Below are 288,358 nucleotides of genomic sequence, written 5' to 3' on the forward strand. Positions count from 1 at the left end.
TTAGTTAGAAGGAGGTGGCAAAAGAAAGGAAAATCAAAACTAAATGTCAGCTTTAGCAACTGTGACATCAGTCCCTGCTTCACCTAGCAATAGAGTCCTGGTTTCCATGGGCTCCAGACACCCCTTCAGCCCAATTTGTTTAAATGAAATGTTAATCCACCTTGTTCCCAAGCCTGCCTGCCAATTTGAAATTATCACCATACTTCTTTGCCCAAAGTCTTTGGGAGTTTGACTTATAACCCAATCAGGGACAAACCTAATTCTAAACTTTTGCCCAAGTATTTGGATAACTTTCAAAATGTAATTGGAAGTTTGTAAGAATTACATGATGAAGGTGTGAAAGAGGGTACATCCCATTGGATAGAAGAATCACAGAGAGTAAAGATGGTGAGAAAACTCTGAGAACAATAGGACTTTTCACCCTCTGAGCACAAACCATACACCAAGCTACAGTCCTTTAAGGTACATTAGTCAATGAAATTCCCTGTTGCATAAAGTTAGCTTGGATCAAGTGTCTATTGTTTGCTTCAATTACAATAATCCAAACAATATGATATGAAATTTAGCATATAAAACTAAGTAGGGGAAACTTGATTAGCGTGAATCTAAAGTACAGACGTCTTGGAGGCTTCTATGATCACTTTCAGTCAGTATGTTACAGACAGCTTCCAGCTTAATCATGAGATGTGAGAGTTTGTCACTAAATTAGACTTAAATTGTTTTAAATGTTATAGTAATAAAATGTTATTAATTCTAGTTTTTTTCTTCTAAAGCTAGTATTGTCTCCAGAGAAAAGAATGCATATCATTTTCTATATGAATGATGATTTCTGTCTCCAAATCATAACTAGTAAGTAGTTTTAAAAATGTATTTAGAGGGAAAAACATTTATCTTAAGCTCTTTGCCCTTCAATATTAGATATTTTACCTTTAGCTTTATCACTTTTGGTTATACTTTTAAAATTGCTATGTCCTTCAAGAAATATTCTAGGATGTTCAGCAAATTTTCCATATAAAGCCCACAGAGACTTGACTTCTTGAAAAGATTGCTCTGAGCCTACATAATCCTCCCTAAGTATTCTAGTCAGCTGATGGCCATTTCAAAGAGAGCTTTCAGTATTTTTTTTTTTACTTTATTGATTTGATAAACTAACTGGAACAGAAGCTAAGGTACTCATATAACATAACTAAGGAAATTTAGTGAAGCAGCTTATACAGAAACTCAATAGATGCCTAGAAGGATGGAAAGAGCTGGTATAGTATTTCAGATCTAAATTAAACAAACTAATGCTTGTGTCTGTTTATAATATTTAATTCAGATCAAAGATTTACAGTAGAGTTGGAAAGTTTGAAGTCTTATGACTTCATTTAGGGATAAATGATAAAGAAATGAGGTTGGAAAAGGAACACTAGTCTACAACTACTCAATCAAGAAAGTCCAAATTCTTCATTGAAAAGAAAACAAGGTCAAGCAATGGTTGTTGAAAATGATAAAATTTTTCTGTAGCTAGATTAAAGGGAGGGTGGTGAACTGAAGAAAAGGGGAAGGGCATTTATTAAGAAACCGAGTTTAGTTTATAATCAAAAGGAGGTTCTTAGATGCACTCCTTATTGAGTGTTCTTGTTCGAGCATCTTTGCTTTGAGTCGGAAGAAGTAATTGCTTCTTGGTTTGTAAACTTGAACAAGCAATTTAAGGGAACTTTACTTCTCTTATCTTGACAAGCACCTTAACAATGGGGTTCAGTTTCTTTAAGTGTAGGAGAAGTATATGGGAATACACATATACATGTATATATTGAAGAGTTAGGAAAACAATTAGATAAAACTCATTTTAGTATTCCTGGTTTATGATAAGAATTCAACTAAAATAAAAAAATATAATTATAACTAATAGAGTGGCAACAAGGAACAGAGGAGATGGTTCAGCCAGTAAAATACATGTAGCTGAAACATGAGGATCTGAGTTCAATTCTCAGCACCCATGCAACAGAGCTGAACTTGTCAAAGTAATCCTGTAATTTCAGCTCTCAGGATGAGGTAGTGAGGAGAGAGGAGGATTTCTGGGGCTTGCTCTCCCTGGCTAAACATCGAACTCCAGATTCACTGAGAGACCACATCTGAAAACATGTGGTAGAGCTTTATTAAGGAAGACACTTTACATTGCCTGTGGCTTCCACATATATGCCTACATATATGTACACACACATCTGCATACACACACACACACACACACACACACACACACACACACACACACCACAATGGAGACAGCAAATTTTGTCTCATGATTTTTTGAATTAAGAAATCTGAGGAATAAAATATATTATCACACAAAAAAACAAGAACTTGTTTTGAGCCAGAAGCTTAGTCTTAGATTCCAAGACCTAGAAAGACATCATTTGTCTTATAGAATAATTTAACTGTTCCCAGTGTAAGGACCACACAAAGACACAAGGCCATTACATGAGAGTTGAAATAGGAATGGAAATAGGAATCTTCCTTGTGTGTCCTGAAGCCTAACTTATGCCCTCCTCATTTTAACTCTCAAGACTGGTTAAAAGAAGGGGGGAGGCAATGCCATTGTAATACCCCCAAAACTAATGGATTTGAAAGTGCTTTAGTAGTTTAATGTGAACAAATATTTTTAAGTGAAGATTGTTCAGGAACATCATATCAGGAAACAAGCAGATACAGTTTCAAGAATCAGAAAATCAATCCACTCAATGTTCTTGGTACAATGGTCCACAAATGCTATCTAAAATTGTAATTTCCTTCTTAGAACTCTCCACTTTTGGCTTACCTGATAACTAGGGGCTGCCAGGCTTAACATATTATTACAAGATGCTCAATTCCATATGGATTTAAAAAAAACAGCATAACATTTTAGTTTCTCAAATATTGTGTATAGTTAACAAACTTTGTGATAATCTATTTTTCTAAATTTCCCTGCATTTTTACCCATGTTTTTCTGTTAAACCTGTTTTCTCTGATGGCTCTTTCCCACAAGCTACATGTACTTCCCCAGCTTTCATCTTGAACTGTAAACACTACATGCAAGATGTATCAACTATAATTAACTGGACCACCATACTCCTCCTTGAAGGGCTGATATCTTCAGTTTTAACTCAGGTCAAGTTATATATTTTGTTGTTCAGTCTCACTACACACATCGTGGAACACCTCAAACCTGTGTTTGCTAACTATCTGCTTCTCCTTCCAGATAACACTCTATAGCTCAAGAATTATTTTCAACTTGGTCTCTACTGAGTCTCCTGAACTCAGAATACGAAAAACAAGCCTCTGAGTAAACAGTTGTAGAATAGGCAGGAAGAATAATCTCAGCATGATTAACATAGCAACAGCTTTTTTTACTTGATGGAATAGGTTTTTTTATAACACATTTCTCAGATACTAAGAAGTGCCGTCTTATTCACGTACTAAGGAAAATTGTTAGCAATTTTCTGTTGTGTATTGGTCATCTATGGTTTCTAATAGAAAAAAATAACTATTTATTGAAAACCCTGTGATGTCCTAGATGCTTCTAGACCTAACAAAAATGTGCAATGTGTTCCATAGCACCATAATAAGATAAATATGAACTTTCGGAACAATAGTTAATAATCTAGAATGTCAGCCATTTGATATTTGGCAGGGTATTGAAATTTGGGCCAAATTAATTACTAACATTGTATTAATTGCTACTAAAATTCAAGTATAAAGCTAAACGTCATTAACTGGGTAAAGCAAGTTAGTGACAGTGTAAACCAAACCAGTGTGACAACCTGAAAGATCAAGTACTCTTTTTTCCAATATACAGGGTTCACTTCTGTCTAGATGATGAATGTTATAATTATTAGAATCAAATAACTCACTTCCTTATTAACAAAAAATTCTATTGTGGTGGTAATCTAATTGTACTGAAATATTATTTTGATTGTATGTTAATAAATAAAGTTGTCTGGGGGTCAGAGCTATTAGAGCCATAGCAAGAGTGTGGCGGTGGTGGCACACGCCTTTAATCCCATAGATATCTGTGTGTTCAGGGTCAGAGCTATTAGAGCCATAGCAAGAGTGTGGCGGTGGTGGCACACGCCTTTAATCCCATAAGATCTCTGTGTGTTCAGGGATACAGTCAGCATTGGAGACATATGCCTTTAAGACCTAGGGGGCTGTACATTCAGACAGTGACGAGGCAGTCATGTGTTTGGGTTTACAACCAATGAGAAGGCAGAACGACATACTATAAAAAAACGAACCGACAGGAAGTAGGTCTCTTTTCGCGAAGCTGGGACAGCAGGAGGAAGGGTGAGATTTTAGCTCTGAGCTCTGACCTCTCGGCTTTCTCTTTTACATTGTTTCTGTGTTTCTTATTTAATAAGACGGTTGGTTACATCAATATCTGGCGCCCAACGTGACAAGAATCCATTAAAAACTGCTTGGCTTGGCGGCAGGTCCGCTTTCCCGCAAGGGCGGCAGGCGGCCCGCGGCGGCGGCGGTGGCGGCACGCGGCGGCCGGCGGTGATCGGCTTCTTAGTCCGAGCAGCGGCTTTAGTTCTGCTTGACCTCAGGCTGGACTATCGGTGAGCTGCTTGCTTAAATCCTGCTTGCTTAAAGCCGGTGCTACAAACAACTCAGAGTTGCCCTGCCGAACAGGGCCCTGTCTGTAAAGCCAACGCACGTGGTCGGAGCTTAAGGAAGTCAGACCCAAGCCTTGACTCGGCACAAAAGGGAACACGTGGCTGCATTTAAACTTTAGCCAGCTACGTTTTCTTGCTCTCTCTCTCTCTCTCTCTCTCTCTCTCTCTCTCTCTCTCTCTTTGGATTTACACCTGGGACACTAGGTGGCTGCTTTGAAAATCCCTCGGATTTCTACTGTTCTACGCAGATTTGGTAAGTCATAACATATCAGATATTTTAAAGGAAACTATCTAAAAGGGAATTTTTCCACATTAAAAAACAAATGGGTTTTATGTGTACATTGGAAGAAAATTGGTTTTTGTTCGAAATTTTAGGCAGTCTGGCAATGGAACAACTATATAATATTAGTATTGGTGGAATTATGCACCTTATCACTATAATAATCCACATTTTAATATTTAAAAAGATAGTCAATTTAAGTGCCAGGATAACAGCTTTAGAAGAACTTGTTAAACCTGTAAAAATTCAGACAGAAGAAATTAACAGTGAAGTTGTTTCAAGTCGGGATCATAAGGTTGCAGAAAGAAAGCCTGTTTTCACACAGTCACCCTTAATTTATCCTGTAACCGTACAGCAGATGCCTGATCAAATGGCTACACAAAATACTTGGGCTCCAATTGAAATGTTGGATTTAAAAAGGTTTAAGGAGGCAATAGTATCTTATGGCATGCATTCCCCATATGTAAAGCAAATGTTAAACTCTTGGTCAACATATAATAGGATAGTACCACAGGACTGGCGGGACCTCACACAAGGTGTTCTGGAACCCAGCCAGAGACTTCAATTTCTGACTTGGTTTAAGGAGGAGGCTAAAAACATAGAAAAACAATGGAGGGATAAAGGAATACAAGTTTGCCAGGATCAGCTTATGGGCGAAGGCCAATATGCTTCAGCACAAACACAATGTTTATATGATATCCAAACCCTAATTTTATGTCGAACGGCAGCCTTGAATGCATGGGACAAAGTTGAGGAACCAGGAAAAAAATCTGAGTCATTTACAAAGGTGAAGCAAGGCCCAAAAGAGTCTTTTACAGATTTTTTACAAAGACTGGCTTCAGCAGTAAAGAGAATGGTCTCAGATTCAGAAGCTGGTAAGGCAATAATTGAATCTTTGGCCTTTGAGAATGCGAATGCAGCATGCAAAAGAATAATCAGGCCATTAAGGGCAAGATCTGCACCTATGGAAGATTGGATTAGAGAAACAATTAATGTTGAAGCTGATGAGCATGATGATACATGGGTAGGAGAAGTAATTTCAAAAGGTTTGAGGAGTGTTAGATGTTTTGGATGTGGAAAGCAAGGACATTTGAAAAGGGACTGTAGACAGGTCATTCCCAGAAACAATGTTTCTTCAAGGAACAATGGCAACAGAATGCCCCTTCCTTCTGGAGTATGCAGAAGGTGTGGTAAGGGAAAACACTGGACCAACGAATGTAGATCAACAAAGGACAGACAGGGTAATCCTTTGCCTCAGTCTTCGGGAAACTCCCAGAGGGGCCTCGCGCAGGCCCCCAGTGCAAATCCAGTTCAAACCTTTCCTGCAGCCATAGAGGAAATGCCTGCTCTGGAGAGCGATTAAATAACCAAATGCCTATTGGAATAAATCATGCTGGTCAGGTTGATGAAACAGAGAGAATAGAAAATTCAGGAGAAAACATAAAGAAAATTTTTTGGCAAACTTCTATTAATGAACAAAGACCAAAATTAACAATAAAAATAAATGGTGTTTTGTTGTCTGGTCTGGTAGACACAGGTGCGGACGTTACCATAATTGCACCAGAATTTTGGCATCCAACTTGGCCTCTTCAGGAGGTAAACGTTCAACTGTTAGGAATTGGGACATTATCTCAGGTGAAACAGAGTGCAAGATGGCTCGAATGTATAGGTCCAGAAGGACAGAGAGGAAAATTAAAACCATATGTGGCTAACATAACTATGAACCTGTGGGGTCGAGACTTGTTGCAACAATGGAATACTCAGATTAACATCCCTCCAATCTCAGAAACAAATCATAAACTAGCACATGTTACTGAGAGAAATATTAGAAGATATTGTTCTAATGAGTGGTCACCAGCCATCCATATTATACAAGAACAGGGCACAATAACTGATGATCTTCCAAAGACACCAACAGCTCTACCTTTAAAATGGTTAACAGACAAGCCTGTATGGGTCCAACAATGGCCTTTAACAACAGAGAAACTCCAGGCTTTAGAAGAGCTGGTAGAAGAACAGTTAAATGCTCAGCATATTGAAGAATCAACCAGCCCTTGGAATTCTCCTGTATTTGTTATTAAAAAGAAATCTGGTAAATGGAGAATGGTAACAGACCTTAGAGCAATTAACAAAGTAATTCAGCCAATGGGCTCTCTACAATCTGGGATGCCTTTGCCTACTCTGTTACCAAAAGGATGGCCTCTCATAGTTATTGATTTAAAAGACTGTTTCTTTTCAATACCCTTACAAGAAAAAGACAAAGAAAGATTTGCTTTTACAGTGCCTACTTATAATAATTCTCAACCGGTTAAAAGATTTCAATGGAGGGTCCTCCCTCAGGGAATGTTGAATAGCCCAACTCTGTGCCAATATTTTGTACAACAGCCATTGGAAGTGATACGTAAAAAATTTCCTAAATCTATAATTTATCATTATATGGACGATATTTTACTAGCTGACTCAAATGCAGATACTTTAGAAATAATATTTGAAGAAGTAAAGAAAATTTTGCCTTGCTGGGGATTACAAATTGCTCCTGAAAAGATACAAAGAGGAGATTCTATTAATTATTTAGGATATAAAATAGAGCTACAAAAAATTAGACCCCAAAAGGTGCAAATTCGGAGAGATAGACTACAGACTCTTAATGACTTTCAAAGATTATTTGGAGATATTTCTCATCTACGAACTATTGTTGGGGTAAAAAATGATGAACTGACTAATTTGTTCAGAACCTTAGAAGGTGACAAGGACTTAAATAGTCCAAGAGAATTATCACCTGAAGCTGAGAAAGAATTGGCCTTGGTAGAAAAGAAAGTGCATGAAGGACACGTGGATCATATTGATCCAAAGCTGGATTGCATTTTGGTTATTTTACCTTCTAGGCGTTCTCCTACTGGAATATTAATGCAGAGGGAAGATATTATATTGGAATGGATATTTTTACCAAATAAACCAAATAAAAAATTAAAAACTTATGTGGAAAAAATCTCTGACTTGATTTACAAAGGAAAATTGAGACTTCGTCAATTAGCAGGCATAGACCCAGCAGAAATTGTCGTACCATTAACTAAGGAGGACATTGAAAAATTATGGACAGAAAGTGAACCTTGGCAAAGAGCTTGCAGTAATTTTTTGGGAGAAATTAACAGCAAATATCCCAAAAGCAATAGAATTGATCTTATAAAGAGAGCTGAATGGATCTTGCCTCAAATTGTACGGCAAAAACCCATATCTGGAGTTCGTACATTTTATACAGATGCCAACAAAGAAGGAAAAGCAGGTTACAAATCAGAAAATTTAAGTAAAGTGTTCAAAGTCCGTATAATTCAGTTCAAAAATCAGAATTGTATGCTATTCTGTTGGTATTAATGGATTTTTCAGAACCTCTCAACATAGTAACTGACTCTCAGTATGCTGAAAGAGTGGTGTTACATATTGAGACTGCAGAATTTATCCCTGATGCTTCAGAATTAACTTCACTATTTATTCAATTACAAGATACAATCAGGAAAAGGAATGATCCTTTATATATAACTCACATTCGATCCCATACTGGTCTGCCAGGCCCTCTAGCACAAGGCAATGATGAGATTGATAAATTATTGATAGGAAATGTGCTGGAGGCCTCAGAATTTCATAAAAAACATCACGTTAATAGTAAAGGTTTAAAAAAGGATTTTTCCATAACCTGGCAACAAGCCAAAGAAATAGTAAAGAAATGTCCTACTTGTTCCTTCTACAATCAGACGCCATTACCAGCAGGATGTAACCCAAAGGGTACTCAGAGAAATGAAATCTGGCAGATGGACGTGTTTCACTTTGCAGAATTTGGAAAATTGAAATATGTACACCACACTATCGATACTTATTCAGGATTTCAATGGGCAACTGCTTTGAGTTCTGAAAAAGCTGATTCTGTAATCACTCATTTGCTAGAAGTTATGGCCATCATGGGTATACCTGCACAAATCAAAACTGACAATGCTCCATCATATGTCTCTGTTAAAATGAAACAGTTTTTTGCTTATTACAATATAAAGCATATTACAGGCATACCACATAATCCTACAGGTCAAGCAGTTATAGAAAGATCAAACAGAACTCTAAAGGATATGCTAAATAAACAGAAATGGGTAACAAAACCCCCAGAAATAGACTGCATAATGCTCTTCTAACTTTGAATTTTCTGAATGCCAATGAGAAAGGAACAACAGCTGCAGAGAGACATTGGATAATAGAAAAAACTACAGAATTAAATCAGCCTATATACTTTAAGGATGTGCTGACCTCAGAATGGAAACCAGGGTATGTATTACATTGGGGACGAGGTTTTGCTTTTGTTTCTACAGGAGAAGATAAGTTGTGGGTACCATCAAAATTGATAAAGGTTCGATTTGAACAAGAGAGACCTCTTAATTAGAAGAGGTGATAATTCATCAACCAGCTTGAACATCCAATTTAAACTAACTTGTATCAATAACACATGCCTTTTCATTTAATCAGATAATAACTTGTCAAAAGGAAACATCCCCAAAATTAGTCTTGGGGAAAGGTTTTTGTTTTTGTCTTGTAGGAGAATGAAGGTTAAGGAATCTGAAGAACACTGGACAAATGAGACAACTGAAGAAAAGGGACAAATCATCTATCACAAGAAACAGAGTGAAACGGTGTATGGGTATATATTATCTAAAAAATTTTATGTCTTCCTAAATGTTTGTTTCTGCTTTTCTCTAAAGATTTAACACCATTGGTTTTCTAATAGTCCCAGTTCAATTAAAATTTAAAGCTGACTTTGGAGTTGGAGAATGGCTCTCTCCTTCTTTAAACTCAAGCATGTTGTTAAAAGGAAAATGCAAACTCCCTGTATCATGCCAGAATAAGAGCCATCTTCTGCTATGGACAGGACAAAAGCAAATTAATTAAGGGACTATTCTATTACTAATCTCAACTCTATTGATTCTATTCTGATTCTTTAAACTTTTCTCAAAGTATAAATTTTATATCAAAATTTACAAGATTAATATATATATACATTTTAAACTTTGTTAAGATATGAATGGTCACATAGAGTACTAACTAATTCTAGAAAAAAGGCTAGCTGCATATATATGTTTTTGTGTTCGAGTCTCTTATCAGTTTTCTGCAGGAAATCATGGCCAGGCCTAACATCAACTGAAGTCTCCAGAAAGAAGATGGGGCCCCACAACAACAACAATTCCACGTGGACAATAATAATATCATTAAGCTGACAAACATCATCCATAGATCAGCTTTGAACTACAAGGTGCTCAGAGCAAATTTGAGATGACTAGCTGAGATGATCCAGTCTCAAAGACTACTTGAATAAGGACTTGAGATAAACCCTGAACTTTGGCATTATACACAGACTGGATAATGAAGGATATAGTTACCTCTCCTAGAATTTGACAATTAACCTAAAATTTTTCTTTCAGGATAAAGAAAACTTCGCCCATACCCAGCAGGAAGCAATTTTAAGAATACGACGCCCACATTCCCAAAGAGGTGGTGTGGGGCGGGTGGTTTTTTGGTCTTTTTAATGGGTTTTGGGTCTGGGATAATTTTCAGTATTTAGGGGGTTGGTTACAAGTTATTGTCAAGGGTTAGGAAAAAGGCTAAGCAAAGGAGATTAGATTTAAGGTTCTTGTTTAAAAAAAAAGAGAAAAAAAGAAAAGAAAAAGACAATTACTAGTTTTAAATACTTTACATTGGATTGAATTGTTTTATATTGTATACAAATTTGAAATTGATATTGTTAGAAAATGCTATATGTATATTTCTAATTGTATTTATTCCATCCATTTAACAATGTAATGCAAATTTCTGATCCTTGAATGTTATTATTATCAACTATTAGGATATAAAGAAATGAAAGCTAGTAGTTAGACATTATCATAGAACTTGTAGTCATATTAGATATGTTTTAAAATTGAGCAGAGATGTTTTAGACAGGTCATCTTCAAACCCTTCAGAGATCTATAGAATATGGCATTTAAAATGTTTTAATAACTTAGAAAATTTTTCTTTTTTGAGACATGTCGGCTCCTGGCAGTACTAATCTACTTCAGAGAAAATATGGGCATTGAAGAAACTGCATATGGAGTCAACTTTCATTCTGGCAAAAGTTAGCCACTGGACAACAAAGTATCCTTGAATCAACAGGACAAAATGGACAGACAGATCACGAAACAAGGGACTACTGATTCTTGCCAAAACAAGTGTGGTTATGGCTTTATCAAAAGGCATCTTCTGAGTCCAGGACAATATGGCCCCATCCCTGAAGTGGCCTTCGCATCCGGAAAAGGTACGGTGCCCTTTTCTTTGAAGGCAGCTTAACAGGCAGAGGGCCGATGGATTCTGTTGTACAATGGAACAGCAGCTGAAAGCTCATGCCTCTCAAAAGTAGACTGGCATTCGATAGAGGGATGTGGAGAAGAAGGGGATGCTGAGATGAAGCCATATATACACAGCCAAGAAGAATGGACAGCTGAATTAAAAAACTGTCAACAATTTCCAGAATTTAAAATCCTGAATCATGACAGGACACTAGTGGAACTCAGGTGTTTCTGGTACGTGGACTGCTCTCACCCAATGTGAGGTTGAACTGTTGACCTTGTGTACATCCTACTTCACAAATGAGTCTGTCAGATACACTAAGCCTATAGGCTGAAGATGATGCCCCAACACTGCGGAGAAACCTCAGGTGACTGCTCAGGTAGCTGGCTGTTTCTGTCAACTCACAAAATTTTTTGGAAGTTGCTTGCATGCACTTCCTGTTTTTATTTTTGTTAGCTAATATTAGTCCCTTCTTGGGTCTCTGAGGGAGTTGAAGATTAGTTAGTTATGGTTGAAGATTAGTTAGTTATAGTTGAAAATTAATTAGGATAGAAAGTACATTAGATACATCTTGGATTTACCAAAATAGGATAGATAATGGAATTATTTTCTCTGATTTGTCAAATACCTGTTTAGGTATTTATCTTGTATATATTGTATATAGTTATTGTACTTTTGTATATAGTTTTTCTTTTGTTAGTTATAACCTTTTGCTTTTTTTCTTTTTATTAAAATAGAAAAGGGGAAATGTGGTGGTAATCTAATTGTACTGAAATATTATTTTGATTGTATGTTAATAAATAAAGTTGTCTGGGGGTCAGAGCTATTAGAGCCATAGCAAGAGTGTGGCGGTGGTGGCACACGCCTTTAATCCCATAGATATCTGTGTGTTCAGGGTCAGAGCTATTAGAGCCATAGCAAGAGTGTGGCGGTGGTGGCACACGCCTTTAATCCCATAAGATCTCTGTGTGTTCAGGGATACAGTCAGCATTGGAGACATATGCCTTTAAGACCTAGGGGGCTGTACATTCAGACAGTGACGAGGCAGTCATGTGTTTGGGTTTACAACCAATGAGAAGGCAGAACGACATACTATAAAAAAAACGAACCGACAGGAAGTAGGTCTCTTTTCGCGAAGCTGGGACAGCAGGAGGAAGGGTGAGATTTTAGCTCTGAGCTCTGACCTCTCGGCTTTCTCTTTTACATTGTTTCTGTGTTTCTTATTTAATAAGACGGTTGGTTACATCAATATTCTATTTAGTGTCTCATTGTCTTTTATATGCCCATAAAATGAAAACAGATCAACTCACCAGAAGTATTGAAGTTTTCTAAATATTAGTATATCTATAATTGGAAATATTTTTAAGTGATAATCCATTTTTAAGAAGCATCAAGGTCTTAGGCAGATCTTAGATATAGACTTTTTCTTTTCTGTGGATAGCTCCCATAAACAGCGGGCTAAATCATGGGTCTGTATTCTGCTTCAGTGATGGTACTTTCTATATTTGTTTCAAATGCTTGGGATATAACCCTTTTAAGATTAATGACTCTACACATGAATTAAAAAGTGTTTTTTTTTATTATTTTGAGATGAAAGAGAATATTAAAAATATAACAATATTACTATTTTTCTCAGAATAAATCAGGTGTAGTTTTATGGTTGGAATGTCTCTTCATGTTCTGCTCATAACCCCTGATAAAAGGATGAGTGTCATGGAGTCTCTTCTCTCTTTCTGTCTCTCTCTTTCCCTCTCTCACTCACTCACTGACTTATTCATTTTTCTCTCCCTGCCTCCATCCCTATACCTCTCTTTCCTCTTTTCTCTCCCTCTCTCAATAATTTATTGTTGTCTTTTCTTGTTTTTCTGTCATTTTCATCACAGATAAAAAACATTTCCCAAGATGCAGCTTCTCAATACTAGACATTGTAGTTTGCAGAACTGTGGAGTAATTTACATATTTATTGTTGATTTTAATTCACCCACTCTGTGATACTTGGTTACAACAATCTGAAACAGAATAAGACAGGAAACTGGCATGGGGCAGGTAAGGCTCTTGCTACAAGTGCCTGAGAATGTGGAAACAGCCTTGGAACTGGGCAGAGATGGGCGTAGTTTACTGAAGGCCAGAGAAAGCATGCATTGCTAAGAATAGCACGTAGGGCCACTGTAAGGGGTAGGGGAATAGGGACTGGAGACCACATCCCTGCCTTCCTAGACTCTAGAACCTAGAGCAATGACAGGGATGGGATCAGAATGTTGGTTGGAATTTGGACAGTAGTTATCATTGTGATGGGGGTCTCAGTTGGAAACAAGGAAAAGAAAATTAGAACTAGATGACATCCTCAATATACAGTTGCAGAAATCGTGGCTTCACTATGCCTTTCTGCCCAACTTTATGAAGAAAGAACTCATACAGAGTGTATTAGCATAATTGACCAAAGAAATGTCTAAATAACAAAGTATTTAGGGTGCTGTTCATCTACTTTCAAGTGTATAGTGTGAGATGAAAGACAAAAGAAATAATCTTGGAACAGAATTTATAATTAAAACAGAACCAAAGAAGAAAGACTTGGAAAATACATTTGGGCCATATAAAATAGAAAATGTGTTTGGGAGAGAATCTTAAGTGTGTGACCTAGAAACCTTTGTTACTTGGCTTAAGCAGGTGAAAGGGCAACCTGGGTCCCCACAGTATTGGCTGGCTGCTGGCAATCATAGGCCTTCCTGGGACCTTGTGGTGCTGGGCAGATAGGTGACATTATGATGAGAAAATATATAGTGGAGAAATGAGAAAGAAAGAGAAGCAGAACGGCTCACGTGCTGTGGAAACAGGGGTCTGGGCTATCACCTGTGGCCATGTTGGTGTCTGAGGGCCTTGGTGCAGGTGCCATGGTGACATTGGGGCCCAGGTTGCAGCCTATGGCCATGTCTGCGTCCGTGGCCCTATAGTATCCAGGGTATGAGTTGATATCCATGGCTCCTGTTACCAGTAAGGGCATTGCATTTGCCCGGGGGTCTGTCAGCCACCTGAGACCATAAGGGTTTCCAAGGGTCATGCTGCCACCAGGGTTATACTGATCTGGGTGGCCTGTCCTACCATGGTGATGTCTGAGCCTGAGCTGCTGCCAAGGGCCACATCCTGCTGCATGGGTCCATGTTCCTGCTGCAGGTAGGGTCCGTGTTGATGTCCATGGCCCATGTTACCACAGGGGGTCATAGGAACCATGCATGTTGAAATCCAAGGGCTATGCTGAGCTGGCCCTGCCCTTCACTGGTCCTGGGATAGCTGACTCTGCCTCTCACAATGGTCCTGCCCCTCATGGGAGAACTGTCCCCTACCCCCTGCACCCATGCACTCAGGAGTGATGGCCCACTTCTCACCATGGATGTGGGAGAGTTGGCTCTGATGACATAGGCCTGGAAGAGCTTGCTCCACTCCTCTTCTGAGGAGAGGTATCCCAGTAGCCTGCACTAATCAGCTCAGCTGTCACCCAGACCCACATCTTGGGCCTTGTGTTGACCCACTCTAACAACTACGACATCTGTGGCCTGCTGTGGCCTATGGAATGAGAGCTACTGGATCTTCATGACTTGGGGCAATGGCAGGATATATAAAAAGGAGTTTTGGTGAGGGACTAATGATGATGATGTGTCAGAGACCAGAGTCCTTGAACGAGTCCAATGACTCACTACAGTGAACGTTTGTGGGTGTGGCTGATTGGACCAAAGGATATCCTGAATGACACACTGCAGCTCCCAGTGTTACTAGGAGGAATGAAGAAGTGTTGGAGAGATGGGAAGGATGGAGGATAGGGTTGGTTTTTGTTTGTTTTGTTTTGTTAATTAATTTGGAAGGTTTCTTTTCAGGGGATGCTATATAGTTGAAGGATGGATATGGAGGGACTGGGAAGTAAGCAGGATTGGGGTTCATGATGTGAAATTCCCAAAGAATCAATAAGGAATTGTGTTTATATATATATATATATATATACATATATATATATATATAATGTATACATATAATGTATATACGTAAAAGAAAAAAAATCAAAAAATCAAAGAAACCTTTCTTAAAGAGATTAATGTAGACAGACAGAAGCCAGGTGCTATTCACAAAGACAGTGGAAGACAGAAGTCATGACAATTCCACTGTGCCTGCCTCATCAAGGAACTAGCACTCTAGGAGGACATAATGGTTTCTGGGATGTCTTGCAGTTGCCTCTTTAGGTTTGCTGCTGGTGCAACCTGGGATCTTTGCTCCCCAGATTCTGTCACAGCAATCCTTTTCTGCCTCAAATATGCTTCAAGAAGGCATGTTAGATCGGGTTTCTATTGTCTCACAGACTAAGCCATATTCCTCTCACCATCTTTATCCTCCAACTTGTTATGAGAAGCTAACAGGGAATGCCTGCTTTGAGTCTGAAATTACAAATAACTTAGCCTATTCCATTCCCCTTTGCCAGATAGGAACTCAAGGAACCTCTCATAGGTCATTGAGAGCATGAGCACAAGATGAAGGATGCTTACTGAGCAACCCTACTGTTGTATTCATTGTGTAGCATCTTTGTCTTCCCTTAAAAAATTCTTAATATTAGGAACTCCTATTTGTCTGGGGAACTGAAGTCCTTTTGTTCAGACCCATGTCTTGTTGTCTATAGCATCAATAACTCTCCAAATAAATCTTTTACTATGTAGGACAGTTTGGCTTGAACCTCTACATTCTCTCCAAATTTGAACCTGCAGAAGGACTGCAGAGATAGTGAATGGGTAAAGCAAGATCTTGATTTGAGTGAGAGACCCTGCTTCAGTGAGGTAGAGAACAGTAGAAGAAGACACCTGATACCAAACTCTGGCCTCCACACCAGCATGCAAATGTGTACATCTAACCTTTCCAACCCACACATGATGATTCATGCATACACTCAGATCAATCCAACGGAAACTCGGGTGACCTGGCCTACCACTTCCAAGGGCACAAACAGTAAGCTTATTGTATTTATATGGTGCTGACATAGTAGGTGGGCAGAATGTAAGAGCTGTGAGAACTAGGGCCCCCTTTACCTGAATTTCAGAGGTCTCATGAGTTACTTAGCACAGACTTGTCATGAAAAAAAATCCTGCAGGAACCTCCTTAACTCATCATTAATGAGAAGCTTCATTTGAGCAATTTCCAGCACAGTCATAAGAATGAGACCCCTGCAGGGTTCCCTTTACAGCAATACCTAGAGGAGCTGTGGGGATGGGGCTGCCTCAGAGATACCAGAGCAGCAGAGCCACCAGCTTATGGCTAGGAGAACTGTCCAGTGGTCTCCAAACAGTGAGAACCATGACACTAGGGCTTTCAAAGTACTCAAATCCCCCAGTGTCCCCAAGAAATTGGAGGCTGAGGACAGTATTTTCTTTGTTGGGTTTTGGACTTACTTGGGGCTTCTTTTCCTGTTGCTTATATCTTCCCTTTAAAATAGGAATGTCTACCTAATGCCCATTGAACCTCTGTATTTCAGCAGCTTGTTTTTTTTTTTTTTTTTTTATTTCATAGGCTCACCTCTGGAGGGAATTTGCTTCAGGATGAATCATGATGGGAGTCTTGCTCATGTCTAATTTAGAGGAGAATTTGGATTTGCACTTTTCAGTTGCTGCTGGAGTATCTAAGGCACTTGGGTGCTTTTGAGGTAGAATGAATGGATTTTATATGTGAGAAAGATGTATTTTGAAGGGGAAAGGGCAGAATATTATGGTTTGAATGAGTCCTCCAAGGCTCATTGGGATGGTCTGAATCTGAAATGTGTCGCACAGACTCATGCTTGCAACACTTGTTTCTCAGCAGTTGGAGATATTTTGGAGGTCTTTGGAGTCTTTGGGAGTGGGGCAGAGGATCTAATTAGTGGAAAGAGATCACTGCAAGAGATAATTTGAACATTAAGCATAGCCTTCATTTCTACTAAATCTTTGCTACTTGCTCAGCTGATTTGTGTAGTGTCTGCCAGATGGGCTGACTATAACAAACTCTGGAATATGTTACCTGCCATGAGGGACTAAAATCCCTCAGAAACCATGAGCCAAAGCAAATGTTTTCAACTTATAATATCTTTCAGATACTTGGATCAGAAAAGAAAATAAAAAGATCATTATATTCATACTGAAACTTAACTGTTATTGAAATGAGCTAAGACTCAGACCTTTAGGAGGTCATTGGGTGGTGAGGAGGACTTTGGCCTTTTATTCTTGTGACTGGATTGATGTCATTATCATTAAAGTGATTTGGATGTTATGGAATTTGATTTTCTCTCACAGTGAATTGACCTGATTTCCATGTGTTGTGCATATGCCAGCTTTAGTGTTCACCATGATCTGATGCATCATGGAAATGCTCCCACTTACCTGAGGACTTTCCACCTCTAGAACTCTGATCTATTTATTTTCTGTCAACATTACCCAATCATATGGAATCAGTTGAAGAGCAGCATGAGGTGGACTGAGTCAATCATTCAGAGTTCCAAAATCAAGGCTGTATTTCTAGTCTTATTTTTTAACAAAAGTGTAATATATTCACATAAAAATATACACATTATAAGTACACAACATAGGGGAGTTATTGCAGTTGACCACACTGATAACATTTTTGAAAAAAAAAAAAAAAAAAAAACAGGAACGAGAAAGGAAAAGAGTATTTCCAGTCTCACAAAAGCTTTACTTAGCTTCTAAATCACTGCCTCCATCATACTCACTAAAATGTGCTCCCTTCTTCCAACAGTGAAGTAAATAGTCATATAAAGTAGTTAGCTTTATGTGGATAAAAATGTGCAGATGAGAACTTTGTGTTTTGATTTATAAATGCCCGTAGTCTTCCTTAAACTCTGTGAGTAAGGCTAAGTGTGTATTTACCTTTCCAATCTCTCTGCTGTCACTTTTGGTTCCATTTTGGCTGATGTTTAGGATCAAGTTCCATCCTTTTTATTTTGTTTTCCTTTCCATGATCTTGGTGTACACATATTCATTGTCTTGGAATCTGGATAGTTCTTTTCAAACTAGTATCATATTTTGATCACATTCCCTAGGTGTCTTCAATGGCAACACTGACCTTCAACCAGCAAATTGACCCAAGCAAAAGTCAATTCTAATCAGTTTTATTGGATCGTCTTCCAATTTATTAGCCAGCTTTATGGTGTGGAAGTTTAGTTGTCTTGCATTGACATTGATTCATCATCCAGCGGAAGCTGTGACTACTGCTCAGACAACCACCTACATAGAGTCTTTTCTCCTCCCACCTGACAAAAACTACTCCTTACTACAAAAAGATTTCTCCCTAGTATCAGTCTTGAATCCAAATATAGTCTGTATTCTTAAATAACACGTTGTACTTTATTCAGATACTCAACACCATCATAACCCAGTTTGAAACAAAGAAGGGAGAAAACGACTAGTCTTATCTGCAAGAATAAGAAAGAAGAAAGTCATTCTGTTGGTTTTCACACCCCAAACAAGTAAAATTTGTAAGTTTGCTGGGTCTTTTAGTACTTCAAGTATTAAGTAGCATGTATCTCCAAAACATTTTCTCTGAATCAAAATGATATATCCTATGTTAAGTAAACACTATTTGCCATTACTTGGGCACTGGTTCTGACTTTCAAGCCTTGTTCGTGATTTCCTTCTCTGCCTAGGACTTGATAGTGACCCAAGGAAGCCATCTATTCTTTCATTCTTCATTTTGTTTTCTTGATTTAGGAGTACAGCTCCATTGCTCTGTTCTGGTTTAGTTTCTCTATAGTGCAAACAGTTTGTGTACTTGTGTATATTCCAGTCCCACCATTTTAGTACAAACTTTGGCTTTACTTCTTACATTGTTGTTTTAGTCTTTATCAGTCAAATATAAATCTTTTCCATTTCAGAGTTGATTTGGTAATGACCATCTCTCTACTCTACATTGCTCAACAGCCCATCACCTCTCACTTCCAGATCTTGTGGATTATCTCTTGTTACTTTCTTCACCCCTCCACCCGTAGGATTATTCAAATCTGACTGAAGCCACCATTTGTCTCACCTAAAGCAATTTCTTTCATTTTTTTCTATCTTTAAAATTTTTTTTTATTCATTTTGGGTACCAACCACAGTTCCCCCTCCCATCCCTCCTCCAGCTTTCACCTTGCTCCCCTCCCAAATAAACCCCCATCCACTTCCCCAAAAGGGTATAAGGCCTCCCATGGGGAGTCAACAAATCCTGGTATATTCAGTTGAGCCAGTACCAAGCCCCTCCCCCTGCATCAAGGCTGATCAAAGCATACTAATCTAGGGAATAGGCTCCAAAGAGCCAGTTTATGCACCAGGGATAGATCCTGGTCCACTGCCAGGGGTCCCTCAAACAAAGCAAGCTACACAATTATCTCCCATATGAAGAGGGCCTAGTTCAGTCCCATGCAGGCTCCACAGCTGTTGGTATAGAGTTTGTGAGTTCCCACAAACTTGGTTCAGTTATCTCTGTAGATTTCCCCATTATGATCCTGACCCCTCCTTGCTCATATAATTTGTCCCCCCTCTTAGACTGGACTCCTGGAGCTCAGCCTGCTGCTTGGCTGTGGATCTCTGCATCTGCTTCCATCAGTTACTGGATGAAGGCTGTATGATGGCAGTTAGGTTATTCACCACTCTGACTGCAGGGGTAAGCCAATTCAGGCACCCTCTTCACTATTGCTAGTAGTCTTAGCTGGGGTCATCCCAAAGGATGCTCAATCAAACCACAAGAATACTTGCTCGGCTATGTTCATAACAGCATTATTTGTAATAGCCAGAATGTGAAAATAACCTAGATGCCCCTACAGAAGAATGGGTAAAGAAAATGTGGTACATTTACACAACAGAGTATTACTTAGTCATTAAAAAACCATGACATCATGAAATTTGCAGGCAAATGAATGGAACTAGAAAATATCATCCTGAGTGAGGTAACCCAGACTCAGAAGGACAAACATGGTATATACTCACTCATAAGTAGATACTAGATGTAAAGCAAAAGATAACCAGACTACAACCCACAGCTCCAGAGCAGTTGTATAACAAGGAGGATCCTTAGAGGGACACATGGGTAGTCCTAGGAAGGGGAAATAGTTGAGATCTCCTGGGTAAACTAGGGGTGGGGAGAAAGTAGAAGGGAGGGAATGGAGGACAAGAACATGAGGGAACAGGATGGTTGAGCAGGGAGAGGGACAAAGTGGGAGAGCAATGAAAGCAATATCTTGATAGAGGGAGCCATTATGGGCTTAGGGAGAAACCTGATGCTAGGGAATTTCCCAGGAATCCACAATTTCTTAGTACATAGTTCAGATAGCAATCACCTACAGGATTTTGTCAATGTTTCACAATTGGTAAATAAGGAAATAGGAAATTATTAATGTTGAGCTGTTATTGAAACATAATTCTACTATCCAATCAAATCCCATTTACCTTAGCTTAAATTCTTTTTTAATCTTTCTTTAAATTTATTTATTTTATATTCTTTCTTTTATTTTACACTATTCAGTTCTACATAATAGCCACAGATTCCCTTGTTCTCTCCCTTCCTGCCCCCCTTCCCTTCCCCCCAGCACAGCCCCATTCCCACCTACTCCAGATCAAGGTCCCCCCGCCCCCAGGACTGGGATCGACCTGATAGACTCAGTCCAGGCAGGTCCAGTCCCCTCCTCCCAGATTGAGCCAAGCGTCCCTGCATAAGCCCCAGGTTTCAAACAGTTAACTCATGCAACAAGCCAGGACCTGGTACCACTGCCTAGATGCTCCCAAACAGATCAAGCCAATCGACTGTCTCACCTATTCAGGGGCCTGATCCAGTTGGGGGCCCCTCAGCCTTTGGTTCATAGTTCATGTGTTTCCATTCATTTGGTTATTTGTCCCTGTGCTTTATCCAACCTTGGTTTCAACAATTCTCACTCATATAAACCCTCCTCTTTCTCACAAATTAGACTCCCAGCACTCCACCAGGGGCCTAGCCATGGATGTCTGCATCCAGATTCCTCAGTCCTTGGATGGGGTTTATGGCACAACTATTAGGGTGTTTGGCCATCCCGTCACCAGAGTAGGTCAGTCCTGGCTGTCTCTCGACCATTGCCAGCAGTCTTTTGTGGGGGTATCTTTGTGGATTTCTGTGGGCCTCTTTATACCTTAGCTTAAATTGTTAAAATACATTTATAGGAAATTGTGGTAAATGCTTATTGCTCCTTGGGCAATGACACCCAACTCTCATACTCAACTGTATTTCCAATTCATTTCTCCTATCTGGCAACCTTTCCATAGACTGAAAATCAAATACTCTCCTTTCAGCAGGTAAGTCCAAACACTCTGAATTTACAATCAGTGTAGTCAAATTGGGTTCTGTCTACAGACTTCATATGTTGTTCAGAGAGACTGAAGAGAAAATAAAAGAACTTAGGAGCTCCAGTTACAGAACCTACTTAAGATGATCAACATCTTCAGTAGCTCAGAGGCTGCAGACAATCCCAGCTACCTGATTTGAAGAATTTACAAAAATCATCTTGAATTTCTGTCAGAAACAAATGTAAAGTTCCAGAATGGAATAGATGATTGATTTGAATTTGATTTTGTATCCAACCTGCTCCAAGCAACCTTAGCAATGTCTAGTATAAATGACATTCTCCTGGAATCCTAGATTAAGTAGGTTCTTCTAGAAGAAAATGAGTATACACAGAAAAATGAAGCTGGAAATAATCAAAACAACACTGTGTCTTATGTATTCAAAATCTAAGGTCTTCTATTCTAGCCTTTATTCCTTAGTTCAGTCTGTAGACATTATACATGCTTTCCCACTTCTGCTAGTTTTATTATTTCAATCACCTGCATTAAAAATGTTAACCATTTCCAAAGTACCCCTTCACATGTTATCCATACTTGCTATACAACCTAGTTGGAAAATGATCACTTTTTATTCTAAAGTCCATAGAAAATGGGATACATTTTACAGTGGAAATTTCTTTCTCATGGCATTTAAAAATTACTTCTGAAAGCTACATGCAGTTGGGACAATTTTCCAATTTTGCTTGTGAATACAACATTCCTTCTCTTTCATATTTGGGCATACATGTTGCTTAATTTGATAGTTGTAATTACTACCACATATTATTTGTAGGAAAATAATAGGAACCATTGTTATATTTCCATACATTGTGCACTGGTCATGTTCTTTTTCCCACGCCCTAACCCTCTTCATATTTCCTAACATCCATCTAATTTGACATTTTGTGAGTACAGTCATCTTAGGTAAGGTCTTTTTTATGATCTATGAAGAAATGTGTTTGATCTTATTGTCAATAAATATCATTCTTCTGAGAATTGAGCTTTATGTTAGATAATAAGAAAATTTGTACTAGACCTTTAGCATTTTTTTAATGTTATAATATATGAGAAAGTAAACAGTGAGAATTTATTATTGTTGACTTTAAGAAAAGAAAAAATAGTTGTGATTATATAGTGCCCAGGAGTGGGAATCTATATAAAGAACTGTTATTTGGGCCTAAACTTAATAATGATTCACTTTCATCATCAAGAGCACTCTCCTCATTAACCTATGCAGTGATTCACACAGCAGATCCTGTTCTTGACACTTTTCACACTCACAAGGAAGATCAGGAGAGATATACAACTTCTGAGTAAGAAGAATTTATCTGAATCAGCTAGATATTTGTATATTTTCTGATACAATGATTCACTGAAACCTTGGACATATAGAATATCCTTTATGTGATATAACAAAGTAACAACGTCTGAGACTTAGCAGGGCATATTTAAATAAAATGACAGACTAGTATGTAAAGCTAACAAAGCGAACAAAAAAAAATCTGATGACTTAAGCATCAGTGTGATGATTAATTAATTCCTCACACAAGAGCCAAACAACGACACATAATATATGAGTATAGCCACAATTTTAATAGCATTCCACAGACCAAGGGTGCATTGCCTGACCAACTTTGACTGCATAGCTAATGCTGATTCAAATTCTTTAATCTTCCAAACAAAACTGTCACTTGCCTTCAGACTGAGGACACTTGTGACCTACCACGGTCATTTAACCCCTCTCTGTTTTCCTCATCTTGAAAGTGATAATGCCATAATCAACACGACTCTCTTGGGAAACCATGGATGTTTTCTTCACTGCTTTTAAAGATATTTTATGTAAAGCAGTGTGAGTGCTTCCAAGCATGCTGTGGTGTAATGAGAATTTTTTATTAGAAGTCATGGTGAGAGGCTAGTTAGCTGACTCCAAGCATAGTGTATAAAGGAGTCAAATTATGTGCTGTGGCCCCATTTAAGTTGACACATAAAATTTCTATATCTAGACCTGATATGCGGACTTAGAAAGTTTCATAAAGGTGATTGCAAAATGGTCTAAAGGAGTGAGAATTGGCATGTATTTTTGATGACTACAATAAAACTATCTTTGAATCACTTTCCTTCCTGTCTTTCATAGCTTTTCTTTATTGTATTTCAGAGATATGATTCAAAACATCCAGATTTTACATGTCAAATAATAAAAATATTTTTAAAGGATGACAAGAATACATGAAGGTGTGAGAGATATGAAGAGAGGTGTAGGGTAAATTTTGTGGTTTTTATAGAGGAGTTGGTGAGAGTAAGAGGGAATAGATATCTTCTTAATATATAATATACTCATACAAAAGTTATAAAATTATATATGAAAATACATTTGTCTAAGAGTTCTTCTCCTCTAAAAGGTTTCAAGTTCTTTAATACGACCTCAAAACAAGTGGGTTCCTGGTAGGACACCCATCAAAAGTACATGATATGCATACTTAAACATAAATACTCAGTAACAAAAATAATGATAACATTAACAGATAACATCTATGAAGGAAAAAATTGAACTACTTTCACCTGCAGAACTCTTGTGTTCTCAATTCTGGGGAATATACCAGAATCAATAAATCTGACACCAGAACTGGTTCAGTTTGTAATGGGAGCAGTGCAGGACAATTGTCAATAGTCACTTTGTGGTCTGTAGGCCTCAGCTGAACTTTGAGTTTTATGTATTTGGCATGTTACCAAAGCTTCAACATAGTAATTATTTATTTAGCAATGGCACTGGGGACACATATTGTTTTAGATAATTGAGCATTTTTCCAGTTTTCTTCAAATAGTGACCTCTTAAGTTACTTTTAAGAGCTATTTGATGCATTTTGTTCAGATAGTACCAAACCCACTCTAGGAATTTGGAATTAGACTCATGGCTTAGGCACAGTCAATAGCAACATGAATGAGCATTTAGGCTTCACTGGAATTACTGAAAAATTTTCTAGGATGGCAACCTGAAGTGGTGGCTGAATGTATTTTAGATAATTTGCCTCTAAATTAAAGCACAATGAAAATAATTAAAATAAATTCCTTGGTAAACAGAAGATCTACCTGTTTTAAGAAAACAAAATCTGTCCAGAAATATCAATGAGTGAATGGCAGGGTTCTTAAACATGTGTGGACTCCCTGAAAAAGTTCATTTATTTTCTTAACTGCCTGTTTTATAAATAAATAAAAACAAATATAATATAAATGGCAACTCATCTCAATATCCTGACCCTGAACACATTCAGGGATTTCCTGGGAACCCACAGGCCAATCTGGCCAGAGAAATAGGTAGGATAACTGGGGATCTTCACTTCTCTCTCCTCTCTTCTAAATCCAATTCCCCAGTCCCATTCCCAGCTCTGTAGAACACCAGCTGCCAAGATAATTCGTCCCTACTAAAGATTAGCAACCCTAGCAAAGTAGGCACTAAGAATTGCAACATAGCTGAAACATAAGACAAAGACTTTAAAATGGACTTTATGATTAGATAGAAGCTCTTAAGTGAAAATTAATAAATCCCTTAATCTATGGAATCACAAACAAACAGTAGAAGGAAATGAACAAAATCACCAATACCTGAAAGTGGAAATTGAATCAATAAAAAGCCTAAGCTAAGAGAAATCTGGAAACAAAAGATTTAAGAATTCATGCATGAACCTCAGAAATAAGCCTCACAAATAGAATATAAGAGATGGAAGAGAGAATCTCAGGCATTGAAGGCATGGTAGAAGAAATGGATAGCTTGGGCAAATAAATTGTTAAATCTAAAATAATCCTCCTAACACAAAAGATCCAGGAAATCAAGGATACTATGAAAAAATCAAATCTAAGAATAAGAGGAACAGAGAAAGGAGAAGAATGCCACATCAAAAGTCATAAAAAAATACTTCCAACAAATCATAGAACAAAATTTCCTTAGCCTAAGATAGTGGTTTCCTATCAAACTACAATAAGCACACAGAACACCTAGTAGATTGCACCAGAAAAGAAGTCTTCTCCATATATAATCTTCAAAACACTATATATGCAAAAGAAAGGGAGAATATTAAAATCTACAAAGGAAAAGATCAAGTAACATATGAGGCAGACCTATCAGAATAACACGTGACTTTGGCCTGCACAGATTGCTCTACACATCTAAAAGACCATAGATGCCAGACCAAACTATTATACTCAGCAAAACTATCATTCATAATAGATGGGAAAATAAGGTATTCCTAGATAAAACCAAATTTAAACAATATCTGTCTACAGAAGGTGCTATCAGAATACATCCAACCTAAAGAATTTAATCACATCCAGGAAAACACTGGGGATAAATAATATCAGACCAGAAAATCAAAAAAGGCGAAACACACCCACACCCCTCCCACACACCACTACCACACAACAACAACAGCAACAAAATAACAAGAATCAATAAATATTGGTCATTGATATTTCTCAGTATCATTGGTCTCAATTTCCCAATAAAAAGACAAAGAGTAAGAGAATGGATGCAAAAATGAGATCTAGCCTTCTGTTACATCCAAGAAACATACCCCAAAATATCAAATGAACCTAACAAACATTTGCAGAACATTTCACCTACACACAAAAGAACATACCTTATTCTCAGCACCTTATAGAATATTCTGCAAAACTGACTGCATACGCAGACAAAGCAATGAAACAGATTCAAGAAAATTGAAATAAAATCCTATATTCTATCTGACCACCACATATTAAAACGGGATATCAACAGCAACAAAAACAACAAAAAGTGCAAACTAAATGAAACTGCCCAACTAACTACAGAATGAAAATGGATCAAGACAAAAATTAAGAAAGAAACAACTTTCTATAATTGATTGAAAATGAATACACAAAACTTTCAAACTTATGGAACACAATAAGGTGGTTCTCAGAGGCAAGTTCATTGCACTGAATTCCTATATAAAAAATGGTGATATCTCATACTATTATCTTATCACACACTTGAACGGTCCAAAAAACAAGAAGAAATCACACCCAAAAGGTGTAGACAGGAAGAAATAATCAACTCAGGGCTGAAATCAATAAAATGAAATCAAACAAACATAAAAAAAAACCCTAAATAATTAAAGAAATAGAGTTTCTTTGAGAAAATTAATAAGGTTGATAAACTCTTATCCGTATTAACTAAAAGACAGAGAAAGATATCTAAATTAACAAAATTATAGATTAAAAGAGGAAATACAGAGAATCATAAGAATATACTTTAAAATTCCATGCCAGAGATGCAGGGATAGTTCAACATACATAAATTGATAAATGTAATTCACCATATAAACAAATTAAAAGAAAAAAATCCACACGATCATCTTATTAGACACAATGTCCTTTGACACACTCCAAAATCCCTTCATGATAAAAGATATGGAGAGATAAGGGATACAGGAACATATGTCAACAAAATGAAGGCAGTTTTCAGCAAGCCCATATCCAATATCAACCTAAATGGAGAGAAACTCAAAGTAATTCCACTAAAATGAGGAATAAGTCAAGATTGCCCAGCATCTCAGTATATATTCAATATATTTCTTGTATTATCACCGTACAATTGAACATATTACAATATATTGCTAGAGTAATAAGTCAACTGAAGGAGACAAAGGGATACGATTTGGAAAGAAAGAAGTCAAAGTATCCATATTTGCAGATGGTATGACAATATACATACTCGACCCAAAAAATCCCACTGGGAAACTACTACAGTTGATAAAAACCTTTGAAAATGTAGTTGGATATAAAATTAACTCACAAAAATCAGGAGTTATACAAATAACAAATTGAAAAAAAAACTAGTGAAACAAGGGTTTTTACAATAGCATCAAATGATATACAAATGTTGAGGTATCTCTAACCAAGCAAGTGAAAAATCTCAAGTCATTAAAGAAATTGAAGAAGATATCAGATAATGGAAAGATCTCCCAGGCTCATGGATCAGTAGGATTAATGTACTAATCATGAGCATCCAACCAATAGCAAAGCACAAATACAATGAAATCCTCATTAAAATTTCAACACAATCCTTCACAGATCTTGACAAGGACAATTTTCAGGTTCATATGGAAACATAAAAGACACCAAGATAGCTTAAAACAATTCTGAACAGTGAAAGCATAGCTGGAAGCATTGCCATCCCCAATTTCAAGTTGTACTACAAAGTTGTGGTAATAAAAATGCATGTTATTGGCATTAAAAACAGGCATATTGATCAATGGACTCAAACGGAAGACCCAGATATAAATTTGTACAACTATAAACACCTAATTTTTTATGAAGAAGCCAGAAATACATACTGGAATGAACTGAGTTGTTATTCAAAGGGGTCTCATGAAAATCCTAAACATGAAGGTTGTTGACAAGAAAATAGGTAGCTCCACAACCTGATGGCAAAGCTTTATTGCTGAAAGCAACAGTTTCACAACTCATTAAAATTGAGAAGTCAAGCTGGTGCCTGCATAGAAACTTCACCTTTAGTGCTAGCTTCTTTGGTATAGGAAGATACTCTGCAAGCCCCCTATGGAGAAATGAAAACACCAACCCAACCACAAAACCCTGAATCTACAATGCTGTCCTGCCTACAATATATGCTAGTCAATGGTGGCACAAAGCTTGTGGGAATAACAAATAAATACCTTATTTTATGTAAGATCCACTCCATGAGAAGGAACCCATATCTGAGGCAGACTGGTTGACCAAGAACCTGATATTAGATAGCCCAGAGACTGAGGGTAAAACCAAATACTACTTTCTACTTAAAGACTGCAGCAGTAAAATGATTTCTAATGACATTTTGCTATGCTCATAAATCAGTTCCTTGTTCAGCCATCATCAGAGTAACTTCCTCCTGCATCATATGGGAACAAATACAGAGATCCACAGCTAGATAATGTCAGAGATTGAGAGACCCTTTGAACAGTCAGCCCTAAATGTGATGTATCCATCAAATCCCTCCACTCAGGACTCAGGGAACCCTGCTGAAGATGAGGCAGAAAGAGTGTAAGAGACAGAGAAGATGAAGGACACAAAGGAAACAAGGACATGATTGATGCACATATGAATTCACAGGAACTGAGCCATCATGCAGAGGGTCCCATAGGTCTGTATCCGATGGGATCCTAGAGCTTAAAAATTTGGACACCCCCATCACCTATCCAGAATCTATCTCCAATTTATAACTATTTGCAAAGGAAAATTTGGTTTTCTCTAAGGGAGTCTCACTGATGATATAAACTACTTTTAAGGGTAGATGGCCAACAGAAAGCAAACTCAATGACATCTTTGGAGGTTTATTGTCTCATAATGTCATATTGGAACTTTTAAATATATAGCTTTTATTTTTATTTTATTTTGAAATAGGTGTTATAGACTTGGAAGCACATGCCTCTAGCACTCATGAAGCAGAGGCAGGAATATCTCTGATTTCAAGGTCAGCCTGGTCTACATAGCAAGGTCCAAGCCAACCAGGGCTACATAGAGAGACCTTATCTCAAAAACAAACAAGAACAGCCCTCACAAATGGCATAAGAATCACTTACCGGGAATGTCAGGGATAAATCAAGGAATCCATGTTGGTCAAGGGTGCTTGTGAGTCTAATTTGGGTCATGATATACTCTTTACATAATAAGAATTGCCTAGCAAGCTAAATATATATAGTTAATAATAAATATGCATATATAAATGGAAGCTAGTGATACCTCAAAAGATACTAATTTTTTCCTTTGTGTTGTCGAGTGTACTCAATAATGCACAATAAAATTAAAATTCAATCTTGTTCCAAATTTGTGTATATAAAATATTTTTTACAGTGGCTGGCAAGTATGTACTCAGTAAGATTTGTTTGTGTGGAATCTATCTGGTTTCCCATAAAACGGTGTCTGAACCTCGCTGACACTACATCTGTAAAGATCGAGGGTGGCAACCATGACAACCTGCAATAGAATATTTTCCTTGCAATAACAAGTATCTTTGGGAAATAGAACAGATGATGTTCATTCTGATCTGCTGGCAGTTTCCTGAGCTGTATTTAGAGAACACAGCCTCTGAATATGGGATAGGTACTCTTGATAGGAAACACCCCTGTACCTAGATAAGACTAGAATCTCCTTAATAATGTCAATGGAGCAGCAGAATTCAGTTCATAAAGAAAGGAGTGTATTTATGCATCATTTAGCAGGTTTCCCATGAATAATGTATAGGAATTTTGAATAACACAACATCTTGAGGATTTGTGAGTCATGTCAGGTTAAAAGCTTTCATCAATATCTTTAGAAGGAGGAACCAATATATATATCATTTCCTTCAGTCCAGCCATTGTTCATTTTTCTTAAGATTCCTCATTTCCAGAAATGTCTTTATTTAAAGTACCTTCCATTTTAATATATGTAGACGTGAGTCAGAAGGGAGAGTCATTACTGTACCGTTTCAGCTAACATTTTGCTTCCCAGAGTGACCACACCTGGCTAAGTAGCCCACCTTGCAGAAGTGAGTGGAGCATGCCCAGACAGCTGCATCTCTTGCACCTGTGTAGACACCTGTACATAGAAACCATATGGGCTTCTCAGTACCTATCCATGCATTGCTCAACAGTGATTCTTAACATGGAGGATTCAGCTTCACAAATGGCATCTTTGAGGATCTTATAATAGAGCTGTTAACATATTAACAATCTGTTAGCAGTCTGGACTGTCATGAGCAAGAACCCACGCACAATATGAACCACCGTTTATTTTTGCTCACACCAAGAAAAGACAACATTTATTTTAATAAACTAAGACACATTGGGAAAAAAATAGGTCTAGATGCACAGAATGGGTCACTGAGAGACAGCAAAATGTTGCCTCTTAAAAAGGACACGGGGCAGTTTGTGAACTTTCAAATTGTGTTTAACTTTTACAATTATAGGCACACTGTTTTCTTGGTCACTCTGGGAGGAAATCTCAATTACTGAGCTAATTCGCTTTTTGTTTGTTTAAGCAGTGATTGGTTGATGCTATTATTTACAATCCACAGGGACAGTTTTCCAGAGAGATACTCAGTTGGAAGTATGCTGGTGCATTGCTCTTACTCACTGCTAAACACTGAATAATTTGTACTTCCTTGTGGGATGGAAAGCTTCAGCTCTGCATATCATGATTCTAGAAAGGCTTTTTAAATGGGAAATTGCTTAAAGTGAGTGTGGAAATATAAGACTAAAACTGCAGCAATTCTTACATCAAGTAAGTGTCATTTCTGGTCCACTGGCAGTTGGCATTGTAAAGGCATGACGTCCATAATCTTATTATGAACGCGGCATAGTCATCTAAGGAAGTGACTTTAGACTTAGTATTTAAAGATGTCTGTGTTTGTCTTTCAGTCAGATGAAGCAAATATAATCGTTTGAAAATGAGAGAAAGAAGCGCTTTAGCACCGTTTGTGTTTGGGTGAGGATTATTTTGTTTATTAGGAGTGGTTTTTCCAAACCATGATGATGTAATTTCTACAAAGGAAGAGTCATCAAAGGTGTGAAGAGATTTTATGCAAGATAGCTCTTTCAGGAGCAAGAGTTCATTTGTACATCAGTCTATTATGCAACACGAAGACCACAAAAGAAAGTTTACACATAATGCATCACTATTCTGATTTATTTTTATTTTGTCTCATAAATAATCAGCTCATTTATTTATGACTCTTTCTTCATTAAACATTTGTTTCCTCCTGAAAACCTCTTAGTCTTTTCTCATAACCATACTTGACTAGTCTTGGAATCAGCATTGTACAGAGCTGGTGTGAATCATGAAGGGATGGACAGATTGTGAGGAATTCCTAAGTTATAAGGATAAGTACAGACTTTCATAGATTATAAGAACTAGAGTTTAAAAGAGTGCTTGTGAGATTTTCAAAATGGTTTGCAGATTTCTGGACCTGATCACTGTGCTTTGCAATTACGAAGTTGAAAAGGCTAGGTGGGAACTTCTGGTATTCAGTGAGCTGTTGCATAGAAGATGCAAACTGACATAAGAGGCCTGAGAACACTTACCTCTTATAACAAAGTGAGGGATAAGTGACTGTGAATGTATCAGTATGCCTGCTTTCAGGGAGCTTACTCTCTCACACACTAGTTTTTACTGAAAGATATCTGCTTCTTTAAAAAAAAAAATAAAATGATATGGCTGTAAATCTGATTCCAGTGGCACACGCCAGATTAAGTGCTTGATTTTAAATAAACCAACATACAGAAATTTGTATTAAAGAACTTTATTTTGGCCTTCTACCAATTAATCATGAAAATAAATTGTGCTGATCAAGCATTCTAAGCAATGTGTAGATTTTTGGATTGTACAAAGTGATTAATTTTCTGGAACTGTAGTTAATCTTTTGGAGATAAACCAAAAAAGATAACCATTTCAGTTGGCAAGGAGAGATACGCATTCATCTTCGTTGTCAGCACCCAATAAAAAGAAAAGAAAAGGCTTTTAGAGGCTATAGAAACCTATCCTCTTGAGTAAATGTGGCCAGCAGTCACAAGATTTTTTTAAAAACCATGACAACTTGTACAAGTGAACCACATTATTATACTGCTCCCGCTCCCAACCAGCTTTCCCCAAGAAATCCTGCTCACTTAGAATTGTCATGCCTATAACACTTTTTCTACCTCGATTATATGGACAGCTTATTTGAATACTTGAACTTTTTGAAACCCCTGAGATAATTTTCTGAGCAATCATTTTACTAAAATGACAAAGTATGAAACTGCTTTCTAAATACATATCTCTCTACCTGTACATTAGACTAGCCCTCCAGCCCATGGAAGAAGCTTATTTTTGCCACAGAGTACAGTTAACATTAAGACTCATAATTTGCCAGTGACCAGAGAATTCAGTGTCTGTGGAATGTTCAGCTCTAACTGGTACATCTGTATCACACTCCTTCACACAAGGCTCAGGGACTGTCACAGAAGACAGCAGAAAGCTCGCAGAGTCAGAAGTCAGGGAGGACTGTGGCAAAATTGTTTTCCAAACATGACAGGGCTGTGGCACACATGAAATCACAGAAGCTGTGCTTGCTGACACAGATCAAACATAACATTCTAGAAGGATAGGTTAGAACACCACCCCTAGCTGAGGAACTATTGTCAGTTGACGGTGTCTCCGGGAGGGGGCTCATTTTCTCTATGATGTAGCCTCTGACGGGTTGAACCTGCACCACTGATTGACGTCATGTCCATGCACATTTGGATAGCACTAATTTTGAGCTCAGTTGGAAAAAAATGTGTATGTCTGTGTGGATATGTTTGTGTATGTTTATATGACATGAAATCGAGGTGGGAACATTGGTGATACAGAAGGAGCTGGAGTGTCAAAGTGGAGAAAAATGTGATCAAAATACAGTGTACACATGAGTGCTGTTTTAAGAAACAATGCCACGTGGAGTGTGTGTGTGTGTGTGTGTGTGTGTGTGTGTGTGTGTGTGTGTTATGTTACTCTCATTTTGTGGCTTTGAGGCTGACTCCAGATCCATGACAGGTGAGTACTCTAATATCGTAGCATGCCCCAGCCCTGTGTGTTTCATTATTGAGTTTCCTTTATTTAAAATAGATTTTCCCCCAATGCAGTGTATTTTGATTATGGTTTCCCCACCCCCAGCTTCTCCCAGTTCATTCCCACTTTCCCACCCACCAAAATCCATACTCTTACACTTTTATTAGAATGTAAATAGGCATTTAAAATAATGCTGCTGATAATAATAATAATAATGTAATAATAATATAAAATAAAAACAAACCAAAATGGACAAAACAAATAAACCCTCAAAAAGATACAAGTAAATAAATGCTTTATAAAATTTGTTTTGTTCCTTTTAATTTTTCTATTTTTTAAATTAAAACATTATTATATAATTTTCCTCTTACCCTTCCTTTCTGCAACCCCTTTCCTATACTCTCCTGTCTTTCTCTCTATACATATAGTCAGCTAGAAAACAAATTTCATTAGATGCTACAAAGTATTTAAAATTTGTAGTTTCAAATTCTCAAAAACAAGCTGGATGAGGTGGCTTATGCTTGTAGTCTCAGAATTTAGGAGGGTTAGAAAGAGTGTGCTTCGAGTGCTAGCTCAGCCTGGTTTATAAGTTATTTCTAAACTAAACCTGGGCTACAGTGTACACCACCAACTGGTTGCCCCTTGCCAAACAGTCAGTCCTGAAAAACACATACAAGTAACATTTCATGGATTAAATAGGCTATAATTTGAATATATATGTATACACATATATCATTTGTACATTCAATAACAATTGAGACAAAACGAGGTATTAAATTTGAAAGCAAGTGGGGTAGGGTACTGAAAGGTTTTAGAGGGTGGAGAGTGAATGGAGAAATGTAATTAAGATGCAATATCAGTTCTATTTCCCTTTTACAGTGAGATTCATGTGTCCTCCCTGGAATCTTTCTTGTTACTTAGCTTCAAAAAATAAAAAAGATAAAATCTCTAAAATAAACAGCAATAAAGAAAATATAATAATGAAACTTACTATTATGAATGATTACAAAATTAATAATAAAAAATCAAGGAATACCAGAATGGAAGGAAGGAAGGAAGCAGAGAAGGGAGAGAGGGAGGGAGGGAGGGACGGAGAAAGGAAGGAAGGAAGGAAGGAAGGAAGGAAGGAAGGAAGGAAGGAAGGAAGGAAGGAAGGAAGGAAGGAAGCATTTGATAACTCAGGAAAGACTTGAATAAGTCTCCCTCGCAGGTGAAGTCCATGTGGCCTCATAATCTGAGAACTGGGACAGCTTCATTTGAACTCAGCCCCTGAACTTCTCTGAGACAAGAACCATCATGCAACAGATTGATGGGGTTATTCATTCCTACTTTAAGGCTTTGAGAAGAAATACCTACTTCTACCCTGAGCAGGAAGGAGAAGGAGGTCTTATTTGAATAAGCTTGGTAGAAGGTCTTCATTTTTTTTTTTTTTTTTGCCTCTGAGAGACATTTTTAACTCTATAATCTGCATTTAAACTGAATCTTTATTAGCAGACACCTAGCTGCATTGGAGTATATTGGGTATGAGTCTTTTCCTATAGTTTCTGTCTATAATTTTTTTCATGAATCCTGGGGCAAATTTAGTCTGGATGTGTCTTTTGGATAACTGCACCCCAAACAGCTATGCTGTCTTCTTTGGGAGTGGAAGGATAAATCATGTGACTGTTTTACTTACCATTAAGAATTCTGCCCTTGCCAATCATGTCCTGCTATAATAGTAGTCTTTCCAAATCTTTCATAAATGACTGACTTATAAAAATAATCCCATTCTTTCTGGAGATTTCCAGCTATATTCATTTTGAATGCAGTAGAGTGAGACAGATCTTTTTCCTGACTTTTTTTTAGCTAAAAGATATCATAATTTTAAACTAGATAAGTATACAAAAATAAAAGAAAAATGACCCATACTGTTATTCTGAAACTCTTATTTGGGTGAAAATAAAATGATATTTCAAGTTGATTAAAAACCCAAATACTATGAAATGAGCATCTAGCTTTTCCAACTGCCCAAGTGTCCTGTCCCCTATTCCTAGATGATCATTCCTTAATGATAATTATTTCCATTGGTTTTATATTATTTCTGTTAGATAGTTGTATGTATATATACCTTTATTTGTATATATTCATTCTTTTAGTCTATCAGTCATAAATTTATTTATTTATTTACTTACCTGGAACTTCCATTGAGAACTGGAAGATACATTAGTGAACACACCATAAGGTCTCTCTTTTCATGACACTTGGAGGTTGGTTGGAAAAGAGAAAAAACTGTAAATGCTCCATTGATCACTCCTGAGACTAAAAGAGAACGCTTGTCTCTTCCAGCATACTTTTTTATAAAGAGAGGAAGGTAAGCAAGTCACACGGAGGATAGTTGTCTAACTCAGGACAAGAAGAATCAGCATCCCCAGCACTGCTCCATTATTTAGACCATCACTGAACTGTTGTCCAAACTTTGAAAGCCTTACAAAAGCTGACAAGCACAGTCTTTGATTCCTAAGAAATTTCCCCCCAATTACTGTAGCACAACCATAAATTTTGCCCTATTTGTTTTTGAGTGACATAAATGAGCTACATTTTCTTTCTATTTTTTATTTCTTATTCTTTCTTGAACAATTTAGAATTTTATGAACCAGATTTATGCACCAGTCTAAATTATTTACAACTGTCAGAGGCTCTCATACCTTGTAAATTTCATACACAGATTCCATGTGTCTCAACAAAGCCGTCAAAGTCCCACACCAGTCCTGAGGTCTCTGTGGAACTAATGGTTTTCTCAACTCTCCTGTAAACAGTTCTATACAACTAGAGTATCAAACACCACCTCTTATGTAGTGGATATCTGTTCTACCTGTGACCTTGAAGTACCAGCCCCTGGAGATGTAGTAGATAACTGTTCTACCTATGACCTTTAAGTGCCAGCCCCTGGGGCGTAGCCTCAGGGCTACCCTTAAGACTGGAGAAATGCATAGAATGCCCTTTCTTCTTTCCCTCACAGGCCTGGATGGTATGGACTGCCTCAGGCAGCAGAACAGTGTGGGACAGTACATCAACCTCCTAGGACCCTGCAGCAATTCTCTTATTCTGTTTAGTGAGTTTTCTTTACTAATAAATTCCTTTTACCCTTTAAGCAGACTCCCGTGGATTTCTTGCTATACTCTTATGTACTCCTTTCTCTCAACTGATGCCTATTCTAATCTTGTCATCGAGTCCCTTAATATTCATGGGGACCTTAACCAGAGATAGCTAAGCATCGTTAATGGCTCCCATGAGCCAGCCCATATGGAAATAATTTCTTTGATAAGCAGAATAATGACTTCTCAAAGGTGTTAGTGACTCAATCCCTGTAATTTATGTGTGTTATCTTACATGAGATAATGTAATTAAAGTTATGTCAGAAATTTAATTGGTGAATCATGAGTTACTATGGGTAATTCTTTTGCAGTATCTAGGTGATGCTAACATGATTAAACAGTCCTTTTTATGTGGAAAAGATATTATAAAGAAGGAGTTTATAGGAGTATGTAACCATGAAAGTAAAACACAGATGTAACGTAAATAATTTTGAAAAAAACAGGAAGGAGAAGGGGAATAATCACAAACCAAGGAGTATGAGTAACTTACTACTTCTGAAGAGAAATATAGCCCTGCTTACATCCTGAAAATAGGCCAATGACACCTGTGCGAAACTTTCATCTGCAGAACTGTGATATAATAAACTAATATTGTTTTATTGATTAAACATAGGATAATTTGTTAGAAGCAGAATTAAGAAACATTTGAAATTCAAAATGCATACTGTAGATTCTTTGATATCAGGGTTTTATCATAAAGCACTGTTGTTCTCACAAATTCTTGGACTAGCATTTATAGAAGGAGGTTAGTGCTATATGTTGGGTTTGTGAATGGGTGGATGCCTTGTTATGGGAAAGGACAAGGTAAGTTCCATGCTCACACAAACAGTTCTATGGAGTGAAAACGGTACACATTCAGGAGAGAAGTAAGGAATAGAGGTGACATGCATCTGAAATCCATCAAAGAGGGAAATGAGATCGCATACATGGATAGCAAAGCAGGCACATGTTTGACAACAGAACAGCAGAACAAATCTGCCAGGGAAGAAAGGTGATTCAGAATCAAAGCACAGGATTAAAAAAAAAAAAAGCATTCTTGAAATTGTAGTTCATTGCTAGAGGGGCTATTAATGTTGGGTATTCTTACTGAAGGGGAGTTCAAGATACTTGATTTTCACCTTAATATTATTAACTCTATAGTCTCTGTACTTTATGAGATTCTGTTGTTATATCTACCGTGTTAGTGGACAATTTTTTAAAGCATGGTTTTAGGGATAGGCCAGATTATTTATGAAGCATTTACATCTTATGTGGGTCTGATTTCCTCATTTATAAAATACTTATCTTATTGAGTTATCATGAAAATAAAAAAAAATCTGAAAAGTCTGACATCCAGTAAACATCCAAAGTGTTAACTCATAATTACAATAATAATTACATAATATTCACAAATTTAGAAAGAGAGGAGCTATGTTTTTTGGTCACACTCATATTCATTCATCAAATCAAAAAAATGCCCAATATTACTATAATTCTAAAATTTGCTGACACTGCTCTCCATCCAATTGCAGTCTTTTGGAGCAGACCATTTAATCCTATAGAAAGATGTGTTAATTTTAATAGCTACAGCTGGATATTTATTAAATGAAATCCTTTCACCAAAAGATCAAACATTTCAAATACATGCAGGTATTTTCTTAAATAATTAGAATAACTGTGTGCTTCAGGGCTTAAAAAGAAATACACAATATGACTGGCAAGGTAGCTCGGTGAGTAAAGGCGCCTGTTGCTGAACCTGACAAACTGAAATTTGATTCCTGGGACCCACAAGGTGGAGGTAGTGAACCAACTCTCAAATGTTGTCCTCTAACCTCCACAGGTACATGGTAATAATAAATGTGATAAAAATGTTTTTAAGAAACATAAAACATTAGCTGGGAGGCGGTGGTGATACTCACCTTTAATCCCAGCACTCAGGAGGCAGAGGCATGTGGATCTCTATGAGTTCAAGGCCAGATTGGTCCACAGAACTAGTTCTAGGACAGGCTTGAGAGCTACACAGAGAAACCATGTCTCAAAAAACAAAACAAAACCATAAAGCATGGTATTAGATATTCATATATATGAAATTCTGTGTTGATGAATCCACACCCACCACACACACACACACACACACACACAGTGCAACCAACAGTCATTTCAAATGAACACAGCACATGAGTCATTTTAGGTGTAGAAAAGTGATTGCTCAGGAATAAACTATGTGTAATAAGCTACAAATTTTGTGAAACAGAACAAAACAAAACCAGTTACTGTCTCACTGCCTACATGATCCTATGATGAGAAATCACTATTGATAGAAGCTTAATGTGAAGAAAGGTATTGATGAGAACAACTGAGGTAGCTTCGGGGATCTGGGTTTCATTTTGGCTTTGAAACACCAGTGGTTAGAGAACAAGGTGGAAACTATTTACAAAAGAAGAAATATATCAGGAAAAGTCCAGAGGAAGCATGACCAAAGTTTTGAAAAACTGACAAACCTTCATTTCCATCTACCTGTGAAGAGACATAAGGAAATGTTTTCATTCTTAGGAATTTTGTTAAAGCTCTATATCATCTCAGAAGAGGATAAAATGGATTTTTTAATCAGAAAAGCTTCTTTTTGCAATGGCCACTGGTAACTTCAGGGACTCATAGTTAGTAAAAGAAAAAAATTAGTGTTCAATGCCTAGCTATAAATGGGACATCTATAACATCCCTCCATGGCTCAGAGAACATTACTGAATTAATGGTGGAAAGATAAGAGCTTCAGGAAAAGGGTTACAAAGTGGTGTAGAACACTGACTTCTAAGAATGACATGATAACAGCTATTGCCCTCTTAAACTCACAGCATCTCTGGTTATCTGTGCAAGATCTCTATAACTCTGGACCTGTCGACACCTGCTCCTCCCAGAAGACTAATAAGTGGATCATAGTTAGTGAGTCAGGGAAATAAGCCACTGGTAATGTGCACCTGCTTGTATTAAAAAAAAAAATCCACGTACATTTTAGTAACAACCAATGAAACTCAGTGTTATCAAAACAGACAAAAATGAGGTATGAGAGTAGAAAAGAACTACTTATGAAAAGAAGGGAATGAATAGGATGAGGACCAAAGAGAATAATAAGGGTGGGTGAATATGATCAAAACAAATTATGTACATATATAAAATATCATATTGAAGCACATTATTTTATGCTTAATTAATTAACATACAGTTATAAGAACACTTATAAAAGAATTAGAATTCAGTAAGCAATGTAAAGACCTAGTAGCATTATTCATTTTATAAATATACACTGGCTCATTGTTTTGTTTTGATCTCTGTCTCAAAAGTACTGTATACCATTACTTGCAGTGGGAAACAAGGAATAGAAATGGATGAAGTAAGAGCTCCAGGTTAAGCCATAAGCCAACTATCCCCCTTTGTGACTATTCTGAAGCTTCCAGACCTCTGTATCAATTGGTCCTATTGTTATACCCAGATCACGACCCCAAAGAGAAAACTGAAGACTGTGGATGTCCAGAATGCAACAGCAAGGTTTATTCTATAGATACAAAGTCTAGACAGGGAACTCGTTCTTACACTCAATACAGTGAGGCAGAGAGGCGTTCTTCTTTCTTTGTGAGGCTAGCTATTTAAAGGCAAAACCCACAAGCCCTTCAGAGCAGTTGGGGGAGTTTGGCACCACTGTAACTCGGACTGGTTTATTTTTATTTTTGAAGGTCTTTGTTTTTTTTTTAATTGGGTGAGGGTATGTAATCTTTGAATTTACTGCTTGGGGGTTACAATTATCATTTTGGGGGCAGTCTGGCACAAGTCCCAGGCTTTGTCCTTGAGCTACCATGGCGCTGGCTCAGTGGTCTAGGCGTGCTCCTTGACTCATGCACATAACTCTAAGTTGGTAAGGGGTCCCAGACAGTAAACATCTGGCTGAACTTTGAGCAGTCAGAGTACGTGCAGAAAGGGAGCTACTGCAAGGACTATGTCTTTTGTTCACGGCCCTCCCAGAGACTGCTTGCTCAGTGTCAGGAAACTGAAATTGAGGCCTGATCTCTGAGAGAAGACTGAGTAGTCTGTTATGGCATCTGCTTGGTCCTTTCACTATTATACAAAATTTGACTCTTGAGACAGTTTTTGCTGGAAAAAAAAATGAAGAACAAAACATAGTTGCTCCAGTAGCAAATTTTACTAATTAGATATATGTGAATGAATTTTAAAATTGTACTTGCTGTGCCTCAAGGAACTGATGGAGAACTTAAATAGGTTTGATTATATGTTGTGTTGTTAAGCTATATGCTAAGGAAAAAAATAATAATACTCTGTTGCTGCTGTGGTCTATGATGAACAAAATATTTCCACTGTCAGTCATTTCCTTATCCAATTAAAATGCTACAACATATTTATGTGTGATCCACCTTCAGTATTTTTGCCATATCTGGATAACAAATAAACCAGTTAATTACTCAATATTTCTATTTAGATATATTTCTTAGTGTATTCAATAAAAGTATTTTAAAATAATTTTTTTCTCTAGATAGGAAATATATACCATATAAACCTACCCAAACAAAAATATCATCATTTTTTTCTGTCTAGAAAGACTACTAGCAAATCTGTTTCCTTCATGAAGATTCTATGCCACAAGCCCTCGTTCTCTTAGTTGAGATTGTAGATGGAGGTGATATGGGACAGAGAGATTAGACTTGACAGTATCAAATAATTTATTGAGATAATGATAATATTGATAATTTTACTAAAAACCCAACTGTTGGTGTCAATCGAAGAGGTGAGCTATTAAAAATTAGAATCACAGAGGAACCTGAATCAGAAAATTATTTTAGATAATTCCTTATAGATAAACTATGTAAAATAACAGATCAAAAATCACAGGAGACAGGGGTTAAGGTTAATTTTAATTTTTGCTTAATTTTGCTTAATTTTGCTTAATTTTTCCAAATAAAAATGTAAGGATCACAAATGATGTATGGGGGCAACTTGGAGTAGAGAGTGTCCAGGAAGCCAGGGAAAGATATTTTCCCCCAAGGTCGTATGAAATGTTAAATAATCATCTTGTATACCAGGGATGCTACATTCATGAATGGAAAAGGTAAGTCTTAATACATTGGTATATGCTCCTTGCATATACCAGAAAGAAGTGTGAGGTGAACTACAGTAGCTATTATCTGATGGGAATGACAAAAGTCTTAAAGCCTGCACAGCTGCCTGACAAAGATTCAGAAAAGCTGAGCCACATAGTGGACCTTGTGCCACTTTTGTCTTTGATCTCCACATGTTGAATGTTTTGGGAACTTTTAATACTTGTACAACTTTGAGATATTGGATTGATAGGAACTTTCTAATGAATTGTTTATGCCTTCTCCCAGGAGTACTGCTTCTAAGCTTCCTCAGGAAAGTCCTCAGCACACTACCCCTCCTGCTTTTAGGCAAATATCCTTATCTCCTTGAAGGTCTTCATTAATCTTTGGGGACTGTGCCATACACCAAGAAGCCAGAAATGTCTTTATGAGGCTCTGAGATACTCTTAAAACATTGCCCCTGTAGCTACTCAGGAACAAGATAATCAAAAGAAAGTAAACTTAAAAAGATCAACAAGATTCAGGGGGCTAGAGGAATAGGCCACAAATTAGATTACAAGCCCCTTTCTTTTATACACTCAGGAGATTACATGGCATATACAACAAAAAGTTAGATTAGCTGAAGTTATCTATGTTGCACACAGAGACTTATATTAATGAGCAAAGTATAGTGTGGAAAGATGATAAAATAACTTTTCTTAGAAAAGTTAGCTCATGTAGGACCACTGTGGTATCTTATAACTAAGGAACAAAAGAGTGCCAGGATTAGACATATAAACAAATTCTATTAAGATATAAAATGTAAGCATTGTATTATGCCAGAAATTGAATAATAACTGCAGCAGCTTTGGCCTGAGGATTTATCATGGACACTTGCTACAGGCCATAGGAATATGAAATAGAGATTCAGCTGTATATTATAAAGCTATGCATAGAAGGATCAAGGAATCCTCATGGAGGAGAAGCCAAATATCAAGGAATATTTGGTGTTGTTCAGCTTTTAATATATTAGCTGTTTCCTGTTATGAATTTCAAGTGCACTCATAACTTCCCCAAGAACTTTTAACAATGTATTTTACCTTAAATTCTTCTCAAGCATCCTAGGCCAAAATGGTAAACAGACCAACTGCTATCTCCTGAATTAAGGTAAACACCCTTAGGGAGACACCATCTGTTTCCTAGGCATAGCTTTGTTTCTTATGCAAATGAAGCTCAGACCCTCCTTTTTCTCACAGCCCAAATGGTATTCCAGAGTGATTAACTCAGAACAAAAGGGTTTTTTTTGCATACCAGATGCAATGTATCTTTGAAACAGGTTCCCTAGCTCTGAGCAAAGTTACTCCACCCTGCCAATATATGGTGGCATAGGAAAACAGAAGCAGTTTTATTTTAATGACTTATAGACTCTTTTACCTAACCACCCATAAGATTGTACTTTGAGCATATTTATGATAGACTAATAATATTTTACCTAACCACTTACAAAAATATATTTTGAGCACATAAATTCCTTTTCTGAGTTATTCCAGGGCTTATCTGACCCCAACTCCTCTATTCCCTCCCCATATGGATTGTAACTGAAGCTGGCTATCACACGGCTCTTATAGGGATTTTGGAAGCTTTGCTTTGTATTGGTAAGAGTCAGGCTGCTGGTAGGACTGAGACTAGTTCTGGAGGAGGAAGGGAAAGGAATCAGATGGAGAAAAATGAGAATGAAGATGAGGATAGGATGAAAAAAGAGAGTTATGAGAGGACAGAAGGAGAAGGAACAGAGAGGAGCCAAGTATAAGAACAGAATTGAAGCTGTATAGATAGAATTTAATCTTCAGAGGAATAAAGTAGATGAATGAAAGAGCATGGTTTACTTAGATTCTTTTCCCTCAGAATACCTCATTCCCTTCATAGCATCTTCCCCAGGACTCTGGGAGAAATCTTCTCAGGGCAGGCCTCTGAGGAAATTTCAATAGACACTCTGATCATTAAGAGTTAATAATACTCTAAAAATCTAGTTCATGTACCTGGGATAAGTCCTAGTTCCACTGCCAGGGTTTCCACAAACAGATCAAGCCATATAACTGACACCCACATTGAGAGGGCCTAGTTCAGTCCCATGCAGGCTCCCCAGCTGTCAGTATAAAGTCCATGAGCTCTGACTAACGAGGGTCAGCTGTCTCTGTGGTTTATCCCCATCGTGATCTTGCTCCCCACTCCTTGCTCCTATACCTCCCCTCCCTCTCTTCAACTGAAAGCTAGGAGCTCAGCCAAGTGCTTGGCTGTGGATCACTGTATATGCTTCCATCAGTTACTGGATGTAGATTCTATGGTGACAATTATGGTAGTCACCAATCTGATTACAGGAGAAGGTAAGTTCAGGAGCCCTCTCCACCATTTCTAGGAGTCTTAACGTGTCATCCTTTAGGGTTTCTGGGGATTTCCCTAACATTTGGTTTCTCCCTAAATCCATAATCACATTCCCCTTGGTGGGATGCCTTGCTCTGTCTTGATGCAGGGGGAAGGGGCTTGGTCCTGCCCCAACTTGGTATGCCAGCCTGTGTTGACTCTCCAAAGGAGGCCTTATCCACTATGAGGAGTGGATGGGGGTGGGGGTGGGGGGAGGTGGGGAGGAGAAGAAGAAGTGGAAGGAGAAGGAACTGTGGTTGGTATGCAAAATGAAAAAAAAATTAAATAAATAAAAAAAGTTAATAATATAATGCTACGGATATGGGGATCTGCCTGGGCTGGCTCAGAGATTTTCTTTCTTTCTAGTGTCCTTGAAGGCACAAGAGCTACCGGCCTGAGAACAGGCTGTCATATGCTTCTAGATTCTTAAAAAAAGAATTATGGGGTTGATGACTAAAAATGATTATAAAAGATTACTGCTTACTAATGGTGACTAAACTTGAGAAAAAATGAATATGAAAGATAACTGTTCACAGTTCATCAGTGATGACTAAATTTATGACACCAAATGTACAAGGAATAAAGTTAAACACATGTCCAAAGACAAAAAAAAAAAATATGATCCATGTTTTGAAATAACATGGGTCTATCCCTACTTAATGAATTCTGTATAAATAAAGAAGTATTCTGACTGCTAGTTAGTCAGGCTGGAAGATTCTCACCACCACCATGGCCTGTCTCATTACTTCCCTTGCTAATTCCTTACCTCCTTTCTGGGACCTGGCCACTGCCAGAGCTCAGCAGTGAACTGTTTAACTATGAAGTTCATCACTTACATTGACAATAGCACTTAAAAGAGATATTTGAAGGCAACATAGTGATTGTAAAAGATCAAAACCAGTAGATAAAGACACACTGGGAAATTATTTAAAACTTTTATAGAGATTTTTACCTGTATGAGAAAGGCATCAATTGGAGTGGGAAATGGAGTCAACAGAAAGTTTTCCTTTTATGATGATAGAAGTCACAATGTATGAATAAGCTGGGCAAACATATCTAAAAGAGAAATAATTTGGTGTAAGAATAGAATATATATGTTGCACCCAGGTTCTTAAAGCACAATGGAAAAAGTGTGTATAAATGGACTGCACATCTGGAGGAGGAGGAGGAGGAGGAGGAGGAGGAGGAGGAGGAGGAGGAGGAGGAGGAGGAGGAGACATGCTAGGCACAGTCTGCCTCTGTTCTATGACCCTGAGCCTTCTTTATTTTGCATAATTACATGGTCTCTCATCACTTTGTATTCTCCATAGCTTGGAATTCCTTCCAAGGAGCAGATCTTTGTCATTCTTGTGCTCATAGAAACTTATTCAGGAACAATAGATCACATGATTGACTTCATGACTTCTAGTAACAATGAGAAACACAATATATTTCAATACAATTCCTTTTATGTTCTATTTCTACATCAAAAGCTGGTGGTTTATTTATAGCATTCCCACACTATGAACTTATCCACATTTTAAAACTTAACTTGATTGTTTTGTCTTTGACAAGACCTCTGTGACTTTTTCCTTGCTTGATTAAATCCCTCCCTGCCTTTGCTTCTAGTATATTTACTAAACATTTTTATTATACCAAGCTTTAAACATGATCGTTAATAGTTTGGCTAATCTCCTTATTGAATTTGAGAATAGAAAATTCATTTAATCTTTGTATTATGGATTTTAAAAGATGGCATCATATATTACAGATGATGAATTCATGGGAAATGTAAGACTTATATATTAGTGTATATTTGCTGAACCACAATAAGCTATCATTCATTAAAACTAAAATCATTTCTATCCTATGAGTGGTAAAAACGGTGATTCCATTGGCTACTAAAATTAAATGGAATTGAGATATAAGAAGAAGTAGGGACTAAAATGGTCTCCTAGGAGTTCAGAGCATTTGCTGCTGCTCTTGAAGAACACCAGAGTTAAGATCCTAGCACGCACACTTGGCAGTTACAACTGTCTATAACTCTAACTTCAGGGGATCTTCTGGCTTCTACATGTACCTGTTACTCAAGTAAACAAATATAAACACACATGTGTACATACATACATGCATATATACATACACACATTATTAGACAATAAAATAAATCTTTAAAAAATTATGCTATTAATCCCAGACCTGAAGTGGAGCATATGCATATTTATTATCACAAATAAAATCCTTATTGGCAATGTCTCAGTCTTGAAATGCTTTCTACTTGGACATTTACAAAGAGTGGTCCGTTCACTGATGGTTAATGTGTTCCATCTTCAGTGTGGTGCATTATTTTATAAGAATTTCTGATTCCTCTCATTTCAACATTTCATACTCTGCCTCAATTTTATTTATTTTAATTTCACTGAAGCACACATTTGACAAATAATGTCTATCACTTTCTGCATTATAGTAGAATAATTATGTGAACCCTGGACTTGTCTATTACCTAATAATTAAAGTTCAGAAAATAATTTAGGAAACTGAAACAGAAATGTTAGGAAGGCAAATGGGTTCCATCTTGTCTGCCAGTTTAATTGTACTGATAGAGAAATGTTGGTTCAGATATGTGCGACAGCTTGGGGCTATATGGAAAAACTGAATGAGGTAAAACTGCCTACTATGTCATACAGTTCTACCTGTCTTCTTTCAATTCTCCAATGAACTAAATTCTGGAGCTTTCTTCTCCTCTGGAGATAGTATGTGCTACAGTATCAGTTTTGCTTGCAAATTATTTATTTTCATATTTTTGTTTAGATGTGATAACATAGTTATCACAATACCCTCATAAATTAGTTACCCGAACATATCCTCTTACCCTTACCTGCTTTCTTGCCTCACAATCACCATGTTTTTCAAATGTTCTAGAACAAATAAAGACTGACATTTATTACTTTGCTCAGGGGACCGTTACCTGACAGAGTGCAGGACATATACTGTGTAATTCAGGAAAAGGAAGCAGTAAGTACTGACAAATATTGTGGCAATATTTTGTGAAGTGGCAAGATTCACACACACACACACACACACACACACACACACACACACACACACACACACACCACTTGCATGTGGTAATCTGTATATATCCCTCCTGACAATCTGCAATTGTTTCAAAGCACACCTGCAGTCTCACTGATGACCTTAGACTGGACTCTGAATTGCAGTTGCTTTAGTTAGACAGAACCCACCAGTTCTCTGCTCCAAGAAACGTTTGTTTCATTAAACTGTTTGGGAACTTTTGACATTTGTGTTTGAAGCCAACTAAACTATATATCTGGGAACTTCTTTACAAAGGATCTCAAGGAAAGAGTCCATTTCTTATTACTGATTTCTCCATAAAACTGAGTATTGTGCAATGGCTATGAAATTTAAGGTGGGATTAGGGTTCCTGAAGATGGTAGCCTCCCTCTGCCCTGGAAGACGGTACTCACACAAGTGTTATTACCAGAATATGAAACACTTTCTACTGAAAAATTACAGTTACTGTGAAAATGAAGTAATAAATTACTTTTAATCAGAGGACACAAATTTACATTTAGTTCATGATACTGATAAATGCCTGATTAAACTATAATAACATGCAGTGAAAAAAGGAATAATCCAAGATTAATCACCATCCAAAGACCCAGATTGAGATTTATTTTATACTAATACTCACTTTTCAGATAATTTTAATGAATTGCTGGAAATCTTACCTGAGATAAGAGGGAAAATATGTGATTTAATTAAATCTCTGATCACCGTATGTATTGTTTCTCATTTCTAGTGAAAGGGGTTACTTTGATGAGAGAAGAAAAACATCTTATAATTTGAAAATTATATTTATTGCTTTGCCAATGACTAACTATGAACATTGAAATTCTGAGAGATTTTATATGTAAGTTCAAGTAACAAAATAGTGATCTGTTTATGAAAGTCACTAATGGTCAGAGAAATCTGTGAGTTTGTTTTCAATCTTTTAAAGAAAAGACTGAGGAAGACAGAATAAATAGCTTATCTCTGGAATTTTTCTACCAAGTAAAAGGAACAAAGGAAAAAAGAATTTTTGCAATTCCAAGCTCAAATATATGCCAAGGACAATTTAGCCAGAAAGACAAGGTTTATTTTGTAGAATGAAGAATACTTTAATCCCCAAATAAATTCAGCTTCTTTCCAAATTGTACTTTTCTAGGTTACCTGACAAAAGTCACTATGGCATGTGTATATAGGTATATTGAGTCTCCTGAAATAGACAGAACCCACTAACAATTTAATTAGAACTTTCAGCATAATATTGTTATTTGGTGAATTCATCACTAGGCAGGCATGGGCATGTCACGAAGACATTATATTTTGACATGACAGGATATCCTTTCTATAAATACTCACAAAACAAGTTTAACATGTCTGAAACGTACTTTTCTCCTAAATGATGTGATTATTTTAAAATTGATCTTTTGCATGAACTCCTTATTGGGAATATAGTCCTTGTCCTCTTGCTAGAAATACACCTAAGGAGTAGGGCCTCAGTCAGAAGAATGACATTTATATGTTTACACATTTATACTTATTTACATACTTAACTACACATTTATAATTAACTACACCCAAAACAGCTGTAAAAGTCATCAAGTTGAAACTTTATTTTATTTCTGTACATATTTTAATAAATGTTTCTCAAAGAAATATGCAAACAAATTCAATTAATACTTTATTTTATATGCATTTAAAGATGAGGAATAAATGATTTATATGTTCAATGATATTTCCAAAATAGTTTAGTAATTAAATATATTAATCATATTAATTTTATTCATATGCTGATATATTTATATATCATATAATTAAATAATTGACATATATTATGTTTGGATTAAGTACTAGGTATTTAATGCTTACTATTCACAATTAACTATTAACTTACTATTAACTAATTCACTTTTATGAGTAATATCTACATATAAATAAATTTACATAACTTAATTAAGTACAAGTTTTGTAAATGGATACTATGTTGTCCAGAAAAACATATGTTTATATATAAACATATGCACTACTTGTACAGATACACACATAAAGACATATGTAAATAGTTATAACCTCTGCTGTCATGTGTAATCATATTAACAAGAATTATGCAAATGTTATTGAGTATGTATGAGTACAATACACATATATATTTATTTTTTTCTTATTCAAACAGTATTTTAGCTCTATACTTACTCATTATCTTCCCTTCAACTTTTATTACCCCTTTATGAAAACTCAGTTTCTATTACTGTGATAACAATTTTACCAGTCATCAAATTGGGAATTTATACTTTGACTCAATATAATAATTTAATACATTTCCTGTATCCTTTCTGTCACCCTCTAATGTGTAGCAGGGTCCTTTGCTATTGTTCCCTTTGGGGGCAGGGCCCAAGTAGGCACAGAGTCAAACCACACAAACTCCAAGAGAATGTGGAAACAACTACCTCAATTTATTCAGCTGGAGGCAAGCCTTATATACCCTCCACCCCTCCCTGGGGAGAGGTCTGATGAATATGCATCTGCTGGTGTGACATGGCTGTCTCTCATTGGTCCAGGTCATCTCCAGATCATGTTTCAGCTGCTGTTGCTAAGGCCCTCAGGCAGACCCAGGCTGGCTCTCAGAAAGTATCTTTTTTACTTGTTTGGGCCTGCTGGCCCTCAAGCCTGTCAGGGATGAGCCATTCCACACTGATGTATGTTTTTATTGAGGCAAAGCCTTTTACTTATTTGATGGGAAGCTGCTCCTACTCACTTCGCTTAAATAATCCCAATTAATGTATCTGTTGATGGGCTTACAATACTGCTTCTTTGAGAGAAATTTGAATGTTATCCAACTAGAACAATTTGCAGAGCTAAATGCATATTTTTCTCACAGGAAAATATTTTCCTTAGATCTGTTTCAATTCCCTCTTCCACAGCTGCCACCATGAAGTTACAGCCCACCTCCATTGATGCTAATGTCTCTGTGACAAAGATCTTTGGGAGAATAATTTACTAAACTATGTAAGTCTTGGCTGTCTATATAGAATTTCTAGTATCTTCTGAGCCAGTAGTATTAGAAAATTACATCTTTCTGTTATACCCAATTCCAATTTCAGGTAATTTCATTAATGGCAATGAGATTTTGTTTTGGAAAATACAGCTCCAAATGATATATTTGACTATACTATTTAAAATGCCTAAAAGTGAATGTTATTATTATTATTATTATTATTATTATTATTATTATTATTATTATACTTAGTATGCTGAAGAGGAGTTTTTAAATAAGGCCATGAACTTTTCACAAGGTTTGGAATCTTAGATTGGAATGGTGACACAAGTCTTGATTGCTGTGAAGCGATGTTAGAAGGTAATCTTTTAGTAATGTAAAACAGCATCGCAAAGACTCAACTATGTCTAAGCATTGTCAGATGACCAGAATGATGTCTGTGAAAGTCAGTCTACACTTACTTGGAATGAGCATCTTATCAAGATCTCAGACTCTATGACTGGTGGTACCATGCTGTTCTACATTGGCTTCCTTCACAGATACCTCTGTTTCATAACAGTTATGGGTTACGGTAGTTGAAGTTCATTTTGGATGAGATTTCAGTTTTTGGAAGGATTATAGTTATGAAATCAGTAGCTATTACATTACTGCATTTCGTATGTCCTTCTGCTATGTTTTTTTTTTTTTGTGGGACTAAATGTTAAATCTGGCTTTAAATATTCTAACACCTCTTCTCCCAAAAAGTAGCATAGGCAGAGAGGTTACTACAGAGCCTGAGGAAGCAGAACAATGCTGTGACAGAGGAGTTTCTAAAGAAGGAAGGTTAGCCACCTGTGTCTTTGAATGGGGTTTGTGCTAGATGAGTATTTAACACGAAGTAGTCCTTCAAGCTATTCTTGATAGCTGTCTACAAACACTAGCTTCACCAGGAGTCATAGTCACTAGTCTCTTGGACTAATTTATGATCACTGAGCTCTGTTAACCTTTGGCAGTCAGCAAGTACTCCCCACTACAGTGTCACATCAAAAATTATTAACAAGTCCATACTCTAAGACAGAGTGTCTAAGATAATTAATTTTCAGGTAGAAAAACTTTAAACTTCTCATTTGATGTGTTACATGTCTATCCTCTATCTTCATAAACATGTGAATATTAAATTTCAGAAGAAAAAATAGTAACATGAAACAAAGGTAAGTTCAAGAGGAAAGAAGGATGTTTTGCCTCTGGAATGTCACTGTGAGAAACTTATCTACTCCCAAGCAAAACAAGAACAGCAGAAGAAAACAAACAAAACTGCAAACAACAACAACAATAAAATATTTACTGAACTGCAGAGACTGAAATCAACTGTACAGCAGTTTCTTTCCAATTAAAATCCCCCCTCCAGGAGGGAAAGAGAGGTATATAACAAAAGATCACAAATCTGGAAAACTGAGAACTTGAAAGATTCCCAAAGGCCCCTCCCCAGCTTTATAAAACTGCTAGGGATGGAAACTCTGACCAGTCAAGTTCAAGTTGCAGAGAGCAATTCTCAGATGGTAGAGCTGGCCCCAAGTTGTGTGCAGAGTACTCCATGATTTTAGCTTTGGTGAATGGTTACCCAGTTTGGGGCAGGCCCAGTACAAACTCATTAGTTCAGCACAATAGACTTTGGTAGGATCATTCCTTTGTTCTGCCACAGGTTTCTTTTGCTAGGATTCGTAGTTTCTGTTGCATCTCCCCAGGAAATATCTGTCACACAACAACTTCAAAACTATCTTAATGATATCTGAAAAGTACTGTCAGTCAATTAATTAATGTCTATGGATATTATCAAAACCAATAAAGTAATAACTGGTAACTAGGGATTAGTGGATGGATGCAAAATAGAATGAGCAGCCATGTTGAGAGATGGAGAGAAAATAGACATGCTACAATAGCCCTTCTATGGCCACTGTCACCCCAAGATGACTGTTCACATGTCTGGGTCTGCCAGTAAATAATGAAACCCTTATACTCAAAGGGAAAGTTTAGATACATACTTTATCAATTCCTAATAAATTTGTATTAATTTTGTTTGATCATATTTCACCTCTCATTCCAGAGAGACAAATGAAACCCCAACCATCAGTGTGAAAACCACTAAAAGTGCTCCAAAGAATATTCAAGAAATATTTAATATTTAACTAAATATTTAAGCTTACTACTAAGAGAGTAAGGAAGAAAAAATAAAATAGTTGAAAAAGCAGCAGCTGTCATCTTCTGACCTGCTGAAAGCAGTAACTGAAGTACTCGTGAAGCTTAGGGAAGAAGCAAAACAAACATAAGGCAGTCCACGCTCAGGTCTATTAACACCTTGAAACCCAGGGATGAAGAGAAACATCAAGATGAAGAGCTGACTTATCATCAAAACTAAAGATGGCAGAAAGCAATGTCGTAATGTATTCAAAGTGCTGAACGATGATGTCAATATTAACAAAAAACCCAACTTCCCAAACTGAAAGCCAAAGGAAAAGAATCATAGACAAACACCAACTGAGAGAATTTGTTACTAACAGGCCTATCATTCCAGAAATTCTAATGTTCCGCCAGCTGAAACAAATAAACTCAGAAAGTTTAAACTCTTATATAAAGTGAGGCACATTAGCAAAGAATATTATACAGTTATAAAAATATGGTATAAATACTAACTTAATCTTTTTCTTTCTCGCCTGATTTGATAGTGTAGAGAAGAATATAATTAGACCAAGGAAATGGCATTGCAATGTTTCACTATTAATTTTCAATTATTTATTTATATGCCCAATTCTGTTTACTTTCTTCATGTATTTTGAGACTCTTTTCTTGTAATACATTGTTTATGTATACATAAATATATGTGTTCAATGAATGATTAGAAGCAAAAGTAAAGCAAGCCAGAATTTTTAAAAATTAAATATTTGTTTATTCTCTCTTTTAGACTTGTAATAAGCAAAAGTAAATGAAATGATAATTATTACAATTCATGTTAGGCTAACAATATAATTAGATATATTATGTATAATAAATAATAATAATACAAATGAAGGTGGAATAAAGGAAAATATGATGGTTGTTTAAAATAAAATCTCATTTGAACTAAGTTAATGTGTGTCTAAAATAAATCTGATAAATTATGTATTATGAGCCCTTGAGTGACATGTCAAAAAAATTCAGAAATATAATAAAGAATGCAATCTTTTAATAGAATTAAAATGTTACACAAGAAAATATTCATTTATTGCCAAATACCCCTATAAAGAACAGAAAGGAACAAAAAGGCCACAAAACATGTAGGAAATGAAAGCAACTTGCTAAAGAAAAGAGACAAATAATACAATGTTATTAATAATAGCATGGAATGTGAGTGAATCAGTGAATTTATTACAAAATAGAGTTAATCAGACCAGGAAAATAAAGGAAACAGATCCAACTGTGTACTTTTTAAAGGAAATGAATGTCACATAAAATGTATACATAAGTTGAATATAAAGAGTAAAAACATAACTCATGCAAACAACTAAAAACATACCAATATTGCTATAATAATATAACAAAAATATTATTTTAATACTTAAGAAGGTTAAGATTAAAAGAAATGCTTAGAGCAATTATATGTCAATAAATATCTATCTTCTAACTAACCAAGAAACCCCACTTTTTTTTGTAACCACAGAAACACCATTGTTAAGAAACTAGAAAAAGGAACAGCTAAATACCAATAATAAAGTAGAAATGAAATCATAAATATGGAGAAATTTTAAAAAAATTATTGAGATGCAATATAGAAAAATCAAGAAACTGGGAGCTTCTGAAAAGATGAGAAACTAAAAAAAATCAATCAATTGACCAAAAAGAAAAGAAAACAACATAAACACACACACACACACACACACACACACACACACACACACACACACACACACGAAAGAGAGAGAGAGACAGAGACAGAGACAGAGAGACAGAGAGAGACAGAGAGACAGAGAATCACAGAGAGACAGAGACAGAGGAATACAGAAAATTTAAGCTTTCTCTGCCAGGAAATGAAAGTATACATTTTACTATTAATCTTAGAGAAGTAAAAGTGATTACAGCAGAGTGAGCAACAACCTTGAGGAAAAAAAGTCCTGGAGACCGAGTAAACACCAAAACCTATCATAAAGTGGTTGGGCCCTAGTTAATGTCTGTATGCCAGTGATTCAGAATCTTTACAAAAACTTAAAGATCATTGCAAGACATGGTGCATCTTCTGCTAAATGCTACACAGAGGCAATCTGAAATTTGTACTCTAGACCTTTGGTGGGCATGCAAAGACTGCAAAGGAATGGGGGGATGATGTGGTGAGAAATGAAAGTATGAGTTGAGTCATGTGACTGATATTCAAGGAATTTGCTTAAATTACAAGTGAGATAAGCATGCCTATGCTTAGCAGTTTCAGACTGAAGCCCATCTGAAGGCCCTGGTAGAGTCCAAATAACCACATATGGTCAGAATATATCAGAGCATGGGAACTGATCTTTATCATGCTTCTTCTATCCAATACTTTTGTGAATTTCTCAGTTTAAGAGAGAAATCTTATTGAAATCTCAACCATGAAGAAAACAGACTGTTTGGCCTTCTGGGAGCTTACAGAATGACAGAGAATGATGTTGTGGCCACATGCCATCTTTACTGCACACATTTTATAAATAGTGATAGAATATTAACATAGCTGAAAGTTTTCCTATGTCCTGCCCAGTCCTGTAGCTGCTCAGATCCAAATAAACACACAGAGGCTTATATTATTTTCAAACTATATGGCCTAATGGCTCAGGCTTCTCGCTAGCTAGCTCTTACATCTTAAATTAACCCATTTCTATAAACCTATACTTTGTCACATGACTTGTGGCTTACTGGTACTTTACATCTTGCTTCTTCTGGCAGCAGCTAGCAGCATCTCCTCAACTCTGTCTTTCTCCTTCCTCTCTCTCTAGTTGGAATGTCCCACCTAACTTTATTTGTCTCACCATTGGCCAAACAGCTTTATTTATCAACCAATCTGAGCAACAAATATTCACAGCATACAGAAGAACATCCCATATCATATCAATGCTGAAACTTTAATCTTAATTTAGCAGAACCTGTATACTTATACACTTCCATTTAATTATTTTGGTGTTTCATGTGTAATGTGCATGTGTGATGTGAGTGTAGTAGATGTGCATGAGTGTTTGTTCAGATGCCCATGTGATGTACACTTGTGTGGAGAGTAGAGGAGAATGTTAGGTAGTCTGCTCTATCACTCTTGTCTTCTTGCCTTGAGTCAGGGTCTCTCTAAGCTGGTAACCGGCAAGCCTCAGCAATCCTCTCAACCTCTCCCCATACAAACCTGGGGTTCCAGGCACACATGACAAAGCTAACTTTTATACACTGATGCTGGGGATTAAAACTCAGGTCCTATGCTTGCATAGTAAGCACTTTAACCCATTCATTCACGTTCAAGATCCAAACTCCTAGGTTTAAAGTTGGTATGTGAGTGTTACACTATTAAATGTTAATTTCTAAATAGATATTTTCCCTGGAAAAAAATATTCAAACAGCTAGTAAACAAATGAAAAATTTCTCTACATCATTAACTATTCAATAAATGGAAATAGGACTCACAATGAAATACCATAATATACTCACTAGGAGTTCCATAATGAAAAAGATAGACAGTAGCAAGCATTATAGAGGATGCAGAGACATTGGAGCAGTTAGACACTATTAGTAGGCTGTAAAATGGAATTACTGTAGAATAGTCTGGCATTGCTACAAACTTAGCTATGGAATTACCATTACCTAGCACCTCTGTATGTAAACCTAAAATAAGAAGTTCATACGCAGACTCTGAAAAATAAAAACTTATGTACAATCCAAAGCTTATATATGGATTGTCATATCAGAATTATTATTAATAGACAAAAATAAAATACAACCCACATATCTAGCAGCGAATCCATGGAAAATGAAGTATGATATGTCCATATAATGGGAATATTATTTAGCAAATAAAGTGAGTTTTGCATGATACTGCATAAATTGTTATTTCAAATGTTATTCTATCTGCTTAAATTAGTTAAAAGAGTTCATATCTTATATTTCTATTTTTTTTAATATGCAAAATAAGCAAACTTATAGATATCAAAATAAATTCATGGTTTTCCATACCTGGAGATGATAGAAGGAAGAAAAGTATAGATAAATGGTGTAGGGTTTCATTCTGTTTTAGTAAAAAAAAATTTTTAAATTGATCATGGTCATATATGCCTATACATGTGAATATACGAGAAGCCAATGCATTTAAAGTGGACAAATTGCATGAATGTACAAAATGTGTTCCAATAAAGCCACTGAAAAATAACTATGAGAATTTCAAAAATGAAAACTTCACATACCAAGAAAGATTTTTCAAGACATAAATATGAACCACTGTAGTAGTCCTAGAAGAGGTATAAACCTTAGGGACCATGAGAGGCAAATGAAAATCAACTCATGATGTAGTTTCTGAGATCCTGGGCTAAGCTTCAAACCCACGCACTGTGCACTCTATGACTTAGTATAGCAGGTCTTTGAAAGCTAGAGGTAAAAACTGGAATTCAAGTTCTTCCAACTACAAAGTGACGGGACATAACTGCGGACTACTGACATAGAAACATTGCACCTGGAGCATCAAAGCTCCAGGGATAAGTGCCCACATTCAAGGACAGCAGTAATTTTTAAGGGCAAAAGGTTTTATCATCTTCTAAGTCCCCCTCCTTCGTGTTAATTTATTGTAAAAATTATAAAACATAAAAAGTAATAGTTCAGCAAAAAGTTCTAAAGTACTAGTAATTGTCAACACCAAAAGACTAGGGGGAAACAGGACATGGATACAGCATAGGACCCAGCAGTTCTTTCCTGTGGTAATTTTTATGTCCTGTCTCTACCTCATCACCTCATCAATCATGGAGAATGGCCTCTTGGATTTGATCACCCTTCCGGACATGACTCAGTTCACCTCTGTTTACTTTCCTGTTGCAGTCCTTTTTTTTTTTTTTTTTTTTTTTTTTTTACAAACACCGTTGAGGGGTTTTGCATTTAATTGCTGCCTATTATCTTACATTCCTCCTGAACTAGATGGTTTTCTTCCATTTTTGTCTTCATGATGATTTCTGCCCTAGGCTTTCAAAACCCAACCCTTTCTGTGTTTGCAAGTCCCTCCAAGCAGGCTTACCTTCCTTATACATGTCCTAATTTTCTTGTTACTTGCCTACTAGAACTTACCATACGCATACACCTTTGGGGTTATAGTCTTGTGTGTCTCCTGCAGTTGACAAATTTTGGACAAAACAAGAGAGCTGCTAATCATTCCCTTTTGTTTCAACTCCCATCCTCCATGGGTATGATTAAGATCTACTCCATCAAATCAAAAAAGTAAGTATTTCATGACCAAATTTGAAAAAAAAGAAAACATTAAAAGACCAGGACTGAAAGTGGAATTTATTTTAACAAGCAGTTCTAAAAATAATTATAGCCATTTACTGAAGTTTTCCTCCAGTTACTAGGAGGATTTATCAACAATGACTATTTTATTACCTTTAGAGAGCTAAGGAAAATGAAGAGAGCCCCTGGCTGAGATAGTTCATGCAATAGAATATCTAACAGGTACTGCAAAGTGTCACAAGAATTGCCTCAGGGACTCTCACAGTAAGTGGATTTTTCATCTTATGCATGAAATTCAGAGAGGTTAAGTGGCTCACCTCTACCTTTTCAGCTACACAGGCCATGGGCTTCATCATTGAATTCTAGACTATATGATTTCTCAGCCACTGTAAGAGTCAACTTTTCATAACATATGCCGCATTGCAGGGGAGACCTGGGTGAGCTGCACTGAAATGCACAAAACTTAAATATCTGTTGTGACATAATGAGATGATCTATGTTGCATGGGCTCCCCTCTCTCCTGATTTGCTTGAATAACAGAGAATGAAATTTGCTTCAAAATGTTATAGACATAGCATAAGATAAAATAAGTGAAAAAGTCAGAGTTCAATATTTGAAACAAATTTTTGGTAATGTCTTTTTTTTTTCAAATCTTTGATGCCATCTACTCAGAAAAGAAGTTGGATAATAATATGATAATATCTATAAAATGTGCTAAGGTGATATATATATATACATATATATGTTAAATAACTACATATATCTACTGCTAACATTTTAGATACAAACACATATATGTATATAAAGTGGCTAAGGAGAAATTTGAATGTGGTCATTTAGAACAAGGTTTTGCACAGATATAATAGGGTGTCCTAGGTTGCTTTTTATTGAGATGATAATCTAACCAAAAGCAACTTGGGAAGGAAAATTTTTTTGTATTGTGTTTTGTTTTGTTTTGCTTGTTACAGGTGACAGTCCATTAAGGAGGCCAGTGTGAGAAGATGGGGGCAGGAACTAAACTAACATAGAGACCATGGAGAGATGCTGCTTCCTGAGTTACCTCCTCTGCCTTGCTCAGCTGCTACCTTTTTTATACAGTCCAGGTCCATCTCCAGAGAGACAGTACTGCTCACATTGGGCTGGGCCCTCCCCTACCAATTATCAATCAAGAAAATTTCCCCACAGGTATGCCCACAGGCAAATCTGATGGAGGCATTTCATTAACTGAAAGCAGCCATCACATAGGCATAAACATGACTTCTCTCATCTCTACATGTGTAAAGACAAGTGCTTTTCATCAGCCAATTTTGTGACCTCAGGTAAGTAAGTCATTCCAATCCTAATACCCATAATTCTCTATTCTACATAATACACATTAATAAAATTTGCTTCATTGCTGGCTAAAAAATAAGTCATGTATGTTTAACAGAGCTTTGCTTATGGTGAACACTCAGTAGACAGATGCCAGACATTTCTATTTACTCCACCTAACCAGAGGGGAAACAGATCTGATTCCATATCTTGCCTATGTTCTACCATGCCCAAATGACAATAATCAGAAATTAAGTTTCTGTCTAACTTGAAAATTTACATGCTTGTTATATGTATCATTCAGAGGATGGTGATTCATTTCCACTTATGGGATTTAGTCTGTGATCAGACACCCAGTGCCTACAATGATTGTCATCTAAACAGGGAGTTGAACTCTGATCTACCCCAGTAAAAAATGATAAATGCTTCTATTTGCTTCATTGTAACAGATAAGCTTGAGATTATTAAGAGAGTCTACTTCAAAAAAAATTCCAGAGGAATATCAGTGTAATCTAAAATGATAGTAAGTATAATTACTATTATTAATATATACACATTACTTGCATAGAACTTATTTTTATTAACAAAATAGCATTAATGATAAATATGCTGTGGTTTTGCATTTACTGTCACTAGAATTGTGTTAGAGTATTCTACCTTTACGAAACTTTTCAATATAAATTAGAGATGTGGTCTTTTTTATATCAAGGAAAACAAAGCTCTGGAATTTAGCAGGACTGGGCAAACACTACAAAGCTGGTGAGTGGTAGAGCAGAACATTTCAACTCAGGCTCTCTGACTCTGTGAGGCATCACTCTTATCAGCCCTGAGTGCTGTAAGCAGGAAATCAGAACATTTGCAATTCAGTCTCATTCAATTTCAAGATCAGTGCATTTTTCCACCAACTGACATTTACTTCAGAAACAGAGAGAACCAGTGGCATTTGAAATAAAGAGCAGTCAATGTTCTTTATGCTGGACATAATGCTTATTTAATGTTGACATAATGGAGACAGACTAGTGTAGGGTGAACAATTTTTATTGCAAGGGATCCAGACCATATTTGTGTGTATCAAATGAGGCTTCAAGTGCACAGGCTCCTTGTGGTCACCAGTGGGAATAAATCATGCCATAAAGTCATGAAGTGAGGACATGGTTTCCATTGTTCTGCCTACCTCTATGAAGTGTTTGCATTACCCAGACTTTGAACAACCACTGTTATCTCTATCCTTCCCACAGATAGCCTTTCTGTACTCCACTAAAATCTTTGGAAAACAGAAAACAAATAAGACAACAAATACCTAGTGTTTTGTTCTCAATTCTTGCAGTCCAAAAAGGAAAAGATGATTTGCTTCTCAGCATGCCAAGGATATCCTTATCTGAAGTAAACTTCTATAATACATGGAGGCTAACTCATAAATTCTGAGAAGATATACAAGAGAGAAAATCCTTTGTCAAAATTAAAAATGGACAGGCTGTATGCTCTTTGCTCTGTGGTTTCAGTGCTTAAGTCCCCCAGTTTTCTAATTAAAATCCTACTTGTGATGGTGCTGTTCTGCAAATTCTTGTTTTGATTCCATGTGTCTGTGATTGATAGCTCCTGTACCCATCTGCAGAAGGGATACTGATCAGAACGGTCACCCAAGCAGCATTTTGTTCTCATACTTTACAATGTAGGTAATGTAGTGTGTGCGGCGTGGTGGTGGTGGTTGTTGTTGCTGTGGTGGTGGTGTGTGTGTGTGTGTGTGTGTGTGTGTGTGTGTGTGTGTGTATGCATCTGTATGCATAACAGCACTCTAGGCTCTCTGGCTGAGTCCTTTTTGCTTATGTATTTGTGTATATCAAATCAAGCTTCAAGTGCATGGACTTCAAGTGGCCACTGGTGGTAATAAGCTGCGATAAACAGATGAAGCTAGTACACTGTTTCCCTGTGTTCTGCCCACGTCTGTGGAATGTTTTTATGATCAAAATTATGCACAGTGACTGTTATTTGTTTCCCTCCTACGGATAGCCTTTCTGTATTCTATTAAGATCTTGGTTAAAATAATAAATAAAACAATAGCACAAAATGTTAGCTGTGTGCCCTTGAATAGCTTAACTTCTGAAATCCTTCAGTTTTCTAACCCTCAAGATTCTATAATTAAGCTGAATCACCCTTTAAGCATTTGGGGGGATCAAATAGGGTGACATTTGTAATGTCTGGAACAGCTTTGTCATTTTAACTGTCTTCATTAAGTGCTAACTATAGTAAATACAAATATAACATCGATCCCCTTAAAATTCTATGAAATTGGTAAATTAAGCAGCATTGTGCTCAATTTACATGTGAAGAAAATGAGCTCTAAAAGTTTAGATGGAGTCAGGGTTCTCCTGACTCCCTTGGTTGGGGGTCTACTTCCTTTAAAGTAATGTCATAGTTTGAGGACTATCTCAAACTACCAACCATTATTGAGGGTTCTGAGATTCTGCAAAAGCATAAAATAAAATGACTGTAGTGGGTCTTATTGTTGTGTATGGTGAAGAAGATGATGGTGATTTGTAAAGCAGGATAGAGAAGCAATTCCAGCACAGGGGAAGCTGGGGCGGGGTGATTACAAGGTCATAGCCAGTCTGGTTTGGAAAATAAGAGCCTGTTTCCAACAAAACAACATAAGACACAAAACAGAGGGAGTGAGTTTGTACCATCTTTGGAACTGGCCTTATTTGGAGCCTTGTAGTATTTAGGAATTTATTTTTCCACCTTAATTTCTGAGCTATAAGATGGGGGTTTATAGAATTCTTGTCTAAATTATTTTCCTGTCTTTTGCTGTCTTGATTATAAACCATCAGAGAAAAATCTCCCATTGGTTTATAGTGCCATGCAAGCATGAAATCCCCCTCTTGAACAGGATTTAAGTCCTATTGGATAGCTGTTAGTTACCCCTAAGATAAAAATGCAGCTGGCCAGTGGTGGGGCAAGCTTTTAATCCCAGCATGAAGCAGAGGCAGGCAGATTTCTGTGAGTTGGATGCCAGCCTGGTCTATAGGACGAGGTCCAGGACAGCCAGGGTCACACAGAGAAACCTTGTCTCAAAAAGCCAAGAACAAAACAAAACAAAAAACTTGCTATTATTGCACCATTGTGACTAACTTGCCAGTCCAGTCATTGTTGTGGTCTGTAGGCTTTACAGCTGGGTACAGATTGACTTTCCTTGTCCTTTGGCAACTCCCACACTATGTTCAGATTCTGTGAGAGCTACTTCTCTGGGAGGAAGTATGCAGGTCAGTTCCAGCTTGATTACTCTGAAGCACTTGGTGTTTTCAGAAATGGGATCTTACATTCAAGTTCTGGGAGGCAACTGAGGTCAACAACAAGAGCCAACAAGACTGAAGGAGTTTCCTGGACTCCTCTCACCAACTACTTAAAGGGAAGTTTTTCATGGTTGCCATCAGGGATTTTGTTAGGTAGTCTATGGCTCTTAGGGCTTTGCTCTATTTTATTAATGGGTGTTGTGTCTTTTCTTTGTAATTAACTCAAGGTAATAAAAAATTTTCCCCCATTTTCTAAAAAAAAAGAATTTTTTTTATCATTTTCTAAATGTGTGTATTTAGTTATATATTTGCATATTCACATTTGAAGTTTATGCTTGTTTATTTTGTAAGTAAACATAATTTTCTATTTTTCTCCATAAGAATATTCAACTGCCTGACTGCTTGACTCCATTTACCCAGATGGCTGCACTTTCTTCAGTAAATTACCTCTTTACCTATGCCAAAAGTCAATTGTCCATACTGATGAGACTGATTCCTGGACTCTATAATGTGTGTGAAAAGATAGGTACTCAATCCTGGAGCATGATGATTTGTAAGAATATAAAAATACCAGTTCTAAAATGTGTTCAATAATGTTTTTTTCAGGTTTCCACATCTCCCCATTCATATCCTTAGAAAATATTATGGAGTCCTTTCTTGTTCTGTTAGTAGGAATAGTCAGTAGTGTTTTCAAACTTTGTAACTGGCTGCTTTTAATGTCTTGGTTACATGTTGCATTGTTTTTTTTGTTTTTGTTTTTTTTTTTAAGAGAGAAATAGTCAACTTAAAACACATTGATATAATACAGAAATTTGAAGCCATGATAATGAAGGTTAGAAATGTGCATGAGAAATGTGCATGATAATCAAGTTAGTGGTGAATTTCAGGGAGGCTTTTGACTTTTTGATGTGATGGTAGTCTGAAAAAAATAATTTTATATTTTTTTGTTTCTTCTTGCTAGCATTTTATTTTTCTAGCTTATTCTGTCACAGAAGACACAGTTATTGGAGGGTCATTTTATCCTGGATGAGTCCCTGTACTATGCAATGTCCAATTTTTTTTTTTTTTTTTACTTTTGAATTTTACGTAGCTACCAATATTGGAAGCCCTGTGTTTTCCAAACAGTAAATTCACTCAGAGCAGTGTAAACAATGATGTCGAATGTTTAGACCAAGATGTGAGTGAGTATAGACTTGGTATCCACAAGCACAGAAATGTAAGTAGGTACACTCACATGCAGTTATTACATTGGACAGAAGTGATTGTTCTATAAGATATTGTAGGTACCATGCCTTTAACACAGAGTGACCATGAGAAGAATTAATGGATAAAATACTCTAATCCTCTAGTCATCTATTTTTTTTAAGTTTGGTTAGTACATATAATGTCTCTATTTAGTTTTTAAATAGAAATATTCTGGATAATTAGATATGATAATTCCATATCTACCACAATAGTAAATTAAATCTATCAAATATTTTTCAGATGTCTCTGATGACTAAATACTCTCATTTTCTTTCCTCATAATTCCAGTTAATTTCTCCTCTAAAATCTGTAGCTGAACATTTAAAGATTTTTACAGATGTAAACTTCTCTCTAGAATATACATTTTTTGTATTGATATATAAAAGTCTTTTGTGGTTTAGCTTTAACAGCATTATTAATTTTTCCTTTATGATGGTCAACTTAAACGGCTTAAATAACTCATTAATTTGATAAATCATCACATCAAATGATTATTTTAAGGTGGATTATGAGCATTGACTGGTACAGTGATGTTAAAGAAACATATGTTACAAACAAGAAAAATTTCATATTATTAGATTCAATAAAACTGTATCAAATAGTTGATTTGGAGAATAATAAACATTAAAAAATATCCACAAAATAGATTGACAAAATAAATATCTCACATTAGAAGCCATACATTCACTCAGCTGTGGGTTTTAAATGTAGAAATGGAACATATTTTAATCATGTTATTTTGGGTTTAATTAAATATTTATACAGAATTTCAAAAATGTCTATCTGATTTTCATTCTGGTTCTAGCTTACCAACTCAGATTATCATAAAGATTAAGCAAATTGTATTTATTCTAAATAGATCCCCTCTGAAAAGAATCTGGTTGAAATGGGTTCTTATTGTGAACTATAATTTATTAGAAAGTAGCTAAATGCCAACAAGTAAGTTTTGAGCTAGAATTTCAGGCTTCCCACTTTATAACTTCTCAAAAACTAAACAAGCATAACATGTGTTGTGTGAAACTATTCCTAGGGTTCCATGAACAAATGTCTAATCGCCCTGAAAGGGGTCACCTGACAGACCAAACAAAGTATAGCCCCAAAGTCTAGCGTGGTGAACCAATGAGTTTTATTGGGGTTACTTGCAGAAGCAGAAATAATTTATAGACAGCCGGGAGTAGGGGGTTTAGGGGAATTGGGGTGTGTGGCACATGCCTTAAATCCAAGCACTGCGGAGGCAGAGGCAGGTGGATTGCAATGAGTTTGAAGCCAACCTGGTCTAGAGAGTGAGTTCCAGGACAATCAGGACTACACAGAGAAACCTTACCTTGAAAAATTAAAAAATAAAAGTAAAAGTAATAAATAAATAAATCTGTTATACAATATAGTACTTGAGGCTTTCAGAAATCTTTTGAGTTGAATTTTAACAGTGCTACAGATTTATCACTGCTAAACTGTTGAATATGTGAGACTATTATGAACACCACCTAATAGCCAAAGTTTAAACAAGTTACTTCATCCAGAAAGCCTTATAAATGCACATTGAAATTTTTAGACCTACTGATCTGCCTTGACATTGTTTACTAGAAACCACATAAGGCACATAAGCTTTAGATACATCTCATGGATCAAATAATAACCTGTTCTCACATTCTGATGATATGCAAAGATTGAAATTACATGTAGAAATAATGTTTTTAAGTGATCTTATAAATCTAAAACTTTTAAGTCTTAGTACCTTTAATTTTCAATATCTATAGTACATAAAAAGATAGAAATTCCTCAAATCAGTGAAGTTATATTAGTATAAAATGAAGCATGTGGTGTCCATGAAAATACTAATGACAGGGCATGATGTCAGCTAATATCCTCAGGTAATCATGTTCCCACAGACTCACCAAGTGGAAATCTTATTAACTACTTTTGCAAGCACCAATACTTTTTAGTGGGGTTATTCAATAATAACTGTAGTACCCTGGGTCTGGGGTCTATCATTCCTCCAACTGGCAGAGTGGAGCCCCGGGGGCATCCCAAAAATCTCAGTGGGACCTCCAATGTTGGACTCCAAAATCTAGGGTCTCAAGTGGGCGCCCCAAGAACCCAGACTCCGGTCCAGTTGATGCAACAGCAAGAGGTGTTTATTGAAGAAGCGACTGTACAGACGGGCAAACTCTTGTCCTGAGAGCAAGAGTCGCATCTTACTGCAGCCCCATGGGGGCTTTTAAAGGAAAAACCCACAAAAGCCATAAGATTACAATTCCCATACAATTTCGTTTCACAAGATCATGGTCTGATCAGAGTGGGTAAAGTCCACCTGTACATTCTTCCTGAAACCTCAAGGAGGGTATCAGGGCAGGAGTGGAGTTTACACAAAGGTCACAGTGGTCCTTCCTGGAACACTTGCAACTATCCCAGTCACAGTTGAGTACATCTCTTAACAGAAATCTTTTTTTTTTAATTAATTAATTAATTAATTTGTTTTATTTTTTATTTTACAACACCATTCAGTTCCACATAATAACCACAGATTATCCTGCTCCCCCCCCCGCCCCCTCCCCCTCCCCCAGCCCACCCCTCATTCCCACCTCCTCCAGATCAAGGTCTTCCCCGAGGACCTGGATCGACCTGATAGACTCAGTCCAGGCAGGTCCAGTCCCCTCCTCTCAGACCAAGCCAAGCATCCCCGCATAAGTCCCAGGATTCAAACAGCCAACTCATGCAACGAGCCCAGGACCCAGCACCACCACCCAGCTGCCTCCCAAACAGATCAAGCCAAATGACTGTCTCACCCATTCAGAGGGCCTGATCCAGTTGGGGGCCCCCCAGCCTTTGGTTCATAGTTAATGTGCTTCCATTCGTTTGGTTATTTGTCCCTGTGCTTTATCCAGCCTTGGCTTCAACAATTCTTGCTCATATAAACCCTCCTCTTTCTCACTAATTAGACTCCCAGCCCTCCACCAGGGGCCTAGCCGTGGATGTCTGCATCCAGATTCCTCAGTCCTTGGATGGGGTTTATGGCACAACTATCAGGGTGTTTGGCCATCCCATCACCAGAGTAGGTCAGTTCCTGCCGTCTCTCGACCATTGCCAGCAGTCTTTTGTGGGGGTATCTTTGTGGATCTCTGTGGGCCTTCCTAGCTCTCTGCTTCCTCCCCTTTTCATGTGGTCTTCATTTACCATGGTCTCCTATTCCTTGTTCTCCCTCTCTTTTCTTGATCCAGCTAGGATCTCCCGCTCTCTTTCCCTTGACCGTCGCCCTTCATTGCTCCCACTCATGTCCAGGCTGTTCATGTAGATCTCATCCATTTCTCCGTGTCTTTCTTGGGGTCTCGTTGTTACATTGTTGCAGGGGTGATTGAGTAGTGGCTGAGTCAGGTTGGCCTTGGAACTAGTTTTCTTTTTAGTTCCTTATTCTCCTGGGGCTTGGGGGTATAAGCCTGAAGGGTTAGGGTCTTTCACAATCTATTAGTTAAAATATATAATTCTATTACCCACATTTTAAATGCTGTTTAAAATTATTTTTCAACTATACCAAACAAGTTAATAATGCCAAAAAGCACAGCAAAAATAATCAACAGGAAGTGAGTGTGCATGCCAAGTACATTATCTCCAAGGCTGTGAGGTTAATGAGTTACAAAAAGCCAAATGGCTCTGCACAGAATTTTCAGTTCATTCCTCAAAGTAGACTTTTTGTTCATCATACTCACAGATATTCTTTCATCAGTATCTTTAGGATAGACTTCTTTTGCAAAGCAGTCTTATCGTATCTCAGAGCCGTATCTCATAAAGTGGTGGCCCCACAAACTGCTTTGGATATACTGTCTTACCTGAATTCATAAGCAAAGCTATTGCATGTCTTTAGCTCCATTACATGTACTTATCACTGGATTTACAATCAGTGTTATCCAGGTGAATTAGACTCTTAGTCATTTTTTTTCCTGAGGTGCTGTACTGTGCTCAACATTTGTTGCTTCATGATACAATTTTCTCTTCATCTTGCAAACATTGAGGATGGAGAACAGTCTCCTCTTCAAACGGTAGAATTGATGAACACATCTTTTTATTTAACCATAAAAATTATTTTTAGCTCTTATTGCATCCAGATTCAAACAAAGCAGTGTGACGAGATTCCTTCTTTAAACACAAGCATGCTAAATAGTGAATTTTTTTTTTTTTGGAAAACAATAGAAGATGCTTAAATGTCTTTGAAATAAACTTACCTCGAGATGAAATATTACATCATATTTTCTCATTAATTTCAATAATACCTAAATATAAGTAGCTTTCATGGAATAGATAAATAGCTCAGAGGAAATATTAAGCATTTGATGCATCAGTTTAACGTCTATTAATATACCACCATTACAGTATTGTTATTATTTACTGTTTTTAAATTGCTAGTGATTATTATCTCATGTTTTTAATTAAGAAAATGCATACTTACTTTTTAACTTGTTGCCCCTAAACACATAAATCAGGGGAAAAAATGACAAATAAATAAAGGGTTTCTTTTTTTTGTGTTATCCCCTTTCATAGGCTTGATTTTCCTTAATTTTCACTATATTTTTCTTCTCAAAGAAACATAATAAACCCTATATTAACAGCCTAATTACATGTATGGCATTTATTTACTTCATCTATCTTTAATATCAGATCAGAAATTGTGATTTTAGAACAATTAGCATAAATATTTTCATTTTTTCTTAGATTGCTTACTTCACTGTAGAATTAAATACAATACTGCCGGGCAGTGGTGGTGCATGCCTTTATTCCCAGCACTTGGGAGGCAGATCCAGGAGGATCTCCATGAGTTCGAGGCCAGCCTGGTCTACAGAGCAAGATCCAGGACAGGTACACAAAACTACACACAGAATCCCTGTCTCACAAAAAAAAAAGAAAGAAAGAAAAGAAAAAAGAAAGGAAGAAAAAAGAAAAAGCAACAATCATGAATTATGAGGAAATTAGCACAAAAACACAGTGGTTTGGGGACTATAATTAAAGTCTCAGTACAACAATATGGCTAGCTGTGTCCTCTCAAATATTTCATTTACTTTGTTTCTAGACTATGATCAAATGATTGACACACACACCCCAAGTCAAGTCCCTGGTACTGAGAACTAATGTTAAGAATAATGAGATGAGATGGACCAGGAGAAAAGTGTTTGCAGTGAAATCATTATTTATATTAAAGTAGTCTATAGAATTAAATCTTATGAATAGGTTTCTGAATAACTGGTCCCTACTAAATGATTCTGGCCAGTGAAAGTTGAGGGAATGGATGAACTCTTACTATGATTGAACATTCACATTCCATTAAAGGTAGCTATCTATTTACGTTTTCATTTGGCACTGTCCTGATGATCTGGCAGTCACTCAGTGTTGGGGTAACCCCTTAAGTAGACCTTGAAATGCTACTCCTTGGAAACTAGAAGCCCTGGATTCAAGGAGATATCCAGTCTTTCTCTGAACAACCTTTTCCTTCTCCAAGTCAAAGTCCAGTTTGAGTTTCTCCAATTTTGACACCTTGTTCTTGACGTGATCTTTTTGCCTGCTTCTTCATCTATAAGCTTCTCATGCTCCTAGTCATAGAAAATAAAATCAGTTATCTGAATATAGTGATGTGAACAAAATCAAAATATTACCCCACAGCAATAACACCCCCTTCCCTACCCATCCAAAGCTATGTACTCCTTTTTAAACCTATCAAGGTTTTACAATAAATGCTGCTCATTTTTTCTTGTTTTTTTTTTTTTTTTTGGTAACCAGATGTTGAGGTTCTGCACAACAACCAAAGAGACAGCTGTGCCAAAATGTCAATATTGAAAGGATTCCCTGCTGAACTGTCAATGATTTGTATAAGCTATATTATGGAAAAAATGAGGAAGCTATCTCAAATATCACAGGTCTGAACTGAAATCTTTCTTTTTTTTTATCATATATCCTAAATTCTTTCATTTTTTTTGAAAGTTAGTAGAATTGATTAAAACATTAAACATATGTGTGTGGATTTTAAAAAATAAAACTATTTGCCATTGCCTTTATTAAAGTTACTTGTAGATGGCATTTTAGATATCTTTTCCAATATTTTTAATTTGATGTTATATTTGCATATTTGAACAATGCAAAATTACTTAAAAGAGTAAATATGTACATGGGATAAGCGTGCATGTGGATGAACATGCATGGTGAGTCAACCACATGTTCAAAAAACAACCTCAAATGTCATTCCACATACTTTCTCCATCTTGTTTTTCAACTGGAGTCTCTCACTGGCTTCAAGCTTCCCAAGGAGGTAGGCTGGCTGACTTGAGAGCCCCACTATTACAGCTCTCCCTACCTTCCCAATACTGACTTCACACAATGCCTAGGTTTTTATGTGGTTTCTGGGGAACACATTACCTACTGAGCTATCTTCCCAGGCCTAAAAGTGCAAAATTTTAAAAATGGGAAATAGTGAAAAAATTTAAAAAATATTTACAAAATTTCAGTCATTATTTTACCTGTGTTCAATTGTGTGTAAACATAAAATTAACTTGTTCCAACAATGTAGTCTTGATAGTAAGACTAAATAAAGTGATATATAGATAGAAAGAGAGAGAGAGAGATACAGTATACCAGACACATACAATGTGCCATGCTCTGTTCCATTTGCATTATATACATGTTACAAATTTACTGCTAATGATATTTATATCTGACTTTAATTCGCCAATTTTTATATTTGAGAAAGAGCACAAGCTTTAACAATAATGCCAGATATCATATATCTGTGGAATTATTAAGTATTTTAAAATAAGGCTAGGTATTATATTGTGAACTAATAAAAGAAGTTAGCTCTTTGAGTTGTTCTTTATTTGATCATTTTATACTACCTTCCTTTTCTGTGATGCATGTTTATCTGTATTGGACTGTAGTTAAGATTGTAAGAACTAGAGGACCAGAATAGCTACTGTGAAATAATGTCCCTTAGATATGACAGGGAAGTTGCAACCATGACATCTAAAATTATAATCACCCAAGTATGACCTACATAATGACACTACTCGTCAACATGATGACATGGGTAGGAAAATTTGGTAAAGCTGCACACCTAGATGAATGGCTGCTGAGAGAGAGAATCAGATTTCTTTAGGGACAAGCCCCTGTTAAGTTATCTGACCCCAGTGGTCATTCTTAAACACATGTGCATATGGGTAATATGAAGCTGACTCAGTAGGATTCACACAAACATACACACACAGTAATATAAAATTAAAAGAAGCCATGAAATTGAGAAGAAGTGGATGTATGGGAAGAGTTGGAGGGGAAAGAGAGGAAATGAAGCAAACACAGTACTTATAATAAATTCTCAAAAAATAAATAAAGTTGTAATTAGGTTCTAAAAATAAGCTGAGATTGAAAAACATATGTTTAAAAATCTAGGAAGAAGTAAAACATGGTATTTAAGTCTCTGGTGCTAAATCCATGTGTTCCATCCATTGCACAGGTCTGCCCTTTTTAAACTATTATGCTTCTGGCTATGATCACATGTCATACTGACATCCTTCATCACTAGTGTTCTTATATGTCTTTAGGGACCTCACATAGAGCTAAATTCAGTAGCTGCGGAGGATAAATTGGTATATTTCTTACAGAGAAAGTATAAAGCAGGGGAAGGAGAGATCCCAAGAATGTAATGAGGGAGCTTTTGCAGACTCCACATGGTCCCTTGAAGGATCTGAACCATCATTACTGAAGTCAACCAATATACTCATGGGAAGAAGTTGTGTCCTTCAAGCTTACCAGCCTATGATCAAGGTTGAAAAAAATTGCTCTTGTTTAAAACATGAATTGGGGCTTTAGCTATGTCATTTTTCAAACCAGTTATGGTCATGTCATTTAAAGTTTCTCGTGGGAGCCACTGCCCATCCACAAACCATGCATTAAAAATTTGCTATATATACAAAATTTAAGAGAAATTGTCAGAAGCTTTAAGATAAATTTGACATCCAAATCACTGAAAGAGAAACTTATAAATTATAATTTTTCTATTTTAATTTTATCAAATGACTTTTAGATTGTGATCCATAATTTAATCACTCCTCAATGAATATCAGTACAGGAAAGTACAAAGAAAGCTTGATCTTTTGCCACAAGTGGTTTGCAATGTGAATAATAATGTATATGTTACTAAGATTTTTTTATTGTTTAAAATTTTCCTACTAATGTTACTATGATTTTTAACACATCAAACATTCTTAGAATGTTCTGAGATTGTATCTCTTCATCATTCTTCACAGTATGGTGTTGTATGAAGTATTTTCATCTATTAATGCATGTCTAGTCACGGTTACTTTTCTTTGGCTTGTGAAATATCTCATGCAGGATGGATGTGCCAATATTGCCTGGAATCTGTCCTGTCCATGTGTTCCTTCTCCCTGTGGTCCTGATTGTCATCTGGCAATGCTCCTTGGAAAGAAGGGATGAACCTGTGCCATATCAGAGTGCTTTGTGCTTTGTGACATGCATGGTCATACCGGCCAACTTTCTGTTTTGAATGTACATTCTTTGCCATAAGAATAAAAACAGATATATTTATTAAGAATGTTAGAATCAATAAGAAAGAGAAAAGCAGATTTATTATAGTGGTATAATGAAACTTTTAAATAACAAATCATACTAGTAATGTAATTACAAAGATACATTCAAAATTCATTTCACATTTCTATATTGCAGAAGAGTTGGCTGTTCAGCTTTTTAAAAGATAAATTTAAAAGTTCACTCCTGGCCTGTAATTAAAAAGCCTCTAGATACAGCATAAGCAGTAAATAATAACTAGGGTGGCATAGCAGAAGGAAGAGACTAAATAAAGTTATAAATTCATCTTCTATGTACTCTGAACAGAAATGGCCAAAAGCCAATGTGAAGAAAGACACAAAACAGAAGATAAAATGTTACTATTAAAGAAGCAGTTGTACACACAATGAAAGTTCAAACAAAAAAAAAAAACAAAAAATTTATAACTACATGACAATCAATTTTAGTTTTTCAATAGGTGGTAGAATGAATTAGAGAAGTACTTTCTAGGGTCAAATCCTTACAGAGGATGCTTCTATTTATCTATCCTCGAAGGTAAACAAAAACATCTTTACACAGGGTAGTGTATGGTCATAAAACAAATACTGCGCAGCTAAACTCTAAGGGAGTCTGTTGAAGTATCTGCCAGAAAGATAATTTACTCTAGGCTTTCTGTTTTAATACAGGTGTGTGAAGCATAATACCAACAATCTCATTTAACATAAAAGGAGAAAAAAATAAAGCTTCACTCTAAAAACCCTTCAAAGATATCAGAATTACTTATAAATTATGAAATATGCCCTAGTGTGTGTTATGATTATATACAAGGAAATGAGGAGCAAATAAAAAGGGGAGAAGTGCCATAAACCTAATCAAATTGCAGCAGCAAAGGTACCAACGATCAATTTCCAACCAACCCATTTAAATGATATTCGACAGGGGCTGCCTTAACTGCGTCACCTTGCATGAACCTCAAATTATTACTTGTCATGAACTGCAGACAAACGTCTGAGTATGAGAGTTTCTGACTTCTCTAGAGGAATTTATCCTGACAGTTGGGAGGTACTTGGCTAACAGAGAAGAAATAAAAGATACATCCCACACTATGTGTTGCATGGCAACTGTGAGTCGAGAAACTATCCCTTCACTCTGGTCAGCCATCAGCTTCTCCATAGGCAAAACAAAGCAAAGAACTCCTTGTGGGTGCATAGATTTCAATACCACAGAGACCTGCTAAAACTATCTTAACTGAAGACTCATGCCAGCAAATTAGCAGGAGCTCATCTTTATCAGGAGGCATTCATACATATAGAAGTAATAATTCATAAACCCTGTGTGAAGACAATGGGTACAATAACCTAGAAATAACGACATGGACACAAGTCATGCATCTTTGTAGATTATTTTGGTAGTAGTTACCATTAAGAATATTTTGAAATTTATTCATATGATTCTATGTAGTAAATCACTCAAAATTTAATAAACACAGAAAATAAAACTGTTGAGTTTTTTTACTTCTCTTTCAGGGACCAGCATCTAGGTCCCAGCAGCCACATATCAGTTCAGAATCATCCATATCTGTAGTTCTTGGGTATTTAACACTTTTTCTCATCTTTAAGGCTTCTATACATATACAGTACATATACATGCACTCAAGCACACACACACAGAAAATAAAACCTATCAGTATACTTATTATACTTTAAAAAATATTTTCTACGGTCTCTTAGACTACTTATTCAGGGAAAACCTTAGATAAGTACTTGCATTCTAGTTTCTCTCAAAAGAGTCTGAAGTAAAGATGTTGATGGAAGTTGTTGTCTTACTTAGAATAGCCTTTTCCTGCTCACTGACCTCGGTATATGAGAGATGCTTCATTTACTCATTACTTGAGGTCCTCTATGTAGTGGTTGCCCATGACAAATCTTCTGTGGAATACAGACCACAGTTAGAAGTCCTGTGAAAATCTGGATGAACAGTGGTTTCAAATAAACCACATTCTTGCCACAGGCATCTCATCCCATTAGTTATCACAGAAGTCCCTAGGACCATTTCAAGTGAATGAATTCCAGAGGTGGAAAAATCTTCTCAGAGGCAGTTCCGTGTTTATTGTACATTCAATAGAATAATCTTTAATCTTTAGTCTTCTAGGGCTGTGGAAGGAAAACATGAACAATAACTGAGCATGATGACCACTGTAGACTTTCTACTTCAAGAGGAAGAGAATGGGGTACAGATCTCCAACGACTTTGAAATTCACCCAGGCAAATGTGGGAAGAAGTTCCTTACTTAGGACATGGTTCTGCTGTGTTTTGAAAACAACTCTTCAAATTGCTCAAGTCCAGCCTCTGAGTTGGCTTTTTTTTTTTTTTCTTTTTTTTTTTTTTTTTTTTTTTTTGAGACAGGGTTTCTCTGTGTAGCTTTGGAGCCTTTTCTGGAACTCACTCTGTAGCCCAGGCTGGCCTTGAACTCACAGAGATCTGCCTGGCTCTGCCTCCCCAGTGTTGGAATTAAAGGTGTGTGCCACCACCGCCACCGCCCAGCTTGGCTTTTCTTAGGAGGCAACTACTTCTGATATCTGAGCTGCTAATTCTCTTTCATGAATTACATAGCACAGTTTTTTTTTTTTTTTTTTTTTTTTTTTTTAGTCAGTAAATTTCTCAGCCAGTTTTTGGGCATTTCGAAGTTAGGGGTTGAAAAGATTTTGTTGTTATTGTTATTATTGTACTATTTCTGTTCCTTTTGCTTCAAGCTTGCATTGTTTCCACATAGGTAACTGTGTTAAAGATTAAATGAACTGTCTATAGGTACTAATAGAGATAATGTCATTAGACAAAAGTCATGCTCATATGTCATCAACTTCAGATTTCTCACCTTTGTCCTTTTCTGTGAGACAGTACCTTAAGCTGGATTGAAAGGACTGACCATATTTTCATAGAATATTGTAAAGATAAAGCAATCAGAAGTAAAAAATAAACAACGTTGGTCTAGCTGACATGGGTTTAATTAGGCAGTGCTGAAGAGTTCTCATTCCACTAGGAATCACATGGAAAATAGTAAAACAGACCATTTCTGGGTAACTGGAAATCACAATATGTTTACAAAATGTAAATCCATGCAGCACAAAACTGTCTAGATCATGAGACCAGCACATTTTTGTCCTACTCTCATTGCTAACTACAGTTTAAAATGTTGAGCTGGTCATGGTACTCCACATCAGTAATGTCAGCATTTGGGAGGGTCAAGAAGGCCTGTGAGGAAAGGCAGCCTGAACCACAAAATGAAATGCTGTTTCAGAAAGCTCCTTCTCACAAAAACACTACACATAACATAGACAATTTTGTTAGGAGATTGCAAGGTAGGAAGAGGACAGATGGCAGACTTGTTCCTCGTCTGGGTGTAGCATGGTAATGTCTCTTTCTTTGTTTCTATGTATGGTATTTGGAAAATGTAGCAATCAAGAAATAGCAATAGATAAGGACAAAAGGCCTTGAGAAAACCTTTCTTCTAAACAAAGTGGAGAAAAGAGATGGCCTACAAGATCAGAAAATATCAGACAATTGTTTTTCAAAGTGTATTTCAGAGAAAAACCCATAGCCTTATTTACAAAACTCATTTAAGTTGGAATGAAGCTTGCCTCAGTCTTTCTGATAGCACTCCCCTTTTCCGTGCCTGAATGACTTCACAGAAAACCCAAATGTGGACCAACAGCTTTACCCTGCCCTGTCAAGGGCAACTCTGGAACAGCATTCTTGTCTATCAAAAAAGAGCTCCTTTCTCCCATATTTTAGTTGGGATATGAAATAATCCCCTAAAGCCCATGTGTTTAAGCAATAAGTACAAACCAAACTGTGGTGATATTTTATTTGTGCTTTAATAAATAAAGATTGCCTGGAGACCAGAGGAAAAAGGACAGCCATAATAAGTAAACAGAGAAATCAAGCAGTGGTAGCACATGCCCTTAATCCTATCACTTAGCAAGCAGGGTCTCTGTGTGTTCAAAGCCACACTGGAAACAGAGCCAGGTGTGGTGGCACATGCCTTAATTCCAACACTAGTTAACCATGGAAGTCTGGAGGTCTGTACAGACAGACAGGAAGTGGCAGAGCTGTGTAGGAAGAGGAAGTGATGTAGCTGGACAGAGAGCAAATCAGATGGCAGAACAGCAAGGCATATGTACATGGGTAAACAGGAAGTAACTCACATTTGGAAGCTGCAGAGTTGGTGAGGTGAGGTTGGCTGGTGGCTTTCCCTGTTTCCCTGATCTCTCTAAGGCTCTCACTCCTATATTTGGCTCCATGCTTTTTATTTAATAAGACCCTTTAGAAATTCATCTACACTAAACAACCAAACAAATAGAAATCTCCTTATCTTGGCACTCTGTGGGGTGATGGAACCTTCAAGAGGTTATTCCTTGTGAGATGCTTTAGGTCATGGAAGCAAGTGCTCACAAGGGATTATGGGTTCCTGGTCTCTACTTACTCCTCTCACTTCCCTTCAATGAGGTGATTTTGCTCTGCTATTGACTCTCTGACATGATATATGTGATATCCTATCTTTATGGTGGTATTTTATTTGTACTGAAATGTGATTTTAATTGTATGTTAATAAATAAAGTTGCCTGGGGGTCAGAGCTATTAGAGTCATAGCAAGAGTGTGGTGGTGGTGGTGGTGGTGGTGGTAGTGGTGGTGGTGGTGGTACACACCTTTAATCCCAGCACTTGGTAGGCAGAGCTAGATATATCTCTGTGTGTTCAAGGATACAGCCAGCATTGAAGACACACACCTTTAATCTCAATACCATAGAAGACCTGAAGGGCTGTACATACAGGCAGTGACGAGGCAGTCATGTGTTTGGGTTTACAACCAATGAGAAGGGAGAACAGAAAGTCTATATAAAGATAGACGAACAGACAGGAAGTAGCACTTTTTCGGAGAGGTCTCTTGGCTGAAGAGGCTAGCTGCAGGGTAAGGCTCTTAGCTCTGATCTCTTGGCTTTCTTCTTTGCATTGGTTCTGTGTTTCTTATTTAATAAGAAGGTTGGTCACATCTACATATCTTAGTTTTCAACTTGAAATACCTGTAAAAGGAAACCCCAGTTAATGACTTGCCTCCATCATATTGCCCCATGGACATGTGTGTGGTATATTTTCTTGTGGTATATTTTCTTGTTTTTAATTAAGTCCACTATGAATGGTACCATCCCTCAGCTGATGGTTGGGCCCTAAAGGATTATAGAGTGTGAGCCTAGGATTGAGACAGTAAGCAGTGTTCTGATTTTTGACAAAGAAGCTAAAATTACACAATGGAAAAAAGAAAGCATCTTTAGCAAATGGTGCTGGTATAACTGAGTGTCTGCATGAAGCAGAATGCAAATAAATCCATATTAATCATCCTGTACAAAACTCAAGTCCAAGTGGATCAAAGACCTCAACATGAATTCAGATACACTGAACTCTATAGAAAAAAAATAGGGAACAGCCTTGAATACATTGGAACAGGAGACCACTTCCTGAATAGAACACCAGTAAATAGCACAAACACTAAGATCAACAAGTAATAAATGGGACCTCATGAAACCAAAAAGCTTCTGTAAGGCAAAGGACACCATCAATAGGACAAAATGTTGATTTCTTCAAACTACTGCCACGAATTCTTGTCTTGGCTTCCTTTGATGATGGACTGTAACTTATAAGCTAAAAATAAACCCTTTCTTCTCCAAGTTGCTTTTGTCATGGTATTTATTACAACAGTCAAAAGCAAACTACTATAGGAGAGGACTAATGAGACTGAATTTCCATCTTTTCTATCTATAAGAACGTACCATTTTCTCCTGCCAGGGTGTCAATGAAAAGCAGTTAATTAGGGGTTCAAGTGGATTGGCAGGATTCCTCCTTCCCCTTTCTATTTCCAGACCTTGTTCTCCTTGCTGCTGTTGTTGGCAGGATTTCACATTGTGAGTAGACCTGGCTATGAGCAGCTCCTGGAGCTATTCACATACATGGTAGGACCTATATGTAGTTTTAAAAAAAAAGCCTCTTCTCTGATATTTCTAAGAAAAATTCCCAGTATTCTTGAGATACCTTGTCTGATTTGAACATATTCCAGTTTCTTAAGAAATGGCTATAGAAAAGGAATTAAAGTATTCATGACATTTATTCCTCTCCTTTTCTTTGGAGATAATTTAAAATACTTTCACAAAAATAAAGGCAAATAAACATAAAAGAGTAATTAATATAGCTATTATTAAATTATAAAATCAGTTGTGAAGTACACAATAATAATATAGCTATTGTCTTGAAGCAATTTGTAGTATGCTGTCTTATCAAACACAAATCTAGTTAAATGGGTTTATTTGACTCTTCCTAAAAAGTTCATAGTTCACTAGGATATAGATTAGATGTACAGTACTTGTCCAATGAGTATGAAGTCCTCATATCAGTCCCCAGAACCATGAATACAAAACAAACAAACAAACAAACAAACAAAAATTCCATCATCTTTCATAATATGGATGCGTTCATTCCAGTTTTTAAAAAATGTATTTAAGGCATTTTATATTTTCTTTTGTTTTTGTGAATTTTACAACTCCTGTTTTGCTTTTGCTATTACATGTGATGATTCAATTAATACCTTTATGTATAAAGTTATCTTAAAATAATTCACTTGGATAAATTTATTCACTAAAATAAAAATAAATGCTTTTCATTTGTTTGAAGAATTCACTGGGATTGAAACAAAATTTCAAATATGGAAAAAATAGATTGCTTGACATTATGTAAACTAGCAGATGGCAAGAGTATTGTGTAATTTTAATGCATCTCAGGGCTACATGGCATGGTTAGGTATTAAAACATCGTATCTGTCCAGCTTCCTCAAACACATTCACTTAAGCTTCTTAAATTCTCAAACACATAACATATGTTTTATGATGCAAAGTAAAAAAAAAATCCTCATCTCCAGTTTTAGTTAGATAAACACACTTCTCACTGTAAGTACTTCAGGCTGTGTGGCTCGAAGAGCATAACACTTAGAATGCTTCTGTTCAATGCTCCAGTTTTCACTTTTGAACTAGTCTTGCTAATTTATGAGCTTGCCATGGAGTGCAATGTGAGTAACAGCAGCAGATGCCTTGGTGTTTCCATTTGATCAAGAAAAACAGACTAGCTAAAAGGCTATTGATTAACTATGAACATTTTACTTCTTTCCCCCCCTCTCAGTTCTGCATCTGTGGGTTACATTATTTTCTAAAACCTTGCCCCAAGCCCAGAAGCTTCCATTTTTTTTTTATTCAAAAGTTTTCTTTTTCTATTTTACATATCAACCACAGTTCCCCTCCCTCCCCTCCTCTGGTCATCCTCCACCTTCCTCCCACCCAACCCCCATCCACTCCTCAGAGAGGGTAAGGCCTCCCATGGGAAGTCAAGAAAAGTCTGTCATATCAAGTAGACAGGACCAAGACCCCCCCCCCCCCCCCGAGGCTGAGCAAGGCATCCCTCCATAGGGAATGAGCTCCAAAAAGCCAGTTCATGCACTATGGCTAAATCTTGGTCCCACTGCTGAGGCTCCAAATCCTGCCCAAGCCACACAACTGACACCCACATTCAGAAGGCCTAGTTAGGTGCCATGCAGGCTCCCCAGCTGTCAGTTCAGAGTCAGTGAGTTCCAGCTAGCTTGGGTAAGCTGTCTTTGTGGGTTTCCCCATCATGATCTTGACCCTTTTGCTCATATAATCCCATCTTCCTCTCTTGCACTGGACTCCAGGAGCTGCATCCTGTGCAGCTGTGGATCAGATCATTGCATCTGCTTCCATCTGTTACTGGATGAAGGTTCTATGATGACAATTAGGATAGTCATCGATCTGATTACAGGGGAAAGCCAGTTCAGGGACCCTCTCCACTATTGTTGTTGGGTTCTTCCTTACAGGTTCCTAGGAATTTCTTCCTAACCCCATAATGGCTTCCTCTATCAAGATATCTCTTTCCTTGCTCTCCCTCTCTGTCCCTCCCCTAACTCGACCATCCCATTCCCTCATATTCTCTGGCCACCTCTCCTTACCTCCTCCCCCTGTACCCACCCCCATGCTCCCAATTACAAGATCTTATCTATTTCTCCTTTTACAATGTGAATGTGATTATGTCTTAATGCAAAATGTGTTTTAGAATCAGAAAAGGAAGAGACATGGATTTAATAGCTCTCACATCTGAATTTTTGGAGAAAGTTGAGAAGTTCTTTTGATCCTGATCAGTTTTAGAATTTTTAAGTATTTATTTGATCAAAGGACTTTTAGTTACAGAGAAAAATGGAAATGAAACTGCAAAGTTCTCCATATGTATCTTCTGGACATGCACAACCTTTTCTATAACTGGTAATGATGGAGGGTGAAACATTTATTTGAGTCAGTGGTTCTGCACATTGGCAAATCATCACAACACATCATTGGCAGATTACCTTAGTGCTTATCCTTGGTGTTGTGTAAACAGCAGATTTGGATATGTAAAATGATAGGTGTCCCTAGTGTTATATCAGGCATTTTTGAACTGCCCTTCAATACCTTCTGTTCTTCAATAATTACCTGCACCCTATAACCTAGAAGCCATTTTTTTCTTAATGCTTTTACAATTTCTAGAATGGAATATAGTTGGAATCATGGAATATGGAATCTTTTCATATTACCTCCTTTTACTTAGTCAAATAAAGTTAAATTTCCTTCCCAATGTCATGTCTTGATAGCTGAACACTACTCTATTGTCTCAAGCACCACTGTCTACCATTTAGCAGCTAAAGGACATCCTAATTGCTTCCAAGTTTAACTATAAATAACATGGAGACTAACATCTGCATGCAGGGCTTTTGTGCAGACACTTTCAAGTTCTTTGGAAAATTGCCAAAACATTCAACTACTTGATTCCACGAGAAGGTCAGCTACAAGAGCATATTTTTAGCTGTACAATATGCTGCCACTTTCTCTTCTAAAGAATTGTCCACAGCATGAATTTTCATCCACATCAGCAATGAATGAGGGTTTTTTTTCCCTGCTTCCCCATAAGCACTCATTACTGGCATTCAGAATTTGGCTATTCTAATAGGTTTTAGTTCACACTTCCTTAATGACATAAGAAAACAGTGTTTTTCATATGTTTCCTATCTTCTGTCTCTATATATTCCTTAGGGAGGTTCCTGTTAAGGTTTTTGGTTAATATTTAAAGCAGATTACTTTATTATTACTAATATTGAGGAGTAGGGTATTTGAATATTTTTGATAACCTGGTTTTATCAAATGCCTGTTTTACAAATACTTTCTCCTATACAGATTTGTCTTCTTAGTTACTTGATAGTGTCTTTTGTAAAGCATACATTTTTTATTCTTCTTTTATACTTTCAAAATTTTAATAAAATCCAGCCTTTCAATTATGTTTTTCAGAGGAAGAGAGAGAGGGAGAGGGAGAGGGAGAGGAGAGGGAGAGGGAGAGGGAGAGAGAGAGAGAGGGAGAGGGAGAGGGAGAGAGAGAGATTGATATATCATCTAAACAATTATCTCCACACCATGTTTATACAGGTATCTTCCATGTTGTCCTCTCCACACTCGTGTTTATCCAGGCTTTCACCATATTGTCTTTTACAAACATCAGAACATACATTGTTAGGTATAAATCTATGAAAGATTTTTATTTTGATTTGTAAAGGATGTAAGATCAGTGTCTAAAGTATTTATTTTGCTTATGAAAGCTAATATTTTCATTTATTACATAACTGTATGTTTTTTCCCCTCCAAGTGCATTCACCTGTGTTTACAAGTCTTTGTTGCTGTGCTTCTCACCACCGTCATCTATTGATTCATTTATCCTGTTAAGAATATTCTACTGCCATGATCCCTGAAGCTTTGTAGTAAAATTTAAAACTAAGTGATATTTATCTTAATTTTTTCTTCTCAGTCATTGTAAATATTTTTTTAGATCTTTTGCCTCTTTCTATAAAATTTACAGTAAGTTTTTCAATATTGATAAAAAGTAGATTGCTGGGATTTATTTTGAGTTTTGTTGAATCTGTAGCACACACTGGGAAGACATGACAATCCAGCATCTCCCTCTTTGTGAACTTGAACAGCCCCTTCATTTGCTTAGTTTTTCTTTAGTTCTTTCATTATAGTTTTCTTCATAAATATCTTATAAATTTCTTATATATTTCAGATTTCATTTGACATGCTCAGATAAGTGCTATTATGATTTTAATTTTAAATATCACTTGTTCATTACAGGCATATAAGAAAGTAATGAAAATTCACAGGCTTCCTGGGATGCACCTACACTACAAATAATTATTACCTCTGGAGGGTTTTATTTGTTTTTGTTTTTCTATTTCAAAATTTCTACATAATCATATCAATTTTAAGCAAATCAAATTTTCTCTCTTTCTTTGAAATATGCATCATAGTTTCCTCTTCTTGTCTTTTTGAATTATTGTCTCAATACCTGCCTTCTCCAGAATACAGAACTGTCCAAAATAGAGAGGCTAGGAGGTTGCAGATAATGAATGGAAGAGAAAGAAGAGAGAAATGTGCAGTAGAAAGACATATGTACAAAATCTAGTCAGTGTACTCATGAATTCAACACAACTGTGATTATTTGCACAACACTTGCAAAAGACCAAACATATCAATGTTTCCTTATGTGGAGGGAAGGGACCTTCCCTGAGGAACTAATGGCAGTTAAATGTTATTGGGGAAGACGTTGTCATTTTCTTCAGTGGTATAGACACTGAGAATTTTCACCTGCTCTAGTATTTGGCCTCTTACCCAGGCTTATACAATCACCTCTAATTAGACTCAGTGGGTCGAACACACACAGAAAAAGACACAAAAGTGTGCCTTTGGGGTGGGGCTTGTCAGAAAGAAGAAAGGTTTCAATAGGAGGAGGAGGGGAGATGAGAGAGGGAACAGAGCAAAGTGAAAGTGACAAAAAGTCATTATATCCTTGTAAGAATATATACACTCTCCTTTTTAAATTATAAAATTTCTTCAGATTTATCTTCTAAATTATTACTGTGACTGGTTACTGTAGATGTACCTCCTAAACTATTTGTTCCAGTAGTTTATACTAAAGAACAAACATTTTTATTTCCTTGATTGAGAATCTCTTTTAGCTATCAATTTAATAAAATTTTAAATATGTCAAAGTACTCTCCTTTATTGTTTATGTGGAATTCACTCTTTGAATGTCAGTGATTCTGATTTTGTTAATAGTTTTATCTTTTGACAATTAATCATTACACCTTACTTTAACTTTTTTAAAATTGAAAATAGATTCTTCTCTCATACAATACATCCCAACCACAGTTTCCCCCTCCTTCCATTTCTCATTTTCCCCCTCCCTCCATTTCCTCTTCAGAAAAAAAGCGTATCTCTGAGAGACAACAGCCAGACAGGACAAAACAGGCTACAATAAGACAAGGCAAACACCCTCATGTTGAGGATGGATACAGCAACACAACAGGAGAAAAAGAGTCTCAAGAGCAGGCCAAGGTGTCTGAGATATAGTCACTCCCACTGTTACTAGTTCCACAAAAACACTTAGCTAACAGCTACAACATATATGCAGAGGACCTGGTGCAGACCCATGCAGGCCAATGCTTGCTGTTTTCGTTCATGAGCCCATGTGACCCTGCTTAGTTGATTCAGTGGACCATGTTCTCCAGGTATCTTATATCCTTTCTCACTTCTAAAGTCTTTTCACACCCTCCTTCTGATCTCCTGGGGGAAGAACCCAATAGAGACCTCCAATTTAGACTCTCTCTCCATGTAATGTCTGGCCTTGAGCCTCTGTGCTCACTCCCATCTGCTGCCAGAAGAAGCCTCTCTGAAGATGACTGCACAAGGCATCCATCTATGAGTATAGCAGAATATCATTAGGAATCACTTCATTGATTTTATTCAGTTGTGTTTGGTTCTACTGTAGGTGTCTCTTGGCTATCCAGTTTCTGGTTCCTGGCCATCCAGGCAGTGTAAGGCATGGTCTCCCTCTTGTGGGGTGGGCCTCAAATTAAATTAAACATTGATTAGCCACCCCCATATGTTCTGTGCCACGAGTTCCCAGCACATCTTGCAGGTGGGATGGATTATAGATTGATAGCTTTGCTGCTGGTTTGATGTCCAGGTTTGCATTTCCATAGTCTTCAGAGTACATTCTTGTGCCAAAGAGACTAGAGTGTAGGGGTGAAAGCTTCATGCAGGCACCAGCTCAACCTCTCTATATCCAATGAGCTGAGTGAAAGTTGTCCTCAACAATGGGGCTCCACTGTCAGTTTTCAGAGGACAACCTTCTGTCCTAGCATCAGCCAAGGTTATTTAGAGATTTCTACAGGTCCTCCTTGCCTAACAACTCATCAGTATAACCTAGTCCCACCACTGGAAGCCTTGCCTTGCTACAAAATATGACAAATCAGATTTCATATCCTCCATTACTAGGCGTTCTTATTAGGGCTAACCTTACAGATTCCAGGAAGTTTTCACTGTACTAGGTTTCCACACCATCGCCAAATGCCCCCCCACTCCCTTCCCCTGACTCTGGCTATATCTCCCTGCACTGTCTCCCTCTATCCTTCATCTCCTACTGGATCCCTTCTGCTCCAGTCCCCTATCTGCCCTATAAACCCTCAGAATCTATTCTATTGTCTCATTACATGGAGAACCATGCTTCCCTACTAGGGCCTTCTGCTTCGCCTAATGTCTCTGGATCTGTGGATTGCAGCTTGATTATCATTGACTTAACAGCTAATATCCACTTTATAGTGAGTACATGCCATATCTGTCTTCCTGGGTCTGGGTTACCTCACTGAGGATTATTTTTTTTCTATTTTTTTTCCATTCATTTGCCTTCAGATTTCTTGATTTCATTTTTTAACAGCTGAGTAATCCTCCATTGTGTAAATATGCTATTAGTTTTTTATCCATTCTTCAGTTGAGTGACATTTAAGTTCTGTCCAGTTTCTAGCTATTATGAATAAAGCTACAATGAACATGGTTGAGCAACTGTCCTTATGGTAGAATGGAGTGTATTTGGGGTGTATGTCCAAGAGTGGTATAGCTGGGTCTTGAGGTAGATCAATTACCAATTTTCTCAAGAATCATCATATTGATTTCCATAGTACTGTATAAGTCAGAATATTCATACTGATTTCCATAGTGCCTGTATGTTTATTCTCCCACCAGCAATGAAGGAGTGTTCCCTTTGTACCATATCCTCACCAGCATGAGCTGTCATTTGTGTTCTTGATTTTAGCAACTCTGACAGATGTTATATCTTTCTTAAAAGTATATCTTGCATTTTTTTTTTTATCTTTTGGTTGTGAGTTTAGCCTTTAATTGTTGAACTGTCTCTCTTGTCCTGTGTCCTGAACTTTTAGAAAATTCAGTTCTTGTTCTGTATGGGCTTATCTGGGGACTTCTTAGAAGACTTGTTTAAAGGCATATTAATACAAAGAAAATGCATATTTGTAGGAAGTAGCTAATTATCAATTTGCTATCAACTTATACTATGTGCTTGTCATTAATACTGCTTCTTTTTTCTCAAAAACTGTTAATTTGTATATGGTACATGCTTTTCATTCAAAAATTTATAGTAATAGTACTTAGCTAACAAGCTATTGTATTTTTTATAGTATCATGCTGTACTTTCCTTGTATTATCCAACATATCTAAATAGCATTCTAAAAAAATTTCCAAATAATGTGTAATTTATAAATACAGAATTTTATTGCCAATATAAAATCCGAATGAAAATTCAATTCACATAAAAGAAGGAAACTGAGCTGCTGTGGGATGTTTTTCTGTATGCTGTGAATATGTGTTGCTCTGATTGGTTGATAAATAAAGCTGCATTGGCCTATGACAAGGCAGCTTAGAGGCAGGTGGGAAATCCAAGCAGATATATGGAGAGAAGAAAGGAAAGTAGAGAGAGACGCCAGCCACCACCGAAGGAGCAGCAAGATGCCAGCAGACCAGTAATGCCACAACTATGTGGCAACTTATAGATTAATAGAAATGGGTTAAGTTATAAGAGCTAGATAGCAAGAAGCCTGCCATAGGCCATACAGTTGGTAATTAATATTAAGCCTCTGAATGATTGTTTAATAAGTGGCTGAGAGACTGTGGGGCCAGCCGGGACCTGAGAAAACTTATGGCTACACCGAGCAGACAGTTTCAAGGATACCTAATCTATCTCTTCCCCTTTTCTCTACAGCTTGTAAAATGGGAGCAAACAAAAAAGTATCTTTCCATTTACTGGTTACCAAGTAAATACTATACATATCACTGGTTATGAGGTGTGTTAGAAAATTTGCTGTCTTCTAATTGAGTTTTCATGTGCCTTTACTAATCTTTTAGAAACTATTTGTCTCTACTTTGATAGTTCACCTTGTCTCTTCTTGTTTCTGTCCAGAAAATAGAAAAGCTGTACACAGCACTTTGCTCGATGGAATCAAAGACCTTTTTTTCTTTTTTTTTTTTTTAAAAAAATACTGTCTAGAGATTTGCTAGCCTCCCTAATAGAGAAATGGAAGAAGTTTCTTTTGCTGAGAAAAATCACAAGAGTCTTGAAGTTTTAAATGTTATTTTTTTTCAAAAATAAATAATACAAAGATAAATGATGCTGCCACAAAAGGTAGATGTGATACAAACCAGGAAAATGGCTTAGAAACATTTGATCTCAACATACCCTCTAGAGGCCCAAAGGAAACCTATTATATCACACTGTATATTCATATATGCATTCTCTTATAACTTAATAAAGTAAGTAAATGCAGGCTAGCATATTAATATCCTAATGATCTTTATTATATAAAAGATGATTCACATATAAAATTTAATTTTTGAATTATAACTACATATAATCATATGGCACTATGTTACTCTTGATTTTACAACAAATACTAAAAGTATTCACATACAGACATATATACATTAAACATGCTTATCTCTTGATCTTGGGTGATTTTTGCATCCCCACTTTATCCCTGTATTTCAAAAATGTCTATCATTATCCTATATTGAGTTAATAACGACTGATGACACTTATTTTCTACCTAAAGGGAAAGGCAGAAAAGGGAACAGATTGTTAATTAGAAAAAAATAATGAAAAAATAATAGAAAATAACATTTTATTTACTTTTTACTTCATTTCTGGAACTGATAAAAGCACAGTTAAATAACTGAATTTCCTATTCTGATGGGAAGCTGAAGGATGGTACACGCTCAGGCAGAATTATAAAGTGAGTGGGGGAATTCTGCATTGCTTTGGCTGAGCGCCATTGTTTTATGCCTCAAATACTTAGTCAGCCTGAATATTAAGATAAAAGGATTAGTGAAATGTCTAAAATGTATTACTCTCTCTAGATAAATTAAATCTGTTTACCAATGTAAGTCCTTGCATCTCTACAATCTGCAAGGGGGAATGAATGTATGATATGGTCTTTTTGTTAATTTAATTATCTACACATGGAAGATAAGGCTAAAATGCAGTTTCTTAGTATAAAACAAGACACAATCTTTAATTAACTGTATAACAGCTCACAATAGTCTGTTTGAATACCAGGGATTCATTTTTTTCCTCTTTAAACTACTATTTCCTGGGATAATTAGGAGAACATTCGTGGAAGTTCTTGAAATAAAATTCCTCTCTCTCTCTCTCTCTCTCTCTCTCTCTCTCTCTCTCTCTCTCTCTCTCTCCCTCTCACTCACTTGCTTTCACTCTCTCTGGCCTTGAACTTGTGAGTCTCCTGTCTTAGCCTCCCTAGTATTAGAATAACACACATGCTCCACACTACCTAGCTTGAACTTGTGAGCTTCCTGTCTTAGCCTCCCTAGTATTGGAATAACACACATGCTCCACACTACCTAGCTTAAAGTGAGATTTGAAGCAAATTAAGTTAATGTCAGGGAAGGAGACAGGAAACTAGAATTTTGGAAGATGTCAGAAACTGCCATAAGACTGTTGAGTTAATTTCAGCATTAAATAGTTATGTCTGGGACAATGATTAACACAGACACTTTTAGAAAAACACCAAAAACAAACAAACAAAAAACTTGCCTATACACAGATAGGTCACTGAAACTAGATCCTTATCTTTCATGCTATATAAAAGTAAACTCAAAACTAATTGGAAATGCTTATGTAAGATGTGTTTAAGAAACTACCAGAGGAGAAATAGAAAAATAACTTCAAGATACATATATAGCTAATAGCTTTCTAAAAAATAAAATAAAAACAGGTCAAGAAATAACAGCAAGAACTGATAAATGGAAATATATAAAAATTAAAAGTTTCTGGACATCAAAGGAAATAATCATTAAAGTCAAGAGACCACTCATAAAACTTCAGAAAATCTCTACCCTTTATTTAGTAGATATAAGATTAATATCTAGAAAACTGAAAGAATTAATAGAAAAGCACCAAAAGAACAAACCAACCAACCAATAAGTCAAATGAAATGAATATTTCTGAAAAAAGAGAAAATCAAATGAACAATAAATACATGAAAAAAAGTATTAAATAAAAACTATATGTAAAATCTATTTTCATTGGCCTAGAATGACTAAAATGAAAACAAACATCACATGGCAGTAAGAATCTGGAGAAAAAGAACCTTTAAGTACTGCTGATTCTTTGTAAAGTAGTATAGATACTAGAAAAATAAAGCCAATTAAATAGAAGCATAATACACTCCAGTTGTGCCACTACGGAGAGTATATGCAAAGGAATTTGTGTCATCATACAATAGGAATATTAGCACACTCATGTTCATTGTGACAGTAGTCAGAATGACTGCTACAGAATCATCTTATGTGCCTGTCAACAAATGGATAGACAAATAAAATGTGATATGTATGTAAAGCAAGTATTCCATTTGCAGAAAAGGGATGAAATGAGATCATCATGCTAAAAGAAATGAGCCACTTCATCTCATATGTGAAATCTGGATCCTAAAAGATAAATGAAAGTGGAAGTGAGACTATTTGGGAGGGAGACATGGTTCTGTGGGAGGGTGATAAAGAGACTAATATGGAAGATGAATGTGATCAGTGTGTGTTGTATGTGTTTACGAAAATGGCACAAAAACTCATAATTTTATACAACATGTGTACACTTAAAAGATTTATAAAACATGTTAATTAATCCAGGACTTAAATATTTTCCTAATAAAACATTGCTCATCTTCTAGCATGGAAGGGAATAATACTTAAGCAAAATTGTCACTCTGTCTCTGATTCCCATCTTATGGAAAAGGAAACATTTATACCAAGGAAACATTTATACCACTGTGATAGGACCATCATGAGGGATAAATGAGTTAATTAAGCATGTTGAGAATTCCCAACTCTGCCCTCTAGCTCATTTCTCTAACAGATGAATTTGCAAGTGGTAAGGGCTGCTACAGTGTTGTGACATTAACAGAAACAATGTGGAGACTAGAACTGGTTAAGAGAAAAGGCATGCAAGGTGAAGGCCAAGGGAAAGCAAGGAGAAGTCCTCTCCATGCATAGGAGTGCACTTTACTCCACCAGGAACCCCAGGTATCAGCACACGCCAAGTACTGTCACCCAAGGGATTTTGCTCTAGCTTCACTTACCAAGATTTTCATATTATTTTTTATGTATGGGTATATGTATATGCCATGTATATATGTGTCTTTATAGGTTTGTGTGCATGTTTATATAAGTTCATATGGAAGCCAGAGATCAAGGCTGGTGGTTACCTTTCATTCTTCAACTTGTTTTCAGAAATAGACTCTATCATTGAATCCCAGCTCACTAATTAGGTCTGCTCAGCAAACTCTGAATGGATGACGGAGGGTACAGATGCACACAGCAGCACTCAGGCTTCTCACAGGTTTGTGGACTTGAACCTAGGTCCTCAGGCTTGTGTTGCAGGGATTGTACTTTCTGAACACTCACAAAGTCCCAAAGTTTTCATCAGTAGTCAGTCTTGTGGACCTTCACTTGGTTGATGACCAAAGTTGGCTACTCAGACTCTGTTTCTGGAAGCAAAACCATTCAATATAAATCATATAGTTAAGGCAAATCCATCTTTTCAAATTGGTACAGAATAGACCATTGCTATAGATTCATTAAAGTATTTTTTAATTTAATTTTATTTTTCTTTATTAAGAAATTTTCTACTCACTCCTCATGCTATCCATAGACCCCCCTCTCCCTCGTCCCACCCCCAAGCCCTCTTTCCCAAGCCACTCTGCATCCCCACATCCCCCAAATCGAGGTCTCTCATGGGGAGTCAGCAGAGCCCAGCGCACTGAGCCTAGGCAGGTCCAAGCCCCTTCCCACTGCACCAAGGCTGTGCAAGGTGTCACACCAGAGGCATTGGATTCCCAGAAGCCTGTCCATGCACTAGGGACAGATCTCGATCCCCCTGCCTGGGCGCCCCCCCCCCAAACAGTTAGAGCCAAGCAGCCATCTTCCATGTCTAGAGGGCCTAGTCCAGTCCCATGGGGGCTCCACAACCACCAGTCCACAATTCATGGGTTTCCACTAGTGTGGTCCGTCATCTCTGCACATACTCCCATCATGATCTCAACGCCCCTTGCCTGCAGTATCTCTCCTCTTTCTCATCCACTGGATTCCTGGAAAATATTTTAATCAGGCACAATAATTTCAGAGTTCAGAAATCATTTCCTAGGAATTATCGATGGTCGAGAGGAGTTGCAAAGTTGCCAGAATTTCCTAAAATAGACTTTTGACAAGAGAAAAGAAAAGTTGTCAAAAGCTTCTCCCATACAAATCTTTATTATATGTATTTGTTGCTGTGTTGGTACTTAAAGTTAATTCCCTAAGTGACTTGAAAGTGACAAGAGAAACATGGTCACCCTGATCTACTGAGTGAGTCACTTCAGAGACATGGGTTACTAGCTGAGAATAATATGCAAATCATTGCGGAAAAAATCCATTCTTCAAGCAAAGAAAGCAAAATAATAGACACAGAGAAATGGATGAGATCTACATGAACAGCCTGGACATGAGTGGGAAAATCAAAATGAATCAAAGTGAGCACCATTAGAAAGCATGAACCAGAATTCCTGTTCTCACTCAACAACTCCTGTAGTCAAAAAAGATAGCTGCCATTTGTTTACTCTTAGCTTTATATGTATTGCTAAATCAACAGATTCTTTTTGTAGTGTTGCAATCCACATGATCATATGGATAATTCCATATACCCATTTTTTAAAAAGGTACCTGTATGAAGTAACATCCAAAGAAGTCATTGTTTACTACATGCAAAAAAATCCATGTGCAGCCTTACTGCATACAACTGAGACTGCAGGCAGACAGTTATAAATAAAACAGTGCTAACTCTAAAAATGAGATACAGTAAAATAACCAGCATGAACAGATAAGCAACAGGCATTGCTCCCAGTAGAAGTAGATAGTCTGGATAATACCACTCATGTCATGCTAGTGACTGTCAGCCAATTTGTGCTAATAATTCTCCTTTTAAATCTAGAATCAAACAGGACTAGATAGGGCATTCACCTATTCTCCATTTACTTATATATTAATTGTAGTAATAACTGTTTCACATTTTAGGGAATGGTTTACTTTCTGTTGCCTTTCATTTGAAATATGATTTATATATTATACTGTCTATCACAGATACTAATCAGAGAGGCCCAGATGTCACATTCATGCCAAGTATCACTCTCATTTGTCAAACTGACCTCCCTCAGGGAGCTCTCCATGCTTCTTAGCAAGTGAGGGCACTGGAAGGATTCATGAAAGCATGAAATTTGGGAAGATCAAGGATCACGCATGCTTAAATGGTAGCTCAGTCCTCACTGTTCTCACATTTACTTCATTATTTTAAAATTTCCATGATGGTTATTAGCAGATGTGGTTTCTAAATATTGATGGAACAGGCAGGGAAAGACAGCACCAATTCCAGATGCTGATGGGTTGTGGATTTTAATGCCTAAGTCTGGAGACATAGAAAATATTAGGCCAGTTTTATTTTCAATCTATCCATAAGAAAATTAACTTTATTGCAAATTGGGTCAATCCATGCCACGAATCTATTTCTTTTAGTAAAAGAAGTCAGAAATGTGTTGTAACGGGGGGCGGGGGGGCAGTGTAAATAGTGTAAGGATCAAAATAAAACTTTTTGAACTTTGGATGAGGATGTTTATAGCCTGGTCCTCTCACTGCGGAAGATTCATGTTAAAAGTCTGGTCTCAGAAAAACTCTGACCATCTTATGTTGCCAGAGGAATCCATATTTTACTGTTTGTCAATTATTATATATCATCTCTTCTTTGATTGAAAAACCAGCAGATCCAAAGGACTTGATTTAAGAAAATTGTTACCTGTTGAGAAAAATAATATGTGTATTTTGGGGCTTGAGTGATCTATCCAGTGGCATCTGGTTTTTGTTTAATGAAAAGTAAATGCATTTAAGGTACTTTCATGAAGTCTAAAATGACACTTGGTTTTTTAAATCCGCTCCACCGAGGCATCTATTGCATCTTTCTAAACAATGCGCCATGATAAATTACATCCTTGAGATGGAAATAGAAAATGATGCTTTAGTAGAAAAGAAATTATGTTGGGAAGTCAGTTTTGACTGGCATATATGTATTATTTTCTTGAAAAACACCCCCTTTCTTCAGTATTCCAAATAAACCAAGGCCAAACTGCTTAAACCTCCTCATCCAAATGGAAAGTCATTCTGACTCTAGAGTTTATACAGAGTACAGTTGGGAAGGCACTTTTCAGTCTTCATATTCTTGCTTATAATCAGCTTTAATGGGGTCCTAGATATGGAGATTTTCCTTAGGTATTATTCTAGCTCAGCTAGCTGAGAATTAAAAACAGAAAAAAATGTCCTTATTCCAGGGAGGCTTTAAAGTTTCCTAAATCATTTGCAATGTCATTTTAATAACACATATAAGCAGCCATTCAGACTAAAATGTGCTAGAGGGCTTTACTAAAATTGTCTTGGAGCACCAGTGTGAAAGAACACAGCTTTGGCTCAGGCTGAGAAAAGGATTCTAGCAAGGGACCTTGCTAGTCAAGGAGCTGACTTAGCTACAGGCAGGACTTTCTCTTTGGGTCTAAGACTCATTCTATCTAAAAGTTACAGAGTGAAGCTCCAAAGTGACCTAGGAGAAAGGACAGTCAGCTCTCCTTGAATGTTGTACTTAATCCAAAATGGAAAACTGCATTTTATCTCACATGTCTGGAAGTACTTGGGTCAATGAAATAGATTTTACCCATGAGCTTCGTTATCCATTAATCATGAAATATTTACTGAAAATAAACTCTGTGCCAATTTATGTTTGGCCAACAAAGAACAAATAGTGGTTTTCTTCTAACCAGTTGTTGCATTGGTATAACTAGGTTTATCATTCCTTCATGTCTTTGGCATTCTTGCAATTTAAATGTCAGAAATTAAAGAAGGCAGAGCAATTTTTGATACGAAAGGACAACAAGCCTGTACACATGCAGGATAAATGACAACCTAAGTTCAATAGTTGTAGTTTTCCTAAAATGTCCTGCTCACTGCCATTTTCCCAAGGACTAAAATGTCATTTTGAAGAGGCATCAGCAACTGATCACAGTGAAGTTCATGAAGTTCACCTGTGATTCCAGCACCAGGTACACTGAGGCAGGACTGAGTCTCAACTTAGCCTGCTCTGCATTCCAAGATCCTGTCCCAACCAAACAGATATAAATGAAGACTAAAACGATAAAAAACAAAAGTAAAAAATAAGACATGCACTTTCATTCTTACCACAAAAACAAAACAACAACAACCTACAACCAACTAAAACCAATTGAACTACAACAAAATGAAAGGGGCAATTCTAAAGGGAAGAATCGTGTATGAAATAATCTGTCACAAAAATTCATTGTTATAAATTTGTAGCAAATTTTGTATTAGACACAGTTTCTTATTTACAAAATACTTTATTAGTTTCTATAATGGAAATCCAGACAGATATAACTTACATATTTAATACAGTACATTAGGCATGGTCAAATATAGAAAAACAATAAAGTTTATAGACCAGTATGGTTCTTGATTTCTGTACAATGCCAACTCAACATGGTAAATTGTGACAGTTTTTTATGAAGTTCACAGCAGAACCAAAATTTCCCAAATTTAAATTATATATGTCTGTTTCTCTCTGTGTACTTATGTTTATATAAAAAGACCAACAATAGCTATGTGTTCTGCATTAATAGTACTAAAAGCTTTGTCAGGTTCTGCAATCATTTGAATAAAATTGTAGGCACATTCTTCATGTTCCACTAGGAAAAAAAAGAAAAATCCAATCTCTCTTCCTCAAAAAAGGTTGTGTCATTGATTGATGTTTGCCTCTCTCTCTCTCTCTCTCTCTCTCTCTCTCTCTCTCTCTCTCTCTCTCTCTCTCTCTCTCTCTCTCTCTCTCTGTGTGTGTGTGTGTGTGTGTGTGTGTGTGTGTATACCCTCTCCTGGGAAGGAAAAATTTAGAGTAACATCCAAATAGCTCTGATAAAGCATGATTACTACTATATATCACAAAGAATAGAGTAGGCTTTCTTTATTTTTGAACAACACAAAGATGTGATAGAAGGCATGGAGACAAGAACTCATAAGCTCAGTGGTCACCAGCTCATGTCCATATAAGAAAAAGAATTAGTTTAAGCATGGCTAGCTTATACTTTTCTTGTTTAGCAACCAGATGAGTCATTCTACTTTGTCTGGGGAAGGTAAAGAAAGAAGCAAAAAGAAGTCAGAAGTATACAACCAACTGAACTTTCTTGACCTTGACATGTTGGGCCCACACTAAATGCAGAAGGCTGAAAGGTGAATAAAAGAGTGCCCTTTTCTTCCAAGAGCTTTTAGGAGTCAAATGTATCTCTACTTTAGAACCCGTGGTCCTCACCGGTAGGACAAGAACAACAAAGGCAATCCAATCGTGTGTATTCACTGTCTGTAGCCAGTGAGTTTGTCCTGGTAAATGTGTAGTGTCATTTTTAACTCAAGGGCTAATTAATTCAGCGATCATTTGTTATCTCTTTTTCTTTTCCACAGTCGAGCTGCCTCTACTCTGCATAGATGGAAACACACCGTAAGCTTTTAAAATATTCAAACCATCTAAGAGTGCCTTAGGAAATTCAAAAATCAAATTATAAACACTTTATGGAGGTCCCAGGGGCCAGAAGATATCTACTTAATAAAATTAAACCATTGAACACAAAAGAATGAAACCCTGAAACAAAACAACGTGGCCATCATCTGTCCCTGACTCTGGAGCTCTCTGGAGAAAACACTGAACAAAAAAGTAAATTATAAAGTAAAATAATTTTGCTTCTGGCAGTGCAGCAGGCTTGACATCCAGCTAAGAAATAATGGGAAGAATCAAACTCCTATCAGAGTCTCCAAAGAAGATATCTACCCATTTAGAAATGTGCAACCATGGACTTACCTGTCCCAGGAGTAGGAAAGCTACAGACATGGTTACAAAAGTTGAGAATTTTTAACAACCTCATGTTCTTATTCAGGAAAATTTCACAGGCAAGAAAACAACATGTGAGTGAAAGTTCAAAATTCCAGGAGGATAGTGTTAAACATGAAGTAATCGGGAACAAATGTCCTTCTCTAAAGTGATGCTCAATGTACAGTATTACAACCTAACTTTTCTCTCTTTTCTCCTATCTCCTCTGATCACTTATTGACTTTAGAAACTGGGGAAAATATGTGTAAAATTTAAAATAAAATACTAAAAAATACTATATTTGTGCATTTCTAACTTGTATAAGCATACAGATTTGTAGATGTAACCGTCTTGTTAAATAAGAAATACAGAACCAATGCAGAGATGAAAGTCCAAGAGATCAGAGCTAAGAGCTAAAAACCTTAACCTTCGCTGCTGCTGCTGTTCTCTTCAGCCAAGAGAGCTACTTCTTGTTTGTTTGTCTTTTTTATAGACTTTCTATTCTGCCTTCTCATTGGTTGTAAACTCAACCACATGACCTCCTTGTCACTGCCTGTCTGCACAGACCTCCAGGTCTTCTATGGTTGGTATTGAGATTAAAGGCGTGTGTCTCCATGCTGGCTGTATCATTGAACACACAGAGATCCACCTAGCTCTGCTTCCCAAGAGCTGGGATTAAAGGCATGCACCACCACCTCCCAGCTTCTGCTAGTGGCTCTCTTGGCTGAAGAAGACAGCAGCAGCAGTGAAGGGTAAGGTTTTTAGCTCTTAGCTCTGACCTCTTGGGCTTTCATCTCTGCATTGGCTCTGTGTTTCTTATTTAACAAGATGGTTACATCTATACAGATTATGACAACAAATTAAATATTTGATCCATTTAATATCAAGAACAGAGAAGACATTTCAGGAAAGTAGAATAATAAATAATATATTTTTTCACACTTGATATTAGAAATGCAATCACTCATTCAGAACATATTCTTTGTTTTTCATTACTTTTTAAATTTTATGCATGTGTGCATATATGTTTATATATGTGAGTATGCACTTTTGAGGTCAAAGGACAACTTGCTAAAGTCAGTTCTCTACTTTTACCATATTATTCTTGAGTATTAAAATCAAGTTTCCAAGGCTGGAGAGATGGCTCAGAGGTTGAGAACACTGGCTGTTCTTCCAGAGGTCCTGAGTTCAATTCCCAGCACCCACATGGTGTCTGAAAACCATCTGTAATGAGATCTGGCTCCCTCTTCTGGCCTGCAGGGATACATGCTGTATATATGGTGAATAGATAAATCTTTAAAAAAAAATCAAGTTTCCAGGGGTGGTAATATGTGTGTCTTTACCTACTGAGGCATATGATAGTAGTTAAAAGAATACATTTTCTAGATGAAAGACAAGAGTCAAGGAACAGGAATACAAATCAAACTCCATGTTTCTTCTCAGAGATTCACTTCAAATGAAAAGTCAATACTGATGTTAAAATTTGAAAAAGGAGTGTAACAGAAAACTAATGCCCAAAATGATGTTTGAAAAATTACATTAAAATGGGTAAAGTTTACTAGGAACAAAAGGACCATTAGAAATAGAGGTAGTCATGAGAGAAAGGTTCAAATCCCTGTGGAATATCATGATATTATCTTGTTTGGGCCCAATGATAACTTCAGACACACACAGAACATCATCAGGCTACACAAAATGCTAAACAAGTAACAATAATACCTTATCACTGCTGATTATATTAATATTATATAATCAACATATATAATATATTGCATAAACATAAATAAAATATATGAATATACAGAGATATATAGATACTGAAAACTTTTGATTGCATGAGTATCTATAGAACTCAGTACACATAGTCTGCTCTTTGTCTTTTCTAAAAATGTTTTCTATATGGATCATATCTTACTAGTATGTGTTTTGCCTCTACTGTACCACCCTGAATGCACCAAATCTTGTCTATTAACATGCATTTATTATCTTGTAAATGATACATCTTTGATAACAGTTTCTTAGCTCATGACATTGACTGTTTGGTGCTCCCAATTTAAATGGTATGATAATAATAATAATAATAATAATAATAATAATAATAATAATAATAAAAACCCAGAGCCAGATATTGGGGTAAATGCTGAAAGTTCAGAAAGACAAAGGAATAAGCCACAGCTACTTCTCACCTTGCCAAGTCCACAAATCCTCTGACTGAATATCTCTGAGTCCTCAGCCAAAAAGGGCTTTACTGTCTCTCCACGCCTTATATACCTTTCTCCATTCAGCCATATCACTTCCTTCCTAGTGCTGGGATTAATGGTGTGTTTGCTTCCCAAAAACTGGTAGCAAAGGCATGAGATCTCAAGTGCTGGGATTAAAGGTGTGTGTCACCACTGCCTGGTTCTGTTTCTCTCCTAGACTGAATCAATCTCATATAGTCCAGGGTGGCTTTGAACTCAGAGATCCAGATGGATCTCTGCCTCATGAGTGCTAGAATTAAAGGTGTGTGCCACCACTGCCTATCATCTATGTTTAATTTAGTGCCTTGTTCTGTTCTCTGATCTTCAGGCAAATATTATTAGGGTACACAATATATCACCACAACTGTTCTTTTCATATTTATTTCTTCTGCAATGTAAAGAGATTCTGGAAGCTGCTTGTTACATGAAAGCATAATAGAACTCAGATTATACCATTTATTCACCAGAAATCCCATTGAATCTACCATATCTTCATGGTTCTCCAAATAATTATAGAAGGGCTGGCATTTGTTCCCCTTGTCCATTATAATTTTCCTCTTTAACATCCTCTAAAAAGGAATCTATAGCATTGATGATGGTCATGAGTTACACTTGGTCATGGGTTATTCTCTACAAAGTCTGTATTTTTCTGCTAATACTCATGCTATGCTGTGAGGGATATAAGAAGAAACTATATGTGGAAGGATTTGCTATTAGACTCATGGAACATTGCAGATTCTTCTTTAGAGACATATAACACCCTTAGTGTATTTATTATTTGCCACAGAAGCAGCAATTGAACACAACATTTGTTTTTCTTAGAGGCCATTTAGGTGCATGCTGAGTTGTTGGTAATGACCATCATAAAACACCATGGAGTTGCACTATTCCCTCCTTACAGAGCAGTGATATCACATGCTTAATCGTGAGAAGCATTTGCAAGATGATCTTCATAAAAACAAATGTCCAGCTCTGGCCTGAGGAAATGCATTATGTTCAGTTTCATTTAATTGTCTTGTTCACAACTCTGAGTGCTTGAATACTATTACACTGTCCATTTAGGTTTTGTTTGGTTTTCCTTTTTTCCTCCTATTCAAAGACTGTTTTTGTAAGAGCAGGGCATAGCAAAGGAGTGAATTTTAGAAGAGATTTGAATGTAGGTAAAAGTATTTTTTTAGGGCTGAGTCTGGCTAGACTCAATACAAGTTATTCATAAATAAATAGTGATGCCGGCTTTGGCTGATACAAATATATCTGTGGTATATACATCTTGTCTTATGAGTTATTAGAACAAACTCTTGCTTATGTTGGAATGAGAACTGTCAGAAAGATCTACAAAAGGTATTTTTTTAATTTTCAAATAATGTTCATTAGACAAATTACCATACACTCAATGTAGGATTAGAACCATAGTTTTCAACTGTTCTATTTCAAGGAAATTGGTCATTTTAATTATATAACTGAGAATTAAACTTGTGTGCCAAAATACATCACTATATAAATGTCTAAATAATGCAACTCAACTTCCTAGAGTGTAATCTTTATTAATAGTATGTATCTCATAATAAGAGATTTGCAAATGTCTTTTACCAATTCTTTATTTCAAGTGGCCTCAAATTCAGGTCAGAATAAAACGTTACAAAAGAAAATCATAAGACATTTATTTCATTGGTGTCACAGTACTGGCAGAACTCTCAGGCTCATGCTTCAGACTTGGTCTAACAATGCCTTAAAATTAAACTGCATACAATTTTATCTCTGGATTTGGGAAAAACTAATTGACCCTGGCAGTGATTGTCTCAGTGGAGGCAAAGAAAGTCAAAACTAAAACTTCAGTCATTTACCCACCCCTTTCAGCCAAATCCCTTGTTGATCAGTGTGGAAAAATAATGAGACCCGTTCGCTCTTTTCCAAAGGACCATCTTGCTATTGTCAATGCTCCAGTGTTTCTCATTTGAGACACAAATTTATTACTGTTCCTTACATGCCCTGTGCTATCTGCTTGCATTACCATAAATTATTTCCACTAGAAATGTTGGATTGAAAAACAAAATGCACCGGCAGTTTTCATGCAATACAAATGAATTTCACCCAAAGGAAATGATGGCCCCATTCCACTCTAATGCATAACCCTGTATGTGTGAAATCTTTGTCTACACCTCATGTGGGGGCCATTATATTATTGTAAGACAACCTCTGCAAGTGATTAAATACATTGCTAAGCCAAACTAAGGCTAAGATCTTCAGCCCCTACCATTGAAAAGCATCTAACCAACAACTTCACACGTTTGACGTTTCTCTCTCTTAATTCTGTTAGGTCTGGGCTTAATATTGCTAATTTGTTTTCATGAACACCTGTATCTACTCAATTACAAAAGTACAAGACAATACCCCTTAACTCTGTGTTCAAATGCACATGTAGGTATTTTGGATTGAAATTGATACAGCTGGTTTCTGTGTTGCATGCTTTCCTAAACAGTCTACTGAGTCCTAATTTAATAAGTAATGATGGTTTCAATAATATCAACAGAGCAACTCCATCTTTGTGAGAAGCTGTTGTATGATAGACTCCAGGGGAAGCATTTGATACATGACAGGCTTGAAAGACCGCACAGTAATCTCACTTTACAGATACTGGTACAATTCCAATATGCAATGAAGTATTATTTATGTTTACAATTTCCTAATATATATATCCCTTTGGGAAGGGCTAGTTATTGGTGCTTAGTGGAAGAGCACCCGGCATGTTCAAGGTCCTGGCTTTGATCTCCAATACCAACACATGCACAAATTCTTTCTGATGCAGGGCTAAGCTGATTTTTCCAAGTTGGAGCTATTGAAGGGGAATATATACAAATTCAGGACCAGGGTAGATTTACAGAGATGTCAGATTAAGTCTGCAACTGTCTCAAAGATGACAAAATAGGCCAACATAGAACTTTATTTTGAACTTTTTATGCTGCTCCCTTGAGGGAAAAAGACCAGAATTTAGAGAGTACCACAAGTTAACATTAGTGAAAACTAAATGAATATCTTAACTGGTACTTTATTAAAAGCAAGGGGAAGCAATGTTCACATTACTGTGATAAGCAGGTAGGTGACAACCTATTGGAACCTCTGGGCTATAGAGTGTAGTGGTAAATGGAAACTGTAAGTCACTAAAAATGGAGTTCAGTATTGAGTAGACAATATGTAAAGGATACTCTTAATCATGATGTGTGGCTGCCTTCTAAGTTACTCACTTACCTAACCAAAACTTTAGGAAACAGTGCAGAGACTCCAGGCTATAATGTTGCTTTTTATTTTTTGATTTTTTGAGAGTCTTGTTCTGTTGTCCAGTCTGACCTTAAACTTGATTTTCCCTGTGGAATGTGGAATTACAAATGTGTTCCATTACGCCAGGCTTTTGAGGTCTATGACCTTGACTCTCATATTTTCTTTCTTATACCATATGGCCAGAAAAAGTGTAATATGAACCTAAAACAAAACGCAGTTTCAAAAGTTAAAGGTGTTCATGCTAAGTCTAAAGACCTGAGTTTGATGCCAGGAACCCACATAAAGGTGGAAGAAAAGAACCAACATCATGCGCTAGAACACACACTCCTCCTGCCCCCACAGACACCCAAACATACACTAAAGATGTACTAGAACACACACTCCTCCTGCCCCCACAGACACTCAAACATACACTAAAGATGTACTAGAACACACATTCCTCCTGCCCCCACAGACACTCAAACATACACTAAAGATGTACTAGAACACACATTCCTCCTGCCCCCACAGACACTCAAACATACAATAAAGTTGAAAATATTTGCAATTTTGGTTAAAATTAATTTTATTGATCTTGTGCTGGAAAACCTTTGGAAAGAATCCCCAACTATATATACCTTATGCATACGCAAGTAGAGAGGTTAAAAGGACAATATTAATTATGAAAAGTTCTTTTTCTTTTTTCCTTTCCATTTATTTCTGTTCTTACATTTTTATTATTTAAAGCAATTTTCAAATTCAAATTTATTTTGATCATAGTCATCCCCTTCCTCAGGTCTCTTCAGATTTTCCTCCTCCCTCCCTACCTAACCTTAAGTTCCTTCTCAAACAAGAAACAAAACCCAGTGCAACAAGAAACCTCCCAACGTCAAGAAAACAAAATAAAACCAAACCCAAAGACAAAAAACAAACCAAAAATACCCCCACTAAACTGTAATCAAATAAAAGCACACACAAAAACACCATGGAGTATACTCCAATTATATGTTGGTCAAGTACTTCTGAACCTGAGACCTGCCCTAGAGTGGATGACATACCCTGTGCCACTCTGTTGGAGAAAACTGATTTTCCCTCTCCCAGCAGGTAGAAGTGACAGTTTTGTTATTAACCTTTATCCTAATGGCTAGGTTTTCATTTATTAATTCATTCATTTAAAAAATAACAAAATATATTATAATAAGGTGAAATAAAATCTATCACATTGAACTTAGGCAAGACAAACCAACAGATGAAAAAGAGCTTAAGAGAGGGCACATGAATCAGAGTCTCACTCATTTTTACACTCAGGAATCCTGTAAGACTACTAAAGTGGCAGTCGCAATATATGCGTGAGGTGGTATTATGTTCCCAAAATATTGTGTACCCTAATAAACTTATCTGGGGTCAGAGACAGAACAGCCACAACATTAAATATAGAGGATAGGCAGTGGTAGCACATGCCTTTAATCCTAGCATTCCAGAGGCAGAAATCCATGTGTTCAAGGATAAAGCCAAGCATGGTGACTCATGCCTTTAATCCCAGAAAGTGAGCCTTTAATCCCAGGGAGTGAGGCAGAAAGCAGAAAGGTTCATAAGTCATGAGGACCAGAAACCAGAAGCAGTTGGCCTGGTTGAGCTTTTAGCTGGTTAAGCTTCAGGCTTTCGAGCAGCAGTTCAGCTGAGAGCCATTGGGATGAGGACACAGAGCCTTTCAGTCTGAGAAACAAGACCAGCTGAGGAACTGGCAAGGTGAGGTAGCGGTGGCTTGTTCTGGTTCTCTGATCTTCCAGTTCACCCCAATACCTGGCTCAGGTTTGATTTTATTAATAAGAACTTTTAAGGTTCCTGCTACATATGTGCCGAGGGCCTCATGCAAATCTGTGCAGGCCCTGTACTTACTGTTTCTGTCTCTGAGTTCATATGATCTTGGATCATGTTGATTTAGAGGGACTTGTTCTCTTGGTGTCCTCTGTCCTCTCTGGTTTTTACACTCTTCCTGGTTCCTCTTATGTGTTCCCTGAGCTCTGAGAGGAGGGATTTGATGGTGACATCTCATTTAGGGCTGAGTATCCCAATGTCTCTCAATCTCTGTGTAATGTAGGGCTTGGTTCTTTGTATTTGTTCCCATCTGTGGCAGGGGGAAGCTTCTCTGAAGATGTGTTATCAGTTTTCTAAGAACCATGCTGCTGTAATTTCTTGAACAAAGCAAGCATTAAATACAAATTCTTGTGAATATAAGTCTAGGTTCCCTCTCTGTCCTACATATGGAGATGTCACCTCATGTTTCTTACCCAGCCATGAACTCTTTCCAAATAGAGTGATTTGTGTGAAACTCAGACCTTTACTAAGAACACCATCAAACCATTTATGTCTTTCAAGCTTGTTGCTATCATTCCCATGCATCATTCTCACAGTAAATAGTTAAATTTTTAAGTGAGTATAGATGACAGTGGGATCCAATTTCCTGAAATATCATTTTTGATCAATTTACAAAATTGTGACAATAGCTAGAGAAGAAAGGTGGAGTGGCGATTGTCATAGCAGGACTATTAGGTTGCTTCAACTGGTACTCGGAATGTATTTTAAAAATAAAGAACCTAAGGAAAAAAAGAAAATATCTAACTTTCTTAGAGTGGCCACATGTGGCTAAAGAAAGAAAGAATGAAGATTGCCTTTGGTTCATGGCTGTTGCACACCCAGCATCTGTCACAAATTTACAGCACACCAAGGAATAACTGAACTTACATTGTGCCAGATGGAATTTCGCTATTTGGTTCCAGTGAAGTCCTTTCCTCTGTCTTGTCTGCCATGGGGCTAATTCCACAAGAAGAGTAACGCATTGTGTAATCCTCTTTGTAGGTGTGAGAGAAGAAGAAAAGACCAAGGTTCCCTATTTTCTAAAATTTAAAATGTGGGGTTATGACTAAGAGAATCTTCTCTGTATTTCTTCTTCAAATTACTTTAAAGGGATATTATGTTTATAACTCCTTAACCCTATTTTGCTTTGTCTCTTCTTCCCATGGTGTTAGCCCTTAACCACCACCTCTACAGAGACCAACAAAAACATTGCTTCATTTTAGAATTTGCACCTGTGAGTACATTTAAAACTCTTTGGTTTATTTGTTCATTTGTTTGTTCTGTTATTGAAGTTAAAACAATTGATAATTTTATTCAATCAGAAGTATTTATTTTGGGGGAGCAAGCAACTAGGACCAAGAGCCTTCTTGATCATGACCTGATATGAAGGGCATGTTCTGTCAGCATCCCCAGTGTTCAGAATGGATCCTCCTATGTACAGAAGAGGCTTCAAGCTTCACTTGAGCTTTGCTCAATCCCTACAGTCTAAGACATACTCCAAGCATTTAGTGGCTATGGATTCAGCCTCTTTCAAGTCCATTTGTCTGTCAATGGGTCTGTTCTACACTGATGGATGCCAATATAATCTTTTGCCTGGATAAGAATAGCCAGCTTACTCTTCTCACTCATACACTTTTCTTACTTCTTTTTCTTGACTTCTACAGTTAGCAGCAATTGTTATTTTAATGTTTAAATCAATTCACTGTTCAACACAAAGTCACCCCTAAGCTTCTTCTCTCATTTATAGTAAAACTGTATCTACATAACAACTCATGAAGCCATGCTTCATATCTCCGCTAACCTCACACTCTCTTTAATTCCTTCTGCTTCTCCTTTCACTCTGGTCCACATCTTCACCATTCCTGAATCATAACAAACAAACTTCTGCTTCAATACTGTTGCCCGGTCTGTTTCCCTGTAGTGAGGGCTATAACCCTCAGATCACTACATGGCTAGGCACAAACTCCTTTAAATTGCTCCCAGATCATATTTTTTCTGAAGGCTCATCATCACAAATGTTCTGGTATACCACAACACCACAGCACAATATTCTTCCTCATCCCACTGTGTTTTCTGCCATACATTTGACATCTTTTTATATCATTTGTTTTAATCTGATCGTCACACTGCCTTTAAGAGACAAAAGAACAGTACTATTTATTTCCATTGACTTGCTCATTTTGAGTACTCAGTATTTCTGATAGAAAACATAAATCAATTAATATTAAAACATTTAGCATATCTTTACCAGTTTATTAAATGTGTCCTAATTCTCACCCTGGGTGATGAATTATTCAATGGATTTCAGGGTGATAAGGAGTTACGTTTGAGAAAAGCTTTATACTTTGGGATCAAAGTGAGTTACATTAAACATACACTAACTAGACTCCAGGCACATGACTTCAGCTATCAAATATGGCAGAGTTAAAACATTATTAGTAAAAAATTAGAGAAATATTTACACATACTTAGTTACAATCACATATTCTGTCTGAAAAGTCAAAAGTTACTTAGTAATTAGCATTTCTCATTTTGTGATTAAGAGATTTATAATAGTCTTATTTTACTAGCCCGTATATCTATCATTTGTTAGCAATGGAGCACAAGGTTTCATAATGTTAAGGCATGTAATGTCTTTAGGGTACTAGAATATTCACAGCATTATTCCATATCTGGACACAGTTATTACGGAAGCAGCTGCCACTGCCTTTGAGGTTCTTGAACATGTTTATAGTCTCATAGATCTGAAAAATCTTCCCTTTCTACAGGCATCTGCCTTTTCACACAACCTGAATACATCATTAAACATCTTCAGTTTTCTTTCCTGCTGCTAAAACATTGTCTTTCTTGGGCATTTAGTTTGGTAATGTTTAAAGAATATTCTCAGGTATTTATAATGCATAGACAACATTTCTGCTTTGCTTAAAAATTTAATCTAAAAGAAACAAAGTGCTAGAGAGGCCCACAGAAATCCACAAAGATACCCCCACAATAGACTGCTGACAATCGTTGAGAGACAGCCGGAACTGACCTACTCTGGTGATGGGATGGCCAAACACCCTAATAGTCATACTAGAAACCCCATCCAATGACTGAGGGATCTGGATGCAGAGATACACAGCTAGGCCCTGGTGGAGCTCCGGGAGTCTAATTAGTGAGAAACAGGAGGGTTTATATGAGTGAGAGTTGTTGAAACCAAGGTTGGATAAAGCACAGGGACAAATAGCCAAATGAATGGAAACACATGAACTATGAACCAAAGACTGAGGGGCCCTCAACTGGATCAGGCCCTCTGAATAGGTGAGACAGTTGATTGGCTTGGTCTGTTTGGGAGGCATCTAGGCAGTGGGACTGGGTCCTGTGCTCATTGCATGAGTTGGCTGTTTGAAACCTGGGGCTTATGCAGGGATGCTTGGCTCAGTCTGGGAGGAGGGGACTGGACCTGCCTGGATTGAGTCTACCAGGTTGATCTCAGTCCTCAGGGGAGGCTTTGCCCTGGAGGAGGTGGGAATGGGGTGTGGGCTGGGGGGAAGGGGAGGGAGTCAGGAGCTGGGAGAACAAGGGTATCCGTGGCTGATATGTAGAACTGAATGGTTTGTAAAATAAAATTAATAGGAAAAAAATTTTAATCTATTTTGCCAAACTCTTATGTTGCTTTAAAAGTTTCAGGGAAGTGAAAAGCAATGGGCTTGTATCAGCAAAAACTAAAAGCAGAAAAAATATTATCAATTATGATTGAGAAAGAAATCAGGAATCCTAACAAAAAACGAATATGTGAATACCCAAATAGTACCTTCTCCCATTTCACTCAAGAGCCTGCAAAGAAAGCCTTATGATTATGATTTCTTAGTATCTCCACTGTAGGAGGTGACCTGTGATTGGAGGGTGTTCACCAAGAGGCCAGTGAGTCTATCTACAGGGCTACACAGCTTTATCTTACAAGCAAGCACAGGATATTTTTATCCTGAAATATAAAAACCAGAAGATACAGTTGTATAAGCAGGATAATTTACTTGTAGCTAAAAAAGTACAGCAACATTCTGTACTTATGTATTTAGGAATATATATAACATATATAACCACGTATATATTCATACCTACACACACACACACACACACACACACACACACACACACACACACACATCATATACATGTAACAACAATGAATAAAAAAAGAGGTCCCATAAATTTGAAAAGAGCAAGGAGGAGTATATGGGAGCATATGGGGACAGAAATGAAAAAAAAGGAATGTTGTAATTATGTTATAGTCTCAAAATTAAAAAAAAATTAAAATGATTATTGTTAGGCCACTGCCCATAGGCCTTCGTAAGCAAAACTTTAGAGAACGTTATCATCAGAATCAGGACTAATGATGCAGACTTGTAATCGCAGCAACTCAGAAGTCTGAAGCAGGAGATTCACAGTTCAAGGCCATCCTAAGCTACAGAGTGAATTGAAGGCTATTGAGACCATTTAAATATAAATTAGTAAGAGTAAAGATGAACTTATTTTCATGTAAGACCTGAAACAAGTCTCACAAATAAATTGTGATGAAAACATATGCTTTACAATGAAAGTAGCAAGCCCTATATGGGTAACATGCTGTAAGCAAAACATTAAAAAATAATAAGCTGCGGTGTGGCACTTTAATACATCAAGCAAGCAGATTTGAGTTAGTCATGCAAATGATAAAGCAAAACAGAAAATTTGAAAACAAAAATAATATAATAATAATAATAATAATAATAAGCATGCTGTGGTTGTGGTAACAATAGCATTTATCATCCTATAATTGTTACGGTGCAAAAGCTTACAGACAGTGAGATCAATGTGGTTACTCTCATCCAGCAAGGTCTGGTGGAGCCTTTGCTTTTTCTAGATTTGGGAGGTTGCCTGAAACATTACATCACAATCTTACCTTGGCTCAGTCTCTGCTCCATCACTAGTTCCTGCTCTGATTGTGACATACTCCCCTCCAATAAAATTGGGTCCATCTGGACATTCTGCAATAACCCCCCCACTTCAAACCCTTACTTTAATTGCATCTGTGAAGCCCCTTTGATCGTGTAGGTGACAGAGTCACAGGCTTAGGAAGACATTGTATATTCTGGTGGGTGGGATACAGTAACTACAAAAATAGAGTTCTCAAAGTCTACTGGTCAGAATGGTTACCTTACCTCCATTTTTATTTTATTGTTTGTTTCTATCAATGCAGTGCATTTCTATCAGTCCACTGCTTTAATCCTTAATGACTTTCCAACAGTCAAAATGATAAACATCTAAAATATTGCCACTTTTTTCTTTCCAAGAGTTTCTGCATAGTGTGCACATTAATCTTTTATCTACTGTTTAAAAAATGTTCTGTTTATTATAGGCCCACTTAAATTACTAAGCAAGGGGCTGGAGAGATGTCTCAACGCTTAAGAACCCTTGCTGTTCATAAAGGACTGAAGTTCAGATCTTAATACCATATCTTGTGACTCATAACTATCTGTAACTTCACTTCCCTCTTTCTGCCTCCCCTGGCACTCACATTCACATAAATAACATAAAATAAAGTTTAAAAAACTCTGTCTGGAACAAGTGCACTGATAAGACCAAGAACGAACCACAAGGAGATGGGCAGATGTCAAGGCAGAAGTACATACAACAAAATGAAGAGCAATACAGCATCACCAGAACCTAGCCCTCCTCCAACATCTAGACCTAAACATCAAAAATTGGAAGAAACAGAATAAAACAGCCTTATGAATAACATCATTAAGAATGTAGAGGCTTATATAGTGGAAAAGACAAAAAAAAATGGGAAGAACACTATAAAAAACTAGACTAAAGGACAAATAAAGTGGAAGAAAACAATAAAGCACTGAAATAAAATCATGAAAAAGCAATGAAACAAATGAAGGAAACAGTCCAAGACCTGAAAAGGGAAATAGAAAAAATGAAGAAGACACAAACAGAGGAAATGCTGGAAATAGAAAATCTGAGTAAAAGATCGGGAACTTCAGATGCAAGTATAACCAACAGAAGGAAAGAGGTGGAAGAGAGGATTTCTGGCATTGAAGATATGGTAGAAGAAATAGAGTCTTCAGTCAAAGAAAACACTAAAGCTAACAAAGTCATGAACCAAAATGTCCAAGAAATTTGGGACACCATGAAAAAACCAAACCTATGAATAATAGGGATAGAAAAAGGAGAAGAATACCAACTCAAAGGCACAGAAAATATATTCAACAAAATTATAGAAGAAAACTTTCCCAACTTAAAGAAGGAAATGTCTATGAAGATACAAGAAGCCTATAGAACACCAAACACACTAGACCCTCCAAAAAAGTTCCCTGGCCACATAATAATTAAACAACTAAATGTACAGAATAAAGAAAGAATATTAAGGGCAGCTAAGGAAAAAGGCCAAGTGACTTATAAAGGCAAACCCATCAGAATAACACCTGATTTCTCAATGGAGACTTTGAAAGCCAGAAGGACCTGGAGAGATGTAAGGCAGACACTAAGAGACCATGGATGCCAGCCTAGACTAATATACCAAACAAAACTTTCAATCATCATAGACGGAGTGAACAAGACATTCGAAGACAAAGCCAGATTTAAATAATACCTATCCACAAATCCAGCTCTACAGAAAGCACTAGAAGGAAATTTCCAACCGAAGCAAGTCAGATACACACTCAAAAACACAGGCAATAGATAAAGCCACAACAGTAAACCCCAAAGAAGAGAAGTACACATACACTACCACCAAAAATAACAGGGATGAACAATCACTGGTCATTAATATTCCTTAATATCAACGGACTTAATTCACCTATAAAAAGACATAGGCTTACAAAATGGATACAAAAACAGGACCCATCTTTCTGCTGCATACAAGAAACACATCTCAAATTCAAAGACAGACACTACCTAAGAATAAAAGGCTGGGAAAAGACTTTCTAATCAAATGGTCTTAAGAAACAAGCGGGTGTAGCCATCCTGATATCCAACAAAATAGACTTCAAACTAAAATCAATCAAAAGAGATCAAGAAGGGCATTACATCCTCATCACAGGAAAGATCCACCAAGATGAAGTTTCAATTCTGGACATTTATGCCCCAAACACAAGGGCACCCTCATATGTAAAAGAAACATTACTAAAGCTTAAACCACATATAAAACCCCACACATTAATAGTGGGAGATCTTAACACCCCACTTTCACCACTGGACAGATCTCCCAAATCGAAACTTAACAGAGAAATAAAGGACTTAACTGATGTCATGACCCAATTGACCTAATAGATATCTACAGAACATTCCATCCTAACAAGAAAGAATATACCTTCTTCTCAGCACCCCATGGAACTTTCTAAAATGACCACATACTTGGCCACAAAGCAAATCTCAACAGATACAAAACAATTGGAATAACCTCCTGTGTTCTATAAGACCACCATGGTTTAAAGTTAGATTTCAACAAGAACAAAAACTACAGAAAACCTACAATCTCATGGAAACTGAATAATGCTCAACTGAATCACCAATGGGTTAAGGAAGAAATAAAGAAAGAAATTAAAGACACCACATACCCAAACTTAGGGGACACTATGAAAGCAGTGCTAAGAGGGAAATTCATAGCACTAAATGCCCACATAAAGAAGTTGGAGAAATCCCAAACTAGTGACTTAACAGCACACCTGAAAGCTCTAGAACAAGAAGAAGCAAAGTCTCCCAGGAAGAATAGACGCCAGGAAATTATCAAAGTGGGAGGTGAAATTAATAAATTAGAAACTAAGAGAATAATACAAAAAATTAATGAAACTAAGAGTTGGTTCTTTGAGAAAATCAACAAGATAGACAAGCCCTTATCCAAACTTACCAAAAGACAGAGAGAGAGAATCCAAATCAACAAAATCAGAAATGAAAAGGGGGACATAACAACAGACATTGAGGAAATCCAGAGAATTATAAGGTCATATTTCAAAAGCCTCTACTCTACAAAACTGAAAACCTAAAAGAAATGGACATTTTTCTGGATAGGTACCACATACCTAAGTTAAATCAAGACCAGATAAACTATTTAAATAGTCCAATAACCCCTAAGGAAATAGAAACAGTCATTAAAAGTCTCCCAACCAAAAAAAGCCCAGGACCAGATGGTTTCAGCGCAGAATTCTACCAGATCTTCAAAGAAGAGTTAATACCAATACTCTCTAAATTGTTCCACATAATAGAAACAGAAGGAACATTACCAAACTCCTTCTATGAGGCTACAATTACCCTGATTCCTAAACCAAACAAGGATGCAACAAAGAAAGAGAATTACAGACCGATCTCCCTCATGAACATTCATGCAAAAATACTCAATAAAATACTGGCAAACAGACTTCAAGAACACATCAGAACAATTATCCACCATGATCAAGTAGACTTCATCCCAGGGATGCAAGGGTGGTTCAACATACGAAAGTCCATCAATGTAATACACCATATAAACAAACTCAAAGAACAAAACCACATGATCATCTCACTAAATGCAGAAAAGGCATTTGACAAAATCCAACACGCCTTCATGATACAAGTCTTGGAGCAATCAGGAATACAGGGAACATACCTAAACATAATAAAGGCAATTTACAGCAAGCCAACAGCCAACATCAAATTAAATGGAGAGAAACTCAAAGCAATTCCACTAAAATCAGGAACGAGACAAGGCTGTCCACTCTCCCCATACTTATTCAATATAGTACTTGAAGTTCTAGCCAGAGCAATAAGACAACATAAGGAGATTAAGGGGATACAAATTGGAAAGGAAGAGGTCAAGCTTTCCCTATTTACAGATGACATGATAGTATACATGAGTGACCCCAAAGATCAACCAAGGAACTGATACAGCTTATAAACACCTTCAGCAACATAGCAGAATACAAGATCAACTCAAAAAAATCAGTAGCCCTCCTATATACAATGGACAAAGAAGCTGAGAAGGCAATTAGAGATACATCACCGTTTACAATAGCCACAAATGACATAAAATACCTTGGGGTAACACTAACCAAGCAAGTGAAGGACCTATATGACAAGAACTTTAAGTCCCTGAAAAAAGAAATTGAAGAAGATGTCAGAAAATGGAAAGATCTCCCATGCTCATGGATAGGCAGGGTTAACATAGTAAAAATGGCAATCTTACCAAAAGCAATCTACAGATTCAATGCGATCCCCATCAAAATACCAACACAATTCTTCACAGACCTGGAAAGAATAGTACTCAACTTCATATGGAAAAACAAAAAACCCAGAATAGCCAAAAGAATCCTGTACAATAAAATAACCTCTGGAGGCATCACAATCCCTGACTTCAAGCTCTACTATAGAGCTACAGTAATAAAAACAGCTTGGTATTGGCATAAAAACCGACATATGGATCAATGGAATCGAACTGAAGACCCTGACATTAATCCACACACCTATGAACATATAATTTTTGACAAAGAAGCCAAAAGTGTACAATGGAAAAAAGAAAGCATCTTCAACAAATGGTGCTGGCATAACTGGATATCAACGTGTAGAGGGCTGCAAATAGATCCATATCTGTCACCGTGCACAAAACTTAAGTCCAAGTCGATCAAGGACCTCAACATAAATCCAGCTACTCTGAACCTGCTAGAAGAGAAAGTAGGAAGGAGTCTTGAATACATTGACATAGGAGATCACTTCCTAAATATAACACCAGTAGCACAGACACTGAGAGAAACAATCAATCAATGGGACCTGTTGAAACTGAGAAGCTTTTGTAGAGCAAAGGATACGGTCAACAAGGCAAAGCGACAGCCTACAGAATGGGAAAAGATCTTCACCAACCCCACATGTGACAGAGGACTGATATCCAGAATATATAAGGAACTCAAGAAATTAGACATCAAAACGACCAACAGTCCAATTGAGAAATGGGCTTTAGAACTAAACAGAGAATTCTCAACAGAGGAAACTCAAATGGCTGAAAGACATTTAAGGAATTGCTCAACATCCCTAATCATCAGGGAAATGCAAATCAAAACAACTCTGAGATACCACCTTATGCCTGTCAGAATGGCTAAGATCAAAAACACTGAAGACACTTTATGCTGGAGAGGATGTGGAACTAGGGGGACTGTCCTCCACTGCTGGTGGGAATGCAAGCTTGTACAACCACTTTGGAAATCAATATGGCGCTTCCTTAGAAAATTGGGAATCAATCTCCCCCAAGATCCAGCTATACCACTCTTGGGCATATACCCAAGAAATGCTCAATCATACCACAAGAGCACTTGCTCAGCTATGTTCATATCAGCATTTTTTGTAATAGCCAAAACCTGGAAATAACCTAGATGCCCTTCAACTGAAGAATGGATAAATAAATTGTGGCACATATACACAATGGAATACTACTCAGCAGAGAAAAACAATGACATTATGAGGTTTGCAGACAAATGGATGGATCTAGAAAAAATCATCCTGAGTGAGGTAACCCAGACTCAGAAAGACAAATATGGTATGTACTTACTCATAGGAAGATGCTAGATGTGGAACAAGGATGACTGGACTGCTACTCACATCACCAGTGAGGCTATCTGGAAAATGGGACCCCAAGAAAGACACGGAGAAATGGATGAGATCTACATGAACAGCCTGGACATGAGTAGGAGCAATTAATGGCGAGGGTCAAGGGAAAGAGGGCGGGAGATCCTAGCTGGATCAAGAAAAGAGAGGGAGAACAAGGAATAGGAGACCATGGTAAATGAAGACCACATGAGAAAAGGAAGAAACAAAGAGCTAAAGAGGCCCACAGAAATCCACAAAGATACCCCCACAAAAGACTGCTGGCAATAGTCGAGAGACAGTCGGGACTGACCTACTCTGGTGATGGGATGGCCAAACACCCTAATAGTTGTGCCATAAACCCCATCCAAGGACTGAGGAATCTGGATGCAGACATTCATGGCTAGGTCCCTGGTGGAGCACTGGGAGTCTAATTAATGGGAAAGAGGAGGGTTTATGTGAGTGAGAATTGTTGAAACCAAGGTTGGATAAAGCACAGGGACAAATAACCAAATGAATGGAAACACATGAACTATGAACCAAAGGCTGAGGGGCCCTCAACTGGATCAGGCCCTCTGAATAGGTGAGACAGTCGATTGACTTGATCTGTTTGGGAGGCATCTAGGCAGTGGTACCAGGTCCTGGACTCATTGCATGAGTTAGCTGTTTGAAACCTGGGACTTATGCAGGGATGCTTGTCTCAGTCTGCGAGGAGGGGACTGGACCTGCCTGGACTGAGTCTGTCAGGTCGATCCCAGTCCTCGGGTGAGACCTAGATCTGGAGGAGGTAGGAATGGGGTGTGGGCTGGGGGGAAGGGGAGGGGGGCAGGAAGGGAGAGAACAGGGGAATCTGTGGCTATTATGTAGAACTGAATAGTATTGTAAAATAAATTAAAAAAATAAAATAAAAGTATCATCTGCAAGTGAAAAAAAAAACAGTTCCCCCCTCATAAAATTCCTTTTCTGGTTATAATTTTGTACTTTTTTTGCATGTAAATTCATGGGATTTATGGTTCCATTAATATAATGTCTTCTGATAGACTGTTTTTCAGGAGTAGAGTATATGTTATTATTAGGATTTACAAAATAATTGACATAAAGTAGAAAATTAAGGAATATCTTCAATTATAGTATTTAAGACAGTGACTGTGTCCATTCTGCATTAAAGGAAAACATAAATATGAGGAAGTCTTGTGGAGAGATGGTTCAGAGGCTAAAAGTTCTTATTGCCTTTACAGAGGACTTGATTTTGATTCTCAACACCCACATTCTGCATCTCACCACTCATTATATGTACTGGTATTGTGTTCTCCAAAATATTGTGTACCCTAATAAACTTATCTGGGGTCAGAGACAGAACAGCCACAGTATTAAATATGAGGATTGACTGTGGTAGCACAGACCTTTAATCCTAGCATTCCAGAGGCAGAAATCCATCTGTTCAAGGATATAGCCAAGCATGGTGACTCACGCCTTTAATCCCAGAAAATGAGCCTTTAATCCCAGGGAGTGATGGTAGAAGGCAGACAGGTATATAAAGCATGAGGACCAGAAACGAGAAGCATTTGGCTGGTTAAGCTTTTAGCTGGTTAAGCTTCAGGCTTTCGAGCAGCAGTTCAGCTGAGAGCCATTGGGATGAGGACACAGAAGCTTCCAGTCTGAGGAAACAAGAGCAGCTGAGAAGTTGGCCAGGTGAGGTTAGCTATGGCTTGTTCTGGTTCTCTGATCTTCCAGTTCACCCCAATTACTGGCCTCAGGTTTGATATTATTACTAAGAACTGTTAAGGTTCCTGCTACATTAGAACTCCTCCAATTCCAAAGAGCACACAACTCTGGCCTTGGCAAGGCACTGTGCTCATGTGCACATACCCACTCAGAGACAAATGATTAAAAATAAATGAATCTTGAACTCACAGAGATCTGCCTACCTCTGCCTCCTGAGTGCTGGGATATCTACAGAGAGAGTTCCAGGGCAGGCTCCAAAGTTTCACAGAAAAATCCTGTCTCAAAAAACCAGAAACAAAACAAAACAAAAATAAACAAATCTTTCCTGCATAAAGGGTGAACAAGGTGTCCGACCATAGGTAGTGGGCTCCAGAAAGCTAGCTCACACACTAGGGATACATCCTGATCCCACTGCCAGGGACTCCTTAAACAGACCAGGCTATACAACTGTTTACTGTATGCAGGGGATCTAGTCTGGTCCCATTCAGGTTCCACAGCTGTTGGTCTTTTAAGTTCATGAGTTCCTATGAGCTTGGTTCAGTTGTCTCTGGAGATCTCCCATCATGATCTTGACCCTCCTTGCTCATATAATCCTGCCTCAACAGAATGTACCAGGCTTTGCTGACTCCCAATGGGGTCCTTACCCTTTTGGAGGAAGGGTAGGAGGGGAAGGGGTTCAGGGCAGGGGAGGTTGGCAGGGGAGCAGGAGGAGGGGTAAGGAGGGATCTGTGGTTGTTATGTAATAATGAATAAAAATTTTAAATAAAAAAAAATGAACCCTTAAAAAAACTTATTGAATTTTCATTACAGTACTGTACACTTTACAATAAATAAGAATATGGTCTCTGTAAGGAACCAATGAAAGTACATTGCCCTGAACTGGAACTTAACTCACAAAATATGTCTAGTTAGAATTATTAAAAATACTAATCTGAAGTTTTACCTTCTAGAGAAAGTAGGGCTAAGGACACTAATGTTTTATGAGTGTCTATTCTTCTGCAAGAAGTATTCAAAGTGATTGGATTCCTTTGAATTATTTAACATAAAATATAATTTAAATAATATATATATATAAATAACATACATAATATATACATTAAATAATATATGTAATGACCCCACTAATTGCAAACCTCTCTAGTTCTAAAAGGAAGGGCCTGAGGTAGAAGCATGGTTAGTGACTTGCTCTGTTTCACAAACCAGTAGACCTTAGTCCTGATACAAGTGAATTTAATCTCTGTTCCTGGGACAAAACTGTTTTGAATTAATTATGGTTTAACTGGCAGCGATCTTTAGCTTCTGTTCTCTCTGTCTGTGGTCATCTTAAAAGTCAGCGGCATGTTGGACTGACTGAATCTTCCTGTCTTATCAGATAGTGTCACATATGTCTGGACACGGTCAGGGGTGTGACACCTACTGGCTGTAAGTAAGACCAGAAAGCTTGCCTGACACTTCCTGCAGGAAGGGCCTTTCAGATGTCTCCTTCATGGGGGACAGAGGGCCTTGCCAGTAAGCTAACAGGCAGAGTCTTTAAGAACCTGGGCTAGATAATGATCTCATGGGAGAAACTATCCATAGTTATATGGAACAATAACCCAGCAGTTACTTTCATAATATTTCATCTTACTGAAGCAGATACTCAAAAAAAAAAAAAAAAAAAAAAAGCCATGCTATTTAACTGGGTAAGTGCTGCATAAACAAAGATATCTTGTGTGACTGGAAATTCCTTATTTACTAATAGTGAACAACTAGAATTCAGTCTGAATTGAGTTATTGGTTTGTAGCCTACATGGTCTGTTTCTTATTGCAGATCCCATAAGCCCTTTCAATATGACCTAGAATGACAAATTTCTAGAGCAGCGGTATGTTCTATAAATGAATTTCATAGAGTTAGAATGAAATGATATTATGAACATTTGGCTCCTTGAGAAAAAGCCTTGAGAAAGAGCCAAGAGGTCCATCTGGTCCACTAGTGTTCTTTCTAAGACATCTCAAGGGAAAGTCCTTTAATGTGTGGTTTCCTGTCATTCCCATGGCCAAGAAATCAGGCCACCCCACTGCAGGCAGCAGAGTTTTCACAGCATGATTCTTGGAATCAGGAAAAACTACATTGGAGTCTCAAGAGAGAAAGAAACAACTATACCCATAGACAATAGTGTTCTCATCAGAGAAATGAGAATAATAACATCTAGTTCCCTACTTTGTTATCAAAATCAAGTAAAAGACCATGATGAAACAGATAAGAATAGGTAGTCATAAGTAAAGAAACCCTTCATTGAATTGTTAAGAATACTACAAGGAAGCATTCAAGAATGGCTGGGTTATTACAGGAAAATTATGATGCATGGAAGGTGCTTCTGAGGGCAGAGGAATGCAAATGAGATTTATAATCACATTTTTCACTTTCAGATTTCATTTTGTCATTCTCACTGATCTCTCCAAAGTCAGGCTTGAGGAAAAAAAATACATAAACTGAAGAACATAGTTCTGCCAATACAGTAGGCTTCTATTCATGAAGATTAGATTTTTATCAATACTGAGTTACATTAAGGAGATTTAAATTTGATGTAAGGAAGAATTTTCCGACAAAGATTAGGGTGCATTTCCCAAGAGAAATATAGAATAACTAAAAACCTTCAAAGTAAGGTATCATTGAGATTAAATAAAAATTTAGGACTTTTTATTATATTTCTATTTCATATTAGTATGATTTGGCTCACTTTTTATTTCAGTTATAGGTAACTTAAACTTGAAACATTATTCATATGTCAAAAATGGCCTAGAACACCTACCTTAGAGTATGCCACTGTGTTGCTGTGAACTTTCAGTTAGAGATGCTTGGAACTCCTCAGGAGCACAATGTAGGTAGACAATGTCTTCCTCTGGCTTTTGTCTGCACTCCAGTCTTCTGACCCTCCATATCCCACCAGGCAGTGATGGAAACCAGAATCCTTCCTCCTCAGTGCAAGCCTTTCAGGAAACAAGCCCTAGAATCCGAGAAAATTATTTCCTTTCTCATCTACCTGGTCCTTTGAAGGCCTGAATTCTAGTTGGGTGTTGGCTTATTACCAGGAAGAAGGGAGGAAGCCCAAAGAAACTGGAAAGAATACATATAGACATTTAGGATTTTCAACTTGTTCTGGTCCCATTCCATTCTGTTCCATTCCATTCCGTTCCGTTCTGTTCCACTCCATTCCTATGCCATCATATTTCTATATGATTTCCACTCTCTCTTGAACTGAAGCATAAAAATGAAGCTTACAACTGAACATATTTTGAGAACAGAAAACAAACATAGATAAAATATATTTGCATTATTTTTCTCTTGTTGAGCTACATTTTGTTATAAAAGTGTCAACAATGACCCCACTGGTGCACCAGGAATTCATATCCTTTCAGTCCCTGTGGTGAAAATTCCCTAGAGTTGGTGTGAATCCAGTTAGATGAGTGGGCTTTGGGTCCATTAAGAAAGAATTCATTCCGAACCAGTATTGTGCCTCATGAAGAATACAGAGTGGCAGATCCTTCATATGGATTCATTCTAGAACTTTCTAGGTTATTTATACCTTGAGCTTTCTCAACCTTTTTGGGTTTAATTCAGTTGATCAGGCCTGGGACCTGGTTATTTAAAATGTTCCTGAGTTTATTAAATTCTTATTAAATTATTGAAACCTTAGTGGCTTAAAAGAACATAAATGTATCTAGCACATAACAGTTCAGAGGGTAAGGAAGAAGAATCCAAAGCCTACAGCTCAGGTTCAATCTGAGCAATATGAATAAGTTAAAAGAAAAAGAAATGTACAAATTTATTGTATTATAGATCTGTAACGCAAAGTCTGCTCAAGATTTTCCTGCTATTTTCTCTTCCTATGGGCACCTGTTCACTTTGGTTTATGGTGACTTTTTCCTTATTCAAATCCAGAAATTAAGTTAGACCAAATATGATGATATTTTATTTTGTACTAAAATGTTATTTGAATGCTAATAAATAAAGTTGCCCGGTGATCAGAGATATTAGCAAGCCATAGGAAACCTGGGCATTGGTGGTGCATGGCTTTAATTCCAGCACTTGGTAGGCAGAGCTAGGTAGATCTCTATGTGTTCAGGGATACAGCCAGCATTGGAGACGCACGCCTTAATCTCAATACCAACCATAGAAGACCTGGAGGTCTGTACAGACAGGCAGTGACAAGGAGGTCATGTGGTTGGGTTTACAACCATTGAGAAGGCAGAACCAAAAGTCTTTATAAAGACTTTAACACAGAAAGTAGCTCTCTTTCGGAGAGGTAGGACCACTACAGGAAGAAGGGTAAGGTTTTAGCTCTCAGTTCTGATCTCTTGACTTTCTTCTTTGCATTGGTTCTGTTCTGTTTTTTTTTAAATTTTATTTATTTATTTTATTTTTTTATTTTATTTTACAGTACTATTCAGTTCTACATAACAGCCACAGATTCCCTTGTTCTCCCCTTTCCTGCCCCCCTCCCCTTCCCCCCAGCCCACCATTCATTCCCACCTCCTCCAGAGCAAAGCCTCCCCCGAGGACTGAGATTGACCTGATAGACTCAGTCTAGGCAGGTCCAGTCTCCTCCTCCCAGATAGAGCCAAGCGTCCCTGCTTAAGTCCCAGGTTTCAAACAGCTAACTCATGCAATGAGCCAGGACCTGGTACCACTGCCTACATGCCTCCCAAACAGATCAAGCCAATCAACTGTCTCACCTATTCAGAGGGCCTGATCCAGTTGGGGGCCCCTCAGCCTTTGGTTCATAGTTCATGTATTTCCATTCATTTGGCTATTTGTCCCTGTGCTTTATCCAACCTTGGTTTCAACAATTCTCGCTCATATAAACCCTCCTGTTTCTCGCTAATTAGACTCCCGGCACTCCACCCAGGGCCTAGCCGTGGATGTCTGCATCCAGATTCCTCAGTCCTTGCATGGGTTTCTGGCACAACTATTAGGGTGTTTGGCCATCCCATCACCAGAGTAGGTCAGTCCCGGCTGTCTCTTGACCATTGCCAGCACTCTTTTGTGGGGGTATCTTTGTGGATTTCTGTGGGTTCTGTGTTTTTTATTTAGTAAGACGGTTGGTTACATCTACAACCAAACATTCCTTAAGCTCTTGCCTTTTTAACTCTGTTTTCATAATTACTCTTCCATGCCCCCCTTCTCTCTCTCTCTCTCTCTTCTCTCTCTCTCTCTCTCTCTCTCTCTCTGTCTGTATGTGTATACAACATACTCTTCCACTTTTAAAGGCTTTAATTAATTCCTATAGTCAGATCACCTGGCTAGAATATGGGTATGGTGATAATTTGAAGATCCATGATGATGTTAAGCCCATCCATGTATTCCATTAATGTAACACGGATCTTAAAATGTCTTCTTAATAAAAACAAACCTGAAGCTAGGTATTGGAGTGAATGCTAGAAGGTCAGAGAAACAGAACAAGCTACAGCCACCTCACTTTGCCAATTCCTCAGCTGATCCTGTTTCCTCAAACTGGAAGCCTATGAGTCCTCATCTGGAACGAATCTCAGCTGAACTGCTGCTCAAAAGCTTAAAAGCTTATCTAGGCTCTAGTTCCTGGTTTTCATGCCTTATATACCTTTCTGCTTACTGCCATCACTTCCTGGGATTAAAGGTGTGAGTCACCATGCCTGACTGTTTCCAGTGTGGCTTTAAACTCACAGAGGTCCGAATGGATCTCTGCCTTCGGAATGCTAGGATTAAAGGTGTGTGTGTCACCACTTTCTGGCATTTGTATCTAGTGGCTGTTCTTTTTTCTGACCCCAGGTAAGTTTATTAGGGTGCACAATATTGTGGGGAACACAATATCACCACATTTCCCCTTTTTGTATAAAATTTTAAAAAAGCTTATAACTAATACAAGAAAAACTATATTCAATAAGTATTTACAATATATACAGTCAAGAATTATATTAACAATGTTTAGTCCATTAACATTTGATAGATTCAGACAAAAAATTTCATTACTTATCCTATTTAAAACAAGTAGTTCCTTTTTAAAAGTAGATTCAATAATCTCCTTTTTAATCTTATCATATCCATACATTAATCTCTCTATTTTATTTTGGCTGAATAGGATTCTTAATTCTATTTGATTTAACTTCTCTTTGAAAAGTAATCTACCATCTTCACAGTTCTGGAAAGGAGGACATAGACGTATCTGGGGATTGATCTTGTGCCTACTATACCATGTGGCTCTGTTGTGTGTCCCAGAATGAAAGACAACATAAAACATTGACTGTTGTCACTTAAAATTGGCTCAGAAGAGATGACACAAAATTAATCAGTGGTATTAAGAATGAGATTTTTTTTTCTCTTCCACCCTGACGTGTATTTCTCTCTTTTGTAATTTACATTTGCTTCTTTGCCCCAAGGTACTGAAATATCCTCTCTCAGTGTGTAGCATCTTTGTTATGGCCCTGTTAGAAAGATAGGGTGTAAAATGAACTCAGGGAACAAGCTTTTTCTTCTGTAGGGAAAATGTTATGAACTGGAGAAACTTCAAATGACCATTCAGTATTTGACTGTTATTCAAACACAGCTAATGGGACATTTCTGCTTCCTTCCAGTTTGTGATTCACTGTTTTCTATGCTTCTGGCCACTGCCTCTTTCCAGGCCACTGATAAATAGCTTAAATGCCAACAACCTGAGCACAGAAAAGTTCATTGTGAAATTTCAGTATCAAAGTGACAATTCAAGGACAAAGGTGATATAAAACAAGAGCCTCCTTTTTGTGAACACGGACTATTTATTGTAATTACATTATGATGAAAATGTAGTTGTTCTCAGTAATCTTATCATTCAGAATTCACAATATGAGAAGGGAATAAATATAGGTTAATGAAAGGAAACTACTGCTAAATCGATGTGTTTAAATGTAGAATATAAAATACGAAGTGGAATTGATCTGGGGAAAAATCTTTCCAAATTCCAAATATGGGGGGCAAAATTTATTTAGAGTCAAATATATGATATCTTATAATTAATTTATAAATTCTTTCAAATTCCCAGTTTATATGAAAATAGAATTGTCTAGAATAATAATATACCAACAAATGATTGAATTAGCCACTGTGAGTGCAGGGGTCTAAAGAAAAACATCTGTTATAATGTGGCTCTTGAATGTCCCACAAAAGCATATGTGTTGAAGGCCTGGTGCTTTGGAAAGAAGAGTGATCTTTAGGAGATTGGTCACCTGTGGCATGAGAACCTTGATGAGGACATTGGGATCAACCCCACATCCATCTAAAAGCTTCCTAACTACCAGGAGGAGATCAGGTCTACTGTACCACACAGTTCCAAGTGAGGTCCTTTGGAACACAGGCCCAAAGCAGAGAGACCATGCACCCATGAACTGAAGACCCTAATACTAAGTCAAAATACGTTTTCCTCCTTATAAGTTGATTGACTGGGTTAATTTGTTACCAGGGCAGAAAACTGACTAACACAAACCCAAGAAATGCAGGCTACTATAATAATCCTTAATTTATAAGTATTGAGAAGATTCTTTTCTAAATCTCAAGGACTGGCCTAATCCATCTTCGTGTGTAGGTCTCCCACAAGCTTTACTATGGTGATGAAAGACCTTATTTCACTAATCTCATTATCTTATATAAAAGGAATCAATTTATACTTTTATCAAATTCTGATACTGTGCAACATAGAAATCCTGGAGATTCTTTTTCAATATAATCATTGTGTTTGTCACAGAGATATGAGTCTAATGATGCAATTAGATTGTAATCTCAAAGCAAAAGAAAAAAATTAAAAGACAAAAACAAAATAAATTATTTTAAATTAGAAAAAGATACATGAAAGAATCAAAAATGTACCTATGCATGCATATTTCAATGCTATGAGATGGGAATCACCATGGGGCAGACACATATGCAGAAAAATGAATCAATCTTCCTTATACAAGTGAACACAGTGGATTTACATTAGAAGAACACAGGAGACACTCAACATATTTTAGAAGAGTGCAAACACAGTTTAAGGTAGACATCCACAGAGAGGTGTCTTGGAAGATAATCTCCAGGTACACTAGTAGCTTGCTTTGTGAAGGGTACAGCAAAGGCAGGGGAAACTATGAGGAGGACAACAAGAATGCATATGGTGAAGTGCTAGAAAACAAATGAAGGGTAAGTAGTGGCTGTCATGGACACTATTCACCTTAACTGGCCTGGCTTGGAAAACTGTCCCAGCAAGTGCAATGCAGAATACCAGGGATTAATTGTTCTGTACCCATGTGTGTCAGTATTACGTAGGAATCTCCTCTTTATCACATTTAACTGTGTTATTAAACTACTTTCAGTCTTGACAGATGATTTAGAGAAGCTATATCTGCCTTCAGATCACTGAGGTTGGAGTTGTATTGAGGGGTTTAAAAATATCCATCCATAGTGTGTGCATCTGAATAAATACAATAACATCACCTGTTGGATATGCAATTTCTTGTGATTCATCCAAGATCCTGAGTTTGGAGCCAGCAATTTTCCTTTTATTGAGTCCTTTGTGTGATTTTAGCATGTGCTTAAATTGGGAAATCACTGTATCAAGTGACTACAACAATAGCTTTTTTCTCTATGTGTTGATAGTCTGTGTCCAGACCCGAGTATACCATTTCCTGACAATTGTGAATTTTTATCTATAGCAATTACAGTTTTGGTAACAAGAAAGGGGAAAACTATCTGTCAGATTCATTGGAGATCATTTTCTCTGGCAAATAAACTATTGATTTTTACACTTTAATTATCAATTTATTTGATATGTATGTTAATTATCTAGCTGTTACTCAGAACTACCATCAACTTCCAACATCACTAATTAAATTTAGCTTTTAAACACCTGTCAATGTATCTAAAATGTTGTGGGTGTATGAAGGAAGAGTGTGTGTGCATGCGTGCATGTGTGCATGTGTGTGCGTGCTTGTGTGTGTGTGTGTGTGTGTGTGTGTGTGTGTGTGTGTGTGTTTCTTTTCTCCTATGTTTGGTTTGTTCTGCTTAAAAGACAACAAAAATAACTTTGACTCTTTTCCCAAGTATTCTACAATTTGTATTGACAATGCAGTGGGTTAGGCAGTGACTTTGCAGACTTGTGGTAGGTAAAGTTTTGTATTTCTAAAATTCTGCAGTTGGGAGTGCACCTAGCGCAAATGTACATATGGGAACTCAGAAAAAACTCCCTCTTTTCCAGGGGGAGCTGTGCTATTGTGGAAATGTATCTCTTAATAAAACAACTGGTTTGCACTTATTCTTCCACTATTGTTGTTTAACAGAGTTCTTCTCTGCTGCTTCTTTAAATAACCACAAATTTTGATAAAATTTCAGGAGTTTGAGTATCCTTACCACCTAGTTCCTAAAGGTAAAGTCAGTATCATCCCAATAGATGCAGTACACCATTCATTTTAATAATACATTTGCAATCATTCTGAGTCCTTAGAATAATGGTTTCCATCGGTGTGTTCTAATGAAGAGAGCGGGGAGGGCGGGGGGAACCCAGACATAAAATAAGGTTGATTAATGTACCGTACTTGAGAATGGGCTTGGAGTTACAAATGACATATTGATATATTAAAACTCTTAGTAATTCTGAAAAGCTGTTTAATAGGAATATGTAATGCCTTTCTAAATGAGCCTTTTATTTTTCAAAAGTAACTTCTAAGACCATTTGAAAAATAAAATCCTAAAATATTTTTTTTTTGCAGTTGATAGTTTGTGATTATTTACAGAAAAGTCATTTAAGGATGATGCTTATTATATACTATTACTTGTCTTCTTTATAAAATAGCCTCCCCATGTCAAAAATAGTTATTCTCATTTCTATGCAGTTGCTTATTCTCCAAAGAAATGTGTTTTATCAATTCATTCTTCAGCATGGAAGACAGGGTCATGCCTTTCTCTAAAGAGTAGAAGCATGGACAATTTTATTCCTAAAAGACTGTGTATATTCATAATTTTTATCATGTTAGTCATAGTGCAATATTTATGTCAGAAGATATGGCAAAGAATACTAGTGAGTATTAATAAATGACATTTATTAACTATACACCAAGTTTCTGAAATTTCAACTGTCCTAGGGGAAAATGTTTCTCATTCTCTTTCAGAACTTATAGAAAAAAAACTGTCTTGCTTAATAATAGAGAGCTCACAGTTGTCTGTGTTCAAGTTTTAACATCATCAGCTCAATAACTGTCTATTGACTATATTCCTTTGTCAGATCTTTTTTGATGTTTCTCATAACAATTTTGTGAAATAAGTGTACTTAATAGCTGTGGAACTCAGAGGCAATATGAAAACCATTTATTACAACACATTGAGGAACAATTATTAACACTGCCTTCATTTGTTTCATTTGTTTGTTATTAGTTAGCATACAAAGCAAAAGGTTTCACTGTGACATTTTTTCCCTAAGCGGAAGAACAGGTTTATTTTACTTGTATTTCAAGGTCCCAGATAATCATTAAGAGAAGTCAGGGCAGGAACTCATGCAGGAACATGAAGCAGAAACCATGGAGGCATGCATGCTGTCAGGTTCTTTTTCCACACATCTCCTCACCCTCCTGCCTCTCACACTTTTACCCTCCTACCTCTATTATCCTCTTTCTACTTCTATGCCACATGTATTCTACCACTTTGTCTTCTCATCTTTAAAATCTCACCTTCCACTCTCATGGTCTGTTTTCAACTTTCATGACCAATGCTTAGTGCTAATAATTTCTTATATAATTTCCATTTGTCCATTTATACTTAAACACAAACACCTGTTTGCTTCCCATCTGATTTTAAAAACAAATTAGTTTATTGCAAAACTACATTGCAAGTAATTTAGCAGTTTATAAACTTTTAATCTGCTATATCTAAGAGTCAATTGTATATGCTTTTTCATGAGTTCTATGACATCATGGTGATAAATCAAAGTTGTTCCTTGATAGCAGCATTTATATTATAGGAAAGGGAAAACACTAAAATCAGGAGCTTTTCGGAGTTTTATAAGCATATCTTATCTCTTCATATTATCATCTAGCCTATGACACTCACAGTTTCTTTTCTTGGTATAGATAAAGGAAATCAGAATGGTAGCATGTGCTTAGAAAGAATAAGGAATATAAGAATATTTTAATATTTTATGGGAGTAAAATATAATGAATAGAAGCCATAAAATATTATAATAAAAAGTACATAAAATTAATGGTATGAGTGTATTCATAAATCGGCATTCAGTTATTATCTTAACTCATATTCAAGATATGAACAATATTCAAAAAATCTTAATAGCTACTTGGCATTAGATCTTTATTTAATTAAGGCAATATTAGCTTTCAGCAAACCTAGCATGATATTTGACTCAAAATATGATTTGAAGTGTCCTGAACATGCCTTACTGATACAGAAATCTGACTCTAGTCTACTTTATTACCACAACCAGAAAGATGTTTACAGAACATTTTTCTCTGTACCCATTGTTAGAGATGTGGTGATTACAATTAAATTAGGCATCTGTTTATCTATCTATCTATCTATCTATCTATCTATCTATCTATCTATCATCTATTTATCTACCTACTTATTTATCTCTGTCAATCCTTTAACAAATCGGTGTTACCATTACTTATGATTTTCATATTAATAAAAATTAACAAATACATTTATCTTTTAATTCCATTATTTTTTTTCAAAATGGTGCCTATTCATCTTTACCTTAACAAATGATAATGACTAGGCTCACATATGCTTCACTTTTTGTTCATTATGTAAAAACCATGAATGTTACCACATACTTGTAATAAAATTTTTAGCTTTTAATTCTTTGTGTTAAAAACCAATCTACTGGAAAGGGATCCTTAGTTGGAAATAATGTGACTTGGGTTTCCCTGCCTAAAACAGTCAGCCAGACAATAGTTAAGCAAAATAATAAGATATTTCAGAGGCTTGGGCTGAATACCTGATTCCGCTTTAGATAATTTCACATTACCTTACTCCAAAGGAAAGCAAACCTAGTGAACTGAATGATTTTTTAGGGTTGTATTCACCACACAAAGGTTAAAAAAATAGAACAAAAGTATCAAAAATTTTACTTAAATTTTGAGAAAATTTCCACTATATTTCAAAAATTGCTTCTATTTTTATGCCAAACTACTAAAGTTGAAATTTCATAGGCTTTGTGTATTATAAGTATATACATATACATGCTATATAAATGTGCTAATCTTAAATTGGTTTCTTTTAGTAAGGTATATGTTGGTTATACAAGATTGACAATGTTAAGTTTTTACAGGGTGAATAAGCTTTTGCCCTTTATTTTATCCTGGTGATGATAGGAATGAGAGACCCCTTAAGAGGCAAGACAAACCAGATGTTATGTTATCATGTATGTCCTTGATTACAAGAAAGTTTTGTTTGATAAATATTTGCATGACCTCAACTCTGTTGGGTTCTAAGTTTATATCTACTGAGAAGAAAATTGAAGGTAAAATAAAACAATGTGAGTAAAGTAAATTTTCAATGTTTTAAGTTAAAATATAAATAAAATTTTGTATATAAAAACGTGTATTTGATAGAAAAGGATTTGATAGAAAAGAAAAGGATTCTTTCTTTTTATTGTTTTTATTGATTATATCATATTAAGAATTCTCTGATTTAAATAATTGCTTTTTGTTTCAACATTTGACTGTACCTTTAGAATAAATGTGAACTAAAATAGGACAACAAGGAGAAAAATCTGCTTGCAATTTCTAGTTGTATATCAAGTCTCACCAGTGGACTATGGTGGAAAAACCATATGAGATTTTTTTTTCTGCATGCCCACTTGTATTTATTTCACACGTGTATGTGTCTGTGTTCACATGAGTGGGTACACTTGGGTGAGGAGGCATGTATACATACATATATATGAAAGACAGAGATTGGTGGTGAGGACGTCTCACTCGTTTTCCCCATTATTTATTGAGTCATGGTCTCACTGAACCCAGAACCCCTCTAGCCAGTTTCTACTGAGGATCCCCTGTCTCTGTCTTCTGAGCTATTTCAGATGACAGGGGTAGTGCCAACCTTGTGCAGCTAGGGCTTTATTCGTTGACCCAGGTTCCCAGCCCAGGGTTTACCTTCTGTCCTGAAGCGTGCAGTTATGAGAGTTTATCAAAATGTCATGTTATTGCTTCTTAAAATACTGTGATCGGAGCTATTTGGTAAGAGAATTCTGACTCTGCCTACCTCTGTTATACTATTAAAAAAAAACTCTTCATTCTTCTTTAGAATTGTTTTATTTAGTGATGTTAAATTTTACCTAACGCTCCATGAGCATGTATCAAGATGATGATGTTAACATGATATTATATTAATCTCATAATGCTGAAATACCTTTCATTTTCCTAATAATTCATCTCTACATTCAAACAGAATGAAAATGATTACTGTATTTCCTTTTGAGATCTAAAGAAATTTTAAAAGATTTTGTTATCTAAGATTTATACAGACTAAAATTCATCCGTTGTCCTTTAAGTGTCTGTTGGCTTTTTCCAGAGAAAAACAAATGTTCTCCAAAATAAAAAGCACACTTTTGTTTTCCTTTCTAGTTTTTGCTTTTGTACAGAATTTCTAGTTATAATAACTTACAAACATGGGCTTGGTCTTTGCTCCCCTCTGTGGCACTGCAGCTCCACATATCCAGGCTGTCATATCCAACATTATCCTCTGTGTATGTTTAGGTTTTTCATGTGCATTTATCTCCATGCTGTCTGCCATATTTCTATATCCAGTTTAAGGTAGTTTACTACATTTATTTAAAAACTTTCTAGTGAATTACTTTTATGCTTATTATCACTATGCTATCTGTTAATTAACCCAATTCATTGATCCAAGTGATTTTTAGAATATGAACATTTGTTATGCTCTTTTGTTGTTTCTAAATAGCTCTACTAATATACTTGTCATCAGACAGAGCTTCTGACTAAAACATAGTGTGACTGCACAAGATAGGGATAGATAGATAGATAGATAGATAGATAGATAGATAGATAGATAGATAGACAGGTATTGCAAAGATGATAGGTAGATAATAGACAGATAGATAAATAGACAGGAGCATCTAGATGTTGTATTGTCTTTGCATATCTTGCTTTGAATTCCGTGTTCTGTATCTACCAGATTATATTTTCTATATCAAGATAACTTTATAAAATAAATTAGCCAGTTTTATGAGTCCTCTTATTCTCTATAGGACAATTAAAACAAATTTACTTTTTGAAGTTATTTCTCCATAAAAGTCTTTTGACCCATTTCTCTACAGGCCTTAACATTATCTGAAAGTGGCCCATAATGAATTAGCACACGGGTATCTCCGTTTCCTTTAGTCCCATCAGAGTTTGGGTAGTTTATATCTCAAGACAATGCCAAGCTTCTGATATGGCTCCTTGCTTCTCTCTTCCTTCCTTCCATGCTGAATTCCTGGTCTCTACTCTTTCCATGTTTCTATGCAAGTAGTTCCATTTAACATGAACAGTAGTTTATTAAATGAGAGATAAGACAACTTTATCAAATGAGAAGGAACATTAGAGCTCCAGAGTCTGGACATTGACTTGACTGGCTGCAATTAGATCTGTTTAGGAAACTGAGGAGGAATCATCTTAAACACACTTTAAACGTGTAATAAGGAAGTTAATCATTGTCAAATAAAGTAGCAGGATTTGTAAACACAGTTTTAATCCCCAAAGGTTATAAAAGTTCAAAACTTCATAAGTAACTCATTCTACCTCCTCTCACAGGCAGCTGAGATCTTCCTCTGTAACTGAAAGAATATGAACTCACAGTCCTGGGAATGCTCCATTCTCCATGAAGATTCAGACTAATGAATGTACACTCTTTCTCCTCAATAAAAATTCACAGTCATGAGCCTTTAATCCCAACACTCAGGAGAGAGAGGCAGGCAGATCTCTGTGAGTTTGAGGCCAGCCTGCTCTACAAAGGGAGTTCCAGGACAGCCAGAGCTGCTATACAGAGAAACCCTGTCTAGAAAAAATAAACAAAATAAACAAATAAACAAAAAAATTCACATACATTATTACTGTTATGTCCTAAATTGTATGTGTACTCTGATATTGGTTTGGCTTACATAATACACATACTTTGACTTTAATCTGCTTTAAATCATAGAAGATGTTACATACTAAGAGTAAAGAGTAGACCTATCCCCCAAAGAAAACTTGTGCTAGGATTTCAAGAAGGGAGAGTATATGTAAACTATAAATGTCCAGACAAGTTTCCAGTTCCATAGCTTCTCTGTGCTACAGATCAGTTTAATCTTCAAATAAGATATGAAACTCAGCAAAGTAAATCCATGACTAACAATACCCAATTGTAATTACTTTCATTTCCTGATTACATACTGTGAGAAAAAGTTATTGACCAAATACTGTGGGAAACAGTCTTTCTAATTGATCTAGCAAACAGAACATAAAGTGATTTAATTCATTTAGATAATGTCATTGTCTCAGGGTTTTTATTGCTGTGAAGACACACCATGACCATGGCAATTCTTATAAAGAAAACATGTAATTGGGGTATGTAGCTTGCAGTTTCAGAGGTTCAGTCCATTATCATCATAGTGAGGAGTATGGTGGCACACAGGCAGATGTGGTACTGGAGGAGCTGGCAGGCTCCAGGAAGTTGCCTCCTCGCAGGCAACAGGAAATTGAATGACAGTCACACTGAGGGAAGCTTGAGCAAAAGACACTTCAAAACCCACCCCCACAGTGACACACTTCTTCCAACAAGACCATACCCCCTAATGGTGCCACTCCCTTTGGGGGCCATTTTCTTTCAAACCACCACAGTCTACTCTCTGGTCCCCAAAGGCTTATAGCCATATTATAATGCAAAAAAAAAAAAATGCATTCAGTCCAACTTCAAATGTCTCCATAGTCTGTAACAGTCTCAAACTTGTTTCAAAGTCCAAAATCCAAAGTCTCTTCTGAGATGCATGTTAATCTTTTAGGTGTAATACCCCTGTAAAAATCAGAATAAAAAAGCAGTTCACATACTCCAATATATAATGGCACAGAATATATATTACCATTCTAAAACACAGGGAAGGGAGCACAGCAAGGAAATACTGGACAAAAGCAAGTATGAAAAACAGCTGGGAAAACTCCAAATTCTGCAGCTCCAAGTCTGATGTCCAAATGCTCTTCAGATCTCCAACTCTGTTCAGCTTTGTTGACTGTAACACACTCCTTAGTCGTGGGTTAATTCCACTCTTTGTTATCAGCTCTCCTCAGCAGGTATCCCACAACTCTGACATCTCTAACATATTGGGTTCACCAAGGCAATCCAGGCTTCAACTTCACAGCTTCACGCAATGGCCTCTCCATTAGTCCTCCATTCAGGAATATTCTTGGAAGCTGCCTGGCCTCAGCAGCTTTATTCCAAGACTCCTTCTATTCTTACCTCTAAAGCCAAAACCACTAAAGCCAAATTTTGCTGCTTGTTGGGGCTGGAATGTGACTTCATCATTCAATTACATCTTCACCAGCTTTCTGTCTTACATGCTTAAGATTGGCTGTCTTGAAATTTGCTCTGTAGATAAGGCTGGCCTCCAACTCAGAGACTCACTAGTCTCTACATTCCCAGTGTTGGGATTAAAGGTGTGCCCTACTACACTTGGCTCTAGGCATTTCTTTCGTTTCTTTTCACAACTGGAAACTTAGCTGGGTGAGATCTTGCCCTGAGGTCACCACCCCCTTTATCCTATTTCTTAATCCATTTATCTCCTTGAACACTAAATTTAGCTCTATTTCACTTCCTGATACTCTTTTTTTCCTCAAAATTTTCATTTTGTAATTTACTCTGCTCAGCTTGCTCCTTTTCATTATAAATCTTCATTACGGTAACCGCTAAAAGCCAAATGACAGAATCTATAATAGGCTCTTTTGGTATTTCCTCTGCCACTGGAATCAATACAAAATTCAATTTAGCTTCAGGTAGACTATTTAAAAAAGAGCAAAAGGCAGCCATTTTTTTTTCACCAAAATATCACAAGACTTACTAACATCCTTCTCCTTTGAAGCCCCTTGATCATCACAGTTCATCAAATTATATTCAGCGCCACTGTCTTCCATGCTCCTTCTAGTATGGCCCATTAAGCAATGTTTAAAGCATTCCACTGTTTTCCAAACACAAAGTACCAAAGTCCAAATTCCTCCAAACAAAAACATGGTCAGGCCTATCACAGCAATACCCCAGTCCCTGGCTCCAACGTCTATCTTAGTTAGGGTTTTCTGTTGCTGTGAAGACACACCATGACCACAGCAACTCTTACAAATAAAACATTTAATTAGTGTGTCTTGCTTACAATTTCAAAGGTTCAGTCCATTATCATCATGGCAGGGAGCACAATGGCATGTAGGCAGATGTGGAACTTGAGGAGTTGAGACTCATACATCTTTTAGGCAAAAGGAAGTTGACTGATAGTCACACTGAGGGAAATGAGCAAAAGAGACCTCAGAGCCTGTCCCCACAGTGACACACTTTCTCCAATAAGGCCACACCTCCTAATAGTGTCAGTCCATTTGGGAGCCATTTTCTTTCAAACCACCATGCTCGTACTGAATCATCCATCACAGGACATGCATGTGTATTCATATTTGTAAAGTAGTGATATAAGGCCATATTAGAGTGACAGGTGCTAGGATTTTAGCAACATGACATAGCAGAAGTTAATATCAGGCTTATATACATTGAAAATTTTTTCTCCAACATTTAAACTAGAACTAGAACCCTAGCAATCTGTAGGTCCCTGGCTTTCATTTCATGTTGGCTTGGCCAATCCAGAAGTGTTAGGCATTGTGGAAGGGGCTAGTAACACAGAACAAATTTGTCATGAGCACGTGTAAAATGTGATGGATAGTTTATGTCCACATTTTATCTTCTGGAAATCAAGTATATGTCTGAGATTCAAAGAACTGTAGGAAATTAGTCTCTGTGTGTTATGGTGATATTTTGTTTGTACTGAAATGTGATTTTATTTGTATGTTAATAAATAAAGTTGCTTGGGGGTCAGAGCTAATAGCAAGCCATAGCAGAGCTGGGCGTTTGTGGTGCACGCCTTTAATCCTAGCACTTGGTAGAAGAGCTAGGTAGATAGATCTGTGTGGTCAAGGATACAGCCAGCATTGGAGACACACTCCTTTAATCTCAATACCATAGAAGACCTGGAGGTCTGTACATACAGGCAGTGATGAGGCTGTCATGTGTTTGGGTTTACAACTAATGAGAAGGCAGAACAGAAAGACTATATTAAGACAAACACATAGGAAGTAGGTCCCTTTCGGAGAGGTCTCTTGGCTTAAGAGGCTAGCTGCAGCAGGCGGTAAGGCTCTTAGCTCTGATCTCTTGGCTTTCTTCTTTGCATTGGTTCTGTGTTTCTTATTTAATAAGACGGTTGGTTACATCTGCAGTGTGTCCAAGATGAGTTTTTATGTCCTAATTCCCACTCATTATGTTCACCAAACATTTCCTTCACATATAGGGAACACTGCCTCTTCACAAGAATGACAGCTTCAATTCCATTTAGGTCCTGGGTAGTGCTGTTCCACATTCTCTATACACTCTGGATGCAATATCCTGAGGTATAGTCACCAAATAGTCAAAAATAGAAATCAATGTTTCATTCACATATATTTTAATATACTCAGGCAGCACCTAAGTAATGAAAATACTCTTTTCCATTCACAATTACGGAAATAGGTGAAATCAGAAAGTGATTAATCCATGGAAATTTTAATGGCTTGCCTCCAGTAACAGAATGGAGGTATAAGGATAGATAATAAAAAGTACGTAAGCCCCAAACAGTTACAGTCATATGGTTTTCTATATAGTCCCATCAACTGCAGAGGGAATGTCTGACATAATTACATCTATCAAATTTATGCAATAAACACAGAAAGATAGTATGCCTAGCAGAATTCTCTTTCCCAGACTGTGTCTATGTTTTATCACCCTCTCTTATCTCTTTTTGTGTTTCTATGAGCAGGCACAATTCCTTCTGAGATGTCATCTGAGCTACTGAGCTACTGCATCTTCAACACTGAAAAACATCTTATTTTTTACTTTGTAGACTGAAAGTACAAACTTGGAGAGACCACACATTTCTGAACTTTATGCTTCCAGGGTGCCACATTCTTTCCTGTGTGCATCTCTTCCATAAATATTTCCTCCAGTGTCGACAGCAAAATCAAACACAAAAACCCAGTTAGTGTGCAGAACAGAAGGGGCTAATCTGCCAGTTTCAGAGGAAGCTAAATAGCACCTCTTCTTCTTGATCTTTTTTTTCCTTTTGCCTGTACCTATACAGTATATACTGGTCTGGGTCAACAGTTTCCTCAGATTTTTATCTCTAAAAGATTTTTATCTCTCAGCATTTATTAACCTTGATAAGCTAATGCTATTTTTCTACTGTTTCTGCTTATTTTCTAGATTTACATTTCATATGATAAATTTCCTGGCAGACAGATGATCGTTGGAGTAATCATAGTACACTATATTCTTTCCATATTCTTTAGTGTGAACCCAGATGTGCAATCTAAGCCTGTGTCTGAAGACATAAGCATCTAGACTTGTAAGCATCTAGCCAGTTTTCTGGATAACAAGAATTATCCTTCTCAAGAGCTTGTTTGAACTACTATCACGAAGTCATGGTAAACTAATTAGGGAATCTAAAAAGCTAACTTTGTAGTATATGTAGATATATATGTCCAAGGGCACTTGTGCATGTGAATAGACACTAACCTCATTTAAAGACTCAGAAATCAATTCAGGTTGGCCACCTCTGCCTTTTTGTTATTCCCAAAGTTAATTTGCTTCTACAGTACACAGATAGGCTTTTAGGATGGCTAATCCAGCACAGGCCAGTGCTTCAGCTGCAGTATTTCAGAGTTCTGAACAACTTTTCTATGTTTGACAGTGTCTGAGATTGCCAAGCACAGCTTTTGAGCATGACTTGACATATTCCTCTCCCTGTGTAGGAAGACAAGGAGAAGCAAGGAGAGAAAAGGAGTGGTCCCAATTCCACCTTTAATGATCTTAGAGAGCCCATTCTTCTACCCACTCAAGAATAGTCTTACCCCACCATGTGGTTCTTTCATTGTTGTTCATGACAGTGTTGTCTTTTTTAAAAGTACATGTTCCTTCTTAAAATAGTCGTGAAAGACACACATCTGTGGATTAAAAAGTCATCAGTGAAGTGGTGAGTAAGTGTCTTTGTTATTTAGATATTAGTCACATTATTCCTATGGTTAGTGAAAGTTGAAAATGTCCCCACTAATTATTAGTGACATTTAACAAAAATAATTATTCCCCTTGCATCATCATAGCTGTGGTTCAGTTTAAAATTCTATTTTAGGAGTTTTCTACAAAAAAAAAAAAAAAAAAAAAAAGAGCAGAGCAGCAGCTTCTTTTCTATGATCCAGTCTACTTTGACCTTGTCAAACAGAGTGGGGATTTACATTTTCTATGATAAGTTAAGCATATATCCCATGAGCAGCAATGTGGTGAGTCCTGTTTAACTGTATTTTATTAACTTCAAAGACCCAAAGCATTTGTGTCTCTGAACCACCTCATTGGTGCTCTTTTCTGAGTGTCATGATAGTTTAGTGCACTACCCTATATCAATTCTCACTCCATCTAATGGACTAGTTGACAGACTCAAGATGGAAACCTGGCTCTTGCCTATAGAAGTGTCTAGAGTTACAGTCTCATCATGTCTTTGAACTTCAGACTTTTGTTTATCATTTATAAATAATGAAGCTTCATGCTTGCCAAAGTAAAAATGCTCAGTAATATGAGTTTTTATGCTTCAGCACACATTGCCTTTTTAACCCAACAAAATATATTGACAGATTTAAGAGAATGGTCATTTAAAAGAAACAAACATATTTATTCATAATGTGCTTATTACTGAACAGTCACTGATCCTGGAGCCATAAAATCAAAGACAAAACAACATCCCTGTTTTGGAAAAACAGAGATCTAATGTAGATGGTTGTTGGGTAAACAGATCACTATAATGCACTAACTCATAATATAAAGGGAGAAAAAAATCTAAATTCACTTCTTAAGAGCATGGCCCAGAACACTTTAAAGAGGAAAAAACATTGCCTGTTTTGCTGAAGGAGAGTCAGTCTTACTAGTGACTGAAGCAAGGATGTCTTAAGCAAAAAGAGCACTTTGTGCAAGCAGCTAGTAAAATGAAATGTCTTGTAGAGGAACTGAATTTCTTGAAGACAACACTCTCAGGGATTGCAGAAACATGGATAGTAATAGGAGAGGAAGTCCTCACCATCCATGGCAGCCACAGAAAAAAATCTGAAGGGCTTTGTAGGAGTGACTTCAGATATTCTGAGACATACTGATAGGCCTCTGCAGATAGATCACCTTTACTTTTTTTCTAGATAGCCATAGCAAATGCATGGTCCCTCTCCAGAGGGAAAACACTGGGCCTCTCTTCATTATAAAATTCTTAGAGTTAAAGTTGCATCATAGGTTCTTTTATTTAAGATCTATTCTGAGAACCCAGTTCCCTCTGTCCTGTGAAAGTCAGATATTGTCCACATATCTGAACATATCTTCTCTGCCACAATCAGTATAGTTTTACTTGTGAAATGTTGCTGTTTCTGCAAAACTTTTAAATTAAAATATGCAATATATATATATATTTACAATGTAAAATGCATGTGGATAATGAATATTCATATATATGCATATGTAAATATACATTTCTTTCTACCTGCAACAAGGATTATGAATAGTATCCTTTTCTCTTCCCACTATAAATTCTCCATAGAAATATTTAAATATAGAAGATTGAAGAGTTGGGATGAAAGCAAAAAGATGTAAGTTTGAGTCCAAGCAACCATATTAAAAAAAAAAACACAAGTGTCTCAGCACTTAGCACTTGCCTAGTATCCCAGCACTGGGTTACAGAGACAGGAGAATTCCTGGGACTAAATGGCCAGCCAATCTAGATGAATCAGCAACTTCTGCTCTGTGAGAGAATCTATCTAAAAACATTAGGATGACAGTGGTTGATGAAGACTCCTGACATCAAAGGCTGGCTCCACAAGCATAAGCACATGTCTGAGCATACACCGATCCCCCACACCACTTCACATCCATGCATACAAACACATAAACTTATATAGCACATTCTAAACGTACAAATCCATGAGTCATATAAATATTACAAATAGTCTTATATTTAGCAGTAAATGTTTCTCTCAGCCCTGCCTTGTTCTATTTTTTTCTTTGCCTCCCAACAAATGATCTTAGGTTTGATCTTAGATATTTTCCATTATGATTATTGCTATTACTGAAAAATTTCATAGCCTTGTAGAACAGTGACTATAAGAACATTTTTTTTTATTACATGGTAACTAGATTTCATACTTATGTTTTTACGACCACTTTTGCCATGAATTAGTTTACTGTTTTAGCAATCACATGTCCTAATTCTAGAAAAGTTCATAGTTTGCTCAAGACCACAAAACTAGGATACTATAGCAACTTGAATTTGAATCTGTGACTCCCAGTTTCCAGAACTACATACATACATTAGAATTACATTTGAGTTTATTAAACACACACACACACACACACACACACACACACACACACACACACATCTCTGAAGCTTCATTCTAGTGTAGCATATATCCACACAGAAGAGCTAAGATGGAGAGAGGGAAGGGGCAAAGGAACCTCTGCTTGATAATGTCAATATTATACTTGAGTGATAATAATATTTGAATTTTACCTTCATCCTTCTCTTTAACTAAATCATAGTTGTTCCATAGGTTTCAGTTGAGTGGGTGACTGACTGGTGTAGGTCATTCAGTATATATTTAAACATTTTTAAGTTGATTACCATAAGCATGCAGGTATTAGGAAACAAAACAAAGCATTGATAAGCTCTCTCTATAAAATCAGTTTGTTTTAAGCTTAAACATCTTCCAATACAATTTCGATTTTAATAAACTCTTCTCTTTTAGTCAATCCCTGTTAATAAGAAGCAAATGAAGTTGCTTGAAAACACACTCAGTAAGCAGTGTTTTTCCATGGACCAGTGGAAGAGGGAAGAGAAAATGATTGTCCCGCGCTGTTAACTGAGTAGAGCTAATGGCATTCAGTCTTGTGAAATGGATATTAATGATTCGACTGTGTTTAACTTGGTTTGTTTTTGATAGATTTTCCTCCCTCTGAATTAATGTCTGTCTTCTTTTGATTAATTTAGAGTGATTGTAGTGTGAGTCACTTAATTACTTTTTTTTTCCTTAAGTCAAAAATCATTCATCGTGATGAAGGCAGTCATTTTGATTTCCCACAAAAATAGTCTCCAAGGATCTCAAGTAGAACTTTCAAAATGAGCAGGAGAAGTTCTTTATCCAGTAAGGATATGGAGATGTCTTTTAGGACCTAGTGCTCTAACTCCCAGGGAAAACTATCTGAGACATAGATCTGAGATATATATGTTAGTGTCCAGAACCAGAGAGAGGCCTTACATGGCTAACACACACATATGTGTGTGTGTGTGTGTGTGTGTGTGTGTGTGTGTGTATCCTTTAAATTGTTTGACAACTGAGGGAAAAGATTTTAAAAATAATTATCAGAAAAGAAAGAGAAAAGAGTAAAGTGAATACTTGATCAAAGTTAAAAAGGACTGTTTTCCTGTATTTTTTGACTCTGTGGTTAACTTTTAAATAGGTAAAAGGAACATGTCTTTTTAGATTTGAAACAATACGGGAAGCATGTGATCATTGAAAGAATGCACGTGTGACTGTGTTTTTCTTAGCAACAGTTCTTAAATAGGTTTATTTGCAGCAAGTTCAAAGTACTAAGTCATCCTGAGCTTTAACATCTACTGTGAGGTGATACATTATTATGTAAATATCTCCTATATTCTTAGGGATGAGAGTTTTTGCTAGGCCTCATGGCCAAGCTAATAATATACTTGTAAGTCAATTAAGAACTGCCCCAATAGTCCAATATACACAGCTGGAGCTGTTTACTCAGTCTGATTTTAGCTGTTGTTGTTATTGCTGTTGTTGATTTTGTTTTGTTTTTTAACATGCATTTAAGAGAACAATGTGGCAACCAACCTTGCTTGCCTTGGATTTCACATGTAATTAGCTCTAACTACTGAAGCAGTGTGTAACTGTCATCTTACATTTAGTACTCTTTCATTACCCTGACACAGAGTAATGTGTATGTGTGGATGTGTATATTATAATAATGATTTTCTGAAAACAGAGAACAAGTCAATATAGACTTTGTATAATAAATATCTACCATAAGTACTAGAAACAGCATACAGATATTGCTTAATAAGTTGCATGCTTGCAGTACTGCTTTTTATCTGGGTCAGTTGGAGTCAGTAATTACATCCCCTACATAACTGTTATAAGATTTCTAAAAAGGCATCCTTCGCTCTTTCCCTGTTTGTTTCTTTCTGTACTGTTAAATAAATGCAGAGAAAAAGCTCTTTGTTTAGGACACAGACAGTCAGACAACAGGTAGAGGTATGGATCAATACAGTACAGACAAACTACAGACAGGCAAGAACCCATGAGGTATAGACAGATGGAAGACACTGGGAAAGAAGTAGAGAATTTGAGCTTTCATTTGCTTTTGGTCAAAGTGATCCAAGAGGAAGTGCTTTGTCTTCTTATCATGACACAGACACATTTTAGTACCTCTGGCATTATCTTTAATGCTTTAAACCAACTCAGAGATACATCATCTGACAGTCAACAGAGGTTATGTCCTTTCAGATCAATAAATCATAAGCTCATTGCCTATCAAATAGACATTATTATAAAATGTGTTTTAAATTGTTATTTTATCACAGGAATCAAACTAAATGCAAGGCCAAAGAGATATCTCACCTGGTAAAGGACTTGGATGCCAGTGTGACTACATGAGTTTCATTCTCAGAGCCCATACCAGAAAATAAAAAAGCCAGACATGGTTGTTGTGGAATAGAATATTTGTTTAACTGTGTAAAGATGCCTCGCAGTTGTTCGTGTTGCAGAATAATTGTTTAACTATGTAAACATAGGCTGCTGTTTCATCTTGCCTGCCTAAGGCATCTGATTGGTCTAAGAAAAAGCCAATAGCTAGGCAGAGGAAGGATAGGTGGCGCCAGCAGCCAGCCAGTCAGGAGCCAGCCAAGCCGGAAAGCAGGATGGACAGCATGTAGATGAAGTGAATGAGCCTCAGGGCAGTACATAGATTAATAGATATGGGTTAATTTAAGTTAAAGAAAAAAAAAACTAGCTAGAAACAAGCCTAAAGCTAAGGCTAAGCATTCCTAATTAATAATAAGTCTTTGTGTCATGATTTAGGGGCTAGCAGTCCACAAAACCCTACTACACATGGTGGTAAGCATTTATAATCTCAGTACTGGGGAAGAGAAACATGAAGATCCCTAAAGACTGCCAGTTAGCTCATTTAACTTGTTTGAGTACCAGATAAATGTTAGACCTGGTCTCAAGAAACAAGGAGATTGTTGTTCCTGAGAAATAATAATTGATGATGTCTTTTGGCTGTGCATATGCAACACAACTTCATACATATTTATACACATGAACCTACACAAACAGGAACAAGCACAAATAGACACACACAGAATTTACATACACACAGACACACAGACACACACACACAGACACACAAGCACAAATAAAGTAATTTTATTCCAGATGGTCCGGATGCCTCATGAGACGGCACAGCCTGATGAATGAAGGTTTTAAATTGGAATCGTCAGGTCTAGAATCATGTCTGATACCAGGGTACATTTGGGTCCTTGCACAAACCACGTAAACTGAATCTTAAATTCACAATCTGTAAAATAAAGCTAGTGATGTCATCCCATTTCTACTGTGGTTCAGAGTTTCATACAGCACAGAGGAGCTATCATAATGCAAGCCTATTACACTAATGCAACTCTTTGTACAGTACTATTTTTCTTCTTTTGGGAAAATGACTTTCAGATACTTTCAGTAAGTACAACCATCTGAGTTGTCTAAAAGCCAATTTAGCAACAGTGCCCATCAGCAGTGATCAAAAGGTAGTGGAGGTCTTGGCCCTTTGGAGTTCTGACTGCAGGGTGCCTCTAGAAGGATCTTTCTCTGTCCTATCTGTTGTGTGTGCCAAGCTCTCATCAGGTAATAATCCTCTATATCCCACTGCGTTCACTTTTCATAAATGACTGAGTGTTTCTGGCATAGTACCTGGTACTTCATATTCTGTATCCAATTTTAAAATCTTTGTAATGCTGTTAAAAACAAAACACATATTGACACAGTTTCTAGTGGAGAAAGTGAGTGTTAAAGAATTGCCTAAGGTCCAGCTGGTTGGTGGCACAGATACTATTCAAACTCAGAGGTTATGTCTCCAGCATTATACAGCTTTACTTTGGGCTTTGCAGTTGAAAATGGCCAGTTGGTTTGTAAAGATACAGGCTATTGGGAGAGATCTGTCTTCAGAGGAATATCCATGTAAATATTGACTGTGAGTATATTTGGAAAGTATACTTTCAGATAATGTGCATTCTTTGTGTTGTTTTAGTTTTTGCTTTTCCTTTTATTTCTGATGAATATACATCCGTATTTAGGAAACAGTGCTTTGTAATTGACTGGCTTATAATGAAATGTTCTCTCTTTTCAGGTGCTCCAGAAGGAACAGAAGAGAGCCATTGACACACTTTAGGCTAGTTTTCAGCCTTATTGACTATCACACTGGGCCTGTAACTATTGTTCATGCAAATAGGGTTCTGTTTTTAGAAAGGGTGACTCATTATAAAAACAATGTGACTTGTCTGTCCCCCATGGCCTGAAAATAAATGTGGAGGGACAATAGATGCCAGGAAGCAAACATGTGTTTTGTCTTGAAACTTTGAAAGCTCCCTTGGCAGGCATTAACAACAGTTACTCTTCCTTTTTTGAGTTCACAGAGGTTGCTCTGCAATTGGCTTACACACCCTAAGATCTCTAGACCCAGAGAATGGTGAGCTCTGGTAAAGTAGATGATAGTCAGGCTCCTCTCTCTCCTAACACTCCCCACACACAGGGGGTGGAGTTCAAAAATCTCTTCTTGAAGTCCCTCCAACAACCTTCAAGGACCTTTCCATTTCAAATTTAGCTTTTTGAAAACTTGGTGAAAGGGAAAAAAAGGAAATTTAGATACAGAAAATCAGGTTGCAAACCCTAGTTTTGTCTTTTTAATAAGTTGAGCCTTTTGTTATATATTATACATATGTATTGTTTTCTGAACACCAAATAATTCCTTATAATTATTTAATTCATTTAGCAAATACTCATGTAACAATTATTCATTTGCATGCCAGAGATGCGATGGTGATCCAAATGCTTTCTTTCAGCCTTCCTTCTAGTGAGATTGGCAAGTCTAAGTCAAATAATTACTGAGGGAGGGATCTCTGTGGGAGATGAGATTTTTCCAGTCTCTGTCAGAATAGGGATTAGGCTTGTGGGCACTGCTGGTGCTGATCTGAGGCTTCGACGGAGCTGTCAAGAGGCTACACCCAGCTCCTGTCCTGTTGCTTCTTCTGCAGTAGAGTGAAGGTTGCTGCCATTAGGATCTTGGAAGCCATGACCAGGGATCAGAAACTAGCTATGTAGTATCAGTTGTCAGAAAATATGCTGGTTGCAGGACAGTGCTGGATGGTGTAGATTCCTACACAGAATGGGTGACAGTTTTTCCCCAGTAGCAACACAATCCTCTGCTGTCTGGCCTAGGTTCCTGGTAGGTCTTTCCAGCTCTCAAGCTGTTCCTACCACCATCCCCATCCTCACTACTGCTGCCCTCTGTGCTCTGATGCTTCTTTCTTCCAGTTACCTGCTCATCCCACACTGTTGAAATCAGGAAAAGGAATGTCAGAGTGGGCAAGTCTTTCCTGAACCTAATTGTCACAACAGCAATAGAGGCAGCAGTAAGTGAACTTGAGTGTCCCTCATAAAATGGACTAGAAGTGGTGTTTTCACCAACCACAGCCATTGATTTGTCCAGTCAGTCTTGACTCTAGCAGCAATCAGTCAGTTTTGGACCAGTCATAGAAGACTGTGGTGGTATTGTGTTACCTGAAATATTGTGCAAGCTAATAAACTTATCTGGGGTCAGAGACAGAACAGCCACAATATTAAAGATAGAGGTTAGGCAGTGGTAGCACACACCTTCAATCCAAGCATTCCAGAGGCAGAAATTCCTCTCTGTGAGTTCAAGGCCACACTGGAAACAGCCAGGCATGGTGACACATGCCTTTAATCCCAAGAAGTGAGCCTTTAATACCAGGGAGTGATGACACAAAGAGAAAGATATATAAGGCATGACCAGAAACTAGAAGCATTTGGCTGGTTAAGCTTTTAGGCTTCTAGCAGCAGTTCAGCTGAGATCCATTCGGATATGAGGACACAGAAGCTTCCAGTCTGAGGAAACAGGATCAGATGAGGAACTGGCAAGGTGAGAAAGCTGTGGCTTGTTCTGCTTCTCTGATCTTCCAGCATTCACCCCAATACCTGGCTCCAGGTTTGATTTAATTAATAAGACCTTCTAAGATTCCTGCTACAGAAGACCCAACAAACTACCCACCTGGAGTCTTGTTCTAAATAGTGTCAGCTAGAGGGAGAATCCAACACCTGCTACTTAGGGAGTTAAATTGTCCCATCCCCAGTGCCTTTGTTGTTTGTTCCAAAATGAGCACAAGAAGTGGTTCTTACAACCTAACCTTACAGACGTTATCATTAATACCAATCTTAACAAATTCTAACAATGCTTAACACCTGCTCAGTACCTGTGAAGAGGGGTTTTGTGCATCTCACTGTGATGAATAAGATGACGTTGTATTGACATAACATAATGTCTAGAATTAAATGGCCTAGGTGTAAGCAGATATTTCTACAATTGTGTAGAAAAGCTAAACATAGGATAGACTGAAAAAAATAACCAAACTGCTGTGTCTACTCATTTATAGATTGCAACTTTTATTATAACATGATAGAACCCAAGCTGACTGTTGCAGATGATGTCAGTCTATTCATGAGTTTATGGATGAATCAGCTGGATCATTCAAGACTAATGGGAAGGCACTGTGCTATTTTTTTGAAAAGAAAAGTTTTCCTGATACTTTTGGTAGAAAAGATATCTTATGCAAAAAACTTGAATGAAAAAGAAATTGTTGTAAAATATTGATAATTACAAATTAATATTCTTAAAGTATATTCAACACCTTCACAGGAATATTAAAATCATCAAATTTGAAAAATTCACTCTAATATTTTCCAAAATGCAAATTATCACACTAGTAGCTTGACTTTTTAACATGATCCTATTGTCCTATGATCCTTTGTTATAGTTTGAAGTGTGGAAAAATGCTTGATGGATGTTGTCAAATATTTCTGAATCATGATTTCAGTCTTCACCCTCATTCAAACGCCAGCATACTTACTTAAGTCTGTCAGAAAGAAGATTCTCTAAAGTCCTCTTTATTCATTTATCCTTACAAGTTGGAATTGAATAACAAGATTGCTGAGGGGCTAAAGCATTCGGCAAACAGTGCAGAGCTCTCTAATAATGTCTTGAGTAATATCTACAAATCACATCATGGAGTAGCTTGGTTCTGTGTTATGGGGAATAAGTCAAGTTAATGGGGTATTTGCACAACAATATATAAGATAAATTATATTTTAGGAGCTCTGTCAAAGAGACTGCACAGATTCAAATCCAGACACAGCTTCTATCTTAGTTAGGTTTGAAGTTTAGTCAAGTAAATAAATATCATGATCTTACTTGTTTCTTAAAAAGGGAAAAGGTAGCTCTAATGAGGATCTATTACTGTGGTTTTGAATATGAAGCTATTTTCATATGTAAACCATGTAATTTTTAATTATTTCAATTTAGTTTTTACAATAGAAATACAAAATTCCCCTTATGTTAAATACTGTCTTAACAGTAATGTATACATAATTATAGAAATATCTCAAAACTTTGGAAAAAGAATTACTAACCATATTCAATAGAAAGGATACTAATCAGAAAAGGAGCCATGATATCTCCAGGATTGTATACATCCTATATGGATGGTGTTGTATATCAGAGTTCCATACGATTTCCATAGCATGTATTGGGTATATATAATACTATATATTGGGTATTTCTAGGTTTATCACTTCAAAAATAATTGTTCCAGATGACTTTTATTCGTGTATCTAGAAGTGTGGTTCAAGCCTTAATAGCATAATGTTACTGACGCTTTGGAAAATGACTTTCATGGTCAAGTTTACACACTAGGTGCAAAGCTATAAGTAACTATTTACCACTGTCTTCCACAGAGTCAGAAATACACTTACCCATTTTGCAGATGTCTAATAATAGAAATGTATGTAGCGACTTCAAAAGTTATTTGACCACAGAGGCATTTATTGATGGAGCATCTTGAAGAAATTGCTGTCTTCAGAATGAATCTTTAGAATTTACTATCCATTACATCTCTGATCACCTAACATACTTCTTAATGCATGGGGCCTCAAAATGAATATTCACAATGGCCATTGGGGAAAAGAAAAAGAGCTCCTTTAACATGTCTTTCTGCAGTTAGTAATCTAAAACTCAAATATCCCCATTACATCAGTCAAGAATTAGAACTATAATAGTGAAACCCCTGTGCCTGAATGACATGGAAAAGAAAACCATTGACAGATATTGAGGAGCAGTAGATTTATATTTGGGATTTTCTCCTGGGCCAGTGCAAAACTGATTAGGTAAAGTACATTTCCATAGTGAACATGAAGTCCCATCCCAGAGTCTCATAGCAGTGTGGTACGCACTCTAATGGTGAGCAGCATTGCTGTACCTTTGTCCTCAGGACTTTTACTATTTACCATTAGGCAGATAACCTATTCTGCTGTACCCAGGCTAGTTCATCAAATTGATTTAGTTAACTGATGGCTGATTCATAACTACTAAGGAGGCTTCGGGGAGCATCTCTGTCATTTCTACTTTTCCTGAAGTAGGAAATATTTTTGTTCCCATAAGGCACACTGGTGAGGTAGTGCATAGATAAAATGATGCTAATTTGTGTTTTTTATGCAATTTTCTAATTAAAAGGAGATATTTTGTGATTCCTCAGACAACCATACTTTGGCTTACAATTGTTTATGAATATGTTTATAAGATGGCTTAAGAAATGTCAGGAAAGCAGAAATAGTGTTGGACCAGAGTTCCAACACCAACTTCAAAATCATGCTATAATTACCTAAATTCTTTCCTGAACAACCTCCTCCTAAGAGTTTAACTGTCTTCCATCAGTGTTATGTTATTGAATGCCTAACCTTTCTTTTCTAAGCCTTTAAGGAATTCAAAATCCAAACTATGGCTATCTTCTCATGCAAACCCAAATACTCATTATTTTTCTTAGTAATATTTTTTACTACCATGTACAGAAGATTTAAAGATGCCAATGTTAATTAAATCAATTCAATTATTAATTAAAGGGAATAATGCTAGTTTTGTGACTAGATTTGAGCTTATAAGAATCACAAGATTTGCTCATGATATTTGTTTTGCTGGAAGAATGAATCATTTATCATGAGTCATCCGCTTGGCATAGTTGAGTTTATTTCAAGAGTAGGAAGGGAAGAGAGCTGTACTGTTCTGTGGAAACTAACACAGAATTGAAAGGATTTGACGCTCTGTGCAATGCATCAGATTTTATATTGAATGTGGCCAGATGGGAGGGCACTTCCCTTTAGGAACGGAGAACACTTTTCCAAAAGCCTCAGCAAGGTACTTACTCTTCAGCCTGCAGAAAATTAGCATGCATTGGATTCACACAAACTTTTCTCCATCTTAGAGTCGGAAAATAGCCCTTAATTTCTAGAAGTCATAGTTGGACATAATTTATAGTAAGAAAAGAAAAAAATAAAGCATTCATTTTTCTAAGAGAAATAATGGTAAATTCAAGGCTGTAATTTTTGATGAGGCAACAACAGAAAGAAAACTGTGTGCTTGTTATGGTGCAAGAGATAAGCAATGTTACCAGAGTTCTGTGGACTGGTCCACAGGAATTCAGACCCTGAATTGTCATCCAAAGTGAATAAGAGCCACACGATATAGCAGGTTGAATGAGTGAGAAGCTCTCCTAGGTCTGGAGGATTCCCACTAACAGTCTGACTACTATAAACCACCTCCATCCTGTAGCCCTCTCCATGGCTCCTGGGCTGGGTTTCCAGACCACTTCTGAGCACCAAGTGACTTTCTTAGTAAAAACTAAACAAACAAACAAAAAACAAAACAACCAAATAAAACCATGGCAAACTGAGTCCTGGATTAGTTGTGTGGCTGAACTAGCATTGCTGTGTTTACTTCCCATTTACTGCCTGCTTTCGTCCAACTGCATAGGATGGCATTTTATCTGATAGTATGTATTGAACTATGTGTGCTCCTTATGTATCAGGAACTGGGCTTTCAAGCACACAGTTTCGTTTAATCCACATGGCAGTACTGCAAATGTGTATTATTATCTTTGGTGCAATTTAATTAAATTTAAATTAAATTAATCTGGGGAATGTAAGGAATGCAATCTCACTTATACACTAATAACCTCAGAAAATAGGACTTCAACCAACCAGCTCCAACCAAACTCAAACATCAGCAACAGTTTCTATTCATTGAAAGTTCACTGCCTTGTAGCTAGCTAGCCAAGGTAGAAATGGCAGATGGAGGAATGAAGAATGAAAATAAGTACCAAGGAACCCTGATCACTCATATGAGCAGTGTGCTGTTTCCTGTCTGAGAGATTCTCTCACATTCACTGCTGAATCCCTGTGTTTAAACATAATCATTCAATGCAGACAATACAAGCTCTATATTCAGTAATTTACAATAAATTGTGAATTTGTCACCATTAATGTTCATTTACTATTTGCAAATTGAATTATAAGTTCCCAAAATTATCAGCGTCTTGGAAAGTAACTACTATGCTTTTCAGCAAGTGGCTAGTAGCACAGCTCACTAGATAAAGAACAACTGGCAATCACTCAGGTCATGGTTGTCTTATATACAGGAATAATGAGCTTGCTCATTGCTAACATTTGGGTTTTTCATATCAAGGGTACTTTGTATACTGTAATCACTTCACCAGATCAAATTGATAATATCTAGTCTGACTATACCCCTTAGAACACATCTTCTAAGCAGAGTTACATTCTCAGTAAGTTTGGAAGTTCTACATAGGCCCTAATATCCTTTACTATTGAATAACAATCTATTGTATGCAGCTATGATGCTCTCCAGACTCTGTAAGTATCTGAGTCTGCTGCCTCTACTCAAGATGCTCCCCCATTAATCTATGAATTTATGAATTACTCATCTACTGAGTCAGTTCACTTGATTTAATAAGAATTTGAGTTCAACCCTGAATCAATCAGTTCTTTTTTATCTGACCCTTGTCCTTGAATGATGTTTCTAAGCCATACCACTAGAAATGCTTAAACCACCTCAAAGTAATTCCAATTCAGTAATGAACAATCATATTAATGACAGAATTAACACAGTGAGTTTTCAATATTGATAGTCAGGTCCCCTTTCCAGAGTATTATTAGACAGAAGATTAGAGACTATATCATTTCTGAGTAAACTTATCATCCTACGTTGGATTACCAATTCATGTTACTTCCAATGATTAGTATCCCTTTAAACAGCTGCACAGTGCTTATAACTCAATGCATCCCTGATACCTTAATAAATAAAAATTGTCAAACCCTCTATATTAGAAATGTTTTAGATAGCTCTGAAAAGGTAATTTGTTTTTCCCAAAGGGCTCTGCATATATGTTAACATAAGGATGGTGAAATTGTTTATGGCTGAGGCAGTAAAATTGAACAACAAGCAGTGTGGCTAGGCTGCATGAACAAGGTTGATGCTTGGAATAATTTATCACTCCTGTGTGTTTCATGAGATGTGGGGTCTAGTCAATAGTTGGGCTCACTTAAATCTAACCTAAATTTTTTTTTACAGTTATAATGCAAGTAGTTTTTAAAATTTTGACTTATTTAATTTTGTGTCTCTGGGAATTGATCCCAAGGCCTGGCATAACCTAAGTTAGTTCTCTACTGAGAACCTATAAGAATCTTTTCTCATTTCTTTTTTCACGATATTTATTTAAACCCAGGTTTAAAAAGATTATTTAAGAAAGGAACAGGAGGAGGCTAGAAAGATGGCTCAGCAGTTGAGAGCACTTGTTTTTCTGCCAGAGGATCTGGGTTCAATTCCCAGTACCCACCTGGTGCCTCATAACTATATATAGCTTCAGTTTCGGGGGCTTCATCATCCTCTCTTGACCTCCACAGGCACCAGGCATGTATATGAAACATAGATATACATGAAAAGTAAGCATTCATGCACATAAAATATATTAAACAAATCTCTAAAACATTTAAATGGGATGAGAAATTGTGATATTTTCTCAAGAATGAACAAATATTATCTGTTGAGATGTAGTGGAGTGATTGTGAGCCTATACATGCATGCAGGTATGTACATACACACATACACAGATATGTTAGGAGTTATGATATTCTTTCCTACTTCATCATGTTCTTTTCAGTACCTCCCCTGTCTGCTAAGATTCTTTCTGCTTCACTCCCTTCCTTGAAAGAATGACTCTTGCATTTAATGCTGTGAATTTGGAAGCATTCACCAAAATAATCATTATAATTCATGTCATATAACTGCTAAGAAATATCTTTCTTTTGTTCCCTCTCCATCTCCAAGAGAGAAGACAGTGTGATAAAAATGTAGCACTTCTCTGAAAAGCCTCATGTATAATGTAATAGAATAATACTGAGTTTGAATCTCCACAGACACTATGCCTAGAATACTAAGAGATTCCCTATAACCTAACACATAACACAGAGCAGATATTCCTTGGGCTACTCACATCAGGAAGAGAGAAATTGGAGTGGTGAAACAACTCAAGATTTCTAACATATCTACTTATTCTGATTCATTACCTTATCACTAAGATGAAGGAAGATCATGACATAATATTAGACACTCTTCAACGTTTTAAGGCTTGAGTACCAGTTAGGAAACATAATCTATTTCAATACAATTAGTTTCAAAGAATTACTGAGGCATTGATGAAGAGGAGTACCGTTCCATAAATGTATCTTAAACTTAGCGTGGCAGAGTTTCAGAACAGTTGTAAGACTGTGATGTGTCCTTGTTGCATGGATTATATCCTTTCCAAGGAAAGCTGCAATGCTGAGGAGTACTGCCACCATTGTATTCCTCTCACCTCCTGGAATATAATGGTATGACTACCAAAGGTGCCTTGTTTGATCTTAAGGCCTTATGGCTTTGTTTTGTACTTTTTAAAAGTATTTATTTACCTTTGCTTTTTTTCAATTTTCTGTATATATAGAAAGAGAGATTCATTCTATAAATTCTGCTACTCTAGAGAACCCTGACTAACACAGAAACCTTGAACTTGTGAAGTTCATACCTCTACCAAATTCTGGCATTACAGGCATGCACCAACATGCCCAGCTGTCTAAGCCCCTTTTTCTTTATTTTTATTTAAGGTGTATGAACATTAAAAAAGTATTTATTTGTTATTCTTACAACATTTCAGAGGATTTTTTACATGATTATTGTATTTAGACCATATTTAGATATTTATACACTATCATTCCCCTTCCAATTCATCTCTTGTGACCTCCCCACTCCTAGTGTTTGTATGCATGTGTGTGGAGGTCAACGGACGGCTTTCTGGAGTCAGTTCTCTCCTCCATCCATGGAATCCATGATGGAACTCCGGTGGCCAGACTTGTACAGAAAGTTCTTTTACATACTAATCTATCTTGACAGGCCTTGTTTGATATTTTTAATAGTCAGAACATTAACCAGGATCACTGGGGAAGTTCATCTCTTCATTGGGGATATGAAATGTCAGCTTTGTACTAATCTAAAACCTGTACTTACTTGGATATAAATTTTGTTTCATTAATCAGTCTGTCTATTCTTGTTCTATTACCTCGTTTTTCTAATTATTATAGTATTAACTTGAGTTAATATCAAATAAACTGCTTCATACATTAAAATAACTCTTTGAATTTCTTCCTTGGTCTAGTGTAGGTAATAGAAGAGGCCAAAAAGGGTGACAGTGGAGAACATGCTTCATCTACAGCTGCTGTGACACATACCAACTATAGAAATCTCACTTCTCAGGAGTATGTCACCTGCTCCATTCTTAACACAACCAGGTTGCTTTTTATAAAGCAAAGGCATTGTCACCTTTGGCAGAGAGCTTCTTTTAGTCTATTACTTATGGAATGGAGAACTGGGAAGAATCATGAGATCTAGGCATGTTTTTACTTGGCATCTTCTAAACTTCTTTGGAATATGAAGACAATGTGAGTGATGAAGTATCCTAATGATTTGGGTAGCTACTGTGTTTCATTTTCTCCATTTCCAGGTATATGGCATCTTGAGTATTCTTCTGACCACTAAGTCTCATTTCCAAAAAGTGGGATTGAGTAGTTCTGAAAACACAAAGTGTATTCAAGCAGGTATACAAAAAGTTGACTATTGCCATAATTGGTATTACCGTGCACTTCTGAATTCTCAAACTGTCACAGATAAAGTATAGATTACAGACCAACAACTAGAATGCTAAACACATTATGTGTTTTCTGTTAGAAGAAACACAGAAAGCAATCAGCGAAGAGCACCAAGAGTTCTATTTTCTCCAATATTACATGTACTTTTAAGAAAATCCATTGTATGCCTGAAAAAGTCCTCAGAATCAAACTATTAAACATTTACCTAAAAATCCTTTAAATTACATAAGTCTGTACAAATATGTACATTATAGTTTAAATAAAATTTTGTCACCTGGACTGACATTGCTGCCTGCAAGAGCTGAAGACACCTAACAAAAACCCAATAGCAGGCATGAGAAGCCCTCTGCTGAACTGTTGGACAGGACTGCCTAAGAGACTCCTAAAACATACAGGCTACGGCTATGGTCCTTAGTTGGCCCACAGAGGTGGAAGTTTTAAGTCCCTATTGCTGAAGGCAGCATGCATTTCTGACACAGGATCCAAAAGCTCCTGTGCTAGAACTGACCTGAATGCCTTCTTCCTGAAAACTAACTTCATGGTACCAGGAGGAAAACAGGCAACAGTTCTCTCCAGCTATGATGCCTATGAACCACAAAAAATGACCAGCATGACATGATAACCCTTAAAGATGCAGTAGGGTGCACATACCTTGGTGGTAATCAACAGCTCTCCATTGTACTTAAGACCTGCTCCACAAGAGGAAAACATGCCCAGTACTGGTAACTAGCCAACTACACCAGGCTACTGAAGTCATGTATCTTGGAGGAGAACCTACAACCACTACTTTCCTAAAGCAGCAAAATCCCTAGCTAACTACACTCTGAATATCTGTCCTTACATCCAGAGATAAATGTAGTTCTCACCCCTCATCAAGGAAACTTCTCCTGACAAAAGATGAGACTGTTACAGAAAATCAGAACCAAGCAAAATGCAGAGTTAGAGAAACCCAGTCCTAAGGGATACATCTATGAAACAAGTCCTGGGCTCAAGGCTTGAGGGCTATCACAGGACTAAGGAATTAGAGTCTTTGAAGAAAAATTTTAAGAATACAGGTGTCATGTTTAAAAAGGAAAGCTGAAGTGTGGTGGTATTGTGTTCCCCAAAATATTGTGCACCCTAATAAATTTATCTGGGGTCAGAGAACAGTCACTAGATACAGAGGCTAGAAAATGGTAGCACTCACGCCTTTAATCCTAGCATTCCAGAGACAGAAATCCCTCTGGATCTCTGTGAGTTCAAGACCACATTGGAAACAGCCAGGCATGGTAACACACGCCTTTAATCCCAGAAAGTGAGCCTTTAATCCCAGGGAGTGGTGGTAGAAAGGAAAGATATATAAGGCGTGAAGACCAGAAACAAGAAGCATTTGGCTGGTTAAGCATTTGGCTGGTTAAGCATTTGGCTGGTTAAGCTTCCAGGCTTTGGAGCACAGTTCAGCTGAGAGCCATTTGGATAGGAGGACACAGAGGCTTCCAGTCTGAGGAAACATGATCAGCTGAGAAGTTGGCCAGGTGAGGTTAGCTGTGGCTTGTTCTGTCTCTCTGACCTTCCAGCATTCACCCCAATAACTGGCCTCAGGTTTGATTTTATTAATGTGACTCTTTAAGACTCCTGCTACACTGAAGAAAGGACATGGGAGGAGGAAGCTAGGCATGTATAGCGACTATAAGCTCTATGGAGCAGCTGTCAGTTCTGATTAGCTTTTCTACCTCCCGAATTCCCAGGCTCTCTGAATGGTCCCATCCTCTCTGCCCTGCTTTCTGCTGCAGTCCTTGGCTCCCTTTGCTGATGAGCTGTCACAGCTGGCTGAGCAGAATGCTACCCAACCAGCTTCTCCGCTCAGCAGCCCCTGCCTGACCTTGTCCTGACATTGCCTCTCCCATCCCTCTGATCCAGCACAGTTGACCTCCCTCCCCCTGCTGTCTGATCCCCTTCTTGTCTAATCAGCCTGATGGACAGTTTGATTACCTGCTCCTTCCTCTCACCCTGCTGGCCTTCCTGCTGCTACCAGCTGGACTGTGGCCTGCCAGGAATTCACCATCAATTCCTCCCGATTCTCCATTAGTGCTGCTGGATGATCGACTTTAGATTTTTTTTTCTCCCAGCAATTCTCTGATCCCCTGTTGTGTCCTTCCACTAGTGCCTCTGATCAGCTGCCTGGCATCTTCTCCTTTGGTGTCCTATTTGATTCCTTTCTGTTGATCAAACTAGTCTGCTTTTCCATAGCAAGGATTTTTTTTTTCCTTAGACTGGCACTGGGGATACCCAAGTGGCTATCTTTCACAAGTGACATCAACTAAGGTTGGCCTAACTCTACCTCCTCACTACAAATCTTCCCCACATAGTAGCATGTGATGTTGGGATCCTGTAGTGCAAATTCTAATTGGTCTTAATAATAAAAACCTGGAGTCAGATATGAGGTGAATGCTGAAAAATCAGAGAGAGACAAAGGAACAAGCCACAGCTACTTCTTAGTTCACCAACTGCTCAGCCTGAAAAGAGGCTAGCTCCTGTCTCTGCCTGCCTTATATTCCTCTCTTGACCTAGTCATATCACTTCCTGTTTTCTCCTCCATAGTGCTGGGATTAAAGGCATGTGTCTCCTAAGTACTGGGATCAAAGGTGTGAGATGCCAAGTACTAGGGTTAAAAGTCTGTGCCACCACAGCCTAGCCTTTATGGTTAACTAGTGGCTAGATCTGAACTCTGCTCTCTAGGCAAGCTTTATTTGTTAGAGCACAAGCAAAATATCACCACAGGATCCAGATCTGGCCTTTTGTATCTAGTGAGTTATTTAGACTTTTAATTTGGAACTATATACATTTATTGGAGCTACCTAACTTCTATCATTTTCCCAGTTAGTTAAAGAATATTCTCTAAACATTACTTTCTGTGTCATCTTTCCTTCAAACACTCCTGGGCTATGATCACCTCAGGGCCAGAATCAGAAACCATCTGAGCTCAAGTCTCTGTTTACCACTTATTTATATGTTTGAAATTCAAGTTGCTTATCCTTTCTAAGGCTTAATTTGTTGTCACTAAAATAATTTCAGGCATTTATTCAACTAATATTTATTGGAAACTAATTACACATGGATAGATACTGAGCTTAAAGTTAAGTGTGTCCATATGAATACCTAGCTCCCTGAATACCTCTCTCACACACATACATACACATTCTCACAAATATGTATTGCATTTATATATAATCTCCAAAGTGGCAATTGCAAGAAATAAAAAAGAGTAATGCAAAAAAAAAAAAAAAAAAAGATGAGTACTGGGAACTGGAGTCAATTTGATTAGTAATAATTGGAAAAGTATTTTTGATGAAGCAGTATTTGAGCTGTTACTTTGGGGATAAATGAAGACACACATGTGGCAATCTAAGAAAGGGAAAACAGCATATGCAGGCATCTCCACACAGTCTGGTGTATCAGAGGAGCATGTAGAAGGGTCTCAAGTATGGGCCCTAAGAAATGAGATGGCCATGAAGCAAAATCAAGCAGGCACAGGTCAGATCATGGGAGACATCAACTGACACAATAGTATGCTGGGGCTTATTCTAATCAGAAAGAACAATTACTGGAGATTTCAACTAAATTAGTACCATTTAACAGACATGCCTATGATCATTAAAATGCTTGTGGTTGGGTAGGTGCTGGGGATGTCTTTCTGTTTGCTGTGAATGTGTTGCTCTGATTGATTGATAAATAAGACGCTGATTGGCCAGTAGCCAGTACAGGCAGGATAAGCAGAGAGGAGAATGCTGGGAAGTGGAAGGCTGAGTCAAGAGATGCTGCTAGACACTGCTGCCATGAGAAGTAAGATGTAAAGTACCAGTAAGCCACAAGCCATGTGGCAACTTTTAGATCAATAGAAATGGGTTAATTTAAGATATAAGAACTTGATAGCAAGAAGTCTGCCATGGCCATAGAGTTTATAAGTAACATAAGTCTCTGTGTGTTTACTTGGGTCTGAGCGGCTGGAGGAATTGGGTGGACACAGGAAAACTCCAGTTACAGGTAGGTACATACAAATGTAATCATTGCAAAAGTACAAAATCCAACAAGGCTCTAGGCACCAGAATGGCTATCCCAACTTTATAGAAGTTCACTGAGATGTGTAACTTTGGTTCTGGCTAATCTCACTCATGTTAGTTTTATCTGCAAGTTCCTTACAATAAAGTTTTAATAAAAATATTTGAAATCTGCTTTCTGATACAATATCATTGTATCATGATACATGTACTCATTATGCATTCTAGTTGCACCAATGTAACAGTAGGCTTGAATATGTTACTATTTCTACGTTAAATAAACATTAAGTTATTAATAAATTATGAATATTCACTCAACAAAATTACTAAGTTTCTACAATTTAAAATTTTTTAAGTTAATAAGATTTAAATTAATTTAAATTTAACACTGATTTAAATTCAGAATTAAATTAATTTCAATTAACATCAATTAAATAATTTCATCTGAACATAAACTACTGAATGTGTCTCTAAACAATTAGGGATTAACTGAGAAGAAGCTTCATTTAAACTGTACTTGATCTCTTGGTCCATGAAGGAGGTCTCATTTCCAGGGAGCAATAAACCTGAGAGACTGGATTTGGATCTCTTTCCATTTTAGTTAAATAATGGAAGTTCTACTTTCAGTCTTTGATCCATTGGATTTCTCAATAATTTGTCTTTGGAAAAATAAACAAGCAACTTCCAAAATCAGAAATCATTCAATGTTAGTGTTGAAGATGCCTGGAGGTCTGAGCAATATAGATGCAAATGGGAATTTTATTTTGCTAAGTCACAGAACAAACACACACAAAACACTCTACCTTAGCTTTCTTTCCTGTAAAAGACACCAATAATTATCACAGTATTACCAAGCTTATAGGTCAGTGTGTTCAGCAACATGTTTGGTCCACAGCATACACTCAACAATTGCTAAACACAACAGTCTCTGTTATTCTGAGGTGGACTGAGCTAGAGATAGGGGTTCTATCCATGCAGTTGGAAACTCAGTTAGCTTGACAATCTAACACTTCAAGGACTTTCTTCTTATGTCACTCCAATTTAGACATCTGTGAAAGATATGGGATGGGATTTAAATTTAGATTGTTATTATTTTAGACTTAGGGATGTTAACCACTGGTCATTCCATTGAATTCTATAAAGTTAGACTATGCCAAAAATCTTTAAATTAATTTCTAATCTAATAAATTTACCTGACAGTGAAAGTGTTTTCAGACTTCAGTAACAGAATGGACATCTCATAACTTAAACTTTGATGCTGTGATGCTGATTCTTCACTCCAATATGCTATATGCGTTGAATTCTAAAATTTATTCAAAAAAATTTTAACTTGGCAGTGGTGGTGCACAACTTTAATCCTAGCATTTAGGAGGCAGAGGCTAGCAGATCTCTGAGTTTGAGGCTGGCCTGGTCTACCCAGAGAATTATAGGACATCCAGGACTACACAGAGAAACCATGTCTCACAAAACAAATAATATAATAATAATAATATAATAATAATAATAATAATTTATTATTATCTTTCATCTAGGCTTTCACAGTTAAGATGCAGCCTCCTGAGGCAGTTCTGGAAATTGTTTTAGATGAATCCCTACTGCCCTTGTTGGTGGATAAGAAGCTTCTAGTTACATTCACTTCTTAAATACAGGCTCTATGCCATAGACACAATCATCAGTTCTATTTTATATTAAGAAACCTATTTAGAGTCACATTGCTATGGAATATGTGAGGTAGGATTTGAACCCATGGACTGAGAGAACAAATCCTATAGTTATAGAGCAGTAACGATATTTTATTCTACAAAATTGGATAATGCATTGTCATAACAGAATGAGCTGAAAAACTAAGTCTAATTTGTATGAATACAAACTTCAAATTGTCTAATCATTACCCTTACTCAAAAAGTAGCTACTTCTTCACAGCAATTAAAATAAGCTAGGTATTCTTTGGAGCTTAACAGTCTACAAGTATAAATAACTTGAAATAGTTCCATTCCTTTTAATGACTCATGCCTATAACAGAGTGACAGAAAGTCACACCATGTGCTCCTTACTTCTCAATGCAGGGCAATCAGGGCACAGTGTTGGAAACATATTTTCTTCACAGATACCAATTTTTGGTGAATTCAGAACACAACAAAGGACACATGTGATATTTAGGAATCTTTTTTGAAATTCAAAAGTATTTTCTAAGCATTTGGCAATGATCCAACATAAAATTATATGAAAAAACCTCTGAAATCATAGATATCCTTGCCTTTTAAAAGTTACTTTATTTGGTTAAAAAAAATAAATATTATTTTAGGATTAAGTCAATGCTCTAACTTTATTGATATTTTTTGAACACTGAATGTTTATGAGGCCCTAGTCTGTCTTTCCCTGTAAGAGTTTTGTCTCCCCTACTGAGTCTTTTGGGAAAGTTGATTGCCTTAATTTTTAAGCAAGTGTCTCTCAAGAATTGAGAACTTTAAAAAGAAATTCTTTTTTATAGCATCTTGTAAATCAATCCTCTATTCCATCTTAGCAGCCAAGGATCCTATTGTGGCTTAAACTAATAGCTGGAAAGAGGAGAGCCATTCTGTTCAAAGATGACAGCAATTCAGAATGTTTGTTAGCATGATGTCTGAGAATTATGGCTGACCAAAGTCTTGGCAAAACTGACTGGATGCCCATTGACTTCTGGCAAACACAGGATTAGAAGGACGAAGGCTGTCTCCTAGGGAGTGCTGACAGCTGTATTACACACATTCAGAAGGAGCAGGGCACACACCAAGTATCAGAGGAATTTTCAGTCTTCAGTTTTTCCTGAGTCACCCCAGATAGGTTATAGGTTGAAAGAGATGAGATGCTGTCTCTTTGGTACTTTGATCCCTCTTCTACGATTACTCCAGTTGTACACATTGCTCCGCTTCTCTATCAACTCTCTTTTATTTTCCTTTCAAAAAATGTCTCTTATTTCTGAGATTGCAATATAGTTACTTCATTTCTCTCATCTCTTTTCTCCTTCTAAATCTTCCTATCTCATTATCAAATGCACGGACTCTTTGATTATTAATTACTGTTGCCTGTTGGGTGTATATGTATATACATGTATATTCCCAAATATAACCTTCTCAGTTTGTATAATGTTACTTGTATGTATGTTTTTGGGGATGACTATTCATGTTGGATTACCAAATAGTGTGCTTTTCCCAAGGGAAGACTATATATCTTGTTCTCAGCATTCCTTAGTTGCTTATAATTCTTTGTATAAGACTGAGGCCTCTTAAACTTTTTGCCATCCACTTTAGTGTATCTATTGGTTTCATCTTTTCTAACCTCATGTTTAAGCCATCATGTTGGTAAAATTTTATGGGTATAGTTTCTAAAATTAATAGAAGATGTAATCTCACAGCAAAACTCATGATCCTCTGACTCCGAAAATCTTCCTACCAGCCCTTCTGCAATGTTCCCCTAGCCTTAGGTACAGGAACTGAATTATACATGTATCCATTGGTATTGAGATCCACAGCTCTGCAGTTTGATTGACCACTGTTTTCTACCAAGGTCTTTTTCAGTTGAAAGAAAAGTTTCTTTGATGAAGAGTGAGGAATACACTTATCTGTGGGTATAAGGATGAATCAGCTGTGGGACCTATGAACTAATACAATGACCAGCATGGGATAATAGCCCTAAGTTACAATAATGATGTACATACCTTGGCAGTAACCAACAGTTCTGTAATTGGACTTAAGACTTATTCATCAAGAGAGGAAACATGCCTTCTTCCAGAACCTATCCAACTACCCACAGCTAAAGCCTCAGATCTTGGAGAAAAACTTATAATCAACTCTTTCTTAAGAGAGAAAAACCTACATTACTATTTGTCAACTTTGTGTTCATAGGACATGCTCATTGTAGGTAATTCTTTGTTGCTATTTTGTAAAAACGGAAAATGTATATAGCCAAGAAGAGCATATCTAATTTCAGATTCAGTGAGTAATTATTTGATTATTTTACTATATCTTTCTTCTTAGTATAACCCACAGGATTGATGTATTGCTCATCTCCAGTAATGATGATTCACCTTATAGCTGTGAGTTCTTTAAAAAGATCATACCAAACCCACACATTGCTAAACTAGGTGTTGTGACTCCATCAGATTTAGTGTGTGTGCATATGAACTCATAGAGACTGGGGAAATACATAGAACTAGATCTTCACAGACTCAAACTAGAAGAAACTACAGCAGTGAAAAGGCAAAGCAGACATCGAGTTTCACCTCAAGCCAAAAAATGATTTGCAATTGATGCCTGCTGGTGAAAGGGAAAATCAGTTTCTCACGAAAGTGTCACCGGGTATATCAACATTCAACAGGAGTAGTTGCTCACACAAAACAGACTCCATAATTTTTGTCTGTTTTGTTTAGTTTCTTTTGTGGATTTTTGTTTCATTTCACTTTGTTTTAGGTTTTTGTTGTTTAATTAGTTTTGTTTGTTTATCTTGATTTTTTTTTTTGTTTTTGCTTTTTTTGGAGAATAAGAGGAATAGATAGATAGATAGACAGACAGACAGATAGATAGATAGATAGATAGATAGATAGATAGATGATAGATAGATAGATAGATAGATAGATAGATAGATAGATCATGAAGTGGATTTTGTAGTGAGATGGAGAGGTTCTGTGAAGACTTGGGGAAGGGGAAGCCTAATAAAGATACATTGCATGAAGAAGTTGAAATATAAAAGACTGTGTCTGTGTTTCAGTGGCTAATCATTGGCTAACAACATGAAGATAAATAGTCTCAATGTAAAGAAAGATATGCTAAATTCTAAAAACAAGTTGGCTGTCATGGAAGCACAAACGGAAAGTCATTTCAAACATTTCAGCAAAGCATTCTTGCCTAGGGGAATCTGGAAGTGATGTCGTAGGACAGCCTAGGACTAGACAGATAACAGTATCTGGTTCTTCAGAACCCAAGCAAATCTTGACATCTATTTTCCTCTTACTCAAGAAGGGAGGAAAACTCCAAGACTCTGAACACCTTTCTGACATTATTGACATTATTCTCTTCAAACCCTTTTTTGTTTTTCTTTTTCTGCAACTCTCCCGTTGGGTTATGTACTAGAGACTTCCCACTGTGAACACTCCTGTATAACTCTACTTTACATTTATCATCCAAATTCCATTCATGTTAAAAAAAAAAAAAAAACTATGCCTTTTGGAATTCTGAAACATTTTTATAAGGATCAGGTGGGATCTTAGAGAACAGTAGAGTCGCTTTTGTGATAGTATTAACAGTTTCTTAGCTAGACTGCTGGAATCTAAACTAGATGAGCACTGTGGAGAGACCTGCTCTTCCTACTTGTGGTAATGGACCTCTTGTACCCAGTGAATTGTATTCTGGCTATGGCTCACTCTGGCTGCACAAAGAGTGTGTCGGGAAAGTCACTATTAGTATGATAAGAAAAATTCACTCTCTGCAAGGAAGACATTTCAACGGTTCTTCATCTTCCTTTCAATCAAGATTTTTTTTTTTTTTTTTTTTTTTTTTGTGATAACTCTTATTTGGGATTATTAGCAGGCCCGGTCATAAGTGACTCAGAAGTAATCAGTTTAACAAAGAAACTGGAAAGGTATGTGGTATTTTTATTTATACCACTGAATAATCATTAATTATTCATTTATGATTATTTACATGTAGATTGTCACTTATGGTGTAGTTGGTGGGAAGAAAGCTTTGAAGAAGGGAAACAATGTTCTGCTCTTATGGGAGTTACATTTCATCCGTTGAAAGTAACAGTTGTCATGTTAACTAAAATACTTTCAAAAGATTATTATAAACTGATTTATATAGAAAACTGAAGAAATTTTTCTTACTGTGATAGCTGGATAGAGTTAGTACTTGCTTTAAAAATCTATATTTGTTCTGCCTTCTTACAAAGAGAAATTATGTGTATCATGTCTCCTTAGTGAGAAGTTATGCCAAATATTCTAGTTTTGCAGTTAAAGGGATTAGATGCCCCTTTCTTACATCTGATAGACCCCAGGGAACAGCATTCTTAATCAGTAAAGCAACTACAAACTCTGTCTGGAATTTTCTATCAACATCAAACCATGCAAAACATGATGGATAACTTTGGGGGTCATTCTGCCATCAACCATAAAGATGTTCAAACTTTTCCAAGGAAAATGAAAATATATTTTCTCTTCTATAATTGTCGACCTTAAGTTGGATTTTGCTTTCTAAGCTTGCATGTCTAAACTTGGTCAGCGTGTGAACTCAGTTTTGCTACGTAGGCACCCGTCTATGAAGTGGGTTCACTCAACCTGTCTGAATCAAGTGAAACAGAATACACACAGGAACTGGACTTAGTACTTACAAGTAGGCAGTTTGTGATAATTAATATCTAGATACCAGGACAAGTTAGTCACCCAAGATGCAAGAAAGCTCCTACAGGCTCATTGAAGTCATCTGAATCCTCCTCTCCACTGCAGCTGAGGTTCCCCTAAAAGCAGCCCACATGAGTTTTATACTAACTAGGGAAAAGCATGACACACTGGTCTAAAAATGGTGAAGGACATTAGCTGTAGGACAGACTGGAATAGAGCCTAGACTCTTCCAGCCAGCTCTTCCCTATTTCAGGATATTACATTCCTAGCACATTTTACACTTATTTTTGAAAACTACAAGTAAGAAATTGGAAAAACTGGAGGCATCTAAGTACAGCCAGAGAACTATCTTCCAGTCAGCTTTCTCGCACAGACATCCTTCTCAGCAAAGATGGCCACATTCACAGGATCATAGGCCTCCCCAGATTCTGAGACAGAGATTTGTCTCATCGTACTAATGGCATCTTGACTGAAGAAATCTCAGGCAACATGACTGTGCCAAATCCAGAATATATTTCATTAGGTCTAAGTGTAATAGCACGATCATGTCTGCCCAGAGCAGAGTTCTAGCCTCGAATCCCCAATATCCAGGCAAGAAATTACTGAAGCAATTACAAAACTGGCCCTGTATGCATGAAGTCTATAGGACAGCTCCAATCTCACTGGACGAATGGGATTTAAGATTTTCAAAGGCAGTGCTTGCCATGCTGTGCTGGTAAGATTCTAAGTCCTACTACTGTAAAGAACGTCTGTCCAAGCTGCAGATAGTGTGAATAAAATTTGGGAAGGGGAGGGGGACAGGAAGGGAGAGAACAAGGGAATCTGTGGCTATTATGTAGAACTGAATAGTATTGTAAAATAAAATAAAATTAAATTAAAAAAATAAAATAAATTAAGTGCACATGGAAAAACAAATTTCCTACTGAAACTCAAAGAATATCCAGATGGGACATTGTTGTCTCCACTGCAACAAGTAACCGTCAGCTATCAATCTCCCTTTGAAATGATGGTTACCATTATTCTTAGTAGTCAGGTCTCAAAGTTCTGTTCAGCCAGGCCACCTGGGTAGTTGCATTGTGATGCTATGGGGTTTCTTGACACTTGTCTAAAATAAGAACTATATTAACAAAGGCCTTGCTTTCCACTTAGCATGCAGGACTCATTTTATCAAATAAGCCACTGAAACTTTGGGTGGTTTAAGTGGCAGGCATGAATCGATGGCATTCATTGTTGTACCTCTAATTTGTAACTGTGAAGAGATACACTGACAGGATACAGTAATATTCTATGCCCAAAGCAGTTACAATGGCGATTTTATAATGCACTCTTTGGAAACTAGAGTCATTTCTTTCCAAGCACTATCCATATAAAGAGGAGTACTAAATGTACCATTCACGGAACCTCTCAGAACTTCCTTGTATCATTTACTTAGCTTACCCCCTCCCTCCCTTCCTCTTCCATCTTTGCAGGAGCAAAGGATCACTGATCTCCCCTGAACATGTAAAGATTTGTTCTCATCCTTAACTACAAGAGGCAGCACATGGCACTTCCTCACTGAGTCTATCCTTCATAGTATGATACCCTATTTCTGAAAAAATCCACACAGCAGAAAGTGATTTCTTCTGTGATGTATCAAGAGTTACCTGAGCCCTTCTCTTCTGCTTGCTCAGGTGCCTCAGAATCCCTTTGAGTGTTCACTTTTTGAATTTGGGGGAGAGGAGAATATGTAAGTGCCCAGAAATCGGGGAACTGCATGTTAAGTTCCTATTTCTGTGCCTCCTCAGCAAGTCATGCAATTGCTTCATTCACATCTAGTGGTAGTCGCTTTGTTCCACTTGTTACCTTTCTTTCCCACAGCTCATCCCACACAATTCTATCTGAGGATTATTGTGCTTAGATTTGGAATTGCTTCTCATTAGTTTGACTATGTTTGACAAACCAGCCTCTCACTTGAAGGCCCAGGTGTTTAACCTTCGACATTTACTTTTGCAGAGCAGAGATGTTATTGGCAGAAAGAGATAATTTAGATAGCAGAGAATTTAGAAATATGTTTATGTCCTTGAAAGGTCATGATGCAAAAAAAAAAAAAAAAAAAACCACAAAAAAACCCACAAACTTTTGTTCTTTCTCTCAGCTGTAGTTAAGAAAACAGACATTTGGTATGTTTATTCCCCTAAGACACAACCAAGTTGTTTCAGCCTTCAGCAAGCAGGTTTTTAAAATACTGCAGGACAGTATTAATTCCTGACACCTTTGCTAACATCTAAAGATACAGAGACTATGAATTTGAGAGAGAGCAAGGAGTACATGGGAGAGTTGGAGGGAGGAAAAAGAACAGGTGTAATTATTATTTGTCTCAAAAATAAAGTATCAAAAACACTTGGCAAATTTTTGATGTTATTCCAGTACCTAAAACCTTGAGCTACATCTACATCACAAATTATATAGCACAGTATATGATTTATAACTAATATATACTGTATTAATATTTTTAGACTGTAGATGCATATTATTTACTACAATTACATTATGATTTCTTTTAAAATATAAATTATTTTATTTTGTGTGTATGAACATTTTGCATACATATATGTATATAAACCAGGTACAGGACTGGTGCCCACAGAAGACAGAAGAGAAAGCTGGATTTCCTGGAACCAATATTGGGATGATTGTGAATTACCGATGTGAATCTGGGAACTGAACCTGGGTCCTTTGCGAGAACAGCAAGTACTTTTAACCACTAATCCATCTGTCTAGCCCCATAACATCGTCTGTTCAATCAACATTATAACACAAGCTGTTAAAGATTATTGCTATTAATTACCTTGTAAATATTACATCCCTCAAGATTCATTATATGAAGTTATTAAGAAATTTGGAGCATCTTCTTTTTAGTCCTTACTTCCAATTTATGCTTTAGAATATGCACAAAAAATAAAATAAAAAAGCCAGGACATATCCTTGAGTATTTAAACATTTTATCATTAATAAACAATTAAAGATAATTCTTCAGAAAACATGACCATTGTATTTGTTTGAATTTTTAAACAGTATAATGAAATATGTAATTGTATTCATTGAACTTTTATAAAATTATCAGAATACCATAATATGTAATTTATTGTGAAACAACACACAGGCCATTTTCAAGCTAATATTTGAATAAAGAGAGATAGAGCTGTCGACAACAAAGGCATTCCAGGGACTGAAGTGAAAATCCAATACAATGGCTCTTCTAATAGTTACAATATTTCTTTACATTTGGATTCCTTCTCAAATTCTTTCCACATTAACGGGGTGGTAGTTGGTAACACAAATTAAATATAATACTTATCTGCCATGAAATGTAGTCTTTGAAGTTGTTGATGTACAATGAGAGAACTTTATCTCACAGATATGTGTCTGCTACTTTAGAAAAGTTATTACTTCAAATACAATTCAGTTGAAGACCATTGGACTGAAATATGATTGATGTAACCCATTGAGTTTATTTTGATTGAAGTGTGAAGTACTGAATAATTGTTGGTCTTTGACTTGCTTATAATTTAGCAACAATAATGACAAATGAACAATGTTTTAAAGTAACTGATTAAGCAGTGATGCCAATTGCCAAATCTAATGACTGTCAAATGTAATTCTCTTCTGCCCCATCAAGGGCCCATCATGGAGAAAACAGTGTTTATTTTGGGAAGAGACAATTTGAGTCATGATTTGATGCAAAATCTTCTGCTGAGTTTGACAAATATGAAAGTTGGATGCTTCAACCCTATTGATGCTATTGTTGGTGAGGATTTATGATCCTCATTATGCTTTGGTTTAATCAGTCTTAGGCAGTAGTGTGTGTTTTTTGAGCACAAAACACACATTTGGTAAATGAGCTATAAAAAAATGTATACTGAGATCAGTTCGTTGTTTTCTGAGGACGTATCCAGAAGATTTGAGGCAAAAAGAAGAGCGTCTCCTTGAGTAAATGACATATTACAAAGTTTCTTTGAGACAGAAAGGATGGCAGAAACGAGAAGACAGCTGGCTGGGTTCTTGTGTTGAGTAATAGATGGAAATATGCCTTTCTATTTCACTAGACAAGTCTGTTCTAGAGGTATGTAGCCTTACATATTTTAGGAAACTGGAAGTAAGAAAAACTCCACCGTGATCTTTTTTTGCCAGGAAAAGCTAATGTTTGCTTCTTATTCATCCAAGCTCATACGCAGTAAATATGGATAGAGTGTATGCCTGTACCATACTGGTTGTCTTAAGTTTAGCTGACGGAGGGAAGCACTGAATGCTGTATTCATCAAAGTGGTATAGGATTGGAGAGATAATTAAGCAGTTAAGAGTGCTCTGATATTAGAGAACTGGAATTTGGATACTAGCACACATATCAGGTATTTTTAAATGCCTAAAACACTAGCACCAAGAAATCTCATGTCCACTTCTGTCCTGCATGGGCAGCTTCCACATCCACCAAATTTAAAAACATAAAGTAAATATTTTAAAACAAAAGTGAGAGGGGGGCCGTGGCTCAAAGAAAATAGCAAAAAAACATCCAGCTTATGTTGACCTATTTAAAGACTATTGCTTCCATGAAAAAGTCGTGCTTGTATCTAGCACCTAATCTTAGAGTGTACTTTCAATAAAAGAACTGAAAAGTATAATATAGGTACTGCTTGCCTGGGAAACAGTTGAAGATGCATTACTCTTTGGCATTTTAATGTAGCCTCTTCTTTATCCTAGCTCATATACAGCAAGTGTGTGTATCAGGAGGACTATCCTGGTTGTTTGTAATTATAACTGCTCAGTAAATGATGGTGGTGCTAGTCCCACATTGGTTGTTAAATATTTCAGAGACCAATGCTGCATTTTTCTCTTTATTAATGCATGTAAGATGCATTTGCTCTCATATGCAGGTGGTACTGCTGGTGAAAGATTTATAGTGGTTAAGACAGGTGATATTGAGCATTGCCCAGGCTTTGTAGATGTTTTCAAAAATATTATATAACAAGGTTTACAAAAATTCCATTTTCCAGCTTGTTTAATTCACAACTCATCTTGATGGCATATATCCAGCCATGAAGAAAGAAAGGCCTTAGAAATCTAAGAAACTCATCTAAGCTCATGTAGATTTCTACTTCTTAAAGATGTGCTTATAGGTGTACATCCTTCAAGTAGGCTGTTAAAGTTACACTCTACATTGCACTAAGACTATCATCTAAAGCTACATTTTAAAACTATACTAGTGGCACTGGTCACTTTTCCAGAGTACCCAGGTTCAGTTTCCAGAACCCATGTCATGGATGACAGCCATCTATATCTTGAGTTCCAAGAGAACTGTAACTACAGTGTCATCTATGACCTCTTTTGGCCTCGACAGGCACCAAGCATACACATGGTACACAGACATACATACAGGCAAAACTCTCATAGGATATAATAAATAATAATAATAATAATAATAATAATAATAATAGTAATAAAACTTCAGGATGTTCTGACCCTAGATCCATTGGGCTGACGGCCTTGTTAGACAGTGATCTCCCACAAGTGGTACTCAGATGCTCATTTGCTTCTCTTGAACTTGACTTTCTTTCTCTTTGCTGACCCTTTCCCAGAGAAAGGATCTCCCTTCATCAGTTAGTGACAAACAGAAGCATAAGGGGAAAAAAAGTTGCTGTTTCAGCTTCAGAGCAAAGAAATAACTGTCTGTTTTTGTATTCTTATGAGATGCTAGGATCTAATTTGCCCTCTGATTGCAGCTGACAGTTGTCCATCCTCAATCATGCAGGCTGAGAATTTTGAGTGAGGGAGAGGGATCCTGGAGCAAAAAGGATTTTCTAGAAATTGATTACTTCTTGTGTACACAAACGTAAACTACACAACGTATACATAGATTCACATCCTCTCTAGCCGTATCTGCCATCTATACAGGTTCCTACTGAAAGTCCCAAGAAGCAGCACTCATCAATAACTGAATGGAAGCTGTAGAGAAAAAAGATTCATTGGAAACTCAAGTCATAGTACCATCACTGAATGGCATCTGGGTCAGCATCAAGGTGTTCCAAACTCATCTGGAGCATTAGTCCCACTGAAACAACCTTCCCCTCTCCACAAACACTGATGCTTAGGCCCCTGATAGCTGTGAAAGACTAGAGAATTAAAATATGCAGGGAATAGCTTTGGACTATTCCCTCTTTCTAGATGACTTAGATGTACACCGGACACTGAGCACCCTAGTGTAGCAAAACCTAAGAATAGTGACTCCCAGAACAATGGATACTTCTCTGTTTTGCTTTCCTGATTTAGTGTTCTCTGGAGTCATCTCTCAAATGGTTTCACCATTTTTAACCTCAGAGTTTGCAAATATTCACAAAGAAGATGGGTTCATAGAACTCAGGTCCTTGTGTGTGGGCTGAACTAAAGGTCCATATGCTAAAGGACTCAAATGTCATGTAAAATTACTCTCAAGTGGGTCTATCAGGGATTGTTGACCTCTACGAGGAAAAACATGTTGGAGGTCATTAGGTCACTGGGTTTTGCTCTTGAAGGGGATCATGTGGATCTTCCCCTTCCTCTCTGTCCTTTATTTCCTAGCCATGGAGGGTAGGTACCCATTTCTTTTACCATACCCTTTTCCATTGCCTTGCTGGCTACCAAAGGTTCATGATAACAGATCTGTCCAATATTGAACTAAAATCTGCGAAACCATGAGTTAAAATAATCTTTTACTTTTTTAAAATTTTATTTTATTTTACAATACTATTCAGTTCTACATAATAGCCACAGATTCCCTTGTTCTCTCCCTTCCTGCCCCCCTCCCCTTCCCCCCAGCCCACCCCCCATTCCCACCCCCTCCAGATCAAGGTCTCCCCAGGACTGGGATCGACCTGATAGACTCAGTCCAGGCAGGTCCAGTCCTCTCTTCCCAGATTGAGCCAAGCGTCCCTGCATAAGTCCCAGGTTTCAAACAGTTAACTCATGCAATGAGCCAGGACCTGGTACCACTGCCTAGATGCCTCCCAAACAGATCACGCCAATCGACTGTCTCACCTATTCAGAGGGCCTGATTCAGTTGGGGACCCCTCAGCCTTTGGTTCATAGTTCATGTGTTTCCATTCATTTGGTTATTTGTCCCTGTGCTTTATCCAACCTTGGTTTCAACAATTCTCGCTCATATAAACCCTCCTCTTTCTCACTAATTAGACTCCCAGCACTCCACCCAGGGCCTAGCCTTGGATGTCTGCATCCAGATTCCTCAGTCCTTGGATGGGGTTTATGGCACAACTATTAGGGTGTTTGGCCATCCCATTACCAGAGTAGGTCAGTCCCGGCTATCTCTCCATCATTGCCAGCAGTCTTTTGTGGGGGTATCTTTGTGGATTTCTGTGGGCCTCTTTAGCTCTTTGTTTCTTCCTTTTCTCATGTGGTCTTAATTTACCATGGTCTCCTATTCCTAGTTCTCCCTCTCTTTTCTTGATCCAGCTAGGATCTCCCGCTCTCTTTCCCTCGACCCTTGCCCTTCATTGCTCCCACTCATGTCCAGGCTGTTCATGCAGATCTCATCCATTTCTCCGTGTCTTTCTTGGGGTCCCGTTTTCCAGGTAGCCTCACTGGTGATGTGAGTAGCAGTCCAGTCATCCTTGTTCCACATCTAGCATCCTCCTATGAGTGAGTATATACCATATTTGTCTTTCTGAGTCTGGGTTACCTCACTCAGGATGATTTTTTCTAGATCCATCCATTTGCCTGCAAACCTCATGATGTCATTGTTTTTCTCTGCTGAGTAGTATTCCATTGTGTATATGTGCCACAATTTATTTATCCATTCTTCCATTGAAGGGCATCTAGGTTGTTTCCAGGTTTTGGCTATTACAAACAATGCTGATATGAACATAGCTGAGCAAGTGCTCTTATGGTATGATTGAGCATTTCTTGGGTATATGCCCAGGAGTGGTATAGCTGGATCTTGGGGGAGATTGATTCCCAATTTTCTAAGAAAGCACCATATTGATTTCCAAAGTGGTTGTACAAGCTTGCATTCCCACCAGCAGTGGAGGAGAGTTCCCCTAGTTCCACATCCTCTTCAGCATATAGTATACTTGAGTGACCCCAAAGATTCCACCCAGGAACTGATAAAGCTTATAAACACCTTCAGCAACATAGCAGGATACAAGATCAACTCAAAAAAATCAGTAGCCCTCCTATATACAATGGACAAAGAAGCTGAGAAGGCAATTAGAGATACATCACCCTTTACAATAGCTACAGATGAAATAAAATACCTTGGGGTAACACTAACCAAGCAAGTGAAGGACCTATATGACAAGAACTTTAAGTTCCTGAAAAAAGAAATTGAAGAAGATGTCAGAAAATGGAAAGATCTCCCATGCTCATGGATAGGTAGGGTTAACATAGTAAAAATGGCAATCTTACCAAAAGCAATCTACAGATTCAATGCAATCCCCATCAAAATACCAACACAATTCTTCACAGACCTGGAAAGAATAATACTCAACTTCATGTGGAAAAACAAAAAACCCAGGATAGCCAAAAGAATCCTGTACAATAAAACAACATCTGGAGGCATCACAATCCCTGACTTCAAGCTCTACTATAGAGCTACAATAATAAAAACAGCTTGGTATTGGCATAAAAACCGACATGTGGACCAATGGAATCGAATTGAAGACCCTGACATTAACCCACACACCTATGAACATATAATTTTCAACAAAGAAGCCAAAAGGGTACAATGGACAAAAGAAAGCATCTTCAACAAATGGTGCTGGCATTACTGGATATCAATGTGTAGAAGGCTGGAAATCTTTTACTTTTAATAAATTATTTATCCCAGGTTTTTTCTTATAGTGACATAAAATATTTTGTCAAGAATAATCATCCTCATAATTTAATTTCTAGGAAAAATATTAAAAAGTAAATTTGCAGAACATGCATTGCATTCCTCACAGATACTCACACATATATGACATCATACGTATGCATAGAATATAACCAAATTTTAAATCATTTTTAAAAATTAGCATAAGTTGCTGAACATTTTCTTCTGCACCAAATTTTTTCATGAGTGATTTATTTATAACTGTATCACTCATTGTATATTTTATGTTATTACACTAGACATTTAGTTCATATCATAATTTATGTAAATTTAAAGTTAACAAAGAAGAAAGTTCCTTCACAGTCTGCTTCTTGGCTCTATAATTTTTTCATCTATTAACCATTGGCTTTCCTACCTTTCTCAGTTTACTTTGAAGGTCATTTGTATATGCATGAGAATATGAGTTGGGGTGGTTAAAAATAATGGTCATTTTGATGAAATCTAGAATCACCTCAATAGTGTTGTTTTTTACATTGGATTTGTCTGTGGGTGTGTTTATGGGGAAATTACAATAATTGATTCAAGAAGACCCAAGCCCTTGAGGAAGGTACAGTTACCTAGGCAGGGAGAGGTTCCTTTACTGCATATGGAGAAATCAAGCTGAGCTTGAACCGTAAACTTTCAAATACTCATTTCTCTCTGCTATTGTCTATGCATGTGATGTGAGTAGCTTTTTAAAGTTCCTTCATGACATACAGACAATGATGGTCTTTAATCTGATATAAACTTTTCTGAAAAAAACTTGATTTTTGCCAAGATATTGTATCACAGAAACTGAAAGAAAACTAAAGCACAGAATGTGTGGTTTTTAGCATGTAAGTGTGTTTTTTACCATATTGTACATGTTTTCCCTCAGCCTGCTTTTCTGATATAGCTCCAGCTCTACTATCATGCTCCATGGAAATTATACCGTTCCTTCTAGGTTCTTCATAGCTTATCATCATATTCATACATATCACTGATGAAACTAGGTCCTCAGTTATGAATGTGACTGTGTTTTCAGTGTCTGGTTATTACTAAGATACTGTGATGAGACTCTTTAATGTAGTTCTATAGTAAACTATTTGGATATATTTCTAAGAAAACAGTTGCTGTTATAGGCATATGCACAAAACATTTCATGTTATGAAGTTAGTATTTTTCCATAGTTACTCAAATATTTAAAGGTGAGTATTCCTTCCCCTTATAACTCAACTGATTTGATGATTTATTAGCTATTTTAGCTTTGACAATTAGGCGGGCACAAAATAGCAATTTGCAACTTAACATGCAGTTCTTATATTTTGAGTTAAGATTAACATATTTTAAAGATTTGAAGCTGCTTATAATTTTGTTAGCTGAATCCCAGGCATTAATTTTCTATTTTCACAGATTATTTGATTATTTTTTGTGTTGCAATAAGACTTTATATATTAAGAACATAGCCCTTTATGATTTGATTAAAAATACTTTTCTAGCATTTTGGAACATTTTTAATACATGTGAATATGTTTATTTGTCTGCCTTTGAGTTTATGCCTTTAAATATTTCACAAGGAAAAAAAAAACTTTTCCAAGTCTTTTAGATTAACAGTCTTTTTCAAAAGCTAGTTTTCTAAAGATACATGTAAGAAAATTTCCGACTTTGAGATTCTGACCAAAAGTTAATTGATGAGCTTTTCTTCCATTCAAATCTGATTTCCATATTATTTTCCTTGGAAGGAAAGAGGCAGGCGTAACCTCTGACTGATCTAGAGAGTTTACAGTGGGGTGCAGATGAAGGGCCAAAAGCATCACTCAGGAAAGATGACAGTGTTACAGTGTTGCCCATTTGGATTCTTCCTGTATTAATCATGTTTGCATGTTGCACAACACACCTTCCAAGAGGAAAGATTTACCTTGGCACTAGTTTGCAAAAGAAGTGGAGTCTATTATATCCTGGAAGGCATTAATGGTGGGACAGTTCAGTTGATAGCTAAAGGAGCATGCGGCAGTCAGTTCACATCATGGTAACAAAAAAGCAGAGAGTAAGACAAGATCTATCCTGGAGGCTGGCCATAAACTTCAAAGGATTGCTCCTTGTGACCCATGTCCATTATCTAGCTCTCAACTTCTATAAGTTACATGACCTCATAACATAGTGCCAACATCTAGCTAACAAGCTTTGAAAACATGACCATATGAGAATGATTTTTCACTCAAAACACACTATTTTTACCCTTGGCTCCAAAGGGTTCAAAGCCACCTCATAGGGCAAAATACATTTCAATTTCAAAAGTCCCCCTATGTTAAATGTCTTATTCAAAGTATTTTCTGCTACTCAAAGCAAACTCTTAACCCTGAGCCCAACGAAATAAAAAAGAAAGCTACATACTTCCAATATGCAATATGAAAGACTAAGCACTCCATCCCCAATGACAGGAATGTGAAAAAGTGATGAGGTTAAAATAAATTCCAAATCCAGCAACACAAACAGATGTATAATCCAAGCTCAGTATTATCTGAACTCCAGTGCATTTGAGCAGCACATTCCCTAACACTTTCTCACTTTTACCAAAGGCCTTTTACTAAGCATGTTCCATCACATCCCTGCAGCCTTCTTCAACAGACTGCTCTTGTCCATGCATTTTCAAAATCCTGGGTTTTCTGTGGTAGCTTACGGTTCACCCTCAATGAATCCTGTATACTCCTCTAGGATTCAATGAAAGGAAACCACCTCTTTCATAGATTGTCCTGCTAAGTAGGCTTTTCTAAAAACATGGAAGATTCCACAAATACCTGTCTTGTATTCTGCATGCTTACAAAGCCAGCATCACGTGAATAGTGCTAAACTTTGGCGTGCCACCTGGAAAAGCGTCAAATTCCCCTTGAATCACTGTTATGGTAGTCTCTGGTGCCATTGCGTTCAAGACTACTTCCTACTTTCTCTTCTATCAGGTTGAGTGTAATTGGATTTATGTTGAGGTCTTTTTTCCACTTGGATTTGAGTTTTGTGCATGGTGACAGATATGGACCTATTTGCAATCTTCTACATGTTGACATCCAGTTATGCCAGCACCATTTGTTGAAGATGCTTTCTTTTTTCCATTGTACAGTTTTGGCTTCTTTATCAAAAATTAGGTACTCATATGTGTGCAGATTAATGTCAGGGTCTTCAATTTGATACCATTGGTCAACATGATGTTATGCCAGTGCCAAGCTGTTTTTATTACTCTAGGTCTATGTTAGAGCTTGAAGTCAGAGATTGTGATGCCTCCAGAGGTTGCTTAATTGTACAGGATTCTTTTAGCTATCCTGGGATTTTTTTGTTTTTGTTTTTCCATATGAAGTTGAGTATTGTTCTTTCCAAGTCTGTGAAGAATTGTGTTGGGATTTTGATGGGATTGCATTGAATCTGTAGATTGCTTTTGGTAAGATTGCCATTTTTACTATGTTAATCCTACCTATCCATGAGCATGGGAGATCTTTCCATTTTCTAATATCTTCTTCCATTTCCTTTTTCAGAGACTTTAAGTTCTAACCAGGTGAGTGAACCTAAGAAAAATATGACATCCTGGGAGAACTCCTTTTTCCAAGAAAATATGAATGAGTTTCAGTTTTATAACTTGTACCCCACGTACATTCTGTAGGGTTGTGCAATCCCTAAAATTCACTGAAAGCACCCCTCCTTTTCATGTGCAAAGTGCATAGCTCTTTTTAGTGGTGCTAATCTTTCTAAGTTCTCAAACTTTCCTCACAATTTGAAACACTGTCATTTTCTTGAAAATTTGGATATTTTCTCATCTTTCTGCTTTATATTTTCATTGTTATTCATGCTGTAATCACGAGTACAATCTGACTACCTTTATACCTCTGTTAATGCTGCATGGTGCTACATGGTCCTGAAGTTTTCCTGTGAGAAATTATTCAAACCATACTTTTAAATTGAGGTTCATTCACATATTTAGGACACAGGCAAAACACAGATAAATATAGTATGAATGGTCTCTAGTCTGATTCTCAGGGGAGTCTTTATTCCCACCCTAGACTCCATGAGCATAGTCTCTGCTTTCTTAGTTTGATTGGTGCTCCAAACTTATGCCAGAGATTAACCTCTGCTTGAAGAATTCTGGGGCTTATTTAACCAACTACTCTAATTTTTCCAAATTATTTCTACAAAGTCATTCCAAAAATATGCAAAATAAACATATGGTGAGGTTGAGTTGCTACAGTGACCCTAGTCCTTGTAATTGTTTTTTGTAGTTTCCTTTCACATCATTTGGAGAACAGGAATAGCAACATAAAGGAGGAAAGATTCGTTTTAGTTTATGATTTTAAATATCTTCAATTCATCTTGTGAAGAAAGGCATGGTGGGACAACTCAGTTCTTGGCAATGAGACAGTACGACTGAAGCTATCCAGGCTGTGGAAAATATGAAGCAGAAAGTATAGCAGGAACAACGAGCTGTTTATCACATTCAAGTGTTAGGCCATAGGGGTCTATGTCTGGCATCTAGGATTCAACTCCTAAAATTCCACAGCTTCCCATGAGAGTATTACTATCAGGTGAAACAAAAACCTAACAGAAATGGCAGGGAAGATATTTCAGATTCAAACCCTAACATCTCTGCAGTAAATGAAGTCATACTACATATTCCAGGACTTCCATATGTCCCTTAGAGCCTTGAGTGATGTCAAGCCATTATCAATAGTGTTATTAGTAACCTCAGTAGATATTACATACCCAGACAGCTGAGTTATCATTACACCAAAGCCACTTTCTTTTTTTTTTTTTTTTTTTTTTTTTTTTGGCCGGTTTGAGCTGTGTGAGGAGATCCTGACTGGATAAAAAAGAGAAAGAAAAAGGAAGCAATAGGAAATAACAAAAGTTACCAGTAACTTTAGCTTGTCAACCACAGAGGGGTTTTCTTTCTTCCTTTTTTTAAATAACTGGGAATATAAGAAAGTAGAAATAAAGCAAAAAAAAAAAAAAACTATTCCAGAGAGACACATAATGCTTGCTCTCTCAGCATATTATACAAGAAACAGATATTTCCTATAGTAGGTTAGTGCAATAATCAATAAATCAAAAAACAAACTTGTGAAAACTGAGCAAATATATTGAAAGCATAGTGTATTTCATAGCATTTCAGATTCATATAGTAAGTTAAAGTCAAATAAATTTAGTTTCCAAAAATATTACCTCATTAATTTCTTTCATATCTAGGAAAAACAACAGCAAACTAAAAACCCTGATGACAGATCTTTGAGCATCTATAAGCTCAGAACTAATTTCATAGTATTATTAAAATAATTTTAACATATGACACAATCATAAAATGCATTCATTCATGATTTCAAATGAATCAATGCCTTGGCATCTAATAAATTTATTAGTTTCAAGTTTCAATGTTGTGCCTATCACTATGATATGCAGACAAAAATGTTTCAAAGTCAGAGGAGTATAAGAATATTTACAGTCTATTCACAGTTACTTTATTCATGAGGAAGACGGATAAGCAAAATTAAGCACTACTATACCATATATCCCATTTTAGATCTGGAAAGCTCATTGTATCTTGTTATATCGTTTTATATTTACATATATATATGTATATATATACTGACAGCCACTAACATTCTTTATACAACTTCTAAAAATGGCAAAGTAACACAAACACATATATACATATATATGCACACACACATATGCAAAAGATACTTTTGTAGCAACAGAAAGCAAAAATATATAAACTTAAATTTAAATAGTCAGGCATTAATTACTCTATATCTAGAAATGATACAGACATTTACTGATTATTAATCAGTCTCATATTAGTCTAAATACAAAGTTTCTTACAGAGTTATAAATTTCTATTCTGACATACTACAAAGAACAGTTACGATTGACATTAGTTTATCAAAATAATTCAATTCAGTTGAATACATTCACATTTTTATGATCATAACTATATTAAATCATAAATCTTATGGAAAACACACCCAAATGGTCTTCTGAAAAATATCCCTGTATTGTATTTGATAGTTATAAATCAGAAATATACAATTTATTTCATTGAATCAAAATTATCACAGAATTTATTTGGAAAAAATGCACCTCATTTATGTGAGGTTGGTCTCTCTAAATGTTTCTGATAATGAAGATATTTTTTAAAATCAAGGTTCCTTGTTTTCTTGATAATTTGGCTATATTCCATTTGTTCACAACCTTATACCACCTACAGAAAAAAACTTGGGTATTCAGAATGGTGTGTTAATATAAATGTAATTTCTTAATTTAGATACATTTAGTAAATCATTAAGTTTCTCTTCAGGCATAGAATCAGTTGGGTTAAAAACCTAGGAGAGGAAAATTAAAATCTGGACTGGAATGGAGGTTTGACTTTCCCAACCATGATAAGAAAGTCATATTCTCAATGATTCAGGCAATCAGACCTTTAAATATAATGACAATAGCTACTTTTTGCAGTAGCCAAGCCCACAGAGGCAGATCTAAATCATCTTTGAGTAAAGTTATCTCATCAGAGCTGTAACTAGGGGTTGCTGGCATAAAACATGGAAAAAGAGTCAACATGCTGCTTAAAGATGTTGAATAGTTTTTAATGTCAATTTATCCTAGAAAGTTTATGGTAAGGCCAATTCCACCCTTTCCCACAGCCTCCCTGCCTTTGTCTGATTTTATGATTCCTTGCAAAACAAGAGACATCCAGGGAATATTTTTAGTATAGTTACCCAATGTACAAGGAAAATGACATTGTGAAGGATAAGGCAGAGGTAGAGTGAGTGGGAAATTGTGAAATTCCAGGTGGAATGAAAGGCATTCTGCAGCTGATTGGAAAACATAGAAACAGCCACATTTTCTTTCAATAAAATTAACACCAATCACTTTCATGGGCTTCTCCACAACATGTTGGGTTCATGCATCACCAGACAGCTTTGTCCATTTTGAATAAATATGATGGTTCAGGGACTTGCTTGGACTCCTCATTCCTTTTGACACTTAAAGCTGTAAATGTCACAACTATTTTCTAATCTTCACCTACATCATGTCACAGTAACTGAACCCTGGTAGTTTAGCTACTGACAATGAAGTGTTTAGAAGAGTTGGAGTTGAGAGAGAAAGGCATAATATTGCTGTAGGGGCAGGGGAGTTCAGTAAAATCAACATGATTTGCAAAAAGCACCTGGAATCACTAAAGTGACATTATCAGTCTTTATGCTAAGATGGATAAATAGAGAGTTTTAAATAGAACTCTAGTTCTGACATATCTTTCACTTTTAACTTCAAAGTCTTCATTTTAGCTAAGTTTAAGTAACTTGGATAGTTTTCTTCTGAATTTGAGAATATATAATAATTCTCTGTCTTACACTCTACAACTTCCTAGATTGCACATCTGTACTGTATCCTCCTTTAAAAAATTCTAAAATTTTAATGAAGAACAATGACCATAGAACCTGCTTCCAAATTTTATAATATTCAGCGATGTGAAAATAGTGATAGTAGGATTCCAAAATCTGGGTCTTTCATGCAACTGTGAGATTCTGACATTTCAACCCTTCCTTGTCTATTCTGTGTATTAGGGGTGCCATGGTCTGGGGAGAATGAGGGAGGAAGGGAATGTACTAAAATTCATCTTGTTCAAAAATATTACAAAGGTATCTACTACTTTGTATGCTAATTCAAAATATAAAGAAGAGAAAGAGAAAAGGAAGCTATTATGTAGGGCGCACATGTTCTATAGATACCAAAGTTAGATAAATCTTCCTCTTATGTACAGACAATTTTATGATAATTATCATTTTCATAAAAACTAAACTGTTATGATTTAAGGTGAGAAGAATCTATAACTTCCAATAATAAGGAAATAACCTAAAACTAGATGATCATTAGTCTTGCCAGTAAGTATCATACCTTCAGTCAGGAGTGATGCATATGTTTGCCTAACCTGTAAGATATGTCAATCACTGTATCACATTATTATTAAGAATAATTACCCCTATCAAAATTGATGGATGTCAAGGATGACACATTTAAGAACTCTGTGCAAACAACTTTCTGGTCTTTCACCTAAGGTATTGCAGAGCTGAAAATTGTTTTCAACAAATTATATCTACTGTCATAACTGAAGTCATCAGTAATTAGGTTGATGACTAACTCATTGGGCAAATTAATGTGAGATGAATTTTCCTCTTGTGGGAAAATGAGGAAGAAAAAAAAGTAGTTATTATACTGATCAGTTAACATTTTAAACATGAAGTAGTAGTTCACAAGACTGTGCAATTGTTAAATAAAGATATAACATTGGAAATGGGTAGTGAGATCCTTTTCAATCAGTAAACATTGAACTTTGCTCTAAACCAAATAAATAGAAGTGTTCGTTTTTATACCTATTTCTCACAAACTGATAATACTTATGTTTGTTAGTGTAATCTTAAAATTTTAATTGGAAAAGTTAGAGTAATATGGATGCAAAATTAACTTCAGAGGTTATAAATCAGAATGATAAATATGCCCAAAGTTTTATGGTGCATAGGTTGAGTCTAATATTCTAAAAGTAATAAAGAACAATTTTACCACTAGGCTGGAGTTATGACACAGTAGTTAAGAGTGCATACTATTCTTTTTTAATTTTTTTTATTTAAGAAATTTTTTTATTCATTTTACATACTAACCACAGATTCCCCTCTCATCTCTCCTCCTTCTCCCTCTCCCCATTTCCCTCCCTCCAACCCACCCTCTATTCCCTCCTTCAAAAGAGTAAGGCATCCCATGGGGAATCAACAAAGCTTAGTACATTTAGTTGAGGCAGGACTAAGCCCCTTCCCCTTGCATCAAGGCTGAGCAAGGCATCCCACCATAGGTCATGGGCTCCAAAAAAACAGTTCATGCACCAGAGGATAGATCCTGATCCCACTGCCAGGGGTCCCTCAACAGACCAAACTACAAAACTGTTTCCCATATTAAGAGGGCCTAGTCCAGTCATGCACGGGCTCCACAGCTGTTGGTCTAAAGTTTGTGAGTTCTTATGAGCTTGGTTCAGGTGTCTCTGTATATTTCCCCATCATGCTCTTGACCCCCTTGCTCATATAATCCCTCTTCCCTCTCTTTGACTGGATTCCTGGAGCTCAGCCTGGTGCTTGGCTGTGGATCTCTGTATCTACCTTCCATCAGTTACTGGATGAAGGCTCTATGATGACAATTAGGACATTCACCAATCTGAATACTGGAGTAGACCAGATAAGGCACCCTTTCCACTATTGCTAATAGTCTAAACTAGAGTTTTCCTTGTGGATTACTGGGAATTTCCTAAAAACCAGGTTTCTTCCTAACCCCCAAATGTATTCCTCTATCAAGTTATCTCTTTCATTGCTCTCTCATTCTGTCCCTCCCATAGTTTGGCCACCCTGTTCCCTTGTGATCTCATCGCCTATTCCCCCCCGCTTTATTACCCTCACTCACCCCCAGTTTACTCAGGATATCTCATCTATTTCCCAATCCAAGGGCTATCCATACATCCCTCTTAAGGTCCCCCTTGTTACCTAGCTTCTCTGGAGCTGTAGGTTTTAGCCTGGTTATCCTTTTCTTTACATCTGGTATCCACTTATGGGTGAGTACATAGCATGTTTGTCTTATTGAGTTTCGGTTACCCCACTCAGGATGATAATTTTTAGTTTTATCCACTTGCCTGCAAATTTCATGATGTCATTATTTTTTACAACTGAGTAATACTCCATTGTGTATATGTACCATGTTTTCTTTACCCATTCTTAGGCTGAGGGGTATCTAGGTTGTTTCCAGGTCCTGGCTATTACAAATAATGCTGCTATTAACATAGCTGAGCTTGTAGTATGATTGAGCATCCCTTAGGTATATATGCAAGTGGTATCATTGGTTCTTGAGGTAGATTGATTCCCAATTATCTAAGAAGTTGCCATACTGATTTCCAAGTGACTGTATAAATTTGCACTTACATCAACAGTGGAGGAGTGTTCCCCTTGATCCACATCCTCTTCAACATAAGCTGTCACCAGTGTTTTTGATCTTAGTCATTCTGAGAGGTGTAAGATGGTATCTCAGAGTCATTTAGATTTGCATTTCCCTGATGACTAGGGATGTGGTGGTATTCTAATTATACTGAAATGTGATTTTGATTGTATATTAATAAATAAAGTTGCCCGGGGGTCAGAGCTATTAGAGCCATAGCAAGAGTGTGGCGGTGGTGACACACGCCTTTAATCCCAGCACTTGGTAGAAGAGCTAGGTAGATCTCTGTGTGTTCAGGGATACAGCCAGCATTGGAGACATATGCCTTTAAGACCTGGGGGAGGGGGAGTGCTATACATACAGACAGTGATGAGGCAGTCACGTGTTTGGGTTTACAACCAATGAGAAGGCAGAACAAAAAGACTATGAAAAGACATACACACAGGAAATAGCTCTCTTTCGGGAAGCTAGGAGCTCGCAGGAGGAAGGGTAAGATTTTTAGCTCTGAGCTCTGACCTCTCGGATTTCTCTTTTACATTGGGTCTGTGTTTCTTATTTAATAAGACGGTTGGTTACATCTACATAGAATGTTGAAAAATTCCTTAAATGCTTGAGATTCTTCCTTTATGAATTCTCTCTTTAGATCTGTAACCCACTTTTTAATCGGGTTGTTTGGTATTTTGATGTCTAGTTTCTTGAGTTCTTTATATATTTTGGAGATCAACCCTCTGTCAGATATGGTATTGGTGAAAATCCTTTCCCATTCTGTAGGGTGTTGTTTATCTTATTTACAATGTCCTTTGCCTTATAAAAGCTTCTCAGTTTCAAGAGGACCCATTTATTAATTGTTGCTCTCAGTGTCTGTGTTACTGATATTATATATAGGAAGTGGTCTCCTGTGCCAATGTGTTCAAGGTTACTTCCTACTTTCTCTTCTATCAGGTTCAGTGTAACTGGATTTATATTGAGGTCCTTGATCCACTTGGACTTGAGTTCTGTGCCTGGCAACAGACGTGGATCTACTTGTTGACACCCAGTTATGCCAGCACCATTTGTTGAAGAGGCTTTCTTTTTTCCATTTTAGAGTTTTTGTTTCTTTGCCAAAAATCAGGTGTTCATAGGTGTGTGTGTGTGTGTGTGTGTGTGTGTGTGTGTGTGTGTATTAATGTCAGGGTCTTCAAGTAGATTCCAATGGTCCACATGTTGGTTTTTATGCCAAAAGCAAGCTGTTTTTATTACTATAGCTCTATAGCAGAGCTTGAAGTCATTGATGGTGATGCCTCCAGAAGTTGCTTTATTGTACAGGATTCTTTTAGCTTTCCTGAGTTTTTTGTTTCTCCATATGAAATTGAGTATTGTTCTTTTGAGTTCTGTGAAGAATTGTGTTGGGATATTGGTGTGGATAACATTGAATCTGTAGACTACTTTTGATAAGATTGCCATTTTTATTATGTTGGTTCTACCTATCCATGAGCATGGGAGACCTTTCCTTTTTCTGATTTCTTCTTTATTTTTTTCAAGGACTTAAGTTTCTTGTCATTCAGGTCTTTTATTTGCTTGGTTAATTTTATATTATTTGTGGCTATTGTAAAGGATGATGTTTCTCTGATTTCTTTCTCAGTCCATTTATCATTTATATATAGGAGAGCTACTTTTGTTTTTGATTTTTTTTTAGTTAATCTCTTATCTTGCCATCTTACTGAAGGTATTTATCAGTTGTAGGAATTCCCTGGTAGAATTTTTTGGGGCCACTTATGTATACTATCATATCATCTGCAAATAGCAAAGTTTGACATTTTCCTTTCCAATTTGTATCCCCACGATCTTCTTCTTCTTTTTTTTGTCCTATTGCTCTAGCTAGAACTTCAAGTATTATAATGAATAGATATGGAAAGAGTGGACAGCCTTTTATTGTTCCTGATTTTAGTGGAATTTATCTGAGTTTCCCTCCATTTAATTTGATGGTGGCTTTTGACTTGCTGTAAATTGCCTTTATTATGTTTAGGTATGTTCCTTGTATTCCTGAACTCTCCAAGACCTTTATAGTGAAAGGGTGTTGGATTTCATCAAAGGCTTTCTCAGGATCTAATGAGATAATCATGTGTTTTTTTTTTCTTTCAGTTTTTTTATATGGTGGGTTACATTGACAGATTTCCATATGTTGAACTGTCCCTGTATCTCTGGGATGAAGCCTACTTGATCATGGTGGATGATCTTTTTTGATGTGTTCTTACATTCAGTTTGCCAGTATTTTCATGCCAATATTCATGAGGGAGATTGGTATGTAATTCTCTTTCTTTGTTGCATCTTTGTGTGATTTGGGTATCAGGGTAGCTGTAGCCTCATAAAAAGAGTTTGGTAATGTTCCTTCTGTTTCCATTGTGTGGAACAATTGAAAGAGTATTGGTATTAACTCTTCTTTGAAATTCTGGTAGAATTCTGCACTGAAACCATCTTGCCCTGGGCTTTTTGTGGTTGGGAGACTTTTAATGACTGCTTCTATTCTTTAGAGCTTATAGGTCTATTTAAATTAGTCATCTGGTATTGATTTAATTTGGTATGTGATATCTATCCAGAAAATTGTCCATTTCTTTTAGATTTTCCAATTTTGTGGAGTACAGGTTTTTGAAGTATGACCTGATGATTTTCTGGATTTCCTTGTTGTCTATTGTTATGTCTCCTTTTTTATTTCTGATTATGTTAATGTGGATCTTTTCTCTGCCTTTTGGTTAGTTTGGATAAGGATTTCCTTTTCTTGTTGATTTTCCCAAAGAACCAACTCTTTGTTCTGTTGATTCTTTGTATTGTTCTCTTTGTTTCTATTTATTGATTTCAGTTCTCAATTTGATTATTTCCTGTCATCTATTCCTCCTGTGTGAGTTTGCTTCTTTTTCTTCTAGAGCTTTCAGGTGTACTGTTAAGTCACTAGTGTGAGATTTCTCCAAATTCTTTATGTAGGCATTTAGTGCTATGAACTTTTCTCTTAACACTGCTTTCATAGTGTCCCATAAGTTTGGGCATGTTGCACATTCATTTTTATTGAATTCTAGAAAGTCCTTAATTTCTTTATTTCTTTTTTTACCTAGTGGTAATTCAGTTGAGCATTATTCAGTTTCCATGAGTTTGTAGGCTTTCTGTAATCTTTGTTGTTGTGGGGTTATTCCAGTTTTTTGGTATCTATTGAGATTTGCTTTGTGACCAAGTATGTGTTCAATTTTTCAGAAAGTTCGATGGGGTGCTTAGAAGAAGATATCTTCTTTTGTGTTTGGGTGGAATGTTCTTTAGATGTCTATTAAGTCCATTTGAGTTATAACATCTGTTAATTCCTTTATTTTTCTGTTAAGTTTCTGTGTGGAGGACCTGTCCATTAGTGAGAATGGGGTGTTGAAGTCTCCCACTATTAATGTGTGGGGTTTGATGTGCAATTTAAGTTTTAGTAATGTTTCTTTTACATATGTGGGTGCCCTTGTATTTGGGGCATAAATGTTCAGAATTGAGACTTCATCATGATGGATGTTTTTTTCTGTGATGAATATGCAATGTCCTTCTCAATATCTTTTAATTAATTCTAGTTTGAAGTTTATTTTGTTAGATATTAGAATAGCCTCACCAACTTCTAAAGTTCATTTGATTAGAAAGTCTTTTCCCAACCCATTACTCTGAGACATTGTCTATCTTTGAAGTCAAGGTGTGTTTCTTGTATGCAGCAGAAGGATGGATTTTGTTTTTGTATCCCTTCTGTTAACCTTTGTTTTATAGGCAAATTGAGTCCATTGATATTAAGGTAAATTATTGACCAGTGGTTGTTAATTCCTGTTATTTTTGGTGTGTGTGTGTGTGTGTGTGTGCGTGTGTGTGTGTGTGTGTGTGTGTGTGTGTGTGAGTTTGTGTGTGTGTTTCCCTTCTTTTGGGTTTGCTGGTATGGGATTATTGAGTACCTGTGTTTTTGTGAGTGCATTCAACTTCCTTAGGTAAGATTTTTTTTCCTTCTAATGCTTTCTATAGGGCTGGGTTTGTGGATAGTGCTTAAATCTGGTTTTGTCATGTAATATCTTATTTACTCTGTCTATGGTGATTGAAAATTTTGCTGGGTATAGCAGTCTGGGGTGGCATCCATGCTCTCTTAGTGTGTATATAACGTCTGCCCAGGACCTTCTGGCTTTCAGAATCCCCATTGAGAATTTGGGTGTTATACTGATGGGTCTGCCTTTATAACTTACTTGGGCTTTTTCCTTTACAGCTCTTAATATTCTTTCCTCATTCTGTATGTTTAGTGGTGTGCTTATTATGTGGCAAGGGGACTTTGTTTTTTGGATCCAATCTATTTGGTGTTTTTGTAAGCTTCTTGTAGCTTCATAGGCATTTCCTTCTTTAGGTTGGGAAAGTTTCCTTCTATGATTTTTTTGAATATATTTTATGTGCCTTTGAGGTGGTATTCTTCCCCTTTTTCTATCTCTATTATTCTTAGGTTTGGTCTTTTCATGGAGTCCTAGATTTTCTGGATGTTTTGTGCTGTGACTTTGTTTGCTTTAATGTTTTCTTTGACTGATGAATCTATTTCCTATATTGTATCTTCAATTCCAGAGATTCTCTCTTCCATCTCTTGTATTCTGTTGGTTATGGTTGTACCTGTAGTTCCTGTTCATTTACTCAAATTTTCCATTTCTAGCATTCCCTCGGTTTATGTCTTCTTTATTGCCTCTATTTCAGTTTTCAAGTCTTGAACTGTTTCCTTTCCCTGTTTGATTGTTTTTTTTTTTTCTTGGTTTTCTTAAGGGACTTATTGATTTCTTCCAATTTTTTGTTTGTCCTTTCCTCAATTAATTTAAAGGAATTTTTAATTCCTCTTTAAAGGCCTCTATCACCTTCATAAAGTTATTTTTAAGGTTGTTTCCTTCTGCTTCTTTTATGTTTGGATGTTCAGGTCTTGCTGTAATAGAACTGCAAGGTTCTGATTGTGCCATATTGCTGTTATATTGTTAAATGTATTCTTGCACTGGTGCCTACCCATTTCTTCCTCCAATCAGTGCAAGTGGTATTTTTGTCTCAGGGAGGGGCTGGGGTCTCGTGGGATGGGTGGGTTTGGGAGATGAAGTGAAACTTGTAGATTAGAAGATTCAATAGGGGTTCGTGGTGGGAAGACCTGGCCACAGGAGTCTTGCCTGCTGGCTTGCAACTGGGGCTGCAATGGTGGGGGTGGGGGGACACAGGTTATACCAAGGGGCCTAGGGCCTAGAGACTTGGCTGACCAGCTGGTAGAAGGCACATGCCTCTTGATCCAATCGTAGCTGGTGAAGTCTGTGTCTCAGGGACCTTCTGAGGTCTCAGGTGGGTGGGTTTAGGGACAATGAACTAACTTAACCAAGATTCAGTATTTGTTATTCATCATTTTCATCTCTGTGGCAGTTTGAATGAGAATGGCTTCACAGACTCATATGTTTGAATGCTTGGTCTTCAGTTAGTGGAACTGTTTAGGAAGGATTAGGAGTTATGTCACTGGGCATGGGTTTTGAGATTTCAAAAGTTCATGCCAGGCCCAGTCTCTCTTTCTATCTGCTGACAGCAGGTGAGGGTGTAAAGCTCTTAGCTATTGCTCTACTGCCATGCCTGTCCACTTTTCACTATGATGATCATGCACTAATCCTCTAAAACTGTAAGCAAGTTCTCAACTAAATGTTTTATTTAATTAGTCTTGCCTTTGTCATGGTGTCTTTTAACAGCAATAGAATAGTAACTAAGTCAATCTATAACAGATAATTTTTATCTGTAAAACCAATATAATTTTTATCCACAATGGCATATTAATTATATGATGCTTAAAATAGTATCCAGATATAAAGTTAATTATAAGGAGACTTAGAAAGATAGTAATGTTCAGAATTAATCAGAAGAGAAGATGCTGTTGGCAAGAGGAACAGAAAGGGTTTATGTTTGTGCAGGACTGTGAGAATAGAGGCAAGTAGATAAAAAGGAAGTTCAGATAGTATCGAATTTGCAAGGTCTATGTAATGTGTAAGATGATCACAATTATTCTTAATAATTTTATACATAGTACAATGTTCAACAAGAGAATGGATAATAAAATGGTGTTAAAAACATTCAAAGAAATACTATAAAATGTGGTAAGGCTGAAACTAAAGATAACATGAGCATATACCAGAAGCAAAACATTCAATTATGAAAAACCAGAAGGAGAGTGCATTGGTTATCCGTTATTCATATCATTTTTTGAGGCAGGGTCTTTCACTGGACTAGAGCTTATCAAGTAGGCTAGATAGATGGGCAGTGAACCTCGCCTAAAATATAATCCCATGGGTTCCCTGGCTGTTTCTTTCCTACTCCTCACCCCCATTAATTACAAATATATGTCATCAATCCCAACTTTTGAAAATTAATATATGTTCTGGAGATCAAATTCAGATCCTCATGCTTGCATGGCAAGTGTCTCATGGAATAACTATCTCCAGCTCCCAAGTGCATGATCTTCCAATAATTGCAAACGACTGAGTTCAAACTAGGTTCTGTTACTATGTATATAGTCACAGAAATAGCTGATAAATGAAATTTTCCTTAAGAACATCCTACTGCATTTAGCAAGAAAGCTGTGGTCTCATTTTTTTCAGCTGTTTGTGGGTCCTCCATATCTATCTCTTTTTTAAATTTGATTTTTTTATATTACAATTTAATTACATTTCTTCCTCCTTTTTTCTCCCTCCAAACTCTTCCCTATAACCTTCTCTACTCTCCTTCAAATTCAATACATTATTCATTAATTGTTATTGAATACATATATGTATATTTATATACAAATGTACTCCTAAATGTAACCTGTTTAGACTATAGAATGCTACACTGTATGTAGGTACAACCTGACTTCTGACAGCCAGGGTACCTTTCCCTTCAGAGCTGTAACACTAACTACGTATGTTTATGTTTTCAGGGGTAGTTTTACTTTGTGTGGTCTAAAATCTCTCAAGAGGATTGAAAAAGTTTTGACTTATAATTACCATCACCAAAAGATATTTTGCCTATATTATAATTATAATAGAAAGACTCAAATCAATAAAGAGTTCATAGCAGGAACCAAATAATTTCAAAGCATGTTGATGGCATGCTCTATCTTAATTTATTTTTTATTTTTTTACAGCATGTCTGCGCTATAATCTATCAGTTTTGAGGTCAATTACATTAAATATTTGAACCATGGTCATGTTGAAAAATATCTTTAGTTTGTTATTTTCCTAAAATCTTACTTCAGTAAATATTCCTGAACTGGGCCAATGCCAATGTTCTCTATGTACAACTTTGTAGAAGTATTGTCTTTGGACTATTTCATGTGCACTGATGACATATTCTTTTATTTTGCCAATTTTTTGTCTTTCAGGTTAGAGCCTTTTCCTTTTAATTGATGGTATTTTCATTAATCACAGTTTATCTTTTAAATATGTATTGTTTCTTCCATGTTACTGTTATGACTTCTTTAATGTTTACTGTCTCCTTGACTTTACAAACAGAAAGGGAACTGGAGCTTCACATATAAACCTTTAGTTAATATGTTGCTTGGAGCTATAGCTCTTAAGAAAAAAAACTGAAGAAAAAGGAGAGATGCTGTGTCTTCATGAGAGGGTTTTACTGTTTTGCCAGTTTTAAAAAATAAACTAACATAACATACTCTCACTTCTAAAGCCATGTCTTAAAGTTTGTCAGTTCAGTTTATATGTAAGAACTAATTTTATCCTTATAATTATCCTGTAATGTTGCCTAAATTTATAGTCTTCTAAAGATTTTAAGAAAACCATTTCTTACTTTACTATTTACCATAGCTCTTTGCTTTTTCTATGACAAAGATATATGCCTATACCTACAATCTCAATTCTAATTTGCCCCAAATAAGTTCTTATTGGAGATTATCAAAATAATGAATTATTAGGGCACCCCCTCCAAGGTTCAGGGAACCTTTTAGAAAGGGACTATGACCTGGGCAGCAGTGGCACATGCCTTTAATCCCAGCACTCAGGAGGCAGAGGTAGGTGGATCTCTAGAGTTCGAGGCCAGATTGGTCTACATAGAAAGTTCCAGGACAAGCACCAATGCTACACAGAGAAACCCTTTCTTGAAAAACAAAACAAAACAAAAAAGAAAGAAAGAAATGGTGTGTGTGAGAGACAGAGGCTAAAGACTAGAAAATATTCTCCTTTGGACAGGACATTTCATTGCTCTCATGAACTCATTGTTTCTATTATTATCTGTATAAGAGTTTCACAGATTAGTTTCATCAACATTTCATCATGGAAAGAAGAGGGGCTCAGGAAGCAATTAAAGGTTGGAGGATGGGTTGTCACTTTGTTCAGTGGAATACCTGTATACTGATATACTGGAACTCTTGTTCTACTAAAGCATCTTCCTGCAGTTTTGGGGACAGAAACTCTAATTAAACTCAATGGGACACACACACACACACACACACACACACACACACACACACACACACACACAAATTAGAGGTTGCTTCTTGAGAAGAAGTGTCTCAGAGGGAGGGAAAGGATGAAAGAGTAGAAAGGGTGATATGCAGGACTAAACTTCATTATACACGTATGTGAAATTGTGAATTCATTTAAAAAATCAAGTGCCAAAAGAAAATAGAAAGAATCACATCTTAAGAGTGTCCATATTCTCTTTGGCATACGTGATCCTACACATCAAGATCTCAATAGAGATTTATGCATGAAACCTCCTTGAAAAATAAAGCTGTCTTAAGTGCTCATCTGAGGATTTGCTAGGTTTAAAGTAAGCCAGACTGTGTGGATGATTTTATTTACCCAATACGCCCTATCTTCCATTATCTAAATCCACTGAGACATGATATTTCAAGTTAAACACATCAGATAAAGTCAGAGTGAGAGGAGAGAAAAAGATATGGAGGAGTGTACAATACTGACTTCTAATGGCTTGTTAATAAGTTCTGAAGACTTTCTAAACACTGCATAATTTTATTCGCACCACAACACCACCCAACAGACATCACCAGTATATTCAGAAATTGAAAGCTCATGCAGTTTGTTCAAGTTCTGTTACTTAAGGGAAAAATCTATATTTTCTTTTTAAAATTTCTACTCCTCATTACTTTACTGTGCAACTCAATTCCCATTCTGAGCAATAGCCCTAGACCATCTGGCCATCCCTGAAAGAGGGAAGAAGGAGAGCATTTGAAGATGATATAGTGGTATCTTGGGCTTATAGAGACCTAGGCCTCTTGCCCTCCTGAACATGTGGAGGCATGGAGTGACTACTACTTTCCTACTTGTGATTTCCTCATTTGTCTTAAAACTCTATTCCTCAATAGGGTGTGGCCCATTACACTGTCTGTAAATGAGATTAAGAAGTAAACAATTGTTTATTTTGAATCAGAAAAATGGAGTTGTTTTATATAGTCACTGGGGAAGTTTGAGCTGCATTATGAATATAATGCAAAGTTCCTTCGAAAATGGCAGCTGGTTGTTACTTAGAGAATTAATCAGTAAAGGGGTAGAAGGGTGAGAGATGGAGGGGAAGCAGGACCACAGAAGCAAAGTCTATTGAATACATCTGAAGCAGACCACAGCACACATAACACAGTGTGATGCAATGTTACAGAGCATCCCTGAACTATCTCAATTAATTGAAACTAGGTAATGTAAACCCCACAGGTATTTTAAATAAACATCCTATTCTCTCTTTCTCTCTCCTTCCCTCCTCCTCCTCCTCCTTCTCCTTCTTCTTCCCCCCTCCTCTCTTCTTTCTGTTTCTAATGAATTCTTCCCATACAACAAATCTGGACTGAAGATTTCTCTCCCTCTACTCTCCCCAAACCCCTACCCCACCTCCCTTCTTTCCCAGATCCACCCCTCCTCTGTTTCCCTTCCAAAAAGAGCAGGTATTACAGGGACATCAACCAAACATGGTAAAACAAGTTACAACAAGACAAGGCACAAACCCTCATATCAAGACTGGAAGAGGCAACCTCCAGTAGGAGCAAAAGGGTCCCAAGAACAGGCAAAGGAGTCAGAGACAGAGGGGTATTTCTCTTAGGAAGAAAAATAATGAAATTATACCTAATATTATGAGTTGCTGGTGGGCCATAAATTTATTTAAACTCTGGCATAGTTTTTAATTTCTGGGGATAAGCCATGAAAATGTCAGAGTACATCTGCTTTTATGAATGGGAGTGATAATTATTATGTGTACAGCAAGGTTTTATTATTTTATTCCATTGCAAATGGGTGGCATGAATAGACTTTGTTTTTGTTTATCAGATGTAAAATTATGAATAGTTATTATATCTCTTTGACTTGTAATGGTAAGTTAAAAATTAAGATATAGAAAACTCTTATTTTACCTTTCAATGAAAAATACTTTTAAAACAAGCTTATCCATATACACCTACTAAGTCCCAACAATGAGCCAGCCTCTGTACTACCTACAGAAAGTCTATTCATGAAATCCTCACAATAATTATATAGAGAAAACCTGTTATTTCTCCACATAAGGAGGGTAAAACCTAAAATGTATTAATACAAAATAATTTGTTGAAGTGCACATAGTTTTGTAAACAGTAAAAAGCAAAATTGCCATGAACAACATCACTTTCTAAAGTGAAAACATCAGTCTCTCCAGGAATACATGCCTCACTATCACAATTGCAGAATTCTTGCATCTCTTTTACTGCCTTCCAAGATGAGTTTACCATCTGATCCTGCAACTACAGAGAAAATGAGAGCAAAGCAAATAACTAGGATGAATACACTCAAGACAAATGTAAAAACTTAAGAGGTTTTCCTCAAATGTTTCTTCTTTGAAAATGAACTGTGAGCATTCAAGATCTTGCCTTGTCTAACATGAGGGCCACCAACCATGTGTGGACTGGAGGCTTTCTTTCTGACTAGTCCAAATTGACATGAACCCCGAGTATAAAATTCACACTGAACCTCAAAAACTTTTTCAAAAAGGCCTTCATAGGTTGGATAGATAACTTGCATTACTAAAATTAATTTCACCTGTCCTTTTTACTTGCTTTGCTTAGTGAGGCATCTGGAAAATGTGTTTTGCTCATGTGTGCACTTGGTGGTGGTTACAACTTCAAGAATATGCTGCCCCAGCAGATTTCTTCTGCAATGTTCAGAGCCCGAGCATCTGGTACTATCAATAGAAAATAACTTCCTGTTATCATTTTCAAGGAAGAGATATTTAATAGATGAGATTTTTAAAAGGGACACATTCTCTGAAAGTCCAAGAGGATTGAAACTTGGTTCCTGTGTTTCCTGTGAAACTTAAATTGTATTGAAGTCAGGGGAACAAAAAACATATTTCCTAGTGATTAAGTCCTTATGGTGGTTAAAAGAGAATGGATAGAATCCATTTCATTTGAAGGTCAAAGATTACTTATGAAAGAAAAAATATAATTTTTAAGTTCAGGAGAGTTCTTAAGCTTAGAATCTAATAAATGTGTTTTGCTGAGGTGACAGAAGTGACCTTGCAATTCCATGGGGGAAAATTATCTGTTACCTTTACAGAATGTTTAGAAATTGATTGTGTTTCCCTTAGGAATTATATGGAGATTTGGCTAGATAGTGTTCCTTCCATTGTGTGGTATCCATTTGACCAGGCACATAATTGATCATATCAAGGCTCTGGTTCTGATCATATTAGTGAATCAAGACTTAGAAAGATGAGGGGAATTTTTCTTTCATGTCTCTGCTTTAGAAAGTTCATGTTTAATTCCCAGTAGTAAGTTCTACAGAATTTCAGTTGCATTAAATCTGATGGCACTGGTTCAACACGCCTCATTTCTTTCCCTGGATCAGTTCAGGGTAGGTTTGCCTTGGAGAACAACATGCGGTGCTTTTGGAGGTGACAAATATGCTACGGAATGACATTAATCAGATGAAATTTAAAAGATGTTTGCTTCTGGCCTTAAAGTCTTTGGTCCGGAACAAATGGTAGTCAGAAGCACTCAGTCTGAGGTGTCAGGAAACCATCGGCATTTCTGTGAGTGCCAAGGCATCTGTTAGTCTTGACTCTCCCTGCCATGTCATGCACATGTACGAAGGGAACACACTTTTAATTTCTGCAAGACTTCAAAGGTGGATTCCTCATCAGTCAGAAGGAAAGCCCTTCGGAGTGTTTGGAAAATTCCACAACCATGAGACATGGTGTCTAGGTTTGAGTTTTAAATTTTCTTTACTATTACCGAAAACAGTTCTGGATATGTGCTCCGTATAAGATGATATAAATTTCAGAAATAAAAGGACAAATATAGATTAATCCCATCCCATGCCCTTTCTATTTTCATGTATCAGAATGTTTGATTAATTACTAAACATAAAATGTGAGTTACTCTACTGGGGAGCATTAGATAAATAGAAAGATCAGGATATTTCAATAGTAAAAATGACATAGTTGGCAATTTTGAAACAAATGTACACACATTTGTTACATTTTTAGAATTATTTAGACCAATGCCATACTGTTATAGACATATTCTGATTCTTATAATCCGATGTAGGATATTATAGTAATTATATGTATGTGAGATATTTAAAAGATAATAAGAATAGCTGTATGATATAAGGTTAATCATATTCTTGTAGCTGGAAATATAAATATCATCCAATAAAATGAAAACTCCAAGAGTAAAAGAGATATGACTGAAATGTGTAAAGTCAGAGATGAAACGTTGCAATTTATCTATTTCCACAGAAAGGTGAAATATCTGAAATATGAAGTCATGTGAAATATCTGAAAAATATTAGAAGAAACTGAAAAATTTCCCAGAACATAAAACTTACCAAGAATGACCCAAGGAAGCAAAGAAAGTATTTACAGACCAATAATGTGTTATGCAATTGACCCAAGTATAAAAAAATGTCTCTCACCTAAAATGTGGGGGCCTGATTGCTTTACTGAAAATTTCTATAAAACATTAACATCAAACTAATTTTAATTTCTATTAAAATATTCCACCAAACTATTTTGAGGAGGGCAGCATTTTCTTGTTTCCAAAATTAGATGAGGTTCCACAAAAAAAGAAGGAAGAAACTATCTTATATATGTATTCATAGTATTTATGAGCACAGACAGAACATTTTCTAACAAAATGTTATCAGAATGAATTTAAAATCATACCCCAAAGATCACACACCAAAAGGAAGTGGAAGTCATCCCATACATGGATGCTTCAATATATGCTGATCAGTAAATTTTAATTCACCCATCAGCATAATGAAGGACAGCAACATGCCATTATTTCATAGATACTCACAACACACTCGTCAGCACCTACAAGTACTATGAAAAGCTAACAGTAGGGAATAATTTCCTGGTTGGCTTGATATTGATTTCTTTGCATCTTGCAGTCCAAGTGTGGTGCCTTCTGAAATGTCTTAAAGTGTTCTGGTGACAGGTAATTAAGGGCGACAGGTAATTGACCCCTGGGACCTCAGTGACCAATAACTTATAGGAACCTATTCCATCCAATTTTCATTTAATTACCACGTCTTCTAGGAATAACATTGTCCACCAATTCTTTTTGAGCTTTTTAAAGTTGCATTTTGAAATTAATTCACTAATCATTGCATTTCAATAAGGCACTGACTACCACTCCCTCTCCTTTATTCCTCTTCGTACAACAGAGCTGAATAGGAAGTAGTGTTCTTACCTAGCACTGGATTCTGCATTTTGTAATACCAACCTGCCACACAAGATATACCCATTGGTACAATAGTGGCGTAACTGTTATGGGGCAGTTAATCACATGATGATTAGAGTTGAGTCCTGCAGCATAGGAAAGATTTTGTGCTTGGTACTATAACCCTGGTCAAAAGCCAATTGCTGCAGAGGTCATATACCCTAGGTTGGAGCCTGCTGTTGTTCATTTGCTAGATGGTTACACTATCAACATGTCTTATAAATATTTGTTTATTCCAAAGAACCTGGGCTGCTTTTAACCTTGGTCAGAGAATCTTCAGTTTGGGATGGGCAGAAGATAGGGAGAGATACATAGCTGGTAGATGTGCTGAGAAAAAAAAAAGACAGAATGTTCAGCTCTAAATGTGACAATTATATTCCTCCTACCTTAAGGCTCAGGGAACATCATGGAAAAGGAATTAGATGGAATGTAAGAGATGGAGGATGGGAGTAATGTTGTGGAATGTTGTTTTCTGGACATTGCATGGCTGTCACAGCCATGAACTACATCTAGTGTTGCATGAATAGTATCTGTGTAAGATCACCTTAGCCATAATTCAGGATAGGTGGAATACGACGATAGTCAACTCCCATCCCTTAATGAAGAGCTATTTGCAATTGGTAGTTTCTGAGGAAGAAACAATTATTCCTTTTGAGGATGTAACCACTCACTGACAGGATTTCCACATTCCAGTGGATGGCCCCGCACCTGTGCATTTATTCATAGCACTCACTAGACTTGGTTACCAATAGAAAAAGAGAGATAAAGTTGGGAGGGAACACGAGGAAGGTATATGGGGGGATGTGACCATATTTTATGTATGTACATACAATCAATTAGGACTACAAAGCCAATACAAATTCTCTATCAACTTGACAGACATTGTCACAAAATAGGATACCAAAGGACAATAATATATTCAAACAACAATAATCATCAGAAATAAAACCACAATGAAATTCCTTATGTAGCCACTAGAGTTTATAAAATGAAAAAGACTGGAAAAACCAATTATTGGTTTGATTGGGTAACAGTAGGCATGCCCACATTTATGCCAGGAATGCAACTTTGTAAATTAGTGCATCTAGTATAGGGATGTCTTCTTAAATACAATGTATTAGAAGCCTGTGACCTGATATCTCTATTCATAGGAAAAAATCCTTCAAAGTGCTGGTAACACCTCTAAGGCCTATCTAGGGTAGTGTGGTAGGTTATGAAGAATATCTACATTAATAAATGCACAAGATGCAATATATTAACACATTAATATTTATTCAAAATTTTTGGAGTACAATTGGTATGCTTACATGTATTAGGCATGTAATCTATGGTGTAAATGATCAGGCTAGTGGTTATTCTATGGTGATGCAGTGGCAAGAAGGGGCCCCTGGCTAGTGCTTTTATCCTCCTCTTCCTCCTCTTTCTTTTGATACTGATATCTTTGTGAAAACCATTGAGCATCATACTTACTATTTGTTCTTGATTCTATAAAAATTCCTTTAAATATATAAAATATTCAATAATTTAAGCCACCCTGTTTCTATAGAAACCAATTTATAAAATATGAATTCATATTTCAGAATGAAAAATGAAGCAAGTAATGCCTTAATGAGGAAGGCTCTGTATGTGTGCAGGCAATGTATACCATCTGCTCAAATTTGCAATAAAACCAAACCTGCTTTAAAATATATTTAAATGTTTATTTAAAATATAGGATTAAATGACAGATAGTAAATACAAATACTGTTAAGTATTGTGGACAGGGCTGACAAGATTGCTCAGGGGATACATGCTCTTATCAGGGCAGTCTCATGACTAGAGTTTGACCTGCTGAACCCATGTAAAGGTAGGAGAGAAACAACTTCACACACACACATCATCATCATCATCATCATCATCATCATCATCATCATCACCACCACCACAACTACCACCACCACAACAATAACAATAATAATAATACTATTTAAAAATCATTGTGAGAATTAATATCACTATGAATGTATGATCTCAGCTAAAGGATTTTCAAAGTAATGGCTTTTTTTTATTTCTTCTGATTCCACCAGCATAAAAATTGGTTTAAAAAGGACATTTTCTGTCCCTAGCACAGATTGTGATGTGACATCAATTACTTATCATTTGTGACAGGGTTTTTTTGTCACTGCAAACAAATGTCCCTCCACAACACACCAGGATAGAGAAGCCTCATCTATTCTCTACTTGGAACTCTCCACATTTCTCAGACTTTCTCACGGAACAATGGTCAGTTTACAAGAAAAGCCTGGGAAAGAACCTGGTGGCATATGTCTTGGTAGGTTTTGTCAGTCCTAGGGTGTCCTAACTACTTTATTGATGAGGGTGGATGTAGCAGGAATCTTAAAAGTTCTTATTAATAAAATAAGCCCGGAGCCAAGTATTGGGATGAACACTGGAAGATCAGAGAGACAGAACAAGCCACAGCTAACCTCATCTTGCCAACTTTTGGTCTTTTTTCTTCAGACTGGAAGCCTCTGAGTCCTCAGCCAGAATGAATCTCAGCTGAACTGCTGCTAGAAGCCTGAAAGCTTAACCAGTCAAATGCTTCTAGTTTCTGGTCTTCACACCTTATGTATCTTTCCTTTCTACCATCACTCCCTGGGATTAAAGGCTCACTTTCTGTGATTAAAGGTGTGATTCACCGTGCTTGGCTGTATCCTTGAACAAATGGATTTCTGCCTCTGGAATGCTAGGATTAAAGGCGTGTGCTACCACTGCCTATCCTAAGTAACTAGTGGCTTTTCTGCTCTTTGACCCCAGATAAGTTCATTAGGGTACACAATATTATGGGGAACACAATACCACTACAGGTGGATCTTGAGAGTTATAGCCCACTCACACACTATCTTGTTTCTGCTTTCTAGTCCTTGGATATGTGATCAAGCTTTCTCTCTTTCTCTCTCTCTCTGCCTCTGTCTCTCTCTCTCACATACAAACAAACATACTATATATATATATATATATATATATATATATATAACATGAATTTATACATTATATGTATATGAATATATGCATTCATATACATATATATACCTATATATAAAATCATTTTATAGTGTGATATGTCCATTAGAGTATATGCATGTGTGTCTATCTGTCTGTCTGATGTGTATGTAGGGGTTGTACATGCCACATGGCTCACATGTAGAACAGAGGATAACTTTGTAGAGTCAATTTTCTCCTTCTACGTTTTTTTGTGGACTCCAGGGATAGAACTCCAGCTAATAGGCAAGTGCTTTAACCATTGAGCTGCCTTACAGATCCAGTTCTTCATATTTCTTGAACAAAACAAGCTTTTCTTGCTGCTTTGTGTAGCCATAAATTTCTCGGGTCCTGCCCTGCCCCTCTCAGTCCAGACAAATCTCTCTCACCGGTGGTCCTGCAGCTCCTCAGACCCAAGTAAACACACAGAGGCTTATATTATTTACAAACTGTATGGCCTATGGCAGGATTCTTGCTAGCTAGCTAGCTCTTATAACTTAACCCATTTCTATTAATCCATCAGTTGCCATGTGGCCGTGCCTTTACTGGTCTGCTGGCATCTTTGCTGGCATCTTGCTGTTCCTTCCACTGCAGTAGCTGATGTCTCTCCCAACTCCGCCTTTCTCTTTCATGTCTCTCTCCTTGGATTTCCACTAAGCTGCCTTGCCACAGGTCAAAGCAGCTTATTTATTAACCAATGGGAACAACATGTATTCACAGCATAAAGAAAGATACTCCCCAGCAGCTTTGTGTCTTCCCTGCCTTGATAGATATCTTTATCTTCAAGTCAGGAGAACCTTCTTTCCTTGCTTTGCCTTGTTGTGTATATTTGTCATATAAATGAGAAAAGCACCTAACAAGCACAGGTGCACTACTTTTTTCATTATTTCCTAAAATATTACTTGTCGATTACTTATATACTTTATTACCTGTCAATTGATTGCACGCATACCTGTCAATTACTTACATTAATCATCTATTTGAAATTATAAGTAATAGAGTTGATTTGAAATATACCACAGGAAATATGGAGCATATATGTAAATATTGCTGGTGTTCAGTTATTTCTTACAAACTGACATATTCCCTTCTGGAAGGAGGCTCTGGAAGACTCAGGAAATAAATGAAACTTACAAGGCTCAAGATAGATCCTGAAGAATACAATATCCACAAGGTCTTTCCCCAAGATTATATAAAAACTAACAATTGTCTGGGAGATAAGACTAGGACAAATCATGCAGGATCTCTGTGGGAGACAGCTTTCATGAATTGTCACCAATACTGAGATGGGAGTTTTGATGGTTCGGCTGTCTTTGAATCATCTATAGTCCTGTACGTTAGCCTCACTCATATTCCTATAAGAAGCTCCAATAAACTCAGGTATTCATTAAACTCATCCTTCAGGGAATTGTTTCTTTGATCTGTCCTTGTTTCCTTATCTGAGATGAACAGACATCTATTCATATCTCCCCAGTTCCCAAGAAAAACCATGCAACAATTGTAATTTTTGACTTCAGAGGGTTATTTGCTTCATAGTCAGTACACTATCCACATGCAAAATTGGAGATCATCAAATTATATCATGAAAGTAAAATTGGGCATCTTGTCCATTTTGTAAAGAAAGTGTTCTGAGAACACAGCCGTACCTTTCATTTATATATTGTCTATGACTATTCAGATGATGCTGCATGTGCAAAGATGAACAGTAGGGACAGAGATTGAATGGACCACAGAGTCTAAAATAGTTAATATAATGTGGTTTAAGAAATCACTGTCAATCCCTATGCTAAATTAATGATTATATGAATTTATTCTATATGCATTCTAAGGTTTAAAGTTCATAGATTCATTTCAGACCAAATAAATGGGGTTATCATACATGTTACAGACTCATCAACAGAGTTAACATTGGGAACTGTATCTAGTTATCACTAGTTAGCACTTTCAAAATTGATACTTGTAAATAGTAACTTTTGCATTTCATCGCTACCAACCTACAACCTAGAGTAGAGTGTTGTCCACTGTTACTGTTGTTAGAGTAATATGACATTCCTATATCTATACTGCCAACCCAATCTCCCTAGGTTAGCCATGAATTTTATGTATAGAAATTGCTTGACGCCTGGCTTATATCTAAATTCTGGGAAAGGATCTCTAATTGTTTTGAACAAATTTTACTGTCTATAATCAAAGGCTTCCATGTTTGTTCTATTTAAAAGGATACTTAAAATACAAATCCCAGACTCTCTGGTGCATTGAGGAGTTTATGGCCATGCTGAACACAGGCAACAATGTGAGTACCTAGACAACAGAGGATGATGGGTTTACTTAACACCTTATTTAAGACTAATGTAAATTTCAAAATAAAGCAGGCAGAGCTTTATACAAGATGCTAATGAAGGTATATAGACCTCTTTAACTCTCAGGAGGGGTGTGGGCATATCTGTGTCTTTAAACACCCTGAGTCTTGAAGGTGATTTGATTAGGGTGAAATTTACAGACTCTGAATAAATGCAGACTGCATTCATTTGGATGGATGTAGTAAGAAATTAAGTTATGTTTGTAGCACGGAATAGAATGAAAATAAAATTAAGGTTTGCTTATTCATTTATTTAATAAATAAGATTGTTCAGATTTGTAAAGAGTAAGAATATGGGATTAAAACATGCTATACAGTCTAGGCCATTAATTACCAATTTTTTTTTCTGTTAAGGACAAAATGGTACATAGTTTATGCTCTATGGGATATACCCTCTGACATTCTAATAAGAAAGAAATCACAGACATAAGTAAAGGAAATGTGGCTATATTTGGATATAATTTACTATTTTAAAAATAGCAGTATATGCAGATGCATATATGCATGCAATAACAATTAGTAAAAATGGAGACCCTGAATTTGAAGCAGGGTGGAGAGAGGCTTATGGAAGGGTTTGGAGGGAGGAAATGAAAGAGTGAAATGTAATTATCTCATAATATCAGATAGATAGATAGATAGATAGATAGATAGATAGATAGATAGATAAATGACTGTAGATGTAACCAACTGTCTTATTAAATAAGAAACACAGAACCAATGCACAGAAGAAAGCCAAGAGGTCAGAGCTAAAACCTTACCCTTCCTCCTGCAGTGGTCCTACCTCTCTGAAAGAGAGCTACTTCCTGTGTTAAAGCCTTTATAAAGACTTTCAGTTCTGCCTTCTCATTGGTTATAAACCCAACCACATGACTGCCTCGTCACTGCCTGTGTAATAAGCAAAAAACTGTTTCCTTTTAACAGAGACATATGATGGAGCATTGTCAGTTTTGATTTGTGCAGGTATGCCCATGATGGCCATACCTTCTAGTAAATGAGTGATTACAGAATCAGCTTTTTCAGAACTCAAAGCAGTTGCCCATTGAAATCCTGAATAAGTATCGATGGTGTGGTGTACATATTTCAATTTTCCAAATTCTGCAAAGCGAAACATGTCCATCTGCCACATTTTATTCCTCTGAGTACCCTTTGGGTTACATCCTGCTGGTAATGGCGTTTGATTGTAGAAGGAACAAATAGGACATTTCTTTACTATTTTTTTTTTTTTTGGCTTGTTGCCAGGTTATGGAAAAATCCTTTTTTAAACCTTTACTATTGACATGGTGGTTTTTTTTTTTTTGTTTTTTTTTTATGAAATCCTGAGGCCTCCAGCACATTTTCTATCAATAATTTATCAATCTCATCATTGCCTTGTGCTAGAGGGCCTGGCATACCAGTATGGGATCGGATGTGAGTTATATATAAAGGATGATTCCTTTTCCTAATTGTGTCTTGTAATTAAATGAACAGTGAAGTTCATTCTGAAGCATCAGGGTTAAATTCTGCAGTCTCAATATGTAATACTACTCTTTCAGCATACCAAGAGTCAGTTACTATGTTGAGAGGTTCTGAAAAATCCATTAATACCAACAGAATAGCATACAATTCTGATTTTTGAACTGAATTATAAGGACTTTGAACCACTTTACTAAATTTTCGAATTTGTAACCTACCTTTCCTTGTTTGTTGGCATCTGTATAAAATGTACGAATTCCAAGCCGGGCGTTGGTGGTGCACGCTTTTAATCCCAGCACTCGGGAGGCAGAGCCAGGCGGATCTCTGTGAGTTCGAGGCCAGACTGGGCTACCAAGTGAGCTCCAGGAAAGGCGCAAAGCTACACAGAGAAACCCTGTCTCGAAAAACCAAAAAAAAAAAAAATAAAAGAAAGAAAAAAAAATGTACGAATTCCAGATGTGGGTCTTTCCCATAAAATTTGAGGCAAGATCCAATCATCTCTCTTTAAAAGATCAATTCTATCACTTTGGGGATATTCGCTGTTAATTTCTCCCAAAAAATTACTGCAAGCTTTTTGCCAAGGTTCACTTTCTATCCATAATTTTTCAATGTCCTCCTTAGTTAAAGGTACGACAATTTCTGCTGGGTCTATTCCTGCTAATTGACAAAGTCTCAATTTTCCTTTCCAAATCAAGTCAGAGATTTTTCCACATAAGTTTTTAATTTTTTATTTGGTTTATTTGGTAAAAATATCCATTCCAATATAATATCTTCCCTCGGCCTTAATATTCCTGTAGGGGAATGCCTAGAAGGTAAAATAATCAAAATGCAATTCAGCTTTGGATCAATACGATCTATGTGCCCTTCATGTACTTTCTTTTCTACCCAGGCCAATTCTTTCTCAGCTTCAGGTGATAATTCTCTTGGACTACTTAAGTCCTTGTCACCTTCTAAGGTTTTGAACAAATTATTTATTTCATCATTTTTTTTACCCCAATAATAGTTCGTAGATGAGAAATGTCTCCAAATAATCTTTGAAAGTCATTAAGAGTCTGCAGTCTATCTCTCCTAATTTGCACCTTTTGGGGTCTAATTTTTTGTAGCTCTATTTTATATCCTAAATAATTAATAGAATCTCCTCTTTGTATCTTTTCAGGAGCAATTTGTAATCCCCAGCAAGGCAAAATTTTCTTTACTCCAAACATTCTTTCTAAAGTACCTGCATTTGAGTCAGCTAGTAAAATATCATCCATATAATGATAAATTATAGATTTAGGAAATTTTTTGCGTATCACTTCCAATGGCTGTTGTACAAAATATTGGCACAGAGTTGGGCTATTCAACATTCCCTGTGAGAGAACCCTCCATTGAAATCTTTTAACCAGTTGAGAATTATTATGAGTAGGTACCGTGAAAGCAAATCTTTCTCTGTCTTTTTCTTGTAAGGTTATTGAAATGAAACAGTCTTTTAAATCAATAAATATGAGAGGCCATCCTTTTGGTAATAGAGTATGCAAAGGAATTCCAGATTGTAGAGAGCCCATTGGCTGAATTACTTTGTTAATTGCTCTAAGGTCTGTTACCATTCTCCATTTACCAGATTTCTTTTTAATAACAAATACAGGAGAATTCCAAGGGCTGGTTGATTCTTCAATATGTTGAGCATTTAACTGTTCTTCTACCAGCTCTTTTAAAGCCTGGAGTTTCTCTGTTGTTAAACGCCATTGCTGAACCCATACAGGCTTGTCTGTTGACCATTTTAAAGGTAGAGCTGTTGGTGTTTTTGGAAGATTATCAGTTGTTGTGCCCTGTTCTTGTATAACATGGATGGCTGGTGACCACTCATTAGAATAATATCTTCGAATACTTCTCTCAGAAATTTTAAAAGGGATAAAAAGTTGAATGTAGCTCAAAGGAAAATTTCATTGACACCTAATCCAAAGTATTTCACATTTCAGTTTCTACCCATGGGAGCTGCTTAGTTTTCATCAACTTGACACAAGCCTAGAGTCATCTGGGACAGGGAAGTTTTAAGTGAGGGATTGCCTCTATCAGGTTGCCTATAAGAAAGACTGGGGCATTTTCTTGAGGACTGCCTAATGTGGAAGGACTCAGTCTTCTATGAGCAATAGCACCCATGGACATGTGATCCTGAGCTGTTTAAGAAACAGAGTAAGCCATGAAGAAGAATCCAGTAAGCATCATTTATCCATAGTTCCTGTCTCCAGGTTCCTGCTTAAGTTCCTGCCCTGACTTCCTCCTATGATGTACTGTGACATGCAAGTGTAAGCCAAATAAATCCATCCTTCCGAGCTATTTTTGATCATTCTGTTTCTCTCAGCATTGGAAAGCAAACTAGGACTGACAATAACAAATTGGTTCATAAATGTCACTGAACTACCTAATTTGCATATATTTGAATAGAAACCTTGTAATTAAAAAATTTTAAAAGTCACAAGACCAAATTATTGATGACTATGTATCCTGAATTCTTATGTTCATTTGGGAAAAGAAATGATGAAATGTTCTGACTCTTACTCATATTTAAATGAATGTATTTATAGTTTTCTGGTCAATGAATAGTTAATACTTTCAAAGAAGCACATGACTGATATTAATGTCTCTTCTCCCAAATTAAGAAACATGAATAGGGAGAAATACCCCCTGAAGCAGCACAACACATTTACAAAGTTATTCATCTAATCCTGAGAGTAGATGCATAGGGTATTACCTTTACACAGCTCATCTAGCAACACATTGAGAAAAATGAACACAACTGTGAATGTCATAAACTGTCAGGGATCCCAAGCACAAGGTTGCCACATAGTCAATTAATCCTCAAATAACCCATCTTGTCGCATAGATTATTAATAGAAAAATCTTGTGAAGTAGAAAGATTTTTACATGATCCCTATTTCAAGTAAATTTGAAATCTCTTTCCTTCCTCAAATACAAAATCATTTCTCAAGGAAGAGATGCCACTTGTGGTTCTTCAGAAATAGGAGGGATCAGAATTTTTGTCAGGGTCTTACACAATTTGCTTTTTTCCTTCATCAATTCTAACAAGGAAAATGTACCTGGCATAAATTTTTACCACCTTATATTTTTCCCCAATAAAGTAAAACAGACATACTGTATCCAAAAATTAAATTCATGCAATAGGCAAAAACAACAGCTTCTCCATCTTGGCTTTGTACACTAAACATCAGTAAGAATTTGTGACTGAGTCTGTGTGACACTGAGGCACATTTTTAATACTATTTGTTTCATCTGCATCTAACCATTATAGATGAAAACTCATGAGTTTTTGGTAAAAAGCAGTGGTTTCTGTATCCTTTAAGTCAATTGCATAGGCCCTATGCAATGGTCCTGTCCCCAGGGCTTTGTGGAGCTCTGCAGTCATTTTCCACACCACTACCCTTAGCAATTTGTTATGTTAGCAAATGAACCTTGTTTCCAGTCTGGAGACCAATGCAAAGGACCTTTATTACTTTTCACTAAAAGTTAGCTTTCTGCTTATGTCTATCTAACTATGACGAAATCCTTGAATATAGATCCTCTCAGTCAGGAATTACTCCAGCATACTTCTAATCCCAGCCTTTCGGTGAAAGGAGGACAATGAATTTGATACCAACCTAGGCTATATAGTTAAGACCATGCATCAATTACTCCTGAAGTATGTGTGTGTGTGGGGGATTACAGAAGTAAATAAAAGAAAGCCTCATTTTTATCACCTCACAGTGGTTTTATGAAAGCCCTTGTGTTTATGACCTACTAGGGGCCAAACATTTTCTAAGACCTAATAAATGTGATGTGAACAGTTTTGAAATGAATGACAAGAATGAAATGAGTTTCATTTTAACAGCATTTATTGTATGTTTTGGTTAGTAATGTAGGTGACATTTTAGCCATGGATCTTAATTAATACAAGGACTTACATAGACTACTTGATATGGCTAAAAAGTCTAGGTTGTACTATAAACACTTCATTAACATTCCTGTTTCATTCTTATTGCTCTCTTCCTTCATTTAACATGAATCTTAAAATGTTTTATTAATTTAAAAAAGAACCCAGAGCCAGGTATTGGGGTGAAAGCTCAAAGATCAAAGAGCAAGCCAGGGAGACAGATATTTGGGTGAATGCTAAAAGATAAGAGAAATAGAACAAGATACAGCCAGCCTCACCTTATCAACTCCTCAGCCTACCGTTTCCACAAATCCTCAGACTGAATGCCTCTGAGTCCTTACCCCTGAGGGTCTCAGTCGAACGGCTCTAAAAGCCTCTAGTTCCTAGCCCTCATGCCTTATATAACTTTCTGCTTCCTGCTATTACTTCCTGGGATTAAAGGCATGTGTCCTTCCCAAGCAAAGACATGAAATCTCAAGTGCTGGGATTAAAGGCATGTGCTACCATACCTGGCTCTGTTCCCAGTATGGCCTTGAACTCACAGAGATCCAAATGCATCTCTGCCTCCTGAATGATAGGATTAAAGGTGTGTGTGCCACCACTGTCTGGCCTCTATGTCTGATTGAGTGGATGGCTCTGTTCTCTGATCCCCAGGTAAGTTTTTTTTTTGTGTTGTGTGTGTGTGTGTGTGTGTGTGTGTGTGTGTGTGTGTGTAGAGAGGGGGGGGGAGAGAAAGAGAGAGACAGAAAATGTTCAAAGTTGCCATTGAGTTCATTTTATGTTGGCCATCTACTGATGGGCATGGGGACTATATTTAAGAGTGGTTTGTTGCCCCAGTGAGACTCTTAGAGAAAACTAATTTTTCATTTGCAAATGACTATCATTTGGAGATAGCTTTAGGGATAGAGATGAGGGGAGGTATCCATTTCTCCTTTCAGCTCTAGGACCCTATCTGATATAGACTTATGCACACCCTTTGCAAGTTGCCATAGTCTCTGATGGGTTCATATGTGTGCCAGTTCTGCTGTATCTAGAAAGCTTTGATTCCTTGATGTCCTCCATCCCCTCTGTCTCTTACACTCCTTCTGATTTCTTTTCCATAAGGCTCCCTGAGTCCCAAGGGGAGAGATTTGATGGAGAAATACCATTTGGGATTGAGTGTTCCAAGGTATCTCACTTTCTGCATATTGCCTGTCTGTGGGCCTCTCTGTATTTGTTTGCATCTACTGAAGGAGGAAGCTTCTCTGATGATGGATGAGCAAGACACCAATCAATGAATATAGAAGAATGTCATTAGGATTCATTGTATTGCTGTGTTCCTTTAACAAAATAGTAGTATTTGGTCACCAGCTTCCAGTCTGGGATCTTCATCACTCAAGCAGCATTAAGTATAGGTTACATCTCATGAAGCAGTTGGTTATTCCCACAAACTTTGTGCCACTATGGCACCAGCATATTTTGAAAGCAGGTCATTCTTATAGATAGAAGAGTTTGTAGCTGGGTTGGTGTTTACCTTTCTCTTTTGATGGCATGTGGAATGCCATCCAGTATCATGAATACTAGTATGTAATGATGAAGGTTCTAGGTAGGTACCAGCTCGACTTCCCTATGTTCAGTGAGTTATATAGGTGTCTTCAGCAATAGGACCTTATTGTCAGTTTGTGGAGAGCCACTAATAGCCTTGGCAACATTCCAATGTCATATTTCAAATTGAAATATAATTGTTATCCTATGTTATGGAATTGTATCATGGAATATTAAATAACAAATTTGACTATAAAACATTCCTAAAATTGTATCACAACCCCTTGCTCTTATATCTTAACTCATTAAAAATGTATGTGCTATAAAATCTAAAGAAAATGAGTTAACCCTTGTCTACATCACCAAGTGTCATTGTGCTTCATTGTGTATGATTACAAGCATCACAATGCTATTGCTTTTTGACAAAATTCCTTTAAACACATGGTTAAATGGCTACTTGGGAAGAAAAGTTAGAAGCAGCAGAGATGGCTGTCAGTTAAATCTTGCTGTGTAGAAGTAATGAGCTAAATTTGATCCTTAGAATCCACCTAAAATCCTTGGTATAGCAAATAGGTTCCTGTATTCTCAGCTCTGTGGAGATGAAGACAGTAGGAACCCTGGGGGCTTTCTTTATAGTCAGTGAAGCTGAATGGATGAGCTCCAGACCCAATGAGAGATCCTGTGTCAAAGATAAGATGGTGAGCAATTGAAGAAAACATCAAGCATCAACTATGGCATCTATGCACACCTGAAAACACACATGTGTATACACACCAAGATAAAAAGTAGAGGAAGAGTGTCAGACATTGTGACAAAAATTATTATAAGATGAATTAATTTTAGACAAAGGTTATTAGGATGTTTTTTGGAAGGCAACCTTATATTTCTACTCTGACATGTTAAATTTTTGGTCAAACCTCTATCAGGGTTATGATAATTTATGCATAGGAAACTACTTGTGTATGTAAAATATCTGATGCATTTTACCTAATAGTTATCATTAGTTTTTTTTTTTTTTTCTACCACCAATGCTCATTTCATTTAAGTGGTAAAAGATCAGTATGTGATCTATCAAACTTTCAGGTAACATACAGTTTGGTAATGTTTTTATACTCTCTGCCTTCACCCAACAAAGGAATATATCACAGCTGGACAGTGGTGATGCATATCTTTAATCTCAGCATTTGGGAGGCAGAGGCAGGCAAATCTCTGAGTTTCAAAAGTGAGTTCTAGGACAGCTATGGCTACACAGAGGACACTGTTTTGAAAAACAAAACAAAAACAAACAAACAACATGAATATATCATGTATAATTGATGAGTAAGTAAGACTCTATAGTATTTTCAGCCATCTTGGCTTCAGGATTTCAGTGTCCTCAATATTTAAGGAAATACCTAACTGTAGATGAATTTCTAAACAGTCTTATTCAATAAAAAACACAGAGCCAAATACAGGGGTAATGGCTGAAGAGATCAGAGAAATAGTGAATAGTCACAACTAGCCTTAATTTACCACCACACAGTAGCTTCTACAGAGAGCTTCTTCCTGTCTAACCTGTGCTTTTATTGCCTTCCTGTTCTGCCTTCTCATTATCTCTAAGCCCAGCCACATCACTTCCTTGTCACTGCCTGTCTATACAGGCCTCCAGGTCTCTATGATTGGTACTGGGATTAAAGGTGCATGTCACCATGCTTGGCTGTGTCCTTGACCACACAGAGACTCTGTCTGCCATGTGATCAGATTGAGGGCATATGCTACCACTGCCTGACTTTTGTTTATGGCTTGCTTTGACCTCTGGTCTCCAAGCAAATTTATTTATTAACATACAAATAAAATATCACATTTCAGCACAAATAAAATATCACCACACCTAACAAGCATCATGTGTTTTTCAATGTATACTACTTGTTACTTGCTCATAAGTTTTTTAAATTTATTTTATAATTTAATTTAATTTTACATATCAGCCATGGATTCCCCTGTCCTCCCCCCTCCAGCATCCCCGTGCCCTCCCCCTAGCCCACCCACAATTCCCATCTCCTCCAGGGCAAGGACTCCCCTGGGGATTCAGCTCAGCCTGGTAGATTCAATCAAGGCAGGTCCAGTCCCCTTCTCCCTTCACCCAGGCTGAGCAAAGTGTCCCTGCATAGGCCCCAGGTTTTAAACAGCCAGCTCATGCCAGGATATGATGAAAACATAGAAGGTAGATTACATATATATGGTTTTGTCCTCTCGCTACAGACCCCAGATAGGTTAATTTATGTATTAAGTACAGAAGCTCCATCTGATTTTTCTCTTGAAAGATTCAAGAGAAATGGAAATACTGATATTTTCAGAGTACACTTGACTAACTATAACTGAAACCACAGAAAGACAAATCACAACGATCAGGAAATTTCTGAGCATGATAATAAAGGAGACAGATGACTAGATATTCTGATACTTGAAGCTTATATTCTAATATTCACACCAAGGTGATATGGTTATAAAGGATGTAGTAGAAACCATGTAGGAAACACATACACAGACATAAACATATTGTCAGTCAAACTGAACAGGTGATCAGGCAGTGCTAAATATTTTGAACTGAAGTTCAATAAAGGGAATATGGGATGAAAGAGCTTTCATGTCAGCTAAGTTGGTGAAGGACATGATTTCTGCAGAACTGCATTTGTGTAGAAATCTTGTAGGAGCTTAAAATCCCCTTGCATGTATGGTCTAGTTCATCTGACCATACCTAATGTGTATACTCAGGAGTGAAAACAATATGTTGTTATTTTAGCCTCTGAGTTTATCACTAGTTCGTTACCCACAATTTCTGTTTCTACAGATATGATAGAAGCCAGAGAAGAATGTACATATGTTTTGTCGATGGAGTTTTCTCCAGTCCTGCTCGGGCCCACAGCAGCTAAGACCCAAGTAAACATACAGAGACTTATATTACTTATAAACTATATGGCCATGGCAGGTTTCTTGTTATCTAGTTCTTATATCTTTTTTTGAAGATTTATTTATTATGTATAAAGTGTTCTGTCTGCATGTATTCCTGCAGACCAGAAGAGGGCACTAGTTGTCATTAGACATGGTTGTGAGCCACCATGTGGTTGCTGGGAATTGAACTCAGGACCGCTGGAAGAGCAGCCAGTGTTCTTAACCCCTGAGCCATCTCTGTAGCCCAAGAGAGATTTTTTTTTTTTTTCGAGACAGGGTTTCTCTGTGTAGCTTTGCTCCTTTTCCTGGAACTCACTTGGTAGCCCAGGCTGGCCTCGAACTCAAAGAGATCCTCCTGGCTCTGCCTCCCGAGTGCTGGGATTAAAAGCATGTGCCACCACCGCCCTAGTTCTTATATCTTAAATTAACCTATTTTTATAAATCTATACCTTGCCATGTGGCTCATGGATTACCACTCTCTTTACATCTTATTTCTCATGGTGGCAGCAGCTGGCAGCCTATCCTGACCCAGCCTTCCACTTCCCAGCATTCTCCTTTCTGCTTATCCTGCCTACACTACACTTCCTGCCTGGCTACTGACCAATCAGCATTTTATTTATCAATCAATAAGAGCAACACATTCACAGCATACAGAAAGGCATCCCCAGCAATGTTTGTGAATGATATTCCAGGAAAAATCAGTGGGCATAGCCAATGTTGTGATGTGATATGTTCTAACAGGAGTCCTGGGGCTGTGGTGATGTAGACAATAGTTGGTTGTTGCTAAGGTTTCAATAGCTCTCCTGGTCAACATCCTTCTGCCAAAAGAAACCATCAATACACATGAGTAGACTGAATTTCTTTCTTTTTCACAGAACTTCGTTTTGATATTTATTTATTTTAATTTTATGTGTATGGCTGTTTTGCCTATTTGTATGTCTGTGCACTATGTGTTTGCAGCCCAGAGAAGCCAGAAGAGAGTGATGGATAGCATATAAATGGAGTTACAGGTAGATTTTTAGCTGTCAAGTGGGTGCTGGGACTCAAACTTCAATTCTCAATCAATGGAAGAGCATCCAGTGCTTCCCCCCCACTCATTTGTAGGCTGGGGAGTAAATGAACAGAAAAATGTTTTCTATCCAATCATTTTGCCCAGCCAGCAGCTGGTGCTCTTAACGATTAAGGAGCCATCTCACAAAGCTCCTGTGTTTTTGTTTGTTTGTTTGTTTGCTTGTTTTTGTTTTTTTATATATTTTTTTAAATTCACCTTTACCTAGTAGTCAAAGAGTCTTACAAAAAGCTCTTATGAGCTGGGCAGCAGTGGTGGTCACCTTTAATCCCAGCACTTGGGAGGCAGAGCCAGGCAGATCTCTGTGAGTTCAAGGCCAATCTGGTCTAGAGCAAGATCTAGGACAGGCAGCAAAACTACATGGAGAAACCCTGTCTCGAGGAAAAAAAAAAAAAAACAACAAAAAAAGCTCTTACGGTATTTGTCTCATAATCTGCCTTGTCCTGCCCCCTCCCAACTGTACCTTAGTCTTTATTTCAAAGTAGTTTTTTGACATAAAACTATAAAGCTAGATTCCCTTTATGAATGGAAAAGTCTCTTGCTCCAGGCTTGAGCTTCTGCAGTCACTTCCAGTAGAAGGAAGTAGTAGAAGGAAGTTTTTTTTTTTTTTTCTCATTTGTCCTGCTCCTTAACTTTCAGTCTCCCCTTTGTGAGACATTACTCAGTCCATCATTCTGCCTCCAATAACTAAATTATGGAGGAAAGGAAATGGTTCCTTCTTACTCTGCACTACCCTCCCTCTGTATATGGCTTTGAAGCTCCACTTGTCATATGAAATAATCTTCCATTGGTAACATGATGCATTTTCTCCAGCCATTAGAAGTAGGCCATAGGTGATTTCCTCCAGCTCATGGTATCCTTTGAAGGGTAAAGATAGATGTTCAGTCTCAATGTTTCTATTCTTATTGTTCTTCTTCCTTTAAGTTCCAATAATCTTGACATCACACATCCTCTAACATGCTATATAGTAAATAGTGAAATTAATGCATATAGAAGATTCACAACTTTTTTCCCTTTTTTAAAAAAACTTAACGTAATTTTTAATTGAATCTTTGAGGAAATTCACTACTTTTCATTTAAGAGTCACTTAGTTTCAAGTTATGTCCCAAAGTAAGAATATAGGAGTCAGCATTCAGAATGAAAACTGAAGACACGTGTGCCATAATGTTTACATGCTGCCTACCAATGCCACCTCCATTAAAATGCAAAGTCCTATTTGTCAAAACAGTGTCAGGAAGTAGCAAATAGATCCAAAGAGACCTGTAAGTCATTCAACACTTTAAGGCAAATGGTAGATATGGAAAATACAATGTAATTAAACATTGATAGACTGTTTATTATGTTTATAAATTATGTGTGTATAACAATCGCCATTTCTGGTCAAAGTTGCTGAAGTTACACAGTAGAACACTTTAAGAGCTAAATTGTTTTAAAACTCTCTCTAATTTTTTTCCTTTATTTTTTACCCTATTAGTATGGGTGCTTTTTCTGTGCATATGTCTGTACACTATGTGTGTTCAGTACTCTCAGAGACTAGAAGAGGACTTCAGAGCCACTAGAACTGGAATTACAGACAGGTGGGTGCTGAGTTAAACCAGGGTCTTCTGGAAGAGAAGCCAGTGCTCTCAACTACCAAGCCAACTGAGAATTCTTATTACAGAATGTGTATCATGTCAGTATTCCTTCCCCTCCCTTCAACTTTTATATATATATATATATATTATAATTAATTATTATATATATTATAATTAATTTAATTTTACATATCACTCACGGATTTCCCTGTCCTCCCTCCTCCCAATCCCAGCTTTAACCCCCAATCCACCCCCTATTCCCACCTCCTCCAAGGCAAGGTCTCCCCTGGGGATTCAGCTCAGCCTGGTAGATTCAGTTGAGGCAGGTCCAATCCCCCCTCCCTACACCAAGGCTGAGCAAAATGTCTCCAGGAGTCCAATCGGTATGAGAGAGGAGGGATTATATGAGCAAGAGATATTGAGACCATGATTGGAAAAAACACAGAGACAAATAGCCAAACTAGTGGAAACACATGAACTGTGAACCAATGGCTGAGAAGCCCCATGGAACTGGATGAGGCCCTCTGGATAAGTGAGACAGTTGATTAGCTTGAACTATTAAGGAGGCCCCCAGGCAGTGGGACCAGGACCTGTCCTTGATGCATGAGCTGGTTTTTTGGAACCTAGGGCCTATGCTGAGACATTTTGCTCAACATTTTTTAATTCTTAGGGAATGACATTGAAGCATTTTCTTTGTGTGTGACAAGGCCCAGTACAGTTCTAAATAACATTTGCAAAAAGTTTCTCCTTAATTTATCCAGTATGGCAGTGCCTCTTTCAATACAGGAACTTCTTATATAGCTCTCTCTTGCCGTTGGTACCTCTACATGAATGTACACACACAAATACACATTTTTATTGATGCATTCTAATATTGCATTTATACTATACTTTTATTTATGTTGGCATGCTATTCTGCAACAACCATTTATATTACACTTCTTTGAGTGTTGTATATTTCCTAAGCACTTTACAAATACTAAGTAATTCACTCCTAAAAGTATTATTTGTTACTCTAGTAAGCATCATTTTTATGTGAATTTCAAAGTAATAAAGTGGGACAATAAGGAAATTGGTGAAGTTTTCTTCATTAGGAATTTGGCTCTAGAGAGCATGTTTTAACCAGCTATATTGTCTATTGTTGCATTAATATTATGATCAACAAACAGCTTGGCTTAACTAGCCATTTGAAAAATCAGAGTATTTTGATGATCTTTTTAATTGTTTGGCTCAATAAGAAAATAAACTTCCTTATGTTTATGTTACAGATGCCTATTTTGTCTATGTTTCCCATTCATACTTATAATAGCTATTCAACCTCTGGTTCACCTTTAAAAATAAAGACCCTCCAACAATCCTGAGATTCTGCCTGTGCTAAAGGGGATATCTGAAAACCACTATTATTATTGTAACATCATCTGAACAGGATCTATAGCGAACATCTAGGGGACTCATGAGTTATCTTTACATAGGTGTCTGAGAGAGTGTGGTAATTCCTAGGAAGAAGACTTTCAGCCCCTTGCTTAGCCAACAAGGCATCTCCAGTCTTTCTCTTGTACCTTGTTGTGCTGATATGGATGGGAAGTTTGTGGAACAGATGGCATTTTTAAACACTGTATTGGAAATAGATTATTTTCTCATACAATATATCCTGATTACTCTCCCCCTACTTACCCCAGTTCCTGACCTCCTCTCTTCTCTGGATTCACTCCCTTTCTTTCCCTCCTTACAAAAGGACAAACTTCTAAGAAAATCAAATATAATGAGCTAAAACAAAATTACCACATTGAAGTTGGACAAGGCAAACCAACGGAAGGAAGGGCGCTCAAGAGAAAGCACAAGAATCAGAGACCCACGTGTTCATGCACTCAGAAATTCCATACAATGACTTGCAAGTAATACCCCCCATGAAGAAGGCCTGGTGCAGACCCTTGTAGGCCCCGTGCTTGCTGCTTCAGTCTCTGCGAGTTCATATGAGCTTTGCTCGTATTGATTTACAGAGTCTTCTTTTTTCAGTGTCCTCCATATCCTATATACTCTCATATACTCTGTCCTCATTCTTCCTCGGGGTTCCCTGAGCTCTGAGGAGAGGAATTTGGTGGAGTCATACCATCTCAGACTTAGCATTCAAAGATCTCTCTTTCTCCCTTTGTTTAATGTCTAGCTATGAGTCTCTGTATTTTTTTCCTATCTGCTGCAGGAGGATGGTTCTCTGATGATGGCTGTACATGCACTGATACATGAGCATAGCAGAATATCATTAGGAGTCATTTTATCACTACTACTCCCTCTTTTTAGACCAGGAGTATTTGGTTTTATCCCAGTTCCTGGCTTAGTTAGTCTCTGGTCCTTATTTGCTCAGTGTCAGGTATGGGTCCTATGGTAGTTTGAATGTAATTGCCCCCATAATCTTACAGGGAGTGGTGCTGTTAGGAGGTGTGGCTTTGTTGGAGTGGGTATGGCCTTACTGGAGTAAGTGTGTCACTGTGGGGTCAGGCTTTGAGATTTCCCATCTTTAGGAATCCACCCAGTGTTTTGGTTGACTTCCTGTTACCTGCCTATCAAGATCTAAGGACTCTCTGCTCCAGCACCACCTCTGCCTGCACGCTGCCATGCTCCCTGTTATGATGATGATGGACTGAACCCCTGACACTGTAAATGAGCTACCCCAATTAAATGTTTTCTTTTTAAGAGTTGCCACGGTCGTGGTGTCTCTTCACGGGTAATAAAAATCCTAACTAATACAATTCCCATCTTTTTGAGTGGGTTTTAAGTCAAATCATTAATAGTTGGTTAATCCCACAAGCCAGCATTGCCCTATCATATCTTTCAGGCAGGACACCATTGTAGGTAAAAGGAGTTGAAATTGGTTTGGTGTTTATGGTTTTGTTTGTTTGTTGGTTGGTTTTGTGTGTGTGTGTGTGTGTGTGTGTGTGTGTGTGTGTGTGTGTGTGTGCAGAGTACATTCCTATAGAAAAGATACTTAATCCTTAGTTACTTGTCACAGTCTACACTAAGCTGTTTGAAGCTCTGAAATATAAATTAAATGACATGACTATTTCTAGTTTAAGACAACTAAGTCTGAAACTTTTAAAGAATCAGTACACAGTTAATCTCCAACTTGTTATTGTTTCAAAGTTTAGATTATTTAGATGCTCTTTCCACTGAGCATAACTGTGCTGTGTCATTTCAATAAAGCACTAATTAGGGAAGGTACATATTCAATAAAATTCCTGTGTGGATGTCAACAAAATTCAACCCTATTCTTGTCATTAATTTACAACTCTTAACTATAACAGTTCATACCTTATACTTTGAGAATTCATTGAGAAAATAGCTCAGTTTTTGTCATTTATTATAAAAAATAAACAAATTTATAAAGGAAACATTTTTTCTTTTCAGCTATGTAAGATATCATTTAAAATATATTGCATTCAATATTTATTAAAAATGAAAATAATAAAAAGTTTTGTAGGTTATATTGGTAGTAAGGATCATTAAAACCGCAAAATTTGATGTAAAATTTACTTGATCACCTTCTTCTTTAGCTATTTTTTTAAAAAATTTCATATATGATATATTTTGATGATACTTAGCCGCTAATATCCCTCCAATTCCTCTCAGACTCTTCTGTCATAACCCCTGCTATCTTCTTGTCCTCCTTTTATAACCGTAGAGTCCAATCAGTACTGCACATATGTTCATGGATATCAGAACATTCCCCTGGAGTATGAGTGATCTATAGGTGGGTACTTCCCAGAAAACAACTGACTCTTCTGACCCCAAAAGCCTTCAAGTGTCAAAGATCCTTAGCTTGAGGTGGAGATTCATAAGATGCTTCCCCATCTATGTTGGAATTGTGACTGTTTTATTCTTATGCAAAGAAGCACAGATGCTTGAATTCATAAAAGCAACAACCCTGTCCTGTCTATAGACATGGCTCTCCACAAGTCTTTCTATTCATCCTTCTTTATTGCTCCAAAGCCACATTTATTTTGGCAAATAAGATGCACAAGGCTGTGATGCACACATGAATCATGTGTTTCTTCTTGTCTGATAAGGGTCAAATGAAATATCTCATATGCTTATTACAGGACTAATACATCAGAAAATTTACAGTAATAGCCAACACTTATAACTTTCATTAAATGGACTGATTAAGAGGATTTAATCAGTTAAGAAAAACACAAAAAGATATCCTGATTTCTGTTTTTGACCACAAAAACTTTTTAGGAAAAATGTAATCTTGTGATTCTTAAAAAAAAAAAAAAAATGGGTAGACAGGATCCTAACTCCCTGATCCAGTTAAGGGTCTCAGAAATCATTCAGGAAGGACCAAGCCTCTAGCATGCTATTTATGACCCCTGTGAAGAATGGAAAAACTTCTCTGTGAACAGGTTTATATAAATGCTTGATTTTGTTTATCATAATAGAAATTATGATGGCTATACTACTAAGGAAAATGACTTCCACTTCTCCAGAAAAACGTTAACAGTTAATAAATCCTCGAGGAGTTGTGGGAGCTCACCAGCCGCTTTTCAATTCATAATGGGATGTTGAAGGGCCCATTCTTGTGCATCTGTTATACAGGTACTCACAACTGTTATGGGTCCATGATTAGAGAATTGTCAATTGTAAAGTGACTCAGGAAATTAAGCCACCACTCAAAAGACCCAATGAACCACAGAAAGACAAATTGATACTATGTTAAACATAATTTTTCTCTTCTGCTTACATGAAAGTTTAGCAAGTTATTTCATGTCCCCAAATTCCACATGTCTTAATTTGTAAATGGAAAAAAATTATGTTAGCCAACCATACATTTGCAAAAGAATTTGTATGGCATCAATTCTTCTCACTGCTCAGTTAATGCTTATAAGCACTTAAACATATATGTATCATCCCAACAAGACTATTAAGGTATTATTATTATTATTATTATTATTATTATTATTTTCATTAAGAGTTTTCTCTGTGTTATATCCATGAGTCTTTTCTTCAGGAAATATACATCTCAGGCACACAGTTTTCTCTAATAGCAGCAATAAATATAACAATAACCATATGAAAAAGAACTTGATGAAATATTATGTCCATTTAGCATAGAGAGGGCCTACATTTAGTTATCTTTTCAGATACAAATTGCTGATCTCAAGTGATTAGAACATTTTGAAAATCAGCAATAAAATTAAAATCACACTGGCTTTAGCCTTTAGCAATTACTTAGAATTTACTTCTTATACAATTGTCAAGGTCATCATTATAAATGATTCATACATCAAACAAAAATTTTATGTATTCAAGGTCTATACTATTTCTAATTTCCATAGTCATTGTGGTTGATCCAAGACAAGAGTATTTACATGTCACTTAAAAGTACATGTAATAGAGCCAGGCAGTGGTGGTACACGCCTTTAATCCCAGCACTCGGGAGGCAGAGCCAGGCTGATCTCTATGAGTTTGAGGTTAACCTAGTCTATAGAGTACAGGACAGGCACCAAAGCTATACAGAGAAACCCTGTCTTGAAAAACCAAAAAAAAAAAAAAAAAAAAAAAAAAACATGTAATAGAAAGTTCCTGAGTCAGAATAAACTATGATTGATGATACAGAATTATTATTTGGAAAAGACAGCTGTGATCTTGGTATCACTAACAAATTCATGAGAAAGTAATCTCATCCAGATTCAATGAATTATTATCAACTGTGGTGGTAATCTAATTGTACTGAAATGTGATTTTGATTGTATGTTAATAAATAAAGTTGCCCAGGGGTCAGAGCTATTAGAACCATAGCAAGAGTGTGGCAGTGGTGGCACACGCCTTTAATCCCATAGATCTCTGTGTGTTCAGGGATACAGCCAGCATTGGAGACATATGCCTTTAAGACCTAGGAGGCTGTACATTCAGACAGTGACGAGGCAGTCACGTGTTTGGGTTTACAACCAATGAGAAGGCAGAATGACTGGAAAATCGACTTACAGACAGGAAGTAGCTCTCTTTCGCGAAGCTGGGACAGCAGGAGGAAGGGTGAGATTTTAGCTCTGAGCTCTGACCTCTCGGCTTTCTCTTTTACATTGTTTCTGTGTTTCTTATTTAATAAGACGGTTGGTTACATCAACAATCAACTTTAATGTTAAGAAATTGGAAGTGTAGAAAAGCTAAAAATAAAAAAAAAAAGTGTTTATCTTTGAAGTTCTTTGACTTTTCTGTGATGAAAATAAAAATGTGTGTTGTAACTGACAAATACAGTTGGCATTCCAAAGGCTCGCTGTAAGAGCCTGTGAGGAGAAATCTGACCATGAATATGCTCCACCGGTGATAAGAAGACAAAGAACTTGCGTTAAATGGCTAGAAAAGGTCAGGCTGTGACAGCAGAAACAGGGAGCAACAGAAAGTGGAACGACACAGCAGGAAACTGGATACCCAGCAGGAAAGGAATGCTGACATTTATTTACTTATTTACATGTCATTCAACAGAACTGCATCAAGTCCAAATCATAGCCAGCCACAGTCTTAAATGCTAATAGTTGAACTGAGAGATGAATAAGAGATTTTCCTAATCCCATAATCCTTAGTTTTTAGCACAAAGTCAATGAAAGCATGAAAATAAATATCCATAGGGTGGATATTCTCAGTGTCAGAGAGATGAGAGAGGATAAGGGCCCAGAGAGCCCTGTGGAGATGAGATCAGAATCTAAGGCAGTGAGTAAATGGAAGAGGCACAGGAACTCCAACTCAGAGGAATCAAAGAAGGTCCCAAAGGAAAAAGGGAGCCATGTAAAAAGGAAAGTAAATGCAGACACAGCATGTTCATTCCTATATAGCATGGCCAGAGAGGTTGGAGTGGAGCAGAGGAACATGGAGAGGGAGGAAGGGACTTGCCAGCCACAGAAAAGATTTTTTTTTATGTTTCTCGGAGTGGTCATGAAATTTACTAGATATTATTTTTGAGGAGGATTTACAAAACAAGCTAGTTTGGTCAGCTTGTCAAAAATAGGCAAGCGAAGCTATGAGTAGTATGCACACACAGTTATGGGAAAGTGTAAATACAGAGTATCTTGCCTTGAACTGAGTGGATTAGAGATAAAACACACAATCTGAAGGGTCAAGGAACATCATTTATAAAGAGCTGTAAAAATCAGTCTCACTCCCTCCACTTTATTCTGTAATAATCTGATGTGCTGAAATAACACAGTCATATACAAAAAAAAAATCTGAAAAAGTAGCATGGGGAGGTTCAGGAAGGACATGGCCAAGGCTCAGGGAACACTTTACAGATAACTTATCATAGGGACCCTCCAGACCTTGAACTGCATCTGGCTCCTCGAGCAGCCTCATTGCTATCAACAACAGCTTTCTCTGGTCCTTGAAGAGAAAGAAAGATGAGTCTTCGTAGCAGCCTGGAACACAGCCAGCCTGTTGATGTGAAAAGCTGCTCTGCCATTAATCTTTTGGACTGGGCATGAGCAGAGAATAGATGGTTTCAGAGCCCATGGAAAGCTACTGTGAAGACAGTTGGAGCAGACAACAGACAAGAAAAGAAGGAGAGTCGTTTATGTCAGTCACTGGCATTTACTGAGAAGAACTGGACCCAACTATGAAATTCTGGGAAATTATGAGATCCAAGGTCGAATTTCAGATTGAGGACATAGAAGAGGACAAGTCATAGATGCAGTATACAGAAGATGCTGACCTTGGGAAAAGGACCAGATAAAATACAATTTGCAGAAGGATAAATGTGTCTAAAATGACAATTACATTTTGAGACCAATGACTTCACCCATTTATTTAGATTTACTATATAGAGACATGATAAGTGTCAATTATTTTTTAATTTGAAAATCTTGTAATGTTCCTTGTTATATTCCTAAGTTAGAAGGGTCAGTCATTCCACCCATTCCAAGAAGAAGACTTTAGGCATCATATGACAATATTTTCCCTGATGTTTCTCCTGTGTTTATTAATACAACATATTGAAGCAACTGATTTTAAGAATTAACAACAGATTTCTCATACATCAGGCCTTAGTCACATTAAACTGTTATAAATTCATAATATTTTATCATTCTGTTGTTTGAAAACTCTCTCACAGCATTAGAGCTGGAAGACGGTTTGAACATTGTGATGCTTACATTCCCGGAAAAAAAAAAAAAAGAACAAATGAATTAGTATTGAATTGGCCTGTATTGTGTAAAATATACATTAATCTTGATGGTATGGGTTTTCCCCATTTTATATGTTCAAGAAAGGAAAATAAATAACAGAGAAATAAAATAACCTACCAAAAAGTTTTATAGATAGTTGGAATTTAAACTATGACTTAATTGCCTTTAAATTATTTCTCTTAACTTTTGAGATTATAATTTTATCATTTCCCCTTTGTCCTCCTTCCAAACCCTGCCATATGCACCTCTTTGTTCTCTTTCAAATTTATGGCCCCTTTCTTTCTTTAGGAACATATCTCCATATAATATATAAATCCATAAATATAACATGATAACATGAACAGGGGAAATCTCACAAGGCCTCAGCCCACACAGAGTACTAGAGGCAACATAGTAATGCTGAGAGCATGAGAAACAGTCTTCTCCTGGGAAGCACACCAATTGCTTGTTTGAAAGCTCTTCATTTCTTCCTCCCATCAGCTTTCTTCTTTTCTTTGTTTCTTTGTTCCTTTCTTCCTTCCATACTTTCTTTATTTCCTTTCTCCCCTCATCCCTCCCCCTCCTCTCTCTTTCTCATTGCTTCTTTTATTTTAAATAAATCAATAAATACCAATATGACATTATTTAACTGGAGTTTTCGTTGTAGGAGTCAAAATATTGTGTTGTTGAAACAATTGTAAATTATTCCTATCCTCAAATAACAATTTGAAATGCAAAAAGTGAATAGGCAACTAGAATGCATTCTGGTAAGAACTTTGGTAATTAAAGATCAAGGTTCCTCTCCAGAAGGGAAGCGAAACTTCAAAGAGGAAGGTAATTCTTTTGAGATTCAAAACATGAGTAAGAGATATTGAGAACATACAGAATAGGCTGGTTTGGGAGAGAAAACAGCACAGATGAAGCTCTCCAGGCCAAGGAGGCACCAATTGTAGTGCCTGGTATGATGTCCTAGACTCACCTTTCTTTAAAATGAATTTGTTCCCTCCTGCTGCTGGAAATAAAGCAAGTAGAAAAATTTCAACTGATGGCATTCTTGAATTCAAGCAATCTACTTTTATCTAAAGTAAGCTGTATCTATCTGATGACCCAAGAACTTGTGAAGATGGAGAGCAAAACACCTCTTGCAAACACCTCTCATCTTTAGAGCTCCAGGTGCAAATACCTGAACCCTTTATTGAGATTGCATCCACATTCAATGTTTCCCTCTGTCTAACCCTATTCCTTTTCTTCATTTTCCAAATGTACGAATTCCAAGAATTTCCCCTGAAGAAGTCTTCTGGATCTCAGTTTCCATCCCAGTCTGTACTGTAGAAAATAGGATTGGCAGATAGTGATATAATGCTCTTATATATAGTTAAATGACTGTTAAGTTGGAAGCGAGTAATGTATAGTATAGACGAAGTAGAGAAAGTGTGTAATAAGTAGGGCCAAACAAATAAGTATGGTTCTGATCTTCAAGTATGTTGCCTTTGAAAGAGCAGTGTCTCAGAGCAGCTGACTTCTAGAGAGAGTTTGTTGTAAACTGGATAAATTCTTTTGATCACCCTTATCACACTTCCTTGTTAGGTATAGCTGTTATGGAGGGTACTGTTTTACAGTTGATGATTGCTAAACCTATCCACCTGTGATTTCAGTGAGCACAGGTGTCTGTATTGTACAATACTCTAGTCCTGTGAGCTAGTCAATGAATGTAAAACTGAGGAAGATCCTAAGAAACATCAACTTTTGGAAATCTCACTATGATGAGGGCTAACAAATCTCCCCAACTTTGCTGCAAAGTACTGTATGATTTTTATTATCCTGGACTGGAAACACATGAGAATCAGAAGCAAAATTCTCTATATTCCAGAGTTATTTCTTATATGACTTTAAAGCATCATTTGAGACCAAGGGTGAACAACTTCCTTCATAAACTCTGCAGCACCTACAAAAAAAATTGACAAGTTTATAAAAAGGAGAGTAGAAAATTAAATGTTTTTTTTTATTAAATGTATTCATTTATTTTACATCTCAGCTGCAGTTTCCCCTCCCTCCTCATCTCCCATTCTCCTCCCACCTCCCCTCTGGCCCCCATCCACTCCTCCTCTGTTTCTATTCAGAAAGGGGCAGGCCTCCCATGAGTGTCAACAAAGCATGGCATATTAAGTTGATGTAGGACTAAGCTCCTCCCTTTGTATTAAGGCTGGGCAGGGCAACCCAGCATGAGGAGTAGGTTCCCAAAAGCCAGCCAAAATGTTAGGGACAGGCCCTGCTCCCACTGCTAGGAGTCCCACAAGTAGACCAAGCTATACAATTGTCATAAATATGTAGAGGGCCTAGTTCAGTCCCATGCACGCTCCCTAGCTGTTAGTCCAGACTCTGAACTCCTAGGAGCCAAGTTTAGTTGTTTCTATGGGTACCATTGTGATGACCTTGACTCACTTGGCTTGTACAATCCTGTCTCTCTCTCTTCAACAGGATTCCCCAATCCCAGACCAGTGCTTACCTGAGTCTCTGCATTTGTTTCTATTAGTTATAGAATGAAGGCTCTCTGATGACAATTGGAATAATCACCAATCTGATTACAAGAGACGGCCAGTTCAGGCTACCTATCCACTGTTGCTAGGATCCTTAGCTGGGGTCATCCTTGTAGATTCATGGAAGTTTCTCTTGCACCAGGTTTCTACTAGGTCCTCCAAACCCCCCTTATCAAGAAATCTCTTTTAGTATTTTCCCCCTCTACCCATAAGCCCAATTTGATTTCTCATGTTCCCATCCCCACCCACCACCAGTCTACCCAGGAGATCTCTTCTATTTCCCTTTCCTAGGGATACACACACACACATATCCCCCTTTGGGCCCTCTTTATTACCTAGCCTCTCTGGGGCTGTGAATTGTATCATGGATATTCCTTGCTTTACAGCTAATATCTATTTATGAGTGAGTATATACTGTGTTTGTCTTTCTGGGTCTGGGTTAACTCATTCAGGATGTTTTTTTTTTTTTTTTTTTTTTTTTTTTTTTTTTTTTTTTTTTTCTAGTTCCATCCATTTACTTTCAAATTTCCTGATTTCCTTGTTTTTAACAGCTGAGTACTACTCCATTGTGTAAATGTACCACATTATCTTTATCCATTCTTCACTTGAAGGCCATCTGGGCTGTTTCTAGATTCTAGCAACTGTGAATAACACTGCTATGATCATAGTTGAGCAAATATCCTTGTGGTATGATTGAGCCTCCTTTGGGTATATGCCCAAGAGTGTTATAGCTGGGTCTTGAGGTAGATTGAGTCCCAATTTTCTGATAAACTGCCATATTTATTTATTTATTTATTTATTTATTTATTTATTTAAAAAATAACTATATTATGCTTTACTGCTGCTTAAATCTTCTATGTGTTATATGAACAACTTGAACACTGCAAAGGAAAGATGAGAGTTCAATATAAAAACATAAATAGATCAAGAGATCCAAATTCAATCATCCTTAGCAAGCCATTTCAATTCCTACTGTGTATCAGGTATTTTCAGGAACTACTTAATAAAACAATCATAAGAAATGAAACATAATGCTTTATCTACTTAAAATAATAAATTATGGGTTAGGGAGATAACTTGGTGGGTAAGAATCCTTATTGTACAAGTATGGGCATCTGAGTTTGAATTTCCAGAACCCATGTATATAATGGGTCATAGATGGTTTTGTGTGTCTATAAACCCAGCACTGGAGGAAAGACAGGTGTATCCCAGAAGCTCATTTGCTAGGCAATCTAAAAGAAATGGCTCAGCAACAAATTCTGTCTCAAGGCAATAGAAATAGGACAATAGAGGAAAACACAGAATGTTGTCTTATGGCCTTCACATGCATACATACACACAAACATGTGCACACCTAAACATCTAACGACATTTATCACACACACACACACACAAACACACACACACAAATAATAAGTTGGAAACACATAGCCATTATATGAATCTTTATCAAGGTCTCAATTTTGTCACTCTTTGTAAAAGGCAAGATATATGACACATCCCTATCATACAATGATAAGTTAATGTGAAGGTAATAGAAATCTAAAGGCCATGTACCTTGATCAAGCTTCTCACTTCTACTCTAGAAAGAATATCAGAATATGAGTATATGAAAGTAACTTTCTTATGAAGATAATTTTGAATCTTCCTTAATTAAATTGCTCACAAGACAGTTATTTTAGAAGTAGCAAATTATCTTTGTCACACATTAAAACTGAACTTATCAGTTGAGTTGTAACCCCATAATTAAGATTCTCCCCCAGTGAACAAAGTGCTGTAAAATATAATAATATAATACTATCACTAAGTACTTAACACATGTAAGCATATGTCAATATCACCATTCTCAGATGAGTCATATGCATGGTTATCCTTTGATTTGATTGTGGCGGTGAACAACAGGGTGAGTAACAAAATCATGGAAGATCAAAATTCCTTCTGATGTTAGTGAAAGCATGCAAGATGGTCCTTATTATCATATAATGATCCTGACAAAGCAAATTCTGGTGAAGAGGGAGCATGACATGGTCTCAGAGAGAGAAGAACCCTACAAAGTAACTACACTGAAATCCCTAATGTTGGTAAATCCCAAGAAGTCCAGAAAAGACAGAAGAGTATTGAAAAGACTCAGAAAATGGCCATGTCTGATAATAATCCCAGTGCATACTGGCCAAGTTTGAACAAGATCCAAGGATAAAGTGGTAGAAATGTAGCAGCATCATTTTCCAGGCATTCAGTTGAATGACAGATATGGAGAAAAATGTCCTTGTTTGTATAGTAAATATACTTTAAATAAATAATGGTACAGTGGGAGGGAATCATGTTGGCAATTTACTCTTGAATTGCTCAGGAAGAAAATGAATCTTATGATCTACTTGTGATTGTACTATACATTTGAAATTGTTTCTAAGTGCAATTAATGGAATACAGAAATAGACGTTAGAGATGTCTTCATCAATGAAGAACTATAAGAAGAATAGTAAAAGACACATCAGACACAGGGCCATGTGGTGTTTGCCCTTCGAAAGTTCTCTACCTTTCTCCCACTCATTTTTGCCCATCAACTTGACCTTCCTTGTAAGTGAAGGAGAGGGCCTGTTGTCTATGTACTTCTCACAGGTTCAAGATAAGAACACAGATCTGGGAAAGTAGCTCACAAAATAATTGATTTAAAGTGTAAGGCACAGAGTAAAAATTAATAAATGTTTAAATAAACATTATTTTGCCAACCTCATTAGCTGCCACAGCTAATATTTACAAATTTTTCACTGCATTTGAAAGCAATTTACAGGTTCAATTTCTCACAGTGAAAGATTTCTCAGGCTTATGAAATAATTGCTTAAAAAATCAGTCAACCATGAATGAAATGAGTTTCTCATTTTGAAAGTGAAATAATAAAACTATTTTCAAATGTTCATGAGGGGGAAATGTTTACTGCAGGTTGGAGCTGTATTTTAGTGGCTTTTCTATGGTGCTAAGCAAGGCTTTCAAAACGATCTCAGGTGCATTTCCCAAATACAAATGGAAAGTTTGGCATATATTAATCAGATAATGTCGATTGTGATAAAAAGGAAAAAGTGAACTTCAAAGAGTGGCATAACATAACATTCAGACTTTTAGGAATGGACAGCCTGTCTCTTTAAGAGGATAATACTGTCAAAATTATTCAGGTGACTTGACCACACTATTAGGAAGTAGTTTGGTTCTTTAGTCTCTTACAGCCTTTGTGGGTATCCAGGTCCTTGGGCAGATATTACCAGGAATACTCTATCAGTAAACAAGTATTTACAGCACTGAGAAGAAACAGATACCATAAGGAAATGGAACATAAAATGCTGAAGTGAGATAGTTTAGAAATAAAAATTTAAAAGATTTGGGTTTTAAGTAGGGGATTTGGAAGAATATCTAAGGGGAGGCGTTGCTTTCAGTTAAGTCTCATGTGAAATGACTGCTTTAATAAATCTTATCTGTAGAAACAAAAGGAGCATCATGAGAAAGCTCAGTCTGTATCCAGTAGCAACCCTTCATTTTAGCCAAAAGTGAGGGATACTTAGCATGATGTGAGCTGCCAGTGATCTTATTTACTTCATGATGGTGTCAGAATGGTCCTACTTCATGTTGTTGTTCTATGAGCAATTCTTATAATACCCTGAAAGGAACATGAGTTAGCTGAGAGCATCAGGCTTGCCTATGAAAACATGTAGACCTACCCAGATGTTAGTGATGTTAGTGGCTGCTTCCTGGTATTCCAATATTCTGGACAGGGTGTTTCTATCCCAGCAGAACAGAACACACACTTGAACTTCCTTTAGCTGCTCTGTCCAATTGTTGCTTCTACTTCTATTACCATTTGGGGGAAAAAAACTGAAATCCAGGGAATTAGGACACATTTTCTGTGGTGATACGGCTGCAGAGGAGAAATTATTTCTTCTTTATTTTGTTATTTCTTTCAGCCTACTTCACATGCTCAAACTTTAAATTCTTGGGCTGTGAAAGAATGTTAGAAATATGGTGCTTGACCTTCAAAAGTCCCTTCTTTTGTCCCATTCAATTTTGTCTACAAAGCTGACCTTCCCCCTAAATGTTCTGATATTTCACCCTTAGAGATTTGCTTTTGTTAATAGTCACTCCTTACTCTCTGTAGCTCAAGTTCACAAAATTCTGTTTCCTTATAGATTGTAGAGTATCTACAATTAACTATCTTAATGTAGTCCTTGTTTAATTAATTCATTATCTTCAATTAACTCCTTAAGTTCTACAAGGACATTTACTACCTCTCTCCTACTCTGTGGAATCCCCATTGCCTAGCACAGTGCTTAACTCAGCCACAGAAAAAAACATGTGGAACAAATGAATGAATCAAGAAACAAACTACACCTTATGGACTTATGCAAATCATAGGAAAATTACTTTGGGCCTGGATGGAAGCTATAACATTTTCATTACAAATAATTTTGTTATGATAATATGCAAGGGTTTATATTTTGATGCTTTAGTATGACTGGATTTGGGAGAAACATCTAAGGTCTTGTGGCCTCTTGAGATAAGTGTCATGTCTATAGATATTTGTCCTACAAATCGAACAAATTTTCAGTCCTCTCCCCAGTGCAGGATGACTTATCAAAGCTTTGCTGTCTATCTGCATAGCAAGACTGCTGTATCTATAGAAACTGCCTTATTAAGATTCTGTCTCCTTGCTAATCAGAAAAATGATGACTCAGAATACTTGAGGAGCTTTGAGCCTTTAAGATGAATTCCAAATTCCTTCTCCCTCTTAGAATGCAGCAGACTCACAAGATTATAGAACAGTCCCTTTTTCTAGGACACCTTCTGTCTCTTTCAGTGAAGCAATAGAAGAAGATAAGGGGTAATGAAAATAGAAAGGGTAAGAAAAATCTTAGAGAATATGGGCAGGTGCATCACTGGGCAATGTACAACTAGCTTACTTTTTAAATTAACATTAGAATATGTGGCAGATCTTAAAGTAGCATTCCTATTAAAGGATACTCAGAAGCCACTAAGTATGAGTTATTTGTATGTGTGAATAAAATAAAACAAAAATCGAAAGGTCTCTGATGAAGAAAGAGTCTGGGTCATTTTTGTTAAGAGGTGAAAATCAAATATCAGTAGGTGGTATTGGCATATCTTATTGCTTAAAAGGGCAAAACCTGTTTCCTTTCTTAAACTTGGCTGAGGCAATTATAGACTTGCCAAACGTTTGGGTCTGCCCATTGAATCTGTCTTATCTCTTAAGTTTCCACCAGAGAATAATCTGTGTCCACAGTCCTGTGATCCGTGGTGGCATGTCCTACTTCCTTGCCCAGTTTATTTTCATCTTATAGTCAAGTAGCTTGTGTGAAGAGGACATTCTTTGGCATACTATCCAAGTTAATTTTTCATTCCACCACTGCTTTCAATTTTTCTTCCTCCACTGCTTATATTTACAATATAATGTGTATTATTTATCTTTTCTTATTGTTTTTAGATATTTTGATCCTTAAGGATTATAAATGAGGAACTACATATATTTCCCCACTCCTCCTTATTTTTGATATTGAAGAATTTCAACCATGGTCAGCATCAATGCTCAGAAATATTGAAGAATTGATTATTTGTTTAAATGATTTATTAATTCATGAATACTAAGTAAATACTAGATAGTTAACTAAATATGTGTTGTTTATTCTTATTAGACAAACAGAAACTCAGTGTTAAGGGCAATACAACACTGCCTCATAATCTCTCATCTATTAAGGAACAAAATAGGATTTGAACACGGAACATTTGATAATATATTCCTATTTAAAAAAAAAAAAGAATTTGTGGCTGGGCAGTGGCAGCACATGCCTTTAATCTCAGCACTCGTGAGGCAGAGCCAGGTGGATTTCTGTGAGTTCAAGGCCAGCCTGGGCTACCAAGTGAGTTCCAGGAAAGGTGCAAAGCTACACAGAGAAACCCTGTCTTGAAAAGCCAAAAAAAAAAAAAAAAAAAAAAAAAAAAAAAAAAGAAGAAGAATTTGTGTATTTTCCCCAGAAGTATGAGAGAAAAATGTCAAAGATTAAGAAATAAACATTTCCTGACCCTGTTTTAGTAACTGTCTGCATTATCTCACTTTTTGCAACCAGCAATTCAGTGAGGATGGGGTTACTACTGCCCATTTCCATATCTACTGTCTTATTTATTGTTTCTATGGCTGTGGCAAAACACCATGATCAAAAAGCAAGCTGGGAAGGAATGGGTTTATTTGGCTTACATTTCAGCATTGCTTTTTATCATTGAAGGAAGTCAGGACAGGAACTGAAACAAGGCAGGATCCTAGAAACAGGAGCTGATGCAGAGGCCATGGAGGGGTGCTGCTTACTGGCTTGCTTTCCATAGTTTCCTCAGCCTATTTTCTTGTAGAACCTAGGACCACCAGCCTAGAGAGGAGGCCCTACTTACAGTGTGCTGGGCCCATACTCAATGATCACTAATTGAAAAAATGCCTTGCAACTGGATCTCACAGCATTTCTTCAGATGAGGCTCCTTCTCTGATGACTCTATCTTGTGTGAAGTTGACACAGAAAACCAACCAGTATGCCTACATTGTTCCACACCAGGTAAGCCCCACATTATCCAGTGGGATTGTGAAATATTCACTTGCTAATGCTCTGCTTCTTGTTTCACGAGGTCTGGGATTCATCATCGCTTGCTTCTTGAGTTAAACAGGTTATTATATGACGTGATTCAGCCAGAAATTTTCCTCTATGTGAAAATAGAAGCTATTCAAAGTTAAATCATCTAATGTTGTGTTGATAAATGGTCAATTTAGCAGTTGAGCCTCAGCCTGAAAAAACTCTTGTGTTTTATATTCTGCTGCCATCCATAGCTCACTGTACTTTTTCTTTCTCATTTAAAATTATCTCAGTGTGCCGGGCGGTGGTGGCGCACGCCTTTAATCCCAGCACTTGGGAGGCAGAGGCAGCCGGATCTCTGTGAGTTCGAGGCCAGCCTGGACTACCAAGCGAGTTCCAGGAAAGGCACAAAGCTACACAGAGAAACCCTGTCTCGAAAAACCAAAAAAAAAAAAAAAAAAAAAAAAAAAAAAAAAAAAAATTCTCAGTGTATGTCATCACTTTCACGGTGTAGTCGATTCTCACACCTTTCTTGTAGAATCACATACAGCCCAAATATTTTACCAAGATTATTTTAAAATAAGATTTCACCATAAATCTCAGATTAGTTCGAAGCTCATGGTCCTCCTGCCTCTGTATCTTGTCAACTAGGATTACAAGTTCACATCATTGTTCCCAACTATAATGATTATTAAGTGCACAGAACTTCTGCAAACTATCAATGGACCTAGGAATTAAACAGAGGTTAGTAAATTTTGAATTTGATATTTAACTACTCATAGACTTATTTTTTTCCTATGAGAATAGAAATAACTCTTTGCCTGACTAAAATGAATATCTTTTTATTTGTTTCCTTCAACATTAATTTGTTGAATAATTGCAGATTTCAAAATAGTCACATCTTGACTGGCCAGGCAATAAAATAGAAGAAGAGATAGAAAGTTGAATAAGATCAACACTGTCATACCCCAGACAGGAAGCTAATAATATATAGAGAGGGTGGTTAAACACTTAAAACCTTCATGAATACTGCAAGCATAGTGTTTATGGGGTAAAGAAAGCTTACCCATGGAATTAGAATACCTTTTGTTAACCATTCTTTGGGTGTATCTGGAAGAAAGTATGGAAATAAAGGGAAGTAAAGCAGCTATTTGGGCATCAGAACTACATAGAGACGTTACCATTTATTTTTACGATATAGCAAAACCAAGGTGGTAAATTTGTAAAGATGATCAGGAGAGACATATGCATGCTATGTTGGGTATGTAGACAGCTCCAGAAGCTACTTTCTCTAGAATCTAAAGCCTTATAATGTACGCTGTATAAAGTGTATAAATGTAGTGATACCCAGCATGAAATGACTGTAGATGGAAAAGCTTTTGTTAGGGGAGAGTACAGCTGGTTCCCCATTTACAATGTTTTATATCGTGATGTCTTATCTTCACAATACATAGAGTCAAGAACATGCTTCATTCTGGATTGAATTATACCCAGACTGGGAATATGTTATTAAATACTCTCTGACAATTTTGAGATGCTCCCATGGGCTGTAGCTCCCAGTCAGCCATCTAAGCACTTATGGATAAAATAACTGATGGTAGGCTTTACCTCGAATCTTTGAGGCATGATGCAGGGATTTAATAAATCATGGAAAATGAAAGGCAGATTGCAAAATGTTGATGAGTGAATGTCAAGGGAAATGGGAAGATACAGAATCAAGGGTGAAGAGGGAACAACTGGCATTAGATGTATAAAACAATCACTTTCTCTTTTGTCAATGGGACAACTAAATACAAATCTATAGTATATCCCCAAAAACTTTCAAGTACGAAAGCAAAAAGAAAGAAGAATCTCTGCTTTACTGCTCTAATTTTTTGTGTAAAAAAATGTGTGATATTCTGGTTAAAAGAAAAAGAATGTCATTTACTATCAGTTAGCTATTGCTGAGTAACAAATAATCTCAAACATTAGTAAATTAAAATAACGATTTCTTATTTCTCAAGAATTAATGAGTACAATACAATGTGGTTGACCTGGACTACAGTTCATTGATTTTTGCCTGGGATTGCTCATATGTCTGTAAATAGCTTTCAGTCAGTTATAAGTTAGGATGCTAATTTTCTCTCTATGCTATCATGCATCTTTCCTCAGGTTGGTCCACACTTATTTTAATATAGGTTCCAGAATTCCAAAAGATAAAACTGGTATGGACAAATGACTACCAGTTTAATTTTATTTATAGAGTTTTGTTGTTGTTGTTGTAGAAATACTTAAGGTTAAACAGTTTTGAGTGTAGGGCATAACTTAGCAACATTGCTGTCCTTGGAAAAAGAAATACCATATAACCCATCTTCTCACTTTCTGAAGTGTAAGAACAAAATGAAAAAGGTCTCTAGTATGTCAGAGAGGCTTTTCAGACCATGTAAGCTCGTGATCTTGGTCTTCTTCCTGAGTGGAATGAAAATTAACTTACATTGTTTAAGACTTACGGTGATGTTTTATTTGTGAACCCCAATAAAGCTTATCTGGGGATCAGTGGGAAAAGCCAGCCACTATATTAAACATAGAGGTCAGGCAGTGATAGCACATGCCTTTTATCCTAGCATTCAGGAGGCAGAGATCCATGCAGATCTCTGTGAGTTCAAGACCACACTGGAAACAGAGCCAGGCTTGGTGGCACATGCCTTTAATCCCAGTGCTAGTTAACCGTTGAGGTCTGGAGGTCTGTATAGACATACAGGAAGTGATGGAGCTGGGTGGAAAGAGGAAGTAGTGTAGTTGGGCAGAGTGAGGAAGTAAGATGGCAGGACACAGAAAGGTATGTAGGTGTGACTGTAAAGAAAGAAGCTCTCTTGGAGGCTGAGGATTTCAGTCAGAGGATTCTGGAAGTTGGTAAGGTGGATGTGGCTAGTTTTATCCCTCTGATTTTTAAGCTTTCACCCCAATATCTGGTCCTGGGGTTTTTTTTTTTAAACAATAAGACTTTTTAAGATTCGTCTTACATCTGGCACCCCAATGTTTGTGGCATGAGTTCATGAAAAATCTGCTTGCCTATGGCATTATAGGCCCCAGCTCAAGCCTGAGCTGCATGAAGCCAGAGTCTCCACCCCACGTGGTCCCGAGTCCCTAATGAGCTGGATTCAGATGACTGGATCTTTCAGTTCTTCTCTCCTTGTGGGTTGTGGGCTCTCTCTGGATCCCCATCTCAAACTGATACCACACTAAGTAGCTGTCTTGAAACCTGCTTGGGTTTCTATTGTTCTATGCAGAGGAGTCAACCTGACATCCGAATCATCATTGTCAGCACATTTGTTTTCTACAGGTAATCATGACCATGACTAATAACAAATTTGAAGTCTCAAAAAATAGATGATAGGTACCCCCAAAAGATGATTCCGTCAGAATGATGATAATACCAATAAGCTGACAAACACCACCCAAAGATCAGCTTTGAACTACAAACTGCTCAGGACAATTTCAAGATGGCTAGCTGAGATGATCCAGCCTAACAGACTACTTGAGTAAGAAGTTCAGAGAAGCCCTGAATTTTTGCATTGTGTAGAGACTGACTACAAATAATACAGCTACCTCTCCCAGGACTTGACAATTAACCCAAATTTTTTTCTCTTCAGGATCTTCTAATGACACCTTTGTCCCCAGACAGAAGTAAGTAATTTTAAGAACATGATGTCCACATTCCCAAGAGATGGGGTGGATGGTTTTGGGTCATTCAATGGGTTATAGATAATTGTCATTGTTTAGGATGGTTGTTACCTAAACAAGTTGTTAATTGTTAATGGTCAGAAAAAGTTAAACAAAGGAAATTAGACTCAGGGTTCTTGTTTGAAAAAAAAAAAAGAGGATATAGATAAGAGATAGATTGTTGAGTTACTCTGAAAAGAAAAAAGAGAGAATATGGCTATGATAAGATAAAAAGGTAGATTATTGAATCTATTTTTAAAAGGCAACTACTAATTTTAAATATTTTACATTGGATTAGATTTTTTGTATATTGTATACAAATTATGTATATTGCTACAAATTTGAGATTGATTTATATAGATATGATAAGATAAAAAGGTAGATTATTGAATCTACTTTTAGAAGGCAACTACTAGTTTTAAATATTTTACATTGGATTGGAATTTGTATATTGTATACAAATTTTGTATATTGATATGAATTTGAGATTGATTTTGTTAGAAAACACTGTACATATATTTCTAATCTTGTTCAAGGTATTTTACTTATACAGTTCATTTACCAATGTAATGCAATTTACTTGTCCTTGAAAGTTATTATTACCAACTATTTAGGATAATAAAGAAATGCAAGTTAGTAGTTAGTCCTTACAATCAAACTTGTTGTCATATTAGTTATGTTTTCAAGGTCAAGCAGAAATATATTTTAGATAAACAGGTCATCTTCAAACCTTTCAGAGATCTACAGAATATGGTATTTAAGATATTTTAAAAAATATATATTTTTTTTTTTTTTTTATGACAATGAGACATGTCTACTCCTGGCAGCACCAATCTACTTCAGAGAAGATGAGCATTGAATAAACTCTTTATGGAATTTATTTTCTTTGTGGTCACTGGACGTGAAAATGCCCTTGCCTTGACAGCTGACTTTATGCTGTCCAAAATGAACAATCAGGACACAAAAGAATGGACTGCCAATCCTTGCCAAGACAAGATAGGAAGGCTCTTTAGAAAATCCTGCTTCACAGATGAGTCTGTCAGATATGCTAGACCTGTAGGCCGAAGATGGATGCCCCAATGTTGCAGAGAAACCTCAAGTGACTGTCCAAGTATCCAGCTGTTTCTGCCATTACTTACATTTTTTGGAAGTCGCTCATTTGTACTTCCTGCTTACTCAGTTAATATTATTTCCTTCTCAAGTCTCTTAGGGAGCTGAAGATTAGGTAGTTATAGTTTTCCTTGTTAACAAATTCAGAAAAGAAACTCGCCACAGAGGTATAAAGTATATAACTTTGGAAGACATCAAAAGATAGTTTTCAGTTGGTAATGCAAGTTAGGGTAGAATATGAATTAGGTACAACAATTTGGACTCACCAAAATAGGATGGATAATGGAGTTTTTTTTGTGTGAATCTGTCTAATGTTAATGGACTAGACATTGTTAGTGTAATTCTTGACTGTATATATTGTATATACTTATTGCAGTTATTGCATATAGTTTTTCTTATATTAGTTATGACCTTCTTTTATAATTTTAGACCAAAAAAGGGAGATGTGATAATATTTTATTTGTGCTTTAGCAAATAGAACTTATCTGGGGATCAGAGAACACAGCCAGCCACCAAATTAGACACAGAGGTCAGGCACACACCTTTAATCCTATCACTCAGGAGGCAGAGATCCATCTGGATCTCTGAGAGTTCAAAGCCACACTGAGAACAGAGCCAGGTGTGGTGGAACACATCTTTAATTCCAGCACTTGAGATATCATGTCTTTGCTTGGGAAGGACACATGCCTTTAGTCCCAGGAACCAGAGGCTTTTAAGCAGTTCAGCTGAGATCCCTCCAGGGGAGGACTCAGAGTCTTTCAGTCGGAGGAAATTATATCGATTGAGGAGTTGGCGAGGTGAGGTTGGCTGTGGTTTGTTCTGTCTCTCTGATCTTTAAGCTTTAACCCCAATATCTGGCTCTGGGTTTTTTTCATTAATAAGACGTTTTGATTCATCTTACAAAGACTTATGCTGTTTTTTTTTTTTAATGGAGGTGAATTATTCATTTTTAAATTATATGTATTTGTGTGTCTGCATGTAGGTATTTGCATATGAGCACAGGGGCCTGTGGAAACTAGAGGAAGATATTGAATACTCTAGATCAAGAGTTACAAGAAAGTTGTAAGCCACCTGATATGGGAATTTAAGAACAGAATTCAGGTCCTCTGCAAGAACAGTACAGGCTCTCAAGTACAGGAGACAATCCTTAATGTATTTTGTTGTTGCTTTTAGACAGTAAGAGAAGATGGATACACAGAAACAACACCAAAAATACATGTTATTTTACAACATTCAGCTCATATTAAATAGGCTACCATTCCACTGTTGAAAGCAATTCAGATATTTCTGTGAGTATATTCTCATTCTGAATGGCATAGTACACTAAAACTATGTGGGCAATTTTAAGACGAACATCCCTTGATTAGATCTCCACACTTGTGAACTATTTAACTTTAAGAACTTCTTAAATGAACCATATTTATAACATTTAAACAAAACCTTCATGTATACAGCAGGATTTGGAGTATGATAATAGATATGGTGTAAAAAAGCTTACCTATTGAGTAGAAACAGAGTAGCTTTTATTATTTATTGACAATTCTTTGGGTGTATCTTGAAGAAGGTATGGAAATATAGAGATGGAAGGCAGCTATTTGGGCTTCAGGACTATATAGAGAAGATGTTGCATTAAAGGTTTAGTCAACTTCTGAATGAGGTGGGGAAATACGCCATGCAAACACTAGGGTAGAGGAGCATGATATAACAAAGTGGATTTAGAATATGATTTGAAGGTGAATCAGTTGGTAAAGCAATTGTCCAGCAAGTATGAGGACCTGAGTTCAAATGCCCAGAACCTTGAAAATCCTGGTGCAATGATGCATATCTGCAATTTCAGCAGTTCTACTGCTAGATCAGAGGCAGACAGATAGGTACCAAAAGCTCGTGGGCTAGCTGCCTAATTCATACAATGGGAAATAATAAAGTGTTCCTGTCCTAAACAAGGTAAAAATGAGGACTGATAACTAAGGTTGGCCTCTGGCCTCCATATATGCACACATGACTGCATTCACATACAGGAAATAAATGTGCACATATACACAACATATATACTCATATGCACACATGGAGAAATAAACTGAATATGGAGCATAGTTGGAGAGTTAGAGGAATGAAGAAGCAGCTGTCGGGCTAGAAGGTAGAGATATCAATAGATTCCAGATAAAAATTCTTCAAGTAGCAGCAATTACTAACAGACCTGCAATAGACTGTTAGCCATTAGAACAAATTATTTGACATACGGTATATAATGGGCATAAATCACAAGGGAAATTTTAAAAAATACTACTGGAAAGAAAGTAATAGTTAAGAGACAGTACACTGTGTTGGGGTTTTGTCTGTGTTTATTTTATCCAATTGGATATTGAAGTAGGACAGTGGTTTTGAATAAAGGAAAAGATTGATACAAACTACAGATGACATTTGACTAAGACTTTTCTCCCCTTAATGATTTTAATGATTAATAGCCTTAAATATATGAATTATAATTACTTTACAATTTATATGATACATCTACAGTTATCCTGGTAAGACATGTACATTTTAGTACAGATAAAACGCCAGGGCAGATCACTCAGGCCTGATGGTCCTATTATTTCTCTGAGAGTTATTTCTAGAAGTACTCAAGAGGAATGGGAATGATCAGGGCTTCTGTCCAAGTCTTAAATGTGAGATAAGATAGTCTGCCAAGAAGATGGCAGCTTAAGGTTGCTTGACTCACTTTTGTACTTTCTCTAGCCTTTCAGTGACAGATGGAACTTGAGTTTCTCTTCTCCGCCCTTCTGCTTGGCTAAGTCCATCATACTTGTTCACATGTACATGAATAGGAAGGCTTCATTTGTCTGACTTATCATGGCCACATTTATATAATACTTCGCATCAGAGTCTTTTTGAAGAAAGATAATGGTCTTTAAGAAAGATGTCTGCAATCTTCCTCTCACCTAGAAAATACTGCTACAGGAGCAGCCATGAAAAATGAAAAAAATCTCAGGAAAGAATTTATCTCCACTCACTCAATCTTTCTGTCCTTTTGCAGTTGAAGAGACATGCTTTTGGATGGAAATTACAAGACAGTCTTCCTCTCCATTTTTAACCCTCTATAGCCGCATGGAGAAGAACTATGGGCTGAGGTTTTAAGTACTACCTACATAAGGTGTCTCCTATCTTGGAAAGCCTTTCCATTGTCTCCCTGACAAAAATTGATATACCCTCTCATTTCTATGGGAACAACTGCTAGGATCATTCTAATAGTAATTACTCCTTCATATCTATAACATCATGAACTGCTTGTAATATGAACTACTTGTAATGGTAACTACTTATAATATGATCATCTTTTAATTCTTTCTCTAAAAAATACTGAAAGTTTTAGGAAAATCTTGAAATCATTATCTGAACAATTAAGTGTTATTCTATGCCTAGAAATAGCTAGATACTTTACTCTCATTCATTTGCTTGTTTCAGGAAAGAATCAGATAACAGAAATGCTTTAGAAAAGGAGCGGCTAGGGGAAATTGTGTGTAACACTCCAAGTCAAGAGAAAGTGGCACCCTTGAGACTACTAAGGAGCTCAGTATGCCTTACACTGAAAACAGAGCCTAAGTGGTGGTAGAGAGCCTCAGTTGGTAGTTAGGAATAAGGATAAAGAAGACATTATAACTTTTTAAATTTTACATGAAGCTAAGTAAAAAGCCATTTTGAGTTGTGAGAAATAATTACCAGATAAATGTTCAGTTAAGAAGTACAGATGATACTAAGAACATTTATAACATTCTCTAAGGTGTGTTACAAGAAACGTGTATTTCTAGGCTAACAGCAGGTTTTAAATGCTTATGTCTATATGGGCATCTTAAAATAAAACACATTTTTATTTTGTGATCTTTATGTAACATGGTACAATAATGACAGATGAAATGTGTGGACTCTAAGGTCACTCGAAGGCGGGAATTCATCATGCTTTTCTTGTTTTCTGCTGACAGCCAGAGGAAGAACCCAAACTATAAAGGGAGGAAGGTAATGACTCTGACATGGTTCATCAAGGTTGGCTCCCCAAGCAGAGAGCTAGATGAAAGGAAGAAATGAGGTCTAGAGGTAAACTCACTCTTAAATTTATGCTCTTAGTGACATAGTTTCATTCTTACTCTGACACTGAGATTTAGAGCTAATCTGATTTCAATCTAATGTAGTTCAAAACACTGGCATTAGTGGAAAGAATGCAGCCCACTTACACTTTAGTAGTTGTTAATTGTGTCTTCAGCTAGCTGGTCGATTCAATAAACCTTACTCTCGTCATCTGTGTATTGGGTGGTTATGAAGCTCACAAGGAACTTAGCTGGCAGCACGGAACATACTTGTGTATGGTTATTTTGCTGATAATGGTTGAGAATTAGATTGAGTTTTAAGTCAGCGTTTGCATATATATCTCTCTTTCTTTTAAAAATTGAGGTCTTTATAGGATGCAGAATGCAGTGAGCCTTCTGTGTCACCCACATAACCAATGACAAGAGATCCTTTGATTTTTGTTGCTGAGATGCCCCATGTCCAGTTTCAGTAAGTGTGCATTAAAGTGGTATTCCAGTTACTTGGGATCATTCAGGGAGTGCCAACACTCTTTTGCCCACTAGAAGCTTACAGACAAATCAGAAACATGAAGGCCATTTTCTCCCTCATAAAGAGGGGCTGAAGCAAAAGTCCTAGAATTTAAATTCTTTTTAGAAAATTTCTTCGAGCCAGGTGGTGGTGGTGCACGCCTTTAATCCCAGCACTTGGAAGGCAGAGCCAAGCGGATCTCTGTGAGTTTGAGGCCAGCCTGGTCTACAGAGCAAGATTCAGGACAAGCACCAAAACTTCACAGAGAAACCCTGTCTTGAGAAACAAACAAACAAAAAAAAATTCTTCAAGGTCTCTAAACAAATAGGTATAACATAAACTGGCTTATGTCACCCAAACCAAAATCAGCATCAATGTCTATAACGTTTTTGAAACAAATAATATTTAAAAGGCGTATAAATGCATAAAATAAAATTGAGCCTATAAAATAATTCTGCAGAGAAACTTTGTAATATGCTATTGTATACATAGAAAATTCATATTCAGTTGTCATAGTGCTTTGATTTCAGTGAGAAAGCCATGATGCTCAGACAAGTAAGCTAAGAGTACAGAATTGGCAGAGAAAGGACTCTGTTTCCATGGCAACCTTATTTGAGATTCACAAGGTGTGTTTTAACTGAAGTTCCTGTCTTGGGAATGAACACAAGCAAATAATTAGTTAAGTAAATTGCTGAGACAGCATCCACGAATTTCAAGTGTTTTTAAGGAAAATTCTCTCACAAATATAAATCAGCAGTTGATTATGAACCAGAATAATAGCAGTTTGTGCCAGGCCATGATTCCTATTTCATATTACTGTAAATGATGGCATGGGTGTGACTCTTCCATATACATCCACAATATGCCTTTTGATTTTGTTATTAAGTTGCATCAAGTCTGTTTCCACATTGCTTCTTTATCTATGAAATAAAGATGTTGGAGGAGATGTTGTTTCAGTGTCCTGATTACACTAATTAGACTAATACTATGGATGTTCATGGTTTAAAATTCAAGAAGTGGCTTGAAAGAAAATCATTTTTTTTTTTCTTAGTAGTTTTAGAATCCTGTTTTCTCAGTTATTGACATATGTTTGGGCACAGGACAATTTGAGCCAAATGTGAAATGCTTATTCAAATTTGATTATGGTAGAAAGAGGACTTTTTAAAAAAAGAAAAATGTAAATATTCTCACATAGCAAAAGAGTAGTCCCTACTCTAATAAGCTGGGATAAGACCTGAAAGCCATTTGTAACTTCTCTCTCTTTTATCACAATTTATCTCTATCTGTTCATATTTGCTTAAGTTTTTTCCTTTTGGCATTGTCTTTTATTTTAACTCTAAATGCATGGAGAGTCAATGTGTCTCCTCATACTCAGATCTGTATTACATTCAAATAATATTACCTTGTGATATAGTCTAGCACAGAGAACCACATGTGCATCACAGACTGTGAGGGATGGAAAGAAGTGGTAGGGATCTGGAAGGATTTAGTTGGAGGAGGGGGACATAAATATGATTAAATACATTGTAAAATTTTCAAAGAATTCATGAGAATGTATTTTAGCTCCTAATTACACACCTAATATAGACTTCCATGCATGAGAAAAATCATATGGTATTTATGTTTCTGAGTCTGGCTTATTTCACTTAACATATTTATAGCCAGTTGCATCAGTTTTCTTTTAAAAATATTTTATCTTCTTCTTTACAACTGAATGAATTCCAGTATGTGTATGTACCACATCCTCTTGATACATTCATCTGTGGATGGATGTATATCTAAGCTTATTCCATTCCCTGTCTATTGTGAATATGGCAGCAGTAAACATAGATATGCAAGTATCTCTGCATTTGTTCACTTAGAGTCCTGCAGGCAAATACCTAGAAGTGATGGAGCTGAGTCAAATGGCAGTTCTATTTTTGATTTTCTAGGGAACACTGACCCTCACTTCCACAGCAGTACCAATTCACATCCTCACCAGCGTTATATAAAGATTCCTCTTTCTCACATCATTGTCAGCATTTGTTGTCATTCTTATTCTTAATGATAACAACCATTAAATGCTACTTTCCATTAAATACACAAAGTGCTATGCTGCTGTAAGTTCCCAACTTGGGACTTAACTATTCTGATAGGTAGTTTGGCTTGCATAGACACTTGATATTTCATTTCAGACCTCTGTTGAGACCACACTGTTGCCTACTCCCCTTTTCCTAGGGTTTCTGGAGCCACCTCCTTGCCATGTGTCTCCACCATCCACTGGAATCCCTCTCTAAATAACCACATCTACTTTCTAAGTCCATGGTACTGTCCCTGATTCATCTGTTCAGATTAAACAAGAGCCCATGTCTCCTGAACAAGAGGGGAATATGAGTGCTGTGCCACAAGGCTCTGCTGCCAGTATGTCCAGACTAATAGTAAGTAAGCTTTTCCCTTGAGTTCAGGGTGTTCTGAAGGACAATTATAAAGTCCATTAAAACAAAGTCACACATAGTGGTGCATGCTGTTAATTCAGCACTTGGGAGGCAAACACAGGTGGATCTCTGAGTTAGAGATCAGCCTGATAAACAGAGCGAGTTCCAGGTCTCAAAAGTAAAGTAGTTGTTATAATTAGGTTTTTTTTTTATTGATAAATAATTTACATAGGAAGGTTGTTTTCAAATACTTCAGAAAACATGGGGTCAGGGAGATGGCTCAGTGGGTAAAGGTGCTTGTCACCAAGACTGATGACCTGAGTTTAATCCCTAGAATCCACTTGGAAAGAAGAGAACCTGGACCCCCACATATACACCTGTGCTAACACACACACACACACACACACACACACACACACACACACACACAAAATAAATGTAAATCTTAAGAAACTAATAAAATATTTCAGAGAATGTAAAAAAAGAATTTTTTATTCATTTTACACACCAATCACAGATCCCCCTCTTCCTTCCTCCCACCCCTCCAGCCTTCTCCCACCCCCCTCTCCCCAATTCTCTTCTACAAGAAGGTAAGGCCTCCCACATGGAGTCAGTAGAACCTGGTACATTCAGTAGAGGCAGGTCCAAGCCACTCCCCCTGCGTCAAGGCTGTACAAGGTGTCCCACCATAGGTGGTGGGGTCCAAAAAGCCAGCTCATGCACCAGGGGTGGATCCTGATCCTACTGCCAGAGGACCCCTTAAGCAGATCAAGCTACACAACCATCTTGCTTATTATGTAGAGGACCTAGAAAGAGATATCATGATAAAGGGATAGGGAGAAATTGAGTGCTAGGAAAGTTCCCAGGAATCCACAAGGATGACCCCAGCTTAGACTACTAGCAATAGTGGAGAGGGTGCCTGAACTGGCTTACCCCAGTAACCAGATCTGTCAATATCCTAACTGTCATCATAGAGCCTTTCTCTAGTAACTGATGGGAGCAGATGCTGAGATCCACAGCCAAACACCAGGCTGAGCTCCAGGAGTCTGGTCAAAGAGAGAGAAGAGGGATTCTATGAGCAAGGGGCATCAAGATCATGATGGGGAAACCTACAGAGACAACCAAACCAAACTAGTGGGAACTCATAAAATTTAGACCAACACCTGTAGAGACACTTGATATTTCAAAGTAGAAGTCCATACCACCAAAACTCAGTGGCATGCCGGAGCTGTATTTTCTCTTTTAAAATGTATTAATTATAATATAATTACATCATTTCCCCTTTCTGCCTCCCTCTAACACCCTCATGACCTTTCCAACTCATGACCTCTTACTCTTTAATTACGTGTGTGTGTGTGTGTGTGTGTGTGTGTGTGTGTGTTGTATAAATGTAATTTGATTCTGTTTATTGTTGCTTATATGCATGGATTTTAGGACTGACCACTTGGAACTGGATAACCATTTAGGGCACTCTCATCCATGATGAAGACACTTTCTCTTTCAACTGTCCTTAATTAACTATATCTCTTCTTCTAGGGGATGGGGTCCTGAGCAATATCCCCCATCTGTCTTGGCATGTCAAGTGGTAGTGCCATCATTCATGTCTTATTTAAGCAGTCCCTTTATTGAGATTTCCATCTTAGAAGACACAACAGAAAGAAGATGGGCACAGACACTGGTCCTCTCATGGGCTTTTGAAACTTCAAAGCCCATCCCTAGTGAAATAGGTCCTCCAGCAAAGACACACCTACTCCAAGAAAGACACACCTCCTAATCCTTCTCAAACAGTTTACTAACTGGAGGCTAAGCATGCCAATACATGAGCCTTTGGGGGCTATGTTCATTCAAATGATCATAGTATATATATATATAAGAAAACTATCTGTCTGTATCTGTAAATTTGACATATAGTCATATAGATAGATAATCTTTTGGTTTTCTTTCTCTGAAGAATGTACAATTAATATTGATGGCTTCATGGATGGAACATTGGTGGATGCATGGGTGAGGGAGTAAAAACTTAGTTAACAGTGGAACCTTGTAATAATTCAGAAGGCAGTGAAAACACTCAAATTTTTCATTGGCTTACTGAATTTTTGTTTGTTCTCTTGGACTCTTTTGTAATAGCTCTGAACTTTGACCTTGTTCCTTTGTTCAGTGCTTGGATGGATGACTGATAGTGAGTTTAAGGCCACCTGGTAAGATTCATGACATTCAGGGGCTATGCTATTCTGTCTTTAGAAAATGGAAAAACACAATTTTAAAGGAGGAGATGTTGCCAGGCTCAGGAGATAGATTCAGGCAGAACTCAGAGTTCCAGGCCAGGTTGGTCTACAGAGCAAGTTCCAGGACAGCCAAGGACACACAGAGAAACCCTATCTTGAAAAACCAAAAATAAAAAAAAATGTAAAAAAGGCAGGGAGGGGGATGTGTTTATAGTTGATAGTCAACTAATAACATTTCCAGCAAAATCACATTGAAGTGAATGTATACACAGAAATTGAGGGTCTCAAAATGGATTTCTACAGAATCATGTATGCTTGTGTGAGCCCTGAACTACCCATATGGGTATCCTCAGAGGGCAACTTGTTCAGTTTGAAGATTGACTTTGGGGCTCAATCAGTATTTCAAATAATATGGTTTGTAGCACTCATAGCTTGGCAGCTCATGGGAGGGTTATTGATGTTTTAAAAATTGATTACAGTCTCAGCTCCAGTGCCATTTCATAACTCTGGAGGTGGGAACACAGCATGAGGGTTAAAGCTCTCTGGGTGGTTCCTGATACATAAAACCTTCAGGTCATTCTTCTGAAGAAACTACTATGGCTCAAAACATAGGAAACAATACAAGAAATCAACTTCAATTTTTCTTATTTTCAACAAACATAGGGGGAGATTAAGTCCATAGCTCTCAACGATATTTTTCAAATCTCCCATTATTTCTCCCCAACTCTGACACGGTTCCTTTCGTATATACCAATGCCATCACTCACCTGACAGAAAGGAAACCAACCAAACAAAATTCTCCATTCTCCTTTCTATTCCTGATCATGTTGGTGAACTTGAATAATCCTTCTCTGTCTTCTCTCACCTTTTACTACCCCCCACCCCCCGCAAGCTGGGGAACAGATCTAGGCTTACACAAATATTAGTTAATTTCTTTACTGCTCAGATCTATTCCAAGACCTTTTGCCATGATCTTTACTTCCCCAATATATGGCAACCCATCACAAATAAAATCAAGACAGCAAAACTACATTTGTTTCCAAGTGTAACCATACGAAGATACTTAGATGCAAACAGGATTAAATTTGACTGCTTTGTCTCAATTCTGAAAAGCTCCCCAATTGGAGAACTTTTAGAAAAGGAGATCCTAAGAGTGACACCTACTAAAAATAATATATAACACGTTGCAGGCTCAATGTAGCCTTCCTCCTCCCCTCTTTGTTTATTGCTCCATGAACTTCTTCGAGAACATTTACTGTGGTTTGTCCTCAACTAAGGCTGGGATGGCTTCCTTTTCATCATTACAAGAAGCAGAGAGCAGTCATGGAAGGAATTTCAGTTGGGCAACTCAGATGCATGTGCATAGGAATTAGCACAAATAGCCTCTGAGGGATGACATAGATCTGCATGGTGTGTTCCAGTCTCAGGAAATGCTTTTGTAGAGAGGTGGCTTGGGCTCTGAGATTCTACAAGGATCAAAAAGAAAGAGAAACACAGATTAAAGTTAGAAATGTGAACTCTTCACACAGATGCCTATTTGAATCACTTCTCTTTGTTTGATATTCTCCTCATCCATGTGTCAAATTAAACATTACCTCTATAGAGACACTTCTCTGAACCCCAGACTGAAATTATACCCTCCATTAAAACTGTTTTCCTTCACAGAATATTTCTGATCCTCCATATTGTTAATTTAGTTCATTGATTGCCTTGCCTGTGAGACTGAAGAACTGATGAGGGCAAGGGCCTCTTCTGTCTCTTCCATTGCTTTAAACTCAGGGACTCCAGGGAGAAGGGAGTGATTTACTCTACACTTATCATCATCAAGTGTTTAAGGTGGAGGATTCTTAATGGACAGCTGCAATTCTGCAAACACAACTAAATTATTGGGCTTTGGGCCAGAACTGAAATCAAAGTGATTATTATAATTGTAGGTGACTGTTTAATATTATTATGAATAACTTAATGTGTTAGGGAATCTGATTTTTATACTTTTTAGTGCAGAGTCTAAATAAAAGAGATCTATAATGTCTGTAGTGGCATATACTTTGAGAGTACTACAGCCAATGGTGTGGATACAAGGAGGCTGCCTCCTGATCTAATATCTTAATATTCCAATTAATCATTTCAGTGCTTGATTTTTCCATCCATGAAAACAATACAGTCAAGGCTAGGATTCTTTCTCATAGGGATTTTTTAGCTAAGACATTAGAATAAGTATACTTCTAGGTTTCTCTTTTATGTAAAGCATCCTTCTTATCAGATATCCCAAAGATTACTCAGCAGTTATCTATGATGATTGCTATCTGTATCTTTTTCTGCTTATTCACAGAGAGAAAGGATGCTGACAGGAAAAAATTGTGAGTATAAGATCAACTTAGACTAAGTAACGAGACTCTGAGGGAGGCAGTATTGAAAAAGAAGCAAGGGGAGATAGAGTAGGGAGTATCTTCTAGGATGCAGGAGATATAAGCATCCTTCAAAATCAACTTCATAAAAAGACTAAGGCATGAGCTAGAGTAGAGATCAAATAAGTTTCTACCTCCACATTTTGGGATAAAAATCTATCTTATCATTTATAAATGGAAATTATATCTTACAAGGTCAATAAAGAGTGAATTAGGAATGTCCATATATGTATGTAACAACAATTAATCAAAGAGGCCAGTAAGTTGAATAAGAGCAAGAAAGTATATGTGTTTGGAGAGAGGAAAGGTAAAGGTAAAATTATGCATTTCTATTATTGTCTTGTCAAAATAAAAGAAACAATTTTAAAAAGAGTAAATTAAGCACACTATTGCTAGAGACTATGAAAATGATAGATTGAAAAAAAATGTCCATTTTTATGTCTTCACCACCATCCGTGGTTACCCTTACACAAATTCAGAACTTCTTATAAGCCAAACTAGGTGGTTCACTTTATGAAATGTCATTTGAATAATGAAATTTGAATTAAACTTATTCAGTGATGGTGACCATGGTTCTTTCAGTTTATGTTTAAGGATATGCTAATTATACATGCAATTTGCTAATATTTTTGTGCTCATGGAAAGAAAAATAAGTATTAACATATTGTTTTCAGTTATTCACACCTGAATGCATATTTATGTGTTGAATTTTGGGGTGTTACCAGACCCTGATGGGTTTTAAAACATTTTCAAATAGTTATGCTATGAGGCTTATATTGCTTCTTCAGTCAAGGTCTCATCCAAGGTCAGCCTTTCCCCCATGGGAACCCAGAGCCCACAATGTTAATCATTAAGTTTTTCTATCCAGCTGAGCCTTGATAGGTCCTCTAAATACTTCAGGAGCCAAGCAACTGATTAGACTTGACCTGAGAACCATATAACAATTTAAAATGAAAAATTAGGACAGCAATTTTAGGCAAGTTGAGAGTTAGTGTAAATTTTCTGTGGGAGGCCAGGTCTTACTTCACCCTTGAATTGTGCAGATAATGCAGACAAAAAAACTCAATTTACTTCAATGTTATGATCCTAGCTCTCCCCTTCATACAATTCTGAGATTTTAAAAGGTATCAAGTTGAACATGGTGGTATTTGCCTATAGTCTCAGCACTGCAGAGGCCAAGGTGGGAGGAATGCTTGAGCCCAGGAATTCAAAAACAACCTGGACAACATAGCAAGGCCCCATTTCAAAACTAAGTAATTTAATTAACTAATAAGTGATCTTAATTCCTGGGTCCACATCTGCGCCACCAATTACAAAAGATGGACATTATATTAAAGTATTATTCCTGTGGCCCAATGACAGCCAAGTCTATTTCATTTATCACCCCCCACCACACCACACACATCCAAGATATATATTATGAGGGAAAAGGCATATTGTTAACAATGTCTCCACAGAGCTTGGTTGGAGAGAAATTGCAAGCATGACAGGGGATCATAGGAGGTATGGATTTCTTTATTCATTACAAATACTCTGGTTTTGTAGAAGGAGCAGTCCTGAATTTTTCCTAGGCATCCACAATTCTTTCACCAATCACCTGTCTCAGGACACACAAAGGAGTACGATTTAAAGAAAAGAAATATGGTTTACTGCACAGTAGCAATAAGTATCAGAAACAAGGCATGGTCCATTATATAAGATCCAGTTCAATCCTCCAGAGTCACAAAGTACAACCAGCTATAAATCAAGTCTCTAAGGATGCCTACTCCACTGTAGAGCACAGAAGCTTAGATGTTTGTCAGCCATCAGATGGTTGCTATATTGGTTGAATCAATTATGAGAATACCAAGAATGAACAAAAAGTACCACAAGTCAGAGAAGGTTGTTTCGTGGTCAAAGATCTACTCATCAGATAAAAATATCCAAATCCAGTTAAGGTCAAAGAGAAGCTAAAAAGTACACTGATAATCAATCGATGCAAAAGTGGAAGTTACCTGAGATCGATGCAAGGCACAGACCATGGTGAGACCAAGAAAGATTTTGAAGATAAAGCAAAAACTTCACCCAAACCCCCAAAGAATAAACTAAAGAGTAAAGACAGAGTTATGAACAGTATATTTGGTGCTGGTCTTTAATCTGGAGAGTGAATTTGTCATAGATCCTGGAAAAGACCATTCTGTGCTGGAAGATAGAAAATGCAAGAAAGAATACAAAGATTCAAGTCCCAAGCAAAATGCAATCAGCAAAACACTGCCACCTATACCGAAAGCAACCTTCAAAAACACCTGTGCTCACCTAATTTGCTTCCCCAGCCTCCCATATCATATCCTAGCTATAACAGCAGAATATCCACTACTGCAGTAACATCCCTGTAAGCTTATGATGGGGGCAGGACACAGAGACTGCCTAGCATATGCTGTGGAACTCATCAGCTACCCAGCAGAGGGTCATGTAAAACTGATACATGTCCACTATCCACAGTGAATAGAACATAGCCAGTGTCCCAGCACTCTTTAGTCATTAATAATGACCTAAACTGCTCATTGCCATGTGGCAATGTGTCTCAGTCAATGTGGCAGAGGGCATCACCAAATACTCTGGGGAAAAGATAGATGTGATAAAAGGAAGAGATGACAGAGAAACACATAAAGATCTTCCCCAAACTACACCTGAAAGCATGATAGTCCAGTTTGCTAGCTGAGAACAAAGGTGGGAACCTGCAGTGGTTGTGACAGCAAGAGGTCTCTAAGATGAAACATAAGCAGAAACTAGCCATAGTTCAAATGCTATAGAGCTTAGAGCAGGAGTTGCCCAGCTCTGGAGAAGCAGCAGGTATATGGTACCAATAAGCAATGGTAAGTCTATTTCAAGAAGAAGTCCATCTTCTACTGCTGCCAGAATACCAGCTATTGAGACATCCTAACGCCAAGAGGCAAAATGTTCTAGAACAGGAAGTTTGCATCCAATCGGTTACATACTTCAGCAGAAGCAGATGCCAGGTGAACAAGGAAACCAGAAGTAGGAACAAAGTCATTACAAATGACTCCTCTAGAACACAGCCAGCTCCTTGGGACAGAGGTAGTGCTTCTAAAGAGGAGACAAGAAAAGCAAGAAAATTGGTTGAATTTACTAACATTCTGGTTCAAAAGAGGTATCTTTCTTCATTCTCTTAGGTTCCAATCAAGGTGGCTTTTGTAGAGGAATAGAAAGCAACTTGCCAGTGCTCTAACCATTTTTGACCACCAGCTGCATGCACTCTGAATACTCAGCTGATAAGTCCCATTCCTGGAAAAGAAAATCCTATCCCCAGCGAGGCAGCAAGAAGGCAGGCTCAGTCTGCTCAGAGTACAGCACCAATTCAATACCCAAAACTGCTTTGCTGGACACCTCCTGGGACTAGGGAAATGTAGTGATCAAAACCTTCTTGTAGTGGCAGAATACCCCAGGGACCAAGACCACAGGAAACAGCAAGGACAAAAGAGCCATCTTCAGTCCTGAGATTTCTAAATGCCAGGGTTCCCCGACCAGTATGCCTGGAACAAGCCCAGCTACAGACAGGATGCACAGTATTGGTCTTAACATGGACTTTTACCTGTCATGAGCCCAATGCTTCAGAATAGATGTAAATAGGAGACACTTTGTGGATATCAGTGACATGACTTGCCCTCCCTTTTTCATAACTGTGTTGGCATTGACTCATGAAATACGAGGTATAAAAGTATAAAAAGAAATACATAAATAATGTTCTGATGCTGGAGGAGTAGTCACCTAGGCACTGGTCATGTGGTGGTATGGAGCGTGACCTAGAGATGGCTGTTACAAAGAGATCTTTGTACTTGGATGCTTTGAGGTGATGAGCCAATGTCACTGTGCAGTGTGTTAGGATCAGGAGTGGGGACATAGGATGTGCCATAGGCAATCAAACCAACCTGTTGGCCCCTTGATAATACTTCATTATCATTTTATGAAATGCAGGCTTTTGAACCAGAACACAAATAGAGAAGTGCTTTTGTTTTGTTGGATTTAAATGATGGCTCCTAAATGGAAAGATCCTTCCTTGCAAAAGACACATGGCAACAAGCCCTACTCAGTGGTAGTTATAGAAGAAAAGAACTAGAGAACATTAGTTCTCATAAATTCTGCAACAAAGAAAGTTCATTGTTTGTGTTTTTCTTAAATACATCCACACATGATTGTGTAGAGATACTAAGACTCTCACAAACTAGGCTCAAAGACAAGAAACACAGAGGGCATTAGTTAGAGGTGACCTTTATATGTACTATTTATATGACAGAGTTCTATATGTTTATTTAAGCATGTAACAAGGCAGTCTGAGAGAAAGCAAGACTGGCTATGCTGTGCTTTACATTATGTGTGCTGTGGCATTATTTTATATGTTGCTTAAAAGCAATACTGATGCAAAGAGTGATTATGCACATGAGAAAAGTGATTGCATGATATCATTCCAGTTTGTAATACATTTTAGTCTTTTAGAAAAACCCTCTCTTCGCCCTTGATAAGATGAGAACTGTACAGTCTGAAACTTCTTGCCCATATTGTAGAATAAATTTGAGATATTAGAAGGCAGTAGAGAAACACTTGTGGATTGTCAAAGAAATAGCCTAGCTGACATCATAATTGCTTTTATCATGTAGAACTATTCTTTCCCATTTTTTGTAAAATAAATGTATTAAATATAGGGCCTATGAAATGGCTCAGTAGATAGAAGTGTTTGCTGCCAAGCTTCATGACCTGAGTTCAATTCCCAAGACCTACATAGTAGAAGGAAAGGATTTACTTCTACAATTTGTTCTCTGACCTCCACATGCCCTCTGTGACATCCACAATGCCACACCATAAATTTATTTCAAACATTTAACAGGAAACTTAAAGATTTTTATTAACAAAAATAGAATATATAGCTTGCTATGAGTGCATTATAACACTTTTTCATTGCTTCTCGGCCTTTTGGCTAAGATCAAGTGTATAACACTTTTTCAAGCTGCCAGATCATACATCTAACAATGTTTAAAAATGAGACTCAATTGTCAGAAAAAAAGAGGACAGGCAAAGTAAGAGATGTGGGGAAGAATAGATAGTAGAGATTTTAATATTCTGCTTCTTAGTGTTTTAAGGGTCTCATGAGCTTCTGAAATAGAGATGAAGGCTACTGACTCTAACTCCAGAAGTGACAGAAGCCTTGAGACCTTCAAAGACTTGCACATTTTTGTGACCCACAGGAGTATGTATGAATCATAGGATAGGAACCACTACCTTCACCATAATTGTGACTCCTCAGAAGATGAAATAAAATAACTTAGTAATGTTTGAACAAAGGGATAATTTTTTCCCATTGGTAATGACATCTTATATTGTAGATTAGACTTTAAATGAACCAGGGCCTCCTCTAAATCCTGTTTATCATTTTAGAGCATTGTCTCCAACATTTTAGCTGCTTGAATATCGCATCCAGGTTTTACTCAGCATTCCCCCGTATTTGCAGTTTTAGTCCACATAGTTATGGATATCTGTGGTCAACTGACATCTGAAAACATTTGTGATGATGTAGTGTGTCCCCCAATATTGTGCACTCTAATAAAGTTTCTGAGGATCAGAGGAAAAAGGCAGTCACTATAGTAAACATAGAGGTCAGGCAATGGTAGCACATGCCTTTAATCCTATCTTGGAAGGCAGACATCTGTCTGGATCTCTGTGAGTTCAAGGCCACACTAGAAACAGAGCCAGGGGTAGTAGTACATACCTTTAATCTCAGCACTAACCATAAAGGTCTGGAGGTCTGTACAGACAGACAGGAAGTAACAGAGCTGGGCAGGAAAAGGAAGTGATATAGCTGTGCAGAGAAGAAATGAGATGGCAGAACAGAAAGGCATATGGACATGGGTATGCAGGAAGTAGGTCTCTTTGGCTGAGGATCTCCAAATGGTGAGACCGTGTCTGGTTTCTTTTTGCTTTCCTGATCTTTTGGTTTTATCTGAAACCAATATCTGGCTTCAGGTTTTTTATTAATAAGACTGTTTAGCACTTTGTTTTACAAACATTAAGTGGAAAATTCCAGAAATAAGTCTAAAGTTTTAAGAGTTTTAAACTGTAAATGTGGAGTCATATTATACAATCTTCAGTGTTCTCCTTGGATGAATAATGGTCTCTGAAGATGGTTCAGTGAATAAGGCTTGCTATACAAGCTTAATGACCTGAGTTCAGATCATCAACACCAACAAAAATGACCCACCTAGTTGTTCAAAGCTTCTGATCTCTGCACTGGTGAGGAACTGACATGATCCCTGATGCTTCTACCTGCCAGTCATGTTCAGCTGATACCTCAAGTTTAAGGAAAGATATCATCTCAAAACTAAGGTAGTGACTAAAAAAACATTGAACCTATGGCTTCCATATCACATACATGCATACACTCAAGCACGTGCACACACACACACACACACACACACACACACACACACACACACATTACATACAAAATATAGAAATAATGGTAAGTATTGGGCTGGTTAGATGGCCCAGAGATTGAGAGTACTTATTTTTTTAAAAATTAAAAAATAATATTGATCATTTGAATAAAAATAACAGTTTTGTTTATCTATGTATTTGTTTGATTATTGTTTAGCTAATAGGAACATTCCCTGTTTTAGAGTGTTATTCTCTGCCTTGGAAAAATAATGGGTATGTCATCATGGTAAGTAAAACTGATACCATTGTTTTGAAATGTGCAAATGAATAGGTTGACGGAAAGCTGAAAATGGTTAACCCGTTTTTATTACAGAACCTCTAAGTTGTGTTCATTAGTTCTAGCTCCCTGGGCCTTCACCATCGGCCTTTATGTTTCTTCCTAAATCTGGTTCATTAGATGCCTGGCTACTTCTATCGGCTCTGAAGTATTCCATCAATAAACTCCTTCCTATCTGCTTCAGGTGTTTAGAGCCAACTTCTAATGCCTCAATAAGAATGCTAAAAGGTACTTTCCTTATTTCTAATTTCCCTCCCAAAGCACTGAACCAATTTCTATTTCTGTCTATGACATTTAGCTGATATTCTGTGGGGAAAAAGTTTAAAAGTAACCCAATGTTAGAAAGTTTAAAAATTACCCAAATGATGAATATCAACAATTTCAATTTTTTTCTTTCCTTCTTTTTTATGGTTAACTTAAATTCCTTCCTTTCTTCTTTACTTTCATTCTTCCTTCCTTCCTTACTTTCATCCTTCCTTCCTTCCTCTCTGTCTCTGTTTCTTCTTTTCTCATATATTACATCCTGACTGCAGTTTCCTCTCCCTCCATTCCTCCTAGTCCCTTACTCTACCTCCCCTCTCCCCCAATCCACTTCTTCTCCATTTTGCTTAAACAAACAAAAAATAGAACCAAACCAAACAAACAAACAGCATCATCATCAACAACAACAACAAAAAAGAAAAAAAGAAAAAAAAAAAGAGCAGGCCTCTCAGAGATATCAACTGAACAGAACTTAACAGGTTACAATACGACTAGACACAAACCCTCATATCAAGGCTGAACAAGGCAACCCAGTAGGAGGAAAAGATTCCCAAGCCCATGCAAGAGTCAGAGACAGTCCCCCACTCCCATTGCTAGGAATCCCACAGGAACACCAAGCTACACAACCATAACATATATGCAGAGGAACCTTGCACAAACCCATACAGGGTCCATGTTTGATGCTTCAGTCTCTGTGAGCCCCTGTGAGCCCAGATCAGAAACTAAATTATCTTTTCTCTCACGGAATCCTAGTGACTCAGGGATTGCATTAAGTATCACAGTAAATAAATTAAATCTCTCCTTGAAAGTTAAAAGTATTTTGATGGGGGTCATAGTTCCTTGGGAAAACATGAATGACTTTATTATGCACTACAGACATTTCCACTTTAGTGGAAAGCTAAATCCCCTTTGGAGTCACTTTGAAATTTGTCCAGTCTTGCCAGCAAATGATCATCAATTAGATGTTTCTGTGAATAAACATCCAATTTACTGCAATAATTTGCAGATACAATTTTGGCTCTCTGTGTGTATCTGTATTTATATAACTGCATATAGCAGAAATATTTGTTATGATTATAAACTAGCTATGTATGTATCATTTTAAACGGTAATTAGGAAACAAATCACCTTTAAAACTGAAGAAAAGATTGTTAGGGTCTATTGGACTTGAATAATCCCATTTACCTCTGAAGTTGAATTTAAATTGTAAGAACAAAAGCAGCCAAATGAAAATGCAGGCAGTGAGCTATATAGATCATATGTTTCCTCACAGCAAAACTGGAAACACATTAAAACTGATTAGTGTATTTTTTTCCTTGATAATGGAAACAGGATGCCAAAATGCTTGGGCTTTTAATTTAACCATTTGTCTTAGGGACAGATCTCTCTAACAGTGATTAACTTTAATAGAAAAATTATTTACTTCAAAACAAGATATATTGTTTGATGTGAAGGACTAGAAAATCTCTTATGATTGTTGCTATGAATGAGTGTCTAACTTTGAAATGCTGGTAATAGTTAAGCAAGAGAATGTGGCACACAGCAAGATTGAGGTTTGGAATTTGTATTCACTATCACTTTGAAACAGAGAAGATAATTTATTGCAGATGATCCTATGTAAATTTATAAAGGGAAATTATATGTTGTATGCTTTCACATTATTTTGCATTCACAAACCAACTCCAGTAAAAATAAAGAAGGAAGGGAGGGATGGAGGGACAAAGGGGGGGGGAGGAAGGGGGAGAGAAGAGAGAGAGAGAGAGAGAGAGAGAGAGAGAGAGAGAGAGAGAGAGAGAGAGAGAGAGAATTAGTTCAGGATGTGATTTAACATCAAACACTATTAAAGCATAATGGAATGTAGATGGAGCCTACTTAGAATAACATATTCAAGAATAAGCTCTCTAAAGGCAATATTTGAAAAGGCCCCTGGACTAAATTTGGAATATTAAAAGACTATTGGCAAGGAAACAGCAAAAACTCTCTGGTATAAGAAATAAATGATTATGGTCTACTTTTACGAGGTGAGCTTAGAGTTCATCTGAGAATCACAGATGAATAGGAAGCACTAGGCTCCTGTCTTCCCTACCTCGTGCTCAGCTCCCGTCAATCTTGCAGTTGAAAAGGTAAAGGCAGCCTGCTGTGTTACTGAGCCCACAACCAGAAAAGGAGAATCTCAAGTCCAAGAACATTCCTTAGATAAGGCTTTGCATTCTGAACCAAGAGTATGGACAGTTTGATGAGGGGTCTATGATAGATGAGCATGTTGATTATAGTTCCAGGGAGGGTCAGCCTGAAGGGAAATGGAGATGTGTTTTTCAGGATCAGAGACTTAAAAAAACCCACTGTTTTCCAAATGTGGACACTAGCCATTTTGGCTTTTTTTTTTTTTTTTTCCTCTAGGCTGATGTCCATTTCTATAGAACTGAAATATAAAACCTGTTTTACTTTTGGTTGGGTCTTCTTCTTTTTTTTGTTTATTATAGAGTGAGGATCTCACTTCTCAAATCAGGAATAAGAACAAGGTAGCTACCTTAGAAAATAGAAATGGAAGAAAGGTGATGCTTCTAAATCTAAGTGGGAAATAGGAAAGAAGTAGGTAGCAGTGTGGGCAGACATTTGAAGGAGTGACCTTTGCATATGAGAATTCTGAATTTGCAAGATAATTTAACAAAGTGCCAAGGAGGCATCTGAGTCTTTTGATGACAGATTTTTGGTCAACCACCCCCTTGCTTCCCTCATCTCTTCCACTAGATAAAAGTCCACAATGGCTGGTTAGCCCCAGTCTCTTTCACTGTTTATATCTCTGATCTCCAACATAGTTGAATATAAACATCAAGCAAATAGTAGGCAAATTGGGTAATAGCTGATTCCGAAGAGTTAGAGAACATTTGCATTGTAGCACCTTTGACTGTAAATAAAGGACCAAATACTCATGTGGTTAGTGTTTAAAATGAAAGGCATGTATATGTATAAATAGGTGATTGTATTATTACTCAGCTTCTGACCAGGGCATATATTTTCTTCATTTTCTTAAGAGAAATCAAAAAAGACACAAATGCTATTATTTCAGCCTGTATTTTGTCAAACTAAACTTTGTCCTTCAAACATAGTATTGATATCAAAGTATAGAGCAGCAGGAGAATCTAGAACCTTAAGTTATCTTCCTGGTTTACATCATCAAAATACTTCAAGTAAATAGAGTATTTGGCATATTCTTCTTTAAGATAACAGGATCATCTTATCTTTTGTTTAAGGCAGCACAGTAAGACAAAGTAAAAGGACATTTTTCTTACTTGAGATATGAAGATAAATATTAATCTAAGCTTTCCCAGTCAATATAAATAACCATCCATCAAAATGAAATTATTATTAATAGTAAATATTATTAATAGAGTGCCATGTGAAATTTTGGGGAAATTGTCTGCATGATTCTCTAATATTATTTTTGTGCAGATTTTTATCTTCCTAATCATTCCCTACTTTTTATTCTCATAGCACCTGTTTATTCTTAAAAGCCCAAGTTCATATTGTATAGCTATCTATCTATTCACTCCAGGCCAGATTAAATGCCCATCACTTTTTTTTTTTTTTAAGAAATCTTTCCTGTAGAGCAAATTACATCTTGCTGGATGCAACATTCACAAGCTAGTTTTATGCCCTTGATTGAAAGCTTGCCTACAGAGTGTTCAGGTCCATCTTCTTCACATCGAAGTCAAGTCCTAGCATGTGATGGGCTCTCATAAATACAGCTCAACAAAGGATAGCAGAGGTAGCATGATAAACAAGATTTCTGTTTCCAATGGGGCTTTTTAGCATACTTGACAGGCAAGTAATTAGGAAAGCTATGCCTTCCCTACCCAGAGATTTTGAATGTTGTTTATAATACCATACATGAAATCACTCCTGGAAAACAGGCCTAAATCCAACAAGAGATGGTTTGTTTTCCCTTAAGCACTCCTGTCACTGTGGCAGGTTGATATTGTAGCATGATGGGTCTGGCCCTAGGTAACTCCATTGATGTCTTGTCCCCTCCAGCAGCCTGCATAGCACTTTCTAGCACTATGGAAGCTAGCCAGCAATCAATTTTCTGGTAAATTCAAGATTGGTTTCTCTGTATCCTACAACAAAAGTGTACAGTGTCTTCAGGAATGGGATCTTACTGTCTACTTAAGGTAGGTAACCAAGAGCTATGACAATAGCCTGTATTGTTTTGGGTGCTTTTGGGAACTCCAACCAATAACTACTAGGAAGGTAATCTTTGTTTGACACTGGAATTTTCATCCAATAACCCATACTATCTGGGAGCATTGATCATTGATGTGTTGTACTTATATGTAAACTCCTTTAAATGTATATATATATAGCTCCAGAGAAGCTAGCTAGCAGGGAGGACCCTAAGAGGGATGAATGGATCACCTTAAGAAGGAGAAATAGATGAGATCTCCTGAGTAAACTGTGAGTGGGGAGGAGCTATAGAGGGTGGGGATGGGGGATGAGAACATAAGGGAACAGGATGGTCGAGCTGGAACAGGGACAAAGTGGGAGAGCAATGAAAGAGATATCTTGATAGAGGGAGACATCATAGGGATAGGGAGTAACCTGGTGCTGCGACAGTTCCCAGGAATGGACAAGGATGACCCCAGCTCTACTAGTAATAGTGGAGAGGGTGCCTGAACTGGCTTATTCTGGTAATCAGATTGGTGAATACCCTGTCATCATAGAGCCTTCATCCATTAACTGATGGAAGCAGATGCAGAGATCCACAGCCAAGCATCAGGCCAAGCTCCAGGAGTCCAGTCAAAGAGAGAGAAGAGGGATTCTATGAGCAAGTGCATCAGGATCATGATGGGGAAATCTGCAGAGAAAACCAAACCAAGCTAGTTGGAGCTCATGAACTTTAGACCAACAGCTGTGGAGCCTGCATGGGACAGGACTAGGCCCTCTGCGTAAGCAAGACAGTTGTGTAGCTTGGTCTGTTTGAGGGGCCCCTGCCAGTGGGATCAGGATCTATCCCTGGTGCATGAGCTGGCTTTTTGGAGCCCATTACCTATGGTGAGACACTTTGCATAGCACCGATGCAGGGGATGGGCATGGACCTGCCTCAACTGAATGTACCAGGCTTTGCTGACTCCCCATGGGAGGCCTTACCTTTTCCAAGGAGGGGATGGGGGGGTGGTTTGGGGGAGAAAGCAGAAGGAGGGATGAGAGGGGGATCTGTGGTTGATAGGTAAAATGAATAAAAAAGAAAGTCCATTGCTAAAAATAAATAAATAGTTAAAGTACTGGGTTTTATAAAGTTTATTCATATATCTGTTGTTTGGGTTAGCCACCTCCTAACTCTTCTTTCCCCTACCTCTTATATTCCCATACATTTTCAAGTGTTTAGCTTGCAATATTCTTCATTCTTATTTCATAATATGTATGTTCTACACCCCCCTTTTGTTATACTTTTAAATTTGGATTGCAGTATCAGAGGATCCCAGGAACTTTCTTTATTCACAGTTCATTTTGATTAAGCTCCCTCTGGCTTCTCATTTCCCATCCCTATCCCTCCACTATTTGGTTGAACACTCTTGCTACCAGTATTCTACCTGTATTCTTCCACTTCCCCTGTATTCTACTACCTCCCTCCTTGAGTGCATCCCTCTTACCAATGGCCCATTTCTGGCTTTCTAAATTCCACATGTATTCTTTGCTGAATGCACAAAACAAAATATATGAAGCTAGGATCCTCATATGTGAGAGAACATGATGCAATTGTCTTTGGGGGGGCTGGTTGATCTCCATCTATTTTTTTTCACCAGTTCTGTCCATATGCATGAAAAATGTATGGTTCTAGTTTTCTTTATAGCTGAGTGCAATTATGTTGTGTAAAGTGACCACATTTTCATTATCCATTTTTCAATTGACAGCTGTCTAGACTGATTCCATTTCCTAGCTACTGTAAAGAGAACAACAATGGACATCAGTGTGTAAATATCTGTTTAGAAAGATATGTAGCCTTTTCGTTATATGCCAAGAGTGATGTAAGTGGGTCACATGGCAAGTCAATTTACAGCATTTTTTTGAGAAAACTCCAGACTGATTTCCAGAGTATTTGTACTAGCTTACAGTCCCTACCAATAATATATAAATATAACTTGTTCCTTATATTCACATCGATATTTTTTGCCATTTGTATTCTTTATAATAATCATGCTGATGGGAATAGACTGAATCTTAATGTACTTTGATGTGCTAATACTTAATGTACTTTTGATGAATCTTAATGTATTTTGATGATGATAGTTATCATCCCATCATGACTAAGGATGTTGAACACCATTTTAGAGTGTTTACTAGCCATTTCCATTTCTTTCTATGGAGAACCTAATAACATTGCTTTTCCTAAAAGTCATGCAGTCAAGCTGCCTTCTAATATTTGTGTGTGTGTGTGTGTGTGTGTGTGTGTGTGTGTGTGTATATATATATATATATGCATCCTATATATGCATCCTTAGATTTATATTGCTCTCAACCTTGATCAGAGGTTCTTATTGCAGAGGATAGTGATTAATGCAGACACAAAACTTGTCATGGTGCTGAAAATGAGTGATTATGAGCAATCAGCCATAGATAAGATGTCTATACTAACCTCCTCCCAAGGCTCATGGGATGTCACAGAAGAGGGAACAGAAAGAATAGAAGAGTCAGAGGATGAGGGGATTGCTGTGAAATACCCCCTCTGGATTTACCACGATTATTGCACTTATAAACTCATAACAGCTGTAGTTATTTACTCAAGACCTGTGCATGCTCAATCATGTTAACACTTCTAGCATGGTGGGCCTGAGAAGTTATTGGCAAGTGAAAGGTGTTGAGTGACAGTTGTTCCCTTTGGAACATGGCCATTAGTAGATCCCCATTGCCTGGCGAATGACCTTATCCCTGACTTTAGGGAGCACCTAGACCCTAGTTTTTTTTTCAAAATAGCTCCACACTTTGGCTGGGACTCACTGAGATACAGCAGAGTTATTTTTGTTCTATAACAATACAAGGATCTGAAGTGAGTCTTGATGGAAATAAGTAGATATGTCGCTTTACCTATTTGATCACATTGCATTGTGTTCACTACCATCATCTGTAGAAAGTAGGGAAACTATCTGGATCCTTGACTCATCAAAGGGTTTATTCAATTGAAATAACTGGTTTATAATTTCAGGGTTTATTCCTAGGGTATGGTAATGACATAGTAAGAAGAACATGCGATTTTTTTCCTTCCTATTTGATTATTGATATAATATTAGGTGTTACCACTATCCAAGACAAATTTTTAAAGTTTTTTATTTTTATTTTATTTATTTATATTTATATTTATTTATTTATATTTACATTTATTTTATTTTTGTGTATGCATGTGTGTTTATGTGTGTATGTCATGTGTGGGTACCTACAGAGGCAAGAGGAGTGGAATTACAAGCAGTATGAGTCACTCAGTGTGGGTACAGAGAACCAAACTTGGTCCTCTGCAAGAACAGCAAGCACTCTTGAGCACTGAGACATCTTTCCAGACTCTATCCAAGACAATTTTACATGTAATTCACACTGCTTAAGACTAAAAGTCTTTAGTAGGGGACTCTGAAATTTTTAAATTTATGTAAAATATGAATGCATATGTATTAAAAATAGAAAACTTGAAATAACTTTAATAATTATACATAAGTAGTTTTATTCCAACTAGCCTATAACAAATAGGTGAAAAGTCTCATGTAAGTTTAAAGTTTACAAAATATAATGAAACCTGAGAAACTTAAACAAATATATTAAGGACAAACATTTGATTCTAAGAGCCAATGGATCAGGGAGTTTGCTATGAGATTCTGTAATGTCCGAAGCATTATACACACATCAAGTAGACAGCATTTTCCTACCATTGACTCCTAACTTGAAGGTCATTTATGATGTGACCCAAGATAAATTAGGTGGGGATTTTACCAGTTCAATGTCCCTTTCCTAACTCCTTCAACCCTCATCTGTACAACAATTGAGTCTTTTCTCAGCCATGCTCTTCTCTCTGATTCCTTTTGTATTTCTGTGCTGCCTGAGAATTTCCTAATTCATTCTTCTAACATCTAAGTGTTATGCATTCCATGTAGTTTTTCATTTGCACCACTTCTATAACGTTAGGTTTACTCCTCTCACTGTATTATAATCTAAACACATGCCATATATTATCTGTTTATCTTATGCCAAATTTACCATGCACTTCTGTTGGCTATCCTGAGTGCAACTATTACATATGATTTTAGTTCTCTCAGCAATACCTATAGTGTGGGAAAAATACATACAGTTCCCAATGGGCAAAGTGATCCGCCTTAGCTAACATAATTAGCGATGTCTCAGCTAGATCATAAGAGTTTTGACAAAACAACAATCCACGGAATGAATACACACATGTGTAATTGATATTTATCGTGAATAAATTTGGGTAATGAGAAGGAGATATTCTATATTGATGGAACTTTAAACATGGAAATTTATTTATTTATTTTTGGTTTTTTGGGGAAATTTATTTTTAATAATTGATGGTAAATACCAGAAGGACTCTGAAGTTTTATTTATGTTTAACAATATTTTTATTATTATTTTGAGAATTTAATACAATGTATTTTGAATATATTCACATCCTCCCACAGCTACCCTGCTATCCTCTCATCCCTTCCCATTCAACTTGGAGATTTTCTTTCTTTTCCCATGGAAAATTCTAAACTTCTAGTAAATAGAGCAGTGATAACTCACTCTGAATTCCATTTATTTATTTATTTATTTATTTATTTAATTGTTTTTACATTCAATCCATGATTTCCTCTCCCACCTCGCCTCCCAGTCCCTTCCCCCATCTCTGCTATTCTCCCCATCACATCCACTCTTCCAACTCCATTTCTCTTAAGAAAAGGGTAGGCGTTGTGGTGATATTTTGTTGTACCCTAATAAAATTTGCTTGAGGATCAGAGGACAGAGCCAGCCACTAGATTAAACATAGAGGCCAGGCAGTGGTGGCACACACCTTTAATCCTAGCACTCAATAAGCAGAGCTCTATCTGGATTTCTGTGAGTTCAAAGCCACCCTGGACTATATGAGACTGTTTCAGTCTAGGAGAGAAACAGAGCCAGGCAGTGGTGGCACACACCTTTAATCCCAGTACTTGGGAGTCACATGCCTTTAATCCCAGCACTTGAGATCTCATGCCTTTGCTACCAGTATTTGAGAATCACACATACCTTCAGTCCCAGCACTAGGAAGGAAAGGAAATGATTGGGGAAAGGGCATATAAGGCATAAGGAGTCAGGAACTAGAGGCTTTTCAGCTGAGGACTCAAACCCCTTTTAGCTGAGGACTCAGAGGCTTTTAGTCAGAGGATTCATGGAGATAGGCTCTTGCCTTCCATTTTGACCTGAGGATTTGGTAGTGGTGAAAAATTTCTCTAGTGGCTTTTTCCTTTGTCTCTCTGATCTTTCAGCATTTACCCCAATATCTGGCTCTGGGTTTTTATTATAAGACCACCTTTAGAGTTCATGCAACATTGCATGGATACAACCAGCCATGGTATATCAAGTTGCAGTGAGACTAGGAGGTACATAGTATTGCTGTGACTTCTTAACCAAAAATAAAACTGATTTGGTGAGAACATTAAAGAGAAATTATTATAAGGAAAAGATTAGAGCTCTATGTGGTCCTGTATCTTCTTTTAGCTCGTCTGTTGTTTGGGGTAAGTTCATACTCTTTTTATTTGTAATTGAATAAGATGCATTAATGTCTGATAAAGGGTCTTTTTTTTTAAATCTGATTTGTCATTGTTTTAACATTGGAAATAATATTGTCATAATTGCCAAATATCTTTGTATTTTCATTCTTTAAAATTCTGTTTGAACCTTTACACTTTTGTTTTGTGAAGATGTTAAACAGTATTCTGGTGTATTAAAGCAAATAAAGTCATTAGAAAGTAATAACTTACTATCATTTTGACAGAAATGAGCATAGTAAGTTCAAATATTTTTTATTGTACATACTACAGCTATTCCTTCTTTGAGGTATAAAATTTTAAATATATTAACTGAAATAGCTTTATTTTAAGCTTATGTTAAAAAATTTTAATTTATACATATCAATGAGGAACCAAGTAATATTTTATATAGGTACACATGCTGCAGATTTCATATCAGTTTAAATGTATCTATATCCCCAAACACTTATCTTTCTCCCTTGACAAACATAACCAAATCCTTTTATTTTAATGATTTATACTAGACACTGAAGTTTTACTGTCTTTAGTGAACTCACTGTACCATAGCTGCCAGGACTTCTCATTCCTATTGACTATAACTCAAGGTGATAAAATATTTTAAAGACTAATAGTGAGTAGGATCTCAGTGAAATCACACAGGTATCTTGTGGTTATATTTTATTTGTGCTGAAATGTGGTGATATTTTATTTGTATGCTAACAAATAAAGTTTGCCTAGAGAACAGAGGAAATAGCAAGCCATTTTAAGTAAACTCAAAAGTCAGGCAGTGGTAGCACACGCCCTTAATCCAATCACCTGGCAGGCAGGGTCTCTGTGTGTCCAAGGACACACTAGGGAACAGCGAAGCATGGTGATGCAAGCCTTTAATCCCAGTACCAACCATGGAGACCTGGAGGTTTAGTAACAAGGAAGTGAGGTAGCTAGGCTAAGAGCCAATGAGAGGGCAGAACAGCAGGGCAATAAAAGCCTGGATAGACAGGAAGTCATGACATTATGGAAGCTACAGAGCTGGTGAGGTAAGGTGGTTGGTGGTTCTCACTATTTCCCTAATCTCTAAGGCTTTCTCCCCTACATTTGGCTTCATGTTTTTTATTTAATAAGGCCGTTTAGAAATTCATCTACAGTATCTTGCAGCAGTTGTGTGACCTGAGCCTGTGGCTGTGTGTCCACATCATTTCAAAACAACAAAATGACAGAAGATGCCAGACACAGAAAAAAAGTCCAAATAAAATAGAACAGCCGGTTTGAGATTCTGCATGGTTTTGATGCTCTGCTTTGTTTTCCTTACAAAAAGAAAAAAAAAATCGGCTGTGTGAGTTGTTACAATGTTGCTTGTTCTGTTGACAGTAAGCACCATCACTTGTCATCTCTGAATCAGCTTGTGGCAGCCAAATCTGACACAGTGCGCTGGCAAACATCAGCAGGTGTCTACCACACCCCCTCACTTATTCCATGCTTACTGCCCAGGTGCAGCTGGAAAGTAGCTGGGAAGCTAGAAGCCACACTTTTCCTGCTCCTTCCTGTACTTTTGTTCTATTGCATCACGATCAGGTACTTGAACTGCATCTTCCTACATATTTGAAGCATTGAAGTATGTTTTATTCTGGAATTAAACAAAATTGTGTTGAAAATAAGTGGGATATAATCTGAGACATACACTTGTCTGTGCTTCTGATGGTTAGATTCTAAGTTCTTACAGATTGCAGATCCATGAGATAAAATAAATTGAAGCACCTGAATTAATGATGTGAGAAATGTCGTCAACAGGACAGGGATGCTTATCAGTACAATAGTAACAGGATCAAAATCAGTGTAAGCTATGGAAAGGCCATGGTGTAATGTGTTACACTAACTCAACTCATTTTGTTTCAGTACAGGTGTTGAGGTCTTTATGATTTCCTCCAATAGACACACTTATTATTACTGTTTTTACCGTGGTGTGTGTGTGTGTATGTGTGTGTGTGTGTGTGTGTGTATGTGTGTTGTGTGTGTGTGTGTGTGTGTGTGTGTGTGTGTGTGTGTGTGTGTGTGTGTGTGTGTGTGTGTGTGTGTGTGTGTGTGTGTGTGTGTGTGTAAAGTGCACACATACATATGCATGGATATCACAGAACAACCATGAAAACCAGAAGACAATGTCAGATACGGGTGCATATCTTGCATGAAATTGGGTCTCTTGTTCACTGTTGTGTGCCTCAAGCTTGTTGGCATGTGAGCTTGACTCTGCCTCTCATTTTACTGTAGAAGTTTTGTCAACTTTACATGGGGTCTGGAGACTCAAACCTAAGTCCTTACAATTGTGTGGCAAAACACTTTGTCTACTGAGCTGTTAATTTTATTGTTAATTTTTACTGTATTCTACAGAGAAGTCTTTGTCACCCATAATTCTATGACTAACATTGTTTGTCATCACATATAATCTGATTTACCATCTTTAGAGTTGGAGAATGAGGAGCATTAACAAGGTGACATGGCACTGCTTAAAGTCCTGGATCAAGTTGTACCTGATGCCATTCCCCTAATTCCTAAATTCTTTTCTTTCTCCCCACTATTTCGTTTCTTATTCTTTTTTTAATCTGGTTTTAATTTTCTCAACTGAATACATATTGACTAAATCCCAGGCTATAAGGAGTCTTGTAAATCATGCAGAAGAGTTTGGATTATTGCAATTAGGCATGGAAAGTAGAGCTGATTGCCATCTAAGATGGAGTCAAACTTAAGTATAAAATTAAGTACAAAATCAAGGTTATGATAATCACATCAAAGGTTATCCTAACATACAGTTGAAGTTTTAGCATTAGTGTCATAGGCTTTATAAAAGTTGTAGGAGTATAAAAATACTTCATAGAAAAACTTTAACTTATTAATAGTTGTGTAAAACTCTATGCATAATTTAATTAAAAGTTGGGTAAAATATAAGTGCTGAGGCATTTGTTCCATAAAATATAAATGAGTTACAGCCAAAAGCTTCTTTCTTTCCCATTTTTTTAATGACCTACATATTATAAACCAAAAATATATTTCTTTTGGAACCTGAGCTTAGTGGATAACAGTTTGCCCAATTTATTTGGCATTTTGCTGCTAACTTTTAATTATGACTCAAGCAGCAGTCATGAAAGATTGAGAGCTATGGTAGAGTGCCTTTGGCTATGCCATAATAAGTTCCCAGAGAAAAAGTAAAACTTTGCTTTAAAAAAAAAAGAGCTTAAGGTATAACATTTTACACAAATTCACTCAGAAGAAAGCAAAACTAATACTTTAATATTTTGAATGTGGATGATAAATCACGCATTCCCTGTTAGCATACTCACAGCCGATATTCTGAATAGGGGATTAGAGATGCATCTCTCAATTTCAAATGGAATTCTAACTTGCCAAGCTCTAAGATTTACCCTAAAGCTCCCTTGGAAATAATTCTTATCAATATCATACATCAAGATATTAGATCCATTGTGCATCAGAGAGACCAATATGAGAGACAGAGGCAGCATCTTGAACATTTGATAAACTGGTGGAGTTCTCTGCAACTATTGAGGCACAATCAATAACTTTAAGCATGAGAACACTTGCCTAAATTAGTCTTGTATTACCAGAATTGTGTAGAAGTATTGAGATTAATTCTATATCCATGCACTTTCTCTAACTTTGGCTAGTAAAATAATCTTTGTTTTCAAGATTATCTTCCTGATTAGGCTGTTTTTATATTTTTGTCCACACTGATCATCCTACTCATTCTTGGCTCATGGAACCTTAACTTGAATTTGTGAATTATTAGGAGAAAAGTTTGAGCAGTTCTAATAACTCCCAGAGACAAAAGTAGTACTAAAATTGGCCTAAATAAAATGGATTAAAATTGTTTTTATATTTTAATTATGATAATTCTCACTATATTTGTTCATTGGCAATTTTGTGCATTCATTCAGTTCATTCTCCTTACTTTCCTCTTCCTCACATTTCTCTCCCATATCCCTACCCCTATACCCTTCCCTGCAAGTTCCTTCCTCACACTCATGCCCCATTTTGGGGGGAGGGGGTTGACCCTTTGATTTTAACCAGGTCCATCTGTGTCTCCATAGGTTTTAGAGCCTGAAGCCTAGTGGACTTAACCATTTGATACACAATTGAAAGCAATGACATTATCTCCCCCAGAATCCATCATTGCCAATAGTTCAGCATGAAGTAAGCTCTAATTTCATTTCTCTTGTTATGATAAAAAAAAAGCAACATGGAGGAGGAAAGTGTTTATTTGTATTACAATTCTAAGTCACAGCCCATCAATTGGGGGAAGTCAAGGCAGGTACTCAAGTAGTAACATCATATCCATACTCAAGATCAAAAAGAGAATAAACACATCTTTGCTTGATGGCTTTTAGCCTGCTTTCTCTTCTCTTTTATTGTTTGGAATACCTGCATAGGGAATAGTGCTAATCAAAATAGGCTGGGTTTTCCTACATCAGTTAACAATCAAGACAATTCCCATAAGCATGCCCACAGACAAACCATATCTGGATAATTCCTCATTAATGCTTTCTTCCCAAATGGTTTTGAGTTATTTAAATAAATGACTACAGAGGCTCCATGAGCCTCTTTTCAATCCATGACTTGCTATTCACGAGCCCAGTTTTGTGTGGGCCCAATGCAGGCAAGTACAGTTGCTGTGAGACCTTGTTTGTAATGGCTGACTCATGCCCTCTGCTCTTCTCTGCAATTTTCCCTGAAACTTAGATAAAGTGGTACAAATGTCCTATTTAGGTTCAATACAAAACCATCATTATTTCAAGAATATAAGGCAAGGCAGCATGGGTATGACAGCAAACACCTTAAACAGCACCATCTGAACTCATTTTCTCTATGAATCATGACTTTCCTCCATTTTGGAGCCATTTGATCAGCCAATTATCACACAGAGTAGTCAGGTCTATCAGGCTTTTATGTTATTCTCTCAGTGTTCAGTAATAAAAAAAAAAGTCTTACTTTCTTAGCTGTTCCAGAAAACTTCAAATATTGAATTTCATTGCACTGGGTGAATTGAGTCATTTTCTCGTCCCTGTGTGGTCAGAAGGGAAAACATATTGATTTTTTAGGGCTGAGTAATATGCTCATGTTTAGAGCCAGAGGATTGATAATGAATGATTCTAAAATTTAAAATCATTATTCTATGATTATTATTTAAAAGAAGAACAGGTGAGTGAGGAAGGGACAAACCATAACAAATCAAGTGTCCTTTATATACCCTCTGTAGTGACATAGGAAAACCAAAGTACTATTGTGATCAAACCATTACTTCTTTTCAGTACTTTCTGTGTTTGATCTAAGATAGAAATTGCAGCAGTTGCAAAGATTACAAATTGCAATAACTTGCAAGGCTCTGTGTCACACACAACCTCTTCTTTAGAATGAATCTCTATGAATCTGTGATGATTAATCAAGATCAAAGCAGTATCACTAAGGGGAAATGATGATTGTATAGCCAATCCCAAGAGAAACACTTCAAGTTTAAATAGTTCAAATAATCAGAGTGTAATCTTCCCAGATTCAAAGAGCCTATCCATCAATAGAGAGTTGAAGCCAAACTCTTCCTGGGAGAGTAACTGCAGGAAAGGAATTGATTGTGTCACGTTTCACAGGAATGTTGATTACTATTCTTTGATATGCTTCAGGTATTTCTTGAGAAAAATATGATCAACTCATGGCAAAGAGCTCTTCATATTCATCTCTAATTAAGGTTTTATTATTTGATTATGTGTCACTTGACTTCAAACACAGATTTACTCCTACTTTTTAAAGGAAGATTTTAGAAGCTTCAGACATACTTTGAGAACAATGGTTGGTATCCAATGGAATAAGACACAATGAAATGAATGATTTGGACCACAATTAGGTATTGAAGGTACTGTATATATGAGCCTCTTAAGATTAAGGGACTTAATTTTCTTACTCATAGTTGCACTTTGTACTTAGGATAAATCATAGAAGTCAAAACTATAAAACTATTGAAGCACAAAATAGACCGTAAGATGAAATGAAATAGAAGTGAAATACTGAAGTAATCCAGTACTAGTTTAGTGGTCATATGTAATTTGGTGAAATTGTCAAAACTCTATTGTATGTTCAATGAAAAAACAAACAAACTGATAAATCATAATGATCATCATCCTTCAATCAATGACTCTACATAAATATTGTTGAGTCCACTTTTTTTTTTCTCTTTTTTTTTGGTATTTTTCGAGACAGGGTTTCTCTGTGTAGTTTTGCTCCTTTCCAGGAACTCTCTTTGGAGACCAGGCTGGCCTCGGACTCACAGAAATCCACCTGCCTCTGCCTTCTGAGTGCTGGGATTAAAGGCAAGCACCACCACTGCCCGGTTGAGTCCACTCTTGTTTTTCAAGGGAAACTTTATATGTGTGAGAAGTAAGCTTCTGGGTACACATTGGAGATACAGAACTTATATGTTTTCAACTCTTTAGCCATAGAGTTGTGTAGAGGCTAATTAAATTCCCTATTTCATTTTCAGCATCTGTAAATAAGCCCTACAGTGGCACACACATGCCCACTGACCAATTGCCATCCACGTTTTGAGCTATATGATCCAAGGATTGAGCCTTTTCTTACCATCCAATTTCCACTAATGTTTTTTTACCTCTTCCCCTTCCCATTCTTATTCCTCCAAATAACTTAAAGACACATTTCATATTTGCCAATGACTTTCCTTGGCATTTCTGAAAGTTTGTTAAAGGCTCATTAAACTTCTAATTTCATTTTATAATATTGAGTAATGATGTAAAGTGATTGCATTGGGAGTCATATTTAAAAATGTTTCAAAGTGGGGCCCCCAACTGGATCAGGCCCTCTGAATGGGTGAGGCAGTTGATTGGCTTGATCTGTTTGGGAGGCATCCAGGCAGTGGGACCAGGTCCTGTGCTCATTGCATGAGCTGGCTGTTTGAAACCTGGGGCTTTTGCAGGGTTGCTTGGCTTGGCCTCGGAGGAGAGGACAGGACCTGCCTGGACTGAGTCTACCAAGTTGATCTCAGTCCTTGGGGGAGGTTTTGCCCTAGAGGAGGTGGGAATGGGGGGTGCCTGGGGGGAAGGGAAGGGGGTGGGAGGGGGGAGAACAAGGGAATCCGTGGCTGATATGTAGAACTGAATTGTATTGTAAAATAAATAAATAAATAAATAAATAAATAAATAAATAAATAAATGTTTCAAAGTAATTTCAGAAAATCAACAAGGTTGGTAGCTCCCTATGAATTAAACTAACTTTTGGGTTTTTAGCTTCCAGGGAGAATGAAAAGTATGTCTACTTTCAAGGACAGAGAGCTTCACAGCTCTTTTTAAAATTATTATTTCTGATCTAGGAGTGTATGATTTATTTATGCAAACTGGAGGGAAATATACAAATTAAACCACATTCTCAAACCTTACTCCAAGCAATGGATTACTACATTAATCAGCAAGCACAAATTTACTATATTTCTGTGCCACTTTAACTTGTGTGATCCCATCAGACCTCCCACAAAACATTATCGCTTAGTACTGATCAAATTCACCTGTCTCATATTCCCTCATTTTCTCAGTTCCAAGGTTCCCTAGGAAAGTATCTTCCAAGTAAGGAAAGTGATGATAGCTTTCCCCATTCATTTCTCTTACTCCTGAATTCTCCCCCTAAAATTTGTATTTTGAAATTTTAAGACCCTCACGTCTCAGAATGATGACTGCCTTTGATGATATGGTCTTTATCAAGGTAATTAATACACAAGGATGCTATTAAACAAATTGTAAGTCAATATGGCTCACATTCTTACATGAGAAAACTAGTATACAGATAGACATATGGTCAGGAAATAATGTGTGTTTCAGAGACATGGAAAGAAGAGAACTACCAACAAACTACCTACAAGCACAACGCAGACGCCTCAGAAAACAAAAGAAACAAAAAATCAGCCCTGTCAACCTCTTGAACACAGACCCCAAAGTTCCAGAACTATGAGCAAATGCACTTCTTGAGTGTTAACCCACTGTCTTGGAGACCTTATTACAGCTACGCATGAGTCTCCACGATGCTTGCATTCTCTTTGTCCTGAGATTTTTAAGTGAATGTACATTTAGCATTTTAGCTGAAGTTATTAGTTTCAAGCAACCAGAACTACTAGTTCTCAACTAAGTATGCAGATTTCACCAGAAACCTAAAAGGGCTCCTCAGATCAACTGAAAACTTAGAAAATCAGCTTTCATGCAGGACAAGCTCTAGAAAGCTGGTAAGGTCCGGGAAGCAAGACTGCTGCAGAGCACAGCCATTTCCCTTCTCCTTTCCTCTTCCTGGAGTACAATCCAGGAAATGGTACATGAAGAAATGATATCCTGATGTAAGTCCTAGACATTTGATTGACAAGTCTACTGCAGCTCTCCATAATGCAGAAGTGTGGTTCCAAAGATAGAATCAGTTGATTTTGTTTATTTGTTTTCACCAAAAAAAAAAAAAAAATCTAATAGAAGGCAGTGTAAAACAACAGTATTTTGTTGTGCTTTCGATTTATTATTTGGCATTAATCACCAGTGATCACGAGATACACCGTGTTTAAAATATTAAAACGTGACACTAATTGTAATAAAAATACACATTGAGCTAATTAAAAATAGTTTGATTTTCATGACTTCAAGTCTTCTATAGCCACATGAAGGTTTATATTTTTGTGTTTGCCTTTAGTATTCGTGCACACAAATGTGTAGGAAAAACAAAGTCAACACAGTTCATTTAACTTGTTTCTAAGGTACTTCACATCTGTAAACAGCCTTTCTCATTACCTTACCTGATTAGTTAGACTTCACCAAAAGGAGCAAAGCATGGGCGGATTATCGCCTGTGAAAGGTAAGATGACAGGTACGACAGTTTTCCTCGTGTTCTAGAGGAAATTGTTATAATGATGGCATCATCTATTTTAATGATTGCTATGGCCAAGAAAAAAAATAACATACCTGTTTTCCCGAAGGTACCATGAGCTGCAGAAGTCTTTAGTTTCACATCTGTTATCCAGGCTATTTTCAGCCTTGAACTAACAAGCAGTTTGGAGACTGTTATAATATTTGGAATGTAGTCACCTTTTGACATTTTATATTTTCAGGAGACCCAATTCCCAACCACCATTCCCCCATAGCTTCTTTTCATCATGGATTCCAGTTAGCTGGAGAGTAGTGCATGCTAAGTGACCTAAAGATTAAATTCCATTTTCCCAAGACATCTCTTTTAACGTCAAGAAAGACATATTCTGCAATCAACAGTATAATAAAATAGACATTCTAATGATTCAAATAGGTTAAGAGGTTGTGTTTTGTCTCTTTTTTTTTTTTTTTGTTCTCTTTTTAAGTGGGAACAAAAAGGAAGAAGAAGGAAGTCACATTAGACACAGTTGAAAATAATTTATAAAAGAAGTGGGACTAGGTCAACATGCTACCAGTTTAAAAACTTTTGTATATTTAATTAAAATCCAAAGTGATTACTATGAATACTTAAAATGCCTCACTGCTGAAAAAAATCTTTGAATAATTAATTAAGTCTTTGTTTTATATAGGTCACCATGAAGATACTACTGAAACAACGGATGGCAAGTCTGGGCACAAAAGAGCTTTAGCAAGCAAGCATATAGGGCATCCAGTTGAATTTTAATTCTAGGCAAATATTCATAATGAAAATTTTTTCTGCTTTTTGGAAAGGCAAATTTAACTGTACATTCTATAGTATATTTGGCAAACCTACACATTATAATTAAAAAGTATAAAATATAAAAAAGGATAGCCTGAGAACTTATTTCCCCCACCCCATTTTTTCTCTCTTTCTCTCTAATACGTTACATCCATCCCAACAGAAGTTACCTCTCACTCTCTTCCCAGTCCCTCCCCTACCTTCCTCCTCCAATTCCCTTCAGGAAAGGGCAGGCCTCCTAGGGTTATCAACAAAACATGGCATATCAAGTTGCACTAAGACTAGGCACCTCCCCTAGTATTAAGGCTGGAAGGAAGAAAAGAGTCCCTCAAACAGGGAAAAGAGTCAGAGACAGCCTCTGTTTTCACTGTTAGGAGTCCTACAAGAAGAGCAAGCTTCACAACCATAACATATATAAAAAAGGCTTTTGTCAGACCCATGCAGGCTCCTTGATTGTCCCTGTGAACCCCTATAAGACCAAGTTAGTTGATTCCATTGTAGTAGTGCTGCAACCTGCGCAGCTGGAGCACGAAATCTGGCGAGGACGTCGAGGTTAAACAGCACTCTAGACACCTAGTTTCAGTTCGTCAGGGAAGCAGCTCTCTTGATTCGTACCAACATGGGTTTATATACCCCTCTAACAGCAAGAGTCAAGGAATGGTTACTCTGTATCCGTAGGCAAGCCGGACACTGTTTTCCAAACAGGAAAAACCACAAGGGAACTGATCCCCAGCACCCTCCGGAACCCAACTGCACAGTTTTCACATAAACAACTTAACTGGGACAGGACAAAAAAGGGCATGTAAAATTAAGGCAGCAAACTTACTGCTGCCAACATACTAGGTTTCTACCTTGCCCCCAAGTTCCCTCAGTTCCAGTTGTCTCTCCCAGGACTCTCTCCCTCCATCTTCTTCCCACCTGATTCTTCCTCTTCTCACCCATACTCAATCCCCAGTCCACCTGCAAGATCTATTCTGTTTCCCTTTCCCAGGGAGATTCATGCTTCCCCTCTTGGGCCCTCCTTATTACTTAGACTCTCTGTGGCTCTTATGTGGATTCTAGCATGATTATCTTTTACTTTCCATATGATATCACTTATAAATGAGTAGATGTCATTTTTGTCTTTCCAGGTCTGGGTTACCTCACTCAGGATGACTTTTTTCTAGTTCCATTCATTTGCCTGTAAATTTCCTCATGTTATTGTTTTAACAATTGAGTAATAGTCCATTGTGAAAGTGTGCCACATCAAGGATTCTCTGTTTAGATCTGTACTCCATTTTTAAACTGGATTATTTGATTTATTTATGTCTAGTTTCTTGAGTTCTTTATATATTTTGGAAATTAGCCCTCTGTTAGATGTGGAGTTGGTAAAGAGCTTTTCCCATTCGTAGGCTGTGGTTTTGTCCTGTTGATGGTATCCATTGACTTCCAGAAGCTTTTTAGTTTCATGAGGTTCTATTTATTGTCAGTCTCAGTGCCTGTCCTGTTGGTCTCCTATGCCAATTCATTAAAGGCTATTCCACACTTTCTCTTCTATCAGGTTCAGTGTAACTCATTTTATGTTGAGGTCTTTGATCCACTTGGATTTCAGTTTTGTGCAGGATGACAGACATGGATGTATTTGCATTCTTCTACATGCCAACATCCAGGTTAGTCCAGCACTATTTGTTGAAGATGTTTTCTTTTTTCCATTGTATAATTCTGTCTTCTTTATAAAAAATCAGGTGTCCATAGGTGTGTGGCTTTATATGTGGGTCTTTTATTTGATTCTATTGATCAATCTGTCTGTCTTTATGCCAATACCATGTGGTTTTTATTGCTAAATGACCAACAGGCTAAGAAAGAAATCAGGAAAACAACACCCTTTACAATAGCCACAAATTATAAAATTTCTTGGGGTAGCTCTAATCAAGCAAGTGAAAGACTTATATGACAAAACTTCCAGCCTTTGAAGAAAGAAATTGGAGAAGATACCAGAAGATGGAAAGATCTCCTATGCTCATGGATCAGTAGGATTAGCATAGCAAAAAATGGCAATCTTATCAAAAGCAATCTAGAAATTCAACACAATCCCCAACAAAATTCTTTACAGACCTTGAAAGAACAAAACTCAGCTTCACTTGGAAAAACAAAAAACTCAGGATAGCTAAAACAGTCTTGTACAATAAAAGAACTTCTAGAGTTATCTCCATCCCTGATTACAAACCCCGAGAGCTTCTTAACAGGGAAGGAATTACTGTGTGAAATGTGGACATGAGAAAGCAAAGATAGAAGCTGTCAAAGATAGGTTTTTAAAACAATATTGTCACATAAAACCTTAAAGATGCATTGCTAATACTTATGTGTATAAGTTTTCCCTTATGTATACAGTTAAACCTATCTCTGAAAAATGTTTATTTTAAACATTTATTAAAAACACCCTTACTGAAACTTGTCACTAATCAAATATCAAATTCTTTTATGACTCTGTTGATTATTTAATCTTGGAGAAAACTGCAGTATTTTATGGTGTTTTTTGAAGATAAGATGAGGTGTTTATATTGTTTTGTTCCTTGGTTCTTTTTTATTTTTATTTTTTGGCACTGAAGACAAAAGCCCAGGCCTTGGTCATTCTACACAAATAGATAATTACTTCATTGCTAAGTCCTTCCCAGCATCTAACATTTTCTTGTTGTACTTAGGAACATTCCAAGGCTTCTAGAACTCTCCAGGACAAATCTACAATTGATATCTTAAAGAAATTTTACATCTATGGCTTTAGTAATAAAATGTGTTTTGGGGACTGTTGGTCATCTGAATGGTTAATCAGTACAATAGCACTGTTTTAAGGAAACATAAGTTTACACATAATAATAAATTTTCCTTGAATCCACTCAAATCCAATGTGTACAGGGTTTTATGAATACAAGGACTACAGTTTTACATTCATGCTAGTGTCACTGAGTTCTTAACTGAGATATCTGTAGAAAAGAGAGGCCAAGGCATTACCTTATGTAATGGTATCTCTTTCAGCATCTGTTCAGAAAGGCTCATAATTATGTAGTCTCTTTTTAGTAAAGTAGATCTCATCTACTATCTCATGCTTATCTCTCAGGAAGAATTTGGAAGAATCTAAACATATTATTATTAATTTTAATGTTTTGAAAAATGTTGCATATTTCTAATATGTAAATGACACATATAGAGCTGTCCTGTACCATTACTTTTGTTTAATCCTAAATATCTAACATTTTATTTATACATGTTATTTTTAACTTTAATAAAATAAACAGCTATAATTTGATGATAATTCAGTGAAGTAATCCTTTCATCTTTTATAGTTTCTTTGAAGTAGAAGTGGAAAAAGAAACATGAAATGAAGTCATTAAGCAACCCAGGGTATAGATTTACATAACAATTTTAAACAGGAAGAAAATCATCTCTTTTTCCTCTCTTTTTCTTAATCTCCTTTTCAGACAAAGTCTTCTATAACCCAGGCTTGTTTCACAATGTAGCTCGGTATCTTCTAGAACTTCAGGTCCTCCTGTCACCACCATTAAGTGCTTATTTTACAGGCATTTGTCACTGTGAAGAATTTATGTGGCACTGGCGATTGAGCTCAGATCCATGTACTTGCTCTACAAGCCATCCATCAACTGAGCTATATCCCCAACTTTTATCTGTTTCTTCATATATATTGAGTAATGTGTTAATCAGCTCAGGCAGTTTTGACAAAATACAATGGATGGAGTGAATTAAATGGCAAATATTCACTTTTCAGTTTTGGAGGTCATTTAATTCACCATCAAGGGGCTGGTAGATTTGATGATGAAGAGTTGTACCCTGATTTATAAAAAAAAAAAAAAAAAAAAAAAAAAAAAAAAAAAAAAAAAAAAAAAAAAAAAACTCCTATCTTGTTAATTCACAACATGAGTTTCTATGTTGTTTGATCTCTGGTTAGTCCTTGAAGAGCATCTGCTCAACCATGAGAATTCCATTCTCATGACTACATCTCACCCAAGTCACTTGCATTATCAGTTGGGAGTATCTAAATGCAAGCGTGCACCAGTAAGAAAATCAAGCACTATATGCAGATCTTAGTTCAATAAGAAGAATCAGAACAGACTGACTCTAAGACAGTTTTTGTACATATTCAGGACGAGCCTGGAACAGCAGTACTGCCCAACAGTAAAGAACTCTAATAAGATTATTCATGAGAGTGTGCCAGAGAGACATGGGAGAAGACAGTCAGCAACACTGAGGCTGAACCACAGAACAGTGCTGGTGTCTCAGTCAAACCCTAACGTCAGTGCCCAAGAGTCCATACTTCAGATGCAAATAATTCTGTAACTACACAAATGAAGAGGATACGTGAATCTCCTGTTTAGAAGAATGATTTTGAAATGACTGTGCTCTTTAGGAAGTAGACTGTCCTCATCTCAGTTGAGATTTGCTTCCTGAACAGGGAGTCTACAATGGAATTGGCTTATTTAAGATTAGCGTTCATATGGAGCCACAGGAACATTTAAAAGTACCTCCCAAAAAATCAAAGTCAACAGATTCAAATATCAAATGAAAGTAACATAACAGTAACATACTTAAGATTAAGACATTTTTATATAATGAGAACCTAGTCTTGGTTTAAATTATGAACGGCAGTTATGAATGGACAATCTTTTGATCCCTAGGAAAAATAACACCAACTTAATGAATGAACTGATTTTCTACAACATTTCCTTGTTTTGTAGATTATAGTGTGCTAAATAAATACTTTCATTTTTATAATTCTTTTAGCACATAAAATAGGACATAGAATATTTGCATATACTTATTTTATAAGAAGATTGTATTTTATAGCCAGGCATATAGAGCATGCCTTTGATTCCAGCACTTGGAGGGGGCAGAGAGGCACACTGTGAGTTCAAGGCCAGCCTGGTCTACAAAATGAGTTCAACATCAGCCAGGACTACACACTGACAGCCTGTCTTCAACAAAGACAAATAAAACTTTAGTATAGAAGAAGTCAAAATGAATAGAGAAAAAATATATAGGACACTCAAGAAATTAAAATTACATTTTGATAAGGACAGAACAGAGAAACACTTGTATGTGATTCATCAATTTTGAAAGTACTACCTGGTGAAACGTATTAAAAGTTGTCCTGAGGATGATTCTGTAGCTAGAGTTTTCCTACCTGGCTCACAGTCAGGACAAATGTCTGTCACCTGCCAGTCCCTCAGCTGCTCAGACCCAACCAAGTAAACACAGAGACTTATATTGCTTACAAAATGTATGGCTGTGGCAGGCTTCTTGCTAACTGTTCTTATAGATTAAATTAATCCATTTCTATTAATCTATACCTTGCTAAGTGGCTCGTGGCTTACTGGCATCTTCACGTGCTGCTTGTCATGGTGTCGGCTGGCAGTGTCTCCCTCTGCCTTCCTGTTCCAATTCTCCTCTCTATTAGTCCTGCTTATACTTCCTCCCTGGCCACTGGCCAATCAGTGTTTTATTTATTGACCAATCAGAGCAATTTAACATACAGACCATCCCACAGCATGATTCTTTAATCTTTGGCTTATTTTTCTGAATATTTTTTTCAATAGAATTGAGTACTATTAGTAATTGTGTAGAGGAGGATTCGTTGAGTCTGGGATGGGGGAGGGAATATCTGCAAATCATGCTTTGTAAGTTGTGGATATGTATGCTTTGTTGTTCACACCAAGTTAACTTTTTCACTTATTTCTAACTTGTCTGTAAAAGTAGATTGCCAAATATCAACTGTGCTGTCAAATGTACAGTTTATTTAGTTTTCTTTAGTTCAAGTTTTACTGGATAGTAGCAGCAAATAGAATCTTGAAGTTCATTTTGAAAAGTCTTGTTTTCTTTTTAGGTGCACCGTGCTTGCATTCTTACCATTCAGTAAAGGAGGAAGTCGATCTTTTCTTCCTTACACAAAGTCACCAGAAGTAATTAATACCATAGGCAATGAACTAAGTATTCAGAAGAGTCCAAGTGTCTTGAAGAAAAGTATTGACCACCTCCCTTCCTTACTTGAAGGTACACAGAAGTGAATGCTAAACAAAGGATACTTGGAGTACTGGATGCAAGAAATGTGACTTAACAGAAATCCATAACAACAAAACATGAGCATTTTAGACAAAGCCAAGCTTGGGGGATATTGACAGTTTGAAATGACTCCAAAGGCTCTGAACAAAGCCCTAGAATGAATAAACAGCTAGGGAACAGAGACCCCACTGGGCTGGCTATTGACCAAGCAGTTTCTGGGGCATTGTGGCTACATCTCACTAGCCCTTTAGAAATGGTGTAACTTAAGTAAAATGCTGAGAAAGAACAGGGACATTTTGAGGGAGAACAAGATCTTTTTTTCTTTCTTTTTAAAGAATTGGTATGCTTACTAGCTAAAAATTCTGTGCTTTGCACAATGAAATTATGATTTTATATAGAGAAAAAGAGGGAATTTGGTTAAATGAAGACATGATGTTGTTCAGTTAGCCTTAAAATAATTTAAGTTGCCACAAAACTTTGCAATCTAAGCAGATTCATTGGTATAGTGTTTTAGAGATTGTTTTTCTTTGCTGAAAAGCAACCAAGGCCCTAAGGTCATTTGCAGTTCTCCACTCACTGGTTGCTTCTGTCACCTGTTCTGTGATGAGAATATTCCTGAACTGTCATGTTTCAACAATAGTAAAACAGCCCATTATTATAGCCTGATGTTTTGTCTTATTTAAGTATATCTTACAACTCTAAGAAACTGGAGACTAATTAGAAAACACACACACACACACACACACACACACATGAGCCCTGGTACTTGGCTATCAAATAGAGAAAATGTCAATACACTCAAAGAAAAGGTAGATTTTCCTGAAGAATTGGGAGCTGAGTTGCCATAGATCTTGCTAACAATTGTGTGGAAGGGCTAGCCACCAACCCCACATTTCCCCAGAGTGCTCTTGAGTAGGATCAGCAGGAAATATTAGTTAGAAGGATAGAGGGGGGAGATAAAGATAGAAAATACAGGATAGCCTCTAGAGGGCTTGGATCCTAATCCAAAGAGCCTTGACTGTCTCTGCCCTAGGGTATATAAGGGAATGCCAAGGGGTGGAGCAAAAGACCTCCCCCAGCACAGCCAAGTGCACACCATCCCAGACACCTGCACTCAGGCCCATGGTCCAATCATCCACTCTATGCAAACCTGGTAGGTAAAGCCCCTAGGAAAGCTGAAAATGGGCTCCCATACAAGTTCAGATTAAAGAAAAAAATGTTTTTCACAAGCAAGCCTCTTAATAAAAATATGTCTCTTGTGAGACATTTACTTTTTAATTTCCAACATTGTATTCGATTGTCATATGCAACCATCATGTTTAAAGAATTTTGCTATGTAATATATGGTAAAATTGCTAATTTTTATCATTTTACCTGGTTCAGTATATGCTGTTTTTACTTAACAGCAAGATATACAATTCATCAGAGCACCACTGTGGAGGTAGAAATAAGCAAAACAATGACTGTAATGTTAGGTACAACATACCACTGAGAAAAAGAGTCATTTCACAGTCCTACTAAGAGCTGTTATTTCTGAATTGTCTAATGCATATAGGTGGTGCCTTGAAACACACTGATATTGCAAAAGAAAAGGGGCAGTCAAATAAATGTATATGATATTTCAATATCTATGTTTGGCTCTGGAAATGTGGAAGGCTCTTTTATCAGCATTGGTTTTCATCATTTGCACAATATCAGTGATACAGTATAGTCACACACTCTCCACATATTGGACACATAACTCACAATAATAATAATAAAATAGTTAAATTAAAAGTAGTGTGGTAAAGAAAAGCAGAAGTGAGGATTGAACATATACTTGCAAGGCAGATGTGGAGAGAAGCAATTCTAAAAATGGAAATCTGAAAATGACTTCCTTTGGGAAAAGGACATAACACCTTCTGCAAAATCTAACTAATTCTCAAACTTTTTAGTCATGAGATTTCTCTTTTTAGCTGACAAATAAAAGTGAAGAATACTATTTTCAGTTCCCAACTAAAGCAGGCTGAACTTAATGAGCTTCATTCCTAGGCTAATGTGATTTTCCCCCTTTTTGCCTCTAAGAAAAACTGAAACTCTAGGTGTTATCAGATCATCAAATGAGATTTGCAAGGAACTAGATGTCTGCTAGAAAGAAAAAAAAAAATAAAAAACCTTAACTGATAAAGTGGATTCTTAGGGTAAAGCACGACTGAGCAGATGAGACATGTACATGCTGATGGCATCGTGAGTGTGGCCATTTGGTGGACATGACAGGGCCATTGCACATTTATTTACAAGAGCTGTGACCATGAACAAGAGCCCAACAAGATCCAGCCAGACAAAAATCCCAGCATCAGTCGGAGTTATGAACTTTCACCCCTTGGCCGAGGAACTATTGGCAATAGACGGTTGCTGGAGAAGTTGAACCAGATTTTTTTTTTCAGGCCTTTTACCTCTGAGAACCTACCCAAGCACACACAGGCAGAACTCAGTACTAAGTGGACTAAGTATGTTTTGAAAACAAGTACGTGAAGGTAGGGAGAAATAGTAGCAAGGGGTAGGAGAGAAATGGGGAGGAAGATCGGATCAAAACATATTATATACATGGACGAAATTTTCAGTAATAAGTTTCATGTATTTATTTTTTAAAGAATTTTTAAATAAAATTAAAAATGAAGGATAAAGGATGGGCAGCCTGAGGGAAAGGAAAGGACTTTCATCTTACTGTATTGAGAAAGGTCTCACATTTCTGATTTCTGACTTTACATGTTATTTGGTACCATATCCTTGGTCAGTTCAACTATTATTCTCTATCACAAAAGAAAAAAAGAAAAGAAAAATCAAGCAAGTGAGCAAGAGAAGGAGGGAGGGAGGGAGGGAGGGAGAGAGGAGGAGAGGGAGGGAAAGAGAGAGAGAGGGAAGGAGGAGAAAAAAGGAAGAAAGGAAGGAAGGAAGGAAGGAAGGAAGGAAGGAAGGAAGGAAGGAAGGAAGGAAGGAAGGAAGGAAGGAAGGAAGGAAAGCAAAGCCATGGTACACAGGAAAACAGTTCCCACTGTTTTGCAGCTTTCACAATGTGGAGTGTAGCCTGTTTCCCCATCTCTTGAACACACTGTGGATTTAATCAACAACATTTGACAAACTGCCACATAGCAGCTTCCAGAACCTAAGCATCAAGGTGTCTCTAGCAGCGTTTGGTTCCCTTCCTCCTGGGATGTTTCTCTAGAGGCCTCTAAGATGAAGTAGGGTTGGAGTTCATTTTGAAGGGGCTTGAGTTTTCTTAGTTGCAAACCAGCATTCATGCCAGACAATTCTCTGATGATATCTTAGATCTCCTAGACCAGGAGCTCTACATAGCATGTATGAGCCACCATGGTAGCAAAATGCTCAAAAATGAAGACTTGTGATCAGCCCCAAATTAGTACATAACAGTATGCAAGTATATCACATATGGCTGTTTGGATTTAGAAGGCATTTATCAGTATTTTTATAATCAAGCCATTCATTGACAGTTATCAGAATACCTATGATAATTTCCCCACAAATATATATTTTATTACTTGCAGACTAGCTATTCTGTTGTTTTCTGAGCAACCAAATGCTCTAGATTGACTGTAATAAAACTAATGTTAGCAGCAACTATTCAATTTCACTTGCCTGCTTTTATTTTAGAAATTACAAATAATTTTATAAATAATAGTACTGCTTTTCTTAGAAATTGCTACAATGAAACTAAGTATTTTTAGGATACAATTTTACACATTGTAACCCATGTACAAATAATGTAAACATTATCACACTGAGAATGCAGAATAGTTTCATTTCCATCAAAATATCATTTATATTACCCACTTTACTCAAAAACCTGCCCCATGAAAAATTACTAGTTTATTTTAAATCATTACAATATTTAGTTTTCATACAGAAGAAATGCAATCACACAATGGACTGTCCTTTGACACAGGGAATTGGGTAGCACCGTATTTTGTGCATCATAAACAATAAGAAGTGAGACTCTCAGGTCACATTGTAAGTATATTTTAAACTTTATAACAAACTTGCAAATTATTCTCCAACCTGAATGCATCAACTCACATTTACTCTTAAATTGCAGGAGAATTTCCTTTGCTCAGTGCAGTAGGTAGGGCTTTGGGTAGTCAATGTGGTTCATTTTAGTCCTTGTAGGTATATAATAGTAGCTAATCTAGTAGGACGCCAATGTTGAGCATATGTTCTTATGTTCATTCATCTTTAGGGTAATATTAAAGACTTTTTAACATTTCTGTGTTTTTTTTCTCCGATGAGAATTCTTGAGAGTAAAGTGATCATGAAGAACAAGATTAGGAAAGTGGGAAAACTTATTGCCAAAATGATACCAATAATTCCACATCTGATATTCACATCCTCAGAGGGTGATCTCTTACAGTGTAGTGTGATTGTTTTGTGTGACTCATAAACTATGCTGTGTCACTGGTGGATGCTGCTGGTTACATTGGGAGACACTAAAACATTAGTGAAGCCGGCGTGGGTATGTCTATGAGATTAGCTAGAGCTGAGGGGGGATACTGTTATCTTGAATGTGGATAGTACCTTTCACTATGCAGGATTCAAAGGGGGAAAGAAAGCAACCAACAAACAAGCTCCAGTCTTCTCAGGTGAATATGTATGTTGCTGATGCCATTGGCTGGGGGAACCTGCTTCTTCTGTTTTTCAATGTAGACTCACATTTTCAGTTCTCTGGGGGATCTTCTGAGGCTTCAGACTCAGATCAGGGCCACATCATTATTTTCCTTGTTTTAAGTCTACCTATGGGGGCTGAGCAGGCAGTGTGCTCTCTGGCTCCTTGGCCAGATGACCAATTGCGATTATTCAATCTCTATTCAAGCAATCCTGTCTAATAAATCCATTTTATAATCCAGGAACTTATAATTTTACTTTTTAATCATTTTTAGTGTGTGTGTGTGTGTGTGTGTGTGTGTGTGTGTGTGTGTGCGCGCGCACGTGCGCGCGCACACACACATGACTGCAATGTGTCATAAAGGCTGGAAGAGGGTATTGGATTTCTTGGAGCTGGAGTTACAGAAGGTTTTGAGCTGACCAATATGGATACTGCAAAGGAAATATGACCTCTTCAAAAACAGTATGGCTCTTACCACAAAAGTATATCTCTGGTCCCAATTCAGCCACTTATAATGTTGAGTTATAAAAAAAGATTAAAGCAGCAATTTGAGGTCTATTTTCATCAGAGATCAGTATCTATTATTTTTACAAGTAGAAGATATGAAGTATTTTAGGATATGTGGGCCACATGCTGTTTACATAGTAGATGGATAGATAGATAGATAGATAGATAGATAGATAGATGATAGATAGTATAGATAGATAGATAGATAGATAGATAGATAGATGATATAGTAGATAGATAGATAATGATAGTATAGATAGATAGATAGATAGATAGATAGATAGATAGATAGATAGACAGACATAACAGATTTTTCATTAATGTAAAAGTAGTTTGTTTTGGTTGTCTGCTTAGAAAAAAAAAAAACGGAAAACTGACTGCAGGTGGGATGTAAGTTGTAGTCAGTTTTCTGAAACCTGATTTTGTTGAAGGTTCCATGGCCACCTTAAAAAAAAAATATCATGTTTGTTCTTGTTGGTTCCAGTGTCTCAGAAGCACGAGCTGTACGCAGCTGGCTTTGGGTTTTGTTCTGTCCCTCTATATTCATCATGGTTTTGTGTCTAGAAGTTCAGGATGAGAGTGTTGGCTTTTTCTTCTATGCTTACTCATTTACCTGATTCTTCTTTTCATCTGGTTGTCTTTCATATATTCCAAAGTTCTGCTGTCATATAGTGACACAAAGATGAATGGCGGAGGGTCTTCTTGGTGAACTAACCCTCTAATCATAACACACTGTGTCACTTGTCTCTTGTTGGTTTGCTTCTTACAGGCAGGAGCCTATTTTCTAGTCTGTGCTGCATTGAAACTAGCTCTATAGCGCAAGCCAGGCTGAGCATTACAGAAATCTTCCTACCTCAGTCTTCTGGACTACAGAGTCCGGAGTGCTAGGGTTGCATGCATGAGCTGCCAAACCTGGCTTTTCACATTAGCTTCAACAAAATACTTTTGATATAGTGTCTGTATACCTCTCAATAAGCAGAAATAGTCTCTAAATTAGCAAAAATGCAAAGAACTTCCATGTTCTCTGTTCCTACTTGTGTACAGACTCTCATGTTATTAAGATCCCTTCCCAGAGGAATGAATTTGTCACTACTGAAGAACCTTAACAGGCATCTGGAAGGAATGCATTTTTTTATAGTTTACATTAGATTCACTACAAACAATTGCACATTTTTAAGTGTGACCAGTTGCACTATATGTCCACCATATTAGCATCATTCACATTAGTCATCTGTCCCAGATAATTATTTCTGCTATCTTTACCCATCTCCTTTTACCTCTCAACTCCTAGTGGGGTGATCCCTCCACTACCTCCAATGATTTGTACAATATGTTGCCTTTCAAATTGTCTTTCATGTAATAATGCACAGTAAGTTTTCTCTCTGCCTTTTCTTCATGTCTATAGAGCTTCCTTTTTTTTTTTTTCTTTTACCACCAAGCAGATTCAATTTTATGGGCACAAGACATTGTATTTACTCTTTCACTAGAGTGAGAATATTGAAAGAAACTGTTGGAAAGGGCAAGCAGTATTTTGGTGTCAGGTAAAATTCTGGCTCAGGGGGATCTCCCAGGAGTCTACAAGGATGAGCCTAGCTAAGATTACTAGTAGTAACAGATATGTAGCCTTAACTGACTATCTCCTGTGACCAGATTGGTTTTTATCTCAATTATCATCAGAGAGGCTTCATCCAGCAACTGATGGAAACACATGCAGACCCACAGCCAACATTAGGTGGAGCTTGGGGGATCCTGGAGAAGCGGTGAATAAAGGATTGTGGGAGCCAGAGGGGTCAAGAATAGCACAAGAAAATTACAGAGTCAACTAACCTGGGCTCAAAGCAACTCACAGGGACTGAACCAACAACCAGGGAGCCTGAGTGGAGCTGACCGAGGCATTCTGCATATGTGTTACAGTCATGTAGCTTAGTCCTCTTGTGGAACTCCTAACAGTAGGAACAGGGGTTGTCTCTGACTCTTTTACAGGTTTTGGGAACCCTACTCCTCATACTGGGTCACCTTGCCCAGCTTTAATACATGGGGAGATGCTTAGTCTTACTGTAACTTGATATGCCATGTTTTGTTGATACTCATGGGAGACCTGGCCTTTCCTAAACAGAAATGGAGAGGGAGTGGATTGGGGGATGAGAACAGAGTGGGTGGAGTGGGGGACTGGGAGGAGAGTAAGGAGGGGAAACTGCAACTGGGCTGTAAAATAAATAACTAAATAAATTTATTAAAATAAATAAATAAATAAAAAGAATGTCTTAGGTACTTATATGATAGAGACATTCATAACATTCTGTAAACTTCTGAGTGAAACTTTTTGTGTGGGTCTAAGTTTTCAACTCAGGTTTGGCTTGGTAAGAAGTTATCAGGCATCCTCTTTTTCCTTCATTTTTTTAGTTATTTAAAAGTTTGTTTTAGTGTTCTATTTGATCTTTCTGCTTTCTTCACAGTGTGTCTCTTTCTATACCTTTCAAGTGTATACTTTACAGATTACAATACCCATATTAACTTGACAGTATGCTAGGAATTAAATATTTCAGATCTTCTATAGAAAATGGTAGAGATCTTTTCCCTCCTAACTTCATAATATTTGTATATATAACACCCACATACATTTTTAAAAAGGCGAATTGGTTAGCCTTAAATTCCACAGGTGGGAAAGCATAGCCACCACCTCCATGTCCCTTCAGAAACTCCTCTATTTTAGGGTTATGCAGGCCCCCACACTTCTAACCACCTGGCCACATACTTAGGTTGCCATCACCCTCTCAGAGTATCTCACAGAATTCAGAATGGTTTTCTACTTACAAGTTAGCTATAAGGGATATAAACCAGGGCAAACAAATAAAAGACACACTAATAAGGCCTAAGAGAGCATGTTGATAGTTTCCCCCCATGAAATCTAGACAAGTCATCATCAGTTCCAAAGCTCCACTGTGCTTCAGCATAAAATATTATTGAAATTTTGTTATGTATGCATGCTTGATTGAATCACTAATCATATGACTAAACTCAACATTTAACAGTGTTCCGTTACCTGTGGAAAGGCCAGCTCAAGAATAATCTTTCATAACAAAATGATCTTTCTGGTATTGTTAGTCATAATTATGAAATTATCTAGGGATCTGTGATATATTCCCTATTTTGTGGCAATGAATGCCTAAGACACTTCTAATGTTCAGGAAATTATAGTAGGGATTTTGGAAGCTAACAGTAGATAAAAGGCAATGACCAGACAAATGACATATCAATATTATCCATTTTGTTTCTGCTATTAAATGCATTATAGAATTACCAGCAGGATAATAATAATGTATGTTCAACCAAGATTTTCCATTTTGTGTCTTTTTGCTTTTGATATCCTGGGGTGTTTCATTTTCTTTTGGGTACCATTTCCTTTATATATGAATACTCTCCTCCAGTGATGTAGTGTAGTACTTTCATTGGAAACTGATTATCTCAGGTTTCTTTGACCTAAAAGGTCTTTATGTTACTGTCAGTTTCTGAAAATATCTTTAACTAGGTCTAGCTTGACATTTTTTGTCAGTACTTTAACCCGCCTGCGTCAAGCCCCCTTCCCTGACCTCTGTGGTTGCTCATGAGAAATACATGAATCAAATTTCTCTTCATCTCTTTGTAGTGTGTCCAGTTCTCTATGTCTCTTCAACAATTTTTATGCTGATTTTTATGTAGTGTGATAATGAAGACACTGGGCATGAATTTTGGGAGTTTTATCCCTTATTGAGATCTTTGTGCTTCTTTTCATGGGTAGGTTTATGTCTCTCACTGCTGGAAGGAATTTTTCACTAATGTTCATACATATATTTGTCATAATTCCTTTTCTCCTATTGCCCTAGAATTTTGATTATTCAAATTTTAAATCTTTTGTAAGTACTGAAAAGATTCCTGGATCTGTGTGTATGTGTGTGTGTGTGTGTGTGTGTGTGTGTGTGTGTGTGTGTGTGTTGGGGGGCGGGGATTGATGGACATGTTGAGTCTGTTGCTAAGAGAATATGTGAGTAACATATAAAAACTTTCGGGCGGTGGTGGCGCACGCCTGTAATCCCAGCACTGGGAGGCAGAGCCAGGAGGATCTCTGTGAGTTCGAGGCCAGCCTGGGTTACCGAGTTAGTTCCAGGAAAAGGCGCAAAGCTACACAGAGAAACCCTGTCTCGAAAAACAAAAAAAAAAAACAAAAACAAACAAACAAAACTTTCTGCCTTTAGACCCATTTACCCAACCTACTCTCAATCAATAATTATAAGATGTCTTACTTAGGGTTTCTATTGCTGTGAATAAACAACATGATCACAGCAACTCTTTTTTTTTGTTTGTTTGTTTTTGTTTTTCGAGACAAGGTTTCTCAGTGTAGCTTTGTGCCTTTCCTGGAACTCACCCTGTAGCCCAGCCTGGCCTCGAACTCATAGAGATCTACCTGGCTCTGCCTCCTGAGTGCTGGGACTAAAGGCATGCACCACTGTCGCCCAGCAATCACAGCAACTCTTATAAAGGAAAGCATTTAATTGGGTGTGACTTACAATTTCAG

At 37.0% G+C, this 288,358-nt stretch overlaps 1 non-coding gene across 1 annotated transcript; it reads right to left on the reverse strand.

The window, feature by feature from the left end:
- Window positions 1–210,801: 210,801 nt before the first annotated feature.
- On the reverse strand, window positions 210,802–210,893 carry LOC114689889. Its single transcript, XR_003733989.1, has one exon. It is a non-coding gene; the product is annotated as a small nucleolar RNA SNORA36 family (small nucleolar RNA).
- Between the last annotated feature and the right edge of the window lie 77,465 nt (window positions 210,894–288,358).

Source organism: Peromyscus leucopus, chromosome 8b (assembly GCF_004664715.2).
Source record: "Peromyscus leucopus breed LL Stock chromosome 8b, UCI_PerLeu_2.1, whole genome shotgun sequence".
In the NCBI taxonomy this organism is placed as follows: Eukaryota; Metazoa; Chordata; class Mammalia; order Rodentia; family Cricetidae; genus Peromyscus; species Peromyscus leucopus.